The sequence below is a fragment of the Bos taurus genome, chromosome 25, assembly GCF_002263795.3.
Source record: "Bos taurus isolate L1 Dominette 01449 registration number 42190680 breed Hereford chromosome 25, ARS-UCD2.0, whole genome shotgun sequence".
Classification (NCBI taxonomy): domain Eukaryota; kingdom Metazoa; phylum Chordata; class Mammalia; order Artiodactyla; family Bovidae; genus Bos; species Bos taurus.
Genome location: NC_037352.1, coordinates 26,090,396 through 26,361,472, shown reverse-complemented (window position 1 = coordinate 26,361,472; position 271,077 = coordinate 26,090,396). Strand labels below are relative to the sequence as shown.

General features: G+C 49.1%; 21 protein-coding genes, 2 long non-coding RNA genes, 1 other non-coding gene and 1 pseudogene across 75 annotated transcripts; 13 read left to right on the top strand and 12 right to left on the bottom strand.

Annotated features, from left to right (window-relative positions):
• The first annotated feature begins 966 nt into the window (after positions 1-966).
• On the top strand, positions 967-4,774 carry ASPHD1 (aspartate beta-hydroxylase domain containing 1). The gene is made up of 3 exons (NM_001081741.1): positions 967-2,049; positions 3,858-3,971; positions 4,511-4,774. The coding sequence occupies exons 1-3, from the start codon at positions 1,170-1,172 to the stop codon at positions 4,618-4,620; spliced, it is 1,104 nt and encodes a 367-aa protein (NP_001075210.1). The 5' UTR covers positions 967-1,169; the 3' UTR covers positions 4,621-4,774.
• Positions 4,775-4,905: 131 nt separating this feature from the next.
• On the bottom strand, positions 4,906-18,151 carry KCTD13 (potassium channel tetramerization domain containing 13). Its single transcript, NM_001038057.2, is given in 6 exon segments — positions 4,906-5,677; positions 7,507-7,702; positions 8,369-8,421; positions 8,511-8,600; positions 16,077-16,246; positions 17,746-18,151. Coding segments are annotated over 6 exon segments (990 nt in total). The 5' UTR covers positions 17,990-18,151; the 3' UTR covers positions 4,906-5,440.
• Positions 18,152-18,217: 66 nt separating this feature from the next.
• On the top strand, positions 18,218-23,835 carry LOC132343860 (uncharacterized). The gene is made up of 3 exons (XR_009492860.1): positions 18,218-18,569; positions 20,123-20,298; positions 23,483-23,835. It is a non-coding gene; the product is annotated as an uncharacterized lncRNA (long non-coding RNA).
• Positions 23,836-53,486: 29,651 nt separating this feature from the next.
• Positions 53,487-70,452, top strand: TMEM219 (transmembrane protein 219). 5 transcript variants are annotated; one of them, NM_001244294.1, is made up of 6 exons: positions 53,487-53,590; positions 54,624-54,822; positions 54,916-55,105; positions 66,856-67,085; positions 69,102-69,268; positions 70,285-70,386. In NM_001244294.1, the coding sequence occupies exons 2-5, from the start codon at positions 54,658-54,660 to the stop codon at positions 69,234-69,236; spliced, it is 720 nt and encodes a 239-aa protein (NP_001231223.1). In that variant the 5' UTR covers positions 53,487-53,590; positions 54,624-54,657; the 3' UTR covers positions 69,237-69,268; positions 70,285-70,386.
• LOC132343857 (glutaredoxin-related protein 5, mitochondrial-like) lies at positions 60,587-61,400 on the bottom strand (annotated as a pseudogene).
• Positions 70,453-71,116: 664 nt separating the features above from the next.
• On the top strand, positions 71,117-89,338 carry TAOK2 (TAO kinase 2). 3 transcript variants are annotated; one of them, NM_001193091.2, is made up of 19 exons: positions 71,613-71,854; positions 74,846-75,012; positions 75,195-75,266; positions 75,364-75,465; positions 76,175-76,220; positions 76,351-76,447; positions 76,605-76,718; positions 76,825-76,916; positions 78,981-79,074; positions 79,175-79,256; positions 80,036-80,203; positions 80,378-80,638; positions 80,772-80,933; positions 82,391-82,756; positions 82,843-83,046; positions 83,369-83,608; positions 86,686-86,898; positions 87,831-88,013; positions 88,096-89,338. In NM_001193091.2, the coding sequence occupies exons 2-19, from the start codon at positions 74,881-74,883 to the stop codon at positions 88,615-88,617; spliced, it is 3,150 nt and encodes a 1,049-aa protein (NP_001180020.1). In that variant the 5' UTR covers positions 71,613-71,854; positions 74,846-74,880; the 3' UTR covers positions 88,618-89,338. The 3 variants fall into 3 exon arrangements, with proteins under 3 accessions (XP_024840757.1, XP_024840756.1, NP_001180020.1); XM_024984989.2 differs by lacking the exon at positions 86,686-86,898 and having other exon boundaries at positions 71,117-71,854; XM_024984988.2 differs by lacking the exons at positions 86,686-86,898; positions 87,831-88,013; positions 88,096-89,338 and having other exon boundaries at positions 71,117-71,854; positions 83,369-85,512.
• A 616-nt stretch (positions 89,339-89,954) lies between these two features.
• On the bottom strand, positions 89,955-93,555 carry HIRIP3 (HIRA interacting protein 3). 2 transcript variants are annotated; one of them, NM_001192296.1, is made up of 8 exons: positions 92,841-93,555; positions 92,643-92,763; positions 92,412-92,526; positions 91,786-91,964; positions 90,979-91,701; positions 90,710-90,878; positions 90,529-90,627; positions 89,955-90,442 (listed from the first exon to the last, which is right to left on the bottom strand). In NM_001192296.1, exons 1-8 carry the CDS (start codon positions 92,903-92,905, stop codon positions 90,279-90,281), a joined length of 1,635 nt encoding a protein of 544 aa, NP_001179225.1. In that variant the 5' UTR covers positions 92,906-93,555; the 3' UTR covers positions 89,955-90,278. The 2 variants fall into 2 exon arrangements, with proteins under 2 accessions (NP_001179225.1, XP_005225001.1); XM_005224944.5 differs by having other exon boundaries at positions 90,059-90,442; positions 90,979-91,964; positions 92,841-92,933.
• INO80E (INO80 complex subunit E) lies at positions 93,420-101,321 on the top strand. Of its 4 annotated transcripts, XM_024985026.2 has the most exons (8): positions 93,519-93,696; positions 93,854-93,924; positions 94,104-94,156; positions 96,619-96,697; positions 96,790-96,901; positions 97,279-97,395; positions 100,062-100,154; positions 100,710-100,795. In XM_024985026.2, exons 1-7 carry the CDS (start codon positions 93,616-93,618, stop codon positions 100,131-100,133), a joined length of 585 nt encoding a protein of 194 aa, XP_024840794.1. In that variant the 5' UTR covers positions 93,519-93,615; the 3' UTR covers positions 100,134-100,154; positions 100,710-100,795.
• Positions 100,986-106,982, bottom strand: DOC2A (double C2 domain alpha). 8 transcript variants are annotated; one of them, XM_024984932.2, is made up of 11 exons: positions 106,334-106,524; positions 105,372-105,649; positions 104,932-105,011; positions 104,561-104,635; positions 104,337-104,446; positions 102,717-102,843; positions 102,576-102,635; positions 102,342-102,505; positions 102,119-102,200; positions 101,937-102,033; positions 100,986-101,846 (listed from the first exon to the last, which is right to left on the bottom strand). In XM_024984932.2, the coding sequence occupies exons 2-11, from the start codon at positions 105,634-105,636 to the stop codon at positions 101,701-101,703; spliced, it is 1,206 nt and encodes a 401-aa protein (XP_024840700.1). In that variant the 5' UTR covers positions 105,637-105,649; positions 106,334-106,524; the 3' UTR covers positions 100,986-101,700. The 8 variants fall into 8 exon arrangements, with proteins under 8 accessions (XP_024840700.1, XP_024840703.1, XP_059737323.1 ...); XM_024984935.2 differs by having other exon boundaries at positions 105,372-105,645; NM_001083709.1 differs by having other exon boundaries at positions 100,991-101,846; positions 106,302-106,466.
• A 3,272-nt stretch (positions 106,983-110,254) lies between these two features.
• On the top strand, positions 110,255-114,109 carry C25H16orf92 (chromosome 25 C16orf92 homolog). Of its 3 annotated transcripts, none has more exons than XM_059881584.1 (4): positions 110,255-112,809; positions 113,128-113,286; positions 113,479-113,492; positions 113,614-113,742. In XM_059881584.1, the coding sequence occupies exons 1-4, from the start codon at positions 112,689-112,691 to the stop codon at positions 113,620-113,622; spliced, it is 303 nt and encodes a 100-aa protein (XP_059737567.1). In that variant the 5' UTR covers positions 110,255-112,688; the 3' UTR covers positions 113,623-113,742. The 3 variants fall into 3 exon arrangements, with proteins under 3 accessions (XP_059737567.1, XP_059737566.1, XP_024840882.2); XM_024985114.2 differs by having other exon boundaries at positions 112,709-112,809; positions 113,405-113,492; positions 113,614-114,109; XM_059881583.1 differs by lacking the exon at positions 113,479-113,492 and having other exon boundaries at positions 112,703-112,809; positions 113,614-113,858.
• On the bottom strand, positions 113,844-125,646 carry TLCD3B (TLC domain containing 3B). Of its 4 annotated transcripts, XM_024985071.2 has the most exons (7): positions 125,467-125,488; positions 125,261-125,308; positions 124,708-124,834; positions 119,888-119,971; positions 116,740-116,974; positions 115,553-115,648; positions 113,844-114,918 (listed from the first exon to the last, which is right to left on the bottom strand). In XM_024985071.2, exons 3-7 carry the CDS (start codon positions 124,830-124,832, stop codon positions 114,631-114,633), a joined length of 828 nt encoding a protein of 275 aa, XP_024840839.1. In that variant the 5' UTR covers positions 124,833-124,834; positions 125,261-125,308; positions 125,467-125,488; the 3' UTR covers positions 113,844-114,630. The 4 variants fall into 4 exon arrangements, with proteins under 4 accessions (XP_024840839.1, XP_059737435.1, XP_059737436.1 ...); XM_059881452.1 differs by lacking the exon at positions 125,261-125,308 and having other exon boundaries at positions 124,708-124,838; positions 125,467-125,646; XM_059881453.1 differs by lacking the exon at positions 125,467-125,488 and having other exon boundaries at positions 125,261-125,460.
• A 1,565-nt stretch (positions 125,647-127,211) lies between these two features.
• Positions 127,212-135,416, bottom strand: LOC132343861 (uncharacterized). The gene is made up of 4 exons (XR_009492861.1): positions 135,331-135,416; positions 132,656-132,821; positions 130,961-131,078; positions 127,212-127,722 (listed from the first exon to the last, which is right to left on the bottom strand). It is a non-coding gene; the product is annotated as an uncharacterized lncRNA (long non-coding RNA).
• Positions 135,417-135,436: 20 nt separating this feature from the next.
• LOC132343858 (late cornified envelope-like proline-rich protein 1) lies at positions 135,437-145,507 on the top strand. 3 transcript variants are annotated; one of them, XM_059881585.1, is made up of 8 exons: positions 135,437-135,527; positions 135,997-136,032; positions 136,985-137,128; positions 137,380-137,535; positions 142,323-142,732; positions 142,997-143,080; positions 143,363-143,436; positions 145,459-145,507. In XM_059881585.1, the coding sequence occupies exons 2-5, from the start codon at positions 136,027-136,029 to the stop codon at positions 142,434-142,436; spliced, it is 420 nt and encodes a 139-aa protein (XP_059737568.1). In that variant the 5' UTR covers positions 135,437-135,527; positions 135,997-136,026; the 3' UTR covers positions 142,437-142,732; positions 142,997-143,080; positions 143,363-143,436; positions 145,459-145,507. The 3 variants fall into 3 exon arrangements, with proteins under 3 accessions (XP_059737568.1, XP_059737569.1, XP_059737570.1); XM_059881586.1 differs by lacking the exon at positions 135,437-135,527 and adding an exon at positions 135,681-135,767; XM_059881587.1 differs by lacking the exon at positions 135,437-135,527 and adding an exon at positions 135,691-135,780.
• ALDOA (aldolase, fructose-bisphosphate A) lies at positions 143,044-148,909 on the top strand. 6 transcript variants are annotated; one of them, XM_059881233.1, is made up of 11 exons: positions 143,044-143,080; positions 143,363-143,436; positions 145,459-145,613; positions 145,812-145,938; positions 146,024-146,235; positions 147,094-147,148; positions 147,279-147,439; positions 147,773-147,856; positions 147,973-148,147; positions 148,312-148,511; positions 148,601-148,909. In XM_059881233.1, the coding sequence occupies exons 3-11, from the start codon at positions 145,473-145,475 to the stop codon at positions 148,694-148,696; spliced, it is 1,251 nt and encodes a 416-aa protein (XP_059737216.1). In that variant the 5' UTR covers positions 143,044-143,080; positions 143,363-143,436; positions 145,459-145,472; the 3' UTR covers positions 148,697-148,909.
• MIR12060 (microRNA mir-12060) lies at positions 145,752-145,810 on the top strand. The gene has a single exon (NR_162436.1). It is a non-coding gene; the product is annotated as a microRNA mir-12060 (primary transcript).
• Positions 148,910-151,149: 2,240 nt separating the features above from the next.
• PPP4C (protein phosphatase 4 catalytic subunit) lies at positions 151,150-159,315 on the top strand. Of its 2 annotated transcripts, NM_001099108.2 has the most exons (9): positions 151,150-151,232; positions 151,467-151,629; positions 155,282-155,333; positions 156,265-156,315; positions 156,530-156,631; positions 157,222-157,395; positions 157,476-157,602; positions 158,587-158,776; positions 158,867-159,282. In NM_001099108.2, the coding sequence occupies exons 2-9, from the start codon at positions 151,532-151,534 to the stop codon at positions 158,994-158,996; spliced, it is 924 nt and encodes a 307-aa protein (NP_001092578.1). In that variant the 5' UTR covers positions 151,150-151,232; positions 151,467-151,531; the 3' UTR covers positions 158,997-159,282. The 2 variants fall into 2 exon arrangements, with proteins under 2 accessions (NP_001092578.1, XP_059737395.1); XM_059881412.1 differs by lacking the exons at positions 151,150-151,232; positions 151,467-151,629; positions 155,282-155,333 and adding an exon at positions 155,340-155,540 and having other exon boundaries at positions 158,867-159,315.
• A 797-nt stretch (positions 159,316-160,112) lies between these two features.
• Positions 160,113-163,819, bottom strand: TBX6 (T-box transcription factor 6). The gene is made up of 8 exons (NM_001192630.1): positions 163,702-163,819; positions 163,378-163,615; positions 162,210-162,477; positions 161,956-162,102; positions 161,787-161,857; positions 160,685-160,758; positions 160,419-160,602; positions 160,113-160,326 (listed from the first exon to the last, which is right to left on the bottom strand). The coding sequence occupies exons 1-8, from the start codon at positions 163,817-163,819 to the stop codon at positions 160,113-160,115; spliced, it is 1,314 nt and encodes a 437-aa protein (NP_001179559.1).
• Positions 163,820-164,956: 1,137 nt separating this feature from the next.
• Positions 164,957-168,322, bottom strand: YPEL3 (yippee like 3). Of its 2 annotated transcripts, none has more exons than XM_059881454.1 (5): positions 168,071-168,307; positions 167,324-167,506; positions 167,175-167,218; positions 166,852-166,960; positions 164,957-165,452 (listed from the first exon to the last, which is right to left on the bottom strand). In XM_059881454.1, exons 2-5 carry the CDS (start codon positions 167,438-167,440, stop codon positions 165,363-165,365), a joined length of 360 nt encoding a protein of 119 aa, XP_059737437.1. In that variant the 5' UTR covers positions 167,441-167,506; positions 168,071-168,307; the 3' UTR covers positions 164,957-165,362. The 2 variants fall into 2 exon arrangements, with proteins under 2 accessions (XP_059737437.1, NP_001192338.1); NM_001205409.1 differs by having other exon boundaries at positions 164,958-165,452; positions 168,173-168,322.
• Positions 168,323-169,565: 1,243 nt separating this feature from the next.
• On the bottom strand, positions 169,566-175,290 carry GDPD3 (glycerophosphodiester phosphodiesterase domain containing 3). Of its 4 annotated transcripts, none has more exons than XM_015460387.3 (10): positions 174,767-174,822; positions 174,417-174,489; positions 174,081-174,216; positions 173,948-173,993; positions 173,692-173,810; positions 173,521-173,610; positions 173,083-173,216; positions 171,670-171,729; positions 171,512-171,563; positions 169,566-169,761 (listed from the first exon to the last, which is right to left on the bottom strand). In XM_015460387.3, the coding sequence occupies exons 3-10, from the start codon at positions 174,210-174,212 to the stop codon at positions 169,624-169,626; spliced, it is 771 nt and encodes a 256-aa protein (XP_015315873.1). In that variant the 5' UTR covers positions 174,213-174,216; positions 174,417-174,489; positions 174,767-174,822; the 3' UTR covers positions 169,566-169,623.
• On the bottom strand, positions 175,284-182,400 carry MAPK3 (mitogen-activated protein kinase 3). Of its 2 annotated transcripts, NM_001110018.1 has the most exons (10): positions 182,345-182,378; positions 182,206-182,290; positions 180,996-181,178; positions 178,966-179,155; positions 178,688-178,804; positions 178,317-178,431; positions 177,632-177,763; positions 177,340-177,449; positions 177,095-177,248; positions 175,284-176,298 (listed from the first exon to the last, which is right to left on the bottom strand). In NM_001110018.1, exons 1-9 carry the CDS (start codon positions 182,376-182,378, stop codon positions 177,126-177,128), a joined length of 1,089 nt encoding a protein of 362 aa, NP_001103488.1. In that variant the 3' UTR covers positions 175,284-176,298; positions 177,095-177,125. The 2 variants fall into 2 exon arrangements, with proteins under 2 accessions (NP_001103488.1, XP_005224976.1); XM_005224919.5 differs by having other exon boundaries at positions 175,675-176,298; positions 182,206-182,400.
• A 38,855-nt stretch (positions 182,401-221,255) lies between these two features.
• On the top strand, positions 221,256-226,682 carry CORO1A (coronin 1A). 3 transcript variants are annotated; one of them, NM_174521.2, is given in 11 exon segments: positions 221,256-221,346; positions 222,878-223,076; positions 224,240-224,362; positions 224,460-224,589; positions 224,676-224,860; positions 225,019-225,138; positions 225,330-225,434; positions 225,548-225,693; positions 225,805-225,862; positions 225,956-226,171; positions 226,469-226,670. In NM_174521.2, coding segments are annotated over 10 exon segments (1,386 nt in total). In that variant the 5' UTR covers positions 221,256-221,346; position 222,878; the 3' UTR covers positions 226,574-226,670.
• Positions 226,683-226,931: 249 nt separating this feature from the next.
• On the bottom strand, positions 226,932-234,829 carry BOLA2B (bolA family member 2B). Of its 3 annotated transcripts, XM_024985255.2 has the most exons (5): positions 234,603-234,829; positions 229,592-230,822; positions 229,405-229,502; positions 227,950-228,020; positions 226,932-227,529 (listed from the first exon to the last, which is right to left on the bottom strand). In XM_024985255.2, exons 2-5 carry the CDS (start codon positions 229,652-229,654, stop codon positions 227,318-227,320), a joined length of 444 nt encoding a protein of 147 aa, XP_024841023.1. In that variant the 5' UTR covers positions 229,655-230,822; positions 234,603-234,829; the 3' UTR covers positions 226,932-227,317. The 3 variants fall into 3 exon arrangements, with proteins under 3 accessions (XP_024841023.1, XP_024841024.1, XP_002698102.1); XM_024985256.2 differs by lacking the exons at positions 226,932-227,529; positions 227,950-228,020 and adding an exon at positions 228,962-229,104; XM_002698056.4 differs by lacking the exons at positions 226,932-227,529; positions 227,950-228,020 and adding an exon at positions 228,962-229,104 and having other exon boundaries at positions 229,592-234,829.
• On the top strand, positions 229,835-233,184 carry SLX1A (SLX1 homolog A, structure-specific endonuclease subunit). Its single transcript, NM_001037456.2, has 6 exons — positions 229,835-230,263; positions 230,777-230,828; positions 230,990-231,328; positions 232,583-232,710; positions 232,887-232,974; positions 233,056-233,184. Exons 1-6 carry the CDS (start codon positions 230,097-230,099, stop codon positions 233,083-233,085), a joined length of 804 nt encoding a protein of 267 aa, NP_001032533.1. The 5' UTR covers positions 229,835-230,096; the 3' UTR covers positions 233,086-233,184.
• On the top strand, positions 234,016-237,867 carry SULT1A1 (sulfotransferase family, cytosolic, 1A, phenol-preferring, member 1). 10 transcript variants are annotated; one of them, NM_001434905.1, is made up of 9 exons: positions 234,016-234,111; positions 234,336-234,559; positions 235,423-235,603; positions 235,711-235,836; positions 235,925-236,022; positions 236,538-236,664; positions 236,789-236,883; positions 237,380-237,560; positions 237,686-237,867. In NM_001434905.1, exons 3-9 carry the CDS (start codon positions 235,456-235,458, stop codon positions 237,796-237,798), a joined length of 888 nt encoding a protein of 295 aa, NP_001421834.1. In that variant the 5' UTR covers positions 234,016-234,111; positions 234,336-234,559; positions 235,423-235,455; the 3' UTR covers positions 237,799-237,867. The 10 variants fall into 10 exon arrangements, with proteins under 10 accessions (NP_001421834.1, NP_803487.2, XP_010817691.1 ...); NM_177521.3 differs by having other exon boundaries at positions 235,419-235,603; XM_010819389.4 differs by lacking the exon at positions 234,336-234,559.
• Positions 237,868-238,020: 153 nt separating this feature from the next.
• Positions 238,021-268,271, bottom strand: SGF29 (SAGA complex associated factor 29). 4 transcript variants are annotated; one of them, NM_001075472.2, is made up of 10 exons: positions 268,082-268,271; positions 257,010-257,099; positions 254,869-254,944; positions 254,572-254,644; positions 240,851-240,915; positions 239,734-239,863; positions 239,512-239,658; positions 239,250-239,285; positions 238,990-239,152; positions 238,021-238,223 (listed from the first exon to the last, which is right to left on the bottom strand). In NM_001075472.2, the coding sequence occupies exons 2-10, from the start codon at positions 257,082-257,084 to the stop codon at positions 238,107-238,109; spliced, it is 882 nt and encodes a 293-aa protein (NP_001068940.2). In that variant the 5' UTR covers positions 257,085-257,099; positions 268,082-268,271; the 3' UTR covers positions 238,021-238,106. The 4 variants fall into 4 exon arrangements, with proteins under 4 accessions (NP_001068940.2, XP_024840538.1, XP_059737223.1 ...); XM_024984770.1 differs by lacking the exon at positions 268,082-268,271 and adding an exon at positions 267,757-268,018; XM_059881240.1 differs by lacking the exon at positions 268,082-268,271 and adding an exon at positions 265,013-265,262.
• Positions 268,272-271,077: the final 2,806 nt, after the last annotated feature.

Here is a 271,077-nt window from a genome sequence, read left to right as displayed (position 1 = left end):
AAGTCTAAGGGGTGACAGGGTGGGACTTGGGGAGGGGAGACCCTCCCCTTCTAACGTACAACAGGACCCCAGCCAGCTGTCTGGCGGCTTCAACTTTGATTTATTTTTTTTCTCCTGACCTCCTCACTCGAGGCCTCCGGAGCGCCCTTTTCAGCACCACCAGAAAGGACAGCTCTTCTCGGCCCCGCCCAAGCTGGCCTGGCCCGCGGCGCGGCGGGCGATTGGCTGCGGCCACCTTCAGTATCAATCTGGCTCCCGCCGGGGGCTGGCTCTCGTGAAGGCGAAGGGGGAGGTGGAGTCACAGGCCGACTGGTCTGGGGATCGGCTGACCCACGGACAGGCCGCAGCATCCCTGTCCGCAGTCCGCGAGCGCCCGCCTTGTCAGTCAGTCCTCGCCCTCGCCCCGCCCCCTAGCTTGCCACACCCCTCTCAGGCCCCGCCCTTTCTTTTCGCATTGCGGGGCACTGGAGGTTGGCGCTGTGCCCCCGGCGCCCCACGTGGCGGCCCGTAGGGGCCGGGGGAGGCAAATCCGGAGACGGACCCCCCTCAGCCCCCCGACCCCAACCCGGCTGAGTTGCGGTTGCCACTGGGCGAGGGCGGGGGTCGCCAAGCTGAGAGGACTGTGGGGAGGGGTGACGTCAGGGTGAGTGGGAGCCAAGAAAGGAGCGAGTAGGAGAGAGGTGGGGAGGGGGTAGCGGGAGAGAGAGAGAAGCCGTGGGTCGGGTCGAATGAGAAGCGAGGGCAGGCAGGAGAAAAGGGGGAGGAAGGAGAGAGAAGTCGCTGCAGAGGACGGCTGACTGCGTTCCTTTCCCGGGGCTGCGGGTCTAAGTAGGGTAGGAAGTGCTGTCTGGGGAAGCTGGAAGGAAAGCGGGGATAGGGAGGAAAAGAGAGAGCGAAAAGAGGTGGGGGTGGGGGCGGGGTGGTGGTGGAGGAGGAGAGAGGAACGGAGAAGGGGAGAAAGGAGAGACTGACCGGAAAGAGGAAACTGCCGGAAGGAGAAAGGAGGAAAGAGGCAAAATAGAAAGAGGAGAGTTGGAAGGAGAAAGAAGTAGAAGAGAGAGAGAGAGGTAGAAGGAGAGAAAAGAAGGGTTAGAGGTACATGAAGGGAGGGAGAAAGGAGGAGGTACACGGTGGCAACAGGATCTCAGGACAGAGAATCAAGAGTAGGAATGTGGCGAGGAAGCAGCGCAGGGGGTAGCCAGGGAGCCGCCATGGAGGGAACCGGTGGAGAACTGGGGGGACAGGGGAACTGGGGTCTGGAGGATGCCCCAGGTCTCTTAGCCAGGGCCTCCCTGCCCATCATGCCTGCATGGCCATTGCCTCTGGCCTCTTCTGCCCTTACCCTGCTCCTTGGAGCCCTCACTTCCCTTTTCCTCTGGTATTGCTACCGCCTGGGCTCCCAAGACATGCAGGCCCTGGGGACTGGAAGTCGGGCTGGGGCTGTTGGTGGTAGGCCTGGAGGGTGCTCTGAAGCGGGCAGGCCAAGTCCAGGCCGCTCTGGAGAGTCCGGAGAAGGACCCAGGACGGAAGGCCTAATGAGCCGTCGCCTTCGCGCCTATGCCAGGCGCTACTCTTGGGCAGGGATGGGTAGGGTGAGGCGGGCAGCTCAGGGTGGCCCCAGCCCAGGGGGAGGGCCAGGGGTCCTGGGCATCCAGCGCCCAGGCCTGCTTTTCCTGCCAGACCTGCCCTCTGCCCCCTTCGTGCCCCGGGAGGCCCAGAGGCATGATGTGGAGCTCCTGGAGAGCAGCTTCCCTGCTATCCTGCGGGACTTTGGGGCTGTGAGCTGGGACTTCTCAGGGACGACTCCTCCACCTCGGGGCTGGTCCCCACCCCTGGCCCCTGGGTGCTACCAGCTCCTGCTATACCAAGCAGGCCGCTGCCAACCCAGCAACTGCCGCCGGTGCCCGGGGGCCTATCGGGCACTGAGGGGGCTGCGAAGCTTTATGAGTGCTAACACCTTCGGCAATGCTGGCTTCTCCGTCCTCCTGCCTGGCGCCCGGCTTGAGGGCCGCTGTGGGCCCACCAATGCCCGCGTCAGATGTCATCTGGGTAAGTGGATGCTGCTTATAGACCACCTCCTTGCCTCCACGATTTCCCCTCCAGACTCTCTCCTTGCCATCATAGCTTTCTACACTGTGATTCTGATTGTGCCTTCTCAGAAATCTTCCGTGACTCCCTATTGCCCACAGCAGCATTTCCTGAGTTTCAATGATCAGAAAGCCATCTTCACAAGGTTCCCATAGTCATTTACCACCTGTCCTGTTTCTTCATATTGACTCCCCCTGTTTTGTTTTACTTATTAGAAGGCATCTGTGTAGAACAATGATGATCAGTATTACTTGCCCTAAATAGAAGTTATTCATAAGACAAGTTTAAACTTAAAAAAAAAAAAGCTTGAAAACTTCTAGCAAAATATTCTAGTCTGAGACTGAAGCCTACATTCTCCTCCTTTAAAAAGGAGCAATGTTGGGAATTCCCCGGCAGTCTAATGGTTGTAAATGTTGCTAAGTTATGTCTGACTCTTTTGCGACCTCGTGGACTGTAGCCTGCCAGGCTCTTCTGTCAATGGGATTTCCCAGGCAAGAATACTGGAGTGTGTTGCCATTGCCTTCTCCAGGGAATCTTTCTGACCCAGGGGTAAAACCCATGTCTCCTGCATTGGCAGGCAGCAACTCTACCACTGAGCCACCAGGGCCTGGGTTCAATCCCTGGTAGAGGAACTACGACCCCACAAGCCACATGGTGCAGTCCAAAATAAAAAAATAAAAAGCAGCAATGTTAGTAGGGGTGCTAAAGTTATGGTAGCATCAAACAGATTTTCTTTTCAATGTTTTAAAGGTTGAAAGAAAATGAGGAGAAAAACAATCCCTCATTTTCTGATTGATAAGTTATTTAATGTTATGACCTCGTTTTGCCTACAGTCATCTCCTGTGCTACCAGTTGAATGTGTTCTGTACTTTAAAGCACACTGGCTTTGAAGAGCCTGGATCAAGTTCAGCTCTTTTCTCTCTTCTCCCACCTGTTCCCTTCTTTCCCTTCCCTTCTACCACGTCCTAAATTATGAAGGCCTTCTGGCTGGTCCTGGCAGATGCCACATGCATGCTCTTAACCTAGGATGCCTTTCCCCCTTTATCACCTCCTGGGAAACTCCTAATTAGCCTTCACAATTCACACTTTGAAATGTCACACCTCCTCTGGGATGTCCCCCTATTCCCCATTATTTAAGTTGGCTCCTCAGTTTTCTGCACCCCACTGTGTGGTCCTCGGCAGGATGGAGCCCTTTGCTTTATACTTTTTGGGGAGAGAGGACCTAACACAAGAGAGGGTTCTTGAGTTAAACTGACAGAAACCCAAGAAGGGAGGCTGGTTCCTTTAGAAACCCTTCCCTTTTCTCTGAAACAGAACTGATTGTGCTTTGCACTGTTTCCCATCTCCTAGCATGTCCTCCCATCCACCACTGTATTGTAATCTTACACAGGTCACCTTCTAGAGAGCTAGGGGAACACCATTTGTTGTTGCCTTGTCCAGTCGCTAAGTCGTGTCCGACTCTTTGCGACCCCACGGACTGCAGCCTGCCAGGCTCCCCTGTCTTTCACTATCTCCCAGAGATTGCTCAAATTCATGTCCATTGAGCCAGTGATGCTATTTAACCATCTCATCCTCTGCTACCCCCTTCTCCTTTTGCCTTTAATCTTTCCCAGCATCAGGGTCTTTTCCAGTGAGTCAGCTCTTTGCATCAGGTGGTCATAAAACCATAGAACCTGGTGTGTAAAATTCTCAGATTCTGCTTTTTGACTTAAGGGGGTGGGCCTCTTCAACGGAGGCAGGAATTTGGAGGTCTGCATCTCTTTATACAGGCCTGAAGATTCCCCCTGGTTGTGAGCTGGTGGTCGGGGGCGAGCCCCAGTGCTGGGCTGAGGGACACTGTCTTCTGGTGGATGACTCCTTCCTATACACAGTGGCTCATAATGGTAATGGGGCTCCCATTCTGCCAGGAGGGATGAGGGACTGAAGAGTGAAGGGGATTAGACTATAAAGGCTGCAGAATTGGACCCAGCTGGCTTCCTGTCCTACACCACTATTTCCCAGTTGCATGACCTTGAACAAGTCACATGATTTCTCCAATCACCTGGAAAACAGGGCAACCCCCTTCTTTGTCAGGTGACTGTAAGGATTAAATAAGCTAATGTAGGTGCACACCCAAGTGGTTCGTGGCACCAGACCCTCGACCTGACCCCCTGGGTTCCTGTCCTCCCTCTGGCACTTACTAGCAGTGTGACCTCAGGCAAGTTACTTAACCTCTTTGTGCCTCAGTTACTGTGTATAAAATGGGAATGCTTATGGTACTATCTCCTAGTTTGTTTTGATGATTAAGAGCTAATACACGTAAGGGATCAGAACAGTGTCTGGCACTTATATGCATAGTGTCTGCCTGAGTATTTGGTAAGTGCTCTGGCCTGTAAGTACTTAATGTCAGCTGCTCTGCTCTCTCCACCCCCACGTGTCCTAGGCTCTCCCGAAGATGGGCCTCGAGTGGTGTTCATCGTGGACCTCTGGCATCCCAACGTGGCTGGGGCCGAACGCCAGGCCCTCGACTTTGTCTTCGCACCAGACCCTTGAAGGAAAATGCTTCTTTCAAACATCTGGGCTGGAGAGAGGCTGCACTCAGGGATGGCTTGAGTGGTAGCCAGGACCGCCTCTCCACTGCAGGGGATGGGGTGGGGCTGAGGGTGGGAACTGGCCAGGGAACACTGAAATACAGATTTTAAATGCTCTCCTGACTACTTTCTTCCCAGCTGGCAGCCCAGGGAAAGGCTGGGGGCAAGGGTCTGTGTCTTCTCCCATCCAGGTGTCTCCCTAAACAAGCCATCTCCCTGGGAGCCAGCAGCAGACCCTCAACTCGACTTTATTCCAATAATTTAATAGAAAATTAAAATAATAAATAATATGAAACAAATTGGGAAGATGCTGAGCCGGTGCAGGCCCAGGTCAGCCTAGTATTAAGGAAGTAGGGAGGGTGGCGGGGAGGAGGAGGGAGCAAACAACCCTGCGCAATGGTGAGGAGGCGGCTCAGAACGCGGTGGGTGTTATCACGGTGGCTTGACACTTTGGCGTGTAGATGTACTAAAAAAAGAGAAAGGGAATTCTAAATCCTTCTAAACCCGCTGGTGAGGGGAGAGGGCAGGACAACGATGGGGATGAAGGAACGAACGTAGGCCTTCTGAAGGCCTCTGAGGGGAGGGGCTGGAATGTACCGTGTGGTTAGCAATGAGGTGGGAATGGATGGAAAAGGGCCAAAGTGAACTGTACCATGTGATGAAGGGACGGAAGGGAGACCCACGACTTGGCCAGCAAAGCCGGGGCAAAGATCTGGGAAGGGGAGGAGGAAAAGAGAGAGGGACTCGGGTCCCAGTGGCTAGAGGAAAATTCAGGGTAAAATTCAGTCCTTGAAGACAATCTGTTGGCCGTGAGGACGCTCATCATGCGTGATGTGGCGCCGGACGTGGATCCTGCGGACACGGTGCTCTCGGTTGTCCTCATCCTCCCCTCGGCTGGCTCCACCACCTCCAGCTGCACCTCCTGTGGCCTCCAGGAGGGCTGGGTCTGGGCCTCGGGGAGTCTCGTAGATCAGGATGTTCAGGGTCTCCTCAAAGATCCGGGCCTCTGGGAATTCCACCTGCAAAAGGCCAGCAACCCCCAGCTCCCTCCTGGCCTGACTATACAGCCATCCCCTCCCCCAGGCTGCTCCTGCATTGGCAGCCTCCTAGCTTGTGCAGTCGCCTGGCCTCCACAGTCACAGGTTCCTTGAGCCTGGACTGTCCTCTTTGCTATGTCTGTACTCAGCAAAGTCGTGCTTGTGCTGTGAAGTCCAGCTCTGAAGTCAGGCAGAGTTATTTGCTTTGTCCTTTGTTGCTAGGTCTCTTGGTTTGTTTTTTTTTCATTTGACAAATATTTACTGAGTGACTGCACAGTACCAGGCATTATTCGAGGCACTGGGGAATATAGCCGTGAATAAAACAGGCAAACTTCCTGTCCACGGGAAGTTTACATTCTAGGATGAGGACCCAGACATACATGTAATAAGATATAAAGTGTCAGATGATGATAAGTATTATGGAAAAGTTATAGCAGGAAAAGGGGAGGAATGTTACAACTTTAAAGACAGAGCTCAGAGAAGGCCTCACTGAGGTGACATTTGACCAACAGCCAAAGGAAGGGAGGGAAGGAACCAGACGGAGAACTAGAGAAAGATCAGTCTGAGAAGAGAACAGCAAGTCTAAGAATTCTGGGGCAGGAGTGTGCTTAGTGTATCTTTAGATCAGCAGCAAGGCCAAAGCAATAAGGCAGAGTGAAGAAGAGTAGAAAGGGATGAAGAGGTAGTTAAGGGTTCCCTTTGTGTGACTTGGAGGGATATAAACAACAAAACTTTAATGAGCTGCAATCTCATTACTGTTTATCTTCCTGTCTTCCCAACTACAGAGGAAGCTACTTGGAAATTGGGCTATTCATTCATTCATGCATTCAATAAATGTTTCCTAGCTTCTGTAGTGTGATAAAAGCCTGGCTAGTGCTAGAGAGATAGGGGAAAAAAGATACAGCTCTGCTCTCAAGAAGCTAACCCCTTGCTGCTGAAGTAAACACCCTCCACAGCCCCATCCCTAGCAGACTACAATCAACGCTGTGTTTAGCTGTGAGGGGGGTAGGATCAACTTTTCTGGGGTGGTTGTCTTGAAAATTCTTGGACTCAGTTGTCCCAAAGAAAGTGATGTTTGGCTTAGGTCTTAAAGATTAAGCACAAGTTCACAAGTAGACAGGAATGAGGAAACATAATCCTAAGAGTGAATGGTGTGTGCAAAGGCAGTGAGGTGTGAAATAGCACTGGGTGCTTAGAGACTTCCAAGATCTCCTGTGTATCTGAGGCACACCCTTCTTGTCAAGGTCAGAGGGACCAGGGTGATAAGATCTTCAGGGACAGATGTCATGACAGACGGCTTGTTCTTTACTCAGCATCTCATTTACCCTGGTTTCAAGCCTCTTGCAGTGCTTAGAAAGTCTCTGATGATGGATGCCATAACAATCATCAGTAATAACTCAAGGCCTACGATCTCAGTTTGTTCCAAATACTTGAAGTTTTAAGAACCTACTCTGGGTCATTAGATCCTTCTGAGAGTCTAAAGACAGATACAGTCCTTCTACACAGAAAAATGCACACACAAAACCCCAAACCACATATTCTTTCAAGATAGTCTTGAAACTCAATTGGCCTACATTAAGAATCCCATTGTAATCCAACACCCTCCTTTCACAGCTAAAGCAGAGACCCACAGAAAGTTAAGATGACTTGCCCAAGGTTACAGAGCTAAGACCCCCAAAACTTGAAACTCCAGCTCCTGACTCCCACTGATGGAATTCCCAGGCCTGACTGGATGAGTTGCCTCTGTCCAGGGTGCTGATCCTGCCCACCGCCACAGCCCTCCCTGACCAGGCCCCGAAACCCCATCTGACCTTGGTCTGCTTCTTCTCCGTGGCATAGACAATGGAGGTGCAGCACACCTCGGCGATTTTGCGGCCCTGCCCGTAGAAAGACCAGCAGCAGATCTCGTCCCCCAGAACATCCTTGAGGAAAAGCAGCCGCCCGTGGAAGCGCAGGGCCAGTTTGTCAAACAGCTCGATGTTCTTAAGTAGGTTGTCGTCTGAAGTGCTGAGGACCAGGGGGGCCAGGAGGCCTCAGCACGACAGGCTTCCTTCCCTCTGTTCTGCAACCCACCCCCCTTACCCCAGCTTTAGGGGCACTGAGACCCAGCACTCTAGTCCTGCCTAGGAGGTTGGTGCCCAGCAGGCCTTGGAAAGGAAGCAGCATTTGTTCAGCAAGTTCCAGCACAGCAGAGGGATCTACCCGTGCAGGTTCTGGAGGCGAGTGGCCTCACCAGACATCCTTGCTCCAGCCCCTTTTAACTGAGTGACACTGAGCAAATTACTTCACCTCTTGCTCCCTCAATTGCCTCATCTGTAAAATGGAGATCACAACAATAACTACTTCCAACGACTGTGAGGTTCATGTGAGTAAATATATGTAAAGTGCTTAGAGCCATGCCTCTTATAAAGCAAGCACTTAGGAAATGCTAATCCTCATTGGGACCCCAGTTTACTGATAAAACTGAAACTCAGAAAAAAAAACCCCAACCCAAAACCTGAAGCTCACAAGTGAAAATGACCTCTCCAAAGTCCCCAGGGATAAGTGGCAAAGCTGGAATTTGCATCCAGGCAGGATTCTTTCCACACCCCCTGTGTGACCATAACCCTCCCCATGGGTTATGCTGAGCCCAGGGTTCCACCCACTGCACTTCCCCACCTCCAAGGGGGTCACCTGGTGTAGGAGTACTTGTTGTTACTGCGGTTGTGCAGGAGCTTCACCACGGGCTGTTGGGGAGAAGAGGGTGGAGAAAGGTGGGGGTCAGGCTGCTGGGACAGGCGCCCAGCCTCCACCCTACAGGGCTCAGGGGCCTCACCTTGGAGGTGCTGGCCAGGAGCTGCTGCTCCTCCCGGGGAGATGTCACCGTGGGGATGAGGCACAGCGGGGATACGTTCTCCCTTTTTTGCTGGAGAAGAAGCGGAAGGTGATTAACAGCACAACCAAAGGTCACTCGCTCCCCTAAGAGCCTTCCAACACTGCTTGTTGCCTCTGGGGAAAAAAATCCAGACTCCTCAGTGGTCCACGTGTGAACTCTCTGATCTCGGCTCTGCCACTCTCCCCTGCCTGCTGGCTGAGCTGTTCCTTTCTGCACCCAGCTGCTTGTGCCCCCTGGGCCCTTTGCTGCTGCCACTGCCAGCAAAGGCCAGCACTCAGTTGTCTGCATGGCTGGCCCCTTCATGCCATTCAGATATCAATGCAATTAGTGCTCCTAGGAGGGTACCAGGCCTCCTCCCTGGGCTCCCTGGCTAAGTAGCCACCTCTACTACTTCCTTTTCACACTCTCCATTCACTTTCTTCATGGCACTCAGGTCCTCACATTTTCTCATTTTTTGGTATATTTGCTCATAGTCTCTTTCTAGAGAATAAGTACCTAGTATACAGCAGATGCTCAATAAGTATCTGGTGAATGAATGAACTGGGCTGGGTGGGAGGCTGGAGGGAGAATTAGAGCCAGACACAGAGGCTTCTTTCCTCTTCTCTGCCTTTGAGAATCCTCATGCCAAAACCCCTCTCACCTCCCCCAACCTAAAAACTAGATGTGCGATTCTAATACAAATTCCAGAATTTCTTTTTTAGAAACACCTAAGACTTTTACTAAAATTAACACGGAAGAACAATTCTACTATTACTTAGGTCAATTTTTTAAAAGAGTCAAGAAAGAGGAGATTGACCCTCCCAGATATTAAAATATCTTACAAAGCCACAACAATGAAAACAGTGTAGGTCTTGTGTGGAAACAAAAACAATGAAATACAATAGAGAACTTGGAAACAGACTGACAGATACCTATCTATATATAAAATGAAGACTGACATTTACAGAGAGAACATCACAGATCAGTGAGGGCAAGTGTGTATTAGTTACTGCTGTGTAACAGACTGCTCCAAAATCAAAAAGCATAAATCAACAACAAATATTATTATCCATTTCTGTGGGTCAGGAATTCAGGAATGGCTTAGCTGAATGCTTTTGGCATGGGGTCTCTCATGAGGTTACAGTAAGTCAGCTGGGGTTGCAATAATCTGAGGCTGTCTTCATCTGGAGGATTCGTTTTTGAGAAAGCTTGTTCATATGACTGGCAAGTTCATGCTGGCTATTAGCAGGAAATATTTGATCCCTGTCATTTGGACCTCTGTGATGGGTTACTTGAGTGTCCTCACAATATGGTTGCTGGCTTCTCCAGAGCAAATAATCCGAGGGAGAGCAAAGTAGAGGCCTTTTTTAAAAAAATATTTATTTATCTGGCTGCATTGGTCTTAGTTGCAGCACATAGGATGTTTCATTCTGGCACACAGGCTCAGGAGCTGTGGCACTTGGGTTCAGTAGTTGCCCTGCAGCATGTGGGATCTTAGTTCCCTGACCAGGGATTGAACCTGTTCCCTGCATTCCAAGGCGGATTCTTAACCACTGGGCCACCAGAGAAATCTCCTCACAGTCTTTTATGATCTAGTTTTGTTAGCCCTATTCAATGTGGAACGGAACACCACCAGGGAATGAATGCTAGGGAATAATGCTGAGGATTGCCTTGGAGGATGACTCCACAATCCACCTTTTGGCCCCCACAGATTCAAATCCCTCCCATATGCAAAACATACTCACCACTTCTTCCTAAGATTCCCCCAAAGTCCCATTCCATTACAGCGCTGATGCACACAAGTTGGTGATTCTTCTTTATGGCTCTTGGCTCTGACCTGAGCCATCATCCTTCTTTTTCCATTAAAGACAATCCATGTTTGCAGCTCCATAGTTTGTTAATTTTTTTTTTAACTTTTTCTTGTATATTGGAGTTAGGCGATTAACAATGTTGTGATCATTTCAGTGCAGCTCTATCGTTTCTTTAGCCTGCCTTTTGCCCGTACAACTTTTGCAGGCCCAAAGGCTTCTTTTCCTCTTGTATTGTCTCTGTCTCTAAGTCTAAGCTGGCAGTGTTTCTGCCAATGTGATTCCCTTAAAAACTTAATGGGCGTCTTGTGACTCATTGGAAAAGACCCTGATGCTGGGAAAGATTAAAGGCAGGAGGAGAAGGGGACGACAGAGGATGAGATAACCAGATGGCATCACCAACTTGATGGACGTGAATTTGAGCAAGCTCCAGGAGTTGGTGATGGACAGGGAAGCCTGGCGTGCTGCAGTCCATGGGGTCACAAAGAGTCAGACACGACTGAGTGACTGAACTGAACTGTGAGTCCGGGGTTCAGTTCATTAGACAGAAACCACACCCACAGAACTTTGTGAGATGAGCTCTTCTCTACTTTGAGCTTATGCTGATACTGCTGCCTGACAATAGCTTTAAGCTTCTTAGAAGAGCTATCCTTTGACTGAATCATTCTGAGGCATCTTCTTGGATATTCTGAGGTCTTAACAAAGGATTTTACAATCGCATCCTCAGCTTCATCTTTAGACCATATCATATTGAGAACGCCCTGTATTTTTTCTTTGCCTGGAAGCCATTTGTTAATTTTAACATCAGCTGTTATTTGAAAGGCTGGAAATGTTCAAGCGCCACCCCTCCCTCCCAACTCCTGCCCCAAATTACTGGCTCCTTTGTGTTCAATTTCCTTCTGCGTACCCTCTCTTCTTTTGTTTTTAGTATAAGCAACAAGAAACCTGTGGCACCTAACATTCTGTCTGGAAATTTCTTTGCTAGATCACCCAGTTCATTAGGTATGTTTTCTACTTTCTATTAATATATTCCTATCAGAGACAGTGTTGCTACTTCTGCCACTACATAACAAGGATACCCTTTCCACCACTTTCCAGGAAACATATTCCACACTGCAGCCTCCTCAAAGGTCATCAGACTTCTATGAATACTCTAAAGCTTTTTAGGCTTTTCTTAATACTCTTCTCAAAGTCCTTCCAACTTCTGCCCACTCTGCAGTTCTAAAGCCACTCCCACATTTTAGGTTTTGTTTTGGCAGAATTGCATTCCAGATACCACAATCTGTTATCTGTTACTAGGTAATAAATTAGTACAAACTTAGCCGCTTACAACAATAAACATTGATTATCTCACACAGTTTCTGTGGGTCGGGAACTTGAGCTTGGCTTAGTTAGGTAGTCCTGGCCCAGAGTCTCTTGTAAAGTTTGAGTCCATTGTTGACCAGGGTTGTAGTTCTCTAAAAACTTAAATGGGCCTAGAGGATCCAATTCTGGGATAGTTCACCCATTTGGCTGAGAGTTTGTGCTGGCCATGAGCAGGAGGCTTCAGTTCCTCACCAAGTGGATGTCTCCCTAGGGCTGCTTGAGTATGCTCACAAGGCATCTGGCTTCCCCACAGTGAGTGATCCGAGAGGCAGAAGCTGCTATGTCTTTTATGACCTGGCTTTAGAAGTCACACACTATCACCTCTGCAATCTCCTACTGGTTACATAGGTCAGCTCTATCCAGTGTGGGAAGGGACTGAACAAGAACCTGAATAAAAGCAAGAGGCAAAAAAAAATTGCTGGTGGCTCTCTTGGACACTGGCTACCACAGATTGTGTAGCAGATGGCACTGTCCCCTCCATGGAGGACAAAAAAGTTAAATCCCTTCATAATTCACATTACTACAGTGAATTCCATATACAAAAGATAAAACTATAAAGCTAATAAAAAATACAGAATAAACTTAAACAAAAAAGGATCTTGTGGGGGAAAAAAAAAGAGGAATTTGAATATATTAAATTCAAGAGTCTCTCCAGTTGACAATGAAAAGCATGATTTTATAAATAATTCCAAGTAATGTTGAATGAATTATAATTACTCTACAACACTAATGAAATTACTGATTCTGGTGAGAATTAACAATTGTGTGGTTGATAGATAACTTCCATTCATAAAGTACCTGAATTACTTTATAGTTGGCAACAAAGGAATGGAACTACAATGAAGGATCAAACCATCACCACCTGAATCTAGTGGCCAATTCTGAGCATCAATAATGATGGGCCATACTAACAACACTATAGGTCTTTATATAGCACAGTATGAAATATGCAACATTACTTAAAATATTTCTAATCAAAATTTTTCATATCAAGCCTTTGAATCTACCATCTAGTTTAGAGAAACTCAAGATAGGATGAGGGTTAACAAAGCAAATCTGGCAGATTTGGAAAGTAGGTCATTGTGCAGGACAACTGGTGGTCAGTATTATGAGATAAAAAGAACTGCTTTGGGTTGGGAAAATAACATAATAACCAGATGTAATGCAAGGATCTAGACTGGACTGGTTTAGACGTGAACCAGCTATGACAGACATTTCTGGAACAAATGGAGAAATTTGTATATTCCCTTGATGTTAGATAAAATTTCACTGACATGGAAAGATGGCAATTATTAACAAACAAAAAAAACAGATTACAAAGCAGCACATACACCATAATCATATTTTGACAAACACACTCACACAGGAAAAGACCCGGAAGAGTATTTGGTGCTTTTATTTTTTTGATTATCTGTGTTTTCTAAATTTCTACAATACTTATATATGCTTTAAAAATAATAAATGGTTATGTATAATTTTAAAAATCAACAATTTCTGTTCGACAACAGATGTCACAGATAGATGACATTCTAAGTGAAATGACTGGCAACATCTAAAACTGACTAGAAATTATTATCTGAAACAGACTTTCTCAACTGGGGTTCCTTATTGAATATCAAAACCCAGCAAATAATCTGAGTAACTATTTTCTCAACTCTTCTGAAAATGTCAGATAAATAGTACCATTCTATATGCACAGGAGAAGTTAATTTATTATGTAAAGTATATGCCCTAGAATAATAGGGCTTAATTCTCTCTAGGAACTAAACTATGTAAGAATCTCCAGCAAAGCAACAAGAAAAAGCAAATTCAATAGAAAATTTGGTAAAGAATATGACTTGGCAACTCACAGAAGGGGAAACCAAAAACGTTAGTGAATATATGAAAAGATGCTAAATCTACTTAGTAACTAGAAACATACATATTAAAATTAGATCACTCTATACCAATCAGATGGGCAAAATTAGAATGCTGGGTGATGCCATGAGTTGTTGAAGATATGCAGAAATGAGATTCCTTATGCACTGCTCATCAACAATATAAAGTGCTACAGCCATTCGGGAGAGTAATCAGATGATACTTGCTGAAATTCATCTGTATGTGTCCTGTGGCCCAGCAATTCCAATCCCAGCCACAATCATGTGAAACACTGGTCCAGGACCCACGAGGGCACAGGAACAAAGATGCTCATTGTGGCATTGTTTGTGGGGACAGGAAGCAGGAGGCAATCTAGGTCTCCAACCTCAGGGGAATGTATAAACAAAATATTACGAATGCACATCAGATTCCCATGCAGCAGTTAGAAGCAAAGAACTAAATGTATGTACAGCAGCATGAACGAAACTTGGAAAAAGTGCTGAATTAAGAAACAGAACACACAATCCATAGCTCAAAGCCATTTATGGAAATTTAAAATGTTTATGTATACAAAGCAACACTTTATAGTTTTTCAAGGGTACAAACATAATCCAAGCAAACATATTAAAACGTTAGAAGTGGAGGGGTACCTATGAGGGCAAGGGAAGTGGGCAGGGGATCAAGAATGAAAGAAAAATGAAAAGTGAAAAGATTTGCAGAGACTAAAGATGTTTAAGTGCACACTGAGAAGTATGATGAACTCACTACTTTGTACCTGAATCTTAAAAACAAAACCCCAAACCTCCAAACACACACACATATTCTAGCTGAGTGGGTTGGGGATGGGAACAGCCTTGAGAAAACTTTGAAAGAAGGCAGCTGGAGCACAGAAGAAAAAGTACTGTACTTGGGAGTCAGATAAACTGGGGTTGACTTGGAGCTCTGCTGCTTAAAGAGTTCTTTGACCCTGGATGTATCCCCAGCTTCCCTCATGTTTCTTTTTATGTCAAACAAATATACAAGGAGGTAACAGACCCTACCCACAGTGGATATGAGATAACATTAGATACATGTAAAGCTACCAAATAGGAATGCACTTCCAAAATCATCTAGTTTAATGTTTTTTCAACTGCAAGTGGTAACCCATAATGGGCCATGAAATAAATTTAATGGGTCCAAAATAGCATTAGAAAGAAAGAAAGCATAATATATCAGAGTGTATTTCACTAAAAGTATCATTTTATAGAATTCTCACTTCAGTTATATAAGTGAGTGAAAATCACTCAGTCATGTCTGACTCTTTGTGACCTCATGGACTATATAGTCCATGGAATTCTCCAGGCCAGAATACTGGAGTGGGTAGCCTTTCCCTTCTCCAGGGGATCTTCCCAACTCAGGGATCGAACCCAGGTCTCCTGGATTGCAGGCGGATTCTTTATCAGCTGAGCCACCTGGGAAGCCCTCGGTTATATAAAGATGAATATAAAAAATGCATTTTCTCTATGAGATGCAGTCAAAAAACTTGAAAAACAAACACAGCTATTGCCCAAAGGAATTTTATATTTTTGGATTTCAAGGACCAATAAGTATTCCCCAAGACAACAGAAAGTTGTTCATAGCTGCCACTTTTTAATATATAAAGGGCATCAAAAAAGAAACTCTTATAAGCTATTAATATTATATCATAAAAGAAAGGACACTTTTAACATTGTAAAAATAGAACAGAATAAAAGACTTTCTGTGAAACTCACTACATCGCACGTATTTTCCTCATTTCCGTATCTTCTGGAACATGAGAACAGAATGCCAGAGGTAGGAATTGACCCACTCAAGGTCACTCAGTCAGCAGTGGGGGAGGTGACATTAACCCATATCTCCTGGCTGTCCTTTCCAACCTCTTTTCCTCAGAATTCTAAGAGATCCCCAGAAGAGAAGCCCAGCAGATGGGGCTCTGGCACCCCCATCCCTGTTTTATCAGGAAGGGCTGCTTCTTCAGTATTTCATTGCTAGAAAAAAAAGTTACTTAAAGCCATGAACGTGATGGAATGCTGCCTCCCAGGTTAGGACCAGATCATGGAGGTCATTACATTACAATTTAAATTTAGAATTTTTTTTTTAACTTAGTGGGACAAGGCATTACTTGGGATTGCTGAGCAAAGGAGAGAATAAACTGGGGTTGTGTTTAAGGATCATTATTCCGTGTTACACTGTCAGTGTAACAGTTGGACTGGCTGGTAGAAACAGCAAGAAGCAGAGAAAGAAGTCATTCAACCAGAGCAGCAGTCTTGGCATGAGGTGGTGGTGGGATAGCAGAAACGCAGAGGACCCCCGAAATCGCTGGGGTCACGGCCAGTCAGAGTCAGGCCAGAGGCAACATTCCAGTCACGGCGCCATATTTCCTTTTTTCTTTAATATCTTAACAGCTAACTGTTCGGGCAGCTCTCCCAGGCACATAGGCATCAGGGTGGGACTCAGGAGGTGCGGAAGGGGTGCTCACCTGCAGTGCCAGTTGGCAGTCCTCAATCAGTCCCTGCACCAGGTAGTGGCGGGCTTCGCCCAGCAGCTCCCCCAGTTCTCTGGTGCTTTCAGGCAGAGGCACAGACCCGTCCCGCAGGTAGTTGAGGATTGTACCAAAATGGCGGCCGCTCCGGTCAATCAGCACCCAGCCTGGTGGGGTGGGGAGAGGCAGGAGAAAGGATGGCTTTGCTGAAGGCCACAGAACTACGATATTTATTAAAAAAGGATTCCAAAGCCACAAATCTGAATACTAATCTGTCTCAGGCCTCTGCCATATCCATGAAAATCCCTTTAAAACATCTCCAGTGAGTTCTCCCATGGGCCTTTTATTTATTTATTTTTTTTAAACACATCCAGCCACAGAGAATTAATTCCCTCCCAAGTATGGTCTACACTGAGGTTTTCATCATGAGCAAGTACCTACAGATAACCTTATCAATAAACCCCTAACCTCTTGTGCTAACTCTGACCACCCTATTAAGAATGTCTACCGCACCCACCAGTTCACTACTTTATAAACTTCATAGAACTTATTACTATCTGAAATCACACGCTTTGCTCTCGTTTTTGTATGTTTGTTTATTCTCCCCCTACCCGCCACCCCCCCACACACACATACAAAAAAAGCAAAACTCTGAAAGACTTATCTTACCAGATTTGTTTACCAAACTATTTCTAACACCGCTACTGCTAAGTCGCTTCAGTCGTGTCCGACTCTGTGCGACCCCATAGACGGCAGCCCACCAGGCTCCCCCGTCCCTGGGATTCTCCAGGCAAGAACACTGGAGTGGGTTGCCATTTCCTTCTCCAATGCATTTCTAACACTAACTGGCATTTTACAAATATTTATTCAATAAAAAAATTATTCACCTTTAGGCATATGAAGGCTGAGCGATACCTCCCCAATTTTTATTTGCCGGCCTTCATAATTCGTAACCCCTTCTGAATCACCTCCCCCTCTCCCCATCAAACTTTAAAGTTCCCCTTCGGCATATGGGGGACGGAGCTGAATGCAACACTTCCAGAGGGTAAGGTTCACCTGGTGAGGAGAACTGTCCACTCTCCATTCTGGCGTCCCTGGCAAAGCAAAAGCAGCCCCTTCCTTCTACAGTCTGTATAGATAGATTCCTAGACTGTACAGGGACCTGCGTTAGGGGAACAGAGACAGACAAAATCCTCTAACACTCCGGGATGGTTGTTGGCAGCGCTGAGGAAGAGAGCGGAACAAAAGGCTCGGCAAGTGGAAGAAACTGATGAAAATTGCCTGGAAGGATGTTGTTGCCAGCATGGCGGGTTCCCAAGTCTTTTGAGCTGAGGGGTGAAGGGGTCGGTGGGACGCAGCAATGAACATTCTCAGCTGACATGTTTAATCACTTACCACTGCGCCTGGCAGAGTAGCTGGAGGGGTGGGGGGTGGCGGGTGGTCCATGAATGTTGGTTACTACTGCTGGGGGTAAAGACCGGGGGAGGAAGGAGATAATGAATGAGAAAGGGGAGATGAGATGGGATGTGGGCGCCGGAGGAGGTGAGAACGAGCTGACTGGACGGTAGGAGAAAAGGGGCATGAGAAGACTGGGCGACGACAGACTAGGCGAAAGGGAGGCGGGATCTGGAGGATGCAGGAAAGTAAGCAAGGGCAGCCCGCGTACCTCCGGCGTCCGTGAGCACCTCCGCGCGGCCGCTGAACATGGCCTTGAGCCTGGTGTCCTGTCCGGTGAGGGTGCGCAGCGTGGTGTAGTGCAACGAGCCGCCCACGTTCAGCTTCACGTACTTGCTGTTCGTGGTCAGTGGCTTGAGACCGTAGGCGGCGGAGCCAGGCTCCAGATCCGAGGGCTTAGCGACCTCCAGGGACGGCGCCTCGGCCGCCGCCGGGCCCGAGGCCTCGGCGGACATGCCTGGTAGTGGCGGCGGGCAGCGACCTTAGGTTCTCTTCGTGCTCCCTGGCCGCTCCAGAGACCGAGATCTGAGCCCTCGGACCGGACCGCTGGCCCGCACGCCCCTACGCCGCCGCTACTCAGCGACACTGGCCTTCTGTCCCATCGCGCCGGTACCTCCCGGAAGCCGGGCGAGCACCTGCGCAGGCGCGTCAAGGCCCCGCCCCCGACTTCGCGTGACTTGGAGTGCGGAGCATGCGTAGTAGGCTTGGGCCGTTGGGTTAGGCTGTGGCTGAGCTGGTTGCCGAGCAATGTGCCCTCTGGTCGCTACTTTTGGGGTCCCGAAGTAGGAGGCTCTTGGCCACCTGCCTGTTGAAAGCGTCGTCCCTGCCGCGTGTTTCTGCTCTCAGAGCGTTTCGTGAGCACAAAGGGAACACTGGCCCAGAGAGGCAGGGGACTGGAAACAATTCACCGCCTCCCAGCCCCGCGCATTTGACAGGAGCTTCGAGCAAAGCGCTATAGAAGCTCTTAAAGGAGATAGAGGGGGTGGCCTCACAGAGGAGGTGGCAGTACTTCTAGAGCAGGCAGGGTGTGAGGAGGTAAGTCGTCATGGAGGGCTTCTCTGAGGAGGTGATACTGAGCTGCAGCTCAGAAGAAGCGGCCATGAGCAGGTGTGAAGGGAGAGGGTTCCAAAAAGAGCCACAGGCAAATGCAGAGACTCTCAGGCGTGAACTCAGTGGACATAGTTGAGAAGCAGAAAAGGTCAGGGGTGGCTGGAGCAAAGGTCTTAGAATCCCAGTCGATGTCTTAAGACTCCCAACCCCTGAGGGAAAAAGTAAGCTGGAAACATGTTGATAAAGCTCGGTGAGAAGTGTTTTTATAGGACCCCATCTGTATTCACTTGATGGGCTGACACCTCAGAGATTTAGCAGTCTACCTGAATGTCTAGTGGGGGGCCCGTTGGAGGGAAAATGAGAAAGTTGAATAGTTTGCGCCCTGCCACCAGTTCACTGAGTGAGCCTAGGCAAGTCACTTTTCTCTGGGCTTATTTGGTTCCTTTTCTGCTTAGTGAGGGGTGCAAATTTAACTGCCAGGGAACAGGTAGGAATGTAAAGCAGTGGAGTGGACCAGTTACAAGGTACTAGGGAGTCCTGGGGCTGGTGGTGACCTGCAAAGTCCATGCTTTATGAAAGGACTGCCAATTCTCATTTTTCAAATGTAGCTGATGAAAAAGAGAAAAAAGGTGTGGCTGGGAGCTAGTTTACAGTCTTCCTTCAGAAACCTCAGTATTGCTAGGAAGGAGCCGGGCCCTATTAACTAGGCTATGATGTTGCCCTGTTGAGCATAAACAATTTTACAGAACACCAACATCAGACAAAGCCAGTCTCTTAGGAGTTGAAAGACCATTCCATGATCATATTTGAACCCAAAACATTGCTCAGACCACAAAAATGACAAACAACCCTCTCCTCCAGAGTTTGAGTGACTGCTATTCCTTCATTGAGTACAGTTTTAGCCCTGATCCATTTCTCATAATTTCTAGATACGAATTACTAAGATGAGACTTCCCAGTGGCCAAGACTCCATGCTCCAAATGCAGGAGGCCTGGGTGCAATCTCTAATCAGGGAGCTAGATCCCACATGCTACAACTAAGAGTTTGTATGCCGCAACTAAAGATTCTGAATGCTGCAGCTAAGACCTGGTGCGTCCAAATATTTTTAAAAATGAAAAAAACAAGACAAGCAAAAAGAACTATCCCCACTTTCTGACACCATCCAACTTAGAGTAAACCTTCCCTTTTCTCAAGCCCTCCAAGAAAATCATCTAACATAAGTTCCAATCCTGAAATACTGAGTGAAAGTCGCTCAGTAGTATCCAACTCTTTGTGACCCCCATGGACTGTAGCCTGCCAGGCTCCTCTGTCCATGGAATTCTTCAGGCAAGAATACTGGAGTGGGTACCCATTCCCTTCTCCAAGGGATCTTCCCAACCCAGGAATTGAACCCAGGTCTCCCATGTTGCAGGCAGATTCTATACAGTCTGAGCTACGAGGGAAGCCCAATCCTGTAATAAACCATTTTTATTATGCACTTGCTGAGGTGCCCAGTGTGGGTTCCCATGATATATGCAGGCTCCCTTGTTCAACTACAGGTGTGTTCCTGGTGGTCTTTGCCTGGAGGGCATTGTCAGAAATGGAGGCTCCATGGCAATTCAACTGAAGCCCTCAGTACCCTGGATTGGGATCCTTGACTCTAGTAATAATGTGCACATCTGAGACCCCTTGTGTCTCTAACTGTTTGAGGTGCCATCCTGCCCATGGCTGGGAGGTAAGTTCTTGCTGAACTGAGCTCTGATGTTTTGTTGAAACCCTTGAGTTTGGGAATTATTTTGTTTGTTTTCCTTGGAATCAGATCCTCTTCAGGGACTTCCCTGGTGGTCCAAGTGGTTAGGATTCTGCACTGCCAATGCAGGTGGTACAGGTTCTATCCATGGTCAGGGAACTATGATTCCACATGCCACAACTAAGACCTGGTGTAGCCAAAAAAAGAGATCCTCTTCAGTTTTTGGGTTATCTAGTCAGATTTTATTTTCCCTTGGGGAATTTATTTTCTGACTTTCTACATCTGTCTGCTCCAAAGGACCCTCCATTGGATATTGTTTGTCAGAGGAAAAGTATATAGGAACAAGATGGGTATGCAGCCCTGGGTGTCTAAGAACATTACAAAGACTTTCTTGCAGTATCTGGTGGCTGAACATCATTTGTCCCTCTAAGAAGTTGGGTATGCCAACCACTTGGGGGTCAGTTAGCATGCTGGAGTGTCATTTGTTATCCAAGTTAACCAGACAAATTATTTCATCAACCAAGGCCCAATAAGCCAGCCCAGGGGACTGTGGCTTTTAGACCCTCAAACCAGGGAGCTTTGAATAAACTTTGCCTCAGGTCGCCATTCCAAACCTTTGTAAGGAGTTCTGTCTCAGTTCTGTGTGTATGTCCGTGAGAACTGCTTTGTTTCACTTCTGCCCAGAATCAGGTCATTTGCTCTGGCTTCTGATCAATGACAATTGGTCTTTGGCCAAGTTCTGGAGATACAAGTTGCACAGCACTGTTTTATGAACTCTTGTCTCAGCTAAAACTGGGCCAAATTCCTGATTCCTTCATGTTTTCTTACAGTCACATTGGCTTGTATCCTTATCTTTCTGACATAATTTCCTTAGGGACCATTTAGAATTGCAGTGGCCATTTTGGGGAACTTGGGACAAGAAGAAGATTCTTTATTTGAAAGGTACAAAAAGAGAAGAGACCCTCATGAGGGGATTGTCATGTTAGTCAAAAAGAGATTGTTTTGTTTAACATAGGTGATATATCATTTCTGTACTTTGGAGATTAATAAATACTGATTTTTAAATTATATAGCTCTATTGTCAAGCGCTTAAGATATGTTTTAAAATTAGGAGGAACGTGATTCCTTTTGTGTGTATGTATTAATATATATCAAAATCTGGGGGGGGGCGGAATTTGCATTTAAACAGTTTCTTTTTTGGACTTAAACCATTTTATCTTTTCCTGCAGGGGTAATACAGATTAGCTTTTTTTTTTTTTTGGTAATAGTTTCATGTTTGTGTGAAGTAGCTTTCTCTCATTTTTTCCTGTCCATTTTTCTCTCTTGGAAAAGTTTAAAGCTTAATCAAAAAAACATTTTGTTGAGTGTGCACAATTCAGTTAAGTACAGTTGGCCTTCAAACGATATGGGTTTGAACTCCGATTATATTGGAAAAATTGGAGGGGGAATTTGTAATAATTTGAAAAAATATGTAGCCTAAAAATACCAAAAAATTAAGAAAAAGTTAGGTATATTATGAATGCATAAAATATAAATAGATGCTAGTGTGTTTTGTCATTTGTTAACCATAAAAGACTTCCCCAGGTGACTCAGACGGTAAAGCGTCTACCTGTAATGCGGGAGACCCGGGTTCGATCCCTGGGTCGGGAAGATCCTCTAGAGAAGGAAATGGCAACCCACTCCGGTACTCTTGCCTGGAAAATTCCATGGACAGAGGAGCCTTGTAGGCTATAGTCCATGGGGTCGCAAAGAGTCGGACATGACTGAGCAACTTCACTCACTCACTCTCACTCAACCATAAAATATATACAGATCTATTATAAAAAGTGAAAATTTATCAAAACTTGTATACACAAACATTTACAGACTCTTCATGACACTACTGATTACACAAGGTTACCAGAAAGTGATCATATTGCTGCTTCATTATCAGTATATGAATCACTTTATCTGTAAATAAACATGAATTTCTTTTTCACACTATTTTTTTTTTTCCATGCGCACCACGGCATGCAGGATCTTAAGTTTCCTGACCAGGGATGGAACCTATGCCCCCTGTGGTGGAAGCGTGGAGCCCTAACCTCTAGATGGCTAGAGAATTCCCTATTTTTTCATTCTTGATGTTCAGTGTTAGAAGTACTCAGGCTTCCCAGGTGGTGCTAGTGGTAAAGAACTCGCCTGCCAATGTATGAGACCCAGGTTTGATCCCTGGGTGGGTCAGGAAGATCCCCTGGAGAAGGAAATGGCTATCCACTCCAGTATTCTTGCATGGAAAATCCCAGGGCCAGAGGAGCCTGGTGGGCTACACTCTGTGGGGTTCCAAAGAGTCTGACATGACTGAGTGACTAATACACACAATGTTATATTAGTAGGACATTTACTAACTACAATGTTTTGTGTAATATAAGACAGTATTGACGTAGATACTGACATGATTATGTTAACATATGGTATCAGTATTGACAAATACAATCAGTATCTTAAGTGTATTTTCTCTTTCTTAATAGCATTTTCTCTAGCTTACTTTATTGTAAGTATATAATACATATAACATAAAAAGTATGTTTTAATCAACTGTTTATATTATCAGTAAGGCTGTTAGTAGCTAAATTTGAGGAGGGAGTCAGTTGTGCCCTAGAGAGTGGGGTTTTGAGGAGTGTTATTTCCTTAAGTTCCCTAACTCCCACATTGTTCAAGGGTCAACGATAATCAAAAATGTCTGAAAGGATTGCTAAACTATATATGTTTCCTTTGTGAGCACTGAAAAGTAATACTTATGTAATAGGTTTTGTATAGTTACAGATAAGATACAAATGGGCTGAATTCCAAGATAAAAGGAGCTTTTAGCATGATCCAGTGTTTTTGCGTTTTAATTTGCTATGTAAAAATAATGCCAGCACAATATTTTGGTTTATACAAGGGTTAGTTTTCTCACGACTTAAACCTTTTTATTTTTTGTATTTTATAAGTAAATTATCTTAGGTTTTCATATATGATTTCTTTTGAAATTTTAAAAAATACTCACCATGCTGTCCATTATATCGCCAGAACTTACTTATCTTATAATTGGAAGTTGTACCCTTTGACCACCTTCATCCACTTCCCTAACTCCTACCTCCAGCCTCTGGCGCCACCAATCTGTTCTCTGTTTCTCTGTTTGAATTTTTAGATTCCACCTATAAGTGATAAAATATTTGTCTTTCTCTGTCTACCCTGGTGGCTCAGCTGGTAAAGAAACTGCCTGCAATGTGGGAGACCTGTGTTTGATCCCTGGATTGGGAAGATCCTCTGGAGAATGGAACGGCTACCCACTCCAGTATTCTGGCCTGGAGAATTCCATGGACTGTATAGTCCATGGGGTTGCAAAGAGTAGGACAACAACTGAGCGACTTTCACTTCTATGTCTGTTAGCATAATAGTCTGAAGGTCCATTCAAGTTGTCACGAATGACAGGATTTTTTTCTTCTTTATGGCTGAAATAAACAAATACTAAATAAATAAATATTAAATTTTCTTTATTCATTCATCTGTCAGTGGACACTTAGGATGTTTCCATATCATGACTATTTTAACTAATGCTGCAGTGAACATAAGGGTGCAAATACCTCTTCTAGACATTGTGGTTTCATTTCCTTTGTCTGTATACCCAGAAGTGGAATTATTGGATCATAGGATAGTTCTATTTTTAATTTTTTTAAGACCCTCCATACTGTTTTCCAAAGTGGCTATATCCGGTTACGTTCCCACCAGTAGTGCACAGGCTTCCCTTTTCTCCACATCCTCTCCAACACTTATCTCTTGTCTTTTTGATGACAGCCATTCTAACAGGTGTAAGGTGATATTTCATTGTGGTTTTGATTTGTATTTCTCTGATGATTAGTGATGTTGCATGCCTTTTTATGCACCTGTTGGCCATTTGTATGTCTTCTCTGGAAAGTTATCTAGTCAGATTCTCAGTCCATTTTTAAATTGGATTTTTTTTTTTTTGCTATTGAGTTGTATGAGTTCTTTATATATTTTGGATATTAATCCCTTATCAAATGTATGATTTTCAAATATTTTCTCCTACTTCATAGGTTGCCTTTTTATTTTGTTGGTTTCCTTTGCTGTGCAGAAGTTTTTTAGTTTGATGTAGTTCTACTTGTTTATTTTTGCTTTTGTTGCCTTTGTTTTTGGTATCAAACCCAAAATATCATTGTGAAGACTAATATCAAAGAACTCACCTTGCCTCTATGTTTTCTTCTGGAACTTTAATTGTTTTAGGGCTTACATTCAAGACTTTAATTCATTTTGAGTTCATTTTTGTTGTGGTGTAAGACAGCAGTTCAGTTTCATTCTTTTGCATGTGGGTCTCTAATTTTTCCAGCACCATTTATTGAAGAGACTATCCTATTCCCGTTGTATATTCTTGGCTCCTTTGTTGTAAATTAATTGGCCATATATGCATGGGTTTATTTCTGAGCTCTCTTTTTTGTTTCGTTGATCTGTGTGTCTTTTTTTTCTTTGTCCCTAATTTTTTTTAAAAGCAAATGGAAGTTTTACTCTTTATTTTTATTTTATTAATATTTAGAAATTTATTTTTGGCTGCACTGGGTCTTTGTTGCTGTGTTCAGGCTTTCTCTAGTTGTGGCAAATAGGGGCTACTCTTCTTTGTGGTGTGTGGTCTTCTCATTGAGGTGGCTTCTCTTGTTGTGGAGCACAGGCTTTAGACGTGCAGGCTTCAGCAGCTGTGGCACATGGGCTTGGTAGTTGCTACTTTCGGGGTCTAGAGTGCAGGCTCAGTAGTTGTGGCACACAGGACTTAGTTGCTCTGTGACATGTAGAATCTTCTCAGACCAGGGATTGAACCCATGCCCCCTGCATTGGCAGGTGGATTCCTATCCACTGTACCACTAAAGAAGTCTGCCCCTAATTTTTAAATTGAAGTTTAACTAACATATAACATTATATTAGTTTCATTATGTTGTAAAATGTGATTCAATATTGTATATATTGTGAAATGATCATCATAATAAGTCTAGTTAACATCTGTTACACACATAATTACAAAACATTTTTTTGATAAGACTTTTAAGATACACTTTTTTTTTAAAATATACACTTTCTTTTTCTCCTTAGTACCATACTGTTTTGATTACTATAGCTTTGCAATATAGTTTGGAATCAGGAAGTGTGATGCCTCAAGCTTTGTTCTTCTCTCCCAAGATTGCTTTGGCTATTTGGGGTCTTTTGTGGTATCATACAAAATTTATTTATTTATTTTTGGCTCTGTCTTGGCATGTGTGATCTTAGTTCCCCAACAAGGGGTTGAACCCATGTCCCCTGCATTGGAAGCATGGACTCCTAATCACTGGACCACCAGAGAACTCCCTGATACAAATTTTAGGATTGTTTGTTCTGTCGCTGTGAATAATGACAGTGGAATTTTTGATTAGGGTTCATTGAATCTCTAGATTGCTTTGGATAGCATGGACATTTTAACAATATTAATTCTTCCAATCCAGGAGCACAAATATCTTTCCATTTGTGACTTTAATTTGCACTGGGAGTGAGATGGTTGGATGCCATCACTGACTCAATGGACCTGAATTTGACCAAACTCTGGGAGACAGTGAAGGACAGGGAAGCCTGGTGTGCTGCAGTCGGTGGGGTCTCAGAGTCAATATGACTTAGAGACTGAACAACAAGACATAGTAAAAATGGAGTATAGCAAGAATGCTCCTTTTTTTCCCTCTTTTTTAAATTTTTTAAAATTTGTTTGGCTGTGTTGAGTCTTAGTTGTGGCATGTGGGATCTTTAGTTGCTGCACACAGGCATAGTTGTTTGATGGCTGTGGGATCTTAGTTTCCCAACCAGGGATCAAATCTACATCTCCTGCATTGTAAGGCAGATTCTTAACCACTGGACTATCAGGAAAGTCCCAAGAATGCATCTTGATATTGCCCAAAAAGCAGAGACAAGTTCACAACATTGAACCAATATAGGTGGATGTAATTTTAAGGGTATTGCTGAGGGTTTCTCAATGCATGTTTTACCAACCAATGACATATTCCTGGCAAGTCTACAAAGGTGGAACATGGACAAGAACCAAGGCCTTGAGGCCTTTTGAATACCTCCATATGAACAATAAGTACATTTTAGATATTCTTCTTTATTCTTAGGGTAGATTGAGACTTTTTCCTACTGGAGAGTTACGGATATATTGGTGGGGGGAAAATCGCTTGATTTTTAAATTCCCAGCATTGAGGAAAGAAGTCTCAATTTATCTCTGCAGTAACAAAGACATTTCAATTTATTTTTTCCATACCTTCATTAAAAAAAATTCTGTATAGCTTTACCTTTACTTGGAAAGCACACTGTTCATATCATCCACTATCTTCAGCAAAAATAGAACTAAAAGAATGAAAAAAACTCATAGACAGGGACTTCCCTGGTTGTCCAGTGGTTAAGAATCCACCTGTTAATGCTGGGGACACAGGTTTGATCCCTGGTCCAGGAAGATTCCACATGTTGTGGAGCAACTAAGCCTGTGCACCACAGCTACTGAGCCCGCATGCTCTCGAGCCTGGCTCTGCCACAAGAGAAGCCACTGCAGTGAGAAGCCTGTGCACTGAAACTAGACAGTACCCGCTACTCTCTGCAACTAGAGAAAGCTGGCACGCAACAACGAAGAGCCAGGGCAGTCAAAAACAAATAAGTAAAAAATTTTAAAACTTGCAGAAAAAGACTTCCCTGCTGGTCCAGTGGTTAAGAATCCACCTTCCAGTGCAGGGAATGTGGGTCTGATCCCTAATCAGGGAACTAAGATCCCACATGCCATGGGGGCAACCAAACCAGTGTGTCATAACAAGAGAAGCCTGCATGTCACAACTATAGAAAGCCCATATGCCACCACACGCCACAATAAAGACCCAGTGCAGCCCAAAAAATATAAAATAAATGAAAAATAGGTCTTAAAAAAACTTGCAGAAACCAAAAATTTTGCCATTGCCCTTGACAATAAGAACAATTCTCTCTCCTCAGGACCCACAGGTTATCTCTTTCTGAGTTAACTGCCTCATGCATTTGAGAATCACTTCCAATCTTTGACCCCATTATAAATTTATATGTTTCATATATTACTTCCAGATTTATCACCAACAGATATAAACAGCATCTCCAAAACACCCACCTAAGTAGCTCTGCATGATCTGAAAACTGGAGATTTGGTCTTCTGGAAAAGAATCAGGAAAAAACTGCCCTTGAGTCTCTACACAAAGGACCTTTAACAGATAACTGACACAACAGTAAAACCCCATGTTGTTGATCTTTCGGCTCATATTTCCTAAGTAAAATGACATACATTGCTTTCTCCAGGGTACCAAGCCTCTAGACCATTGGGAGACCTCAAACTGAGCATTCTTAGAATTTCTAGAAGCTACTTTTACGTCTTTTACGGAACACTATGGGCAGCTTCTGTCCAAGATGAAAGGTCAAGATGATAACTGCACATATGAACAGATTCTGCAGAAAAAGACTAATTTTTTGATTCTTCAGTACCCTTTCGCTTCCCTTTTGTTCTCCTAGTAATCTTGCCTATTGTCTTTAACATCCTCTTTGACTAATTGTTTTCTTTTTTAATTTAAACATTTTAATTTATTTGCTGCATCAGGTCTTAGTTTCATCAAGCAAGATCTTTCATTTTGGCACATGGACTCTCTAGTTGTGGCACAAGGGCTTAGTTGTTACTTGGCATGTGGGATCTTAGCTCCTCAAGCAGGGATCAAACCCATGTCCCCTGCTTTGCAAGGCAGATTCTTAACCACTGGATTGCTCGGGAGGGCCCCTAAAAGTTTTCTTAATATGTCTTACCTATTTTCATCTTGTTACTTTTGACTCTTGTGGTCTCCTTCTGCTGCTTAAGGAGAAAAAATAGTATGGTGCATATTTTTCAGACCATAGGTATTGCTCTGAATTGACCTTATTCCTGGAACTATTGCCTCCCCATCTAATCCTGTTGACCAAAAATGTAGTAATTTCTAACACACAATGTAGATACTCAAAACAAGTCCCTCTGGTCTTAAGTTTTTCTCACATAATTAATTCCAAAGTTCGGTCTTAACAAAACTTGGACTTGAATGAAATGCTTTTGCTAAGGTCATTATTCTCATGCTGGTGCTCAGTCACTTCAGTCGTGTCTGACTCTCTTCGAACCTATGGACTGTAGCCCACCAGGCTTCTCTGTCCAAGGGATTCTCCCTTATAAAATCTAGGTCATCAGGAATAGGAACTAAGATTGGGGCTCTCCTTGCTATTCTCTTCTAAGACACTCCAACTTAACTTGAAAGCACCATGTAATCCACTCAAGGAGTCTGTCTACCTCAAGGGTCCCCAAAATTGGGTACTCCTAACCACAATCGATGGAGAAGGCAATGGCACCCCACTCCAGTACTCCTGCCTGGAAAATCCCATGGATGGAGGAGCCTGGTAGGCTGCAGTCCATGGGGTTGCTGAGGGTCGGACACGACTTGAGCGACTTCACTTTCACTTTCCTGCATTGGAGAAGGAAATGGCAACCCACTCCAGTGTTCTTGCCTGGAGAATCTCAGGGACGGGGGAGCCTGGTGGGCTGCCGTCTATGGGGTCACACAGAGTTGGACACGACTGAAGTGACTTAGCAGCAACAGCAGCAGCAGCCACAATCGATGCCTCAGTAGGGTCCAGCGTTTTTTCTTTTTTGATGTATCAGGTCTTAGTTGCAGCGTGCAAACTCTTAGTTGCAGCGTGTAGGATCTAGTTCCCTGACCAGGGATTGAGCCTGGGACCCCTGCATTGGGAGGGCGGAGTCTTAGCCACTGGACCACCAGGGAAGTCCTGGGTTTAACTTCTCATGCAGACAACAGGCTTTTACTTGCCTGCTGCACACTAACTTATCCTGTGTATTCAGGGTAATTGTTAAGGGCCTTTAAAGTATTTTAAACTATCACTTCTCCAGAAATCTCCAAAATGAGGCAGACTGTTTAAGAATAGGCTATTCAAGAAAACTCCCAGGAGGGATAACCTACTCCATTATCATGCATGCTGTATGAGCTATACTTGCCAGAGAGGGGTCATACTACTGGAAAAGGTGATCCAGATCTTGTCTGTAACCTCAGCAGACATTGTAAATGACAACGGCTACTTAGAAGCCCAACAACCAATTTACATTTAAATTCATTAACTAAAGGGAAAATCATGTTTTGGCAAACACGGCTTGCAGCACCTATATAAATACAGGTCAATTTGAGCAGCCTGTGACTATGCTAAAAAAATAAATAAATTACTAAAAAAGACAAGCTTGACTTTGGAACTACTAATAGCGGGGGCTGTTCTTCATTGTGGTGTGCAGGCTTCTCATTGCAGTGGCTTCTCGTTGCAGGGCACAAGCTCTAGGCATGTGGACTTTAGTTATGTTATCGCAGCACACTGGCTCAGTATTTGCAGCTCATGGGCCCTGGAACTTGGGCTCAGTAGTTGGTGCACAGGCTTAGTTACTCAACATGTGGAATTTTCCCGGACTAGGGATCGAACCCATGTCTCCTGCATTGGCAGGCCGATTCTTATCCACTGTACCACATGGGAAGTCCTGGTCACAGTTTTAAATGCTGCTGTGTAACCATCGTTGTATCAGAGGTTTTGAGAATTCATTCGGCAACAAAAGGAGAAGGAAAGACTAACCTTAGTCTAACTATAGATCTTCTCTTGACAGTTTCCTGATGAACAAAATCTTTGCAATGGTGAAAAGCTGGATGGTAAGCTAACATCCTGAAGCATGACTCCATCTGCCTTTGGCCAAGAGGGAGACAGGAAGAGAAAGCATCCTCTGACAGCCTGGAGCTGGCTGGCACTATCATCTCAGCCTTGGTGTTGATAGGAGCCAGTATGAACTCACAGCTAGATGTTGTTTTCTCTTGATAAAGTGTAAATGATTTTACAGAACACCAGTATCATAGATTCAGGGCCACTCTGTCAACTGTAATGGATCAAAACAAAAACAAGACCACCATGTCATTATATCTGAACACAGTCAAAATAAGAATAGGGACTTCACTGGTGGTCCAGTCACTAAGACTCTGAGATTCCAATGCAGGGGGCCTGGGTTCAATCCCTGGTCAGAGACCTAGATCCCACATGCCACAACTAAGAGTTCACATGCTGCAACTTAAAAGATCCTGCATGCTGCAACTAAGACACAGCACAGCCAAATAAATAAATAGTAAACGAACAAAAAGCAAGAACATTATCCAAACAACAGAAATGACCCAATACCCAATCCTGCCTAATATAAATTACTTTTCCTTCTTTATCAGTGATAGCTTTAGTCTTCCTATCATTTAGATTAAAAGTGTTAAGATACCAATCATAGAATTATTCCTCACTTCTTCATAGCATCTAAATCAGAGTCAGCCCATTTCCTTGAATCCTCCCCAGAAACCTAATACAAGTTCAAGTCCTACAATAAGTCGGTTACAGCATCTCTTACTGAGATGTCTCACGGTTTCACATATTGTGTGGTCTCCTTCTGCAATGAGTCAATAAACCCAAGTTTGTTCAATTATAGGTTTGTTCTTGAGAGCCTTTGACAGAAGGGCATTGACACTGGAAACTGGATTTTTTTTTTTTTTTCACTGAAAAGATAACGGATTTTTTAAAAGTTGACTCAAAACATGTTTTAAACATTCTGAACTCATACCAGATAGGTTTGTGGGTTTTATTTGGCCTGGGGGCTGCCAGTTTGCAACCCTTGCAGTTGGATGATCTCCCTTCTGGGTATAAAAGATGAATGGTGAACAGTTATGCCGGATGCAAGCTGAACCAAGGATAGAACACATCCTTTCACATGCATCACTTCATTTAGTGTTCTTTTCCACTTAAGTCATTCAGGACTATCTTGGTTCTATTCATGCTGTGCCATTTGCACGGTGGCCTGCTGTATGTTTGACTATAAAGGAGGTCAGATCCCAGTTTTACAGGAAGATGCTGATGTATACCTGTTCCCTTTTCACTGTGAGCCTGTAGCCATAGGAACTGTGATACAGCAATCAACACCACCTCCGCGATCAAATCCTCGGGGAACATAGTTCATTTTAATGAAGTTGACCTGATCACAGAGGAATCTGGTGAACTTTCTGGGCTTCTCAGCATTGTGCCTCCTCCTGACTTTAAGCTGGCCCTGGAGAGGAAGAAAGTGGAGCTATGTCAGGTATGGGCTTCTTCCTAGGAGCTAGAACTTGGGCCAGGCAGAGAAAGCCTGCGGGGAAAGATCCTTCCAGGCCTGCTTCTCCTGAGGAGAAAGCAGAAGAGCCTTGTATACCAGGTCCTGTGGTGTCTGAGGCATTGCTAGTTCTGTGAGTGTATGAATGGAGCCTAGAGCATAGAAGGATTCTAGCATCACTGAGGACGTTGGCTAAAATATCTTTAAGGACTCTTCCAGCCCTGGAATCATAGGGACAAGGGATTCAATTCTATGATATCTGCTTTGGCTTGTGAAGATGGAAAGGAACAGAACAGCTGAGTAATTTTTTTTTAACCTGGCTAACTCACTTCCCTTTCTGTATGCCTGCCATTTCCCACATCATATGTCCTTCACTCTGTTCTGCAAAAGCCCAGGGACCTTTCCCACCTTTCACTGCCTGAGGTGAACTCTGGGGAATCCTAAGCCCACCAAACCCCTGCCTCTTCCATTTCCTCTGCTTCATGGGCCAAGTTTTCTGTCTCAGTTTCCCTGCATGACAGGACAGTTTCCCTAGGAAGGGAGCCAGCCCCAACCCCTTGGCAGCCCATACTTCCCTGGCCAATGCTGATTCTTGAAGTCAAGACAGTCTTCCTGTGCTCAGAATATCAGGCTGGGCCTTGTTGTAGAAGAAACTGACTACTTCCCCATTCTGAATATAGCCACCCCAGGGAAACTCTCACGGCCTCTCACATAATAAATAATGGATCTTAACCCCTAATCAAGATGCTCTGGACACTGTGCAGTGGGCGATGGCCACTATCTTTCCAGGAGTGGCTCAGTGGCAAGATCAAGTTCCTAATCCAAGTCTCCAGTTCTACTCCTTTTCCCTTTCTCATTGAGAGAGAGACTGAAGACAAAAGCTCCTAAAAAAGATGTGACACTTTCTGTCAGTCACCTAAGGCACAGTGGAGGGTTGAATCCTTCTCCATCCTTTCCTAATATGCAATTTTGAGTCTTTATCATTAAAATTTTTTAAATTATTATTGGAAATGTAATATACATGATAAAAAATTCAAACTAGTGGAGTATACAGTGTAAAATAAGTGTTTCCCTCACCTTGACTTCTGATACTCCAGTCCTCCTCTCTAGAGGCAGCCGCTGTTCAGAGTTTATCTTTCCAAAATACTCTGTGAACATATAAGCATGTGTATCTAGTGTTCTCCTTTTTGTGAAATACACATATTGGCATACTCCATGTTTACCTGCTTTATGTTCTTTCTATCTGATACATCTCAGAGCTTGTTCCGTGTTTGTACATACAGGTATGTCTCATCCTACAATAGCAGCCATAGAGTATTCTATTATGGATATACTATCATTTGTATAAGGCCCTACTGGTGGGACAGTTAAGTTTTATATATATGTATGTATTTATCATTAACTATGTCTCAGTGAATATCTCTGTATATTGGAATACTTGAATGAGTAAATATGACAGATGCATTCTTTTTTAAAATTTTACTTCTTTCTTTAATGGCTGCACTGGGTCTTGGCTGCTGTGCACGAGCTTCCTCTGGTTGCAGTCGGGCAGAGGCTGCTCGTCGTCGTGGAGCGCAGGCTTCTCACTGTGCATGTTTCAGTAGTTGTGGCACAGGGGCTCAGTCGCCCCTTGGCATGCAGATCTTTCCAGACCAGGAATCGAACCCCTGTCCCCTGCATTGGCAGGTGGATTCTTAACCACTAGACCACCAGAGGAGAAGCCCTGATAGATACATTCTTAAAAGCAGAATTTCTGAAAGTAAATGTTTAACTTGATAGATATTTTCACTTTGTCCTGCAGGGAGCGTAAGTCAGTCAGTTTACACTCCTGTCAACACTGGGCAGGCCTGTTTCCCACACGGTCACCAACAGAATATTTCAGACTTTTGATCTTGGTGTGGCTTTACTAGTTTATTTATCAAAATAATACATGTATACTATTGTCAGGCCCTGAGATGGCAAGAATAATAATTCTACAAGAATGTAGAAATATATCAGATGGGCCCCAAACTTTGCCCTCATAATCTAGACATAAAAACGACAATATTATCTGGAAAATCCAACAATGGTACAAGATACAAAGGTAGCCCAAAGAAGGGGGAATTAATTTTGGGGAAAGTGGGGCTTGTTCACAGCTGGGAAATACTTTGTGAAGAACCTGATATCTGAGATGAGTTTTGAAGAATTAATTTAATTAATAAATTTGTGTGAACCACCCACGTTGTGCCAGGCACTCTTCAGAGTCCTTAGAACACACTAGTGACCAAAAGATTCCTACGCTCGTGAAGTTTATGTTCTAGTGAGGGGGTAGTCAATAAACAGTAGACTTAATGAATAAGTAAATTATGTAGTATGTTACAAGGTGATAGGCACTATAGAAAAATAAAAAGCAGAACTTTCCTGGTGGTCCAGAGGTTAAGAATCCACCTTCCAATGTAGGGGATGTGTGTTTGATCCCTGGTTGGGGAACTAAGAGCCCACATGCTGTGAAATAACTAAGCCTGTGTGCCACAACTACAGAGTCTGTGTGCTGCGATGAAGACCCCATGCAGCCAAAAGAAGAAAGTAAAAGCAAAGTAGAATAAGGGGATCAGGAGTGTTCATGGCAGAGGGGATGTGAATACTAATTTTAAGTAGGGTAGTTGGGTAGGCCTTGTAGAGAAGGTGACTTTTAAGCAAAGACTTGAAGGAAGTGAACAAGTTAGCCAAGCAGATATCTAAGGAAAACTTTGCAGGCAGTGAGAACAACCAGAACAAAGGCTCTAGGGTGAGCATACACATGACATAATTGAAAAGTAGCAAGGAGGTCGGTGGACTGAGGGAGGGGAAGGGCAGTGGGAAATGAGGTCAGAAAGATGATGGGGGGCCTGGAGCTTGGAGGGCCTTATAGGCCATCGAGACAACCTTGGCTTTTCTCTTTCTCTCAGGATCCTCATACCACTGTTCCTTCTACCTGGACTCCTCATCCCCCAGAACTTCACACAGAAAATTTATTCACATCTACATCCTTAAGGCATCAGCTCAAATGTCACCTCCACGAAAAAAAAGGTCTTTTTTCCTCTGTCTGCTTTATATATTTATTTAATATTTATCTATTTGGCTACACAAGGTCTTAGTTGTGGTACACACGATCTTTGATCTTTGTTGCGGCATGCCGACTCTTCATTGGGCATGTGGGATTTAGTTCCCTGACCAGGGATTGAACCCCAATCCCCTGCATTGGGAGCACACAGTCTTAGCCACTGGGCCACCAGGGAAGTCCTTGACTTCCTTATTTAAAGTGACCTGGTGACTCAGTGGTAAAGAATCCAGCAGGAGACACGGGTTCAATTCCTGGGTCAGAAAGATCCCTTGGAGAAAGAAATGACAACCCGCTCCAGTATTCTTGCCTGGGAAATCCCATAGACAGAGAAGCTTGGCGGGCTACAGTCCATGGGGTCACAAAAGAGATGGACACAACTTAGCAACTAAACAACAACAACAAATCATGTTTCCTGGGAAAAATACCAAAAAACGAAACAAAAATAAAGTGACCTGTCTCTTATTCCCTTATCTTCCTATTCATTTCCTTTACATCCATTTCAGTTTTTTTGGTCTGTTGTTCTCACTACAGTGGAAGCTTTATGAGGTCTAACTCATAACTAACTATATCTAACTCATTTGCCATTATAACCCCAGCATCCAGATACAGTGTTGCTCTGTAAATATTTGCTGAATGAATATGGGTGGAAAAGGAGGGAAGGATGATTGAGGAAACCCTGAGGAGATGAGAGGAGATCTGGAGCACAGTGCCGGCACTGGTCTTGGGTGGACAAGGGACACATCTTCCTCTGTGAGCTGAGGCAAGGAGGAAAGCATAGATTGGTATGCAGTGTCTGTAGGGTAGGTGGCAAGGGTGGATGATAAAAGATTTCACAAGTGATGGCCATTCTAGTGGCGCAAAGTGAAGAGCAACTAAAGAGCCTCTTGATGAAGATGAAAGAGGAGAGTAAAAAAACTGGCTTAAAACTCAACATTCAAAAAATGAAGATCATGGCATCCAGTCCCAACACTGCATGCCACATACATGGGGAAAAAGTGGAAACAGTGACAGACTTCATTTTCTTGGGCTCCAAAATCACTGCAGACGGTGACTGCAGCCATGAAATTAAAACACACTTGCTCCTTGGAAGAAAAGCTATGACAAACCTAGACAGCGTTTTAAAAAACAGAGACATCACCTTGCCGACAAAGGTCCGTATAGTCAAAGCTATAGTTTTTCCAGTAGTCATGTATGGATCTCCTCAAGAAAATTAGGAATACCAAGGGAATATTTCATGCAAAGATGGGCACAATAAAGGACAGAAACAGTATGGACCTAACAAAAGCAGAAGATATTAAGAAGAGGTGGCACGAATACACAAGAATTATACAAAAAAAAAATAAAGATTGTAATGACCCAGATAACCATGATGGTATGATCACTCACCTAGAGCCAGATATCCTGGAGTGTGAAGTCAAATGGGCCTTAGGAAGCATCACTATGAACAAAGCTAGTGGAGGTGATGGAATTCTGGTTGAGCTATTTCAAATCCTAAAAGACGATGCTGTGAAAGTGCTGAACTCAATATGCCAGCAAATTTGGAAGACTCAGCAGTGGCCCCAGGACTGGGAAATGTCAGTTTTCACGCCAATCCCAAAGAAAGGCAATGCCAAAGAATGTTCAAACTATGGCACAGTTGCACTCATCTCACATGCTAGCAAGGTGCTCAAAATTCTCCAAGCTAGGCTTCAACAGTATGTGAGCTGAGAACTTCCAGATGTTCAAGCTGGTTTTAGAAAAGGCAGAGGAACCAGAAATCAAATTGCCAACATCTGTTGGATCATAGAAAAAGCAAGATTATTCAAGAAAAACATCTACTGCTTCATTGACTACGCTAAAGCCTTTGACTGTGTGGATCACAACAAACTGGAAAATTCTGAAAGAGATGGGAATACCAGACCACCTTACCTTCCTCCTGAGAAACCTGTATGCAGGTCAAGAAACAACAGTTAGAACCAGACATGGAACAACCAACTGGTTTAAAATTGGGGAAGGAGTACATCAAGGCTGTATATTGTCACTTTGCTTATTTAACTTATATGGAGAGTATATCATGTGAAATGCTGAGCTGGATGAAGCACAAGTTGGAATCAAAATTGCCAGGAGAAATATCAATAACCTCGGATATGGAGATGACACCACCCTTATGGCATAAAGCAAAGAGGAACTAAAGAGCCTCTTGATGAAAGGGAAAGAAGAGAGTGAAAAAGCTGACTTAAAACTCAACATTCAAAAAATGAAGATCAAAGCATCCAGTCCCATCACTTCATGGCAAATAGATGGGGAATCAATGGAAGTAGTGACAGCCTTTATTTTCTTGGGCTCCAAAATCACTGCAGATGGTGAGTGCAGCCATGAAATTAAAAGACACTTGTTCCTTGGAAGAAAAGCTATCATAACCCTAGACAGCATATTAAAAAGCAGAGACATAACTTTCCCAACAAAGGTCTGTATAGTCAAAGCTATAGTTTTTTCAGTAGTCATGTATGGATGTGAGAGTTGGACCATAAAGAAGGCTGAGCATTGAAGAATTGATGTCTTTGAACTGTGATGATGGGGAAGACTCTTGAGAGTCCCTCGGACTGCAAGGAGATCAAACCAGTCAATCCTAAAGGAAATCAGTCCTGAATATTCATTGGAAGGACTGATGCTGAAGCTGAAGCTCCAATACTTTGGCCACCTGATGCAAAGAGCTGACTCATTAGAAAAGACCCTGATGCTAGGAAAGATAGCAGGCAGGAGAAGAAGGGGATGAAAGAGGATGAGATGGTTGGATGGCATCACCGACTCAAGGGATATTAGTTTGAGCAAGCTCCAGGAGATAGTGAAGGACATGAAAGCATGGCATGCTGCAGTCTATGGGGTCACAAAGAGTCGGACACGACCTAGCAACTGAAGAGCAACAAAGTGACGGCCTCTCTGGTGAGATCATCTGCTGACAGTTCAGATAGACTGAACTGAGAAGTTGGGGAAAGGATTTGAGGAGAGTGGCAGAGATTTAGAACAGTTGCTGAGGGGAAGGGAAGAAGGAACTCTCCAACATTTTGAGACTCCCATGTGCCAGGTACTGTGCTGAGTGTTGAGGCTATAGAGACGAGGAGAGTGTGACACATTCTCTGCTTTTCAGGAATTCACATTCCAAAGGAGACAGATTTCTTCACAAAAAGGTAAAATGCAGGGTGCTCTTTACTGTAATATAAGGAGTGTTGCAGAAGCATGATGTGGGTGGAGGCTCAGTTCTGAGAGTGGAGGAAAAACATCACAGAGACTGTGACCTTTGAGGTTAGTCTTGAAGACAAAGTATGTGTATGGTAGAAGTAAGTAACTGAATTCCATGAGGAGCATAATGCTAGCCCAAAATATGGTGGTGTGGAATAGCTAGAATCGCAAGATATTTATGTGGCTGGAGTGAAAAATGGAAAGATGATGCTGCGTGGTTGAGACTAAGTTGTGAAGGATGTCCCAGGAGCTGGAACTTTCTCCTGGAGCCAGTAGAGGTCATTTTTATTTTTATTTATTTTATTTAGTTTTCTTAAATGTTGTTTATTTTTTGGCCGAGCCGTATAGGCGTGTGGGATCTTAGTTCCCCAACCAGGGATCAAACCCATGCCCCCTGCATTGGAAGGGTGGAGTCCTAACCACTGGACCACCAGGGAAGTCCAGCAGAGGTCTTAAGGAGGGCAGCAGAAGCTTGTGATTGCTATTTTAGAAAGCTAATTGAGTAGGTGACATGCATGATAGATTGACGGGAGGAGAAACTGGAGGCAGTGAAAAGGGTTAGGAGATAGCTGCATTGGTCCTGATGAGAGAGAATGAGAATCTGAAATAATCAAAGGCAGTAGGCATGAAGAGGAGGGGAAGGGTACCAGAGATAATTTTGATGATGGATGGAATGTGTGGGATAAGGGAAGAGGGTGGAGTCAAGGCTGACTCAGAGGTTTCTTACTTGGGAGATAGGGTGGATGGTGATCCTGTCACCTGAGATGAAGATGCAGTAAAAGGAGTATATATTAAGGAAAGATAGTAAGCGCAATCTAAAAAAAATTATAGGAGTATAATTGATTTATAATGTTGCATTAGTTTCAGGTGTACAGCAAAGTGAATCTAATACAAGTATATATATCCACTTTTTTAGATTCTTTTTCCATATTGGCCATTACACGGTATTGTTCCCTGTGCTGTACTGTTCCCTGGTCCTTATTAGTTATCTATTTTTTATATAGTTATGTGTATATGTCAGTCCCAATCTCCCAATTTATCCCTCCCCCTGTCCCCGCTGGTTACCGTAGGCTTGTTTTCTACATCTGTGACTCTATTACTGTTTTGTAAATAAGTTCATTTGTACCATTTTCTTAGATTCCACATAGAAGCAATATCACATAATATCTGTCCTCTGTCTGGAGAACCTAACTTTAAATTCATGTATTTATTTAGATGGAGCTAAGGTTCTGCTCAGCATCACTGAACATGAAGTACCTGTCCAGAATATCTCCTGGAACTCTGTCATGTTCGTTCTGAAAGTTATTGCTGGGTTTTTTTTTTTTTTTTTGGTAATTCTGGGGAAGTAGAGGCTACTGGAGGTACTAACTCCATCCTTTTCGCTGATGTCACTCCATGAGTTCAGTTTTTGAACATACTAAGTTAAGTCCCTGTACCACACCAAGTGTAAACAAGTATATAAATTCTTTAGGCTAAAGATCTGTTTGGTATATTCACTATTGGATCCCCAGCACTTAGAACAGTCCATAGCACACAGTGGGCACCCAACAAATGTATGTTGAATGAATGGAGCTTCATAGTAAAAATATTAAAATAGGAACATTAAACTTAACTTCAGCATATGGCTTAGAGGTAGGGATGTTTGACTCATCAGTGTATAGATGATAACTGAAGCCACAGATGAAAAAGAAGTTGTTTTCAAATTACATTAGTAACAAATTCCTTTTTAGGACAAAGCAAAATTACTATTGCCACCTACCTCCCTAAAGTAGTTATACTGGCCCTGTGTCCCCTCCTAGACAATTTACTGTCTTTCTCTTTTTTTCACCAAATAAGAAACAAGCACATGAAAACTGTCAACACCATTAGTCATTCAGTTCCAGTTTCAGTTCAGTCGCTCAGTCGTGTCCGACTCCTTGCGACCCCATGAACCACAGCACACCAGGCCTCCCTGTCCATCACCAACTCCCAGAGTCCACCCAAGCCCATGTCCATTGAGTCGGTGATGCCATGCAACCATCTCATCCTCTGTCATCCCCTTCTCCTCCTGCCCTCAATCTTTACCAGCATCAGAGTCTTTTCAAATGAGTCAGCTCTTTGCATCAGGTGGCCAAAGTATTGGAGTTTCAGCTTCAACATCAGTCCTTCCAATGAACACCCAGGACTGATCTCCTTTAGGATGGACTGGTTGAATCGCCTTGCAGTCCAAGGGACTCTCAAGAGTCTTCTCCAGCACCACGGTTCAAAAGCATCAATTCTTCGGTGCTCAGCTTTCTTCACAGTCCAACTCTCACATCCATACATGACCACTGGAAAAACCATAGCCTTGACTTGATGGACCTTTGTTGACAAAATAATGTCTCTGCTTTTTAATATTAGGGAATTGCAAATAAAAACCACAGTGAAATGTACTAGGATAGCTGTTATCAAAAAGATAATAACAAGTGTTGGTAAGAATGTGGAGAAATTGGAACCTTTGCGCATTGCAGTTGGGAATGCAAAATGGTGCAGCTGCTGTGGGAAACAGTTTGGCAGTTTCTCCAAGAGTTGAACAGGGTTACCATATGACCAAGCCAATTCCTCTCCCAGTCATAGACAGATTTAAAAACAAGGACTCAGACGCTTGTACACCAAAATGTTCCTAACAGAATTATTCATAACAGCCAAAATGTGGGAAAAAAACTGTCCATCAACATATGAATGAACAAAATGTGGTGTGTTTATGCAATGGAATATTATTCAGCCTTAAAAAGGAAAGCAATTCTGACACATGCTATGAATGGATGAACCTTGAAGACATGATGCTAAGTGAAATAAGCCAGGCACAAAAAAGACAAATATTATGATTCCACTTATATGGAATATCTTAGAATAGGCAAATGCATAAAGATAGGGAGTAGACAAGAGGTTATTAGTGTCTGGGTCAAGGGAGATATGATTGCTTAATGGTTGCAGAATTTCTGTTTAGGGTGATAAAAGTTTTTTTGGAAGTAAATTGTGATGGTTGCACAACACTGTGAATATAACTAATTCCACTGAATTGCACACTTCAAAACTGTTAAAATGGCAAATTTTATGTTGTATATATTGTATCACACACACACATACACACCCTAAGGGAGAAAAAGAATCAGGCAGATTCTTCTTTATGAAAACTTACAATCTAGTGAGAGAATTTGGACATTTTAAGGAAAAAAAGAAAGATTGCAGTGATAGAATCAGAATAGTGATGGCCTTTGGACAGAGAAGACAGGGAGTAACTGGAAGGGGAATGAGGGAAGTTCCCAGAGTACTGGAAGCATTTCATATCTAGATTGAGGTATTTTTAATGGGCATTACCTTTCATAAATTACAATGTATGAAATTTTATACTTAAGGTCTGTGCATTTCACAATATATAAATTTTACCTCAAGGGGAAACATATCACCTGCTACTAATCTCTTTTTTAAATTAATTTTTAAATTGAAGGATAATTGGTTTACAGAATTTTTTTGTTTTCTGTCAAACCTCAACATGAATCAGCTATAGATCTCTGTCTCTCTCTCTCTCTCTCTCTCTATATATATATATATATTCCACCCCACCTTGAACCTGCTTCCCATTTCCCTCCCATCCCACCCCTCTAAGTTGATACAGAGCCCCTGTTTGAGTTTCCTGAGACTTATGGCAAATTCCGATTGGCTATCTATTTTACATATGGTAATGTAAATTTCCATGTTACTCTCTCCATACATCTCACCCTCTTCTCCCCTCTCCCCATGTCCATAAGTCTGTTCTCTATGTCTGTTTGTCCATTGCTGCCCTGCAAATAAATTCTTTGGTACCGTCTTTCTACCTCTTTCTAGATTGTATATATCTATTAGTATGTTATATTTGTCTTTCTCTTTCTGACTACTTCACTCTGTATAATAGGCTCTAGGTTCATCCACTTCATTAGAACTGACTGAAATGTGTTCCTTTTTATGGCTGAGTAATATTCCATTGTGTATATGTACCACAACTTCTTTATCCATTCATCTGTCAATGGACATCTAGGTTACTTCCATGTTGTAACTATTGTAAATATTGCTTCAATAGACAATGAGATACATGTGTCTTTTTCAATTTTGGTTTCCACAGGGTATTTGCCCAGGAGTGGGATTGCTGGGTCATATGGTGGTTTTATTCCTAGTTTTTTAAGGAATTTCCATACCATCTTCCATAGTGGCTGCATCAATTTACATTCCCACCAACAGTGCAAGAGGGTTCCCTTTTCTCTACACCCTTTCCAGCATTTATTGTTTGTAGACTTTTTGATGATGGCCATTCTGACCAGTGTGAGGTGATATCTCATTGTAGTTTCGATGTGCATTTCGCTAATAATGAGTAATGTTGACTATCTTTTCATGTTAGCCACTTGTATGTCTTCTTTGGAGAAATGCCTGGTGTTTTTAGGTATTTTCCCCACTTTTTGATTGGGTTGTTTGTTTTTCTGGTATTGAGTTGTATGAGCTGCTTGTATATTTTGGAAATTAATCCTTTGTCAGTTGTTTCATTTGCTATTATTTTCTCCCATCCTTAGGGTTGTCTTTTCACCTTGCTTTTAGTTTCCTTTGCTGTGCAAAAGCTTTTAAGTTTAATCAGGTCCCACTTGTTAACTTTTGTTTTTATTTCCATTACTCTAGGAGATGGGTCATAGACAATCTTGCTTTATGTCATCAAGTGTTCTGCCTATGTTTTCCTCTAAGAGTTTTATAGTTTCTGGTCTTACATTTAGGTCTTTAATCCATATTGAGTTTATCTTTGTGTGTGGTATTAGGAAGTGTTCTAATTTCATTCTTTTACATGTAGCTGTCCAGTTTTCCCAGCACTGCTTATTGAAGAGGCTGTCTTTGCCCCATTGTATAGTCTTGCCTCCTTTGTCAAAAATAAGGTACCCATAGGTGCATGGGTTTATTTCTGGGCTTTCTATCTTGTTCCATTGGTCTAGATTTCTGTTTTTGTGCCTGTACCATACTGTCTTGATGACTGTAGCTTTGTAGTATAATCTTAAGTCAGGATGGTTGATTCCTCCAGCTCTATTCTTTCTCAAGACTGCTTTGACTATTTGGGGTATTTTGTGTTTCCACATGGACCACAGCCTTGTCTATCTCAATGAAACTATGAGCCATGCCGTTTAGGGCCATCCAAGATGGTCGGGTCATGGTGAAGAGTTCTGACAAAATGTTGTCCACTGGAGAAGGGAATGGAAAACCACTTCAATATTCTTGAGAACCCCATGAATAGTATGAAAAGGCAAAAAGATAGGACAGGGAAGCCTGGCATACTGCAGTCCATGGGGTTGCAAAAAGTCAGACAAGACTGAGTGACTGAACTGACTGACTGACTGTGTTTCCATATGAATTGTGAATTTTTTTTGTTCTAGTTCTCTGAAAAATGCCATTGGTAATTTGATAGGGATCGCATTGAACCTGTAGACTGCATTGGTACTATAGTCATTTTCACAATATTGATTCTTCCTACCCAGGAATATGGACTATCCCTCCATCTGTTTATGTCATCTTTGATTTCTTTCATCAGTGTCTTATAATTTTCTGTATACAGTTCTTTTGTCCCCTTAAGTTTATACCTAGATATTTTATTGTTTTTGTTGCAATGGTGAATGGAATTGATTCTTCAGTTTCACTTTATGATTTTTCATTGTTAGAATATAGGAATGCAAGTGATTTCTGTGTATTGATTTTGTATCCTGCGACATTGCTAAATTCACTGATTAGCTCTAGTAATTTTCTGATAGTATCTTTAGGGTTTTCTGTATATAGTATCATGTCATCTGCAAACAGTGAGACCTTTACTTCTTCTTTTCTGATCTGGATTCTTTTTATTTCTTTTTCTTCTCTGATTGCTATAGCTAGGACTTCCAAAACTATGTTGAATAATAGTGGTGAAAGTGGACACCATTGTCTTGTTCCTAATCTTAGGGAGAATGCTTTCAGTTTTTCACCATTGAGAATAATGTTTGCTGTGGGCTTATCATATATGGCCTATACTATGTTGAGGTAGTTTCCTTCTATGCCCATTTTTGGAAGAATTTTAATCATAAATGTCTGGGGAGGCCTTACAAATAGCTGTGAAAAGAAGAGAAGCAAAAAGCAAAGGAGAAAAGGAAAGATATAAGCATCTGAATGCAGAGTTCCAAAGAATAGCAAGGAGAGATAAGAAAGCCTTCCTCAGTGATCAATGCAAAGAAATAGAGGAAAACAACAGAATGGGAAAGATTAGAGATCTCTTCATGGAGAAGATGATGGCATCCCACTCCAGTACTCTTGCCTAGAAAATCCCATGGACAGAGGAGCCTGGTAGGCTGCAGTCCATGGGGTCACGAAGAGTTGGACACGACTGAGCGACTTCACTTTCACTTTTCACTTTCATGCATTGGAGAAGGAAATGGCAACCCACTCCAGTGTTCTTGCCTGGAGAATCCCAGGGACAGGGGAGCCTGGTGGGCTGCCATCAGTGGGGTCGCACAGAGTCAGACATGACTGAAGCGACTTAGCAGCAGCAGCAGCAGAGATCTCTTCAAGAAAATTAGAGATACCAAGGGAACATTACATGCAAAGATGGGCTCGATAAAGGACAGAAATGGTACGGACCTAACAGAAGCAGAAGATATTAAGAAGAGGTGGCAAGAATACACAGAGGAACTGTATAAAAAAGATCATGATGACCCAGATAATCATGACGGTGTGATCACTCACCTAGAGCCAGACATCCTGGAATGTGAAGTCAAGTGGGCCTTAGAAAGCATCACTATGAACAAAGCTAGTGGAGGTGATGGAATTCCAGTTGAGCTATTTCAAATCCTGAAAGATGATGCTGTGAAAGTGCTGCACTCAATATGCCAGCAAATTTGGAAAACTCAGCAGTGGCCACAGGACTGGAAAAGGTCAGTTTTCATTCCACTCCCAAAGAAAGGCAATGCCAAAGAATGCTCAAACTACAACACAATTGTATTCATCTCACATGCTAGTAAAGTAATGCTCAAAATTCTCCAAGCCAGGCTCATCAGCAGCACATGAACCGTGAACTTCCAGATGTTCAAGCTGGTTTTAGAAAAGGCAGAGGAACCAGAGATCAAATTGCCAACATCCGCTGGATCATGGAAAAAGCAAGCAAGTTCCAGAAAAACATCTATTTCTGCTTTATTGACTATGTCAAAGCTTTTGACTATGTAGATCACAATAAACTGTGGAAAATTCTGAAAGAGATGGGAATACCAGACCACCTGACCTGCCTCTTGGGAAATCTATATGCAAGTCAGGAAGCAACAGTTAGAACTGGACATGGAACAACAGACTGGTTCCAAATAGGAAAAGGAGTTCGTCAAGGCTGTATATTGTCACCCTGCTTATTTAACTTATATGCAGAGTACATCATGAGAAACGCTGGGCTGGAAGAAGCACAAGCTGGAATCAAGATTGCCGGGAGATATATCAGTAACCTCAAATATACAGATGACCCCACCCTTATGGCAGAAAATGAAGAGTAACTTAAAAGGCTCTTGATCAAAGTGAAAGAGGAGAGTGAAAAAGTTGGCTTAAAGCTCAACATTCAGAAAACTAAGATCATGGCATCTGGTCCCATCACTTCATAGGAAATAGATGGGGAAACAGTGGAAACAGTGTCAGACTTTATTTTGGGGGGCTCCAAAATCACTGCAGATGGTGATTGCAGCCATGAAATTAAAAGACGCTTACTCCTTGGAAGGAAAGTTAATGACCAACCTAGATAGCATATTCAAAAGCAGAGACATTACTTTGCCAACAAAGGTCCATCTAGTCAAGGCTATGGTTTTTCCTGTGGTCATGTGTGGATGTGAGAGTTGGACTGTGAAGAAGGCTGAGCGCTGAAGAATTGATGCTTTTGAACTGCGGTATTGGAGAAGACTCTTGAGAGTCCCTTGGACTGCAAGGAGATCCAACCAGTCCATTCTGAAGGAGATCAGCCCTGGGATTTCTTTGGAAGGAATAATGCTGAAGCTGAAACTCCAGTACTTTGGCCACCTCATGGGAAGAGTTGACTCATTGGAAAAGACTCTGATGCTGGGAGGGATTGAGGGCAGGAGGAGAAGGGGACGACAGAGGATGAGATGGCTGGATGGCATCACTGACTCGATAGACGTGAGTCTGAGTGAACTCAGGGAGTTGGTGATGGACAGGGAGGTCTGGCGTGCTGTGATTCATAGGGTGGCAAAGAGTCGGACATGACTGAGTGATCTGATCTGATCTGATCTGTTTTTCTTGATGAGTCTGGCTAAAGGTTTGTCAATTTTGTTTATCTTCTCAAAGAACCAGCTTTTAGTTTTATTAATCTTTACTGTTGTTTCTTTCATTTCTTTTTCATTTATTTCTGCTCTGATCCTTATGATTTCTTTCCTTCTGCTAAGTTTGGGTTTTTTTGTTCTTTTTTTTCCAGTTGTTTTAGGTGTAAAGCTAGGTTGTCTATTTGATGTTTTTCTTGTTTCTTGAGGTAGGACTGTATTGATATAAACTTTCCTTGTAGAAATGCTTTTGGTGCATCCCATAGGTTTTGAGGTGTTGTGTTTTCATTGTCATTTGTTTTTAGGAATTTTTTTATTTCCCTTTTGATTTCTTCAGTAACCTGTTTTTTATTTAGAAATGTATTGTTTAATCTCCATGTGTTTGTGTTTTTTATTGTAATTGATATCTAGTCTCATAGCACTGTGGTCAGAAAAGATGCTTGATATGATTTCAATTTTCTTAAATTTACTGAGGTTTGATTTGTGACCCATGATGTGGTCTATGCTGGAGAATGCTCCATGTACACTTGAGAAGGTGTATTCTTCTGCATTTGGATGGAATGTCCTGAAGATATCAATGAGATCCACCTCATCTAATGTATCATTTAAGACTTGTGTTTCCTTATTAATTTTCTGTTTTGATGATCTGTCCATTGGTGTAAATCAGGTGTTAAAGTCTCCTACTATATTGTGTTACTGTCAAAATTGATGGAGAAATCAAAAGCTTTTCAGACAAGCAAAAGAAAAGAGAATTCAGTACCACCACACCAGCTTTACAACAAATGTTGAAGGGACTTATATAGTCAGGAAATACAGAGAAGAAAAAGATCTACAAAAACAAACACCAAACAATTAAGAAAATGGCAATAGGAATGTATATATCAATAATTACTTTAAATGTAAATGGATTAAATGCTTCAACCAAAAGACACAGACTGGCTGAATGGATACAAAACAAGATGCATATACATGCTGTCTACAAGAAACCCACTTCAGATCTAAAGACACATATAGACTGAAAGTGAGAGGATGGAAAAATACATTCCATGCAAATGGAAAGCAAAAGAAAGCTGGAGTAGCAATCCTCATATCAAAGTAGACCTTAAAATAAAGACCTTATGAGAGAGAAGGAAAGACACTACATAATGATCAAGGGATCAATCCAAGGACATAACAATTGTAAATATCTATGCACCCAACATAGGAGCACCTCAATACATAAGACAAACACTAACAGACATAAAAGGAGAAACTGACAATCTCTTGACTATTAATATATATTGCAGTTATTTTCTCCTACTTCTCACTTGTATGTTTTTTTTAATCATTTAGAAACTTTTAAAAGGCATATCAATTTTTTCATTTAGGGTTTCTATACATACATGTGTCTTTCTTTAGAAAGTATGTCTTATCCCAGGCAGGCTTATAAACATATTTTCCTTTTTTCCCCAATATTTTTATCACATGTGTATGTATTACATGTAGCTACCGATATCTGGAGACCATTGGCAAGTTTCCTAACATTGCTAACCTTTTGTTTTCTCATTTGTAAAGTAGGGATAATACCAATTTTATTTTGATATTGACATGGTTGAACAAGGGAACATTTAAAGGCCATCAAATGCTTGACCCGTTTAGAAGTTATTCAGTAGTGGGTAGTTATTGTTATTATGTTATGTGATTATCTCAGTATTTAACATCTTATAATTTTTTTGTGTATCTGCCTCTTTCACTAAGGCTTTTCATTGATAGGAAATATGGTTTCCCTCATTGTAGCTTCCCAAGGAACCCAGCGAGTTCCTTGGTTGCCTAGTGGTTAGGATTTGGCATTTTCACTGGGGATGTCCAGGTTGGGGAGACATCCCACATGCCTCAGAGCACAGCCAAAAGTATTGATTCTACCCAAGTGCCTGGCAGTTAGCAATATTCAGATGTTTGTTGAATGAATGATTTAGTTGATGGAATGGATGAAACCACATCATAAAGTGGGAAAGCAATAATCTCATCAAGCAGTTCTGATAGAAAACTAAACACAAAAGTGAGGTTTAACTAGGTATAGAAGGAACATTAGTAAGTACTAATGTCCAGGGGTTCTTTCTCAGGATGAGCTCCAAGAGGACTGAGGTTCCACTGATTTAAACTGCATGTGGATGTTTAGATGAACGTGCATTTTTCCAAGGAGAGTGTCTAGAAGCAGGTTGTAGTTCCAGGAGGCTAGGGATCTTGAATCTTTGTTCACCACTGTATTCTTAGCTCACATAATAGAGCCTTCTGCTCATATTTATTGAATGAATATCTGGTTGACTGAGTGAAAAGCTCATCAAATTTTCAAAAGGGTCTTTAGTCTCCCCAAGTTTTAAGACTCAATAATTTGGAAGGAAAAAAATAAAACAGCTCTCTGAGAGAGGCTTTATCTGAGTCAGAGGTCTGAGAGGAACTTATCACTGTGGAGTGATTGAAGAATCTCTCTTTAAATTCCTTTCAAGGGACTGGTTGATTCCCTTCTCCATCAGCTTTCTGATCCTCATATGATAGGCTGTAAACAGGCCTGAATCATAAGCCAGCTTCCGTCACCTACTGCCTGGTGGTCCAGGGGTTAAGATTTTGCACTTCCAGTGCAAGGGGCAGGGTTTGATCCCTGGTCAGGGAACTAAGATTCCACTTGCCATATGATATGGCCAAAAATAAATAAATAAACTAATTAATGAATTAATTAAACATGTCTAGGGCCAGGGTTCCACAGTAACATCTTTGAGGGCCTGATGAGTGGATTAAGTCAGAATATTGGTGTAATGCTGGAGCATTACAGTTCACAACCAATTTTGTGTCTTCATTGGCTCCCCTCCACCTTTTAAGACGTTTGTTCACATCCATTTACCCTCATTCGCAGACCTCAAGGAATTTTCTTGCTCTAACCAGTTTGCCTCTGTTGGTCCATAGGATTTGCTTGGTTTGGCAAGTAAATATCAATTATGGTCATTGACAGAAACTTCTGTCCAAATATGCCTAATGATTCTGAGGCACAAGAATAATGGGGGAAAATTGTTTGTTGACTTTCTACTGTACACCAGCACTACTGGGTGCTTCCATGTCATCTTACCCTACAAATTAGACTTGTCATTAAGTCAAAGCATTAACAAAATTTTTGCTATGTGGATATTAATTTTGGACCTGAACCATAGCAGGCGTTTAAAAAAATGATTGTTGACAGAATAAACTTTCTGTTACATTTTAACCTAAATTTCACAAACATTCAAACCTGGGTAGACATACTCCCAACCATAAAATGAGACTGAAAATCTGTGAGTTCTTGGGGAAACTGGGCTGTATGGAGATGTTTTTAGTAAATTCATCAATAAATATTTACTGAGCAAATAATATGTGCTCAAACTATGAAAAGACCTGGGGCTTGTGAGAACATGGTACTCTAAGAGCTGAGGTGCAGGTAGGGAGACTAGGTCAAAACTAGGGAAAGTTTACCTAGTTGGCCCACACTGGGCTGGACGTGACTACCAGTGAACGTGCAGAGACTTTTGTAGGTTTTCAGGAGAGAGCTCTTGGCAGAACTGAGAAAGGATTTAGTGGGAAAGGGCTGGATTCAGTGTTGGGACATGTGGGCTCTAGTTCTGGCTGAGGCTCAACTGGCTGGAAGACTTGGGGCAAGAAAGTCCCTTAATTTCTCCAGACATCAATTTTAGCCCCTTTAGAAAATAAAGGAGGGTGGTGGTATTGTTGAACTGTTCAGTTATTAAAGTGTTAGTCGTTCATGTCCAACTCTTTTGTGACCCCATGGATGTAGCCTGCCACGATTCTCTGTCAATGGAATTTTCCAGGCAATACTGGAGTAGGTAGCCATTCCTTTCTGCAAATGATCTTCCTGACCCAGGGATTGAACCCGGCTCTCCCTTATTACATGAAGATTCTTTACCATCTGAGCCACCAGGGAAGCCCGTTGTTCAGTTATTAAGTGCCTTCCAATTCCTAGAATCTAAAATTCTGACAGCCACACTTATTTTTTTCCTTTGAGAAGAAAATACTTCTTATACTTGGAATTGCAACAATCAATGGCATTTAAAAAACACCCACTAATACCCTACGAGACTGGGCCATAAATCCTCCCCAGGTTTCTTAATCATTATTTTTAATCATGGCAAAATGCACATCATTTACTATCTTGATCATTTTTAATTATATAGTTCAGTAGTGTTAAGTACATTTACCCTGTTGTGTAACCATTACCACCATCTGTCTCCAGAACACTTTTTATCTTGGAAAACTCAAACTCTGAACCCATTAAACAGTAACTCCCCATTCTCTTCTCTCCTGCCTCTTTATTTTCTGTCTCTATGAATTTGACTACTTATTGTATTGAATATCTTATATAAGACAAATAATACAATATTTGTCTTTTTGCGACTCACTTATTTCACTTAGCATAATGTCCTCAAAGTTTATCCATGTTGTAGCATGTGTCAGAATGCCCTTTTTAGAGGCTGAATAATATTCTATTGTATGGCATACCATTTGTTTTTTATCCACTCATCTGTCGATGGACACACTGAGTTGCTTCCACCTCTTATCTCTTTTGAGTAATGCTGCTATGAACATGGTACTTATATATCTTTTTGAGACCTTACTTTCAGTTTTGGGGACTATATGTCCAAAAGTGAAATTGCTTGATAATATGGTAGTTCTATTTAAAAATTTTGAAAGATACACTGGTCTGTTTTCCATAGTAGCTGTACCAATTTACATCCTCACCCACAATGCATACTGCTACTGCTGCTAAGTCGCTTCAGTCGTGTCCAACCCTGTGCGACCCCATAGACGGCAGCCCACCAGGCTTCTCCGTCCCTGGGATTCTCCTGGCAAGAACACTGGAGTGGGTTGCCATTTCCTTCTCTGATGCATGAAAGTGAAAAGTGAAAGTGAAGTCGCTCAGTCGTGTCCGACTCCTAGGGAGCCCATGGACTGCAGCCTACCAGGCTCCTCTGTACATGGGATTTTCCAGGCAAGAGTACTGGAGTGGGGTGCCATTGCCTTCTCTGCACAATGCATAAGGGTTCCACTTTCTTCAGCCTTGTCAACCTTTGTTATTATTTTTTTTTTTTTGAGTGGCCATCGTGATAGCTATGAAGTGGTATCTAACTGTGATTTTGATTTGCATTTCCCTAGTGCTTAGTGATATTAAGCATCTTCTCATGTGTTGTCATTTTACATATCTTCTTTGGAGAAATATCTATTTAAGTCACTTTTTAAATCAAGTTGGTTTTGCTATTGTTGAGTTGTAGGAGTTCTTTATATACTTTAGATATTAACTCCTTGGCAGAGTCATGATTTGCAAATATTTCCTCCCATTCCATGGACTGCCTTTTCACTCTGTTGATTGTGCCTTTTGATGCACAGAAGTTTTAAACTTTGATATAGTCTAATTTTCCTGTTCTTTTCTCTTGCTGTCTGTGCTTTTAGTGTCATATTGAAGAAATCATTGCCAAATCTAGTATCATGAAGTTTTCCTCTTATGTTTTCTTCAACATCTGTATAGTTTCATCTTTTACATTTAGTTCTTTCATGCATTTTGAATTAACTTTTGCATAGGGTGTGAAGTATGAGTTTAATTTCCTTCTCTTCCATGTGGATATCCAGTTTTCCTAAAACCATTTGTTGGAAAGACAGGCTTTTCTCCACTGAACGGTCTTGGCCCCTTGTTGAACATCACTTGACTATATATATGTGGGGCTTCCCTGGTGGCTCAGTGTAAAGAATCCACCTGCCAATACAGGAGATGAGGGTTGGATCCGTGTGGGGGGAAGGAGATCCCGTGGAGAAGGAAATGGCAACCCACTCCAGTACTGGTTGCCTGGGAAATCCCATGGACAAAAAGAACCTGGCAGGCTACAGTCCATCGGGTTGCAAAAGAGTTGGACATGGCTTAAGGACTAAACAACATATACGAGAGGATTTTGAGCTATAAACTTTTGGGGGTGGTGGTACAGAAAGGACATGGTTTCTGCTTTAAGGAAGCCTCAGCAGAGTTGAATACTCGGTTTCTGTTTCATACAGCATTTGTCCAGTGCTGGTTGTGTGCTCAGTGGGTGCACGTTTTCCCACACTTTATCTCTTAATTTTCCCATTCAAACAGTGAGACAGATAAGATGATCCCCTTTAACAGAGAAGTAAACTCAGTCCCCAGAAGAGCACGGTTATGTTTTACGTAGGGGCAGGAACAGAGTCAAGATTCGAACCCAAAGTTATTGGTTCCATGTGTCCTGTTGGGTTAAGACGGACCTCCTGTTCTCATCTCTAAAATGCGAGCAGAAGTGAAAGCAGATGGTCTCTATTGAGCAGCCTTGCAGCTGTAGGATCCGATGCATCAAGGGGTCAGTAAAAGCCATGGACCAAGCCTGAGATGTAGACATTGCTGCTGCTGCTGCTGCTGAGTCGCTTCAGTCGTGTCCGACTCTGTGCGACCCCAGAGACGGCAGCCCACCAGGCTCCCCCGTCCCTGGGATTCTCCAGGCAAGAACACTGGAGTGGTTTGCCATTTCCTGCTCCAATGCATGAAAGTGAAAGTGAAGTCGCTCAGTTGTGTCCGACTTTTCCCGACCCCATGGACTGCAGCCCACCAGGCTCCTCCGTCCATGGGATTTTCCAGGCAAGAGTACTGGAGTGGCGTTCCATTAGACACTACTGCTGCTGCTGCTGCTGCTAAGTCGCTTCAGTCGTGTCCGACTCTGTGCGACCCCAGAGAAGGCAGCCCACCAGGCTCCCCGTCCCTGGGATTCCCCAGGCAAGAACACTGGAGTGGGTTGCCATTTCCTTCACCAGTGCATGAAAGTGAAAAGTGAAAGTGAAGTCGCTCAGTCGTGTCCGACTCCATGGACTACAGCGTACCAGGCTCCTCCGCCCATGGGATTTTCCAGGCAAGAGTACTGGAGTGGGGTGCCATTGCCTTCAAATTGCAGAAAAAAAGTCTATGCTCCAATGCCGGCCCGGAAGACCAGAGTCCCGGGACCAGAGCCCCACCCCCGGGCGGACCCCAAGTTTTACCCGGAACTAGGGCGCGGCTGGGCTGTGCTATTGGCACGGGTGGGAGACGAGCAGAAGAAAATTGCCTGCGACGAGATTCTCGTTGAAATGCCTCCATGATCCCCCCGGATGGACAGATTACTATTTCTGGATGCCTCTAGGATTACCTCCGATGCCTCTCTCCCTTTTACTCACCTCCCGTGGCGTTATTTCTTTCCCTTTGCCCCTGCATTGGATGTTCTTTTGGTACGCCCCAACCCGGACCGGGAGGGGCGAGGCGCCCTCGCAGAAGCACTGCGCATGCGAATCCCGCCGAGGCCGGGTGGGGCGGCTGGATGGGAGCATGGACCCCGCCCCTTCGCGACTCCACGCGTGACGTCGCGGGGGGCGCCGGCCTCCGCCCGGCTGCGAGCGGTGAGAGCGAGCGGCGGGCAGATCTGACGCTGCTAGAGCGGGAAGGGATGCGGGTGTTGAGTTTCTGCAGGAGGGGCTTGGCGGGGGAGGGGAGGCTTAGGGGCACCACCAGCCACCGACCTCGGGCTCTGCCCTCCCCCTTCCTGCCTTTTCCGTCCTTCCAGATGTGCCAGGACGGGAAACAGGGCCGGGGCTGAGCCTTGGTGACACCTGCATTTCCCTGGAGCCCTCCTTCTCCCCCAGCCCATCTGTTTATCTCACCTTCCAGATGTTCCTTTTCATCAGGCTGTCACTTCTCGCCAGGGAAAGAGCACTCACTTGGAAGAGGAGCCGGGTTTCAGACTTTGGCCCTTCCACTCCTTTGTTAAAGTGCCGGAACCTCAATTTTCCCCGTAGTTATTTTTGCCTTGTCCCACCTGGTTTTGAAGATCCATATGACCCAGAGAAATAGAAAGGAAATGAACATTTGTTCAGTTCTTGCAAGGCCAGGTACTAGGGCAACTTTTATCTGCCTCATTTAGTCCTCCCTATTTGATGTTCCTAGAACTCCCATTTCACAGATTTCTTAAACTCACACAGGTTCGCTGATTTGTCTCCTTGAGCCAGTGACCGGCAGAGGAGGATTTCAGTTGAGTTTAGCTCCAAAGTGGAGTTTTTTTGGTCCGACGCTTACTTGTCTGGACTCTGAGCTGGAACCTTGGCCAGACCATAGCCCCGGAACAGCTGCTTCCTGAATTTCTCCCCTGGAGAATTCTCCTTTTTGAGTTCCTTTTTCCAGCACAGCGTACTCTGCTCTGCTTCCGCCTTGATTACTTAAGAAATGAAATTCAGCAAACATTTATTGAGTGGTGCATGGAGATGAACACTCGGAGTTAAGAGCCTCGGATTCCTGTCCTGGCTCTGCCACACTGGCTGTGTGGCCTTGGACAAGTCCCTTCTCTTCCTGATGCTTTAACTTCCCTTTGAATGAAATGGGTAAGTGCCTTCTTACTGGCAGGCTCTTGTCCAGTTCTCCCTTCCTGTCCTCCCGCAGGCTGTTTCCGGAGGCTCAGACCCCTCTGCTCCCCATGGGCAGCTGCCAGGCAGGGCACTACCTGCATTTCTGCCTGGCCCACCACCCGCCTCTGGTCTGTGCCACTTTGATCCTGCTGCTTCTTGGCCTTTCTGGCTTGGGTCTTGGTGGTTTCCTCCTCACCCACAGGACTGACCTGCGCAGCCCTGACATCCCCCAGGTGAGTACTCACCCTCCTGCTCATCCATCCCCTGCAGGCCACTTCTTGCTGCTGACCTCCTCTCACCTCTCCTCACCTTCTTTTTGCACACAGGACTGGGTCTCCTTCTTGAGATCTTTTGGCCAGCTGACCCTGTGCCCCGTGAACGGGACAGTCACAGGGAAGGGGCGTGGGTCTCATATCGTGGGCTTACTGACCACCTTGAACTTCGGAGATGGTCCAGACAGGAACAAGACCCAGACATTCCAAGCCCAGGTCCAGGGTAGTCGGATGGGATTGAAAGGTGAGACCAAGGAGGAATTGTGGGGTTGGATATCAGAACACTCAGGGGTGGGGCCCTGCCTCTGACCTCACCATCCTGGTGACCTTGGCCACATCTCTGGGCCTTAATCACTTCTGCTATAATAGGACTAGGTATTTTCAGTGAACACAATGCCCACTGTGTATATTCTCGATAAATGTTTTCTCTGTCCCCTTCCAGCTTTGAGGGTCCTTTGATTCTATCCTTGGAGGTGTGGTGAGATTGGCAAGATTTGACCTAAAGTTCTTTCTCAGTCCTCTTCACCCCTTGAGGCTTCTGTTAGAGGCACCTTCTTTATTCCTCAGGGATATCAGAAAAGCATGTTCTATTTATTTAACCTAGTGTCTTTAGTCCCTGATACATGCTTGATACAGTGCCTGATAGCTCTGTGAGCTCTGTGTGCTATGAAGTACACAGAAAAATTAGGCATCTTCCATTCCCAAATTGCCAAGTTTTCTGGGAAAATGACGAGTGAGAGTGAGTTGGGGGTGCCATTAATTCCTGGGTGAGATTTGGCCTCAAGTTCCTTATCTAAAGACTGTGGAAATGAAGGAGGAGGAGAGAAAAGTGGAATTCTTAGACTTCTGTGGTCCTTTCCAACACTATCGTTCTAAGATTCTCCATGGAATCAATATGTGTATTTGTAGGGAGGCACACATATACGTATGTTGCCAGGTGAGAGTAGGTCTTTTTATTGTCAGATGTACATGTGTATGATCAGAGAGCAAGAGTAAAGGAATGTATATGATATATACAGACTTGGAACATTTTTTCCTGTTCTTTTTATGTAAAATATATATATATAAATATAAAAGATTCACATAACCATAAAACACACCTATTTAAAATGTACAAGTAAATGGCTTTTTTATATTAAAAAAAATGTTGCAACTGTCACCACTGTCCATTCTAGAACGTTTTCATTACCTGATGAAGAAATCCTGTTCCCATTAGCATGTACTTCCCTTTTTCTCCTAACCTTCCAGCCCTAGGCAACCAGTAATACTTTCTATCTCTGAAGATATACCTTTTCTGGACATTTCATATAATATGTTGTCTTTTGTGATTGGCTTCTTTTACTTAGCATAATGTTTTCAAGGTTCATCCATATTGTATGATATGTTAGTACTTCATTTCTTTTTATTGCTGAAAGGCATTCAGTATATGCATATTCCACATTTTATTTATCCATTCATCAGTTGATTGACATTTGAATTGTTTCCATTTCTTATGTGTTATGAATGATGCTGCTGTAAACACTAATGTACAAGTTATTGCATTATTCTGTGTTTTCATTTCTTTTGAGTATATACCTAGAAGTGGAGTTTCTGGGTCATATAGTAACTCTGTGTTTAAGGAACTGCTAGACTGTTTTCCAAAATGACTGTACCATTTTATATTCCTTCCAGCAGTGTATAAGAGTTCTAATTTCTTCACATTCTCACCAACACTGGTTATTGCCTGTTTTTTGACTATAGCCATCCTAGTCAGTGTGAAGTGATGTCTAATTACGTTTCTGATTTGCGTTTTCTTTTTTTATTGAAGTACAGTTGATTTACAGTGTTGTGTTAATTTATGCTGTACATCAAAGTGATTCAGTTATACATATATATATTCTTCTTCATATTCTTTTCCATTATGGTTTATCACAGAATATTGAATGTCCTGTGCTATACAGTAGGACCTTGTTGTTTATACAGTCTATATATAATAGTTGGCTAATCCCAGACTCTCAACCCGCCCCCGCCCCCACTTTCCCTCGGCAAACACAAGTCTGTTCTCTCTGTTTGTGAGTCTGTTTCTGTTTCATAGATACGTTCATTTGTGTTGTATTTTAGATTCTGCATATAAATAATATGGCATTTGTCTTTCTCTTTCTGACTTCACTTGGTGTGATCATCTCTAGGTCCATCCATGCTGCTGCAAATGGCATTATTTCACTCTTTTTATGGCTGAGTAGTAAGTATCTAGGTTGTTGCCAGGTCTTGGCTGTTGTGGGGTGCATGTGTCTTCTTGAATTATAGTTTTGTCTGGATATATGCCCAGGAGTGGGATTGCTGGATCCTATGGCAACTCTATTTTTAATTTTTTAGGGACCTTTCTTTCATACTGTTTTCTGTAGAGACTGCACTAGTTTACATTCCTACCAACAGCGTAAGAGGGTTCCCTTTTCTCTACACCTCTGTTAGGATTTGTTATTTTTAGACTTTTTGATGATGGTCATTCTGACCAGTGTGAAGTGGTACCTCATAGTTTGATTTGCATTCTTCTAATAATTAGCGATGATGAGCATCTTTTCATGTGCCTATTGGCCGTATCTATGTCTTCATTGGAGAAATGGCTGTTTAGTTCTTCTTCCCATTTTTTGATTTTGTTGGGTTTTTTTGTTTGTTTGAGTTGTATGAGCTGTTTGTATGTTTTGGAAATTCAGCCCTTATCAGTTGCATCATTTGATTTCCATTTTCTTGATGACTGATGATATTGAATATTTTTTTCATATGCTTATTTGGCCATTTGCGTATCTTCTTCAGAGAAATGTATATTCAGAGTCTTTGTTCATTTTAAAAATTGGACAACTTTTCTTTAAATTATTGAGTTGTAAGAGTCTCTTTTGTTTTCTAAATATATAGGATTCTTATCTGATGTATGATTTGCAAATTTTCTCTCCCATCTCTGGGTTGTCTTTTCACCTTGTTAATGGTATGCTTGGAAGCACAAAAGTTTTCATTTAGATGAGGTCCAGTTTCTATTTTTGTTGTTGTTACTGCTTGTGATTTTAGCATTATATCCAACAAGACTTTGCCTAACCCATGGTCACTAAATATAGGTTACTACTATTGTTTTCTTATAAGAATTTTGTATTTTTAGCTCTTACATTTAGATCTGTGATCAATTTTTAGTTAATTTTTTTGTGTATGGTGTGAGGATAGAGTCCAACTTTATTCATTTGCAGCTACTATTCAGTTGACCTGGCACATTTTGTTGAGAAGACTATTCTTTCCTCATTGAATAACCTTGGCACTCTTACTGAAAGCAATTGACCACAGACATATGGGTTTATTTCTGGATTCTCAGTTCTATTCCATTGATCTATGTCTCTACTTATGCTAGTACCACACTGTTTTGAGCACTGTAGCTTTGTAGTAAGTTTTGAAATCAGAAAATGTGAATTCTCATCTACAGCTGTACCACCCTGACTCAGAAGCTAAGCAGGGTGGAGCCTGGTTAATACTTGGATGGGAAAAAATGCGAACTCTCCAGCTTTGTTCTTTTTTTTAAAAAAAGATTGTTTTGGCTATTGCAGATCCCTTGAATTTTCATGTTATTTTTAGGATCAGCTTGTCAGTTTCTGCTTCTGCATGGTTAGAAACAAAGTTGTAACATTCAAGATTGTTTTGGACCAAGTAAAAAGTAATCACATATGATTGCATCATCTAAGCAGTAATTATTGAACACCTACTATGTACCAAGCACGGGGAATCGAGCAGTCTGTAAGATACGGATCCTCACCTCAAATCACTCACAATCTAGCAAGGATACAGATGTGAACAGAAGTAAATACCTTTCAGCATGTGCAGCAGAACAAAGGGTATAGCCAGAGAACTCCTAAGTCTATCAAGCAGGGATGGTGAAGACAGGCCTTTCCAAGGATATAGTAGGGCTTGAACTGAAGCTTGAGGGAGGCTTAAGAATGTGCCCTTTCGGCCAGTGCGTGCACGTGGGCACGGTTGCTGTTGTGTCCAGTTCTTTGTGACACTGTAGACTGTAGTCCACCAGGCTCCTCTGTCCATGGGATTCTCCAGGCAAGAATATTGAAGTGGCTTGCCATTTCCTCCTCCAGGGGATCTTCTCGACTTAGGGATCGAACCCGTGTCTCTTGCATCTCCTGCATTGGCAGGCAGATTCTTTACTGCTGAGCCACCTGGGAAGCCCAGAGGGAAGAACATATGCAAAAGCAGGCAGACGGGGATTACAATGGCACATTTAGGAACTTCCAGGGGTTCAGTTTGTTGCAGGGAAAGGAGTATTGATGAGTGGCAGGAGATGGATCTGAAGCAGCAGGCAGAATTCCATGAAGAGTCCCTTGTGCCAAGCCAAGGTAGTTGGACTTTTAACTATTATATTTGGCTTACTCAATGAGTTTAATCAGAAAGATAGTAGAATTTTGTTCTTTTGTTCTTTTTAAAAGATCATACTCTGTTGGCTGACTGCCTGGAAGGAATGGGTCAAGGTGCATGAAGACCAGTTAGGAGGTGATTGTGATAAAAAGATGATAAGGACTTCCTGCTGACCCAGTGGTTAAGACTGTGCACTTCTAATGCAGGGGCATGGGTTCATTCCCTGGTTAGGGAACTAAGATCCACTTGCAGTGTAACACAGCTCCCCAGACGGTGGTGTGAAAGAGGGGGACTGATTTGAGAGAGTTGATAGAAGTGTAAGATGGATAGGATTTGGTGAGAGATTTGATTTGAGGAACGTAGAAGAAAAGGGAATTCTCTTATAAATTTCACAAATGTGTTTCTCAGTTGCAATTATGATGTATATACTGGTTTGTATTTTTTTTTTCACTTTATGACATCATGTTTTCTATATTACTGAATGGCCAGAACACTATTATTTTAATGGATATAAATTGATCTGTTAATTGGTTAGACCAATCTTTGTTAATGCTTTCTCTATTGATAAACATTTTTGTTTTCTATTTTTTGATATTTTTCATGAAATTACAATAAACACTTGGTATACTTTGCATTTTTCTTTTGAATCCTTTTCTTAGGATTTCTTAGTTTCTACAAGTGGTATTACTGAGGCAAAGTATGGACATTTTTTTAAATACCCAAATTCATTTTGTTGTGGAATCAGATTACATAGAAATGTACAGAGCAAATGTAAAACTCTTCCTTACCTCCCCTGAAGAGTCCACAGTTTGCTGGGCATCCTCTCGGTCCTTCTCTGTCTCCATTTAACATTGCAACAGAAACAACCAAATTGTCCTCTAAAAGTGTCACCTGTGAAGAGTGCCCCTTTCTCCACATTTCAACAGCTCTTGTTATTATCACTCCTTTTAATTTTTACCAATTTAATGGTCCAAGGAACTACCTGATTTTTATTTTATTTTTTTAGTGAAACAAGTAAATTGTTTATTAGGAAAAAAGAGTACAGTATGTGTGGATAGACACATAGGCAAACTCAGAGAGAGTCATACCCTTCTGGTAGTTTAAATCACTTGTGACGCATAGGCAAACTCAGAGAGAGAGTCATACCCTTGTGGTAGTTTAAATCACTTGTGTGGGGCATTTCTTTTGGGTTTCCTCTTTCCTGGGTTGGCAGTTTATTTTTTAAAAAGCTAAAAACCCGGTTGTCTTATTTTCTTCCTTGTCCATCATTTTTCTTAGCAGAACAAGTTGCAAAAAACTGGGGAGGGGGATTATATTATCTTTGCAGACTGACATATTTGCGGAGGACCTGTAAATAACAATGATTCAAAAGCTCCTAGGTTTACTCGTGGATCAGGCAAAGAGCAAAGGACAACACAAGAAGGAATTTTGTTTACAACATCATAATATGACATCGATTATGACAGTGCATTGGTTACGATTATGTTCACAATGGGATATTCCTTGCCCAAACACCAGACAGGCTAAAATCACCCAGCTGCTTACAAATTGGAGAAAGCAGTGCAAGCAGTCATCTGAAGAGTGGGAACCCGAATGGGTAAGGCTTCTCTGGTGGTGAGACTCTTGACACCAACGGCTCCTCGCCCGGGCCCCCCTCCCTCACTTGAATCTTGGTCTTTTGTTTCATCTAAGAGGGCGGAGCGGATCTCCAGCTTTTTCAGTTCTTCTACCAGGTCCTTGTGGTGCATTGTCACAGCCCTCCATGGACTCGCCGTTGAGGTGCACTTGCGGGACAGTGGAATAGTCTTTAATACCTTGCTGGAGCTGGCGGTGGTCCAGCATGTTGTGGGCCAGGTAGTCACGGACGCCGTGGAGCTGCAGGATCTGCACCACGGTGTTGCTGAAGCCACATTGGGCTGCTCCGGCGTCCCCCCGAGGAAGAGCACCACCTTGTCCTTCTTCACCAATGCGTCCAGGTGTTCCCAAGAGCCGCTGCCACCCAAGCGTTCTGCCCCTCACGCCCAGGATCTGCAGGCCGCTACCTGCACCGCGCCCACAGTGGAGCAGAGCTGCTGCCACCTGGCCCAGGGACCTGCTCATCCCCGCGTGCTGGCCAGAGCCCTCGGCCCCTGGCGACCTGCGCTGGCCCCTGGCGACCTGGGCTAGCCACTGGCCAGTCATTTTGATTTGCCTAAGTCCGTATTTGGTATATCACAGGATCCTCCCATGTATGCTCACGCATCTCTAAGCCAAGGGGGATTCCAGCAAAAAGGCCTGTGGATAGTTTAGCATCACTCCCTTTTTGACCTCCAAGGAGTTTTCTAGACAGGAAGGTCTCCTTGACCTAAAGAGTGAGGAATATGTGGTCTCTTATCTGGGTAGGGCCTAGCCTCTCTTGATTGTCCTGTTATGAATATTTTGGAGTTGCTGACCACAGGGAATGAACTCCCAATTGTTCACCCGGTGAAGATGGGCACATCTACCGCCTGCCTCAATCTGACATTGAAAACAGAGCCCCAGGTTGAAATTTTTTTACCCTGAACCCCAACGGTCCCATTGCCTGCTAAAACAAAAAGACCAACATTCTTCATAGAATTTAAACAAGACTATGTTCAGAATCTTGTAAATAATCCTTAAAATGTCATGATACAACCAAAATTATTCACCATATAAGGACCACAAAAATTTTAACTTGCACAGGAAAGAATGATCAATAGATGTCAAAATAGAATACACATGACAGAATTATTCGACAAAGATTTTAAGTCAGCCATTATAAAAACGCTCAATCAAGAACAGTCTTAAATGCTAACAATAGTCTGTAAAGAAATAGAGAACATAAAGATGTAAGTGCAAATTTTAGAATTGAAAATCACAACAACCAAAATTAGAAACTCACTGGCTGGACTCAGTAGCAGACAGGAAAGAGTGTGAACTTTGACTTTTGTTGTTGTTTAGTCACTAAGTTGTGTACAGCTCTTTTGTTTTTGTGACCCACCAGACTCCTTTGTCCATGGAATTTTCCAGGCAAGAGTACTCAAGTGGGTTGCCCTTTCCTTCTACATGATTTTTTTAATTAATTAATTTATTTTTTATTGAAGGATAATTGCTTACACTGATAGGATACTGAAAGAGAAACTCCCCAGGTCAGTAGGTGCCTAATATGCTACTGGAGATCAGTGGAGAAATAACTCCAGAAAGAATGAAGAGATGGAGCCAAAGCAAAAACAATACCCAGTTGTGGATGTGACTGGTGATAGAAGCAAGGTCTGATGCTGTAAAGAGCAATATTGCATAGGAACCTGGAATGTCAGGTCCATGAATCAAGGCAAATTGGAAGTGGTCAAACAGGAGATGGCAAGAGTGAATGTCGACATTCTAGGAATCAGTAAACTAAAATGGACTGGAATGGGTAAATTTAACTCAGATGACCATTGTATCTACTACTGTGGGCAGGAATCCCTCAGAAGAAATGGAGTAGCCATCATGGTCAACAAAAGAATCCGAAATGCAGTACTTGGATGCAGTCTCAAAAACGACAGAATGATCTCTGTTCGTTTCCAAGGCAAACAATTCAATGTCACGGTAATCCAAGCCTGTGCCCCAACCAGTAACACTGAAGAAGCTGAACGGTTCTATGAAGAGCTACAAGACCTTTTAGAACTAAACACCCCCAAAAGATGTCCTTTTCATTATAGGGGACTGGAATGCAAAAGTAGGAAGTCAAGAAGCACCTGGAGTAATAGGCAAATTTGGCCTTGGAGTACGGAATGAAGCAGGGCAAAGGCTAATAGAGTTTTGCCGAGAGAAAGCACCGGTCATAGTAAACACCCTCTTCCAACAACACAAGAGAAGACTCTACACACGGATATCACCAGATGGTCAACACTGAAATCAGATTGATTATATTCTTTGCAGCCAAAGATGGAGAAGCGCTATACAGTCAGCAAAAACAAGACCAGGAGCTGACTGTGGCTCAGATCATGAACTCCTTATTGCCAAATTCAGGCTTAAATCGGAGAAGGCAATGGCACCCCACTCCAGTACTCTTGCCTGGAAAATCCCATGGATGGAGGAGCCTGGTGGGCTGCAGTCCATGGGGTCGCGAAGAGTCAGACACAACTGAGCGACTTCACTTTCACTTTTCACTTTCCTGCATTGGAGAAGGAAATGGCAACCCACTCCAGTGTTCTTGCCTGGAGAATCCCAGGGATGGGGGAGCCTGGTGGCTGCCGTCTATGGGGTCACACAGTTGGACATGACTGAAGTGGCTTAACAGTAGCAACAGCAGCAGCAGCAGAAGGCTTAAATTGAAGAAAGTAGGGAAAACCACTAGACCATTCAGGTATGACCTAAATCAAATCCCTTATGATTATACAGTGGAAGTGAGAAATAGATTTAAGGGACTAGGTCTGATAGAGACAGTGCCTGATGAACTATGGATGGAGGTTCGTGAGATTGTACAGGAGACAGGGATCAAGACCATCCCATGGAAAAGAAATGCAAAAAAGCAAAATGGCTGTCTGAGGAGGACTTACAAATAGCCGTGAAAAGAAGAGAAGCGAAAAGCAAAGGAGAAAAGGAAAGATACAAGCATCTGAATGCAGAGTTCCAAAGAATAGCAAGGAGAGATAAGAAGGCCTTCCTCAGCGATCAATGCAAAGAAATAGAGGAAAACAACAGAATAGGAAAGACTAGAGATCTCTTCAAGAAAACTAGAGATACCAAGGGAACATTACATGCAAAGATGGGCTCGATAAAGGACAGAAATGGTATGGACCTAACAGAAGCAGAAGATATTAAGAAAAGGTGGCAAGATTACACAGAAGAACTGTACAAAAAAGATCTTTACGACCAAGATAATCACGATGGTGTGATCACTCACCTAGAGCCAGACATCCTGAAATGTGAAGTCAGGTGGGTCTTAGAAAGCATCACTATGAACAAAGCTAGTGGAGGTGATGGAATTCCAGTTGAACTATTTCAAATCCTGAAAGATGATGCTGTGAAAGTGCTGCACTCAATATGCCAGCAAATTTGGAAAACTCAGCAGTGGCCACAGGACTGGAAAAGGTCAGTTTTCATTCCACTCCCAAAGAAAGGCAATGCCAAAGAATGTTCAAACTACCACACAATTGCACTCATCTCACACGCTAGTAAAGTAATGTTCAAAAATTCTCCAAGCCAGGCTTCAGCAATACGTGAACTGTGAACTTCCAGGTGTTCAAGCTGGTTTTAGAAAAGGCAGAGGAATCAGAGATCAAATTGCCAACATCCGGTGGATCATGGAAAAAGCAAGAGAGTTCCAGAAAAACATCTATTTCTGCTTTATTGACTATGCCAAAGCCTTTGACTTTGTGGATCACAATAAACTGGAAAATTCTGAAAGAGATGGGAATACCAGACCACCTGACCTGCCTCTTGAGAAACCTGTATGCAGGTCAGGAAGCAACAGTTAGAACTGGACATGGAACAACAGACTGGTTCCAAATAGGAAAAGGAGTACATCAAGGCTGTATATTGCCACCCTGCTTATTTAACTTATACACAGAGTACATCATGAGAAACACTGGCCTGGAAGAAGCACAAGCTGGAATCAAGATTGCTGGGAGAAATATCAATAACCTCAGATATGCAGATGACACCACCCTTATGGCAGAAAGTTAAGAGGAACTAAAGAGCCTCTTGATGAAAGTGAAAGAGGAGAGTGAAAAAGTTGGCTTAAAGCTCAACATTCAGAAAACTAAGATCATGGCATCTGGTTCCATCACTTCATAGGAAATAGATGGGGAAACAGTGGAAACAGTGTCAGACTTTATTTTGGGGGGCTCCAAAATCACTGCAGATGGTGACTGCAGCCGTGACATTAAAAGACGCTTACTCCTTGGAAGGAAAGTTATGACCAACCTAGATAGCATATTAAAAAGCAGAGATATTACTTTGCCAACAAAGGTCCGTCTAGTCAAGGCTATGGTTTTTCCAGTGGTCATGTATGGATGTGAGAGTTGGACTGTGAAGAAAGCTAAGCACCGAAGAATTGAGGCTTTGGAACTGTGGTGTTGGAGAAGACTCTTGAGAGTCCCTTGGACTGCAAGGAGATCCAACCAGTCCATCCTAAAGGAGATCAGTCCCGGGTGTTCATTGGAAGGACTGATGCTAAAGCTGAAACTCCAATACTTTGGCCACCTGATGTGAAGAGCTGACTCATTGGAAAAGACCCTGATGCTGGGAGGGACTGGGGGCAGGAGGAGAAGGGGACGACAGAGGATGAGATGGCTAGATGGCATCACCAACTCGATGGACATGAGTCTGGGTGAACTCTGGGAGTTGGTGATGCACAGGGAGGCCTAGCGTGCTGCAATTCATGGGGTCGCAAAGGGTGGGACACGACTGAGCGACTGAACTGAACTGAACTGAAATTGCTTACAGAATTGTGCTGTTTTCTGTCAAACCTCAACATGAATCAGCCATAGGTATACATATATCCCCTCCCTTTTGAAGCTCCTTCCCACTCCTACCTGATTTTTAAAAATTAATTTCTTTGGCCACTTCCAGTCTTAGTTTCAGCATGAGGACTCTAACAGTGGTGTGAGGGCTTAGTTGCTCTGCAGCATGTGGGCTCTTAATTCCCTGACCGGGAATTGAACCTGCATCCCTTGCATTAGAAAGGTAGATTCTGAACCACTGAACCACCAGGGAAGTTCCTGGAATTACCTGATTGTTTTAATTTGCTTTCTCCTGATTGCTAGTGAAGCTGAGCAATTTTCGTACAGGTTTATTGGCCATTTTCATGTATTCTCTGAATTTCCTATTCATATCCTTTAGTTATTTTTCTTTCAAGATATTTATCTTATGATTTTTTTAAGATCTTTATACATTCTGGATAGTAAACACTTTTGCCAATTAAATATGCCATAGGTATTTTCAGTCATTCTATTACTTTCTTCTTTTTTTAAAACTTACCTTTCATTGTGTGGAAGCCTTTAATTCTTACGAAATTTATTGCTCTTGTCCTCAGGCTTTTAAGTTTTGTGTCTTTTTTTGGAAGGCCTTTGTTTCCCACTTTAAAATGAGAAAATATTCTTCTCTGTTTTCTTTTAATACCTACTTAGGTTTTTTTTTTTTGTTTTAGTTTATTTACAAAAGCTCTTTAATACATCTGGACTTTATAGTGTCAGGTAACAGTCTAACTTTTTTTCCAAATGGAAATTGTCCCAGGGCCATTGACTGAGTAGGCCATTCTTTTTCTACTAATTTGAAATGAGATGTGAACTTTTTAATGGATTTGGGTACCTAGTAGAAAACTTTCTTCAGAAGAACAAACTAGTTTATAGAAATTGATAGCAGCAGTGTGTATCTATCTCAGTTTTACTGCAGCCTTCTGAGAACTGGTATGACCGTTTATTGATTGTGAGCTAACTTAAATTTTGTTTATATTGGTACGCAGTTGTTTTCATTTCTCAGTGACATAAATGATGGTATTAAAGGACTTTCTTGAATACAATCAATACCAAAATACCTGGTACTGTAGGAAGCCTACAGAAATGAATAGATGTCTAAAGATGGATACCTCCCAGAATTTTCTTAACATCTCCTCCCCTGTGCCTCTCATAGGATCTTTTGCAAGAGAGCTGGTCCTCGTTACGGCCAGGGTGACCACAGAAAGGACCCCAGGAACCTGCCTGTATTTTAGTGCTATTCCAGAAATCCTGCCCTCCAGCCAGCCACCGATACCCTGCTCAGAGGAGGGAGCAGGAAATGCCACCCTGAGCCCTAGAATGTCTGAGGAGTGTGTCGGTGTCTGGAGCCACGAAGGTCTTGTGCTCACCAAGTTGCTCACCTCGGTAAGAGCCTCAGTAAACTTTGTCGGGCTTTCATAAACTGCCGTGCTGACTGCTGTGTTGTGAAGGCCCCTGGAGGTAGCTTTACCAAGGGGGAAAAGCACAGGCTTTATAATCTTGCCGCAGAGGCTGTGTGACCTTGAGCAAGCATGTGGACCTTTCAGAACCTCAGCTTCCTCATCTGTAAAATAGCAAACATGATACTATCTCCTCCTCCTCCTACTACTACTACTAAGTCGCTTCAGTCGTGTCCGACTCTGTGCGACCCCATAGATGGCAGCCCATTAGGCTCCACCGACCCTGGGATTCTCCAGGCAAGAACACTGGAGTGGGTTGTCATTTCCTTCTCCAATGCATGAAAGTGAAAAGTGAAAGTGAAGTCACTCAGTCGTGTCTGACTCTTAGCGACCCCATGAACTGCAGCCTACCAGGCTCCTCCGTCCATGGGATTTTCCAGGCAAGAGTACTGGAGTGGGGTGCCATTGCCTTCTCCGGATACTATCTCCTAGTACTAACAAATAAGGATAAATGAGAATGAATGTAAAGTGCCTAGTACAATGCCTGGTACATAATAGATTGGATAAATGTTAGCTATTACTATTAACAGTTGTCTTTAGATACAATAAAACATGATTTTAACCTCAAAGGAGTTCAGAAGCAGTAATAAAAGGCAGAATGGGCTAATTGCTATCGGAGAGATGTGAGCAAAGTGTTATTCAAACAGAGTGAGGACCAATTAACTCTTAACTTGCACGTTTATGGGGAGTGCTTCACCAAGAAGGTGGCACTTAAGAAAGGGAATTGTTTACAGTAGTTTATAATGTACAAAGTGTTTTCAGGTTCATTATCTTATTTGATCTTAAAATAGCCTTTTGAGGTAGCTGTTATTATCCCATTTTACAGATGAGGAAACAGAGGGAGTGAATTGCCCCAGGCCATACAACTGGTTAAGTTGGCAGAGCCAGGATTGAAACCTGCAGTGTCTGACTTCCAAGTCTGAGGCTCATTCTGCCCTGTCAGGGTGATCCTTGCAGAATGAGGAAGACTTGGGCCAGGAATGCCATAGAGGGGTTTCGGGAGAGGGGAGGGAGACACGTTCCAGGCAAAGGGATTAGGATGAGCACAGGCCTGGGGATTGAAAAGTGTTCAGTGTTCGGGGGCACTCCACGATGAGGGCTTAGAAATGACTTGGGGAAGAGGCAAAGAGATGCAGGGGCCAGGTCATGATGCACCGTGATGCCTGGCTAAGATGCTATGATTTGATAACTGCAGGTCACAGGATTCCCTGGTGCTGGGTGGACAAGACTGGCTAAGTGGAGGAGAGAGACAGTTAGGAGGCTGCTGCATACACTTCCCTCAGATTTGTAAAGACCCTGGTGAGGAACATGACCTGGGAGCTTGGAATCCAGAGGTCTTGGTTTCCAGACCTGGCCCTGCTTACACATTTCAAAACATAGACAGTAGTGAACTTCCCTGTCTCTTGGCATCATTACAATATTCAACTTAATGTTTGAGAAAGAAAGTAGACAAGTGTTAAATTCTATAAAAATAGAGGGCTTTCCTGGTGGCTCAGTGGTAAAGAATCCACCTGCCAATGCAGGAGACATGGGTTCGATCCCTGGACCGGGAGGATCGCACATGCCATGGAGCAGCTCAGCCCCTGTGCCACAACTACTGAGCCCACGTGCTGCAACTGTTGAAGCCCTCATGCCTAAGAGCCTGTGCTCTACAGCAGGAGAAGCTACCTCAATGAAAAGCCCTCACGCCACAACTAGAGTAGCCCCCACTCTCTGCAACTAGAGAAAAGCCCACGCAGTCACAAAGACCTAGCACAGCCAAAAATAAATAAAAATAACGTTTTCCCTTTAGTTGTTCCCTGGATATGGAGATCCTTTTCCCCCATGAAGGCTCTCTCTATAGCCCTTGGGCTGGGGGCGTCTAAGATGTCTTCTTCCCCAGGGAAGATCCTCCACAGACCCTCTCCATCATTCCTCCTCCCCTCCCCATCCCCACTCCTAGGAGGAGCTGACTCTGTGTGGCTCTCGGCTGCTGGTTTTGGGCTTCTTCCTGATTCTGTTCTGTGGCCTCTGCTGTCTCACTGCTGCATGCTTCCATCCGCGCCGGGAGTCCCACTGGTCTAGAACCCGGCTCTGAGGGCTCTGGCCTAGTTCCTGTCTTGTTCTCAGGTAAGGTTCTTTGACTCAGTCCTGTAGGAATAGGGGATGAGGTGGGGGTGGCAGTTCTGAGACAGAGCCATTCCTAAACAATACGGTTTGGTTTTACTTATTTCTGTACTCTATACAGATGGAATCATACACATTCTTCTGTGACTGACTTCTTTCAGTTAATACTCTGACTTTAAGATTCATAGCTGTAGTTCATGTCCAAGCTTTTTGGCAACAGTGGTGAATTAAGAGGGTTGAAATTTGATGATGTGCCCTGGATATAAATCCTATTTGTCTTGCTTTTTTCATGAAATTCTGATGCCAGTTTTATGATGTAAATTTTGTGAAATTCATCTTGAGCTGCTCAAAAGGATTGATGATGCCCATTTACTAGACACATGCTATGTGCCCAAGTACTTCACATGCACCTTCTCTTTTACATTAGCCATCATTGCATTTAGAAAAAGTTCTGCCAACAGGATCTTTGGAGGGACACAGCCCGCAAAGTGAGGGTGGGACATATTGGCTGGCTAGTTAGTGTGCTCGCTCATTAAAGTAAAAAAATTCTGTAAAAAAAATCTTATCTTTTCAGGTGAGTCTCGTATATAATTTGAGAGTCATTTTATTGTGTACCTAGCTCTTAAACTATTTTCAGCTTCTGCTGGCTGCTGTGCCCTAGGAAGTCCCTGTGGGAGAACAGGAAACAGCCCAGGCCCAAGGAAGAGCGCTAACCAGAGGATCGACCTTTACGATCAACTTTGCTTATCTTGCTTAGGGCTAGGCCTGACTACTGCAGCCACCTACTTGGGTTGGGAAAAGGTGAAACCCTCTCAGCCTTTCTTAGATCTGAGCAGATTGGAAAAGGAAGGCTTTCTGGCTCCTGGCAGGTCCTGGGGTCCAGAGGCCATCTCACTTGGAATAAATGCCTGTGCTTATCTCTAGTTGTCACTTCCTCTGCTCCTTCCTCAATTTCTGCAACCATCCCAGAGCTTCCTCCAAGGGCCCTCTGACCTGCCGTCTTTTTTCTTTCTTTCCAGGTGTGGATCAACTTCTTGGGACTTGATTCTGAGTTGGAAGAGATGTTACAAAAAGTGGAGAGCTGGAATGTGGGAGGAAATAAAAGGCTTTTTTGCTCAGTGTTTTCCGGGGTGTTGATTGGGGGTTGGATTGAGGTGGGAATTTTAGGGTAGGAAGGCTAGGGAGGTTTGGGGTATTTTTCCTTGTTGACTCTTTAGGTTAGGGAACGGGTTTAAGGCATAGATGACTGCAGTTTTCGAGTGTGGTCGTGGAAATGGATTGACATAAATGCAGTGTGACCTTGTGCAGGTCATCCTCAGTCTCCTGATGGGATTTGAGTTTTCCTAGCAAAGATTCCTCGAACTTGGAAGCCCACGCCCAGGCTGGATAGTTACTAACCAGGACAGTCCGTTTTCCCGCCTTTCCCGCGCCCAGCGGCAGTCTTCCCTTACCCCTCCCAACCTCTACCCTGCACGCAGGCGCAGATCACGGCTTCTCATTTCCTTCCACCCGCGCCCCCTCAAAGCTTCCCCTAGCAACAAGCTCGGGCTCCGCGCAAAGGCGGGGCGAACGCATGCGCCGCATCTCTTTCCACCACCAGTTGTCGGACAGCGCGCTGGTCTCCTCCCTCTCTTAAGACTAACCCTTCTCCCCGCCTCTTCCCACCCAGGGTCCGCGTGGCGGGGCGCGCGCGCACTCTGGCTGGGCTGCTGCCCAGCTCTCTGGCAGCAGCGGTGAGGGAAGAGGGGCGGGGCTGTTTCCTTTGGGGCCCCGCCCCCCTTGGCCCGGCGTCCTCACCGCGCTTGCGCGCTCCCGCCCGGTCTCCATCTTGGAATTGGGAGGAAGAGGGAGAGGGAGACCGGGACGAGACCAGGGCTGTGGTGCGGAGAGAGGCTGAGACTGAGAAGAGGAGAGGGAGAGAGGGCACGGGGACCGCCCTTCGCTACAATCTTTCAGCTATCCTCGGGAGAGAGAAGGGGAAAGGGAGGGGGCTGGGGCGGGAGTGGGGGCTGTCACCCTCGGACCCCGGCGTGAGAGGGGCCGTGCGGTCGGACGTCCTCGGGTAGGCCCCCTGTCGGTGGCCGAAGACCTGGGGCTCAGTCCCCTGGTCCCGAATTTCCGGGCTTGACCCCACGCTTCTCAGATATCCGGGTATCAGCCCCTGAGATTCCAGATATCCGGGACTCGGGTCCCAACCTCTCTAAACCTGGGGCTCTGTTTCATAGGATTTCAAAAATCTGGGGTTCAGGACCCCGTGCGCACCAGTGTCCAGGGGTCATTCCCCACGAATTCAAATATCAGATTCAGTCTCTCCCCGTTCACATATCTGGGGTTCAGACCCCACAATCAGAAATCCGGGATTCAGCAACTGTCGCCCTCGAGGAGGAGGACTGGACCGCGAGGTCAGATCAGGTTGTCACCCCCTCCCCTCCAGGGGAGGCTTCCCGGGCCCGCCCCTCAGGAAGAGCGAAAGGCGAGGAAGAGGTGGCGAGGGGAAAGGTCTCCTTGCCCCTCTCCCTGCTTGGCAGAGCCGCTGGAGGACCCCAGGAAGAAGCGGAAGCGCTGGGGCACCACAGTGACCCCTACCAGGTGAGACACGGGGTGCAGGGGCGCGGGTCCCTGTATCTAGATTGAGAAGAAAGGGTGCTTCTTCCTGGGAAGCTGGGCCTGGGTAGACTCTCTGCTCAGGATGGGGAAGCCAGCTGAGCCAGTGGTCAGCCTCTGGCTAGTCTTGGCTTCTGCTGCCACCTTCTTCCCCTTTCTCTTCCCCTCCTTACATCTAGTTGATGGGGGACCTCAGACGACAGGGTCTGTCATGTCACCCGGGGTCACGCCCTACAGTCCTTGAGCTAATCAGATGGGTTTGCACCCTTCTGGTCATCTCCTTGTTCACTTTGCTCCTCACAGCTACTCCTTCATGATTGTAACTCTCTTTCCTTTGGGGTGTTAATTCCCAGACCTCTGCTCCCCGTGGTGGGTCTGCTTATCTGTTCTTTAGGCTTGGTCTGGTTGGGTTTCTTGTCCTTTCAAGGAAGTGTATGTGTACATTTGTGTTTGGGGGTTCTTGGCAGTATTTCCCCTCACCTATTGTTACGTTCCAACCTCTTGCTGTGATGGTATAAGTAATCTCATTTGTCGTAAGATTTATCATTTACAAAGTGCTTTTTAGGTCCATTCTCTCATGTGATCTCTCCTCCCATTCATGTGGTGGGGGGCTGTTTTATTGCTGTCTTCCCATTTTACAGTTGAGCATATTGAGGCCCAGAGAGGTTGCCCAAGGTCACACAGTGGCAGAATCAGGATTTCAACTCAGGTCCTTGATCAAGTCTTGCTCCTGCTCCATACCTGTCTCTTGTCATCTCTTTTCTTCCATTCCTAGATTTAGCCAGGGGTCCAGAGTAGAATGGGTTGGGGTGAGATTGAAGAATGGGAGGGAGGAGAGCTTCCTTTTTAGGAGGGCTCTTCTCAGAACCTTTCCTGATGGGAGATTCTGGCTCCTGCCTTCTGCCTCATGGATTTGTCTCTACTGTGACCTTCATCTTTACCCTGATCCCCGTCTTTGGCCTGGGTTCCTAAGAGGACTGTGTCTTCCGACAAATGATAGTGATGTCTCTTAACAGTTAAAGCCAAGCTGCCAGGGGGTAGAATGATCCCCAAAGTATTTAAGCCTTGTGGTGATGACTCTGGAGGCAGGGAAGGAAAAATCCATATGCTGAGTGTCTGCATAATGTTCCTAAGTATGAGATCTCATTAAAAATTTCACAACAGCTCCACACTGTAATCCATTTTACTGAAGAGAAGACCAAGTGTTAAGGAACTTACTCAAAGCCCTGTTGCTGTCCTCTGTGGATGAAATGCATTGGTAGTGTAGCTTAGGGTCGACAGGCTTGGGTTTCCTCGTCTATAGCATGGAGGTAACATTGTCATTTTAGAAGGTAGTTACGATTTAGCACAAACCTTGGTAATCGCTCAGATGTTTGTAATTTGAGGAAGAGGCCCCTTGTGGTGTTTGCTGGCATTTCTTATATGTGACCTGGGGTCCTCGGTTGGCATTCTTGGCTGGGTGCTGGTAAAGAGGTCAAGAAGATTTCTTTGGCAAGTTGTGAGCACCTGCCTTTGTGTGTGGGTGTGTGGTGGGGGTGAGGGGTGCTTGGCAGGGTTGCTGGCAGGAGAATGGAGAACAGGGCCTGGGAGCTGCTTGGGGCTGGGCTGAGGGCAGTCAATCAATCTCCCAGGCTATTCTCAGCCCTCTGCACCCTGGGGGCCCACCAGAGAGTCGGGCTTACTTCTTGCCCTCCAGCTTCCAGTTGGGCCGAGGAGACAAAATTAACAACACAACAGGAAACAATGCACAACAGAATATAATTACATGTTAAATTGTTAGGTGCTTTTAAGGAGCTAGAACTCTGCCCTGGGAGTCCAGTGCCACTGAAAACTCCTTTGTACCTAAATTCCAACAAGTGCTTATCCAGGCGCCTAGCCTGGAATCCCCTGGGGGGTGGGGGTCTTGACTGATGCATTGCTGGAGTTTTCAGTATTTTTCTGACTGTGGGCTCTAGAAGCTCTCCCCAAGAGCTGAGGTGGTCAGGGGAGGCTTTCTGCAGGAGGGAACCGAGCTTGGCGTGAGTTTTTGAGAGAGTAAATGAGTACACAGACCTGACTGGAGAGAAGAGCCTGTTCGCTGGCCTTGGAGAAGTCTTTCCTTTCTATGCCTCAGCGATCTCATCTGTGAAATGGTGATAACGATCCTTCCCGTCTTCTTCTATAGGGCTGTTAAAGTAGATAGGGGTAATAGTAACACCTCATAGGGTTGTGGTGAGGATTGAATGAGATAATGCACAGAAGGTGCTTACTACACATGCTCAGTACATGTTCTTTGTGCCGCCAATGTCCTGTACGTGTGTGATGGGTATGCCATCGGACTGGACAAGTAAGGCAGCCCAGATTGCAAGCCCACAGAGCCAGATGCCATTTCTCTCTGTCCTCCCATTCTGGATCTCCTGCCTGCCACAGCATCCCTGGCCCTTTTTGAGCGCGAGCCTCCTGGCCCCTGTGGGCCAGTACCCACTTGTAACAATGGCCGGATTTCCACTGCCTCCGGCCTGGCTGTTTCCTGCTCTCTTCCAGGGTGTGAGAGGTTGAGGGAGGAGGGGGCCTCCACGCCAAGGGGAATGGGAAGGTGCCTGGAAATATTTGGGGCATGGGACTTGTGGGACAGGACACTTGGGGACATGGGGCTGTAGCTGGGAGGCAGAATCTTTATTCTTGAGGGGAGATTTAGGGGTTCTGGGGAAATGAAACTTGTTGAGGGCTGAGAGTGTTGATGAGGATGCTGAACTCCCAGTCTTCCTGCAGTTTTAGGGACTCCAGGGACCCAGCCCCCCGTACTCTGGTTGCCAGGGCAACTTCATTATATTTTTTTTTTTGGAGCTTTGATGTTGTTCCTAATCTCCCCCTGCCCTTCCTTAGTAGTGCCTCCCCCTCATCAGAACTAGGGGAGAAAGCAGAAACTTGAGGGGCTAGCTCCTTTCTCTCTCTGAGGGCCTGGTCTTTGTTCTAAGGGTCCCTTCTCTTTGCCAGGTCAAGCCCCACTCTCAGGGCCCCCAGGGGCCACCATGCCAGCTGGGGGCCGGGCCGGGAGCCTGAAGGACCCCGATGTGGCTGAGCTTTTCTTCAAGGATGACCCAGAAAAGCTCTTTTCTGACCTCCGTGAGATTGGCCATGGCAGCTTTGGAGCTGTGTACTTTGTGAGTTAAAGCTTGGGAGGGTGGGGTAGGGACTGTCTCCCCACTGTGGACCTCCAAACAGCCCTGTATGCTCCTCTTCTCCACCATACCAGTCTTTCCTGCCCTCTCCTACTGGGCCAGCAAGTCTTCTTGCTGCCTAATGCTTTCTGGGGACCTTCACTACCTTCTGGTCTGGTCCTCAGGCCCGGGATGTCCGGAATAGTGAGGTGGTGGCCATCAAGAAGATGTCCTACAGTGGAAAGCAGTCAAATGAGGTAGGTTGAGCTTGACAGACTGGGTAGGATGCCGAGGACCCCAGTCTTAAGATACAGGCTAAGTAAAGCTCTCCTCCCCTTTCTTACCTTCTCTCAGAAATGGCAGGACATCATCAAGGAGGTGCGGTTCCTACAGAAGCTTCGGCATCCCAATACCATTCAGTACCGGGGCTGTTACCTGAGGGAGCACACAGCTTGGGTGAGCTAGCCCCCGATTCTGCCCTCATCATCTTTGCCAGTACTCAGGCCTGTCCTTATCCTGGTCTAGTCTCCGAGGTGGGCCCTGTTCAGGGTGTTGTCATGCAGATCTTGGGAGGGAGGAAATTTCTCCCAACCTTTTTAGTCCTCAAACAAACTCATAAGTCATATTATTCATCCAGAAGGAGAGGCTGAAGAGTGACGTAGCCTGTTAGCAGTTGAAGCGGGGCACGTGGACTGGAGGAGCAGGAGATTGAATGATGGGATTCAGCTGCTGGTGGTAGTGACGTCTTGGGCTCTTTCTAAAGGAAAGGAAAGTGAAATGGCCCAGTCGTCTCCAACTTTTTGCAACCCCATAGACTGTAGCCTACCAGGCTCCTCTGTCCATGGGATTTTCCAGGCAGTAGTACTGGAGTGGATTGCCATTTCCTTCTCCAGGGGATCTTCCCAACCCAGGGCTTGAACCCAGGTCTCCCGCATTGTAGACAGATGCTTTACCGTCTGAGCCACCAGTGAAGTCAAGGTCCTAACTCCAGGGACTTCCCCCACCTTTTTGTTTTCTTGGTTGTTCTTTCTCCCTGTTATTGCCCTGGGGGGCGTTGCTTGAGTAGTGGCTAGGCAAGGAAGCCCTCTGTTTTGGATCTCTCCCCGAGCGAGCTAGGCCAGGGGTGGCCACGTCTGCTGATCTCTGACCCTTGACCCTTCTATAGCTGGTGATGGAGTATTGCCTGGGTTCAGCTTCTGACCTTCTGGAAGGTAAGTGATTCTTTGGCCAACAAGTGGGAGAAGGGAGAAGAGCAGAGAAGCTGTAGGGGATGGGTAAAGGGGAAGTAGTTCCAGCCCCACCCTGGACTCCCTCATTTGATGGTTTTCCCTTACTCCCCAGTGCACAAGAAGCCCCTTCAGGAGGTGGAGATTGCAGCTGTGACCCACGGGGCCCTTCAGGGCCTGGCTTATCTGCACTCCCACAACATGATCCATAGGTACAAGCAGCACTGGTGATGGCTGGGAGGGAGCTGGTGTTCTGTGTACCACCCCTCCTTGTGCTGGGCTGTAGTCTTCTTGGCCAAAGCCCCTGCCCAAAGCCCCTGCCCAACCTTCTGAGATGCATGTCTTACCCCTGTGCTTTGCCTTCGGCAGGGATGTGAAGGCTGGAAACATCCTGCTGTCAGAGCCAGGCTTGGTGAAACTGGGGGACTTCGGCTCTGCATCCATCATGGCACCTGCCAACTCCTTTGTGGGCACCCCGTACTGGTGAGTGGGAGTGGTGGTGAATGGAGAGAGCTCCCGGGATGTTGGGAGCAGGAGTTGGCAGGGTCTGGGCGGGTGATTAGCCTCTCTCTCCTGATCATTCTCCCAGGATGGCTCCAGAAGTGATCCTGGCGATGGATGAGGGGCAGTACGATGGCAAGGTGGATGTCTGGTCCTTAGGCATAACCTGCATCGAGCTGGGTAAGGACATTTGTCTCTCTGCTCCTTTACCCTCTTCTCTCCATTCCTTTCTCTTTTTCTTACTTTATCCCTACACTGTCCCATCCTCTGAGGCTTCCAGGCACCTGTCCATTTTGAGGACCCTTGATTCCCAGTACAAGCAGCTGTCAAACCCTGCCATTTCTTAGGCCAGAAGATTTCATAGCATTCATCTTTTTCTGTCCACTACTCTAGTTCTAAGTCTTTTTTTTGAGTGCCCACTTGTGTGCCATGCACTGTGCTAGTAGATTCTGAGGGTATAGCAGTGAATGAGGTTCCTGCTTTCTTGGAATTTAAATTCAAGTGGGGTAAGTAGGTATTTTTTCTCTCTATGTGAAAAAAGCTGAATGGAAATGATATAGTAACAGTACAACCAGAAAACAAGGGACTTGACCTAGTTAGGGGCTGAAGAAGGTCTTCTTATAGCAGAGATGTCTAAACAGAACCACACAACAAATAATAGGTAACTGTTGGAAGGCTTGTAGAGAAAAGCATTACAGACACAGAATGAGGAGCAGGCCTGGGGAACTAAGACTAGCTTTAGTTAGTAGCAAAGAGCAGTGAGTGATAAGGCCCAAGAGTTCGGTTCAGTGAGTTCATGAAGTCTTGAAGCCATGTTGAGGTTCTCTTTTCTGCCAGCCAATGCTATTGCAACAACTGTTTTAGGGAGAAAATGTTTGTAAGCACCCCGCCCCCCCCCCCCCCCGCCACACACACACAAGTTCAGGCACAAAATAGGTGCCCAAGAAAGAGATGCTTTTAGTTACTCTTACCAACAACTTCCTGTCGTGATCTTTCCCACTGCCAGTCTCTTCTTCCTTCTATTCTCTTTTACATCAGAGATGTCCTGTTGTTTTCTCTCCTCCTCAGAGCCTCCCTGTTGCCTTCAAGACTGAAGCCATCCCTGTTCTTACTTACACCAAGCTTAAGGCTCTTGCTTCCTAAAGGCTGGCTTTCCCCTTTACAAGCTCCACCCCTAAGTGTGCTATGAATATTTCCTCTTAATTACCTTTGTACCGTGTCCTTGGCCTGATGTTGGAGATTTGGACTTGGCCTTTCCCTCTGTCTACACATGTACCGTTTAAGGCCATGAACAGATAGGCAATGGAAGTATGTGAAACAGGCCAGTATAAGAAAAATCTAGAGCTATCCATCTTATTGTTAATTTTTGGTACAGAAATGTGCTCAGAAAACTATTTCTCTATTATAGACAAAAAACATCAATCTTGATTGTAAATGGCAACTGATACTCAGTTGGTGTCAGAGAAGCAGTATGGAGGAGACTAAGGCAAACTGGAGGTTGCTGTTCCCAGGAGAACAGGGAGCTATTGTTTAGCTCCAGCCCATTGTTATGCAGGAATGTAGGCTTCATTTCACCAGATCTAATTTTTTAAAAAAGAAACTGAAAATTTAGGTTATTTCGTTGCTAGTGTCAGAATTTAAAAATCATTGTCGAGGCCCAAACCAAAACGATACAAAACATTTGTCTGGGCCACAAAGGGCTTCTGGCTTGCAACTTCTGAACTAAAGCCTACGTCCATTATTCGTTTTTCCAAACAAGCTTCTCTGAAACCGCTGCAAGTGGACCAACTTGAAGGCCTGGCTTCCCAGCCATTTACTGTTTTGTTCTTAGGCCAGTTATTAGCACTTTGAACTTGATGTTATTTGTTCAGTCTCATTTAACCTTCTCTGTTAGACTGGAGATTCCTTGAAGACAAGGCCTGTCTGTTTATCTTTTTCAGTACCTAAGCAAGTTTTTTGCTCTCATTGGGCACCTGGTAAATATTAACTGGGCTGGCAAGTGAATGTGCTTCCCTCTGCCTTTGTTGGTGCTTTTACGTGTGTTGTTTTCTCTGATCCCTCTTCTACCCACGTGCAGCAGAAAGGCTGGATATTGCATCTTAGAGAGGAAGGAATTGATTGAGGTTATGGGAATTGCTTAGGGTTGGGGAGTGGGGGTGTGGACCAGAGTCTTCTGATTGCAATTTCAGTCTCCTCTGCCCACCTGCCACCTCTCACCTTCTCCCCCTTGACCTTTCTCTGTAGCGGAACGGAAACCACCGCTGTTTAACATGAATGCGATGAGTGCCTTATACCACATTGCACAGAACGAGTCCCCCGTGCTCCAGTCAGGACACTGGTGAGGACTAGGGTTTCTGGGCCCAGGGGTTAGGCCATAGGGGTAAGGCTGCCTGACTCATGTCCTCTTTACCCCACCCTTACCCTCCTGTGACTTCTAGGTCTGAGTACTTCCGGAATTTTGTCGACTCCTGCCTTCAGAAAATCCCTCAAGACAGACCAACCTCAGAGGTTCTTCTGAAGGTGAGGGCTCACTGACCTAGTATTCTCCTAGAACTGAAATTTGTTGGAATCACAGAAACCCCTCAGTGAAAGTAGTGATTCCTGATTCTTCCTCTACCAAGAACTTCATTTATGAATTCCCATACCCATCCCCAGTGCCCAGTGGACTCTGTTTTGCAAGCGTTTGTCTAGGAGACTGCCTTTATCAAGTAATAGTTTGTTTTCACATCTTCCATTAATCAAAGACATATAATTACAAGTCAGAGCTTCTGGTCAGCATGCGATAACCAGGGTTGCCACACTGATCTTAATGTAATTCAAGCCAAAAGCCTATGTAACCTTGTCACGGGTAAATGTATGATTTCCCTAGGTGTTTTTCAAGTTACCAAAAGTAGAGAGGCCCACATTGCTTCAGAGATCTATGGGGGCCCTGGGACCCCTAGTTGGGAACTGTCTAGTTGGATCCACTTATTTTAATAACTGTGGGATGCCTTGTGAGGCCCAGAGAAGCCTCATGACATGTCCAGGGGCACAGAGCACTTTGAAGACCTGGACTAGAATCCAGATCTCTGGCTATTCTTGCCTGTCAGCTGTGCCTGGAGGAACAAAGGTGTCTGGGGAGTAGAGACTGGGTGTTTAAAATTAATGTGGGAGGAGGGCTTGGGACAAGGCCAGCATCAGGCTATGGTGGGCACAGGCCCCAGGGGAGTGAGTGCCTCGGGCCAGAGGGAATGCAGGATCCATGGGATGTTGGGGTGCGGGGGTGCTTGGCAGCAGGTCTCAGTGTTCTCTTCCCCCAGCACCGCTTTGTGCTCCGTGAGCGGCCACCCACAGTCATCATGGACCTCATCCAGAGGACCAAGGATGCTGTTCGGGAGCTGGACAACCTGCAGTACCGCAAGATGAAGAAGATCCTGTTCCAGGAGGCACCCAATGGCCCTGGCGCGGAGGCCCCAGAGGAGGAGGAGGTGACCCAGGGTGCCCTGCCACCATCTTCACCACCATGTTGTACTTGCCTCCGAGCAGCTGCTTGGTCCCGCTCCCCCACCCCTCTTCATACTCTCTGTCTCCGTGTGCTACTTCCACATGCGCTTGCCTTGCCCTTCGCCTTCCCTGCCCAACAGCCCACGTCCTGTCCACAGGAGGCAGAGCCCTACATGCACCGGGCCGGGACGTTGACCAGTCTAGAGAGTAGCCATTCAGTGCCCAGCATGTCCATCAGCGCCTCCAGCCAGAGCAGCTCAGTCAACAGCCTGGCAGATGCCTCTGATAATGAGGAGGAGGAAGAGGAGGAGGAAGAGGAGGAGGAGGAGGAAGAAGGTCCTGAAGCCCGGGAGATGGCCATGATGCAGGAGGGGGAGCACACAGTCACCTCCCACAGCTCCATCATCCACCGGCTGCCGGTATGCAGCTGTGCCTGAGTAGGCTTGACAGCCACAGGGCCCTGCTCCAGGTCTGACTGGGTTTTCAGGGAACTCTCTCTGGACCCTCTGACCTCTGAGACTCGGGCATTCCTTCCACCTTCTCTTCCTCTAGGGCTCTGATAACCTCTATGATGACCCCTACCAGCCAGAGATGACCCCAGGGCCTCTCCAGCCACCTGCAGCCCCGGCTCCCACCTCTGCCACCTCTTCGGCCCGCCGACGGGCCTACTGCCGCAACAGGGACCACTTTGCCACCATCCGTACTGCCTCCCTGGTAAGTACAGCCATCCTAGGTCCCCCAGACTATTTAAGTTCAGAAATGGCTTTCTCCCGGTGGGGTGTGATTAAGTCCAGGTTCCAGACTCTGTTGCTGTCACTTCCTTCTTACCTCGACTGTCTCACCTAAATCCTCCCCTCTTGCCTCCCTTCTCTCAGTAGACTGTTTTGGTCATGTTGCCCAACTCTCACCCTGTCTTTGTGACTAGACTTAAATATCATCTCCTGGTGTGTCTTCCCAGGCTCCTGGCCAGCCAGGTGCTTCGTGTCCTGTGCTTTGGTGCTCCTGAACAGCATTGTGACAGGTTTGCTGGATTCTGTGCCCCTAGAGAACAGAGATGGTATATAGGTATCTGCCTGTACCAGTAATTGGCTTGCCGGCCCCCCACCTGCCTGTATTTAATCCTTCCAACTTTTCTGGGAGGGTGAGGATATGATTCCATTTAAGAGATGACACAGTTGTGACTCAGAAGGGCTCCCTTTAGTAGTTCTCAAATTCTGTAACCAGTACCTTGGTCCTCTCCTAAAATAAAGGCATGGAATTTTGGGGTTTTTTTCCCTCAGTTGATAGGAAAACTGTGTTTTCATAAGATACAGTTTTTTTTGTCTATAATTTTAGTAGACGTTTAGATTACATTCTTGTTTAGCTGTGTTGACAGTCCTCTTGGAGGCCATTGGTTGGTCTGTTGTGTTCTTTTAGCCTCTCCTTATGACTGGTTGTTCTGCTAGGATAACTCTAAAGACCCTCTGATGCTTGGTGCTTTGTGATACCGTGAGAGAGGTCTGGGACTTTTAGGGATTTGGCCATCTGAACTAGTTTGGGGCCATTGACGTAGCCTTTGAACAATGGGATCTGAGTTCAAACTTAAGATGAGGGCGTTCAGGTCCAGTGTTCTTGTCATCCAGCATCCTATGGTCTGTATTCTGCCTCCATACCTGAGCTGTAAAGGGTCTTCAGTGTTTGCTGAAGGGGAAGGAACAATCACTTTCTAGTTCAGAGTATTCTAGATACTATTACATAGGTAGCAAACTTAATCTCCACAGCCCCCTATGAGGAGGTGTTATTGTCTCCTGTAACAGAACTGAGGCTTAGCAGCATTAACTTTCTTGAAGTCACATAGTTAGAAAGTGGCAGAACTGGGGATCTGGGCCCAGGTCTGTCTTGATTCTTTTACTCTTTTGAATCAATCTGAATTGTCCCTACTTTTAGGCAAGACCCCGTGTTCAATCCCTTTTCTTGTCTGATGCGGTCACACCAACCCATGAGGGAGATGATGTCTCCATTCTCCAGTGGAGGTGGCAGGCTCAGAGAGGTTAAGTGAGGAAGGTGCCAAATGAGAATTAAACCCATGCATCTAAAACTCAGGTTCTCGCCCACACAGCACGAAGACGGCGTGTGTGTTACTAACACGGGGCCAGAGCTGCGCCCCACTCCTCACCTTTCTCCCTCCCCAGGTCAGCCGCCAGATTCAGGAGCATGAGCAGGACTCAGCCCTGCGGGAGCAGCTGAGTGGCTATAAGCGGATGCGACGCCAGCACCAGAAACAGCTGCTGGCGTTGGAGTCACGGCTGAGGGGCGAGCGCGAGGAGCACAGTGCGCGGCTGCAGCGGGAGCTTGAGGCACAGCGGGCTGGCTTTGGGGCTGAGGCCGAAAAGCTGTCCCGGCGGCACCAGGCCATCGGGGAGAAGGAGGCGCGAGCTGCTCAGGCCGAGGAGCGGAAGTTCCAGCAGCACATCCTTGGGCAGCAGAAGAAGGAGCTGGCCGCCCTGCTGGAGGCGCAAAAGCGAACCTACAAACTGCGGAAGGAGCAGCTGAAGGAGGTGGGTTTGGGCCACAGCTGTGGGTGGGGTTGGTGGGGGAGTGAGGCAGGCCCTGACCCCCTGGCTCTCCCACTGCCCTTTCCTAGGAACTCCAGGAGAACCCCAGCACCCCCAAGCGGGAGAAGGCTGAGTGGCTTTTGCGGCAGAAGGAGCAGCTACAGCAGTGCCAGGCAGAGGAGGAGGCTGGGTTGCTGCGGCGGCAGCGCCAGTACTTTGAGCTGCAGTGTCGCCAGTACAAGCGCAAAATGCTGCTGGCGCGCCACAGCCTAGACCAGGACCTGCTGCGAGAGGTAGGCCTCCTCCTCCCCTGGTCGCCTCCCAGGTCCCAGGCTCCTGCCCTGTTTAATCTGCCTCACTTGGGACCATCTTTCCTCTCTGCCCTCATTCATGTTGTGGGTTGGATTCTTTTCAGTATCTCTCTGACTTCTCGTGCCCACCAGACCCCAAGTGTGTTCCCAACCTGCCAGGAGCTTGGCACCCTTTTCCCTTTCACCCATACCCCTCATCTCCCCACCGTCACTTCCCTTGCCAAGAAGTCCTGGGGCTCTCGTTTTCTTGACACTCACAAGGCTTCCTAACTGCTTTCTGGCCCCTGCCTCCCTTTTGCCTCAGGACTTGAACAAGAAACAGACACAGAAGGACTTGGAGTGTGCGCTGCTTCTGCGGCAGCATGAGGCCACGCGGGAGCTGGAGCTCCGGCAGCTGCAGGCCGTGCAGCGCACTCGGGCTGAGCTCACCCGCCTGCAGCACCAGACGGAGCTGGGCAACCAGCTGGAGTACAATAAGCGGCGTGAGCAGGAGTTGCGGCAGAAGCACGCGGCCCAGGTTCGCCAGCAGCCCAAGAGCCTCAAAGTACGTGCAGGCCAGCGTCCCCCGGGCCTCCCGCTCCCCGTTCCTGGGGCTGTGGGACCACCTAACACAGGCACCCCTAGAGAAGAGCAACCCTGCTCACTTGGCCAGGAGGCAGTCCTGGACCAAAAAATGCTGGGAGAGGAGGAGGAAGCAGTTCCAGAGAGGATTCTGGGGAAGGAAGGGGCTGCCGTGGAGCCAGAGGAGCAGAGGATACTGGGGGAAGAGTCAGAAACCGCTAGCCCCAGTCCACAAAACCACGAGAGTTTGGTTTATGAGGAGGTTTGGGGGCTACCTGAGGAGGAGACAGAGGAGCTTAGAGTGCCATCCCCAGCACCTCAGGAGAGGAGCATTGTGGGCCAGGAGGCATCAGTGGAATGGAGGTTGTGGGGGAAGGAGGATGGCAGCCTCTTGGGTGAGGAGTTTGAGCTTGACTGGGTCCAGGGTCCGGCACTGACCCCAGTCCCTGAGGAGGAAGAGGAAGAGGAGGAGGGGGCTCCATTTAGGACCCCAAGGGATCCTGGAGATGGCTGTCCCTCACCAGACATCCCCCCGGAACCCCCTCCAACACATTTGAGGCCAGGCACTACTAGCCAGCTCCCTGGACTCCTGTCCCATGGCCTCCTGGCTGGACTCTCCTTTGCAGTGGGGTCCTCCTCAGGCCTCTTGCCCCTACTACTTCTGCTGCTGCTCCCACTGCTGGCGGCCCAGGGTGGGGGTGGCCTGCAGGCAGCCCTGCTGGCCCTTGAGGTAGGGCTGGTGGGCCTGGGGGCCTCCTACCTACTTCTTTGTACAGCTCTGCACCTGCCCCCCAGTCTGTTCCTACTCCTGGCTCAGGGCACCGCACTGGGGGCCGTCCTCAGTCTGAGCTGGCGCCGAGGCCTCCTGGGCGTCCCTCTGGGCCTTGGGGCTGCCTGGCTCCTCGCCTGGCCAGGCCTGGCTCTACCTCTGGCAGCTCTGGCGGCAGGGGGAAAATGGGTGCGACAGCAGGGCCCCCGGATGCGCCGGGGCATCTCTCGACTCTGGTTGCGGGCTCTGCTGCGCCTATCACCCATGGTCTTCCGGGCCCTGCAGGGCTGCGGAGCCGTGGGGGACCGGGGCCTATTTGCACTGTATCCCAAGACCAACAAGGATGGTTTCCGCAGCCGTATTCCTGTCCCTGGGCCCAGAAGGGGTAATCCTCGCACTGCCCGACACCCACTAGCCCTTTTGGCCAGGTTTTGGGCCCTGTGCAAGGGCTGGAACTGGCGCCTGGCCCGGGCCAGCCAAAGTTTAGCCACCTGCCTGCCCCCCTGGGCTGTCCACACACTGGCCAGTTGGGGCCTGCTTCGGGGTGAGCGGCCCAGCCGTATCCCCCGGCTGCTTCCACGCAGCCAGCGCCAGCTGGGCCCTCCTGCCTCCCACCAGCCACCGCCAGGGATGCTCGGTGGGCGGAGATCCCGAGTGCGCCAGTCCCGGGCCCTGCCTCCCTGGAGGTGACCAATTCCAGCTCCTCCCAAGCCTGAATCCAGAGCATTGAGCACTTTATCTCCCACTACTCAGTGAAGTTTCTCCATTCCCTGGCCTCTCCTCCCATTCACCCCACACCTCACCCCCCAGCCCTTCAGCCTCGAGACAGGCAGCCTCCTCCGCCATGGAGTCTGGAGACGATACTTTGTGTTCTCCTGATGCTCCTCCCCACCCTAAGTTATTGCTGTTCTCCCGCTGTGTGTGTGCTCATCCTCACCCTCATCGACTCAGGCCTGGGGCCAGGGGTGGCAATGGGTGGGAAGAGTCATGTTTTTTTTTTTTTTTTTTTTCTCTCTTTGATTTTGTTTTTCTGTCTCCCTTCCAACCTGTCCCCTTTCCCCCACCAAAAAAAAAAAAGAAAAAGACAAACACAAATAAAATATCTGAGCGGAACTGTACCTTTGGCCCAGGCTGCCTCTGTCTGCTTTGTCCTGCCGCCTAGCCTCCCCGGTATGCCCCCAGTCTGGACCCTTGGCCCCCAGTTCCATGACCTTTTCACCCCATCTACGTTATCTCAACCCCTTTCACTCCTCAGCCTCATCTTTTCTACCTTCATAGCTTCATTGCACCATGACCACTACCAGCTCGGCAGGGCTGGGTCCCTGTTGAGCTGCTTGGTCCCACGGTTCCCCTGTATGTGGATTCCTCCCAGAGAGTGCTCAGGTCCTGGGTCCTTTTCGTCCTCATTCACTGCCTTTTCTCCCAATCCACTCCCTATGTGGTTCCCTTCTGTCTGGGAGCTGAGTTTCTCTCCTGGCATCAGGGCTGGGGGATGGGACTGCAAACCCTCCCCAGTAGGGGATGGTGAGTTTGGGGGCCCAAAAGTGTGGGGGCCGTGGAAATGGGATTGGTTGTGGGCTTGGAGTGGGAGCTGAGTGCACAAGGGCCGGGCTGGAATGTGGAGGTCTGGTCAGGGTGGCAGCTGCTGGCCTGTTAAACTTGTCAGGCCCTTTCTGGCCACCGCCTTTGCCCCTTTCCCTTGTGTGACCCAAAATGGGGCCACCCTTTCTTACCCATTTCTTGGCTTGGTGTTTATCCTTCTTCCCTCCCTCCCACCCTGAGGTGATGAACCTGGGGCTTCCTCTCTTTCCTCAGCTTTGTTGCTGTCTTCCATGGGTGTGTTGAGTGACTTTGTTTTCTCACTCGTGTATATTCTGTATCTGCTCACAGGCATCTATCTCCAGGTCATGTTTTCTTCCTCCTCTGCATGGTCAAAACTTCTTGTGTGCACTCAGTACTTGAAAGATTCTCAGTTCCCTCTTCATGAACTCTCCTGATGTTTCTTGTGAGTTGTCCACCCAACTCTGAACATGCTCTTGGAAGCTCTCTTGTTCTCTTTGCGTCTCTTGCCCATTGAGCATCTTCTTGATCTCTCTCCACACAACCCCATCTCTCCGTGTCTGTCTGTATACAGCTCCCCCGCCCCCTCTGTCTAACATGTTTTCTGTTTCTCTCCCTCTCCCTGTCTCTGCTGCTGTCTCCTCTCCTCCTCTCTTTCTTCTCCCCCTCTCCCCTGGTTGTTCCTCCTCCTCCCCCTGCCCCCATCTCCCTTTGGTCCGTCCACTGCATAGTCTAAGGAGCTGCAGATCAAGAAGCAGTTCCAGGAGACGTGTAAGATCCAGACTCGGCAGTACAAGGCTCTGCGGGCCCATTTGCTGGAGACCACGCCCAAAGCTCAGCACAAGAGCCTCCTTAAGCGGCTCAAGGAAGAACAGACCCGCAAGCTGGCAATCCTAGCTGAGCAGTACGACCAGTCCATCTCAGAGATGCTCAGCTCACAGGCGGTGAGGCCTGGGGTCCAGGGAGGGAGCATGGTGGAGGTTGGCCTTTATATTTCCAGCTTAGCTGTGAACACTGGAAGTGGGGAGTGTAGAGAGATGGGGGGCTTTTTGTTCTTGGGAAACTCAGATACTCTCCCACTGTTGGGATTCTCTGCAACAGTTTTTATTATTTCTCTTTAAGTATTTTCTTAAGGTCTTGACAAAGCCAGCCTGCCTACTCCACCAAGAACCACCAAGGAAAGAATGGCTGTACTTTTTTCCTGGGCCTGAGTTAGTTTAATGTGTGAACAGGGAGCAAATCAAAATGAGTGTGGCCTTCAGGCCAGTTGGAGGGTTTTGAAGATTGCTGTTAGCGATCACATGACACAGGAATGGGCCACTTAACACAGTATAAAAAGTGAAAGTGTCCTTATTTATTTGCCATGCCCTCACCTAATCCCACCTCTCAGAGGTAATTGTTAAAAATGAATTGTATTAGATTTTTTTCCTATGCATATTTGGAAATTATATTAAAAACATGAACCAAAATGGAATCACTTTGCAAACTGTCCTCTTAACTTCTTTTTCCACCTAATATTCCTTGGACATCTTTCCATGTCAGTACATGTCTCATTTTTTAAGAGCATAGAATTTCCCATGGTATGGATGTACCATGATTTATTTAACCCATCCCTTATTGGTGGATGTTTAGGTTGTTTCCAGTATTTTGCTATTACAACGCTTCAGTGAACATCTTCGAGCACATGTGCAAGTATACGTGGGGGATAAATTTCTGGAAGTGTAATTGCTGTGTCACAGGGTATGATGACCTTCATTCTGATAGATGTTGAGACTGGCTGCTTTCTTGAAACCTTAGGGCCCAGGCCTACTGGGGCAGGGGAGGATTGTGGGGGTTGGAGAGGAGGCCCTTAAAACTTGTTCTTCCTGATCTCTAGCTGCGGCTTGATGAAACCCAGGAAGCAGAGTTCCAGGCCCTTCGGCAGCAGCTGCAACAAGAGCTGGAGCTGCTCAATGCTTACCAGAGCAAGATCAAGATCCGCACAGAGAGTCAGCATGAACGGGAGCTGCGGGAGCTGGAGCAGAGAGTAGCCCTGAGGCGGGCCCTGCTGGAGCAGCGGGTGAGAGGGCTGGGCTTCCAGGATGGGCTGGGGAGGGCAGCCCCCATCCTGGACCCTCTAACCTCTCTTCTGGGTACCCCAGGTGGAAGAGGAGCTGCTGGCCCTGCAGACAGGGCGCTCTGAGCGAATCCGGAGTTTGCTTGAGCGGCAGGCCCGTGAGATCGAGGCTTTCGATGCTGAGAGCATGAGGCTGGGCTTCTCCAGTATGGCTCTGGGGGGCATCCCAGCTGAGGCTGCTGCCCAGGGCTATCCTGCTCCACCCCCTGCCCCCGCCTGGCCCTCCCGGCCAGTTCCCCGTTCAGGGGCGCACTGGAGCCATGGCCCTCCTCCACCAGGCATGCCGCCCCCGGCCTGGCGTCAGCCCGCTCTCTTGGCTCCCCCGGGTCCCCCAAATTGGCTGGGGCCCCCGGCACAGAGCGGCACACCCCGTGGTGGAGCCCTCTTGCTGCTAAGAAACAGCCCCCAGCCCCTGCGGCGAGCAGCCTCAGGGGGCAGTGGCAGTGACAGTGTGGGCCCGCCTGCTGCTGCAGTGCCTGGGCCTCTGAGCCGCAGCACCAGTGTTGCTTCCCACATCCTCAATGGTTCCTCCCACTTCTATTCCTGAAGTACAAGGTGGATATGAGCAGATGAATGAGGCAGGGGTGGGTGGAGCCTGATCCTGGAGGGCTGTAAGCCTGAGGTCCACCCAAGGGTGGGGGATAGGATGTTGGCTCCAGCTCCTCCCCTCAGACCTCATCTCATGAGCTTCTTGGGCTGGCCAGCGGCCCAAGGCCAGCTTGGGCATAGGTGCCTCAAGGCTGGCCGGGAGCCCTTGCCTCCCCACCATGGTGCCAGGGTTTCTCTCCATCACGGCCTCGGGAAAGGAGGGAGATATGTGTGTCAAATATTTATCTAGTCCCCTGGGGGAGGGGGAAGGGTGGGTCTAGATATATTATATAAAGAGAACTATACTACCCCCTGGAATGGGGCCATGGACTGGGGACGCCAGGCCCCCAGACTTGGGATGTGGCAGAGCAGGTCTGGGGCCTGGGAGGGAAGAATGGGAGGAAAAGGCCTTCCTGAAAGGAGATCAGGATGGGGTCTTGGGGTCAGGATGCCTGGGTCTCTCCATTCCCCCGTTGCTGTCTGAAGTCCTGTGCCGTCTTGTCCTTTTATCTTTTTTTTTTTTTTTAATTGGGATCAGAGCTGGGGCAGGTGAACAAGATAAAAACCTTGGAAGGGGCTGCTCCCGGGCCTGGGGGCAGTCATGAGAGCCCCTCCCAGCTATGGGGCTGGCACAGAGCCCTACAGCAAGCTTTTAATAAACTGTTGGTTATTCTGACAGATCCCAGGACTCTCACCTTTTCTGTCTTAATGTGTGTGAAGGAATGTTCGGTGGCAGGTGATAGTGTTACTTGAACTCACTGGACTGTATAACTAAAAATTTCAGTGATTTCATTGACTTTGGACATGACTGAATCTAGGTCTTCCGAGGAAGCAATCAGTCCCTGGACCTCTGCTTCCCTTTGCTTTGGCTTCAGAAAGTTCACCTCACCCACAAGCCCCTGGCAGCTCCAGGCTTACAGCTTACTAACAACCTCAACAGTAAGAATTCCAGCAGTCCTGAAGTGACTCCATTGGTTTGATCTGAAGCCAGAGGCCTCGGGTGTTCCAATTGGTCAGGTTTAGATCTTGTACCCACCCCTTTAAAGACTGAAAGTCAGCCCATGAACTAAGTGGCTGTTTCCAGGAGGGAGAAGAAAGACATAAACAACAGCTGTTCCCCAGTCCTTTCATTCTTGTTTCACATTCTTCTTAAGGCCAGTTATTCAGATCCTCCTCCCAGCAAGGCGTTAGGTTATCAGACAGCTAAAAAGCAGGGTGGTCAGAGGGGCCCACTGATCAGGCTGGAGGAAGCAGTCACACTCCTCGAGTCAAGACTGGATGGTAGGGTCTGGAGGCTGGGATTTTTGGAAAATCAGAGAAAGGGAATCAGACCAGGGGACAGTTGGCTGCTCCTCAGCTTCCTGGACAGGGGTTAAGAGTGGGGACCAGTTTTGACAAGGTGATTCAAACACTCCTTTATTGAGTCTTTAAATCCCTGTAAACACCTTAAATTGAGAATGTGAGACTGAGAAGTAGAATCCCAACAGGTTGTGTCCGTGGGGGCTGCGGGTCCTCTGAAGAAAGCTGCTTCTGCTCCGTAGGCAGAGCTGGGGGCTGTGGTGAGAGGAATGCTGTATATGCTTTCTACCAGAGGAAAGTCCCTCCTAGGGTTGGGGGAGCTCAGTTGCTCTCGCCATCGCTGCTGATGATGCCCCGCAGATGTGACCAGTCTGGGGGCGGGGGGTGGGGCCGCTCTTCGTCTGAGTCGAGGATCCTGCGGTATAGCTCCCCTGGTGGGGCTGTTTCTCCTGAAGGGTTCCAGGCTGTGCGTCTGCGTGGCCGGCCTACAGGGCAGGAGAAAGCAGCAGAGGAGTTGCTGGACAAAGTCTGCGTCCCACCTGATCCTGGGGAGTAGAAGGAAGCCCCTCACCTGAACTGCTGATGATGTTGGTAATGTCCAAAGAAGCCACCTCGGCTGCCTCTTCGCGCTGCTCTTTCAGGGCCCGACACTTCTCTAAGGAAGGGTTACCTGGAGCAGAAGCAGCTCATGATCCTCCCTCCCCGGCAGCCAAGTCCCCTCTCTGCAGCCCCCAGGGCACAGCCAGCCTCACCCTTCATGCCCAGGGCTTCCAGCTCTGCCCGGAGAACACTCAGGCGTTCCTTGCGTGAGCGGCAGGAACCCAGCAGCTTCTTGTAGTTTCGATGGGCGCCACAGGCCCGGATGTAGCGCTTGAGCCTCCTCACAGCGGGGTGGTCCTCACCAGAGCGACCAGAGCCAGCCTGGCAATGGAAGACAGCAGCTGAAGGCCAAGCCTTCTGGGCTGGAGTCAGGGTCTGCCTCTTCCCTGAGGGTGGCCTCCCACCCATCTTCAACCCTTACCTTCCTGCCTTTATGTTCTGGACTGCCATCTATGGAAGAGGAGGAGGGACTTCGTGTCCTGCCTTTCTTGGAGCTCTTCTTGGAAGACCGGTTCTTCCTCTCCTTCTTGGGGCTCCCCTCTGCCTCGCTATCACTCACTTCCTTCTCCGAGTCACTTGCCTCACCACTGATACTGCCCTCTTTGGCTGTCTTGCCAGTAGTTGGCTTCACTTTCCTCGGGCTGTCTTCTCCATCCTCCTCGCTGCTTCCACTCTGCCTTTTCCCATCCTTCCCCTGGGTCCTGTCTTTGCGCTTCCTCTGTACTAGGGGCACTTCATCTTCCTCACTGCTATCGCCACTGCTTGCTGCGGCTTTTTCCTTCTGTTCCTCTCTGTCCCCCCGCTCTCCCAGCAGTCGTGCTGCCCTGCTTTTCTGCTTACAGCTCCTCTCCTCCCGAACTGACCTTTTCCCTCCACTGCTCTGGTCTGTGGGTTTCCAATCCTCTTCTTCCTCTCTGTTCTCTTTATTCTTGGTTACTGTCTCCTCCTCCTCCTCACTCTCCTTTGCACTTCCCTGGTGGCTCTTAGCGCCTTTCTTTCCCCGCCCCTGGGCAGGGTCCTCCTCACTGTCCTCACTCTCCTCCTTAGCCTGCTTCCTACTGCCTGAGGCCTTGCCTGGTGCCTGCTTGGTCTTTGTCCCAGGCTTCTTCCTAGTCCTGCCCTTGGACTCCTTTCCCTCCTCCTCCTCCTCCTCACTGCTTTCTTCTTTCCAGACCTTTCTCTTTCTGGCAGAGCCCTCCTCCTCCTCCTCACTGCTCTCCTTCACCACCTCCTTCTCTAATCTGATCTTTGCAGTCAGGTCCCTCTGCTGTTCATCATCACTGCTCTCAGTTGCTTTCTTTGAGGCTTGATTTGGACTCTCATCCTCGGCTGGAGTGACATCTGCTGCCATCCCATTCTTTGCTGAGGGGTTGAGGCGGTCTGGACTGGAGGCTGCAGAGCTGGGCTCTGAAAAGTGGAGAAAAGAGAAGGTTGGGACGGGTTCTTTCTGTCCCTTCCCCCTCCACTTGGGACAGGTTGCCTCGAATCCTGCTTTGATGGATGGAAGGAAGGGCAGTAGGAAAAAGCTCTCGGTTTACCGTGTTTCTGGTTCTTGACTCCTGGGCCACGCGCCCTTATCTAAGTTCTTGGGACGTAAAAAAGATAGCACCAAGTCGTGTCCGACTCTTGGGACATATGGACTGTAGCCTGCTAGGCTCCTCTGTTCATGGGATTTTCCAAGCAAGAATACTGGAGAGGGTTGCCATTTCCTTCTCCAAGGGTTCTTCCCGACCCAGGAATTGAACCCAGGTCTCCAGCACTGCAGGCAGATTCTTTACTGACTGAGCTACGCGGGAAACGTAACATGTCCAATAAATACTTTTTGAATGAACCAACTATTCAGAAGGCACTAACCTGACTCTGAATTGAAACGGAACCTTTTTCTCTCTGGGTCACGGCAAGGAGCAGGAGACCTTTTCGCCTTTTTGCCAACGTGGAGCCTCTCTTGCTTCGCACTCGCTTCATCCACCTGTGTGTGGTCAAGAGAGCCAAACGTACGCCAAGGAAGGTTCTGCCGCACCCCTCTTAGGCCCCTCCTCCTTGGCCACTACCCCCGCCCGCGGCGGCCCAGGGTCACGCCCACACCTGCATCTTCAGCAGCTCCTCCTCCACCAGCCGCTTCAGTGCCTGCTTCTCCTCAGGTTCCAGGTGGTCGCGGCCCGCGTGAGCCAAGAATCGCCGCCGCACGATGGAGTGCGTAAGCGTGCTGCGGAAACACGTGTCAAGACGGAGTCCTTGTCCCGCCCCTGCCCTTTCCAACCCCAACTCCAACCTCCGGTGCACCTGAGGTCCGGGTGGCCTTGGAAGAAGCTACGGGTGAACTCCTGCATCTCATTCTCCCGCGCCATTTTGCTCCACCTGATATTGGCGGCTCCCGCCTTTTTTCTTCCCGGCCTCCGTCCAAGCGTTTGACAGGAGGTTGCGCACGCCCAGTGCCGTGACGCCGTGAGGCAGGACACCGTTGCGGGCCGGTAGCGCGCCGCTTGGGCTGAATTTGCCAGACAAAACTTGTTTTTGCCGGGCAGTTGGAGGGTCTCGTGGCCCCTTCCTTTTCTTAGAAGGAATCGCTTTTTAAAGTTCTCGTTAGAAACCTATTCGGAGCCGGCTACACCTTTGAGTAACGTAATCAAACCGCGACGCTCCCTCCGTTCGTGGTCGCGGGCAACAACTAGGCCTCTGTGACTTTGAAAGACAGACGAAAAAGGGCGTCCTCGCCTGAAGACTAGGAATCTCAGGGGGGAATGTCTTCTTGTGACTTCAAATCGCTAAGCACATTTCGAATCAGTTAAGGGCGCCCTCCAGCGTCCTCCATCTTTGTGACATCACGCTTCGATTCGGCGCCATCTTTCGCCTGGAAGCAACGTTCCTTTCTTGGTTTTGCTCCGGAGAGCAGGTCGTGTAGTTAAGATCCCTGAGCGCGGAGCACGCCGGGAGTTGTAGTGCCAGCGGACCCAGCCCTGCGGAGTCCCCGGAAGTTGAGGCGGGAGAGGCCAGGCTGAACCGGCTCGGCGTAGCGGGACTCCGGACTACAGCTGAGGCGCTTCTCCCGGAGCCGGTCATGAACGGACCGGCAGACGGTGAAGTGGACTACAAGAAGAAATACCGGAATCTGAAGCGAAAACTCAAATTCCTTATCTACGTGAGTGCCGGGGTGGGAAGGTGGGGGGGGGTTGAGGCCTGGCGCCGGTAGGTCTTCAGTTTACCTGTGTGTAAAGGGAGCAGGGTGAGTTGTGGTCGGCTTCCAGGCCCAATTTACTACTGTGGTTGGCTCAGCGAGCATCTTGCCCGTGGTACAGGAACACGAGTGCTTCCAGGAGGAACTGAGGAAGGCGCAGAGGAAATTGCTGAAAGTGTCCCGGGACAAGAGGTGAGACACGTTGGGGGAAGGAGGGAAGCCAGAGGGTGATGTGGCTCCTGTGGCTCTGCGTTCGGACCCCATCCTGGAGTGGGCCACAAATGCATGAGGCCGGCTAGATGAGGCGAGGGCCCGGAGGACACTGCAGAGATGGGAATAACCACTCTTGTTCTCCTGGTCTCTTCCCTCAGTTTCCTCCTAGACCGACTTCTGCAGTACGAGAACGTGGATGAAGACTCTTCTGGTGAGCAAGGTCATGAAAAATTGGTGGAGGACATGCTCCTGGCACTCCAGCAAGTTTCCTGGGCCCTCCCTTTAGGCCTTGGAGGCCAGGGCAGCCTAGTTGCTGGTCCTCTTCCTCTGCTCTTCTTTCACTGAAGTATTACTGAGTATCTACTGTGTTTCAGACACTGAGCTTTGCACACGGGATGCAGTGGTAACCAAGAGAGACGAAACTTCTTGGAGTTTGTATTCTAGTTGCCAGGAATAAATAAGCAAAGAAATATATTAGAATTTTAGATTGGAAGGGAATAAAATCAGGGTTAAGTGGTAGTCATTGGAATAGAGCGGGGGTTGATAAGCTTTTTCTGTGAAGGAACAAGTAATAAGTATTTTAGGCTTTGCAGAACATACCATTTTTATTGCACCTACTCAGCTTTGCGGTGGTAGTTCCGAAACAGCTATAGGTGTTGTATAAATAAGTGAACACGGCTATGTTTCAATAAAACTTTATAAGCACTGAAATTTGAATTTCATAAAATTTTCACATCATGAGATATTTTTCTTTGGATTTGTCTTTTTCCCTAACCAACAAGTTAAAAATATAAAAGCCATGCTTAGTTTATAGAGCATACAAAAGCAGATGGCAGGAAACATTTCAAGAGAGAGTCTTTTCAGGAAGTAATGTTTGTGCTGGGACCTAGATAGGAAGAAACCTATCTTGTGAAGATGAGTGAGAGATTTCCTAGCAGAGGGAGTCACAAATGCAAATTCTCTGAGGTAAGACTGTACCAGATTGTTTGAAGAGCTGAAGCCTAAAAAGCAGTATTCTCAAACTTTTTGAGCACTCTTGACAATTAGTAATGTATTTTACATCATGATGGACCCTTACATACTTCCTTATGAGACAATTGAATAAAACAACAGTAAGATGCCCATATACAGTTCTGATACTTTTTAGACTGATTTTTTTTTTTTTCCTCAAAAGTGTTAAGTTTGTGATCCACTATTAGGTATGATACCCACCGTTTGAAAAAGCCCTAAGGTTGGCCTTTGTGGCCCTGTTTTTTGTCATTAGCCAAGTCACGTGCAGTCACGTTTCCATGGTGTCTAGAGCAGGGATCCGCAAACAGCCAGCCAGGTTGCTTGTTTTTGTAAATAATACCTTGCTCAAACATGCAGCACCCATTCATTTACATATTTTAGGAGAACAGTAGATGAGGTCAGAGAAGTAGAATCGGGCCAGCCCATGTACCTCGTGGCAAAACATTCCGCTTTTATTCTAGTTTCTCATTGCCTTCCTGTTCCTTCCTGGAGGTCTTTCAGTTAACATCCTGTTGAGGGAGACTTCTCAGTTAACATCCTGTCGAGGGAGACTTCAGGATAGGCAGCATGAGGGAACCCAGCATGTTCATGGTCAGAGTGGGATATATCTGAGAAGCAAGAGCCAGAGATATAAGCCACCTTTATACCTCAGAGAAGCCCACAGTGTGGTGAGGGAGACACCCACACATGACACTGCCTGGCACAGCAAGGAGGGCCCTGACTATTGAGAATAGAGAGTTACGGAAGAATCAGCCATCAGCTGGGCCTGAGGGATTCTGGGAGACTTCTCAGAGAGGTGGCATTTAATCTGCTGCTTAAAGGATATCTGAGCAGAGCAAGTGGGAATAGTATATTTCACCTGTAAGTAGTTACTTGTTAAGTGAACCATGGGCCTTCTTGATAGAGACCCAACCTGGGGAATGACTTTCAGCTTTGAGAAAACAGGTTGGTGTGATGTGAATACAGTGTGGTTGGGAGACCAGAAAGGTAAGTTGAGGCCATAATAAGAAGCATTTCAAATGCTGGCAGAGCTCAGTAAGGATGTGATCAGTTTTACATTTTGGGTCATGCTGGGGTTGGGGAGGACAGACTGGCAGGAGTGGTGAGAGTCCTGAGCAGGTGGCTTTGACATGGTGGTGGCCTGGCCTGGTGTCAGTTGGAATGGGGAGCAGTAGGTGAAGGTAATATTTAAGGTGCACGTTACCAGGAGCCTGGATGTGGGGAGTGGAGTAGAGGTAAGTGCTAGACAGCTCAGAAGCAAATAAGAGCATAAAATGGTCAGGAGCCGGAGACCTGGGTACAAGCTCCAGCCCCACACCTTCATTTCCAAGCCTCAGGGACTGCATCTGGAAAGCAGAGGTGACACTCTCCTCTTCCTCCTGGAATACTTCTGAAGACAATGAGAGGCAGCAGATGTCAAGCACCTGTTCAGAACCTGGCACATAGGAAATACTTGACAATGGGTTAGCATGGAGGTGCCCAGCCAGGAATTAGGGTGTAAAGGGCATTTTAAGAAGCTGGGGAAGCTGCGGGCCTCTCCACAATAACACCTGTGTGCCCTTCAGGTTCCCAGAGCCCTTCTGTAGAGTTGAGATTACACCTCTCTGGGGTAGATAGGGAACCCCCCCAACTTCCCTACTGACCAGCCCTTCCCCTCGACAGACTCTGACGCCACTGCATCTTCAGACAACAGTGAGACAGAGGGGACACCCAAGTTGTCAGACACACCTGCCCCTAAGAGGTGAGACAAGTCATCATTCTTTAGGAGGTGGGAAGTGGGGAGGCTACAGGCCACCTCTCTGCCTCTGACCCGCTCTCCTGTCCTTTCTCCAGGAAAAGAAGCCCTCCGCTGGGGGGTGCTCCCTCCCCCTCCAGCCTCTCCTTGCCTCCTTCAACAGGGTTTCCCCTTCAGGCCTCAAGGGCCCCCTCCCCATACCTGAGCTCGGTGAGTTGGGGTCAAGGGTGGGAGATGGTCCGATGCCTGGGAAAAGGTGGGCATCATTTGGGCAGAGGGGCTGGGCCTCAGGGTGAAGCCAGCCCAGCACCAAGGACATCTGTCTGGGGCTGGCCAGCAGGCGTCCCTCGGAGGGGTGTGAGTTGGGGCTGCCCGCTCCTCTCTGGTGTAGGAATGGGGGACAGGCGTGACTGAGGAGAGCAGACTCCAGGACACAGTCCTGCTGCTGTCCCCTCCTGTCTGTTCTCAGGAGCCATACTCATCACCATCTCTTGTTTTTCCATTCTTCCTCCTGTTTGCATTTCTTCCCTCCACCCCCACCCCATCCACTCCATTTCCCATCTCCATCCCCTCACTCCTGCCTGCAGCTGGCTTCCCCCACCTACCCCCCATTCCCTTCTGACTACCTGGCCCTGCAGCTGCCCGAGCCCAGCCCCCTGAGGCCCAAGCGGGAGAAACGGCCCCGCCTGCCCCGGAAACTCAAGGTACCCTGTTTGGGGGACGCTAGGGAGGGGCCAGAACGGCAGGACAGCCATCTGAGGGAGGCTCAAGATGGCTCTAGGCTGGGGGCCTGGCCTAGAACTATGAAGGACTCATGTGGGACTGCTCCCAGGGGCCCAGCCCAGGGCTGGGTGCTGAGGGGTGGGTCCCAAAAGTCCTGGCTCCTGCAATACCAGTCCGGTCAAGCCCAGCCTCGGGGGATGCAGAGTAAAGACTGCTGGGGGCCAAGCTCCTTTTTACAGGTATTCTGTGATCCCAGGGTGCCACCGAGGAGGGATGGAGTTGTGGAATCTAGAATGAAGTCAAGGCTGCACCCCTTAAAAACCATGTGACCTTGACCCTCTAGGTCTCAGATTGTGTGTGTATGAAGGGAGTGATAGGCCACATGTAATCAGCAAGAATGTGGAGCGCCTCCTGTGTACCAAGCACTATTCTAGGTGCTGCAGATACAGTAGTGAACACAACAAAAATCCTTGCCTTCTCAGAGCCCACTTTCTTGAAGGGATAGGTGGAAAATAAGCAAGATAATTAGATAACAGTGTAGAAAAATGGATTCAGGTAAAGAATCCATCTTACAGTTGGGTGGTCAGAAATTTAAAAGGGAATGAGCAGCAGCCCTTTGGCTGTCTGGGAGGTGTTTCATTTAGGAAGCAAGCCAGTGTGGTCAGAGGAAAGTGAGAAAGAGTGACCAGAATGCAAGTCAGAGCAGTATCTGAGGGGCAAGGACGTGACTCCAGGCGGTTTGGCCTGAGCAGCTGAAGAAGTGGAGTGGCCCTGCTGAGTCAGGGAGGATTGTGGGAGGAGCAGGTTTGGGAGGGAAGGTGAGTTTGGCTTTGGATATGTTGAGATGCTGTCTGGAAATGCGGACGGGACAACTGGGTAGTGTGAGCCTGGGCCACATGGGGTGCGTATTTGGAAGTCATGGGCAGGGAGGTAGATGGAGAGAAGAGGCTGGCACCCTGAGTGCCAGGAGAGATGAGGACATGGAAGGCACAGGGCCCTTCCAGCTCTGAGCCAAAGTGATATAGGGACTGGTCTGATGGCTCTCCATTGGGTAGACTGTAGATTTGAGGCTCTGGAGCCAGAAGTGAAATGGGAGCCATGCCTGTGGTAGTTAGGAGTGTGGGTTCTGGAGTTTGAAGCCCAGCCCTGCCACTTACTTCTGTATGACCTTGGCCTTTGAGCCTGGAAAATGAGTGCCCAGCTTCCGTTTCACTCTCCTCAGCAGGGTTTTTGCTTCTGGCGTGTGGGGTGGGCTGGTGGAGAGGGCTCAAGCCGTTGAAACCTGGAGCAGAGGGTGGAGGCGTGGTGTGGGCTTGGCAGTTCGAGGCTCTGAGGTTCTGGGTCCTGAAGCAGAGGTGTGTCAGGAAGCTACGTTCTAGACATGCAGGGCAGAGGGGCCCAGATGGATCACTGCATGGGGGAGAGGGTATATCAGGGAAGGCCTCAAAGAACAGGTAACATCTGAGTCCAGGGTGAACGAGATTTGGGTATTCAGGCTGAGGCAATGGTGAAAAGGAGGCAGGGGCCTGGTGAAAGTGTTGTTTGGGCTGAAGCTTGAGTGGTGAGAGGGAAGAACATCAGAAAGAAGATGGGGGCGTGGGTCGTAGACAGCTGGATATTCTGCAAGGAGAGTGAAGTTTCTGGATGTGTGGTGTGAGGAGACAGGAGGGGCAGATCTGAGGAGGAGAGGGAATGCTGTGAAGACTGAAGCAGGTCAGTCAGGAGCCTGGGCCTCATCCACGCATGCGCTGTGTGACTTTGGTGGATTGTTTGACTCTGGGAACCTCTGCTTGCTTCTCTGTTCAGTGGGGTCCCTGTGAGGATAAAATGAGTCAACAGAGAGAAGACACTTAGCCCAGTGCCTGGCCCCTGGCAGGCCACAGATAAACATTTGGTGCTGTGGGTCACGCTGAGGAGGCCATGGGGTGAATCCAAGCAGAGGGGACTTAGGTAGGAACTCGAGAGGCTGTGGCCAGAGGAGGGGCCAGCCATGCCGCTGGCTTTCTCAGTCCCGTGTGTGCACATGGGTGCCTGATACTGCGTGCAAGGGCACTGGTCCTGGCAGACTCCTGTCCCCTGAGGTACAGATCCCCTCTGGCCTTCCATGCCACCCCAGGAACAGCAGTGAGTGGGAGGGATGCCTTGAGAAGCAGAGAGTAGGCCCCTGGGGCCCGAATGAGTTAAAGCAATCAGAAGTGCCACCGTGAAGACCACTGCCCCGTCCCCACCCTGGGGCCAGACTGGACACTGCCCGGTGGGAACCTGGGAGGCCTGTGCCTTCAGACCTCCACTCCAAGCCTCCGTTTCCTCTGGCTGATGACCTCTCCTCCATTCCAGGGTGGTCTGAATGGCCAGAGGTCATTAGTGGAAGTCACCTCACACATAGTAGGTGTTCAGTTTGTGCCCACGGGCAAAGCATGAAAGCATGAGGCCCCCAGAGCTCTGGGGAGGATTCAGAAGGACCTGGGGCAGGGGGGCAGCTGGAGGGTTGAGCTGGACAGAGGCCGCTTCCCAGCCTCAGCACAAAGCCGGACTTCTGACCCATAGAAAAAGGCACTCCAGGTGGAGGGACCAGCCTGTTCTCAGGTGCTGCCTGTCCCCCGAGGCCCTCAAGTAGAGGAGTGACACACTCAGGTCTGTGTTTTAGAGAGCTCACTCTGGCTGCAGTGCGGAGGACGAGCTGGATCTGGGAGAGGCTGAAGGCAGGGATTCCAGTTAGGAGGCTGGTCCCATAGCCCAGGTGAGCTGAGAGGAGGGCCTGGCCCAGGCCAGTGGCTGCGGGGATCCCAAAGAGGGGCCCGTCCCAGACATAAGAGGTAGAAGCCTCAAATGGCGGGGGGGTGAAGACCTTGGACACCCTGCACCGCACCAGTGAGCCCCTCAAGAGGAGGAGGGAGAGGAGGCCAGCAATAACTCAGGTGCCCAGAGGTGGGCAGACAGGCTCCTGTCTGGCTCTTACTGCTACTACAGGGGCAGCCACGGTGCCTTACTGGCCAGGGCCAGGCCCAGCCTTTCCTTCCTGGTTTCCTGTGAGACCCCTCCACCACCACCCTCATCACCACCTCCATCACCACCCCTCACCCCCAGGCACTTGCTGATTTGAGGCTCTGAAGGGGCTGAGGTGGGGCAGGTTCCCTGACTCCAGCCTTGGCTGACCTGGTGTGTCCACTGCCCCTTGAATGAGCCTTTGCCCCCTTCCCTGGCCCTTAGAACTGTCTTAAGGGGCAGTGCCAGCCCCCTGGAACTCCCAGTGCCTCCCTGATAAGCCCTCCCTGTGTTTCTCCCCCTGCTGCAGATGGCGGTGGGACCCCCCGACTGCCCTGTGGGAGGGCCGCTGACCTTCCCAGGCCGGGGCTCTGGGGCTGGGGTGGGGGCAGCCTTGGCCCCCCTACCCCCACCCAAGATGCCCCCCCCTACGATCCTGAGTGCCGTCCCTCGGCAGATGTTCAGCGACGCGGGTAGCGGGGATGATGCCCTGGACGGGGACGATGACCTGGTGATCGACATCCCGGAGTGAGCCCCTCTGCCCAACCCCCTGCCCAGCCCCCTTGGAGCCAGCACACACAAGCCCCCAGCTTCCGCAGAGAAGTTTATTGATGCCCAGTTGCCATGCTGCGGCCACGGACACAATCAGAAAAGGCGTAAACATGCACGAATGTCCCCCAGAAGGTGGGCCCTCTCCAGGGAGGGCAGGGGTCCTGCCCTCACATCCTACCCCGATCCAGAGGACAGTTATTTAAAGGAGTGGCCAGGGCCGTCTGTCACCTCTCAGAGAGGCAGAGATCCTGCGGTGGCCCCCCGCTTAAAAGGGCAGCTGTACAGGGCTAGGTATTGTGTGTGTGTGTGTGTGTATGTGTATGTGTGTGGTTTTTTAAATGAAGATTGTGTATTAAAGAAGTGGCTCTTTGTTTTTTGTCCTTTTCTTTTTTTGGAAACGTTCTCCTCCAAACCCCACCTAATCCGACCTCCTCCTGTAGGGGAGGGGAACGGGCAGCCTGGAGAGGCAGGAGAGAGAAGCAGCAGCCGGGCCGGGGCTCTGTTGGACCCTCCCGCAGGTGTGCTCAGGATGGGTGGTTTGCATATTTGCAGGTTGTAGCGAGTCAGGCAGAAGGAAGTTTGCATATGTGAATATAGATCTCCACAGTCCCTCACAAGAAGACAGACCCACGGTCACGGAGACTCTCACGAAATAAGACAGGTAGTGCGGGGTGGGGCATCCACCCCGTGTAAACGTGCAATACACTCGTGCGAAGGTTGGGTACTGGACCTGGCCCCAAGGGGGCCGCTCAGGCTGAGGGCAGAGCCCCAGCCGCGGGGGGCAGCTGGCTGGTCAGAGTGTGCCAGCGCTCCAGGGCCGCGTCCGGCTGCTGCAGACAGTCGCTCCAGTGCTTCCGGGCCTCTCCCCGGGCGCCTGGCCCCAGGGACACGCCACCTGGGGAGCAGCAGAGGCAGGCAAGATCAGGGCCTGGCTGGCTGCTAGGCTGCCCTCCATCGGGCACCACCCGGCAGGCTCCTTCCTTACCGATGAAGTCGTTGGATTTGCCGATGTCATAGTCCCAGACTGTGACTTCCAGAGTCTTGGTGGCCAGAGTGGAGAGCTCCATATCATAGAAGAACTCCTGAGACAGGGCAGGTCACACCTTCCATGAGGCGCTGTCCCCAGCCCCAGCTCCCCCCTCAATTTCTGGTCTCGGTCCCATTCACCTCATTAAATTCCGGGTTGAGAGTCTTCTTCTTTACGCGTGTTTTATGCTTGGATTTCTTATCCACATCTGGCCTCAGGTACCTGCCAAGGAGCGGGGGGAATGGGAGTGGGGGGGGTGGGGGGCAGGTAGGTCAGGGACAGGCCAGACCCCAGAGGAGGATGGGGCTGGGGGCAGGTCCCTGGGGAGGGGAGGACAGGCCTCAGGACAGGGCAGGAGCTCACGTCTTGACATAGGGGTCGGAGTAGCCGTTGACGTCCATGGCAGCCAGGTGGGCGCAGCGCAAGATGCCCACCAGCAGCCCACGGCGCCGAGAGCTGTAGCTGAGGCTCAGCAGGATGCGCCCACGCTCTTCCAGCAGCCCCGGCCCCTGCTCCGCCTGCTCCAGCTGTGGGCAGACACGGGGGTCAGTGGCACCCCCATCACCTCCCACCACAAGTCCCCCGCGGGTGGCTCACCTCCTTCAGGTAACAGGAGATGCCCCTCAGTGCCGCAGACATGGAAGAGGGTGAAGCCAGCTGAGGGGGCGGAGAGAAAGTTCTGGAAACCTGGTCTCCCCTGAGCCCCCTTGCCGTGGTACCCCACTGCCCCACACAGACCGGAACCTGGCGCTCAAGGCAGATGTTAAAATGCTTCTTCTGTGAAGGCTTGAGGCGGCGGAGGGGTACTCGGATCTCCCCGATGAACTCGTTGTGGCTCAGCTTGTCTTCATCACAGACAGAGATCCTGGTGGGGAACTGCAGGGTCAAGGCCCCCTGGGGTACCTGAGCCCCACTCTGAGGTGGGAAAGGTCCCCAACTGAATTCTGAGCACCCGAGACTGGTCCCAGCTCTGCCCTCAATACTGTTGTTCAGTTGTGTCCTACTCTGCGACCCCATGGACTGTAGCCCTCCAGGTTCCTCTGTCCATAGGATTTCCCAGGCAAGAATACTGGAGTGGGTTGCCATTTCCTCCTCTGGGGGATCTTGCCAACCCAAGGGTTGAACCTGGGTCTCCTGCATTACAGGCAGATCCTTTATTGTCTGAGTCACCAAACCCCTCACTTGTAAAACAGCTGTCTCCAGCACCAGCCCTGGAGCTTGAGGAGAGTGCTTTGATTTGCCTGTGCCTCAGCCCCTTGCTTTCCAGCTGCTCAGGCTGCCCCTGCCCATCAGGACCTGCTCAGCTTGCTGAGGAAACCCTCACAAATCTTGGGAACATTGCCCCCTCCGCCCTACACACACATAACTGCCTCCATTCAGGGCCTGGGGACAGGATCCAACTGAACGTGCACATGGTGTGCACTGGTGAATATGGGTCACGAGACCAGGACGTCAGAGCCAGAAGGGCCTGGAGGAGCCTTGCGCAGTTGGACCAGGAGCCCACCCCTCCCCCGCAGAGCCCTTGTCCTTTATTCTGTGGAGCAGGAGCCAGCCTAAAGATACTCATGAGCCCAGGAATTAAAAGATACTGCTTTGGGACTTCTCTGGTGGTCCGGTGGCTAAGACTCCATGCTCCCAACTCAGGGGGCCTGGGTTCCATCCCTGGTCAGGGAACTGGATCCCACATGCTGCAACTAAGTTCCCCTGAGACCTGACAGAACCAAATAACTTAACAAAAATATACTGCTTTTACTTCCATCCATCCCCCTCTGCAGCCCCCTGCCCTGTCTTCAGCTGTGATGCTTTTGAGCAGCTCTATCCTGTAGGAATGTTCAGTTCCCAGCTCTGCCACATAGCCACAGCATGACCTTGAGCACTTAACCTCCCTGAACCTCATTCCCATTCCTGTCCCTTGAGACCTCACTCCTTAGAGACGAGGGAGACACTGGCAACAACGGGCTGCATAGGTCTGACTTGAGTCAGGACACTGAGAAGGCATCCCAGTGTCCAGGGAAAGACTGCAAGAGGAGGCAGAGCCTTGGATGATGAGTGGGGTTCAGGCCAGCAGAGAGAGGAGGCAGGAAGAGGCACAGCAGACAAAGGTCAGGAGTGAAGAACCCTCACAAGAGGGCAGTCCACGGAGGAGCAGTAGGAGATATTTGGGGGAGGGGGGTGGCAGGAAAGTCAGGGAAACATTTTGGCCTGTTTCTGAAGGGGGTGGGGAATCACTGATGGTTCTGGAGCATCTGAGGGCTTAAGGGGAGGTGGGTCAACCAACCAAAGAAGGTTCCAATGACAGCTGTCCCCAAGGAGGTGCTGAGCTGGAATGCTCGGGACCGAGGAGGATGGACCCCTCACCTGAGCACCTTGTGCGTGATGTCATCAACCGTGATCCCGCTATACGTCAGGTCCTCGTTCCACACGGGATTCAGCGTGTTCCTCTGAGTCTTAGTTTTTAGTTTATTGGCCTTAGGTGAGGGGATGAAGGATTCACAGTACGTGTCCTCCAGACTCACAGAGGCTGGAGAAGGTTGGGAACCCACAAGCTGGGGGACTAGGGGAGGGGAGAGGCCAGCCAGTACCTTGCAGGCTCCAGGCAGCAGGTGCAGCTTGACATAGGGGTCAGCCAGGCCATTGAAATCCATGGGCTTGAGGCCCTGGGGAGGATGAGAGGGGAGACGGCTGTGAGCTCCAGGCCTGCCAACCCACCTACCCTCTCCCTCTCTGTCTCTCTACAGCGTGGACACTTAGGGGCTGGAGGGGAGGAGCAGGAATTAGGCCTGGGGAAGGGAAGGGAGTGGAGAAGGGAAAGGCTACTCCAGTACTCTGACCTGGAGAATTCCATAGACTTTAGAGTCCATGGGGTGCAAAGAGTCGGACACGAGGGAAGGGAGAATGGAAACCCGCCCCTCTCAGGATAGGAGGCCAGCAGGGGGAGGCAGGAAGCACCCACCTTAGCCCTGAGGATACTACAGTGCAGAGTGCAGGAAGCCTGGTCGTAGAGAAGGTCAAACTCCAGCGTGCCCAGGGCGGCTGGAGGAAGAGAGGGGAGAGCTCACCTGAGTGAGTGCGCAAAGACAAGGTGTGTGTGAGACGGGCGGGCAGCCCCGGTCTGTGCACCAGCTGTGAAGGTGTGTGCATGTCTGTGGCTGTCAGCCCGCGAGCCTGTGCGCGTCTGGGTCCCTGGCTGGGCTGCAACTGGGGCTGTGTGGGTGGTTGAGTGTCTCAGCAGAAATATTGAATATTGAGCCTCGCTGAAGCTGTAATCTCCACTCCGACTGCAGCTGTGGCAGCAGTGCCCGCCGCCTCCCCACCCCCAGCAGAGCCCAGGCCCTTCCCACCAGCCTGGAGGCCCCCAGGAGTGCCCTGGGCCCTTCAAGCCCCCAGACTCACTGGTATCATCCGAGTCGTAGCTGTCCACCTCGGCTCCCTCCTCGGGCGTGGTGGCCCCAAGGAGGGCCGCCGGGGGGGCCAGGGCCAGGGGGGCCAGATGAGCAGGGGCCTCTCCGAAGCCCCCGCCACCCCCTTCGAGGCCGGGTCCCCGGCGGGGGAAGTAGTCGGAGATCTGGCGGATGGGCCGGATGGGCCCCGGGCACACGTTGATGGCCATGTGCTCCTGGATGTTGATGGCCATGCGGTCGCCCCTGCGGCCCCTCATGAAGCACCCCTAGCTTGGGGAGGGAGAGAGCGTGAGCCCTGGGCTGGCTGAGTCCTCAAACCTCCCATCTGCTGGCTGAGGGCCAGGCAGCAACCACCGGGGTCTGAGGGCCCTCACTGGCCTCTCTTCCTGGGCACTGAGGGAGAGGGCAGCCTGTGCCAGCCGAGGGGCAGCAAGGAGGCCTGGGACCTCCAGACCCTGAGCTGTGCTCCCCCAGGGGCCAGGCTGGCAGCCACTCCCTGAAGAGAGGTGCTGGCTCCAGCACAGCCTTGCCCACCTACCTCTAGACTGTCCCCTGTCCTTGTCCCAGCTCCTGCCCCTCATTCTGGGCTTCTGTCTGCTCTGGGCCCTGCCGACCCCTCAAGCGGCCCCCGTAGGCCCCCTCCTCTCCCTCTCTGAGGCTCTGGCCATCCTTCTGCACCAGGCGCTGGTCTGGTCTGGGTGTCACCCGCCCTTTAGGTTCTCACTTCCCACAGTCCCTTCATTCAACCTCAGGGTCTGCCTGCTGGTTGGTCCCCCATCCCCTGCGGCCCAAGGTGGGGACCCCCACCTCAGATGCTTCCTCCTGAGATCGGATCTCCAGCGGAGCCAGGAATTGCAGCCTCCGGAGAGCCGAATACCCCCCGGAGGCACACACAGGCTGACACACACACGCTCACCCTCACCCTCTCGTCCCCGGCAGCCCAGCCCCCAGCACCTATCTGTGCGCCTCCAACAGGTGCCCAAGCACTGGGGGGCCAGCGGGTGCGGGCTGGGCGGTGGCGGCCGGCGATTCCCAGGGCGGCCGGCGAGAAGAGCGCCGAGTCCGGCAGTCTGAGCCGAGCGGGAGGGAGAGCCGGAGAAAGTGCGGGGAGGAGGGGGTGAGCGAGGTGGAAGCTAGGAGGCAGCCAGCGCGGGCGGCGGGGGGCGGGGAGGGGCGGCCGGAGGCTGGGGAGGGGGCGGGACTCTCCCGCCGGCGCCCGCCCGGGCACACTTAAGGAACGCACCCGGGTGCACACACACTCACGGGCAGGCTGGCACACGCATCTTGCACGGACACTCCCGCGCACACGCCTGTGCCCACGTGCGCACGCTCACAGTCATGCACAAACCCAGACACGCGCTGGCACACTTACCCCGGAGAACTTCGCAGACACACGCTTGCAAACACACGGACAACCTGCGCCACCAGGAACCCTCAGCGAGAACAGCCCGGTGTTCCCCAACTCCTCCCTGGAGACCCGAGCCCAGGGCAGACCACCGGCCTAGTTGCCATGGCGACGCCGGATCATCCTACCAGTGCCCCCCCACCCGCACCACTCCAGTCCTCACGCCCCTCCCCTGCAGAGGAGGGGGCAGGGTGTCTAGCCTCCCCTATCAATATCCGTAGGGGCGGGGCCTGTGGGGCGGGGCTTAGAGAACCGCAATGACCCAGGAGCGGGCTGGGGAAGGGGATCTGATCCGCCTGCGGTCACTGGTTTGCGATCTCGCGTCCCGGCCGCCGGCTGAGAAACCTCACAGTTTGAGGCCCGAGGCTATGGCTCACCTCACGCTTCTATCCTTTGACTGGTCAGGCTTCTTTCCTTGGACCCAACCCAGCTCCCGAGGATCCATGTCCGCTTCTTAGGGCTGGCATTTCCTTTGGGAATCCACTTTCTCTCACCTTCCCACTTGCAGTCTGACCCTCAAGTGCAAAGGGGCACAGGGCTTCGTTCTAAATGCCCCAGATCCCTGCAGGCCTTCCTTCTCCTCTCCTTCTCTCACCTGAGCCCAGCACCTACCTGTCAGTCTAACTCCAGTCTTTGATCTTGGCTCTCTTCCGTCCCAAACTTGCCAGCCCCCAATGACAAAGTCCTCACAGTGACCTTCAAGGCCTGAGACTGTGACTTCTCCCATCTCATCCCCCTTACTCATCTTGCTGGCTTTCAGGAACATTACTTGCAATTCCTAGAACATACTTGGGTCTCAGTCAGGCAGAACTTTGTTCACCCAAGTTCCTCAGCCTGGAAGATCTTTCCTTTTTTCAGAGGGCACCTTGGACCCCCTCTTCCTAAGACACATCCCCCACACCCCCAGCTCAGCCCCCAGCTTCCTGAGCTCTTACAGCCTCAGCTCCGGTGATGCTGGTATGTCATGCCTGTTTACATTTCTGTCTTCACCACCACTGAGGGAGAGAGGCTGTCCCAAGGTGGGCCTGGCACTAGGTTGTCATCATTAACTATTGTGATTTTAGGTTGTGTATCAATGTGAATATACTTAGTATTGCTGAATCTGGTGCTTGAAAATGGCTAAGATATTGAGTTGGCCATAAAGTTCGTATTTTTCTGTAACATTTTAAGGAAAAACTCTAATGAACTTTTTGGCCAACCCAGTATAACTATTCATATATGGATTTTTTACGCCCTCCCCCCCTTTTTTTTTGGCTGTGCTGTGTGGCATGCAGGATCTTAGTTGCCGAACCAAACTCATGTCCTCTGCAGTGGGACCATGGAGCCTTACCACTGGACTTCCAGGGAAGTCCCTACCCCATTTTTTTTTTTAAGTAAAGGAAATGTTAAACCAAACTACACTGAGATACCACTTGTCATTGATCACATGGTAACCATCAAAGCAAACGTTAACACACAATGTTGATGAGGCTGTGGATAAATGGGTACCATCTCTGTAACCACTGTTAGATTTGATCCAGTAATTCCGCTTTTAGGATTTGGCCCATGAGCAAAATAATAGAAGTTCAAGATTATTAACTGCACCCTATCTGTCATGGCAAAAGATTGGAAGCAGCTTAAATGTCCACCTGATTCAATCAGTCATGTCACAGTTCCACACAATGAAATAGCATGCAGCCATGACAAGCAGGCTCTTTATGTACTTATACAGAATCATCATCACAATCTCATGGTAACTGAAAAAAGTAAGCTACAGAGGAGCATGAATGGAATACTGCCGTTGAGTAAAAAAAGAGAGAGAACTTATATATGTTTGTTTATTTGTGCATAAATTTATGGAAGGCTGCACAGGAAAATGGTAGCTATGGTGACCTCTGAGGAGGCTGTCATGAGGCAGGTGAGGGCAGGAATAGGAAATGTTTATTTTGTACCATGTGCGTATGTTACCTACTCAAAAGAATACACTAAAATAGCATCTTTTAAAAAATAATTTTATTTATTTATTTTGGTTGTGCCGGGTCTTCACAGCTGCTTGGACTTTTCTCTAGTTTCAAGGAGCAGAGGCTACTCTCTAGTTGTGGTGCGCAGGCTTCTCTTGCTGTGGAACACAGGCTCTAGGGCACCTGCGTTTCAGTAGCTGAGGTGTGGGCTCAGTGGCTGTGGCTCCTGGGCTCTAGAGCACAGGCTCAATAGTCGTGGTGCACGGGCATAGTGGCTCCACGGCATGTGGGATCTTCCCAGATTGGGGATCAAACCTGTGTCTCCTTCATTGGCAGGCAAATTATTTACTACTGAGCCACCAGGGAAACCCTGAAATAATATCTTTTTAAAATAAAAGCAGCCATAAGGCTTCCTTTGGGTTTCTCCAGGATAAGAAAGGAGGCAGGACTAAGGGAGATGCTATCCATGATCAGAGCTGGTGAGTTTGAGGAAAGGCAGACCTAGGTCTGCAGTGAGAGGAGGGGCAAGCTGGGCGAGAAGCCCACACCTGCTTCCTCCAGAAAGCCTTGTTGCAGGAAGGTGAGGATGAGGCTGGAGCTCTGGCTGGTTGTAGGGGGCATGCAGACAGTGCTGAGCCCTGGTATGTCTAGAGGTGGAAAGGCTTTTCATCCATCCATTAAGCCAATAAATATTTATTGAATACCTACTCTATATTGTGGTGCTATGGCTGTGACCAAGATCGATGATCTCTAGCTTCACAGGCTTGTAGGGGAAATAGACAAATACACAGACAAACTCCAGTGCAGTGAGACTGATGTGGTGATGGGGGACGGTCAGAAAATTCAAGTTCACTTCCCAGGGGAAGTGTTGTCTCTGCTGAGACTTGGGAGATGAGGAAGAATTTCTGGGCCAAGTAGGGGGCAAGAGAGTGGGAGGCAGAGGTGTATGCAAAAGCTGGGGTATGCTAAGGAAGGGAAGCTGGGAAAGAACTGAAGTGGGTAGGTAGACAAGAGACTCACCGATCAGGGTAACAAGCTCAAGGGAAGCCACTGGAGAGTTTTAAGTAGTGGCTCCGTATGTTCTGGTTTGTTCTCAATGGGGGAAGAGTGAATAGAGATCACGCAGTCCACAAAATGTTGCAATAAGCCAGATGAGACATGGGGTTGGCTTGAATGAGAAGAGGGAAGTAGATGAACTTGAGATTTAGATTGGAAATTGAGCCAACAGTTCTTTTTAAAATATATATATTTTACTTACTTATTTGGCTGTGCTGGGTCTTAGCTGAGGCATGCTGGATTTTTTGTTGTTGTTGTTAGTTGCTACATGGGAACTCTTAGTTTTAGCACACAAGATCTAGTTCCCTGACCAGGGATCAGACCCAGGCTGCCTGCACTGGCAGCGCAGAGTCTTAGCCACCAGACCACCAGGGAAGTCCTGAAGCAACAGGCCTTGATTATGGGTTTATCAGGAGAGAAACAGGGAAGGGTTTGAGGCAATTCCTAAGTTTTTATGTTGAGCAAAACATCTAGAGCAACAGCGAGCTTGTTTGCTGCAATGGGAAGAAGGCACAGGTTTGGGATAGGAGAATTGAGAGCTGTATTTGGGATCTACTGAGTTTGAGATGTTTTTGGACAGAGCCATGAAGCAGGAAGTTGGGTAGGGGAGTCTGGAGCTCAGAGGAGAGGGCCGGGCTGGAAATATACATCTGTGAGTCACCAGCATATAGATAGTATTTAAAGCCATGCGACTGGATGAGATCACCTAGAGAGAGAGGGTATAGATAGAAAAGAGAAGGTCCAAGCCTGAGCAGCTTAGAGGGGGAGGAGTCAAGAAAATCGGTGAGTGCCTAGAGGCAAAAATGTGCGCACTCTGCTGACAGTCAGAACCAACAGAGAAGTGAGGGTTAGATTTGGCAAGTTATGGGGTCCTTGGTGCACCCACCGAAAGTGACTTCAGTGGAGTGGTGGGGATGAAGCCAGTTGTGAAGAGTTTGAAGGATACATTAAAGCTGAGTGAGCAATGACAGCAAGTGTAGACAGCCTCTTAGGGTTAGTCTGTCTACACTCAAATAATGTGCATCCCTGAGTTCTCTCTCCCCTGTGGTCCCCCAGGGCAGAGACCATGCCCTGGTGATTTCTATCTAAGCCATAAATGGAGTCCAGCACATAACAGGAGCTCGATACATTTATTTAATGGTTGGATGAATAAATGAATGGATAATTCACTGCTTGTGTCCAAAGGGCCTTTTCTGGCAGAGAGGGCAGCTGTGTTCCTTTGAGGCAACTCAGGAAACTGTCAAATTCACTCCAAAGGCTAAATAAAGAGTCTGGATCCCTTCTCCCAGGACCCCTTCTCCCAGCTAAGTCCTGGAGGACAACTGCCTACAGGCCTGCAGAGGGAGCCCTGGGCCAGAGCTAGGAATAAGGCTGAGTCCCTGATGCCCCTCACATGACACTGGGCAAGTCACTTCCTTTTTCTGAGAAGAGATATATGTAGGGTTCAATCCCTGGGTCAGGAAGATCCCTTGAGAAGGAAATGGCCACAAATTCCAGTACTTTTGCCTGGAAAACCCCATGGACAGAGAAGCCTGGTAGGCTGCAGTCCATGCGGTCACAAAGAGTGGGACATGACTGAGCACATAGACACAGAGCCAGTTCCCCAGAAGGCCCTGTAGATGTTAGTCCGCCTCCTCCTTTCCCCTCTTTTTTCTCTCTGCACCTTTTCCTTGTTTAGGAAGTAAAAGCTGACCCTGACAAGTACCTCCCAGGGTTGCTGTGAGGAGAATAGGTGGGTAGTCCCTGAGGGTCGGAAAGATGAAGGTGGGGATCCAGTGGAGGAAGGAGCCTCCTTCCATAGGACAGAGGACCTCACACACCGCAGACACATGTCTGACTGGGGCATGTCACAGAACTTGTCAGACACTGTTGAACAGGCAATTGTGTAGCAAAACCAAGAAGACCCTGAAGTCTCCCTGGGCTTGGATGGAGCGGGACAGATGTTTGACAGACAGGCCTACCTGCCAATCGAAGGGAAGCTAACTATTACGCTGAGGGAAGCCCACAAGAGTGAAAGTGACTGTTGGAAAGTGATATATAAAGGAAAAAAGAAACCAGAAAGGGAAAACAGAATGGACCGTGGGGGAGCCTACCCAGAGACGGGGAGTCTGTGAAGCCTCTAGGCATGACCAGAGACCTGCCCCGAGATGGGTCAGGGGACTTCCTCTGACCACCCCCAAGCCTGCCATTCCCCCTGAGGCAACCTGATGGGATGAGGGAGGGCTTGGAAACTGGGAGCCGTGTCTTCTTTAGGTAAGGAGAAACAGACAGGCAGACATAGACATTGCTGCCACCTAGCGGAGATGCTTGTTGTTTCTCTAGGTGGCTAACCCCAGCGTTGTCCTCAGCGGAGCACCAAGAGATGGAGTTTGGGTCATGGGGGAGATCCCTGGGCCCCTGCATTTGAGGACACAAGGCAAGGAGGGGGCCCAGGGAAAAAGATAGGTGCCCTTTGGAAGTGTGTGGTGCCTACATCACCTCTCTCTGTCTTGGCTCCCTCCTCTGTAAGATGAGGACATAGTACCTACCTTAGAGGATGTTATGATGGTTAAATGAGTCAGTCCATGAAAAGTACTTGGCATCGTGGCAAGTGCTCAATAAATGCTATCTGCGGTCGATCCAAGGGGGTAACTGGAGATGTTTAGCCTTGTCCTCCATCCCCCCCACCACCAATCCATTGTGCCTGCTATACAAATGCTGCTTTCCTCAGTTCTGGCTTTCAGCAAATTGTCCCACCAAGCTCCTCATTTGTAAATCCTGGGGCTTCCACTCTTACTGTTCTATCAACAGCATCAACCCGAAGACTCTCTGAGCCCCAACCTCTCCCCTCTGAATCCAGGGGCTTGTGGGGGAGGGTCCTGGATCCTAGCACTTCCTCTCTCCCCTCACCCTAGAGTGTGTAATCAGAATGGCTCTGGGCTGTGACATCACAGAACTCTCACCTCTTCACAGGAGTGGAGGGGTGATGAGGCCAGGGCAGTGGGTGTGGGTGTGGATATGGCTGCTCAGGCTGGGGCCCCTAGAATCAGGTGGGGAGGAGGAAGGCTGGGGATGGGGTCAATGCCGCCACCGACCCCCACACCCCGGCCCCCGCCCCCAGAGGCTGGGAGGCCACGCCTCGGCTCTTCTGTTTGTTCTCCACACTTCTATCCCATCCTCCCTGCCCAGCACAGGCCTTCTCCTGGAGGGCTCAGCCAACCCCTAAGAAGTTCTGGGGACAAAATCAAGGCCCTCCACAGCTACACGAAGGCTGTGTGGCCTGGCAGGGCCCTGGGTCTGTCTCAGCCTCTTGGGTGGGGTTCAGGGCTCTGCTTGGCTCTTTCATAGACTTCGCTCTGTGTCCCCAGCACCCAATCTGGAGAGTGCCAAGGCCTTGGGCCGGGGAGCAGAATCTCCGCTCTTCCTAGACAGACCTGACTTCTTTGATTACCCAGACTCAGACCAAGCCAGGCTCCTGGCCGTGGCCCAGTTCATTGGAGAGAAACCAGTCATCTTTGCTAACTCAGGTATGACCCAGCTTGAGAAGGGGCTGTCCTCCTGGCCAGAGCCTGGAGGATGTCCGCCCTTGGCCCTTCGGTTGGAGTCAAGTCCAGGGTCCCCTGTCTCCCCGTCACTGTCAAGCAGATTCTGACTCCAGGCTCTTCCATCACATCCTGGTCGGTGCTCTGCTGGTGGCCTTCTTCTTCTTGCTTTTCCAGTTCTGCACTCACATGTAAGGCCTATCCCTCACCCCCTCACCCACCGCCCACCAGAGCATTGCAGGGAAGAGGCTGAGGGACCCAAAGCCCAGGGAGGCAGCGTGACCACCAACCTCTGATCTCCACACCCCACAGGAGCTGTGAGAAAGGGGCCTAAAAAGCCAGAGGAGAGCCCTGGATTCTGCCCTGGGCACCCATGCCTGCTCTCCTCTCCTGCTGATGTAATAAGAGTCCTTGCTTCTTTCTCCCTGACTGCTCAGCTTGGGGGGACCTGCCCTGTCCCACAGTCAACCTGTTATGGCGCTGTCTGCCCCCAGACTCTTGATCCCTCCCCAACCCCAAAGAACTGGGTGACAGGGCCTTGGTGGCGTTCACGCTGATGTCTTTATTAGCAGTCTGTAAAGCACCTCCCAGGGTCCCCCCGAACCCCAGACTGGAGAAAGCCTCGAGAAGTCTGTAGCACCAGGGACATGCCAGGGCCCAGGGGCAAGATGTCAGCTTAACAGGGAAGGGGCTGGGTGCTCTCCCACTTGCCCCCCGGGGTTGCTCAGCACTGGGAAGGCTGGGGGGTAGCAGCCACCTCCCTCCCCCCACCCCAACAAATTTGAATAAATAAATAAAATAAATAAGATTCCTCAGGCTGGCCTCCCTTGGAGAGAAGCTGTGGAGATGACTAGACCAGGGACGTTAGAGGGGGTGTCGCCTCCCTCCCAGAGGAGTTTGCAGCAGGGGGGCTGGGACGGCCTTGGCAGCAGGGCCTCCCCCACAATTCTTTGAGTCCTGGTCCCCTCAGGCTCCCCACAGCCTCAAAAGCCCTAAGCGGATGGGAAGGGGTGCGCCTTCTTCCTCTTCGCTTCTCCAGGGCCCAGGGGACGTGATGCAGAAAGGGGTATGCAGGAGGGGGTCGACCCCTCGGCTCAGGCACTGTGGGGAGAGGTCCCCTCTTCCTGCCTTCGGTCTCCCCTGGTCCCGGCCCCCAGCCCCTGAAGGGACGTGACCCGACCCCGTCGGAGTCCATCTGTCAGTTTCCGGGGGGTTGTCAGGGCCAGAGGCCCCTGGCTCCCACTCCTAGCCCAGCGGCCCCAGAGCCCTGTTCCCACGCAGTGGGGATGGGGGTGGGGTGGGGAGGGTCCCCCGCCCTCGGCCCCACCCTCAGTCCTGGGTCTGACAGGGAGAGGGCGGCCGGGAGCCCCGGGGCCGGAAGAGGCGGCAGGCCCCGCGGCAGATGAGGAAGAACCAGTAGAGCTGCGGGGCGAGGAGCAGCGCGGCGCCCAGGTTGACGTGGACAGGGAGGGCGAGGGGCACGGCGAGCAGGGGCAGGCCCGCGTGCCGCCCGTAGGCCCAGTACAGGTAGGGGAAGAGCAGCACCCGGCAGCAAAGGAAGCTGAGCAGCATCAGGGCCCCGTTCACTTTGTGCAGCAGGGTGTGCTGCTGTTTGTACTGCGGGCGGGGCGGGCAGACAGGGGCGGGGTGAGGGGCGGGGCGGGAAGACAGGGGAGGGGCAGGCACATGGGGGCGGGGCGGGAAGACAGGGGCGGGGAGAGGGGCGGGGAAGGCACACGGGGGCGGGGCGGGCAGTCAGGGCCTCCGGCCACGCCCCCTACTCAGCCCCTTGGGCCACCTCCCCCTCCGCCCACCTACCGGCCTTCCCTCCTTGGGACAGGGCCAGGTTAGGGGCCCCAGGACCCGCCCCCTCTCCCCCTCTCCCTCTGCCCTGACAGCTCCCCTATATCCTACCTGATAGCCCCTCCCAGACCTGACTCCACCTGTCCTTTAAAAAATCCCAGTTGTTTTTTAGTTGCTAGGTCCTGTCCCACTCTTCTGAGACCTCATGGACTGTAGCCCGCCAGGCTCCTCTGTCCATGGAATTCTCCAGGCAAGAATACTGGAGTGGGTTGCCTTTTCCTCCTCCAGGGGATCTTCCCGACCCAGGGATTGAACCCGTGTCTCCTGCACTGGCAGGTGGATTCTTTATCACTAAGCCACCAGGGGATAATCCCAGATTGGTTCCTAAAAGCGCCCAACCCTTCCCTGATCCTCCCTTCAAGCTAGTAAACCCTCAGCGCCCTCTCACCTGGATGAGAATCTTGCCAAGGCAGACGAAGGGGGTGCTGACCTCTGCCATCAGCAAGCAGCCTAAGAAGAAGTCTCCCTTCCCTTGACGCCACACCTGAGAGGAGAAGGAAACAGCCTGGCCTGAGCCTGGATTCCTGGCAACACCTGTCCTCCTTCCCTGTCTCCTCTCTGTCCCTTTTGGAGATGCTTCACTCTGAAAGTCTGAGCACAGATGAACAGTATCAAATCTGGGAGCACTAACCCCCCGTATCCCTCCAACCTTCCTGCAGGTGAGATGATATCCATGATACTACAGATGAGGATACTGAGTCTCAGAGGCGTGTGTGTGTGCTCAGTCATTCAGTTGTGTCCAACTCTTTGTGACCCCATGGGCTGTAGCCCACCAGTCTTCTCTGTCTATGGAATTTTCCAAGCAAGAATACTGAAGTGGGTTGCCATTTTCTCCTCCAGAGGCTCTGCCCAGCCCAGGGATTGAACCCACATCTCTTGTGTCTCTTGCATTGGCAGGCAGATTCTTTATCACTGTGCTACCTGGGAAGCCCTGAGTCTCAGAGGCAGTGGTGTGTGTACATGTGTGTGAAAGTCACTCAGTCATGTTTGACACTTTTCGACCCCATGGACTGAAGCCTGCCAGATTTCTCTGTCCATGGAATTCTCCAGGCAAGAATACTGGAGTGGGTTGCCATTCTGTTCTCCAGGGGATCTTCCCAACCCAGGGATCGAACCCAGGTCTCCCACACTGCAGGCGGATTCTTTACTATCTTAGCCACCAGGGAAGCCTGCAGTGGTGTGTGGTGGTGGTGGTTGGTGGTTTAGTTGCTAAGTCGTGTCCGACTCTTGCAACCCCATGGACTGTAGCCTGCCAGGCTCCTCTGTTCATGGGATTCTCTAGGCAAGAATACTGGAGTGGGTTGCCATTTCCTTCTCCAGGAGATCTTCCTGACCCAGGAATCAAACCCAGGTCTCCTGCATTGCAGGCAGATTCTTTACCAACTGAGCTACCAGCTCCAAAACATCACAGCTGGGCATGATCTAACCTCTTGCTGTTTGGGGCTGGGCTGGAGCTCAGGAAACCCTCCCTGGGGCACTTCATCCTGCGGGGACCTGGACCCAGGGCTTCCTAGGCTCCTGCAGTACCAGCATAAGCAGGACACAGGGCCCTGGTTCCCAGCAGCCCCCACTCACCACCGACAGCGGGAAGCACACGAGCACCATGACGGCATGGTGGAGCACCATGAGGAACTCCTTGTGCAGGTAACCACGTGCCACCGCCCAGGTGCTGCCCGGGGCTCTGGTGCTGCCTTCGTCCCCTCCGTGCCCCTTGACCTGGTGCTTGTGCCAGTGGCACAGGAACATGGCATAGATGTCATAGATGAAGTAGGGCACTGCAAACTGCGTGTAGGCGGAAGAGAGCCAGTGTCTGTCGGGCAGAGAGAGGGGTGGGGTCAATAAGGGAAGGAGATGGACAGGCAGCTGCCAAGTGCTGGGGGCTATGTTGGATGCATCACAGGAGTCAAATCTCCAGTGATACTTGTAAGAACCCTGAGACAGAAGTAGACTCTCAAATTACACAATGGAATCCCAAGGTGGAGGGCAAGAAACTTGCCCAAGTGATCACAAGATCACTCAGCTGGTAAGCAATAGGGCTGGGGTTCAAACCCGGACTGAGCTCAGAATGCACACATTTTTTTCTTTCTTTCTTTTTGGCCACGCGACATGGCAAGTGGGACCTTAGTTCCCTGACCAGGGACTGAACCCGTGCCCCCTGCAGTGGAAGCAAGCAGTCGTAACCACTGGACTGCCAGGGAAGTCTCTCACTCATTTTTCATATTAATTCATTCATATTCTGTCTCTCTGCAACGTGCTAGGAGAAAAAGGCAGACAGACCAAAGGACAGTCACAGAACTGAGGGCTGAGACAGAGTGAGAAAACAGGCCAGACCAGCTCTAAGAGACAGCAGAGATCAGGACAAATTACAGCAGAAGTGGTAGGAATGGTGGGGAGAGATCATACTGGCTGACATTTAAGTGAAAGTGTTAGTGGTTCAGTCATGTGTCCGACTCTTTGCAACCCCATGGACTATAGTCTGCCAGGCTCCTCTGTCCATGGAATTCTACTGGAGTGGGTTGCCATTTCCTCCTCCAGGGGATCTTCCCGACCCAGGGATCAAATCTGCATCTCCTACATTGCAGGCAGATTCTTTACTGTCTGAGTCACCAGGGAAGCCTTGACTGACATTAATCGACTACTTATTACACGAGGGCCCTATTCCAATACTCTAAATCTTTTACAAGCACAAACTTATTTACTTCCCACAAAAAGCCTGTGAAAAGTAAGTATGACTGTCACCCCATTTTACAGGTGAGAGAGGCTAGGTCACCGGACCAAGGGATGAACATGAGAAGTCTGGCTCCATAGCCCTCACTCTCAGCCCTGCTGCCCTCTAGAAGATTTGGGATGGAAACTGGTGATGCTGTCAGTGCTGCTTGTTCTGCCCGAATGTGGCCCCACCTCTTGTTTTTTCAGGTACAGCTAAGCATTAAGAAGAAAACGCTGAGCAAAAGGAGCCAAGAGCAGAGAAAGTTCTGTGTGCTTTGAGAGTAAACAAAAATGAAAAGTGCATGAATATGCAACATTGCACTTTTCTTCTTGAGTCAGCACATGGAGTACATTCTCAGAAGTCTGTAGTCCTGTGACAGGTTCGAGGTGGGGGCGGGAGGTCTAAGAGGCAAACCCAGCGGTACTCCCCAGGCTTGGCAGATAGATGAAAACAAAGTCAGCTGGAAGGCACGCAAATATGAGGACTGAATAAGAGGGGCTGCTGAAGGGAGAAGTAGAGTGAGACCTGGGGGTGGGCCAGCTAAGGACCAGGGCTGACATGAAAGGAGAAGGTGAACCCCGGGGAAGGCTGGCCTGGAAGGGGTGATTTTGGGGGAAAAAAGAAGCAGAGAGCCATGCTGGAGTGTGTGACCAGGAGCGAGGGAGGGAGAGAGAGAGGAGAGGAAGCGGCAGCCCAGGTTAGAGATGAAAGGCAGGAAGGTGGAAAGGGGTCCAAATGGCCTGAGAGAAGTTAGAGCAGAGAGTGGCCTAGGGAGTCAGCCACAGCAGACATGGTGACACCACTGGGCTCTGGTGTGAAGGGTTAAACCCATCCCCACCCTCTTCAGCAATTAGGTGCTCAGAGGTAGGAACAGCTGTTGCCCCTGGATTAACCCTGATCCTCCCACCTACCTGAGGATTAAGTGGGGAGGGACAAGGACGGACTAGGGGGACGGGGAGGAGAACATGTAAAAGCTGGAAGGTGACCTCTGTGAGAAGGCGAGAGAAGGGAACGTGGGGGTGGGGGAGGATCCAGGCTCCTCTTGGACTCAGGAGGGGAAATGGGGGAAAAGGGCAGGAGGAAGCCAAGTCCCGGGGGCGGGGTCTGAAGAAGTTTAGCATCCTCTCTGTATGGCCAGGACTGCTGTAGGCTTCTGACACAAAGTCAGTTCCTCCTTGCAGCAGCCCTTCCAGATAGGGGTGGACCTCACTCCGCAGATGAAGGAATTCAAGGGAAAGAGGAGACACCTCTAGGTCAGGTCATCCAGACCATGTCCCCAGGGCTCAGGAGCCACCAGAGAGGAGGAACAGGATCAGAAGTGAAGCATGGGGCATCATCAGCACCCTCCCAGGCAACTCGCAGCAATGACAGCCTGGGTCCACCTTGAGCTGGCCCGTCAGCACCACGGACAGGGCCCTTTTCCTCCCTCCTCCTGCCCCACGTCTCCGGCCTGGGCTCTTTTGGCAAGCACCAGGCACTGCATCGGCTCCGAGTGCCAAAATTTGGCCTCTTCACCCTTCACTCCCCACCCCACTGTCTAACCATTGGTGGCCTTGTTTTGTGTCATCTGTCCCTCTCACGCACGGAGCTGGCACTGGACACCTGGATTCTGGGAGGAGATGAGGGGTGAGCCTGGCACGAACGAGTAGGGAAGCACCCCAGTTGGGTACTGGTTGGAAATGGGGTCTGAGGGGGTGAAAGAGTGGGAGGAGGGCGGGGAGGAAATGACACTCAGAACCTACTATGATCCAAGAGGCTGGGAAACCTAGGAGCTGCCTTGAGAATCCTTTTTGCTCCCCACTTCTCCTCCTCCTGGTGTTGACCTTTAAGGACAGGATGTGGATAAATTTGTCTCGGGGTGTTGAGTTGCAGCTATTGTAGTTAACTTGCTCAAGCCCAAGTTAAGGGCTTGGAGTTCACTGAGGGAGTCCCCCGGATGATCTGTACCCCACTCAAGGGTCACATGCATATAGGCTGCTGGAATGGGGGAAGTGGTAGTCTCATGGCACTTACTGGTCATCTATGATGTGCTTGCAGGAGGTGGAGACGATGTAGCCAGCAGTGGAGGCCATTACAGCTTGGACAGAGGACACTAGCCTAGGAGGAAGAGGAAGTAGCTGTAAAGGAGGGAGATGTGCCCCTTGGTTCCTCCTCTTTACTGTCCAGCTTCTGTGCCTCTCGGGTGCTCCCTGCCCATCTTTTCCCCAGGCTGCCTCGCCTGGGACTCAGCCCCACCACTTCAGCCTCCAGGACTGCTACGGAGTTGCCTTCCTCTCAGGACACCCGGGAGGTCATCGTGAGGTGAGACAATGCCGAGAACCAGTGGCAGATAACAAGGTCCCTTCCAGGGAAGGGACAGGGGTCGGGGGTAACAGCACAGGATAGTGGGGGGAAGCCCTGGGCCTGTTCTTACACCTCTCAGCTGCCTAGTCATCGTGGGTCGTCCCTGGCCCCTCGGTTGCCCCTGATTCCCCTCCCAGCTACTTTCCCGCTCTCTGCTTGCCAGCCACCACACTCCCCTCCCCAACTCTGGCCCGCATTCCAGGACTGTGCAGAGTTCCACTGTTCACTTATCTGTCCCTCATTCCCCCAGACACAGCAACCCCCCCCCCCAATGATACATGGCCCCTTCCTGTGTTCCCTAGTATCCTATAGGAATGTTTTGGTCACATGCCAGCCCTGTTTTGGAGGGTAGGAGGCTGAATGGCAAAGGGAAGCAGAGCAGACTGAATCCTAGTAGACCAGATGGCTGGGTTTGGATGAGGTCTCCTGGGACAGTGAGTAAGGCAGCGCAGAGAGAAGGAAGCTGGAGGCAGAGCCCACCGACCGCTTCAGGAGCCCCTGGTCCCTATCCGGCCAAGGGTCCCTTCCATCCCCATGCAGCCTGGGAAGGGAAGGGGGCGGAGGGAAGGCAGGCAGTTTACCTGGCTGAGACAATGACCGCGTCGGCCTCCTCCCAGCGCAGCTGGGGCAGCCGCTGGAGCGTGTTTTTGGAGAGGAGGAAGAGTCCAGGGAACACCACCCCCCCGGCCACCATGGGGGTCAGCATGGTGGCTCAGCCCTCCAGCAGGAAGCCCGAAAGCAACCGGGAAAGGGCTGGGAGGCCGAGCTGAAGGGAGTTATGGGGATGGAGAAGGGACGCCAGGCCGGGGAAGGAGAGAGAAGAGGAGAAAGGGGCACAAAGGGGACAGACAGGGTGGGGAGGGGATGGGACTGGAGAGCCCTACCCGCCCAGGATCAGAGAAAGGGAGTTAGATGGAGACTGGGGAGATGGGAGAGACTGGGGGAAAGGGAGGATCCGAGCAAGGGAGCCAGAGAGAGCCAGCCAGAGGGTTGGGAGCAAGCCGAGGAGGAGAGGACTGGGTGAGAGGACAGAGGGAGAGGGGACAGGACGAGGAGGCTGCGGATGGGGGAGGGGAGGGAGCGAGGTAGGTGGGGGGGGGGCTTACGTGGAGAGGCTGGGAGGGCCCAAGGGGGCGGGGTGGGGGTGGGGGTGGGACTGTGGTGCCAGCTCTGAAGGGGAGGGGAGGGAGGGAGGGAGGGGAGGGAGACCGAGGAGCGGCCGGGCAGGCGGTCAGCGGTCAGCACCGCTCTCCCGCCTCTCGCTGCCACCAGAGTGCCCGCGGCCCGGCCCAGAGGCAGCCCCGGGGCATTATGGAGAGTTCGGGCCCAGCCCCCTGCCCCCTCAGCGGGGAGGGGGCGGGGGGAGGGGAAATCACCAGCTTGGGGAGGGCGGGGGGAGGAGGAGGGAGTTGATGGCACCGACCAGACACCCAGAAACCGGACCTGCAGCGGCGTCTCCCCATGCAGCTCTGAGCCACAGCAGTGGCTGCGACAGAGATGGGGGGAGCAGAGAAAGAGGGAGGGGGAGGCCCTTAAAGAGACAGCCGCTGCGGCAGGCACAGGGGGCTGCTGAGGACAAGGGCCAAGGGCGGGACTGCTCTCCTCTGGGGCTCCTTGGCCAGCTGGGAGGGTGGCCCTGGGCCCCAAGATGGGCCTGAGCCCGTTTCCCACCAGCAGTTTGCAAATGCCTGCCATCTCCTCCTCCGCCAAGGCCTCTCAATACTTATTCTTCAGCTGCCTTGGGGTCCCAGCTTAGGGGCACCCATTCCCACAGAGAGTAAGAAGATTCCCTGGGAAGGGACCAGAAGTTAGTGCAGCTCGCTGTCTCAGAAAGTTGAGTTTAGGGAATGGATGGGAATAAAAATACACCTTAACACAGTATCAGATTCAGAGACCTCCAAAACTCTGAGGTATAAGACCCTGATGGCTCAGATGGTAAAGAACATGCCTGCCAATGCAGGAGATGCTGATTCGATCCCTGGGTTGGGAAGATCCCCTGGAGGAGGAAATGACAACCCACTCCAGTATTCTTGCCTGGAGAATCCCCATGGATGGAGGAGCTTGGTGGGGCTACCGTCCATGGGGTCTCAGAGTTAGACATGACTTAGCGACTAAAAACAAAACAACACATACTTTAACATGAGGTGCCTCTGGGTCCCAACTCCACTGCGAGACTGTCCCGTGACCACCTCTAACTACTGTAACAGCATTGAGGTAACTGCATGTATCTCCTTTTTGCAGGTCAAGCAATAGTCCCGAGGCTTTCAGTGACTCTCCCTAAGACCAGGTAGCTAAGAAGACAGGAGCCCTCTCATACTGGGTGGCAGGCTTTGAAGAGGAAGCACAGTGTCTCCGAAAACTCACTTCAAGCCCGAGGATGCCCCTGCCTGTGTCCTTCAGGCTGCCTGGCTTCCTCAAGGCCCTGGTCACTCTCTTCCTCGTCAGGTTTATGATGGTCCCAGCTCCCCTTCCTCTGCAACTTCACAGCCCAGTTTCCATGGGGGAAAGGCCCCTGATTTGAGCCCCTCAGTCCACTGCAAGGAAACTGAGGCCCAGTGCCTTGGCCACGGTCTCGCTGCAGTTCAGAGACTCAGCCAGAACTACACCGGCCTCTGAGCAGCTTCTCACACTTTCATGCCGCCTCCCTAGAATTCGGCCTTCTCATCCTGAACTCAACCTCCCCGTAGACTTCTGCATGACGTGGGGTCCTGCTACCAAAACCATGCTTTGGTTTCCAAGTCTGCCCTAAGATGTGCTTCCATAGTAACTGTACGATTTGCCTCTCCCTGTCCAAAGCCTAACCAAAGGACTGGGATTTGCTATTTTGTGCTGCCCTCTAGTGGCTTGCTGTGGAAACAGACCCTGGGAAGTCTCTGGCCTTAGGCAGCAGAAGTTAAGAAGTTAAAGAGTCAACAGTGGACCTAGCTTCCTGGCTTCAGGGCTTCACTTAAAGGAAAAAGGGACCCAACTTCCTGAGTGTTTACTATGTACTGGGCGCGGGGTGAAGTGGTTTCTGTTTATTCTTATTTAACCTTCCCAGATTATAGCATCTTTGTCTATATTACAAACAAGAAACTGAGGTTTAGACATTTAAGAAAAAAAAAGAAGACAAAAAAGTTGCCCAAGATAACACAGCTATGAGAATTGGCAAAGCTGGCTTTCAAACCCATGTTTGCATAGGGCCAAAGCCAAAGATGGGCAAAGCTTCAGGATGGTGCTGCGTTCGGGCGAGGACAGGTGACAGCGAGCCACCCTGACTACTGGGTTGAGGACCACCGACCTGGTGAAGGGGCTGTGGCTTCACTTTGGATAGCAGAGATTAAAACAGGTAGGGTTTTTTTTTTGGGGGGGGGGTCTTTCAGACACCTAGCTATTATAAGTTCTGCCTTCTGCCAGCTCCTCCTCCTCCCTAAGGTTTGGGGATAGTTCACCAGTGTTTTACTAATCTTTGTCAAATAGACCATAAATTTGTAGTGTGCATGCATGCTAGGTCACTTCAATCATGTCCAACTCTTTGGACCCCATGGACTGTAGCCTGCTAGGCACCTCTGTCCATGGGATTCTCCAGGGAAGAATACTGGAGTAAGTTGCTATGCCCTCCTCCAGGGGATCTTCCTGACCCAGGAATAATAATAAAAAGTTCAACTTTTAAGAAAAAATGAGAAGATCAGACAACACTGGGGCCACACTTTAATTCCATGATGCTTGGCTGGAGCCGAGCAGTTGCTGCCCCCGTTGGGATAAACGTAGTCCTCTGGCTCAGGCAGTCCGCACAGAGCCTATATCTCTTGTGTCACTTGAAGGAGTTTGCAACAACTATTTTTATTTTTATTTTATTTTGGCCATGCAGGGCTTCCCAGGTGGCTCAGCTTATGAGATCTCAGTTCTCTGACTGGGGATGGAACCCAGGCCCCTGGCAATGAGAGCACTGAAGCCTAATCACTGGACTGCCAGGGAATTCCCTAGCCCTATTCTATAGATGTGAATTCACCTTACCCTCGCACAACATTCCATGAAGAATGGAAGGTGAGTATTCTTGTTAAATCCATTTACTAATGGGGACTCTGAAGTTCAGAGAGGTTAAGTGGCTTGCAAGAGATCCCATTGTTGTTGCTATTTAGTGGATAAGTTGTGTCAGACTCCTTTGTGACCCCATGGACCGTAGCCCGCCAGGCTCCTCTGTCCATGGGATTATCCTAGCAAGAATACTGGAGTGGGATGCCATTCCCTTCTCCAGGAGATATCCTGACCCGAGGTTGGAACCCGAGTCTCCTGCATCTCCTGAATTGGCAGGCGGATTCTTTACCACTGAACCACCTGGGAAACCAGAGATCCCATAGAGAGTGTCTTTCGATTCTATACGCCCACCCAGCCACCCTCACATACACACACAGCCTGCTTCTGCTCTCATCACTAACTCTTCCTGGAAGTAGGAGACCAGCTTCCCCAGCCCTGGCCCCAGGAAGGATGTCCTCGCCCTGTCCTCTTACTTGGATGCCACCAAAACAGCCTCTTGTTTCTCCATCCGCAGGTTGGAATGGTTCTGCAGAGCCCAGCAGAGGACAGCAAAGCTCAGCGGGAAGAAGATACAGCCCAGGACAAAGAGCAGAGGCATGCCTGTCTGGGGTAGAGAAGGTAAGATGGCTGGGAGAACACCTCAGCACATTGTCCCTCAGACTCACAGACCACATCCCCGCCAATCCCTATAACTCAGTGGCCTATAGGATGCATTTTTCTGTAACCATCAAAATCCATCAGGCATAGCTCTTTCCTGATCTGAGATCCTTATTGCACTTTAAATATGCCTCATCCTTGAGCAACTGGACATCCTAATTTTGTCTTTATCAATCCAGTTCCATTAATTTATGTTCTTTGTAATCAAAGAAGCTGGTCTATACCTCCCAGCCCATCTCACACCTTAAAATTCCTTCTTTCTCTTTCGATTCTAAGTATGTGCCTGTGATTTCTTAATTCACCCCATCCAAGCTCTATCCTCCCACCCTAACCTCTTTGTGTCTCCTCTCCCTTCTCCTAGGTCCTCACCTGGGAAGGGCAAGGTGGAGGCTAGAGAGGGAGGCTGGTGACTTTCATCTGCACTCAGAAATTGGAAAAAAAAGGAGGGGGCGGGTGTTTAGACTGTAAAGATAACCGAAATTAGAAAAAAAAAAAGTTCTTTTAAAAGGAAAACTCTAAGTATTATCCCATTTAAAAAGCAAACAAACAATAGGAAAACCTTTGAAAACATTTACATATATGTTATTTTTGTCTGGAAGAGCCTCTTCTCCCATCCACTCCAGGGAAAGGAGGGGTGGGAAAGGCCCAGGAAGGATGAAGAGAGTAAGCGCCTGCCATCCTGCACCCCTTAAGCAGCTTTGAGGGGACCCTTTCAGGATACAAGAAAGGCGTCAAACTGCAAGGGCACGAGGTGGAGGCAGTTCTACAGAGGCGGTTGGAGGGGGCGGGAACATCACCTTCCTATTGGTGGACTGGTGGATGGTTTGGAAAATGCCATCTTCCTATTGGCCCACTTCTTGACACATGTGCCCTATCGTATGCTTCATGGCAGAGGGGCCTGCTTGGGGGCGGGGCAGAGGGGGCCAAACCGTCTAACACAGAACAGATCAATTAGAATTCGTTGATGGTTTGAAGGACAACTAGGATTCAAGGGTAGAGCTGAACGAGGGGACAGGAAGAGGAGGTGGGGGAAATGAGAGCAGCCCAAGCAGTCAGTGCTTTAACAGGCGGTATAGGATAATAGTTAAGACGGCAGGTCCTAGGGTGGGAGCATCTGAATTTCAAATTCAGAGTCCACGGATAATGGATAATAAAAGAAACATACCGTATGGCTCCATTTGGACGAAGTTGCAAACGGGCAAAATAACTTCCGTGAAAAATCTGAACAGCTTTTAACTTGGTGGGATGTACTGAGAGGAGACCTCAGGGAGCCTTCTGAGGGGTTGGGAATGCCCTTATATAGATCGTGGGCATTTACACATAAACCTCCTATGTGCATTTTAAGGTCAACTGGATTTTTTTTTTTTTTTTAATTATGCCCAGAGACATGTGGAATCTTAGTTTCCCACCAGGGATGGAACCCTTACCCCTTGCAGTGGAAGAACGGAGTCTTAACCACTCGACTGCCAGGGAAATTCCTAGAATTTTTAAAACGTTAAACAAATTTAGGCTCTTCCATTCCCTGAGTGGTGGTTGGCTAATCTCTGTGGGCCTCAATTCTTTCATCTGTGAAGTTAGGATAATAATGCCAGCTCATTAAATGCTAATTATACAGACACTGATCTGAGTGTTTAGCAATATTAAGTCATTTTTTCAAAACAACGTTGCAGATGGGGAGTATTATTGTACCCATTTTACAGGTGAGGAAACAGAGGCATGGAGAGAACTGGTACCTTTTCCAAGGTTATGCAATATGGTTTTTTTCAACCATATTTTCTGAATGTATTGGTCTCTCATGTTAAATGGATATAGAAAACTCATAAACTCATTTTCCTAAAGAAACTGAAAGGTTAAGAGAAAAAAGGAACAAAACATCACTGAACACAATTTAGACATGTCATCCACATTTTCAGAGCTTATCTCTGCTAACAGTTCTTACTTGTTTTCTCCACATTTCCTCCTCTGGATGGGCCTTTGAAAATTAAAGGTTAAATCAAGAGCAAGATAAAACTGTTGAAAATGAGACTCTGGTTGCCTAACCGGTATCCATCTTTAACATCTTATTTTGCTGGAGACTGAAGTGTACTTACTTAAAAAACTATATTTCCCAGCTGGCCACTTTAATAATGTAAACTGAAATCATTATGTGGGGTTATGAGGAAGGCACCTTTTAAAAAGGGACACACCGCAGTCACAAAGAAAGAACTATGTGAAAGATACAGAACTGAGGTTTGAAACCAGATAGCCTGACGCAAGTCTGCCCTGTCACCTTCCCTGTTCCTGTGTAAGCTCATTTCAAGGATTAAATAGAGATAACATGGATAACCTGGGTTCAGAGCCTGTTAGCTACATGGGCACTCACTGAACACAAGGCACTAAAATACTAATATACTTTATCCCATTTAAGCATCACTGCAGTCTTTTGAAAAATGTCCCCCATTTTATAGCTATCCAGTTGAGGCTCGGAGAAGTTAGATGACTTGTTCTGGGATTGTGCAGTAAATGGCAGCGCTGGGACTCAGATCCTGGTCAACAGGACTGCTGCCCTCCAAGGTGGGAGCAGAGAGGAAAGGAGACAAGGGAGGCAGAGGGAGGAATATTAGGGGAGGCAGTGAAGAGGAAGACATTTTCCCCTCTGGTGCGGAGGGCCAGTCGTCGCCCTCTGCAGCCATGGGCTTACCCTGGAATAGAGACTGAGGAAGGGGAGAGTCCATGAGCTGGTAAAGGTCGGGCCCTAGTTTCACTGGAATCTGGGCATTCTCTTCCACGTTTCTTTCCTTATCAGGTTCTTCCTGTTCAGAGTAAAACAGTCCAAGGCTGCATGGGCTTGCCTGAGAGAGATAAGTAAGGAGGGGAGAAAAAGAAAAACCGTGGTTTAGAGCAATGGCTTTCACCATTTTTTTACAGAGAGACACATTTCATGACTCAGCACATGCACACACATGCCAAACTTTCTCACAATACTTTCAGATTCTGATTATATGCAGGGCACACTATATTGTATCATTTTCCCTTTTTATCATTTTTTATCTCCCAAATTGCTTATCATGGCCCATTAAGCCTATTTCACAACCCACTTATGAGTAGCAACCCGAGCTGCTGGTTAACAGCAGTATTTCTCAACTTCTTTTCACTATTGCTTCCCCACCCTTTTTTAGACATTCTGTTTCCTAATGACCATTTTTCATGAACTTTTGATAACATGGATATACTGTATTTGTTGTTCAGTCACTCAGTTGTGTCCAACTCTTTGTGAACCCATGGACTGCAGCATGCCAGGCCTTCCTGTCCATCACCAACTCCCAGAGCTTGCTCAAACTCATGTTCATTGAGTCAGTGATGCCATCCAACCATCTCATCCTCTGTCGACCCCTTCTCCTCCTGCCTTCAATCCTTCCCAGCATCAGGGTCTTTTCCAATGAGTCAATTCTTCTTATTATGGCCAAAGTATTGCAGCTTCAGCTTCAACATCAGTCCTTCCAATGAATATTCAGGGTTGATTTCCTTTAGGACCAACTGGCTGGATCTCCTTGCTGTCCAAGGGACTCTCAAGAGTCTTCTCCAGCACCACAGTTCAAGGCATCAATTCTTTGGCACTCAGGCTTTTTTATTGTCCAGCCCTCATGTCTGTACGTGACTACTGGAAACGCCATAGCTTTGACTATGTGGACCTTTGTAGGCACCTATATATCTGTGCTTTATATAGGGCTGCCCCGGTGGCTCAGATGGAAAAGAATACGCCTGCAATGCAGGAGACCTGGGTTTGATCCCTAGGTCAGGAACATCCCCTGGAGAAAGGAATGGCTATCCACTCCAGAATATCAATATTTAAAAGACCCCCACCCCTGAACCAATTTCTACCCTCTTATCTCTGTTGAGAATGCACAGGAGACATCATCAGTTCAGTTGCTCAGTCGTGTCTGACTCTTTGTGACCCCATGGTCTGCAGGATGCCAGGCCTCCCTGTCCATCACCAACTCCCAGAGCTTGCTCAAACTCATGTGCATCGAGTCGGTGATGCCATCCAACCATCTCATCCTCTGTCGTTCCTTTGTTGTCCTGCCTTCAACCTTTCCCAGCATCAGGGTCTTTTCCAATGAGTCAGTTCTTCTTATCAGGTGACCAAAGTATTGGAGCTTCAGCTTCAGCATCAGTCCTTCCAGTGAATATTCAGGACTGATTTCCTTTAAGGTTGACTGGTTTGATCTCCTTGCAGTCCAAGGGACTCTCAAGGAGATATCATAGCAACTCATTTTCTGAACCATCTTTACACACAGCATCCCAACATCCAGTGAGATAGTACTAGTTCCACTCTGTCCATGAATAACCTGAGGCTGCAAGGTGATATTAATTGTTGAAGATTGAGATGGCTGGTAAATGGATTAGGAATCCAGAGACCAACCCAGATCCTTGCTCAGCTGCTTAATCATCTTCTCCAAGGCTTCACTTCCTCAGGTGGGAAATGGTGGGATTTCCAAAGAAGTGTTCATTAAGCCTCAGGTCCTCCCCCACATATAAGCTCATAATAACAAACATTTATACTGGCTACCTACTCCAGTATTGTTGCCTGGAGAATTACATGGACAGAGGAGCCTGGCGGGCTACAGTCTGTGGGGTTGCAAAGAGTTGGACACGACTGAGTGACTAACACACACACACAGTATATACCAGATGTCTTGAGTGACTAACACACACACACAGTATATACCAGATGTCAGGCACTAATCTATGCCCTTCGCATATTTTAACTAATATAATCCTTACAATAATCCAAGAGGGAGATACTATTTTTTTTAATTTTTTATATGGACCACTTTTAAGTGTTTATTGAATTTGTGACAATGTTGTTTCTGTCTTATGTTTTGCTTTGTTTTGGCCACAAGACGTGGAATCTTAACTCCCCCACCAGGGATCCGACCCTCACCCCCTGCATTGGAAGGTGAAGTCTCAACTACTAGACCACCAGGGAAGTCCCATTGGAGATGTCATTATTAATTTCCTTTTCCAGATGAGGGAATCAAGGCACAGAGAGGTCGTGTGTCCTGCCCAAGGTCACACAGGTCAGAAGTGGCAATGCTGGGATTTGAACCTATAGTCTGGGTTCCAGAGTACCTGCTTTTAACCATGTCTGTTGAAAGGAAACATTTTATCAGTACTGAAAAAACTGAAAACCAATATCACTTGTTGTAAATAAGGTAAACAAAATAAAATGAAAAAACTTGTTCTTACATTCTCGCTAGATATCATCCCACGCTCAGAATTCTGAGCCCAAGGCCTTCTCTCTCTTTGTTAAAAACAAGACAAGACAAGCAAGGATAGAGAGGTGTTAAAGGGCTTCTGGCAGCAAAAGGAGCCTTTGTCCTGGAATAATCAGACGTGTTGAAAGAGAACTGGAAAGAGAATGGCTTTCAGGTGAGTGTGTGTGTGTGTGTGTGTGTGCCTGTGCACACACGCTTTCTTTCTGACCGGTGTACCATCTAAAACAGCAGTCCCCAAGCTTTTTGGCATCAGGGACTGGTTTGGTCGAAGACAATTATTCCAATGACCAGGGGGTTGGAGGTGGAGGGGGAGAGTGGGTTGCGCGGGGGAGGATAGGGTGGGTTAGAGGGGTGCGGGGTGGTTTCAGGATGATTCCAGCTCATTATATGTTTGTGCACAATATTTCTAATCTAATGCCATCACTGATTTGACGGGAAGTACCTGGTCGGTGGCCCAGGGGTTGGGGACCCTTGATCTAAAATAAACCCAAGATGGGACGCATTCCACACACCCTGGTCCCCTGTCTGGGAGTTTTAGGAGTATCTGAACATCCTGAGAAGGAAGGCCCACATACCAGCCAGTCCTGGCTGGGGGTGCAGTCCCAAGCTACCAGTGCCTCTGGAAGCAGCTGGCAGCGCCCTCAGGGAGAGGGGCAGCGAGGGGTGGCACTGCCACCGTGCCCATCAAGACTCCGACGACTTCAGCCGCAGCTTTCCTGCCCCAGCCTGGCCCCTCAGGTGAGTCTCTCTCTCACCCCCCAAGGGGACCTCACACACCTGTCACACAGTTCACCCTGGACCTGGAGTTTACCGTTTCCCCGCTCTTTCAGCCTCCTTTAAGTCCATATGCTGACTCGCACATCTTCTTTGCCTGGGTGCTGTGCCGCCTCGGCCCTGCGGAGGTGTGCAGGTGTGATTATCATCAAAGCCTGTGAATAAGTAAATGATAAGCTTGTTTCCCACATGATACCCAGGAAAGGGTTCAATTCCCCCTCCCTGTGCTCTGGGGTGCGTCCTGGCCAGCATGCCAGATCATTTATTATTTAGTGCTTTTTTTTGGTATCTGTCCCAAGTTAGTTTCAGGCAAGTTCAGTCCCAGTCTTCATCTGTACAATAGAAAAGGGCACAACAGGTGAGCTAAAGTGAGAAAATCAAGCATCCAGACCCTTTTTTCCTCTCATGGGTTGGCTGTGTGATTTTCATCAAGTGTCAGAACCTCTCTGAGCTTCAGTTGAATACCCAGAGTCCCATTGCCTGGGCTCAAATCTTAGTTCTGTCACTTACTAACCAGGAGAACCTATGTGAGTGATTGAACTCTTCTGAGCCTCAGGCTTCTTATCTACAAAATGAGGACAAGAGCAGCCCTCTACACAGGGCTCGGGGATGACTGAATGAGATGTATGAAAACACGGTTCCAGTGTGGCACTGTAAATATTCACTGTGACAGTCGTTAATGGTTCTGTTGTTCACTTAGTTATGTATTTATGCGCGCACCTTGCAGCACGCAGGATCTTAGTTCCCTGACCAGGTATTGAACTTGTGCCCCTCGAAGCGGAAGTGTGGAGTCTTAACCTTTGGAGCGCCAGGGGAGTCCCCCTGTCGTTCTGTTTTTTGTTTTTTTTTTTGAGTCCTCTTCTGTATCAGTTGCTCTACATACTTGTCTTCTAATCATCACAATGAACCTTGTCAGTTTCTTATGTAATCCCTATTTGCCAGGGGAAGGCTGAGGTTTGGGAAAGTCAACTGACTCGCCCAAGGTCACCTAGACACATGGAGACATAACTAGAATTCAAACCTATATCTTGCCTGGTTCTAAAATTCCTTTTCAACTGAGTCCTAATTTGTTTCTATCTGTAACATTAGAAACTTTGGAAATGATAGTTTCTTCCACTTTCATTTTACTGTTAGGATGAAAGAAGACCAAGGCTGTGAAGAGGTCTCTACTGATGCTCTAACTCAGCTCAGCTTCTTATTCCCTCAGTGATAAGAAGTAATTAAGCATAGATCTTTCATTTTCATAATGAGGAGGTTGATGAACCCCTTCTTCATCTCTGGGAGGCAATATTATCTGATGTCCAGAGGAGGGAGTTGAAAGTATTCCATAAAAATCAGAACTGCTAGGTTCCCTTCCCACATCCAAGCCCAGGTCTGCAGAGGTGTCTTTCATTGCCTGGGTTTTCTCTGCATCTCAGGTCCCCCACCCACCGCACGGTGAATGGAAGGACACAATCTTTTACTGTCTTTCCCAGGGCCAGTGTAAAACTACAGGTGAGGCTATCTGATATTGCTAGCTTTGAACTTTAGGTAAAGGGAGGTCTTATGGCTATTTGGCTATGTGAAGTCAGTTTCTCCCTGCCTCCAGGGAATGGTGTGATGTGGGTAGAAGTGGGGCCCTGGCAAAGGAGTGCATTCATCCCCCTCCTCCTGGCTTGCCTTGCAAAGAGCAGCCCTGGTGCCCTGTCCACCCTCCTGCATAATGTATGCGCCCGTGGTAAGAACAGAATACCATCCATGGCGAGTTTGGCCACTGCAGCCCATGGATGTGTCCAGAGGTCTTGCCAAGGCTGACGTCTCTCTGTTGGCAGGAGGTGAAGGGAGGGCGGGGCCCTGTGTCACCTGAAGCCTTTTCCTGGTCTGAGGTGGGAACTGGTTTCATCTTGGGTCTCAGGATTCTGCAAAGATAAGGGCAGACGAGAAGACAGCCCTAAGCAGGCAGTCTGACCCAGACTTAGATTCAACAGAGGTGACACTGGGAACAGCTAGACTCGGGTTTTCTGGACTTGAAGCTCTCTCTGAGTGGGCTGGGGTGGCAGAGCCAGTGGGACCTTCTCAGTGTGGTCGAGGGGTAAGGGGAGACCTCGGAACCAGGGGCACAGACCCTGGTGATTTCATACACCCCCTGTATTGGAAGGCAAAGTCCTAGCCGCTGGACTGCCAGGGAAGTCTCTCTCTTTTTAAAATATTTATTTATTTGGCTGTTGGGTCTTAACTGTGGCATGCGAGATCTTCAGTTTACAGCATGTGGAATCTAGTTCCCTGAGCTGGGATCGAACCCGGCCCCCTGCATTGGGAGCTCAGAGTCTTAGCCACTAGGCCACCAGGGAGGTCTCTCCCCTGGCAATTTCCTTTTCTTTTTTTTTTTCCAAATTTTTTGGATGTGGGTCATTTTTTTAAAAGTCATTATTGAATTTGTTGCAATATTGTTTCTGTTTTATGTTTTGGCACTTTGACCAACAGGCAGGTGGGATCTTAGCGCCCTGACTAGGGATTGAACCTGTGTACTCTGCATTGGAAGGCAAAGTCCCAATAGCTGGACTGCCAGGGAAGTTCCTTTAAAAAAAAATATTTATTTATTTGGCTGCACCAGATCTCAGTTGTGGCATGTGGGATCTTCAATCTTAGTTGCAGCATTCAGGATCTTTGCTACTGCTAAGTCACTTCAGTCGTGTCCGACTCTGTGCGACCCCATAGATGGCAGCCCACCAGGCTCCCCCGTCCCTGGGATTCTCCAGGCAAGAGTACTGGAGTGGGGTGCCATTGCCTTCTCCCAAGTTGTGATATATGAACTTCCTTGCGGCATGTGGGATCTAGTTCCCTGACCAGGGATCAAACCCAGACTCCCTGCATTGGGAGCTCAGAGTCTTAGCCACTGGACCACTAGGGAAGTCCTGACCCTGGCCATTTTTGTGGCTGCCTCCTGGTGCAGGAAACTCCTCAGGCAGCAGCCATGGTGAGGTATATTGGGGCAGAGAATGTGCACAGAAGTAGGTGTACTGGGTTGCTTTCAGGGGAACATGCCAGGATGCAGTAACCAAGGGTGAGGTCTGAGGCCTCTTTGAGGGAGGTGTGCTTACATGAGTGTGCATGTGTGTGTGCATATGCACAGCATACGTGTGGATAATCAAAAAGGTCAGCAAGAAAGTGGGAGGTCAAAGTGCCTGAAGAGCCAAGGGAACCAGGGCATCTGGATAACATTACCTGATTGGTTTGATTCTATTCATTCATAGAATCAGTAAGTACTCAGTGGAGGCCCCCCCAAAGCCAAACTAAATGCTAGGCCTTGGGATATGAAGATGAATCAGACCCAGGCACTTGCAGTCTTAACTGAGGAGCCAGGCAGTAAAATGAAGAATTTCAGTACCTTGTGATAAGTGCTAGAACAGCCGTCTGTATATGGTACCCAAAGCAGTCACCTTTGCCTAAGGCAGGCAGGAAGACCACCCCGAGGCAAAACTGAGCAGTGGTTCAAAGGATGAGGGTGTTAGTTGGTGGTAGGGGAATGGGGTAGGGGAGACCACGGAAGGGTGTTCTATGTAGAGGGAATAGCGGCTATGAAACCCTATACACCGGTTAAGGAACCTTGAGCAGACCTAATGATGGAAACATGAATGAGCTGATGGGGCACAAAACAATTTTGTTTACAAATGATCTGATCAGTGGAAATAAGCAACACCAGGGCTGGAAATTTGTGTGCCTTAGTCTCTGCTAGGGTCCCAAAGCCTAGAGCAGTGCTTGGGACCCTGTTGGATACATCATGAATGAATAAACCAAGGTGGCTCAGTGGTAAAGAAAGCAGGAGATGCTGGTTAGATCCCTGAGTCAGGAAGATCTCCTAGAGAAGGAAATGGCAACCTACTCCAGTATTCTTGTCTGGAAAATCCCATGAAGAGAGGAGCCTGGTGAGCTACAGCCCATGGGGTGGCAAAGAGTTGGATACAACTTAGGGACTAAACAATAACAACAGGGGACTTCTCTGGTGGTCTGGTGGCTAAGACTCCCGTACTCCCAATACAGGGGGCCCGGGTTCCATCCCTGGTCAGGGAACTAGATCTCACGTGCAGCTGTCCAACTAAGACCTCGTGGAACCAAATAAATAAATTAATTATAAATAAGTAAATAAACCGAAGATACACAGTACCTAGAGTGGATGGTGTGGACAGTCGGCTAAAGCATTTGGGCTTTACCCTGGAGTCAGTGGGGAACCCTTTGGGGGGTTAAAAATTGAAAAGCCACAAGATCTGACCTGGATGGGAGGAAATCACCCTGATAGTGATATGAAGGGTGAAGAGATCAGATTGATGAATCTTAAATTTGGGCACTGTCAATAAAGATCGGGGGTCAGGTTGAAAAAATATTAGATAATTCTATGCCATTAAGAAGTAACTCTGATTTTAACAATACCCCTGGGAGGCAGGCGTTTCCTCTTTATACAGAGAAGAAAATGGACTCAGCGAGGCGCGGTGACTCGGCCGAAGTCACACAGCCAGTTGGCGGCAAAGCCCGGGGATTCAGTCTGGCCTTTGTGGCGCTGCAGGACCCAGCACACGATGTAGATCTGAGCCAGGCGTGTAGCGGCGGGAACTCGCCCCTTCTACTCAGTAAGTGCGGGAAAGTCCAGCGGATCGCTACTACAAAGAATTGGTGCCCACAGATAGGAAGAGGGAAGCGAGGCGCGGAGAAGGAATGTTGGGTCTGGGCGGCCGCCGTAGGAGCTGTGCTCTCATCTCCATGGCAACAGCGAGAAGCGGCGGGAGGCCTCTGGGCGGTGCAGCCGCCACAGCGGATTGGAGCGGGAAAGACGCGGAATCCGTGACCTGCCTGTGGCCCCGAGGGCGCAGGTGATGGGGTTAGGTCGGTGGAGGGAGCCCGGGGTTTAGGGAAAAACGGAGGGTCGGGCTGGGGCCTTCGAAGAAGGTGCTGTCCCATACCCGCGATCCTCACTGTTCGGACCAGAGACCATCGTTGGGCCTCAGTTTCCCCAAAGGGGAAATGGGAGGAGGAGAACGGGCACCCGAGCCCAATGGCCCCTCTCAGTCATTGAGGCCCAGGACTTTCTCTCCCCTGCAGCTCCTGGACTGACCGGCAGTGTCCTGCCCCATGGACGTGAGTCTTAGGCCCCGTACTCCTCTCTGGCGCGGTCCCCTCGGCACCCCTAACTTACCCTGACGTTGCCTTCCTTGGCGCCTGGACTGGAGCTCTTTACCCAACATAGACCCTTCCAGCTCAGGACAAGAGCTGTGAGACAGAAAGAGTGCAGGGGTGGCCTTGCCAAGGCAGGGCACTCCACACTCTGGCAAGATGAGGAGTTAGGAAATCAAGGAGGAAAAGCATCCCAGGAAAAAGGAACAGCGTGGGCAGAGACGTGGATGTGAAAGAGAGGCCAGGGAATTGCCAGGACTTCAGTATGGCTGGAGTATAATGGAGGACAGAGGGAGAGGCAGGCAGGGCTAGACTAGAGCCTTTGTCACTGAGATAAGAAGTTTGGACCGAGTCAGTGGGAGCCACTGATGGACTGTCAGGGAGGGAGGGATACTCAAGGACAGCTGGTATGGAAAGGAGCATAACTGCAGAGTGCAAGACAGAGGCCAGTACTGTGGGCTGAAGGGTGGTAGAGTAGTCCAACGGAAACAGAGACAAGAGGTCTGTTTGGAGAGGCATTCTGAAAGGAAGAGCGATAAGTCTTGGAAAAGTCTAGAATGACCAACAGGTCTCTGATGGCGCTGAAATGGGGATGACGAGAGAAAAGGCAGGGTTGGGGACAAGACGAAGATGAAGATGTTAGTTGCTATCGTGTCCGACTCTTTGCGACCCCATGAACTGTAGCCCACCAGGCCCCTCTGTCCATAGCATTTCCCAGGCAGGAATACTGGAGCATGTTGCTATGTCCTTCTCCAGGGGCTCTTCCTGGCCCAGACAGTGTAGCCCTATTACTCTCTCCGCACCACATGGTGGCTGTTCCTCCCTGTTTCCCAGCTACCTCCTGTGTCCCTCCTGGTGTTTCCGTGTCCCCACAGCCCTTCCACGTCTCGTCACCCTTTCTTCCTGTGCTGTCCAGGCCTCCTCTAGCCCGTGGAATCCAACCCCGGCTCCCGTCAGCGGCCCCTCCCTGCTGCTCCCCATCCCGGCCATCGTCGTGCTCTCCGTGGGCATCTATCTGTTGCTGTTGGGTCTTGTGCTGCTGACCAGGCACTGCCTGCTGGTGAGGGGCCTGGTGGGGGCTGGAGGGTGGGCCCTGACAGGGGAAGAGGTCAGCCTGTCCCCCCATTTGCAGGCTCTTACCCTGAGACACCTTTGCCATTTAGTCTCCATATCGGCCTCTCACCTGGGCCAGGAGACCCTCTTCTCCTCTCCCCAGCTGAATCTTCTCTGGCTCCTCTCTCCAAAACCGAGACTCAGCTGTCCCTCCCAACCCGCCACCTGGCCAGGATCCTGAGCGGTGCCCTCTCCTAGGCCCAAGGCTGCTGCACAGACTGCAGCTCTCCCTGCAGGAAGCAAGGCGCCTCCAGGCCCCAAGACTGTTGCCAGACCTGCGCTGAAGCCTGTGACTTCCCCCTGCCCAGCCCAGCCCGCTACTTGGATGCCTGCTGCCCCCAGCCCGCCGAAGCTGTGAGTTCTCGTCCTGGCCCCTGGCCCCTGAGTCCTGATCCTGGTACTCTCAGTGCATTCGTTTTTTTTTTTCTTTTTCGGTTCAACAAAATTTATTACGGAGCACCTATTCTAGGCCAGGCCTAGTTCCAGGTACTGGGTCAGGTGGAGACAGGCGAAAACAACAACATATCAGATATTTTCTGGTAACGAAAGCTACTTGGAGAAAGAAGAACAGGGCAGTAGCTGGAGAAGGGTGACCTATGTAACATGCAGGGCATACTGCGACCTCTGAAAATGGTAGTTAAAGCAGACAGAGCTCCTTCTGTTCTTGGAGTGAGTACAATGTTCTAGATACTGTGCAACTTCATTAACAACCTCCAGAGCTGGGTATTTTTAAAACTCTTATGTACATATGTTTTTTGATTACAAAGTATACATGTAGAAATACATAGAAAGTACAAGTTACTTTATAAGCCAGCCCGCTAACCAAGGTTACTATGTTTGGTGTGTGTCCCTTATATACTAATACACATACAGTGATATCACTGTTGTATTTCACTGTGGGTAAAAATGTATGCCACAGGGACTTCCTTGGTGGTCCAGTGGCTAAGACTGCACTCCCAATGCAGGGGGCCCAGGTTCGATCCCTGGTCAGAGAACTAGATCTCACATGCCACAGCTAAGACCTGGTGCAACCACATAAATCTTTTTTACAAAATGTATGCCACACCTACTATTTCCTCCCAACTGCCACTTGCCCTTTTTAACCTGACATCACACCTTGGCTACCCGTCCATGCTTTTAACCTCCTTTTGCAGGGGGCATAACTTGGCTCAGGGGCATTTAGTTGCTTCTTCAGTGTTCCACAGGACAGTCTCGCAGAGCAACTTGCTCCATCGTGTGTTGAAACAGAACCTTCAGGGAGAAGCCTGGCTCACAGAGGACAGGCTGTTTTTGCATTTGTGGCTTTAAAGATGTTAAGTGTCACTGACCACCTTCCTAGGCCATGCTTATTTTGGGCTCAGAGATTTAGACAGCAAAGCTCCTGCCCTTGAAATGGGGACCTTCCCTAGGGAGGTAAGAGTGAGGGGAAAAGCCCAAGCAGAACTTGGGCAGACTGCAGTTGCAAATTCCTGCAAGAAGTTTTGAGTTTCAAAATCAATTGCAGGGCAAGGAGTTCTCCTCTTTCAGATATAATCTGCTTCTGATTTCTCAGGAGTAGCGCAGAGACGAGGCCCAGGGCTTGGGCTCCAGGGATCAAGGGGAAAAAGGAGAAGACCCTGGGTCCTCCAACCTCCTATTTTACAGAAAATGCTTATTTACAAATGATTTCTTGTTCCCTGCCCTGGGGACCCCACTCCCTTCACCTTCTGTCTGTAGGAAGGGAGTGGTCAAGGGCTTCTCCTCCTCCCTGAGAATGAGGTGTGCTGTCTGGAGGGACTGACTCCTCTCACTGCCCCCTCCAGGGCTGCGGGGCATCCAAGCCAGGAGAACTACAGGGCCTGATCCTACCCAGCTTCTTCCAGAGCCAGGACAGGTTCTAGAATGATGAATGGTGGGGTGGGGTCATTCCATCCTTGGGCTGTCTTTCCACAAAGCACAGTAAGGCCTCTGTATTCTTCAGTTTCCTTACGCTACCAAAAGCAACTGCAAATATTCCAAAGCCCTTGCCTCTCACAGCTGTAGAAGTTGGGGCACACAGAGGCCTCAAGCCGGGCCAAGACAAAAACCCAGGTTTCTCTTTCTCTCTATGGGAGAAACTCAACTGCGCTACATCTTTCACAAGTGTGTCATGAGGGCCTAATTCATTCATTCATTTATTTATCCACTTACCAAAGAGTTGAGACTTCCCTAGTGGCTCAGACAATAAAGAATCCACCTGCAATGAAGGAGACCTAGGTTCAATCCCTGGGTTGGGAAGATCCCCTGGAGAAAGGGAATGGCTACCCACTTCAGTATTCTTGCCTGGAGAATTCCATAGGCAGAGGAGCCTGGCAGGCTACAGTCCACCGGCTCGCAAAGAGTCGGACATAACTGAGAGACTAACACTTCACACTACCAAAGACTTCTGAAGTTACTGTTGAGGAACTGTGCTGGGCCCTGGGGGTGCAGTGGAAACAAGATAGGTGTGGCCCTAACCTTCATGGGGCTTACATTCCTGCAAAGGACACAGAGAAATAAGTAGGCAGTGACATTGGAGTGTGAGAAATGATGCAATCCGGGACAGTTCTGGTTCTTAAGCGCCGGGTGTGATCAAAAGCAGGGATGAGGCTTAAACAGAAAGCCAGGCATCCGGGCCCCATGCCCAGTAGATTTGGAATGAGATTGAAATTTGCGAATCTTTAGCAAGTTCTTACATGGCAGACACATACACCAGGGTTAGAGTGCAGGGTTAGAGTGCAACATATGTATTCATCATACTGCTCAAGGGTGAGAGCTGTGACCAGAAGAGCTCCCCTTGGTGAGAACTCACTGTGTACCAGGCACCATGCTTCATGCCTTCCACTGATTCCCCAAGTGACCCTGTGAAGGAGGTGTTCTACTTCCTAAATCCATTTCAGAGATGAGAAAAGTGTGTGTGTGTGTTAATTGCTCAGTTGTGTCCGACTCTTTGCGACCCCATGGACTGTAGCCTGCCAGGTTCTTCTGTCCGTGGAATTCTCCAGATAAGAATACTGGAGTGGGCTGCCATTCCCTTCTCCAAGAGATGAGAAAACTGAGGGTCAAATCACAAATCGGCCAAACCTGGGCCTGAATTAGATTCAAACCCCGAGCTCCAAACAGTAACGATGGCTGGCCTTTACAACCCCAGAGTGAAAGAAATCAGAGTGAAAAACTAGAGAAATACGAGGGTTAACGGTCATGCAGAGCCCTTGTTTAAAAAGGGCTTAAAAAGCAGGTTCCTTGCAGAAGCCACAGGGCTGCCGGCGAGAGTCGAAATATCCATTAGCTAGTTCTTAATGACTAGAGCCAAACCCTGCCAGGGGGCCAGAGCCAAGAAATGCTTTTAATACCCTTTTCTCTGAGGTGAGGGCAGTGTGGCCTCTCTTAGCCCCCAGTTCTGCACACAGATTGATGGTGCAGTCCTCCAAAATTCCACAGAGCTGACTTCAGCCCAGAGCAGGACTCCCCAGAGACGCCCCCAAACCACACCCCATCACACACAAGGAAGCCGCCTCGCTCTCTCCCCTCCGCCATGATATACTTCTGCTTCCTCCTAGAGAATTCTTTTGGCAAGGGCCAATGCACCCTCCCCTCACCGGAGCCCCTACTGATATCTGATCTCACCAGTCATCTGACACCGCACCCCAAAACCTCAGCTCTTCTAAAGGTCATTTCCCTATTCCTGGCTTGGCCCGGAGTCTGATTGAACTGTGCAACTGTGACTGTCACTAGCCCTGCCTCAGGCCTCAAGGAGCCAATCTTCTGTCACCCATCCTGGGTGTGACCCACTCCAGCCACTTGGCCTGACTCCAGTCCATGCCTGGAGCAGTGGCAGATCGTCCGTGTCCCACGGCAGGAGAGGAGTGGATTGGAGCAGACCGGTTCTCCCTTCCTGTCTCTAAGGACAGGCTGTTCCTATTCCATGAGAGGCAGACTTTCTGCCTCCCCTCTTCTTTGCCTAGAGGGAAAAATGACATGCTTTGATTGATTCATTCATTCAATGTTCATTTGTATTTCAGGCACCTGCTGAGCCTGAGTCCCCTGGTAGGTCAGTGGAGATAGAAGGTGAATTGTCCCTGCCTTAGGCAAGCTTGAAAGAAGTTGGTATTCACCGCCCTGGGAAGCAGTGGGATCAAAGCGGGATCTCAGGGCTAGAAGCAGGCAGGCCCAGACCTATCCCAGCCCCCTTCCCTAGTTAATATATTCCTTTGCATGATCACTCCCTCTCTGAACCTTCATTTCCTCTTTTGTAAGGAGGCCCTCTACTCAAGATTCTGATAAAGAAATGTGACTCCCTTTAAATAGTAAAAAAAAATTAAATATGAAAATTACCATTTTTCAGGAAAACTAGAAAGACTTTTTAAAATCATTCATGGACACAGTCTGTGCCTGGCACAGAGTAGGTGCTCAGAAATGGAGGGTGAATGACAGCCAGCTTGGTCTCAGGCCAAGAAAGAAATCCACAAAACCAGCAGGTGGTTTTCATCATAGAGTGTGTGTGCTTTCCCTGTCTTAATGACTTGCAATTGTATGAGGTCGTAAGGGTATAGAACCATCTCTGAGCTGAACATTGGGGTGTAAGGGTGGGGCCAGGGCTAACTGATCTCTGGTCCTCAGTCTCCTCATCTATAAGATGGGAAGAAAGAAAGGATGTGCATGCATGCTAAATTGCTTTAGTCGGGTCTGACTCTTTGCTTCCCCATGGACTATATAGCCTGCCAGGCTCCTCTGTTCATGGGATTCTCCAGGCAAAAATACTGGAGTGGGTTGCCATGCCCCCCTCCAGGGGCTCTTCTCAACCCAGGGATGGAACTCGAGTGTCCAGAGTCTCCTGCGTCTCCTGCACTGGGAAGCAGATTCTTTACCACTAGTGCCAACTGGGAAGCCTAGAAGAAATGACCTCCCCCACAAATGGCTTCTTCCAGCTCCTTCCAGTTGTAGGAACATTGCCTCCTGGCTAATTTCTCAACATCACAAGGAGCTGATTTGTTCCCATGAGTGGTGGATGGTACCCTCTGATCCACTGGGCAAGTGGGACTTTCCAGGCCTCTCTGTTCCCTTCTCCCTTGAAAAGGAAACAGCTCCGGGCTTTGGTCCCCCTCCCTCGCCCACCTCCCTCACCCCACCCTCCTCTCCCGCAGGACTGGGCCCCTCGCTGCCCTCACTGCTGCCCACTCTGCGACTGTGCCTGCGCGTGCCAACTTCCTGACTGCCAGAGCCTCAACTGCCTTTGCTTTGAGATCAAGCTCCGATGATGATCCCGGGTCCTTGCTCTTTGGAGAGTGGCCAGCCCCCAGGGGCCACAGGCCCTGTTCCCTGAGGGGACTCAGGACACCTTTCTCCAGGCCATTGGAACCACAAATGGCCTGCCCAGCTCACCGACCTGGGAACCAGCAGTGGAGAGCCTGGCTCCCTGCAGAGCGGGACTCACAGAGCCCTTGGCGAGCAGGACGGCAGCCCCTTTGCAGGGCCAGAAGAGAGAGGGGCTGGTGCTCCAGCAGGTCCCCCTGCCCTTGACTCCCTCTCCCCAAGTAACTGATCATATTTGAAGGTGAGGTTGGGGGACACTGCTCACCATCCAGAGCATGGGACAAACTTGAGCCTTGACTATCAGGATGTAGGGTTACCCCAGGCACACCCTGTCCATGGACTCTTGGTTATTTTGAGGTGTGAGTGTAGTGCCTGCCTGTGTGCTCTGCCTCTGAAGAATCAGGACAGCCCGTGTGAGGCCCAGAGTCAGGGGAGGGGGTATCTGAGGAGGAGGCAAGGAAGGCCACAGGTCTGAGTCCTCTTACCCCTCCTTCCTTCCTCACAGATCGCTGTCCAGAGATTTATTTCTCTCGACAGCCTGTTGAGGGCCTCAGTCTGGATTTCCAAGGAAGAAATCTCTGAAGTACCGGTGAGTGGGCAGGGGGCCCTTCCCCCCACCCCCAAAATAGGCAGGCCCACAAGCTTCTTCCCCATCCTTCACTTTAGGCCCCACGCTGGCCTGAATGTCAGGGGCTTCAGGTTTCCCTAAATATAGGTCCCTGCCAGGGGATCTATGGCGAGCAAAGGGCAGGGGTCACCGGAGAAGGTCGGTTGGGGGGAGGGGGTAGCTGCCTTATAACCCAGCCCGGGCGGGGCCTGGCTCACTCGCTGCTGACCAGGCTCGCCCGCTCCTTTGGCTTCCTCCTCACAGGTGGGCACCAGTCGGACGGAGCAGGGTTGGAGTTGGGCTGAAGGCTCCGGGATTTAAGAGGGGAGACCCGGCCGGTAGGATGGGGAGGCTCAGAAAGGATCTGGGAGGCCGACAGCCGGGGACGGATTTGATTTTGGAGAGGGAAGTCGGCGCCAGGGAATTTTGCAAGGACTCTGGTCTCACATCCCCAGACTTGCTCGGGCCGAGTGGCGGCCCGAGCGGGTTCCCGCCGGGTCCGGCTTCCGCGGGAGAGCGGCGGGCGCGTGCGCACTCGCGGGCCACGTTGGCTCTCCCGATCCCGGGAGCCGGACCTGCCGGGATGGAGCGCGGACGCGGCGGGGATACCCGCCGGGCGGGACACCCGGAACTGCCGCCGGCTCGCGCTCCGGGAGCCTGCCCGCGCCGCCCTCTCCTGAGCCGGGGCGGGCAGTCGCCGGGCCCCTGCATTCGGTTACAATGTGACACTCGCTGCCTCAGTGCCGCCGGAAGCTGGGGCTGCCCCGGGCCGCCCGATAGGCCTGCGGGAGGGAAGCTGAGCTTCGCTGTTTTCGGGCTCTGCCACCCTTTTTTCCTCCGACCCCACCCCATTCTCATCTCCTCCGGGGCCCAAAAATCGGCTGAGTCACGGCGCCCCGAAGCACGCCAGGAGGAGGGGAGGGGGGTCGGGAGAGGAGAGGAGGGAGGGGAGGGCCCTGGCGACCCGCGGGATGTGGCCCGAGTCACGTCCGAGGGGGAACGAGGGGGAAGGGCTCGGGTTCTCGCCGGACAGTCCCCGCCCAAGCGCCGCCTCCCGGCTTCGCCTTTCGGGGGCGGCCTTTCGCACACTTCCTCGCCTGCCATTGGACGCCTGGGCGCCTCCGGCCCCCTGCAAAGGGAAAAACCCGGCGGGGGGCGGAGCGGTGCCTTTATAAGGCCGGGAACCACCTCCTGCCCGCCTGCCCCTGCGCCCCGCCTCGGGAGTAGAATAGGCTGCGTTCCTCTTGGAACGCGCCGCCGAACCAGAGTCCTGGTGACGATTGCCGCGTTCGCCCCCTCAGTCCACTCCGCCAGCCCTCCACCGCTGCGCCCCGCCAGCCCGCCCCTTTCCTGTGCCAGGTGAGCGCCTCTCGCCACGTGCGAAGGTCAGGGAGGGGGTCGTGGAGAAGGATCCCGGGGGCAGACGCGGGTCGGGCGTCCGCACGGAGCCCCCCAACGCGGCCCCAGCATCTTCCTCCTCCGCCACCACCCACACATTTGCTCCCAGCCGGGCCTCCCGGACTCTTCCAGCCTGAGCTCCCTGGGTTTGCTGCGCAACGCAGCGACCGCTCCGCGCGCTGAGTCACAGCGGGGAGGAAGGAAGCCAGGCGAGATGAAGGGCCGTTCCTCGCTCCCCTTTTCTTGTTAGGACTCCGGGTGCAAAGATGATGGCCCCTTTGCCTCTGCAGGGATCCTAGGAGGCATCGAGGGGTGGGAGCCAGCTCATTTACTGCCTCAGGGTTCCCAAAAGCGGGTGGTTGGTCCCTGTCCTGGGAGACGGGTGCCCCTGGCCAGGAGGGGAAATCCCTTGGCAGCGCATGATGCCCCATTAACACTTTCCCTATCTTTCCTTATCGGGTGACCTTGATTCTGAGCCTGGAACAGCTGCAGCCGCGGAGCAGACAGGAGCATTTTCAGGGGAAGGGGTGGGGCGCTTGCCTCTCCTCCACGTTCTCTTACCCTGCATGAGCAGTGAGGGCAACCCTCACTCCTTTCCTCCCCCCACCCCCACCCCGGGCTAAGGCTTCCTCCGCCGCCCTTTTCTGGGCTTCCGAGGACCACCCCATACCACCACTTTTTTCCTAACATCCTCCCCCACCTTGGGGGGAGCAGCCTGACCTTGGGGTGTCCTTGAGGCAATGGAGCCTGGGCCAGCCCTGGGATCTCAGGTGGATTGGAAGGAACACTCTTATCGCAGCCAGAGATCTGAGTTCTAATCTCAGATCAGGCCCTTGGGTTGCTGTGTGGCTTGAAACACAGCCTTTTCCCCTTCTCTGGCTTCTTACAGATGAGGACGTTGGGCCTTCTGCCTTCGGCACAACTTCTAATTCCAAAATACTCCGGTTTGGTTTTGCTTCCAGGCAAGGTGACCCCCATGGCACAGCGCAAGCCAGAAGGGTCCAGCTTCCACATGACCTGCCTGTCCATGGCTCTGGCCTATTCCTTTAGGCCAGATGCCAATATACAACCCCACCCTCAGCTGGGTAACACCCAGAAACAAACAGAGTTAGGAAAGGTACAAGAGGCAGGCCTACTATAGGGAAGTTGGGTGTAAGGGAGAGCCTGGGGCAGGAAGTGACCCAATACCTGCCGGGAGTTGGGCAGGGGAGGTAGGGAGCCTTTCCACTGACCTCCAGGCAAGGGGCCCTGCTGGTTGGGAGACCAGGGGAAGACTCCACTAACTAGCCTTCTCCCATGTGTCTCCTCCGCCCAGGCACTGACAGGCACCATGCCCCACCAATACCCAGCACTCACCCCGGAGCAGAAGAAGGAGCTCTGTGACATCGCTCACCGGATTGTGGCTCCGGGCAAGGGCATCCTGGCCGCAGATGAGTCCACCGGTGCGGGCAGGGCACAGGGGGAGGAGGGTCCGGGGTGGGGTTGAAGGGCTGACCCCTTTAATTCCCATGTGATGCTTTCCTCCAGGGAGCATTGCCAAGCGACTGCAGTCCATTGGCACCGAGAACACTGAGGAGAACCGGCGCTTCTACCGCCAACTGCTGCTGACTGCCGATGACCGCGTGAATCCCTGCATCGGGGGCGTCATCCTCTTCCACGAGACGCTGTACCAGAAGGCCGATGATGGGCGTCCCTTCCCCCAAGTTATCAAAGCCAAGGGCGGCGTCGTGGGCATCAAGGTGAGGGGGCTAGGCCTTGGGGTGGGAGATGTGAGACGAATGTGCATGTGCTAAGTTGCTTCAGTCATGTCCGACTCTTTGCAATCCTATGGACCATGGCCCACAGCTTCCTCTGTCCATGGGATTCTCCAGGCGAGAATACTGGAGTGGGTTATCATGTCCTCCTCCGGGTGATCTTTCCCACCCAGGGATTGAACCTGCTGTGTCTTTTGTGTCTCCTGCATTGGCAGGCGGGTTCTTTACCGCTAGCACCACCTGGGAAGCCCAGTGAGATGGATGAGGGGCAAGGAAATCCAGGATAACAGGCAGGGGTCGTGGTGGGGATGAACTGGGTGGGGAGACTTGGGTGGAGTCTGCCCTGATCGCCTCCAAATTGTGTGTAAGAAGCCAGTAACTTATGGGACTTGCTTGGCATTTTAATCTTTGTGATTTTAAAAGCCACAGGTTATGTTTATACTATTGAAAAACCAGAAGCTCAAGGCCATGAAGTGTTTTGCTCACACTTAGTAAATGGTAGAATTCAAGCTTATCTGTGTGTATCTTGCCTCTTGGGACCAGATACCATGGCTAAGTGAAACACTGGCAAACCAGGAAGGATACTTGAGAGATGAAGTAAAGCTGGGACAGGGTGGGGCTACAGAGGAGAAAAAGGCTCTAGAGCAAGAGTTTTTGTTGTTTTTTAAATACTATTTATCTGCTGCGCTCGGTCTTCATTGCGACACACGGAATCTTCCATCCTCGTTGCGGAACACAGGTTCTTTAGTTGCGGCGTGTGAGATCTAGTTCCCTGATCAAAGATTGAGAAAAGGGCACCAGAGACCACCTCCCATCCTATCTTGTTGCCCTCCACCCCCGCAGGTAGACAAAGGTGTGGTGCCCCTGGCAGGAACAAATGGCGAGACGACCACCCAAGGTGAGAACCGCTTAGCTCCTGGCCCTACCAACCAGCCCACCCTGGTCAGTACCCCTCTGGGTGCCCAGGCCATGTGGGAGCCACCTGCCCCCTCCGCTGGCTGGCTCTGACCCCTCCATCCCCTCTTCAGGGCTGGATGGGCTGTCGGAGCGCTGTGCCCAGTATAAGAAGGACGGAGCTGACTTTGCCAAGTGGCGTTGCGTGCTGAAGATCGGGGAGCACACCCCTTCTTCCCTTGCCATCATGGAAAACGCCAACGTCCTGGCGCGTTACGCCAGCATCTGCCAGCAGGTGGGCCTGTAGGTCCCCAGCAGGCCACGTCCCACCTAATTCCATTCCAGTGTGGCAGCTGGCCTGCCACCCACCTGCCAGCTTACCCCAAGGCTCCGAATCCTCACCAAGCTCCAGGCTTGTGTCCACGAAGGGCTCTGCAAACAGAAGGGCAGAAGAGGGATTATGTGGGTGGATCTGTGGAGACAGCTAATCTCCTCCGATCTGTTTTGAAGTGGGGAGGGCTGTGTAGCCAGGAGTCCTGGGGATAAGATCTTGGTGAATAGCTGTGGAGGGCTGGAGGTGGGGCTCTGGGTTAGGAGGCCTCACTGCTACCCTTCCCTCACCCCGCAGAATGGCATTGTGCCCATCGTGGAGCCCGAGATCCTCCCTGATGGGGACCATGACTTGAAACGCTGTCAGTATGTAACCGAGAAGGTAGGTGGCCTGCCTGCCTGGGCAGTGAGGTGGGCTAGGGAGCTGGGCCGGGGCCCCTGGGGTGACCCTCGTCCCCCAACTCCACCTCACCCCACTTCGGTCCCACCCTGCTGTAGGTGCTGGCTGCTGTCTACAAGGCTCTGAGTGACCACCACATCTACCTGGAAGGCACCTTGCTGAAGCCCAATATGGTAACCCCAGGCCACGCCTGTACCCAGAAATATTCTCACGAGGAGATTGCCATGGCAACTGTCACAGCGCTGCGCCGCACAGTGCCCCCCGCTGTCCCTGGTGAGACCCATTCCTCATCTTGACCTCTGGGAGGTAGATGGACTTAGCCGTGATCCTTGTGCCCATGTGGTCTTGATTTTCAGGTCAGCTTCTAGGGCCTCCTTCCAGTCCCCTGGGTTGCTTGACTACAACCCGTCTCCCCATGTCACCCCCTCATTCTACAGGGATCACCTTCCTGTCCGGAGGCCAGAGTGAGGAGGAGGCATCCATCAACCTCAACGCCATCAACAAGTGCCCCCTGCTGAAGCCGTGGGCCCTGACCTTCTCTTATGGCCGAGCCCTGCAGGCCTCTGCCCTGAAGGCCTGGGGTGGAAAGAAGGAGAACCTGAAGGCTGCCCAGGAAGAATACGTCAAGCGAGCCCTGGTAAGGATGGGTCAGGAGGCGGGCAGGGTGCTGGGGTGGATGGGATTCTGAGAAGGGACCTTCTCACTCTGGCTCCTCTCCCCTCTTAGGCCAACAGCCTTGCCTGCCAAGGAAAGTACACCCCAAGTGGTAAGGCAGGGGCTGCAGCCAGCGAGTCCCTCTTCATCTCTAACCACGCCTACTAAGCCGACGTGTTCTAAGGCTGCCCCCTCAACACTCCAGGCCCCGTCCCCTCCCACACTCACTCTTGAAGAAGAGGGGGGGGGGTTCATCTGGGGCTCCAGGCTGCTCTTTCCCGTCACTCTTGCCTCCTTGTGACATTGGTGCCTGGTGTTGTCTGTGTACGCTAACTCCACCGTTTCCAGCCTACTGCCAATAAACAGCTATTTAAGGGGGAATCTGGTGTGCATGTCTGTGGTCTCTAGGGCAGGGGAGGCCTGGGGGAGGTGGCAGAGCTCAGAGAAGAAAGAGCCCTTGCTTTATGTTCTTTCTGGAGCAGAAAAGTGGGTGAAGGAGATGGGCTCCTTTAGTACTCTGTTTGATGCTTACCCGGGACTTCATGAGAAAAGCTTGTGGATTTTCTTCCAACTAGCTAGTGCTCTGCTCCTTCTACCAGCAGCATCTGATAAGGCCTTTACAGTTAGGAAGTGTGTGTGTAACTGCCATTCTTAGGAGGCTGCAGCCTCAGCCTCAGTTTTAGGCCCAGAACTCATAGGTATAGAAGGCCCCTGTGACATACACAAAAAAATAGCCACTGACAAAAAGTAAGCTGTCCTGAATCTGTAAACTGGGCAACATGATAAGTATTCTGTAGGAATAGGCTATTATTCCCAATTCTCCCTTAGGACATCTTGCTGGGAAATTTATTGATTGAAACAAGATTATGAATGCATATCTTTAATGCTGTTGAGCTCATCAGTCTTCCCATCTTTAAAAGGAGAAGGGCTGACTTCTGAGCTGTGGAACCCCTTGAAGAACCTGGGATCCTAACACCCACATCAACAACACAGACACACAAATGTGTACCAACAGAACTGTGGCGCTCAGGTTCCAGGTTAAGAATTGAACCTCTGTGGCTTCTGCATTCAATGCAGCCAGAATGAGGGTCCTGCACTTACCCTATGTCATGCCGGGAACCCTTGCCCATTCACCCAGGCTGTGGAGTACACTTACGACATCAGATCTTTTCAGGTATTAAAAATTCTAGTCATAGCCAGGGACTGCATTAGTCCTGCCACTGCCCAAATTTCCTGATGTGAACTCTTTCCTGTCTGAGCTCCACTCTAGAGGAAGAAAAAAAATTTTCATCTTTTTGATCTCTGCGCCTACTGAAGCCCTATAGAGTCATCTACATAGAAACCTAGCACCTCTTGGGAGTTAAGAACTTTGTCCTTTCCTTTTCTCTGCACGTTTGCATCTGTTGCCTACATCCAAAACCGAACTGTATCTAGTGTCCCTTCAAATCCGCCAGCTGTACCTAGCCTCACTCAGCTCTCTGTGAAACAGTCTGAAGTAAAGCAAATAAAAATTGAGGGGCCATAGAAGATAGCAAAATGGACATTCCAAAAGGCCTCTAGCACCAAGAAGTTTGTTTAAAGACCAGTCACTTCCTCTGCCTGCAGCAAGAAACTAGGGAAGCAGAGGACTTAAAATGCCAGTATAAGGTGTTTTTATTATAACGACAACATGAACACCAGAAAGAGTAAGTGGCAGAAGGTGAAGAAACTAGAACTCAGGACACAGCTTCCTGGGTTCAAATCAACTTTGATTCAAATCCAGAGTTCTTAGCTATGCAACTGTGAACAAGTTACTTAACCTCTTTTAGCCAGGTTCCCTTTCAAAACAACCAACAAAACTGCAGACAATAAGCAGCTGAGTTCAAGGGACCATTCTGGAATCAGGGAGGTCATGCTGACTGAGGTATATACTTGGTGTGGGGAACGTGGAGTCCTTATGGCTTCTAATTTCTGAGGTCTTCAGGGCAGAGATTTCTCTGGGACCCTGGAAAGAGACTGGAATTCCTTCACCCACTGAACAAATACTTGTGTATGCCAACTGGGTCCAGCCTTGTTCAAAGTAAGCACTGGGCTGCAAGTGTGAACAGGACCAAGTTCCATCTCTCACGGATTGTAACGGGGGAAGGTGAAAGTGTTAGTAGCTCAGTCGTGTCCAACTCTGCGACCCCATGCACTGTAGCCCACCAGGCTCCTCCATAAGATTTCCCAGGCAAGAATACTGGAGTGGGTTGCCATTCCCTTCCCCAGGGGATCTTGCCAACCCAGGGATCGAACCAAGGTCTGCATTGCAAGCAGATTCTTTATCACTTAGCCACGAGGGATCAGTACTGGGGGGAGGTCCATTAAAACAGGTAAACAAAAACTTGTAACCTAAAGCTACAAGGCGGTGCCCCAGCTGCCTGAGTTTGAGGTCCCTATCAGCCTTCCCGGTGCCAATCAGCTTAGCCTACCACCACTTCCGCCCGCTCGTTGCCGACATCCGGTTCCTCGGGCTTATTGCCCTTCTTAGGCTTGAGGGGGTGGGGTAAGGGAGCGGCGAGGGAGGGGGAGTGCGTGTATGACGCCACATCCGGCTCGGGGCGGAACTGGTCTCCCGCTGCTTCCGCGGCGGGGCCGGAAGTAGAAGCGGTGGTGGCGGCGGCCCAAAGCGAAGGGAAGGAGGAAGAGAGGGAGCCCGAGAGCCAGAGCCGGAGTCGCCGCGGCGGTAATCGTCGGAGAACCCTCTAGGCCACCGTCCCCAGCGCGGGCCCGCGGAGTTCGACGGGAGTTAGCGGGGGGCGGCCCGGGCTGCGGGACGCTGGGGGCCCTGGGGCCGATGTGAGGGGAGGCGGGAGTTGGGGTGGGGGGGCCCGGGCCAGCTCCAGAATCGAGTTGTCCCCGCTGACCCGGCGCCCCCTAGGAACACTCTGATCCGGGGGTTCATCTTCGCCTTTACCAGGAGACCCCTGTGCGGTGCGGAGGGGGCGGCGGCCCCGGCTCTGACCCGCGCCGGGGGGGTGGGCCATGGCGGAGATCAGCGACCTGGACCGGCAGATCGAGCAGCTACGGCGCTGCGAGCTCATCAAGGAGAGTGAAGTCAAAGCCCTGTGCGCTAAAGCCAGGTGAGCCCGCTGGCTCCGGGGAAGAGAGACTTCGGGTTTCGGCCTGGGGTAAACCCAGCTGAAAACTTTGGGCCTGGCTCATCTTGGAAGCTTTCCAGAGAGGAGCAGAATAGGGCCTCTTCCCTCCAGGAGCTACCAGCCTGTTGGGTGAGGACAGGCCTGGATAAAGATACTTGAAGTATTAGATGATGTGCTTTCAGTGGAGTTAAGTATAGAAAATACTTACGAAGCTCAGGGGAACAACCCTGTCGGGGGGTGGGGGTGGGGGCGGAGAATAGAGAATGTCTCTTGGAGGAACTGAACTTTGGGATAGATCTCGAAGAATAAGATGATAAAAGGAGGTGTCAGCAAGAACAGGAGTTCAAGGCAGGAAAGCTAAAGCCTCTGTGGTTTATAGTATTCTTTTAATTCCAGTAACAGCCCTAAAAGGTGGGTGGAATTGATCCCATCTTACCGGTGAGGACTCTCATATTCAACAGTTGAAGGATGGATCCTAAAGCCAGTTTTTCCTGTCTTGTCCCTTTTCGGGCCATAATGCAAGAAAGTGGAATTGGATTACTCATATTGATTGTGGGAGCCTAAGAAATAGTAGTAAATAAGCCAGAGGAGAAATAAGCAAGGTGTGAAGGGAGGCCCAACTAAGGGTTCTGGGGGAAGTAGGATGAGGTAGTGATTAAGAGCCAGGCTTTGGAATGTGACAGCACTGGGTTGGAATCAGCTTTACCACCTCCTAGCCATGTTGGTGATCTTGTGGTCTCTGAGATTGTTTCTTCTTCTGCAGATACTAAAGCAAGATAATAGTACTTACTAAGATGGTTGTAAAGAGTATGTTGGTGCTTGGAATGTGTTTAGGTTTTGGTTAAATGTCAGTGTTAGACAAACATTAGGTGTTATTGTTCCTACTTTGTGGGAAGAGGGCAGTGCTGATAAGGACAGAACTTACTAGAAAAGCTGGCCTTGAAAGCTGAAAATAATTTGGAGGGCTGATGGGGGCAGGCCCACTAAAGAAGGGCATTCACAGCAGGAGGAGAACAGGGATAGAGGTCTAAAGGGTGTGGGCAGCTGTGAGGAGACCAGTTACCTGCATCCTGAGGAACTGTCTGTGGCTTCTACACACTGGAGAACTGTGTGGAAGGGGTCAGCAGAATTACCTCACTTTTTTTTTTTAACAACAGACCCGCTGTTCACCTTGCCTTACACTGGCAAAGACCTTATGTCCATTTCCTTCCCATAGCAGTCCTACAAAGTTGGAATAATTTTCCCCATTTACAGAATAGGAAGCCATGGCAGTGACTTGACCGAGGCCACCGATAAAGTGGCCATTGAGCTCTTTGTTTGGTTTTGCTTCACAAAGACCTGTCATGGCCAGGCAGGGCCTGTGTGGGTTTGTTTAACGTACAGGGCCCCCTTTTAAATGCTCGTCTGTGATCCTTCATGTTTTGCCAGCTCAAGATTTCCCTGACCAGAGTAGCCCCAAGATGTTTTCAGATATCCCTGCTCCCTCAGTCTTCATTGGCATTTTTTTTAGGAACTTAAACTCATTGCTGCCTGGCACTGTTCTTCTTCCTGTAAGTTTCATGCCCCTCACAAGGCCTGGATCAGTGTGGCAGTGATGATAGCTAACGCTTGGATAGTGTGGGATTTTCAGAACAACAGAAGTTAGGTGTTCAGTCTTCATTGCTCTTTGCAGCCCTGTGCAGTGGGCAGGGCAGAGGTGAGTATTTCACAAAAGAGGAAACTGAGCCTCTTACCCCTGGTCTCACAGCTGATCGGAGGAGAAGCTGGTTTTGGATCCAGGTCTTTGACTGTCCTCCACGCTCACTACAGCCGTCTGACAGCCTGGCAGACATGTAGGCTCTGTGAATGGCAGCAGGGTGCTACTGAGGAGTGGGAGGGCCCTGTCCAGCTCATGAGATGGAGCTTGGAGGAACTCGGCTCGGGCCTGAGATGGCCACTGTTATTCCAAGCCCAGTCTGGAAGAGGCCCATCTCAAGCATCTGGCTGTGGCCTCCTGGGGACCAACCAGGGCCCCAGGCTGAGACTGGTGGTGTCAAGAACTTTCGCTTGCCCAGTGGATACCGAGACTCGAGACCTTGAAACTGCAAAGGCCTGGGAGCTGCATTTGCTCCTATTAAAAACATCAGCAGTTGAGAACAGCAGAAGGTTTTGAATGAGGTGGTCTTCAGGATGAAGTATAGCTTTGTCATCTGTAAATGGTATGACCCTGGTCCAATCACTCTTAAGTCTCCAAGTCTTTGAAATTCTTGCAGAGCTCAGATGAGATCCTGCATATCCAGAGACAGCATCTCATTCTTTGGTCAGTGGTCAGCAGTGAAAGTGAGCAAGCGTGAGCCCTGAGAGGGCTGGTGCCAGGGCCTGGTTCCCACATTGCGCTGAGGCCTTGCTGGCATGGAGGCAGGTTTTGACCGAGTCTGTGGAAAGGGCTGGTATAAAGTCTCAGGAGATCTCTTCTCTGAGTTCCAGCCACCCTCCAGCTTTGTGACCTGGATCCTGCCCCTTTTCTCTCTAAACCTCAGTTTCTTTGTCCAATGAGGATGGAAAGAACCTCCCAAATCAGTTGGAAAAGTATTGTAAGCAGTGGTATGAGGATGTTTGGTACAAGATGCAGGACAGGTGGGAGAGCCTGGCTGCTCTCTGGCCCCTTGGATCACCACCAGCGGCTCTTCCCATTCCTGGAAACCAGGGCACACCTCCCTGGAGCTGCCTTAGTTACGCAGTGCACCCTGAGCCCAGGGAGCTCCTGGTCTGGTGGGAAGGGACTGGCCGAGAGAGTGATGGCTGAGCAGGTGCCTCCCACATCAGATTCACTTGATAAGAGCCAGACCCCAGAGCAGGCCGCCTTGGTTCAGTTCCTGTCTGTGTGACCACAGCCGGTTTCTTCATCTGAGCTGTGGGAATCATCATAGCACCTGCCTTTGAGGGTGGTGGTTTGAGTGCCCGCATCATCCATGCAGAAGTCTTTAACTACTGACCTGGCACATGGTGTGAACTGCAGTGTCCTCGGCTCCTGTGATCGTCAAGGACGAAATCTAAAAGCACAGCGCTACTTAAAGCTGGGTGTCCGTAATGGACAGTGATTTCCATGTCAAGCTCGTTCAGGCAGAAGTAGATCACGCTGCAAGGAAAGAGGGAACAGAGTTCTCGCTTCCTCTGAATGATGGAAGAGTGGCAACAGCATGTCGCCTTGAAGGTGGATCCGATGGCTGGCCTGCCCAGGGCACCACTCTTGTGCCCAAGAACATTCTAGGGGAAGAAGGCCCCTGGGGTGGGGAGAGACGGGCTCTAAGAGCCCAGCCAAGGCACTGTGTGGACAGGAGGAGGAGCTCTGTGTTTTGGGAGTCGTTGCCAGATGTGTGAAAGGGAGCAGCCAGGAGGGTCAAGGCCAGGAAAGTCCCAGACTCCTTGGGAAGGCCTTGGATGCTGAACAAGAGCTGGGGCTTTGGCCTGTCGACTGCAGGGAACCACAGAAGGGTTTTGAACTTGGGGGCTGTGGTCAGCCTCGCCTGGGGGAATTGTGCACCTCCGACCTGGCCCATGGAGGTTCAAGCCTTATCCTCTCTTGCCCTGCAGAAAAGGTCAGAAATTGGGTTGGGCTGGCCCGGCTCTGGTAACTTTGGTCTTCTGTCTCCAGAGAGATCTTGGTGGAGGAAAGCAACGTGCAGAGGGTGGACTCCCCAGTCACAGTGAGTACCCGCCGTCCCTCCACAGCCTAGCGTGGTCTGTTAGGCCTGTGGGCGTCCTCCTTAGTCTTGTGGGCTCCAGGGTCTACCCTCATCCCTGGGAGCCCCATCTTCAAGAGAGCCTTGCTAGAAGAAATGGCAGTTGTGGGCATGGTCTTTGGAGTCACTGGAGGGATGCTCTTGGCCTGGGCAGAAGGACTCTTTAATTCGGTGAGTGAGTGAACTCCACGTGTTCTGTGTGTTACCAGTGACTTTATTTTGGGTGCCTGGAAGGGAGTAGGGAGAGGAGGAGGCCAGGTCCTCTGGGAGCTGCAGGTCTAGCTGGAAAGAATTTGCTTTAGCTCTTGCCCACAGAATAGTTGGTACTCAGAGTGGGATGAGGGGATTGGGGTGGGAGAATAGATTTTCGACTCTGGGAATTAGAGGCTTTCAATCCAGGGAAGATCCCCTGGAAGAGGAAATGGCAACCGGCTCCAGTATTCTTACCTGGAAAATTCCACAGACAGAGGAGCCTGGTGGGCTACAGTCCATGGGGTTGCAAAGAGTCGGGCGTGCCTGAGCACGTGCACGCACGTACACACACACTTGGCTCGGCCGAGACCGCTAAGGATCTTCTAAACAGGGACTTCCAGGTGGCTCTTGCCCTCTGAGATGGCCCACATTCTGTCTGTGGAGTGTTTCTCTAAATAAATCCATTTCTTACCCATAAATAAATGAGGCCAGGACTTCCCTGGTGGTCCAGTAGTTAAGACTCTGTGTTTCCACTGCAGGAGTTGTGGGCTTGTGGGTTTAATCCCAGGTGGGAACTAGATCCCATGTGCCATGCAATGAGACCAAAATTTAAAAACAAGTAAAGCAGTAGGGTGTTTTTGAAGGACAGCCCCTGGCAGCAGGGCTTTCAGACTGTGAGTTCTGACTGCCTCCTCACTTCCAGGTGTGTGGTGACATCCATGGACAATTCTATGACCTCAAGGAGCTGTTCAGAGTGAGTGTGGGAAATGCCAGGAAAGGCGACCAGGGGGTGACTGCAAGACCCCTTTAGTTGAGAGTGGATACTTTGGTGACAGGGTTGGGAGTCAGAGGCCTCTAATTAAGTGGGCCCATTGTGGAAGAAGGGCCTCGACTTGACTGGAAGTGGGCCGCTGCAGTGGGTTGCGGAGAGTTTAGGACCAAGCTGAACCTTCTTCCTCCCTCCCCAGGTGGGTGGCGATGTCCCTGAGACTAACTACCTCTTCATGGGGGACTTTGTGGATCGTGGTTTCTACAGCGTCGAAACGTTTCTCCTGCTGCTGGCACTTAAGGTGGGACTCCCTGTCTTCTGGAGCCAAGACCTGGGTCACCTCTGGTCTGACCTGCCTGCATCCTTTGTGCCCTCATCTCCTGCCCCATCCGCCCCCAACTCTTGAGCTGTGCTGCTGGTGATGGACCGTTTCTGCTTGGGTGGTCAGGCAGCTTTCCTTGACTTGGGGGCATCTGATGAGGTCGAGGTGGGGGCGGCATCATAGCGGGAAGGAAGAGAGCCTCACCCTGTTCAGAAAGTGGCCTGGAGTGGAGTTCAGCTGGATACAGTATCCGTTGGTGGGAGAGAGGTTGTAAGAGGCCAGATGACAAGGTGCTGTAAATGTCTTGCTAAGGGCTTGGTCCGTACCTGGTGGATGAAGGAGGGACGGTTAGGTTTGTACTTGAAGTGGGAGGTGGGAGGGAGTGTGAGAGGATTCAACTTTGCATCCTCTGGAGGCGGGTCGGGGCGCCTGTGAAGTGAGTGTGGCACGATTCGGGCAGAGATGACCGGAATCTGGACCGGGGTGGTGGTGGTGAGCGTGGAGCGGGGCTGGCAGACATGAGGACGTCAAGGAGGGAGGGACAGGCCCTGCACGGTGACTGCCTCCAGGTTCGCTATCCTGACCGCATCACCCTGATCCGGGGCAACCATGAGAGCCGTCAGATCACCCAGGTCTACGGCTTCTATGACGAGTGTCTGCGCAAGTACGGCTCGGTGACCGTGTGGCGCTACTGCACTGAGATCTTTGACTACCTCAGCCTGTCGGCCATCATCGATGGCAAGGTAGGCCCGCCGCGTAGCTCCCTGGGGATAGGAGGGCTGGGAGAGGTGCCGGGCCTGAGCCAGTCTTGCTCTCCCCATAGATCTTCTGTGTGCATGGGGGGCTCTCCCCCTCCATCCAGACGCTGGACCAGATCCGGACAATTGACCGAAAGCAAGAGGTGCCCCACGACGGGCCCATGTGTGACCTGCTCTGGTCCGACCCTGAAGGTGAGGTCAAGAGCTCTGCTCTTAGTTTGCTGAGTGACCGAGGGGGTCCTGTGGTTAGATCAGGTGCCTGGAAGGGATGGCCCCAGGCAGGTGAGTTTGGGGCAGAGCAGGGCTGGTCTTCACTGGCATTGGTGCTTGATGGCCAGTGGGCTGGCATCCTCTATAAGGAGCGGGGATGAGGGTAGCTGGGTGCTTTGAGCTAGGGGGTGGCGGTGGGGGGGCATGTATGTCATACCTCAGGGGCTTGTTGAATGTGAATCATCGGCTTCCTGAATGTGAAGGGGCTTCTGCAAGGATCAGGCTCCCAGAATGATTGCCCCCAGAACTCGCCTGCCAGTGCAGGAGATGTAAGAGATGCGGGTTCAGTCCCTGGGTCTGGAAGATCCCCGGGAGGAGGGCATGGCAACCCACTCCAGTATTCTTGCCTGGAGAATCCCAAGGACGGGAGCCTGGTGGGCTACAGTCCATAGGATCACAAAGTCAGACATAACTGAAGTGACTTAGCACGTACACACAAGGAGCTCTCGTGTTGTGGGCATCAGCTAGTATGGAGCATCGCCGAGATGAGAGCTAGGCCTCCCAGCACCAGTCTGGGCCTCTTGTGCTGTGACATGTGACACCAGCCTCCGCTCCCTCTCTGCCCTGTCCCTACCTCCCTGCTGGCTGGGCTGCCCTGAGTCACAGGTGCTGTCCAGCGTGCTTACTGTCAGCACCTCCTTTCACTCTTGCATGTACCTGTTTGGACAGTAAATTAGATGGTCGCTCTGATAATCAGGCGGCTCCAACTATCAGGTAATTCTTTCTTCTTTGGAGCGTATCCGCTTCAGCGTTTGCTGTCCTGTCCCGAGGCTGCCTCAGAATACCTTTGGGCCCTGTGTTCTTGCTGCACAGGCCTCACTGGGGGAGGGAGGCAGGCTATTCTGCGAAGAGCAGCGGGCAGCCCTGAGGATGCAGTCTCACCATCCTGTCCCTTGCTTGCCTCAGACACAACAGGCTGGGGCGTGAGCCCCCGTGGGGCCGGCTACCTGTTTGGCAGTGACGTGGTGGCCCAGTTCAACGCAGCCAACGACATTGACATGATCTGCCGTGCCCACCAACTGGTGATGGAAGGTTACAAGTGGCACTTCAACGAGACTGTACTCACTGTGTGGTCGGCACCCAACTACTGCTACCGGTGAGCTGCCTGGGCTGGGGAGGTTGAGGTAGGGATCCAGGCTGAGCCACTCTATTAACACTGCTGCCCCTGCCTTCCCCTGCCTTCCAGCTGTGGGAATGTGGCAGCCATCTTGGAGCTGGATGAGCATCTCCAGAAAGACTTCATCATCTTCGAGGCCGCTCCCCAAGAGACACGGGGCATCCCCTCCAAAAAGCCCGTGGCCGACTACTTCCTGTGACCCCTTTGGCCCTGCCCCCCTCCGGCCCCCGGACCACTGTGACTCTGCCCTCTTCAGACGGAGGCTGGGCGTTGGGGGGCCTGTCCCCGGCTTTGCTCTCCCTGCAAAAGAGGGCACTTCGAGGGTGAGGACTTTTCTGGAGAGGCTGGGAGCCTCAGTTCCATGCTCCTCCTCCCGTCTCCCCACTTGAACCATGAAGTTTCCAATAATTTTGGTTTTCTTTTTTTCCTTTTTTTTTTTTTTTGGTTTGTTTTTAGATAAAAATTTTGAGAAAAAAAAAAAAAAAGAAAAAAATTCTAATAAAAGAAGAAAAATGGTCTTTCGGTTGGTGTTGACTGGGTATGAGCAGCCTGGGACCTGGGATTCATGTCAGGACTTTGATGCCCCAGAACCCTAATCCTGCCAGCAAGGTGAGGCTCAGCCAGTCAGCTTGCCCACAGCCTCCTGGTCCCCGTCCAGTGCCAGTGATTGCTCCTGGGGGCTTCCTGAGTGCCAGGGAGAAGGCTGGGTTCTCGGGCAGCCCCATTTAATTCTCAGAATGGCATGTCAAGACAGATTTCTCCATCTTTCTGAAGAGGAAGCAGACCCCGAGCATTGACTTAGATTCACAAGGTCAAGCAGCTGGAAATGACAAGTCTTGATTGGGGCCTGCGTCTCCTCTGCTTACCCAGCCCCACTCAGGGCCAAAGACCATTAGCCCAGTGTTTCCAGAGCACTGATGTCCTTCGAGTTTTATTAACAAAAATACTCTGGACCTGAGAACAGACCCGTGTGGCTCGCCCTGGGGAGAGGGGGTAGGACTTGTAGAGCCCAAGGGTGAGGCTGGGGGTGGGAGTGCTGGTCCCAGGCCCCATTTGGCCAGGCAGAGCCCCCTCCATTCACACCGAGGTGAGAGCCTGGAAGGGGAAGCTGGCCCCAGCTGGACTCCCAGCGGCTTAGCCAGAGCTTTGAAGCCAGAGGGGGGTGGGAGCGAAATCAAAGTGTGAAGTGGGGTGAGGGAGGCCCAAGGCAGCCATTTGGTGTGGGGGAAGGGGTAGTGGAAGTGAGGGGGCAACAGGCCTGGGGGAAGGGAACTGGAAGATGGGGAGGGAGGCAGGCAGGGGGCTTAGCAAAGGCTCAGTACATTGGTTTGGAGCCCACATCTAGGTAAGCCCCAGGCCCAGGGTAGGGCAGTGGGAAGGGGCCCCCTTGGAGGAAGTGCGAGGCAAAGGATGCTGAGGGTGCTGCTGCTGGGTATCCTGAGCCTGCTGGCCCGGGCTGCAGCTCCAGGAAGGCGGCTGAGTAGGGCGCTGGGCGCCCAGAGTCTGGAGCCTCCGGGAAGCTGGGATTCCTGAAGAGCGGAAAGATATCAGGACAGGGGAGAGGGAACCTCCCCCCACCTCAGCCCGGAACAGCCCAGCCCTGTGCCCCTGACCCACTCACCTGGTTGGAAGGTGACTGGGGGCCCCGTGGAAAGCGGCAGGGTGCAGCAGGTAGGCCTCAGCACTGGGGCCACCGCAGGGAGGAGCTGGGGCAGGGGCAGCTTCCCCAGGCACTGGGGCCTGCTCTGGGTCTGACTCCCGAACATCCCCACCCAGTGTGGAATCACAGGGACCACCTGGAGCATCTGGGGAGACAGAAGGGCCAGAGCGGGTTAAGGAGGATCGGCATCTCAGGCCTGGTCCCATCACCTCCGGAACGACACTTACCTCCACTCCCATAGCCCGCTGTGGCTGCCGGCTCTGGGCCCCGCAGTTTCCTCTTCACACGGGCATCTCGCTCCCTGGGGGACAGTGATGATGATGGTGATGATGATAATGGTGATGATGATGGTAATAATGGCGCTTAAACCAGGTGCCAGGTACTTCACCCAGGGACCCTATCAGGTAGGTGCCATTATTATACCCATTTTACAGAAGAAGGAATGGAAGGACAGAGAATTAAATGACTAGAAAACAGCAGTTGTTTAGTTGCTAAGTTGTGTCGGACTCTTTTGTGACCCCATGGATTGTAGCCCGCCAGGCTCCTCTGTCCATGGGATTGCCCAGGCAAGAATACTGAAGTGTGTTGCCATGTCTTTCTCCAGGGGATCTTCCTAATCCAGGGATCAAATTCACATCTCCTGCATTGGCAGACAGGTTCTTTCCACTGGGCTACCTTGATAACTTGTCAAGAGCGAGACTGTTACATTCATCAGGGTGATCCTTGAGTTAATATCTATCTCTTCTGCCTGACTCTAAGTGTCTTGAGGGCAAAGGCCAGCTCTGAGGGGTTAGGGTTAGTTAGAAGAAGCTAATGTCCTAACCAAACCTTTACAGCCCACCATAATCTGGCTCCCTATTGCCTCTCTCACTCCACACCAGCCATACTGTAGCATGCTCCTACCCCAGGCCCCTGGCATGTTCCCAGATACTCACATGGTTCCCTTCCATACTTCCTCCGAGTCTTCACAAACGTCCTCTTAGTGAGGGCTTTCCAGGACTCATCTCTCCAGTCCTGATCTTCCTTGCTTTTTTTTTTCTATAGAACTTATCCCACATATATATCCCTAACATATTTACTTCTCTTGTTTACTTGTCTGCTCTGCCCACTAGAGTATCAGTTCCATGAGGGCAGGGGCTTTGGTTTGTTCTGCATCTTCACTGCCTAGAACTGTGCCCGGCACATAAGCAGGTACTAAATAAGTATTTGTCAGATCAATGAGTGACAACACATGTTTACTTACGTTGGGTTCCAGGAGTCCAGCACAGTGCCCAGCACACAACCAGTAAACATTTGATGACAACGACTGAATGAGTGAATGATGCCCACCTCTTACAGTTTCGGCCATTCTCCCGGAAGCCCTTGGCAAAGGGGTTGGCTGCAATCTTCAGTTGCGTGATCTGGGGGTGGGGGGTGGGGGGAGGATGCTGTACACCCAGAATCAAGACTCTTGCAGCCAGGGCAGGGTGATGCCACCCGCTCCAGCAGGGTCACTCACCCGTGGGTTCTGGTAGGCTGTCACAGAGATGAACGTGGTCTCCGGGAAGCGGAAGGAGGCAACGCCCCCCCAGTGTTGGCTGCAGAGCTGGGCTGCCCGCACCAAGTGTATGCGGGGCTGATACTTATGCATGGAATGCAAGATCAGCTGGGAGGGAAGAAAGAGGAGTGACTCCCTACCCTGGTCCCACTCCAACCCTCATGGCGGGGGCGGGGGGGGGGGCGGGGGCGGGGGTGTTCCAGCCTGGGCCTCACGTGGCCATGGGGGTCCAGTGTGCTGTTGGTGAGCTTGACACGGTGGAAAGACACAGGCTGCCGCATCCAGTGGGCTCCAGTGGCAGGGGAGTCCGGGTGAATGTAAACACGGTCAGGCAGGCGGGGCTCTGCCTTGCCGCTGGGCTCCCAGCGCCGGCCCTGCCAGCGGTAGCGAGCCCCATCCACCGGGACCACGTCCAGAAGAAACAGGTAGCGGGCCTCGGGGTCCAGGCCAGTGACTGATACTCGGCAAGCAGGGAACATGCGCCTGGAATGGGGGAAGGGACCAGAGAGGCCTGGAGCTACCCACTAGTCAGGGGTGAGCACAGCACCAGCAAGGTGGCATAGTCACTGGCTCATCCAGTTCTGTCACAGAGACTCGAGGAACGTGGAATCAGAACTCAGAAGGCAGGATCTTAGAGCTGTAAGCCCTGTCTCATCCCATTTTACAGATAAGAAACAGGACAGACAGGTCAGGTGATGTGACCAGAGTCACACAGCAGGGTAGGAGCAGAGTCTGGACCCCTAACCCCTCAAACCCACTTGCAGAAGCAGGAGTGACACACTTTCCCCCCAGAAATCTTGCCAGGAGCCTTCTGCTCCCCACCCTGGTCTCCTTACTTCATCTTCAGCACCAGAATCTACAGCTGCTGGACAAACTTGCTTCAGAGAAAATAAAAAGAGGACTCACGTGCTAGTGCCTGAGTCCCTGGGCTAGAGAAAGACCCACTGACCATACTGACCATACCTCTGCCAACAAGATGACCCCAGAACTAGTCACATACTGACCCCTGATCCTGGCCAGATTTCCCTGATGCTGGTCAGTGGCTGGCCCTTGACCCCCGTTATAGTCTGAATCTTGAATCTAGGTGCAGACTGACCCCTTATCTAGGCCACATACTAACTTAAAGCCCAGCTGGACTTCCTGTCCCTAGCCCAGAAAGATCTAGGACCCTTGCCATAGGTTAGTTCCTAAACCAGTCAGACCACAGACTGACCCTTGACCCTTGCCACAGAATGACCCCTGACCCAGGCCACAGTCACACTCTGAACTCAGGCAGAGGTCTAGCCCCCTTAGAAATCCCCACACTAGCCCCATCCCCAGGAACTCTGCCCTTCCCTCACCAGGAACACACTGGGTTCTCTGACCCTGGCCCAGCCCCCTCACCTCCCAGCTTTGGTGATGATCATCTCTGTTCCCACGGAGTTGAACTCTTTCCACAGCTCCCGGTTCTCCAGGCTCAGGCTGACTCCAGGGAGTGAATGAAGGCCCTCTGGGGCTGAAGGGGGCGACGGCTCAGTGCCCAGGGCTGGGGGCAGCGGGGGTAGAGGTGGGGGAGCTGCCAGAGTTCGGGGAGCAGCCTCAATCCCAGAGAGGAAGCAATCCAGTTTGGGAGTGTCCAGATCTGGAGATGGGAGGAGAATGAGGGGCCAGCTGAGGGCCACAGCCCCCACCCCAATTCTTACACCGAACTCAATTCTCTCTGCTCACCAGGGTAGCGGTAGCCCTCTGCCAGGGCAGGCGGGAAGCTGGAATCTGCTCCAGGCTGGGGGGGCCCAAGGCGGTAGCCAGTCCCCAGGGAGGGGTACAACTCTCGTGGGTGGTACATGGAGTAGTCCTGTCTGGCCTCGGGACACGCTGCCTACAGTGCCCCAGTGCTGAGAGATGCCCCCTTTATAGCTCACAGCTCAGCCCCTTCCAGATCCAGGATCACAGCCCCTCCCCTCTTTGGGGCCCTGGAGTTAGGCCGGGGTGGAGACCCCTGGGGCCTGGAAGGGGTCCAAGAGGGGGCCGGATACCTGGGTACCCTCCCCCCTCCCCTTCCCCCCAGGCTTCATTAGCCCCGACCCCCTGCCCCCTCATTACATAATTAACTCCTCGGCCTGATTGATCCCCGGGGCTCGACAGGGACGCAGTTTGGCGCTTCCGGCCAGCTGGTCCCCGTTCCCACGGGGGGAGCCCCGGCTAGGGATAAGCTACTGAGGGGCGGGGCCTGGACGCTGGGATGGAGCCTGGAATCCTAGGGCAGACCTTGGCGCCCCAGACTTTTCTGGCAGGTGACCCCCCACTTCACTTGGAGGACGAGACTTGGAGGGAGGAAGCATGACTGGAGGGAAGGAGCAGGGCTGGAGGGACGCGGCCTAAGCTTATTGTTACGCGGGGCACTGGGGACCTCGAAGAGTCCGCAGCCGAGGCCTGAACGCTGGAGTCCTTCCCTGCTCCCATTCTCTAAAACCTCCAGCCTCGGCCAAGTCTCAAAAGTTTAGAGACGTTCACAGCTCGACGGTCTCTGACCGCGGACGTCCCGGTTTCCCAGAAGGTCCCGCGTTGGGGAACCCTCGGAACTACACTACCCAGCAGGCTTAGCGCCGACCTTCGGCGCGAAGGGAACAGGCGGATGCCGCTGGGGCCGCTGGAAGCTGTAGTTGAGACGAGGTGGGCGGTGAAACCCGCTGCGCGGTTGCCTCCCAGGAGAGCTGCCCCTAGGCGGCGTCAAAACGCTTAGGCTGAGAAGATGCCGATCAGCTGAGGTCAAGGCCTAACGAGCTAGAAAGGGCTCCGGGATCTCTGCCAGCAGTGAGATCCGTCGCGGGTTCTAGAGAAGACAGCTGAGTCCCAGAAGCGAAGGCTCCCACCTTTGACCGCCGTGCCTACCCCATGCCTCCGGGACTCAAAGGGGAACAGGTCTATAGAGGCAGGAATCCGCATCTGAGTACCCCCTTCCCGATTCCACATGAGCCTGGGGCTGTCTCCACTCCATTGTTTTATTATGTACAAACGCTACAGAACAAGGGGAGCAGACACGCGTAGGGTAAGAGGGGCTCGGTGGGAGAACGTCACGGGGCAGATGGTGCACTGGGGCCAAGAGAGCAGCACACAGGCCATATCTAGAGGGCAGGCGGGGTAGGAAGGGGTTTAAAAACGAGATCCAAGCCAGCCAGATCGCAGGGAGGTGCGGGGGTGTCGTCCACTTTGTCCACCTTCCGATCTCCCCCCAAGGTCACAGTGCATGCAATAAAATATATGTACAGGAGCTGGATCCTTCCTCCGTAGGGGGCCTGAGGGTCCAGAGCTCCGTTCGGGTGAAGAGAAGCCAGTGGCGCCCCCTGGCGGCCAGGCCGGGCTGGCGCCACATGCGTCAGGAGCAGGGGTCAGTCCCAGCCGTTGTCTTTGATCATGTGGTTGAGTTCAATGATGTACTTCCCCTCTTTGTACTTCTGGCTGCTCTCGAAGGCCTGTTCCTGAAAGGAGGGAAGAGGCTGTTATGCTTGGAGGTAGGGCAGGGCCTAACCAAAAGGGTAGGGGTTGGGGAGTGAATATGATGGGCCCCATTTTACATATGAGGAAACTATCACCTAAGAAACCAAGCCACCTGCCCACAGACACAGAGCTGGTATATGGCAGGGCCAGGTATCTCACTAATAGGGGATAGACAGAACTCTCTGAGTGACAGGTACTTTTCAAGTATTAATACTAATGTTGGCTCCAACAGAGAGAGGATATGGAAGCTTCTCAGAAGTTCCAGGGAATACAAACTGGTAGCCTCAGGACCAATTTTGGCCTATGCATATGTTTTGTTCAACCAACAGAGAGTTTAATAAAAATAACTTTCAGATACTAAAACATGGGGAAGGTCGTGCTCATTCCATTTGGCCAGAATGTCCCCCTCTGGAGATCTACGTTGCCCCTTTTGCAGATCCACAGAATCTGCTTGGCTCTACAAGCACTTGAATTTTTGGCCTCTGGATTAGGCCACTTCTTTATTTTACAGAGGTCCAGAGCGGGCAAACCACCTGTCCAGGAACACAGAGCAAATCTATGGCAGGGCCGCACGGTTCTGTCTCTGCCCGGGGCATTCACCTCCCAGAGGCACTACAGCTCCAAGAGATGCCCGAGGATTCCTGTCCCTCGCAATTTCCCAAGAGCATCTCCTTTTGCTACATCTAATCTGATCCCCATAACAATCTTGGGTGTCAGTGGGTCCCTTTATCTTCCACTACCAATAAGGAAATGAGAGGATAGTGAAATCAGACGCTGAAGAACAGCAGTGGTGATGAGGGCAGTGGAAAAGGAGGCTCATGGACCCAAACTCTACGTTGCTGTGGGGTTTGGGGCAACTTCTCTGATCCTCTGAATGGCAATACGAAGCTGGGGGTCAAGGGTTTGGAGTTTAAAAAAGAGAGAGAAAATGAGGATTCTGGTCCCTGTTGTGTTACTTACCAGCTGTGTGACCTTGGGGAAGTTACCTAACATCTCTGGGCCTTCCTTTCTTCTTCTGTAAAGTGGAGATAATAACAGACTACCTACAGGATTGCTGTAATGAGTGAATGAGATAAGATATGCCAAGCATGTAACAGTGTCTGGCACATAAGTATTCAATAAACAGTCATTCTGATTATATCCTCATCTCAAAAATGGGAATGCTCGTGGCTGCGAGGAGAAGTGTGAGTTAAGAGAAAAACCTTAAAAGCCCTTGTAGGATGTGAGAGGAGAGAACATGGTCAAGGGAAGAAAAGACAAGTTTGACTTGGGTGACTTGGACCTGTACACCCTGAAAGATTACCAGATGACTGCCTGTGAGGAGGAGGTGATATGAGGTCAGGTCAAAGGCTAGCCTGAGGTCAGAGGTCACTGACTCACATATTTCCAGCCCAAAGTGGTCTTGCAGTTTTCACAATGGATGTCAGCGACAGCATGGAGGCCTGTCAGCAGCACCCGCTCCTCGGCTGGCCCGCAGCCCACGTTCACCCTGTGGGGACACGGGAGCAGTCCCAGGGAGGGTCCCTCCATCACAAAGCCCCCCTCTAGCTTGGATCCAACTGTATCTGTCCTTAGCACTCAAGAGAAGGGGGAGCACAGCTTCCTACCCAAACCAGGAGACTCTTGAGAGTCTCAGTATGATGGCAGGGGTCACAACTCACAACAGAGGTCAGAGAAAAGAAGACAGGAGAGTAGATACTCACACAGAGTTGAAGAGGTAGGCTCGCCCCTGACTGCCCTGGAAGGACTAAAGGGTGGGAGGGAGAGAGGAAGGGGTGTCAGGGCTACTGGTGGGGAGCTGCCAGGCAGCCCCTCTAGTCTCCCATTCCAGCCCCAGCTGTGACCTGGTTACCTTGGAGATGAGGTCGTCGTGGTTGGCCAGGTGAGCGCGGCAGTGGGCACAGCTATACCTCCGGTGACAATCATCCAGGTAGGCCTGAAACGTCTTGGGCTTTGAAATCCGCACCATGGCGGGGGCCGGGGGCAGTGGCCCCACGCGGGGAGCGGCCCACGGGGAGCAGAGGGAGCCCAGTGCCTGCAGGGGACGGAGTGGGCTGTCAGGACCCTGGCTACACACATGCAGGCACGCCCTGGGCCACGGGGACTCTCTCTGTCACACTTGGCTGCTGTGTTCTCTCCCCAGAGCCAGCAGCCTCTTCAGGGGCCAGAGCTCTCAGTTTTGACTCATGGAGGAGGCCTCAAGTTGCATCAATGGGGAAACTGAGGCTAGGAGGAGCCTCAAATGAGTCACCCACCTGCTTTCGGCCTCACCCCTGCTGACCTAGCAATTGAAACTGGAGGAAGGGGCTCCAGAATAGATGACTGTCAGTTCTTCGTTTAGGGGTAGCTTGCAAGGGGTTGGGGATTGTATGGTCCTTACGACCTCATCTGAACTGCAGGGGTTGGGGGTGACTTCCCTTGAGGTCCAGAGAGTTCACCTGGGGAGAGGATCCCTCACCTGGAGAAGGCAGGAGGCCTCACTGAGGGTGGAGGGTCATCTAGGAGGGGAGGGGCTCTTACCCGGGGGCGCTGGGGCCTTACCTATGCCAAGGGGGTCTTACCTGCATCGCGGAGCCTTACCTGAGACCCCGGGGCTCACCTGGGGAGTAGGGGTGGGGGGCGGGCGCCGAGGGAAGGGGCAGTCCTCGCCGCCGGGGCGGGGGCGCGGGGCGACGCGCAGCCCTGACGATGCGGTCCTCACCTCGCCTGGGCGCGCGGGGATCCGGTCTGCCGGGGTGGCCTGGCCTGGGAGAGGGGGGCGCTCCTGGTGGGCGCCGTCCCCCCCGGCCCGGGTTCGCAGCCGCCGCGACTTGTTTACACCGAGACCAGCTGCTGCCGCCGCTGCGGCGGGAGGGGGAGGGGGCCGGCCTCTGGTCCCGGCGGCCGCCGTGACCAATCGGCGTGCAGTATGCAAATGAGGGGGCGCGTCACACAGTGGCCAGCGCAGGCCTGGGCTGCCCTTCCCCCTGCTCCCGGCCCAGGCCGGCCCGGAAATGCGGCTGCGGCCCGAAACCCAGCCGGCCTGCCCCACGGCCCGGGCCTCGTCGCCCACCTGGCCTCCCGCGGTCCTCGAAGGGGCGAGGATCTGAGATACCTGACCTGACCTAGGATTAGGAGGAAGATGGTGTCTGGACTGGACGCACGGCCCCGGGAAACAATAGTCATAATTATCTGCGAACGTTTACCCACCGCTCGTGCCCACTCCCTTAAACCCCACAGCAATCGGAGGAGGTAGCTTCTGCTATTGTTTCCATTTTCCCGGGGAGCTGAGGTCCGCAGAGGTCCAGCAGCTCCCCAGAGCTTATCCAGCTGATAAAGAGAAGTTGAGATTCTCACTTTGGTCCATGGTTCTTGCTATATAGCACTAGGGACAGACTCTCGGATGGGAAAAGCTAAAGGTATCCATCCGTGTTAGAACCCTGGGAGCCACAGCCTCAGAACAAGCCCATTCCTACTGTTGTGTGTCCCCTCTTCCAGGCAGCCTCCTCGGATGCCCTGCAGGGTTATCAGGCTGGGTTAACTGTTGTCCCCTTTCTCACCTCTTAACTGGGTTTAAAATGAAAATGTTTAAACATGTGTCTGCCATATAGACTTGTCTTGGTCCTTGCGTTGGTCCCAGTACCCAGCCTGGCCTATAGTTGATAATCTGTGAAATACGTGATTCATTAAATGAATAGGGTAGTAGGGCTCCAGGGGGTGGAGGAATTGGAGAAGCTTCTGGAGTCGGAGACCTGGGAATGGAACACTGGAATGGCTAAGGTAGCAGATGGGCAGATGGACTTGCTGGGGCAAGTCAGGTCCTTTGCTGTGTGCTTGGGGCTCTTAATGTCCTCAGGAGAATGGACCCATTGTCTGTGGCTCTGAAGGTGCAGGGGGCCTTGCAAGCGACATTCCTGAGTACAGTGGAGGCCAGGTTGGCATAGGGTGTGGCATTACTCTCAAACTGGAATGTCGTGGAACCAGTGGCTCAGGGTGGTTGAGGGCCTCAGATTGTGGCCCTCAGCTGGCCTCTTCCGTCACAAGCTGCCATCTTTGTAGTCTTCTAGAATCTACCCCCCACCCCCACCCCGTCCCCCAAAGCACAAAGACGTGGCTGAGAAGAATATATTTATTGGAGAAGAGAAACAGAGGAGAGGATGAGGAACCTCTAGGTTAGGAGGCCAGGGCAGGTGGTCCACGACTGTCCAGGTAGCACCTCAGGGCTGTTGGGTAATCAGTTATGACACCAGTGGCCCCCAGGTTGAAGGCTGCTTCGAAGTCTGACTCTTCATTAAGGCACCAAAATACCACCTGGGGGGAAGGAGGAGCTTGAAGTTTCCCAACAACTACCGGGCACTCCCCCTTGTATCCAGATGCTGGAACCGATCCCTACATTTTCAGGAATTTTGCAAACTGGTTATTAAACACACCCTCCTTTTTTTTTGGCAGGGGGTGGGGGCATCTCCAGTTCCTCAACCAGGGATTGAACCCACACCCCCTGCAGTGGAAGTGCCGAGTCTTAACCACTGGACCACCAGGGAAGTCTAAACACAATCACTATTAAGTATTATATAAACTTACAATTCAATAAATTATATTCAAAACAAAGGTAATCAACACTCAAAACTCATCACTTCCTGATTACTACATTTGATTCCATGTTCTGGAAGTCACCTACCTCTATCGAATGTGTAAGATGGAAATGCTATATAATATATCATGCTACCACATGATATATCTCTTCCCAACTCCGTTCAGTGAATTCAGGTTGGTAACCTGAAATCCGCCAAGGTGGGCGTGTATACAGCAAGGAAATTACCTAATGTTCAAATCAAGGCTCCCCTCCCCCTAGCCCCCCAAGTTGGTAGTGGAACATTTACCAGCCTGCCCATATCTCCCAACCTGCCCCTATCTGCTGCTGCTCAGACTGCATCTTCCCTGCCTCCTGAGTCCTCTCCTGCAGGCACTGAAGCAGGTGGAGACAGTATTTGTAGCCTGGGCTAAGTCACTGGCTGGACCTCTCAGTTTCTTATTTTGACAAATCAGAATGACAGTCCAACTGTCCGGAGTTACAGTGAAGATGGCAGAGCAGAAGGCCTAATCTGAAAGAGCTATGTCATCCCCAGGCCTCACTCACCCCCACATCCAATCAGTGGCCGAGTCTGGGCCTGTCTGTGACTTAACCCTTCCATCCATCCTCGCTGCTGCCACCTAAGCCCCAGTCCCGTCAGTGGCAGCATCAGCTACCCAGTGACTGCCTCCACACTGGCCCTCACAATCCCTCCTCCACGTGGTGGCTGGCGTGACCCTCACTTGACAAGGCTCCATTGAATCAGGTCTCTCCCCTGCTTAAGGCCCTCAAAAACGTCCCTTCCCTTTGGGTTGAAGTCTGAGTTCCTCACTGAGGTTCCTGGGCTACCTTCTCCAGGGCCCTGGTGCCACTTTCTCCAGACTGCAGGCTAGTGGGACCCCTCAGTTCCTCTGCTGGCCTCTTGCTTCTCCTGACCTTCCCATACACTGAGCCTCCTGCCAAGACACTCTCCCGTTCCCCTCCCTGCGAGCCGGCTCACTTCTTCTAGGTCTTCTCTGGCCCCACAGATAACAGCACTCTGTCCCCTTTCTGCCCACTGGCTGCCCCTGTAATGCCTGCTTTTCCTCCCCTGCCCATGATGGTACACTCTCTGCTCCTTCCCCAGGACCACAATGCCTGTGGTCTCAACACAGTCAGTTCTCATCCAAGGTCTGCTAATTAAATGACCTTGTCAGAGCTGATGCTCGGGGACAGGAGAGGGTGGGCTGATCTGATCTTTCCCCGGACCCCGTGGTCTCTTCCCAGCCCCCTCATCAGGGATTGGGACAGTTCCATACACCATCATCATCACAATGACCAGCCTTTATAAAGCACTTACTAAGTACTGCCTACATATCCACAGGAGTTTAAAACACCATTATCCCCATTTTACAGATTAAGAAACCGAGACTCAGACAGTGACCTGCCAAGTGACCCAGCCAGTCAGCAGCAGAGCCAGCAGGCCCACGCTGTGAACCACCACTTGCTCACCTGCACCCCTCGCTGCTGCAGGTGTTGGATCAGACTCTTCCTCATGATGAGCCTGGAGGGCAGCAGGGTCACAAAGGTCATGATGAGAGGGGACTAAGGGGAAGGGCGGGGATGGGTCTCTGTGGGGACACCCCACCCAGCCTTCTCGCCCACCTCACCATTTGGCAACCACAGCCGCCAGTTGATTCAGCCCTGGGTGGGAAAACGGGAAGTAGGTCCTGTGGAGAGGTGGTGGTGTGGTCAGCCCCTGGGTCTCTCTCTGTCACAGGGGTGGGGTGGGGTGGGGTGGTAGTGACCCTTCAAGCAGCCTCACCCCACTCCTTCTGGAAGAGTCTCTGAGGTTGCACAGAGGAATAAGTCACCCACTACTCAGTGACCCTGACTCCATGCTTTGAGGGTATGCCTCTGCCCTCACTGTTTTACAGAAGAACAGAGACTTAAGAGAACGAAAGTGACTTGCCCAACGTCACACAGCCCATCCATGGTGGGGCTGGGGCCACAACCCAGCAAGATTCCCAAACTGGATAGGCAGTCTGGAGCTCCTCATGGTTAGGCCTGACCAATTTCAAGGCCAGACAGCACTTCACAGGTCAGCTGTTGGTCCCTGATTGCCCCACTCTAGGGGTGACTTTAGAGGCTGTTACAGTGCTCAGGAGCAGGGTCTGTGTGCTGTGTGACCTTGGGCAAATTACAGAACCTCTCTGAGCCTCAGATCCTCCATGGGTCCTGTGGGGTCATGATTCCTGTATCTCCTGGGGTTGGTAAGAGGTAAGGCTCAAATAAACTAAAGGATGTGAAAACACCTTGCAAACCCTGGATAAAACGTGATATACACCAAGTTCTGCAGTAAAATGATCTCTTTGTGGGATGGGGGGTAGGGGTTGGGGGTTGGCTGGGAGCTTCCCTGAAGACAACAGAGGCGAGCAGAAAGCACTGGGACAGCTACAGAGAGGGCTCAGAAGGCAATAGAAGGGTCCCAGAGGGAGAGCTGGCCAAGTATCCAAATTCCTGCTACTTTGCTCAGCTGTTACTTTGTTAATCCTTATCTCCAGGCAGGAAAATGCCTTTCTGTTTGAGAATCAGAGAGTGATGCTATAATTAATAACCACCTCCTCAAGCAGACTGTAAGCTCCTGGAGGGCCCTACCCAACTCACGCTGGTCTTATTTACTAGTGCAAGTGCATGTAAAACAGAGTAGGCATTCAAGATACATTTGTTGGATGAATGGATGAATAAATGCACCCTTGTCCTAAAACTCCATCCACATTATCACACATTTACAGAGAAGTTTTTTTTGGGGGGTTGGTATTCATGAATCCTTGGTGAGAACCATTATCTTCAAAAGCCCCTGTGGGTGATCCTTGAGGGTGGTCAGGGAGCTGGGGACACTGGGATCTCCTGCTCTACATGGGACCCTGCACAATCAGGTTTGAGGTGGTGGGTATTTCTCTTTTTTTGAAACTTTTAATTTTATATCACAGTAGAGTTGATTAGCAATGCATTAATTTCAGGTTTCTGGGGCCAGAAGCCTGGGGGAGAATTTGGAAGATAGACGGGGACCTAGTAGGTACCTGTTGATGATGGTCGGCAGGAAACACATGAAGAACTTCTCGGGGATGGAGATGAAGGGCAGCAGCCCCAGGTAATAGAACAGCAGCACCCAGAACCCTCGGCTCAGTGTGAAGGAGGTGGGCATCTCAGGGTTCTAGGAAACAAGAGGAAGTAAGACGGGGGATCAATCTGCTCCAGGGGGAGCGGAGAGGAGGCTTGGGCTGCGGGAGAAACAATTTTTGACATTCAGGAAACCCTACCACCTGCAGGAGCAAAGCCACATCTGGGCCCAGCGTTCCAAGCCCTGTCCCTCTGGCACGACTCTGCTCACACACTTCCCCTGCCTCCCGCAGCCCTACCCCTGGAGACCCTGTTCAAGGCTCCTCCAGCATCCCCAGACCCCCCTGGCCTAGGCTGCCTGGGGAGGCACAGAGATGCAGAGCGGGATGGGGACTTACAGCAGCCTTGCATTTCTTCATGATGGAGCTCTTCTCCGAGGCCCAGATGGTGATTTCGTTGCGGTCATAGTGCCTCACCAGGCATGCTATCTGGGAGGAGGAGGGGGAGTGGAGGGGGAGTCAGGCCTCCGTCCAGCCCTGGACCCGAGCCACCCCTGCCCGCAGCACCACCTTGTGAATGAGCTCTTCATTTCGCTCTTTGACTTCCACACTCATGGGCGTCCGTGGGAACCTCCGGAACAAGTCCTCCAGACGCATCATGTGCCGGTCGGCCCCGCGTGCAAAGTGGCCTGGGGGTGGTGGGGAGAAGGATGGGAGGAGGATTGCTGGGGTGGGGGCGGTCCCAGAGGAGAAGAGGGGGCAGGAGGTTGAGGCCGGGACCCCACTCCAGTAGGCTCAGCCCAGCGCTTGCAGCCCACGCTCTTACCTGGTGAGAAGTAGACCTCTAGCTCTTCCTTTAAGAGGGGCAGGTCCTAGGGAGGGCAGGGAGCAAGTCACCAGGAGGGGTGTGGAGGGGAGTTGGTTCTCTGGGCACAGTGGGGGGCTGCGGCAAAGCCCACCTCAAAGTTCAGGCTGCCCACGTCCCTGTTTACACCTGTCTGGCGGGACAGGTTTTTGTCGTGTGACACCACCACCACGCCATCCCGAGTCAGCTGGCAGTCGAGCTCCAGGAAGTCTGCTCGCTGGGCCATGGAGCTATGAGAGCGAAGCTTAGTAAGTGGCTGGGGGACAGGGATGAGCCAGACGGCAGGGTGGTGGGGAGGCTGAGGGGAACGTCAGGTCCGGCTGGATGTGCAGGCGGTGCACTGCGCAACTCCCAGGAGCTCCAGTCACCCAGATCAGGAAGTGGATGGCACCCCTTAGGATCATGCCTCACACAGCTGGCACAACCTTACCCAGCAGCATAGCCAGGCAGGTGGACTCACTTCTCCATGGCCTCCATGGTGTTCTCCAGGCGTTCTCCAGACCCTGTGTGGAGCAGCTAGCGTGGGTTCCTGGGGCCTGGCCTCCCTCCTCGCATATCCCCTGTCCCCTGTCTCATCACTTCCAGTCAGGACAGGTTGAACGGCTTCTTATTCCCTATTCCATCTCTTGCCCTGCCATCCTTATCTCCGCCTACTTTGAACTCTGCCCTCCCTTTAACATCCTGCCCTTGGGACCTACCCCTCTCTGCTGTCCACCTGCCTTGCAGTCCTCACTCCATCCTCAGGAGTGGCCACCCCGTGCCTACCCCAGCCCAGCTCACCTCCACGGTGGGCCCCCAGGCGGGGACGGAAGGCTGGAACCCACGGTGTGTGCAGCAGGCGAGGTCGGCGCAGGAAGAAGAAGGACAGCATGACATAGCTGCCCAGGGCGGGCAGGGCGTAGTACAGCAGAGGGCTCATGGCCACGCCGCCTCTCCAGGCTCTGGGAGCCGTGGAACTCAGCTTTTCCCGGTGAACTGTGCTGCTTCACTGACTGCCTGGCTGATGTAGGCTGGCTCCACCACCAGCCGCCACCACACCCCTAGGGACCTGCTGAGCCTGCTGCTGGCTCGAGGCCAGACTGCAGGGCTGAACTGGGGATGGGGTAGAGGCAGAAGAGACCAGGCAGCTCTGGGCCTCGTACCCCAGGCCCTTCGCACAGCCCAGCCTCCCTGTCTCCGTGGCCACACCAGGGAAATCAAGTCAACCCTCCCCCTGGCAGGTCCACTACCACTCTGCCTTCCCGCTGGTGCCTGTTGCCAGAGTATATATACACTCTTTGCCGTTTCCAGAGAATCTGGGGGTGTGCAGGGTGTCCCTGAGTCACTCTCGAATCACCTCCAGCCAATTAGACAGGAAGCTATTAGAGAGGGGACAGGACAATGACTAAGGGGGAAACTGACCCCGACTCAACAGACATGAATTGGAGCAAACTCCATGCGAGAGTGGAAGATAGAGGAGCCTGGCAGGCTGCAGTCCTTGAGGTCGCAAGGAGCTGGACATGAATTAGTGACTGAACAACAAGACCCCACTCTGTCCAGGAGTCTAGATCCCACTCCCATCCTCAACCCTGGCCAGTGGGGGACCCGAAGGCCACCATGCCAGGTAGAGCATCGGGCTGGAGAGGCAGCGCTCAGGGCAGCAAGGGTGAGGGTCAGGGTGTCGGCGAACACAGACAGAGCCAGGACCATCCATAGACACATCTCTATATTTATATATTAGATACAGGCACAGGGGTGGGCGGGGGCCCTGGGCGCTCCACGTGCCCCCACCTCCACTTCTGTTCACCCACACACGGAAGCAGCAGGGATGTTAGATGTGGCAGCTTTGTAGGGGAGGGGTTGAGACCTGGGCCCCCGCTCCTCAGGGGTACTAGCCCTTGAGCCTTAGGAATGTTCCTTCAGGGAAAACAGGGTGGGGTTTTAACGAGGCCAGAGGGGCAGGGCTGACCCTGAGTCCCATCTCGTGTCCTCCTCGCCCCTCCCCCACCGCCCCTCAGTCAGTCCGAGGCAACCAGAGCCCTTGGATTCCAGAACTACCAGAGACTGGGAGAGCCGGGCAGACAAAGGCAGAGCAGCAGAGGGGAATTTGCTTTGGGGCCACCTGAGCCCCTCAGGTCCGGGGCAGGGGGGTGGGGGTGGGAGGAGGGAAGGAAGGGCGTGTTGGCCTGCCTGAGGCAGGACGCCTGAGCAAAGCGAAGGGAGGTGGCCAGGCCCGCCCTCCACCCCGACCTGGGCTGTCGGGGGGGTCTAGGCTGGGCACACAGTCCATTTTCTAACAGTCCAGCAGGGGAGGGGCAGGCAGGAGGCAGGGCCTAGACAAAAAGGCAGGCAGGAAAGGAACCATTAGCACCAGTGGCTGACCTGCCAGAGCCCCGACCCTCACTTCCCTCCTATCACCTTGCGGCTGAGTGGCACGCAGCTGGCTTTCCTTATCTGTCAGTGCGGGTGATATTAATACCCATTTCAAGGTACTGCTATCGGGACTAAGTGAATCGATACAGGCAAACGTCTTGCAGGAGTTTGCTCTCATTATCAGGTGGTCTCCAGGAGACTGAGGCCCAGCAAGGTGAGGTGTCTTGCACAATATCACACAGCCCTTATTAAGTAGCAGAGCTGGGCTTTGAACCCGGGTGTGTCTGCCTTGCTGTTATCAGGTTACAGCTGGCCAAAGACAGACAGGAAATGAGAGGAGGTCCGCACAGCAGTGTGGGTGTAGCCCCAGCCAGGTTCCCGCAGGTGTGTGAACTGCTGACCTGGACACCAGGTGAGAAGCCTGGCATGTGGGTCAGGCTGGGTGCTGCTGGCTCCTCCCAAAGCAATTACTGCTCCCCCTGCCTCTCTGCCTGCCCTGGGGGAGCCAAACCCTGGCTCCGTTTCCTCAGGTGGGTAAGGGGGGCCCTTCGTGACCTGGGGCTGGAGTCTGCAAGATTTTGACATGGGGGAGACATGCGGGGCTGGGGACCGCAGGTCTGTGGCCGAGGCAGGCTCTAGCCCTTCTGTTGCCACCAAACACGTGGCTCGTGGATGTGAGCAGGCTTGTGACCTCACGGAGGCGTTGGGCATTCTGGTCTCAGGGTGAATCTGTGCAGGGGCAGGGGAGGCACTCACCAGGCCCCAGGAGCAGAGGCAGCCGGCCAGGTTAGGAGGCTTCCAGCACCCCAGGCTGGAAGCGGGCTGTCTCCTGGAAGATGAGCTCCTTCAGTCGTTCCTTGGGTAGATCATCCAGCTCCATGTCGAAGGTGAAAGGTTCCTCGGCCACTGGCTGCGGTGGCAAAGAAGTGAGGTGGCTCAGGGCAGGGACTGAGGGAAGACCCCTGTCCATCTGTCAGCCCTGCCACTAGTGGCTGGCCCACCTCATCCGTTGGGTCATAGTACTGCTCCAGGTAGGGGTGAGCCAGCGCTTCTTCCACTGTGATCCGTTTGTTGGGGTTAAAGGTCAACATCCGGTCCAGCAGGTCAAGAGCTAGGAAGTTCAGGGGTCAGAGGTCAAAGGGAAGGTCAGAGAAGCTCTCAGAAGCACTACTTGGCTTCTCTGTGTTCAGAGGCCTATTGGTCCAGAGGCCTCTGTGTCCCAGACAGCTGCTGGGCTCTTGTACCTTCCTCTACACCCAGTTTTTATCACACAAGTTCCCAAGTCTCTCTCACCTTTGGGGTCTGACTTAGGAAAAAGCTTGGCCCAGGCCACCTTGGTCTTGGAGGGCAGAGACTGTAGGTAGTTTCGGGCCTTCATGTTGATGATACAATTCAGGTCCTCCTGGGATGGGGAGCCTAGAATACCTGTGGGTAAGGCAGGTGACGTGGTAAGCAATCTCTCCCTTCTGCAAACAGAAGGAGCCAAGAATAAGAGCCCTCCACCAACCTGCTCCAGGCCAACCATTATCTCCCAGTCAATACTATGGGGGTGAAGAGCAGGGGGTCTGGATCTGGCAGCCCCAGGTTCAAATCCTGGCCCAAGCACTTCCTAAGTGTGGGGTGTATGGAGCCTTGCTTTTCCCGTCTATCAAATGGGGACAGTATCTGTAACTCAGTGAAACACTGTGAATGCTGTAGGGGCTCCTGGACTACACGTGGTGGTCCCCCTGACCTGACTCCCGCAGACTATATATAGCCTGCCAGGCTCCTCCGTCCATGGGATTTTCCAGGCAAGAATACTGGAGTGGGTTGCCATTTCCTTCTCCAGAGGATCTTCCTGACCCAGGGATGGATCCCGGGTCTCCTTCACTGCAGGCAGACTTTTTATCTTCTGAGCCACCTGGGAACTTTGACCCTATAGAAATCTCACCTCCAGTAAGCGAGTTTCCCTCCCACTCAGCTGGCCAATCCCCCCTACCCAGAATGTGGTTGAGCTGGTCCAGGTAGTGCTTGCCGGGGAAGATGGGCCGGTTGGAGAGCATCTCAGCCAGAATGCAGCCCACAGACCAGATGTCGATGGACTTGGTGTAGCCCTGGGGAGGAGAAAGTGGTGGGCTCCTGGGCCAAGCCAGCACCCCTGACCCTAGGGTCAACACCAGCCAGGGAAGCAGAGGGCAGAGGCCTGGGGAGTGAATCCTGTTTCTTTCCATAGCCCAAGGACCAGAATAGTGTGACAAGGCCCAGAGGGGAGACTTCCTGCATCATGAGGGTCAGTGCTGGACTCAAGAGGTGGCTGCAGGGCTTTCCGGTATCCGGTCTCTTCCCTTCACAGGTGGGTGGGCCCCCTACCTTGGAGTTAAGCATGATCTCTGGGGCCCGGTACCAGCGTGTGGCCACGTATTCCGTCAGAAAGCCAGTGTGGTCATGCTCGGGATCAGCAATCCGGGCAAGACCGAAATCACAGATCTAGAATGCAAACCAGGCTGCTGAGCTCAGTGCTCAAGGCCTCCTGGGCCCAACTAATCATATCGCCATGTCTCTCCTACCCATGGTGGGAAGGGGACTACTGGTCACCCTGAAGCCTGAGACCCCAGGGGCAGAAGGAGACGGGCACGCAACCCTCAGACCTTAAGGTCGCAGGTGGTGTTGATGAGCAGGTTGGAGGGCTTTAAATCCCGGTGGAGCACGTTGGCGGAGTGGATATACTTCAGGCCCCGCAGGATCTGGTACAGGAAGTAGCATACATGGTCGTTGCTCAGCTGCTGGCTTTTGAGCAATTTGTACAGGTCTGTCTCCATCAGGTCCTGTACGATGTAGCTGAGGTGGGTGCCAGAGGGCCCCCAGGTGGGGGCAGTGGGAGGCAACTGGTTAAGAAGAACAGACTCTGCTGACCAGGTTTCACATCCCTCCAGCTGATGCCCCTGGGACTCAACAGATCTGCCAGCTCATATCATGAGCTGGGCAAGGCCCACACTCAGCAGGTGAGCTCAAGGCCTCTGCTGGATCTCAGCTGGTGACCCTGAGCAAAGCATCTCAGTTCTGTGGCCCCAGTCTCCCTATTGAGAAAATGGGGATAATAAACTATGGGAAGCAGGAGAACGTCCCAGCTAAGAGCAGTAACTCTGGAGTTCACCTGCCAGTGTCAACCATTCCTGCACTGCTCATTCATTTTTAGGAACTCAAGCCCTGTCTGCGCCTCTCTTCCTCATCTGTAAAGTAAGGGGAAAAAAAACCTTTCTAGAGAGTGAGGGTAAAGATTAGTTGAGAGATGACCCAGGCAGTGCAGCCAGCTTGGTGCCTGGCACGTTGTAAATGCTCAGCAAACGTGAACTAGTATTGCTGTTATAAAAGCCTGAGCCACATGGCTATTGAGAAGGTTAAATGAGATTATGTATGAACACCATCTGGCAGGCAATAAATGTTTGCTTAAAAATAAATGCCTGCCTTATGGGGATGGTTTGTGCAAGACGAATGAGGAGAAACTTCCCAGTGGCACGCTCCTACTCCGGGGGCTTGGCCCTACACCTGAAGACAGAGGAGTAAATGTCCTTTTATACTCTAAGATTAAAAAAGAATTAAACATAAATAAACAAATAAACGCCATGTGGGTTGTTTCTGGAAGACTCAGTTATGGCTGTCTTTCAGAGTCAGCCTCAAAAGGGCCTTCTGAGAACACTTGGACCAACCCTGCTATCTTAAAGATGAAGACGCCCGGCATGCTGCAGTGACTTGGTTAAGGTCACACGACAAGCTGAGGGTGAGTGTGGAAGTTTCCTGCCCACAGTTTGTGGTGGGGGCTGCAGACAGTGCAGTACAGATCACCACACTTGGGTGGAGGACTGGGATGGTGGGGGAGGGTGGGGCAGGGGAGAGGTGATAGGTGTTATAAGCTCCTAACAGAGCCAGGCAGGAAGTGAACCACAAACTAGGAGAGCAATGTGTGTGGGGGGGGTGGGGGGGGTGGCCACAAAGGCAGGTCTGTTCCTCCCTGGGCAAGGTACAAGTCCACAGGTGACTGGGGTGGGACTCTGAGCAGGAAGCCCAGAGAGGGGACAGGTTCTCGTCTGGGGGAGGGGAAGAGGCAGCCACAGAAGCACTTGATTTTATTTCAGTTTTCTGAGCCTCAGTTTCCTCATCTTTGAAATGGAGCTGCTGAGACCCATCTCCTAGGGCAGCTGGGAGTTAGAATAGAAAATGTCAAAGCACTCGGCTTGAGCCGCACCAGACTCACAGTGGGCCCTCAAAACAGGGCAGTGTTCTTCCCACCTGCCTTCCTGCCAGTCTGAGGACCCAGAGAAACAAGAATTGCCATCAGTTAAACAAAAGAGCTGACTGTGGGCAGAGGCTGGATCTCCTCACAGAACTGCCGATGCCAGAGGACAAAGCTTCCACAGAGCCCATCTTGCCCAGCCCCCTACGAAGCCCAGATAGAGAGAACAGACTTGCCCAAGGCCACACTGCCTAGCCACAGCAGGCCAGGATTCATTTGAGGCCTCCTTGCCTTCTTACTCTGTGGCCTCTTGACCGCTGGAAAGTTTCCTTTACTGGGTTTGTTTGGAGGGAGGTTGGGAAGAAGGGAAGAGAAAACAAGCCCCCATTCTCCCAGCGCAGCTCTGAGGCTGGGCCTGGCCAGCCGTCTGGCCCAGGTGAAGGATACACATCCCTCATGGCTTCCAGGGTGGGTGCCCGCAGAATGTCTCGGATGCCAATGACGTTCTCATGGCGGAAGCGCAGCAGAATCTGAATCTCTCGCAATGTGCGCTGGCAGTAGGTCTGATGCTCAAAGGGGCTGATTTTCTTGATGGCCACTCGAGTCTTGCGCACGTGGTCGTAAGCTGAGCTGAGAGGGCCAGAGAGATGTTGGTGTCCAGGCCTGGTGGCCCCACCCAGGCCTTGGCAGGGCGGGGAGGGAGCAGGAGAGGGCTCTGGCCAGTCATAAACAATGCTGGTTCCTTCCTGCTGTGAAGGCCTGGGATCTCCAGGGAGAAAGCTGGGGACCAGCCAGGCAGCCCTTCGGTGACTTCACAAACAGAGGAAGAGACTGACCGCTCACTGACTTCCCCTCTCCTCAACCCTTTCCATTTGAGCTGCCCTGACCCCTCATCCTCCCCTTCCCACGATGGGCTCCCTCAAGCCAAGACAGGTCCAGCGGGTGGGAGATGTGGAGGACTGGACAATGAGGCAAATACAGTGAGAAGGAGGGAGTCGGAGGAGGGACTGGAGAGAAGGGAGAGGCAGGGCCGGGGCGGGTGTCAGGGGGAGGTTCCTGGGCAGCAGAGCTATGTCCAGATGAACAAAGGCCCAGAGCACCCAGTGCGGATAGGAGAACTCACAGACCCCTCCTAAAAGTTGCAGGAAGGTGTTCCTGGACCCCTCATGGCTCACTGGGTCCCTGGCCCCAGGCCCAAAGCCCCACCCCACCCCGCCCAGCCCTGAGCTTTGCTCTTTTTTCCCAAACTCCTTGGCAAGCCTCACTAGGGGGTGATCCAGGGCATCCTCTCCCCAGTGAGGGGACCCTCTCTCCTCCTTCACTAAGGATATCACCTCCCCAAGAAGACTAATTCTCTTCTCCTCACCCCGTGTCTATGGGGTCCCCAAGGTCCCCAGAGCTCCCCCACATACACTCAGATGCCCTACCCTTCATTATTGAATAGTCGGTTCAAAGCTCCCAAACCTCCTCTCCTGAGACCTTACGCAGTGACCCCCTCCCCCAGAAAGCACTCAAAGGCCCTCTGGCTGGGACGCTCCCCAGCCTCCTGAAGCCCCAGCTTCTTCAGGATGCTCAGAGTCCGCAAGGCCCAGAGAGCTCTCAGCACCCCTCCCCGCCCCCTCCCCAAAGACGCCCCCTCCCCCTGAACGCCCCTTACCTGACCATGCCGTACGCGCCCTCGCCGATGTACTGCAGCTGCGTGTAGCGCGGGCCCACGTCGAACGGCTGCCCCTTTACTATCTCTACCTCCCCTGGGACCCCCGGGCCGACCCCATCAGTTCCCCGGGGCTCCCCGCCCCCGCCCCCCTGAGCCGCCGCCGCCGCCGCCATCTCCACTCCTCCCCTCCCGCCCGCCCGCCTCCCCCCGGCGGCCCCGCCCGAGGCCCCGCCCCTTCCCGCCCGCCCTCTCACCCGCGGAGCCGCGCGCGCCAGGCCCCGCCCCCGCCCGCCCCCGCGGCATCACGTGACCCTCCCCGCCGCGCGCGCCCGGCTTTCCCGTCGCTGGGGCTGTGGTCCCTGGCACCTGTCGGCCTCGTCTGCTCCAGTCAACGTAGAAGCTCCCCAGGGCAGTCTCGAGACTGTCCAGACCCTCCCCCCACCCCCTCACCGAATGCTGACCTGTAGGGCGGCCCGGTGACCTCACCCAGAGCCACCTAGCAAATGAGTGCTGGAGCCGGGACCCAGACCAGGCCACGTGGCCCCGCTGCCCCCACTCAGCCCGAGGAGTGGCCCGGGGCTTGAGGTGGAACCTCCTGGAGCCAGGCCCAATGCTGAGTGATACGATGCTTATTTCATAGTAGCCGTGGGAGGTGGCTTCCTCACACATGTGGCCTCTTTCACAGATGTGGAAACTGAAGGTGACTTGATTGCTGGAAAGCCCAGGCATCTTGACTCCCTGCCTAATGGTTTTCGGGTGGAGACCTGTCAAAGTGGGCTGGGAACCGGACCTCAGCAACCTGGCAGTGCTTGTATCCTGAGGACAGATAATCCCAGCCTACCTTTACATGGAGGCGTAGGGAAGAGGTGAGGGATTCGTGGACTGGATTTGGTGAAAACCAGAAACAGCAGGATAGCTAACATTTTTGTTGTCCTTGGGTTTGACAAAAATTGGAACCCTGTCGAGATGATCATCTTTTGCTCCTGTGCTAGACTTTATAGTTTACACAGCATTTGGTCCAGGTCAGTTTCTTCATTAGAACAACCCCACAGTGTGGGTGTCATCTGGTTTTCTGAGCTGGATGAGCAGGGGGCCATGTCTGTCTTGTTCATTGCTGTAGCCCCCACCCACCCCCATCCCTACAGTCAAACGTAGACACTCAGAAATTTTGGAATAGGTGAATCAAGTTTTACAGAGTGGGAAATCTGAGAGTTGAGGAGCTGAGACTAACATGTATCTTCTGACACACAGGCAGAAGTTCTTTTTAATTACATTCTGTCTCCCAGACTGTTAAAACTGAAGAGAGGGCCCTCAGAGACCATCCAGTCCATCTCCATCACTTCACAGTGAAAATGTGAGCTGGGAGCTTCACAAAACACATCTCCTAGGCTTCAGTAAGTATTCACGTTGTTTTGTCTTCCTTGGAAGCTGGGAGTAGGTCCTTGGATGCATTAAAGATCAAGAGACAAAATGGAACAGTAATTATGATTCTGAAATTGCTCATAATTAGATCTATGGTCAGGCATTCTAATTCAGATTATTAACACTGAGAGTTGCTAGTTCCCAGTAACCCACAAGTCAGTGAAGGTTCAAGATGTGCTAATTAGATCAATGTTTTTTTTTTTTTATTGGTGGTGTTATTCATTTGATAAGCTATTGACTGGCACTGTGTGCAAAGCTCTGAGCTAGGAACTGGGGCTGATAAAAGATTACTGGATAGTGTGAATTAGTAGTTAAGAGCAAGAGCTCTCTGGAGTCAGGTTGCCTGGATTAGAATCCCATTTAGGCCACTTGGGTTATCCTGGGCACATTACCCCACTGGCCTTTCTACTTATGGAGTTTCTCTTCCACTGAAGATGCACAAACAGAAATCACTGTAATCCAGAATGGGTGGATGTAATATGTAGGGTAAACTCAGGGGTGGGCAAGATCACTCTAGGGATCTCCCGCAACTGTTAGAAATCAGGTTGCACAGCAGGAGTGAGGGACAGGCTAGCAAGGAGCAAAGCTTCGTTTGTATTTCCAGCCACTCCCCATCGCTCACGTTACTGCCTGAGCTCCACCTCCTGTCACACCAGGGGTAACATTAGATTCTCATGGGAGCGTGAACCCTGCTATGACCTACGCATGCGAGGGATCTAGGTTGTACATTCCTTATGAGAATTATCATGAAACCATTCCCTACCCTCGGTCCGTGGAAGAATTGTCTTCCATGGAACTGGTCCCTGGTCCCAAAGAGGTTGGGGACTGCTGCTCTATAGAAGTGAGGAGGGGATAATTGAGCAGGTAGCATTGCATTGCTGAAAAGGAGCAGAGTTTCAGAAGGTCAGGATAAAGCAAAGGCTTCAAGAAGAAGGAGCAGGGTAACCATGGCACGGAGGCAGGAGCACGAATTGTCCAGTATGTCTGCACTATGAAGGGTTAAGGGGAGTTTAGGCTGGAGAGGTAGGTTGGGACCACGTTGAGGAAGGCCTCTGATTCCGACAAGGAGTTTGGATGTTACTCAGTAAGCAGCAAAAAGCCTTTCAGGGACTTTTGCCAGATCATTTTGCAACTACAGGAGAATATAGTGACTCAGAGAAAACACCATGGAGTTCAGCGTGGAGCCAGGTTTCCTGAGTAGGAGTGAGTTTCCCGGCATGGGAAAGGCTGGTGTATCCGGAGGGGTGCCTGCCACCTCAGCGGTATCTGAGTCTCATTTCGAGCCGTGTGACTGAGATTGCCCTCTAGTGGCTGAGGTTGGTACTTTCCTGGAGGTTGGATTGGGATTTCTTAGTCTATTCCATAGACTGGTACTCAATAGAGACTAAACAACTATTCTGTGCTAGACACTTCTTTTGTAGTTGGAGACGTCAGTATTGTACTTTTTTCCATTTTGGGGGCTGTGCTCGGCAGCTTGCAGGATGTTAGTTCCCTGACTAGGGATCAAACCTGGGCTCCTGCAGTGAAAGCACTGAGTCCTAACCATTAAGTTCCCTGTGCCAGGCACTTGTTTTTTTAATTAATTTTTTGGGGCTGCGCTGGATCTCTGCTGCTACACAAGGGCTTTTCTCTACTTGTGGTGCAGGGGCTTCTCATTGCGGTGGCTTGTCCTGTTGCAGAGCATAGGCTCTAGAGCACAAGAGCCCAGTACTTGTGGCACACAAGTTTAGTTGCTCCACAGCATGTAGGATCTTCTGGGATCAGGGATCGAACTCCTGTCCCCTGCATTGCAAGGGGATTCTTAACCATTGGACCACCAAGGAAGCCTGTGCCGGGCACTATTATGTACCTTATCTCTGACTGTCCTTCTAGAAGTAGATACTATAAACATTTAACAGAAAAAAAAAGCAGCAGCTCACTAAACTGTGGAGTTGGAAGGAACTTTAGAATCATTTCCTCCAGCTCACCGTGTTGTTAAAGTTTTTCTAATGGCCGCTCTAGCTCTGGATCTAGCCAGACTAAGTCTTATTTTATTTTTTGGTAGCGTGGCACGTGGGATCTTAGTCCTCCAACCAGGGGTAAAACCTGTGCCACCTGCATTGGAAGCATGGAGTGTTAACCACTGGGCCGCCAGGAAAGTCCCTAGACTAAATCTTAAACCAGCTCTCATCTCTTTGTGATGTGAAGGTCACAGGAGAGGCCAGTTGGTAATTTGCCCAGAGTAACAACACAAATGAACAGTCTCGTTTCAACTAACTCAGCTCTGCAGCACAGACTGAGAAGGGAGGAAGTGTTCAGAAATAGGCATCACAACACAGTGAATAATTTATTAAGTACTGATCTCTTTTTTAAACCCAAAAAACCTCATACTAATTTTTTTGTGGCACTTCTTCATGTATTAGAAACTGCGTGTGTTCGTGAAATCACTTCAGTTGTGTCCAACTCTTTGAGACCCTGTGGATGGTAATTAGCCAAAAAAAGAAAAAAGAGGATTCCTTTCCATTTCCAGGATTAGTTCAAACACCATCCTTTTATGAAGTGTTTCCTGGTATGCTCCTGCTGTACATGCTACGTCTGCAGCTCTTATGTCTTAGAGCAAATGTGTATGATATTTATTTATGGGCTCATCTTGCTCTTCCTACTGGAATGGTAAAATTTCTTGAAAGCTGTGAATGTTAGTGTCTTTACTTTTCAACCCTCTCCAGTACCAAGAGGTGTTTTGCATTCAATAAATATTTGTTAAAAGAGAGAATTAAGTATTTCTGGAATGGCCTCCACACCCTTCGTCAGCTGGGATGCGCTTTTCTGTATGAGCTCAGGGTTGACTGTGTTCCTGTTAAAAACACAGCACCCAAAATAGAATACCATTTTCTATATGTAGCCTGACCAGTGGGAGGAGAAAGGAGTATTGCTTCCTTTGTATTGGTCCAGTATTTTATTCTCTTCCACACAGAGCCTCTCCCTGAACCTCTAAAACATACAGTGTTCATATGCCTCCCTCGTGGTGTCCTTTTTCTTTCGTGAGACTTATCACAGTTTGTCAGAGATTCATTTGTGAAGTGATAGAACACTGTAATTAGAAGTGTGGGGGCTGCAAGTTCCCTTCTCTTTCTGCCTCTGTGAATTCACTTTCTAGAACTGCGGAGAGATGAGGTGTACTCCTATTAACTGCAGAAGCTCCGGTTATATTATTTCAACATGTGCTGAGTACCTTAGGGCCAGGCTGCTTGTTGTTGTTCAGTTGCTAAGTCGTGTCCAACTCTTTGCATGCCAGGCTTCTCTGTCCTCCACTGTCTCCCAGAGTTTGCTCAGATGCATTTCCATTGAGTTGGTGATGCTGTCTAACCATCTCATCCTCTGTCGCCCCTTCTCCTCCTCAATCTTGCCCAGCATTAGGGTCTTTTCCAGTGAGTCAGTTCTTTGCATCAGGTGGCCAAAGTATTGGAGTTTCAGCTTCAGCATCAGTCCTTCCAGTGAATATTCAGGACTGATTTCCTTTAAGATTGACTGGTTTGATCGCCTTGCTGCTCAAGGGACTCTCAAGAGTATTCTCCAGCACCACAGTTGAAAAGCATCAGTTTTTCGGTTCTCAGCCTTCTTTATAGTCCAACTCTCACATACATACGTGACTACTGGAAAAACTATCAGTTTCGTTCAGTTCAGTCGCTAAGTCATGTCTGACTCTTTGCAACCCCATGGACTGCAGCACACCAGGCTTCCCTGTCCTTCACCATCTCCCGGAGTTCACTCAAACTCATGTCTATTGAATCAGTGATGCCATCCAACCATCTCATCCTCTGTCGTCCCCTGCTCCTCCCGCCTTCAATCTTTCCCAATATCAGGGTCTTTTCCAATGAGTCAGTTCTTCACATCAGGTGGCCAGAGTATTGGAGTTTCAGCTTCAGCATCAGTCCTTCCAGTGAATATTCAGGACTGATTTCCTTTAGGGTGGACTGGTTGGATCTCCTGGCAGTCCAAGGGACTCTCAAAAGTCTTCTCCAACACTACAGTTCAAAAGCATCAATTCTTTGACACTCAGCTTTCTTTATAGTCCAACTCTCAGATCCATACATGACTGCTGGAAAAACCATAGCTTTGACTAGACAGACCTTTGTCAGCAAAGTGATGTCTTTGCTTTTTAATACACTGTCTAGGTAGGCAAGGGCTAAATTGAAGGGGGAAACTGAGTGCTTCCCAAGTGCTAGATTTTGGAGGCCGAGTGATCTTTTCTGATTTTTACACAAGCCTTGTGAAACCAGTGTCACCAATATTATCTTTTCACACCTGGGAAGCTGGGGTGGAAAGCGTGGGTGAAACCCTTGAGATCACACATGTGATAAGTGTCAGGCCTAGGACACCTCTGTCTATCTGATTCTTCACTGGAGGCTGAAAACCGGTGGTCCAAGGTCATATTCAGCCTGCAGTTGTGTGTTACCAGACCTGTGTCATTTTGCTTTCCTTTAATTAAAAAATAAAAGCAGAACAAAAATTCAGGTTCTGGAATCAAACTACTGGAGAGTGAATCCTGTTGTCACTTATCAGTTGCTTAACTTCTTCCTCAGTTTTCTCATCTGCAAAAGAGGGTATACTGCTTACTCTGTAGGCATGTTGAGCTTTAAATGTTTTTATGTGTGAACTTGGGTGGGTGGCATAACTTTTCTAAACTTTAGTTTCATCAAATGCAAATTTGGGATCGTAAATGGATTCTGTTTACTTCACAAAGTGAGATTTAGTAAAGTCTGGGAGACTTTTTAATCTGCAGGCTTTAAACTGAAAAAAGTATATAGATGTTGCATCCGTGCTAAATTGCTTCAGTTGTGCCTGAATCTTTGTGACCCTAGGGACCATAGCCCACCAGGCTCCTCTGTCCATGGGCTTCTCCAGGCAGTAAAACTGGAGTGGGTTGCCGTTCGCTCCTCTAATACAGGTGTTAGATGTCTTTTATTATAAGAGGTAACTCCCTAATCTGACATCAAATTTTTGTTGTTTTAAAATTAATATTACAATTAGTATATATTAATACATTATAATTATAAAATTAATTATAATTACATTCAATAAAATCCACCCGTTTTAAGTATACAGAGACTTCCCTGGTGGTCTAGTGGCTAAGATTCCGAGTTCCCAACACAGGGGGCCCGGGTTCAATCCCTGTTCGGGGAACTAGATCCCACAGGCTACAACTAAGACCTGGGGCAACCAAATAAATAAATAAATAAACTAAATATTTTAAAAACTTAAACTATATGGCCTTGATGGAGTCTAGTAATCGCATACAATTATGTAACAGTCACCTCAGTCAGGATATATAACAATTTCTTCAACCTAAAAAGCCCCCTTCTAGTGATTCTCTTCTCCAGGCAATGTTCTATCTACTTTATGTCACTATAGTTTGGCTTTTTCTAGGATTTCATATAAATGGAATCACAAAGTAGTGTTTATGTTTGACTTCTTATGCCTAGTATATTTTTAGATGAAATTACATTCTTATGCATATTAACACTCAACTTTTTAATTGCGATATAACACATACCATAAAATTCATCATTTTAAAGCGTACGGTGCAGTGATTTTCAGTATATTTGCAGGGTTGTGTCACTGCCCGTCCCCCCATCCCTATCCCCTGGCAACAGCTGATCTCGTCTGTTTCTATGGATTTGCCTCTTCTGAACATTTCATACGCACAGAACCATGTACTACGTGGCCGTTATCCAGCTGGCTTCTTTTCCTTAGCATGTTCTCAAGAGTCACCCAGGCTTTAGCCTATGTCAAACTTCATTCTTATTTTATGACCTAATGATATTTCATTGCATGGGGATGCCCCATTTATATAACTGTAACTGATGGTTATATAACTGGTTATATATTCATCGGTTGGTGGACATTTGAGTTGTTCCCTCTTTAATTTAGAAAATATTTATTTATGTATTTATGGCCGTGCTGGGTCTTTGTTGCTTTGTGTGGGCTTTCTCTAGTCGTGGCGAACAGGGGCTGCTCTTTGTTGCAGTGCGTGGGCTTCTCATTGCAGTGGCTTCTCTTGTTGTGGAGCGCAGGCCCAGTAGTTGTGACACGTGGGCTTAGTTGCGTCACGGCATGTGGAATCCTCCTGGACCAGGAATTGAACTTGTGTCCCCAGCATGGCAGATGGACTCCTATCCACTGAGCCACCAGGGAAGTCCTGTTCCCACTTTAGATTATTATACATAATGCTGCTGTGAACTTTTGTGTGCAAGTTTTTATGTGAATCTCTGTCTTCTAGTCTCTTGGGTATATGTAGAATTGCTGCATCATGTGGTACGTGTGTGCATGCATGCTAAGTCACTCAGTTGTATCCAACTCTTTGCAACCCCATGGACTGTAGCCCACCAGGCTCCTCTGTCCATGTGATTCTCCAAGCAAGAATACTGGAGTGGGTTGCCATATCCTCCTCCAGGGGATCTTCCCGACCCAGGGATTGAACCTGCGTCTCCTGAACAGGCAGGAGTTCTTTACCACCAGCACCACCTGGGAAGCCTGCATCGTATGGTGACTCTGTTTAGCTTTTTGAGGAACTGTCAAACTCTCCTTCCATGCTAGCTGCACCACTGAACATTACCACCAGCTGTGCGTGAGGGTTTCCATTTCTTTGCATCCTTGTCAACATTTGTTATTGTCTTTTTTTATTGTTATTATACTTTTATACTCATCCTAGTAGGTGTAACGGAGAAGGCAATGGCACCCCACTCCAGTACTCTTGCCTGGAAAATCCCATGGACAGAGGAGCCTGGTAGGCTGCAGTCCATGGGGTCGCTAGGAGTCGGACACGACTGAGCGACTTCACTTTCACTCTTCACTTTCATGCATTGGAGAAGGAAATGGCAACCCGCTCCAGTGTTCTTGCCTGGAGAATCCCAGGGACCGGGGAGCCTGGTGGGCTGTCGTCTATGGGGTCGCACAGAGTCGGACACGACTGAAGTGACTTAGCAGCAGCAGTAGCAGTAGGTATAAAATGATATCTCGTAGTTTTTATTTGCATTTTTCTGATGGCTTTGGGCTTACTGTCCATTTGTATATCTTTTTCTGGAGAAATGTCTATTCAAGTCCTTTGTCCATTTTAAATTGGGATGTCTCTCTTCCTGTTGTTGAGTTGTAAAAGTTCTTTATGTCTTCTGAATATTAGACCCTTATCAGAGAAATGATTCATTAATATTTTCTGCCATTCAGTAAATTCTTTTCATTTTCTATAAGCACAAAATGTTTTAATTTTTATGAACGCCAACTTATGTAGTTTTTCTCTTGTTGCTTGTACTTAGGTTTCTTATCTAAGAAACTGTTGTATTTTCTAAGGTCATAAAGATTTATGCCCATGTTTTCCTCTAAGGGTTTTATCATTTTAGTTCTTACAATTAGATCTAGCTGTTGATCATATCATAACCCTCTTACGTGTGATAAACCTTTTTTTTCTTCCTTGCTGTTTCCAAGATTTTCTCTTTGTCTTTCACCACTGTAACTGTGGTATGTCTGGGTGTTGGTCTCTTTGTGTTTATCCTATTTGGGATTTGTTGAGTTTCGTGGAGATACAGATTTACATTTTCCAGCAAATTGGGTAAGTCTTTAAGTTTTCTTCAGATGTTTTTTCCTTTCTCCTCTCTTTCTCCTCCCCTCTGGTACCCCTATTACATGTTTGTTGGTATGTTTAAAAGTGTCCCTATTTCTCTGAGGCTGTGTTCACTTTTCTTAATTTCATTGTCTCTCTGTTCTTTTGATTCCATAAGCTCTATACATTTATCTTCAAGTTTGCTGCATTTGAGCCCTTATAATGAATTTTTCCTTTTGGTTAATGTACATTTCAACTCCAGAATTTCAACTGGTTATTTAAAAAATTTTCCATCCCTTTTTCGATAGTCTCTATTTAATGATACATCATCCTACCTTCTTGATTTAAGCATACTTCATTTACTTCTTTGAACATGTTTATAATACCTACCTTGAAGCCTGTTAAATCTGACATTTAGTCCGTCTCATGGGCAGGTTCTGTTGCCTGCTCTTTTTTTTTTCTTTTTTTCCTGTGTGTAGATCACACTTTTTCTTTACATGTCTCACAATTTTTGTTGAAAACTGGACATTTTAGGTACTATAGCAATTCTGAATACTGATTCCTTCTCCCCGGGTTGTTTTTGTCGTTGTTTGCTGTTTGTGACTTGACTTGGCTATTTTAGTTAGTTTTCCCTCAGCGTGAAAGCTTTGGTCCTGTGCCTTGGAGGGCACAACCTTGGACTCTGCCTTTCTGTTTCAGCTCTTGTCACCTTGGGATGACGAGGGTCATAGCAAGTTCTCTTTGTCACTTTCTTTATTTCTCTGGTAAGCTGTCTGATTCATTTGATAATACACACTGCCAGTTAGCCTCCACGGATTACTGGCTGATTGCTCTGTTGTTTTTGACAATGCCCAGGGCGTATATTGGGGTTCCCTTGTGGCTCAGCTGGTAAAGAATCTGCTTGCGATGTGAGAGACGTGGGTTTGGTCCCTGGGTTGGGAAGGTCCTTGGGAGAAGGGAAAGGCTACCCACTCCAGTATTCTGGCCTGGAGAATTCTGTGGACTGTATAGTCCATGTGGTCGCAAAGAGTCCGACATGACTGAGCAACTTTCACTTCACTTCAGGGCATATATTGCTCAGCAGTCTGATTCTGTTAAATTTGGGCAGGGATAGGTTTTAAGATTGGCCTTTGTGGTCTGTTCTTACCCCAGGAGGGCTCTTTTTAGTTGTCTCTTCCCCTGGTTCTCTCTTGTGAATTAAGTGGCCTTGTGGTCCTTAAGAAGCTTTTTTTTTTTTTTTTTTTTGATAGTGTGCTTACGCTTGAGCTTTCCTGTACTAAGTTTGAAATAAAGTCAGTTCCTTTGGGGAAGAATCTCAAGTCTCTTTTTTTCTATGGGCTGTCTCTCCCTGGGCAGAGTCTCTCAGCTACTACTTTGGGTACTAGCTGCTGTAGCTTCTGGTCTTCTTGGCATGTTTCTCCCACCACTGGATCTCTGTTCTACAGGCAAGTTGGGATAAGGGCAATTGGGGCCCTGGCATCCTTGGACCATCACACCAGGGACGGAGCCTTCATCCTATGAGTAGGGCTTGCATGGGGGAAGGGAATGCCCTACTTCTCTGCCACACTCACTAGAAATTTAGCCTCTTCAGCTTGGAGCTGGAGGGGTTTAAAAAATGCTGGCGGCCTGTCCCTCATGGTGAGATACTGTAAGGTTTGATAGGGAGCTGAGGGGAAAGGGAGCCTTGTCTTTTTGCCACACCAACCTGGGTCAGAATTTCCTTTAAGGTGAGCTGGGGGAAGGTGGGAGGGAGGGAATTCAGTTCAGTTCAGTTCAGTTCAGTTGCTCAGTCACGTTTAACTCTTTGTGACCCCATGGACTGCAGCATGCCAGGCTTCTGTGTCCATCACCAACTCCTGGAGTTTACTCAGACTCATGTCCATTGAGTCAGTGATGCCATCCAACTATCTCATCCTCTGTCATCCCCTGCTCCTCCCACCTTCAGTCTTTCCCAGCATCAGGATCTTTCCCAGTGAGTCAGCATCAGGTGGCCAAAGTATTGGAGTTTCAGCTTCAGCATCAGTCCTTCCAATGAATATTCAGGACTGATTTCCTTTAGGGTGGACTGGCTGGATCTCCTTGCTGTCCAAGGGACTTTCAAGAGTCTTCTCCAACACCACAGTTCAGAAGCATTGATTCTTTGCTGCTCAGCTTTCTTCACAGTCCAACTCTCACATCCATACATGACTACTGGAAAAACCATAGCTTTGACTAGACGGGCCTTCGTTGGCAAAGTAACGTCTCTGCTTTTTAATACGCTGTCTAGGTTGGTCATAACTTTTCTTTCAAGGAACAAGCATCTTTTAATATAGTGGCTGCAGTCACCATCTGCAGTGATTTTGGAGCCCCCCCCCCAAAATAGTCTGTCACTGTTTCCATTGTTTCCCTATCTATTTGCCATGAAGTGATGGGACCAGATGCCATGAGCTTAGTTTTCCGAATGTTTGGTTTTAAGCCAACTTTTTCACTCTCCTCTTTCACTTTCATCAAGAGGCTCTTTAGTTCTTCACTTTCTGCCATAAGTGTGGTGTCATCCGCACATCTGAGGTTATTGATATGTCTCCTGGCAATCCTGATTCCAGTTGATTCCAGCTTGTGCTTCATCCAGGCCAGCGTTTCTCATGGTGTACTCTGCATATAAGTTAAATGAACAGGGTGACAATATGCAGCCTCGACATACTCCTTTCCTGATTTGGAACCTGTCTGTTGTTTCATGTCCAGTTCTAACTGTTTCTTCTTGACCTGCATACAGATTTCTCAGGAGACAGATCAGGTGGTCTGGTATTCCCATCTCTTTAAGAATTTTCCATAGTTTGTAGTGATCCACACAGTCAAAGGCTTTGGCATAGTCAATAAAGCAGAAGTAGATGTTTTTCTGGAACTCTTCCGCTTTTTTGATGATCCAGTGGATGTTGGCATTTTGATCTGTGGTTCTTCTGCCTTTTCTAAATCTACTTTGAACATCTGGAAGTTCATGGTTCACATATTGTTGAAGCCTGGCTTGGATAATTTCGAGCATTACTTTGCTAGCATGTGAGATGAGTGCAATTTTGTGGTAGTTTCAGGGAATTAGTTAGGCCCAAATGCCGCAGACTCTTCCTAGTTTTACCAACTTTTAGTAGATTTTCTTGAATAAATGTTTCTTCATTGGCTATGTGCCATTAGGACAATTTCCAGAAACTACATTTAAAAAAAAAATAATTTTCATCAATTTTGCTTGTTATTCTGGGGAATGGGCATATAAGAGCTCCTCACACCGTCATCTCAGAGGGTTTGATCTCCCCTAGCATTTCCTCTAAAGCTTTTTGGTTAGTCTGTTGTTTGCCCTAACAGCTACCTACTACCTTAGGTGGCTGCAAAGTTAAAACACTTGCCTTTAAGTGTTTTTGACAAATGTCCCCTGAGAAGAGGATTTTTCACACTGAGCAAGCTCCAAGTGAAGTCAAATACAGATAGCCTTGTAAGTTGGGTCTCCCAAGGAACCACAAGACAATGCCAGTGATGACAATTCTTTGGAAATAAGACTTGGAAAGAACTTTGATAAATAATAATGGAAAAGAATATTAAAAATAATATATATATAATGGAGTCACTCTGCTGTATAGCAGTAAACACTATTGTAATTCAACTGTTACTTCAATTAAAATAAATTAAAAACTTGTCAGGACCTTCAGCTCCTTTCTATTCCCTCCAGTTTCTGCCAGGTTGCACTGGAAATGTGAGTTACTTTACAAGATAGCAACAGAGCTGGAGACAGGACTCGAGCGAATTAAAATGTCACAGAGCTCACTGTTTCCACCAAGACTCTGCCATTTTTTCTTGAATCAGCATTCTTCAAGTTGCTGTTAACCTTCGGCTCATTTACAGAGTTTTTAAAAAGTTGATTCTGACAATTTTTGCTGGGTTCTTTATTGATTTTATGTAGGAGTGAGTTTTCATAGGTCCTTTTTCTGACATCACCAAAATAAACATTTAATTAAATTAACGTTCAAACTACTACAGACCCACCGAATTCCTGAACTTGTGCCCAGGTCCCTTTCTATGATCTGCAGCGGTGTCCTGAAACACTGTGCTTCTTCCTTGAAATCAAGGTAGAGGGCAATTCAATTGCTAAAGGGTCCCCCTGTCTCACAGTGTGGTAACCCTATCATAACCCTATGAAAAAGGGAAATGAGCTTTGTTTAACATGAGAAGTTCTCACTGTCCCCACTACTCGGTGCTCACAAATTGTCTGAAGGATATAGAATCTAGAACCTGGTCCAGGAGATTAGTGCCAAAGTCACTGGTTAATAATTTTCAAAATCACTTTTTAAAACTTCCTGAAAGTGTTTGCCTATCTCCAGTACTTATTTCTTAAAATTTCTCAAGGTTTGTCTCCAATGGTTCCAAAACCATATCTCCAGTATCTTTAGGCACCCTGAGGATGCCTGCGTGCAGATCTGGGTTCTTGAACACTTTAATCGAGTTAGTGTTCTCTTATCGTTATTCTTTACTTTGGGAGCTTTAGTTTCCTCTGAACCACAACCTTAAACCATTTAAAAATCTTAAGCATCATTTTCTTTATAGAAGGCACACCGAATGAAAGTTGAGAGGTTCTGCTTTCTCTTGGTCATCTGTTAATATTACACCATCTACCCTAGGCAATGGGCCTATCTCTTCCTTCTTCTTCTTCCAGATAAAGCTTTCAAAGCCCTTTCTGTTGTCTGTAGCATGCTTCCCAATCTCACCCATTCTGACAATATTCTTAAAGGTTTATACCAGTCTTGCGTATTTATCCCTGAGTAGGTAGCTCTTCTATCTTCTCTGGTAGAATTTCCTTTACAACTTAGTTCCTTTCAGTGTTCTCCCATTGCATCATCATCAGAATCCAAACGGGATGAAGGAATGACTTTTTTTTGTTTTTGGTTGGATATTCTTGATAGTTAAAATTATACATATCAGTTTTGTGTTGGAATATAAAGAGAAAATTATTTAGTACATGCAATGAAATACGTATTCATTAATTTAGCACTTAATGATTAATTTATGCATCGTAATGGTTGTAGGCATTGTCTTCTTCATGTTGAGTATATTAATACATAGTTATATGTTGCTACGGTCACTAGCTTTTATTTCACTTATCAATTACTCTGTGACAAACCAGTCCAATATTTAGTAGTATAAAACATTTTTTTTTTAAATGCTCATTGATTCTGTGGGTCAGTAATTTGGAAAAGGCATATACTATACTCCATTTCATGATGGCTGAGTCTCAGCTTGAATGACCTGAACAGCTGGGGACGACTCTAATAACTGGGGTTGGAACAGCTGGGACTGGGGGATCCACTTCTATGATGACTTCTTTTCTTTGTTTCTTTAAAAAAAATTTTTTTTGCCTCAGTTCAAGACATGTGGGATCTTGATTCCCTGACCAGAAGTGGAACCCACGCTCCTCGAACTGGAAGCTCAGCCTTAATGACTGGACTGCCAGGGAAGTCCCCAAGATGGCTTCTTTACTCACATGACTGTGGCCTGGGCTGGGCTGGCTGAAGGACAGGCTCTACCACAGTGCCTATGGGTGTCCTTACCAGCATGATTGAAGCAGAGTAACTAGACTTCTTATCTGGAAGCTCCAAACTCCAGAAACAAGTATTCCACTGAGCAAGGTGCAAACTGCATGACGTTTAATGGCCCATCTTTGGAAGTCACCTAGCATCACTTCCACCACACTCTGTGGAAGCAGTCACAGCCAGCTCTGACTCAGGGAAGGAAACGAGACCTCCACCTTTTTTGTTGTTTTTGCCTCATTGCATGACTTGTGGGGTCTCAGTTCCCTGACCAGGGATTGAACGCAGGCCATGGCAGTGAAAGCCTGGAATCCTAACCACCAGGCTACAGGGAACTTCCCTTGACCCCACCTCTTGATGGGAGGAAAGTCAGAGAGTTTATGGCTCAGAAGAACTGTTCCACCACCCACAGAATTGTAAGCTCAAGAGAATAGATATTGTTTTAAGTCATTAAAAAAACACTTGGGGGCCATATTTTAAAACTGCCTCAGCTTTGCAGATAATTATTTATAAAGGTGAAATGTATGTCCCTGGATGGAAGGTTACTCAGTCAGTGACCAGAAATATTTTCCAACCAATTTCTTCTTTTGATTATTTAAAACATCTTTTGGTTGAAAAAAAAAAATATATATATATAGATATATATACACACACACACACATGCACATATATATATGTATATATACACGCATTTTATAAAAATGCAGACATACAGAAAGTGGGAGAATTCTCTTCCATCTCAATTAGGTTTGTTTGTGTGTTTTCCAAAGGTACCTATGCACATGTTTAGGAATTCTGTGAGGCTTATTATGAAAAATGGGTTCCCTTGTCAATCATATTATGTTCCCCAGAGGTGCTAGATTCAACCCTGTTAGCTGGTTCTTTCCTCTCTGTATCTAAATAGAATAAATCTAAGTAGCCCCTATTATTGATTCTTGAGTTTTCGCTTTTAGGCATTTTCTATGATTATTTTGGAAGGTGGGGTTTTAATTCTTTCATCTTTCATGTACTTGCCACCTTCATTCCCGCCATGTTACTGTATCGCACACCATTTGGTTACATCCGTATTCAGAGTTCACAGTCACTGTAACTGTGTGTAGCCACAGGTGAACCATGTAGTTACTATGACTGCTTTTCCCGTACTTCTTGCTCCTCCCTCTCCCCGGCAACTGAGTTAATAATTGTGTCCTCTTTTTGTGGTTTTGTTTGTGTTATATGTGTGCTCAGTCACCTCAGTCGTGTCCGACTCTGTGCAACCCGTGGACTGTAGCCCGCCAGGCTCCTTTGTCCGTGGGGGTTCTCCAGGCAAGAATACTAGAGTGGATTGCTATGTCCTCCTCCAGAGGATCTTCCCTGCCCAGGGATCAAACCCGTGTCTCTTATGTCTCCTGATTTAACTCTACCTTGAGGTGTAAATATCTCATTACATTCAAACACATTAGCTTTTCTATTTTTTTTTCTTTCCTGTTAGAAATATTTATTTATGCATTTGGCCATGCTGGGTCTTAGTTGCAGCATGCAGGATCTTTAGTTGCAGCACTTAAACTCTAGTTGCAGCATGTGGAATCCAGTTCCCTACCCAGGGATCAAACCCTGGGGCCCCTGAATTGGGAGCACAGAGTCCTAGCCACTGGACCACCAGGGAAGTCTCTGGTTTTGTTTTCTAAAAGATACCTCTCTGTAGCCTTCTGACCGGTTTCAATCTGGAGTGGTTGGTTCTTCATGTCTCTCTTGTTTTGAATTCCTAGTGTCCTGGATTCCATATCTCCCTCTTTCTTGCTTTATCTATTATTTTGGTGGGTATGTTCTCTAGTACCTTGATACAGAAGGATACAGTTTTGAGACTTTGTATGTCTAAAAATGTCTCTATTCTACTTTCATACTTAATAGCATGGGTAGAGAATTTAAGATTGGAAATGATTTGTCCTTGGTATTTTGAACACAGAACTCTGGCTTCTGGCTTCTGTTGTCAGCATTGAGAAATCCATTTCCATTCTGGTTCATGATTGTTAGGAAACCTATGAAGATTTTCCCTGGCTCCAGTGTTCTAATATTCTTGGTCTGGATCTGTTTCCATTAACTGTGTTGGGCCCCATTAATTCATTCCCTAAGTATTTTGTCTTTTTATTGTAGAAATGTACATTTAAAAAAAATATATCACCTGAGTCAAGAAATAAAATATTGACAGTATTCCCAGAAATCCAATCCCAGGCTGGTCCCTTCTCTGGAATTATAATGACCACTGTGAGTGCTATGAAACCATCTTCTTGCTTGCCTTTATAGTTTTTCCTCCAATGTATAAATCTCTAAGGAATAACGATGCCATACAAAACCCTAGAACAATGCCATACAAATAACGATGCCATACAAAACCACTAGAACTGATAAATGAATTCAGCAAGGTAGCAGGATACAAGATTAACATACAGAAATCTGTTGCATTCCTTTACACTAACAATGAAATATCACGGGAATTCCCTTATCATCCAGTGGTTAGAGCTCTGTGCTTCCATTGCGGGGTACCCAGTTTTGATCCTTGGTAAGGAAATTAAGACCCCACAAGCTGTGCAGTACAACCAATAAATAAATTTTAAATTAAAAAAATGAAATATCAGAAAGGGAAAGTAGAAAACAGTCCCTTTTAAAAGGCATCCAAGGGCTTCCCTAGTGTCCAGTGGTTAAGAATCCACCTTGCAATGCAGGGGACACCAATTCAATCCCTGGTCTGGGAAGATCCCACATGCCATGGGGCAGCTAAGCCTGTGCACCATGACTGCTGAAGCCTGACCATCTAGAGCCTGTGCTCCACAACAAGAGAAGCCAGCAAAACAAGAAGCCCGTGAACCGCAACTAGAAGCCTATTATACAGAGTGAAGTAGGCCAGCAGGAAAAACACCAATACAGTATACTAACGCATATATATGGAATTTAGAAAGATGGTAACAATAACCCTGTGTACGAGACAGCAAAAGAGACACTGATGTATAGAACAGTCTTATGGACTCTGTGGGAGAGGGAGAGGGTGGGAAGATTTGGGAGAATGGCATTGAAACATGTAAAATATCATGTATGAAACGAGATGCCAGTCCAGGTTCGATGCACGATACTGGATGCTTGGGGCTGGTGCACTGGGACGACCCAGAGGGATGGTGTGGGGAGGGAGGAGGGAGGAGGGTTCAGGATGGGGAGCACGTGTATACCTGTGGCGGATTCATTTTGATATTTGGCAAAACTAATACAATTATGTAAAGTTTAAAAATAAATAAAATTTAAAAAAAAAACAAAAAAAACAAGAAGCCCGTGAACCGCAACTAGAGAGTAATCCCCACTCTGCAACTAGAGAAAGCCTGCTTGCAGCAGTGAAGACTTAGCAGAGCCAAAAATAAATATTAAAAAAAAATGCATCCAAAAAATATAAAATAGGAATAAACCTGACCGAGAAGGTGAAAGGCTGAGAACTATAAAACATTGTGGGGCTTCCCTGGCGGCTCAGTGGTAAAGAATCCGCCTGCCAGTGCAGGGGACATGGGTTCGATGCCTAATCCAGAAAGATCCCACATGATGTGGGACAGCTAAGCCCGGGTGCCATAACTACTGAGCTGGCACTCTAGAAGCCAGGAGGTGCAACTACTGAAGCCCGTGGACATAGAGCCTGCGCTCCACAGCAAGAGAAACCACTGCAATGAGAAGCCCGCACAGCGAACTAGAGTAGCCCCCACTCTGCAACAGGAGAAAGCCTGCAAGCAGCAGTGAAGACCCAGCGCAGCCATAAATTATTTAATTAATTAATTTTAAAAAACATGGATAAAGGAAACTGAAGATGAGTCAAAGAAATGGAAAGACATGCCATGCTTTTGGATTAGAAGAATTAACATTATTAAAATGGCCATACTACCCAAAGCAGTCTGCAGATGTAAGGCAGCCCATATCAAATTACCCATGACATTTTTCACAGAACTAGAACAAATAATCCTAACATTTATATGGAACCGTAAAAGATTCAGAATTGCCAAGGCAATCCTGAGGAAAAGAACAAACCTGCAGGCATAACCCTCCCAGACTTCAGACAATACTATAAACCTACAGTAATCAAAACAGCATTTGGTATTGGCACAAAAACAGACATATGGATCAATGGAACAGAATAGAGAGCCCAGAAATAAACCCATGTATCTATGATCAATTAATCTTCAACAGATGAGGCAAGAACATACAATGGGAAAAAGACAGTCTCTTTAGCAAGTGGTGTTGGGAAAGCTGGACACCCACAGCCACATGTAAATCAATGAAATTAGGAAACTTTCAACATATCCTCACACCAGACACAAAAATAAACTCAAAATGGCTTATAGACTTAAATATAAGACATGAGATTCTGAAAAGTAAGATAATAAGATTGGATTTTCTGCCAGAAGAAAGCATTTTATCATGTCACTCAGCTTCAGAGTGTTGCAAGAAAACATTTACACATTCAATGTTGATGAAGACATTTACAAATATAGATAAAATGTGATAATTTGTACTATTTCCCGGGCTGGTGTTAGTGATGTCATTGGATTGCAGCATGAGTGAAAAAGTAGAGTTTCAGGATGTCAGGATTATACCTGATCTTTGAGCATCCTAAGTGGATTTTAAAGAAAAGAAAGATGTTGTCAAGGGCTTAGCAGTGCTGGAAACATGAATATGAAGCTCATTTACCAACACACGCAGCTACTTTTAGGTTATGTAATAGATTTAAGACTGAACTCATTTATGAAAGGAGAGAACCAGTGAGAGAAAGTGTAGAAAAGTCAATACTTGTCAGTCCAGGGGTCACCATTTTCAACAGTCTGTGGAAATGAATCGTGAACATTTCGAGCATTTGCCTCTGAATACGTGCTGCAATGTTATACCATAATTTTAATTTCAAGTCAAAGCACATAATTTTCTCTACTTATTCAACTCATAAACCTTTATAGGAAAAGCCAAGCTGTAACCAAGAAAAAGCACGTGCCAACTCCACCTGAACCAACAGATGGAATTATGTGCACTCATTTTAGCATTACTCAGCATCAGCATTATCTCTTAATCTTTGGTGTGTTTCCTGGGTTTGTGCTTGGTTTTGAGGTGTTTTACAAACATTGCTAACCCTGCTATGCCTCATGAATGTTAAAGTCCGAGTTAGAAAGTGTGGTTTTCTAAATAGGTCATAAAAAATGGTGAATGGTCTTGCAAATATGGGATGAATTTTTCCCTAAGAGAAATCCGTTCTAAAGAACAAAGATCCAATTATGCAACCTGCAAAAATGTGTCATTGACATTAATCATCAAGAGATGAAGGGGACTGCCCTGGTGGCACAGTGGATAAGAATCTGCCTGCCAAAGTAGGGGACACAGGTTCGATCCCTGGTCTGGGAAGATTCCACATGCTGCAGAGTAACTAAGCCTGTGGACCATGACTACTGAGCCCATCCACGCTCTAGAGCCCTCAAGCCGCAACTTCTGAGCCCCTGTGCTGCAACTGCTGAAGCCCACGTGCCTAGAGCCCATGCTCCACAGCAAGAGAAGCCACTGCGATGGGAAGTCCATGCACTGCAATGAAGAGTGGGCCCTTCACCCATTTGCTACAACTAGAGAAAGTCTGTGCCAAGCAACAAAGACCCAGAACAGCCCTAAATAAATAAATACGATTTTTTAAAAAGTGGCCCAGGACAGAGACCATTTTTTAAAAGAGAGAAAAGGAAAAGTGGGCACTTTCCTGGTGGTCCAGTGGCTAAGACTCTGCACTCCCAAGGCAGAGGGCCTGGGTTCGATCCCTGGTCAGGGAACTAGATTCCACATACCACAACTTGAGAGTGAAGATACCATGTGTTGCAACTAAGACCCAGCACAGCCAAATAAATAAAATAGATATTTTTTAAAAAGAGAGGAGGAAAACTGATTGGCAAGTGCCTCTAATACATATTAGTTTGATATTCACTAGTAAAACTTATGGGCAAAGCTTAGTGAAGGTACTGCGTGGAAACTTTAGTCACCTGACTCTGGGCATTTCATATATCAAGGCCCTTCCTACAGAGCCAGCATCCAAGTGAGTAACCAGGTGGATGTGGGTAGCTGTGAGGTTTTCCCACTGACACCAAGATATTTAGGAAGGAGATTTTCTTCTGCTGAGAATGTCAACAGTAGTGCCTATAAAGTTACCTGCAAGGAGGATTGAGGAGCTTGTTCTAAAGTTGAGGACTGATACAGTACTGTTTCATAGAAATAATCTAATCTAGGATACACAGCCTAACTCCTACTTGCTTCCTTACAGATGAATGAACATATGAACAGCCCTCATGATCTAACCTACTTGTTGATTAATAAACTTCCTTATTGGTTGCCCAAACTTTTTCTTCCAAATGGGACATGTAAACAATATTTATGGGGCATCCACTGTGTAGAGGGTACTGGGGAAAAAAAGATGAATAAGATTTGATCCTTCCTTGAAAGAAGTTACAACCTAAACGGGGATCCATGCACATAAATGGTTCATTGTTATACTTTATAAGTGGAATTATATGCTGCTGCTGCTGCTGCTATATCACTTCAGTCGTGTCTGACTCTGTGCGACCCCATAGACAACAGCCCTCCAGGCTCCCCCGTCCCTGGGATTCTCCAGGCAAGAACACTGGAGTGGGTTGCCATTTCCTTCTCCAATACATGAAGGTGAAAAGTCAAAGTGAAGTCGCTCAGTCGTGTCCGACTCTTAGCGACCCTATGGACTGCAGCCATATTATTATTATTATGGACTTCCTTGATGACTCATTGGTAAAGAATCCACCTGCTGTGCAGGCGCCACAGGAGACAGGGGTTCAACCCCTGGGTGGGGAAGATCTCTGGAGGGGGATCATGGCAAGGACATGGCAAGTCACTCCAGTATTCTTGCCTGGAGAATCCCACGGACAGAGCACCCTGGCAGGCTGCAGTCCATAGGGTCACAAAGAGTCAGACACGACTGAAGAGACTTAGCATGCACACATTATTATTATATTGTATTATAATGAAGAAACCATTCAGCAGGTGCTATGGAATGCAGACCAGAGAGTCTTCCTGGAACAGAAATCCATTAAACTAAATCCTCAGTTTAGTCCACAAGAATGAGAAAGTTATCAGGGTACCTGTAGGTGAGTGAAGAGCCTACAGCTAATAAGTGAGTCCAAGGTCAGGTCATGAGGGCCACACGTGCTACATTAAGGAGTTTAGACTATTTAGTTTTAGGCAGCAAAAAGTCACTAAAAGGTTTGAAGTGGGCTCTGACATCTGATTTATAATTTTGGTATTGCATTTGCTTTCTATTGCTACCCTAACAAATGACTACAAATGTAGAGACTTAAGACACCACATCTCAGTTCTCAGTTGGTCTCTCAGTTTTGTGGTACACAAGTCCACGTTGGCCTGGTTGGTTTTTCCATTCTGGAATTTTCTGAGCAGAAGTCAGGGTGTTGGCTGGCTGAACTCTGGCAGGGAGGCACAGTGAAGAATCCACTCATTCCGGTTGTAGATGGGACTAATTTCCTGGCTACTTTACCTGGGGGATGTCCTGCGCTCCTAGAGGCCTCACTCCTGCGCTTGCGCACGGCGGGGTCATCCCAAAGCTAGTACAGGCTGGGAATTTCCGTATTCTGCCATACCGCTCTTGCTTCCAGCTGGAGAAAGTTCTTTGCTTTTAAAGAATCAAGTGATTCGATTGGGCTCACCTGAATAATCCAGGCTAATCTCCCTGTTTTAAGGTCTGTAAACTTAATTATGGGCTTCCCCAGTGACTCAGCGGGTAAACAGTCCACCTGCAATGCAGGAGACACAGGAGATGCAATTTCCTTCCTTGGGTGGGAAGGTCCCCTAGAGGAAGAAATGGCAACACACTCCAGTATTCTTGCCTGGAAAATCCCAAGGACAGAGGAGTCTGGCGGCTACTGTCCAAAAGGGTCTCAAAGGGTCAGAGGTGACTAAGCACAGCACAAACTTAATTACACTAATAAAATCCTTTTATCTGTGTCAGGGAGCATAGATTCCAGGAATTAGGTGTGGACATCCTCAAAGGGCCGTTTTTCTGCCTGCCTGGTTGTCTAGGTAGCTGCTAAGGGCGCAGAGCTCTGCTTACATCCATGCTGTGTCCCCATCTGGTGATTTTCCTCCCATCTTCCTGGCTGCTTAAAAAACAAAACAATAGCAAAACGAAAGCACACAAATTACCCCAACTTTATTGAGGTATAATTTATATTCACCCATTTTATGTGCACAATTTAATGACTTTAGTAAATTTCTGGAGTTGTGCAATCATTACCACAATCTGGTTTTAGAATCACCCCCGAAAGATTTCTTAGGTCCATTTGCCGCCCATTGGCTGTTTCATCTTATTCTCTTTTCTAGACTCATCTTCCTTTGAATACTTACGTGGCCCAGGAATTTCTTTGGCTCTCTGGGAAATATCCACATTTAAGATATTCTTTACCAGGTGTGAAAATTATATTTCCCATTCAACATTTCTCTTTTGAAAACACATCAAATTGTTGACCTTGTTTACCTCAGGGCAATGGGAATTGAGGGTTAGTGGTGAAATGACTTTTTTTTTAATGTATATTTTGGAATTGAATATACAATTAGCATGTATTATTCTTGAAATTAAAATTCTGGTGGCTCAGATGGTAAAGAATCTGCAATACAGGAGACCCAGGTTCGATCCATGGGTCAGGAAGATGCCCCGGAGAAGGGAATGGCAACCCACTCTAGCATTCTTACCTGGAGAATTCCATGGTCAAAGGAGCCTGATGGGCTCCTGTAGTCCATGGGGTCTGAAAGAGTCAGCCAGAACTGAGTGACTAACACACTCTTGAGATTAAAATTTTTAATGGTGAAAACATTAAAAATGTAATTATTTACTATTCTGTGGCTGAAGTTTAAGAGATGCTTCAAATGCCAAGGAGCAGGAGTACCATCTGGATATTTTGTGAAAGACACTTCAGACTCAGATAGATGCCAAGGCCCTGCTTCTCACACTCTTTTAGTCATCATCCTGACCCTGAGAAGGAGTTGAACTGATGTTAGCCCACATCCAAGTCGTCAAAGGGTTGAGTCCAGACACAGGGAACATACTCTGTTTTCTTAGTTGAGTCTTTCAAATAGACATTTCAAGAGAAAACCAGTTTGAGGAATGTTGACAAGGCCAATACAAAATATTGCTATCTAGTATTAATAGTTGTGTTAACAAAGTTCCAAGATATGTTTAGGTCTAGAAACTGTCATATGTACTGTCTTTGTTGTTTTAATTTAAGCTGGTGTTTTTTACTTCTGCAGAAGGAAGATAGAAAATTGTAGCGATGATCTCAAAAAAAAAAAAAAGTTATCTCCCTGGTGACTCAGAGGGTAAAGCGTCTGCCTGCAGTGTGGGAGACCTGGGTTTGATCCCTGGGTCAGGAAGATCCCCTGGAGAAGGAAATGGCAACCCAGTCCAGTATTCTTGCCTGGAGAATCCCATGGACGGAGGAGCCTGGTAGGCTATAGTCCACAGGGTCGCAAAGAGTTGGATACGACTGAGTGACTTCACTTTCTTTCACTTTTCTCGAAAATTAAAAGCTGTACCAGCTTTTTATGGTTTGAAGGAGCAAAAGAGAAACTTTGAGAAATCTCACAATTTTCATTGTAAATCAGGTTCACCTGGAGTGATGAAGGGGTTAAAATTAATGAAATACTAAACTCCTACACTGATTGGTAATTCCTCATAATTATTAAAATATATTTAATAATTCTGGTTTAGAAACCTTTATGTTATTTATTTATTGGCCATGCTGTGTGGCTTGTGGAATCTTAGTTCCCCAACCAGGGATCAAACCCAGGCCCTTGGCTGTGAAAGTGCAGAGTCCTAACCACTGGACTGCCAGGAATTCCCAAAAAAAGATTTATATTTTAGATGGGTAATAAGATAAGTTGATAGAAAGAAACCCCTTATCTCTTTTCATTGAATGTAAAAAAATATGGCATTTAATACCTTAAAATTAGGAAAATTAGAGTCTGGTCCCATATAATCTTTTTTTAAAAAACAGCATATTAAAATACATATTATATAAAGTTTACCTAAGTATAGAGTTCAGTGGTTTTGGTCCTTAGCATAGTCACAAATTTGTGCATCCGTCATCACTTAGGTAATACCAGATGTTTTCATCTAAAAGAAAAAACCCCAAACTCATTAGCAGCCACTCCCTATCCTCTGCTGAGACTCCCTGTTCCTGGCAACCACTAATCCAATTTTTGTCTCTCTGGATTTGCCTTTTCTGGACAGGCCACAGGTTAAGTTTTTGCTTAACCTGATTAGTTAACTTCTGGATTCTGGTGTGTGGTTTTTTGTTTTTTGTTTTTATAGATAGCTTTTCTTATCAGCAAAATGAAAGAGATTTAAAACATAGTACCTGGCTTTCCAAAAGTTATTTTTGTTGATTTATGTCAGCTTCCATTTAATTAAGAGATTTCCAATTTCTTATGAGATACCTTGGGGACATGACTACTAACTACATAAATAAAAAGGTTTATAAAGGAAAACTATAAACAATTATATGCCAATAAATTAGATAATGTAGATGGAATGGACAAAGTTCTAGAAAGACAAAAACTACCATCAAGAAAGTGAAAATTCACAGAATAAAATATTTGCAGATCATACATCTTACATAGAAATCATATCCAAAATATGTAAAGAACTCCTACAATTCAGTATTAAAAATACAACTCAACTGAAAGTAGATAAAAGATCTGAATAGACATTCCTCCAAGGAAAATATATAAATGGCCAATGAGCACGTGGAAAGATAAATCATTCATCATCAGGGAAATCCAAATAAAAAGAACAATAAGATTTCATTTGCATCCGGTAGGGTGGCTATAATAAAACAGATAATCATCAGAAGTTTCGGAAGGAAGTGATCACCAGTGTATCTTTTTTTTTTTTTAGTGAGCAAGGATGTCTTTACACGACACACTCGCTAATGACTTCTGGTCTCATTGTCCAGTTTATGGCAAATCTCCATCTTTGAGCCACTTCCCTGGTGGCTCAGAGGGTAAGGAGTCTACCTGCAGTGCAGGAGACCTGGGTTTGATCCCTGGGTCGGGAAGATCCCCTGGAGAAGGAAATGGCAACCCACTCCGGCAATCTTGCCTGGAGAATTCCTTGGACAGAGGAGCAGAGTCAGACACGACTGAGTCACTTCACTTCACTTCACTTCACTTCCATCTTTGAACCAGTTACTGGCACGGGAATAGCATTTCCCTGATTAAGTTAGGCTAGTCATTTGGAGTGAAATGGAGGTTGGTAGACAACAATCATACCGTCACTACAGACTTTCTAAGGAAATCACTAAGGAAATTCTGGTTCCTATTATAGAGCAGAGAGGATACACAAGAATCAGGCAGAAACAATAGGTGTCTCCTGTACCATCAGATGGAGAAGGCAATGGCACCCCACTCCAGTACTCTTGCCTGGAAAATCCCATGGATGGAGGAGCCTGGTGGACTCCAGTCCATGGGGTCGCTAAGAGTCGGACACAACTGAGCGACTTCCCTTTCACTTTTCACTTTCATGCATTGGAGAAGGAAATGGCAACCCACTCCAGTGTTCTTGCCTGGAGAATCCCAGGGACAGAGGAGCCTGGTGGGCTGCCGTCTATGGGGTTGCACAGAGTCAGACACGACTGAAGCAACTTAGCAGCAGCAGTAGTACCATCAGAAACAGCTGGAACACAGAAAAATCACCAGCCTGGATCCTGGATTCTGTCACTACCTTATTGGGTCATACCAGAGACTATTCCACTCTTAGGTCCTCAGTTTCTTCAAATAAAATGGTTCTTTCCAGCTTTGAAATACTGTGATTAGTATATATCCTGCCTTCTAGCAATGGAAAATGGCTCATGCTTTTCAGCAACTCAGAGAAGAACATAAAAACCTTGGTAACTACCATTCAAAATCTTATTACCCTAATATTTACTTACCATATGGCTCCCAGAAACATAGGTGATTTGGTGACAGTAGCTACATCATTTCAGTTTAGTCTATATGTTTGCCTGCTGAACACTAGTGTCTCTTCTGCTCTGATTTTACTTGGGAAACTGTAGCGGTCATGATATTTGCCTTCCAATATTCGTTTCTATTTAATTTTTTAAAATATTTATTCATTTATTTGTTTGTGTTGGGTCTTAGCTATAGCATGTAAGATCTTCATTACATCATGCAAGTTCTTTATTACATCAGGTAAGATCTTCATTACATCATGCAAGATCTTCATTACATCATGCAAGATCTTCATTTCTTCAGGTAAGATCTTCATTACATCATGCAAGATCTTCATTACATCAGGTAAGATCTTCATTACATCATGCAAGATCTTCATTACATCAGGTAAGATCTTCATTACATCATGCAAGATCTTCGTTACGTCATGCAAGATCTTCGTTACATCATGCAGGATCTTCATTACATCATGTGGGATCTTGATCTTTGGTATGCCATGTGGGAATCGGTTGTTGATATTTCGTTGCAGTAGGCTTAGTTGTCTTCTAAGTTGACTAAGACAACTACTTAGTTGTCTAGCATGTGGGATCTTAGTTCCCCAACTGGGGATCTTGCATTGCAAGGAGGATTCTTTACACCGAACCACCAGGGAAGTCCTCCCATTCTATTTTAAATGATTGGTCTAAGCCTGTATTTTCAATCCCAGTGGTTTGGCCCTGATTGACTCCATCCTCCCGGCCTGAAGAGTGGGCACTTGACAGAAGCTTGGCCACAGTCTATTCCATCCCTCTGGCCACAGAGATTGGTGCAAAGATGGGCAAGTGACCCTAGTTGGTCCAGTGAGAGTCTGTTCATGACGTTAGCTGGGAAAGAGAATCTCTTCTTTTTCTGGAGTTGCTCATCTGGTAGGTTTTAAACCTGGAGATCTGATGGTCATCTTTGCCTGATCTTTTTTTTTTTTTTAATCCTGATAATCTTGATAGCATCGTTTGATCAGTGGTGTGACCCCCTAAATTCCCCCCCCCTTTTTTTTTTTCTTGCTTACATTGATTTAAGCTGGTTTCTGTAACTTATTACCCAAAAGACCTGGATAATAAAGACCAATTATTTGCTTATAGTTTCAATTAGATGTTCTGATGTGGTATAAATATGAGAGTAAAATCTGTATATAGATGAAAGAAAATGGGTTCATAAATAGCCACATATGAAGTGAAAAAAATTTTTACTCACTAGCTAGTACAGCCCCTTTTCTTTCCCTATTTAGTTTTCTTTATCATAAGAAAGGAAGCAGGATACCTTGTGGGTCTTTGAAAATGTCTAAAGACTGACTGTTTTGTGTCTAAGCTGCGACACAAAAAAAGGGTGTGAAAAAGAGACAAGGATCTTCTCTCAAACTTGGTAATGTTGTACTATGGAAATCCACACCCAGGATTTTGTTCAGACTCTATCTAAATTAATGGTGGTCTCTGGATCTTGGTTTCTTTACCCATAAAAAGGAGCAGCTGGACAAAGATCCCTTCTAGTATTAATGTCCCAAGATGCAATTGCAGAGCTCCCAAGGTAAGCTATAGGAAGGACTTGTATCACGTGGAGAGATCCTACCTGGGACTGACCAGGCTTTGGGATAAAATTCTCCCTATAGGTCATGTGTGATGAGCTTGGTTTGCCAATTCCAAAGTGGAAGTGGATCAGTGGTGGGTATGGTTCCCTGAGAATGCAGCATGGCTGGAATACTTGGAATATACAGTGTGATACTTCTTTGATGAACGTCCTTGTTTTATGTGTGGATCAATTCTGCTTTTCAGACCAGTCAAACCAGGCTCCCAAGTCTTAACTAGCGGGCTGTTGATCTCACCTTGACTCTCAGAACTGGGAAAGCCTGTGATGTACATAAGGCACAACTAGATGGAGGGGGCTCAACAAGGTCATTCTTTCTCTCCCTCTGTATCTCTCTCTCTCTCTCTCTCCCGCATTTCTCATTCCCACATGGTTTCTGCCTGTTGGCTTCATTCGCAGGAAGGCTTGCCCCACATAGTGACAGAAATGGCAACCAGAGAAAGAGCCAAGGCAGACCGTAAATGGCCCTGCTCCCACCCCTGAACCAGCTGGGCTGAACAGGCACAAAATCACCATCCATTAACCCAGTTCATGGAGTTTGAATTTTATTCAGAAGAATAAAGGAGCAATCTTAAAACTTTTGAGTAGGGTATTGACATGGTCAGATCTGTGCGTTAGGGAGGAGTCTGGGTGAAGGTCAGGAATTGAGGGCAACAGAGGAGATGGAGTTGGGAGACTTGTTAGAGACTCTTGGAATCATTCTGGGCAGAAATGAGAAGGATTTGAACTAGAGTACAATAAGTCCCCTACATACAAATGAATTCCATTCTGAGAGCGTGTTTGTAAGTCCAGTTTTGTTCATAAGTACCACAAAGTTAACCTAGGTAATTCAACTAATACAATCAGCTATGGGCTTCCCTGGTGGCTCAGTGGTAAAGCATCCGCCTGCCAATGCAAGAAATGCGGGTCCAGGAAGATCCCCTGGAGAAGGAAATGGCAACCCACTCCAGTATTCTTGCCTGGGAAATCCCAAGAAGAGACGAGCCTGGAGGGCTACAGTCCATGGGGTCGCAAAGAGTCAACTGATGTCTGAACAACAGAGTACTGTACAGTAATAGGCTTATAATACTTTTCACACAAAGCAAAAAATACAAACACAAGAAAACATGTCTAATCTTCCAGTATAGTGCCTTGAGAAGCACAATAGTAACAGTACAACAGCTGGCATCCAGGGGGTGGCATTGAGGCAGGAAGAGTTACTGACTGGAGGAGGGCGAGGAGGTGGGAGATGGTAGAGCTGAAGGATCATCACCAATAGGAGACAGACAGCAAGCTGCAACTTCATGTGAACTGACTTACGTGACTGGACATGTGACCTCTTGTTTGGATCTTTGAAAGTTTGCAACTTGAAGGTTCATACGTAGAGGACTTCCTGTAATGGCAGTTGGGACAAAGGATGAATCAGTCAGAAAGGAAATTGGTGGCAGTGGCGTGGACAGGAGTTGGTGGTTGATTAGCAGTGTTGGCAAAGAAGGGTTTATGTTTATTGAGTGCCCATCACGTGTTGGGCCCTGTGCCCAGCAGTCTGATGGAGAAGCTGGACCTATAAATAGTTACTATCTAAAGTACTAATTAATGAGATAGAGGGATGCGCTGGGGCCACTGGCACAGAGGAGAAAAGAGATCATCTGAGGAGTGGTTGTATGGGGGCGGCGACTGTGAGGGACGGCTTCACAGAGAAGGAAATTTCTTTTTGTTTTTTAAATATATATATTTTACTGAAGTATAGTTGACTTACAATGTTTCCGTTGCATAGCAAGGTAGTTCAATTATGCATATACACATACATTATTTTTCAGATTATTTTCCATTATAGGTTATTACAAGACATTGACTATATAGTTCCCACAGAGAAGGAAGTTTTGACCTGAGTCTTAAAAGATAAGTAGGATACAGAAGAATTTGGTAGCAAACAAGAAGAGATTTCAGCCCTGTGCTGAGGGCAGAAAATAGAGTCCAAAAATACTGTTGGCCAGAAAAAACCACATCCAAACCAAAGATATATTTAGTTTTGCTCGTGTAATATTTTTAGAAATTTTTGAATTGGTTGCCAATACTGAGAGATCTGCAGCTCTCACTTAAAAATCTGTATTTCCAACAGAAGGTTTGGCTACCCTGGGCCCTCCAGGTGACAGAGGGCTAGGGCAGCCACAATTCCTCCACCCCTATTAGAAATAACCTGGCCTGCATCAGCGAGGTGTGTGACCCCCCCTCGTCTTTGTGGTGGCTTAAAGATGGCTGAAAATTCTTTGTAACTCTCTGCATCAAAAGGAGGCATCAATTTTCCCTCCCCTGGGATCTGGGCTGCTTAACTAACAGAATGCAGTGGAAGTAACCCTGTGCCAGTCACAGGCCTAGCCTCTTGAGCGCTTTCTCTTGGGACGCTGTCTCAAAACTGTAGAATAATGAGAGATAATAAAGCAGTTGTCATTTTAACGTATATTTATTTGACTGTGCTGAGTCTTAGTTGCAGCATGTGGGATCTAGTTCCCTCACCAGGGATCGAACCTGGGCCGCCTGCATTGGGAGCATGGAGTCTTGGCCACTGAGCCACCAGGGAAGTCCTGCAGTTGTCATTTTAAGTCATAAAATTTTTGAATGGTTTCCTTTGCAAGAGATAAGCAGAACACCCACCCCCACTCCTCCCCTTGTTGATATCTGAGGGCTCAGCCCCTGGATGGACCAGAGGAATGAAGGAGCATTTTGAGCTTGGATGATGAACCAGGACTGATGCTGAAGCTGAAACTCCAATACTTTGGCCACCTGATGTGAAGAACTGACTCATTGGAAAAGACCGTGATGCTGGGAAAGATTGAAGACAGGAGGAGAAGGGGACGACAGAAGATGAGATGGTTGGATGGCATCACCAATGCAATGGACATGAGTTTGAGTAGACTCTGGGAGTTGATGATGGACAGGGAAGTCTGGCGTGCTGCAGTCCATGGGATTGCAAGGAGTCGGACACAACTGAGTGACTAAACTGAACTGAACTAATGAGCCAGAAGAGTGGATGGGGGAAGATGATGAAGGGCTTTGGATGCCATGCTAAAAAGTTAAAGTGTTAGTCGCTCAGTCGTGTATGACTCATTGTGGTCCCATGGACTGCAACCCGCCAGGCTCTGTCCATGGAATTCTTCAGGCAAGAATACTGGAGTGGGTTGCCCTTCCCTTCTCCCAGGGATCTTCCTCACCCAGGGATAGGCAGATTCTTTACCGTCTGAGCCACCAAGGAAGTCTGCCATCCTGAGGTAGTCTCAACTTTTTCCAGGAAGCGTTGAGGACCTGGTAAAGTTTTATAAGGTAGGCATAGAATGACCAGGGATCATACTATGACAGTGTCACCTGCCTCTAGTGATGCTGTGACAGATGAATCAGAGGAAGGTGATTGGTCAGGGAGTTAGCACGATGGTCCAAGCGAGCTCTGGGGGTGATGGTGGGCATAGAGAGAAAGGGAGAGATTCAAGGTCAAGACTTCCTCCTCTTGTGAACCTCTCCTTGAGGTTCTAGTGGGACATACTGGTTGAGCCATGGAGTTGGTAGTCAGAACTAGGGAGCACAAGGAACAGGACTAGGCCACAGAAACAGCCTGGGGACTGTCAAAGCGTGAAGTTGCAGGGATTTCCCTGGTGGTGCAGTGGCTAAAACTCCTCACTCCTGATGCAGGGGGCCTCGTGCGGCAACTAAGACCTGGTGCAGCAAATTAAATTATATATATGTATTTATATATATTTGAAGTTGCTGATGTGAAAGAGACAGTGTAGGGAGTTTGGGAGAAGAGCTGGTGTCTTAGGGAGCAGCCTACAGACAGTGTGTTAAGCAAAGGGAGAGACACCCTGCAGAGCCCTGAGAGAGCTGCAGTGCAAAGAAGAGAATTAGGAGACGTGCATGCATGCGTGGTCGCTAACTCATGTCTGACTCATTGCTATCCTTTGGACTGTACCCTGACAGTCTCCTCTGTCCATGGGATTTTTCAGGTAAGAATACTGGAGTGGGTTGCCATTTTTCTCTTCCAGGGGATCTTCCCAACCCAGGGATTGAACCCAAGTCTTCTGTGTCTCCTGCATTGCAGGTGATTATGAGATAGTGAGGCCCAGACACCAAAGAAAGGAAAAGATTCCAGAGGGAGGGAGTGGTCAGTAGCATGCTCCTTTGATGTAATGACCAGGAGATTATTGGTGGTCGCGGCCAAGACATGTCTGTGTGGGAAGGTGGGGACAGAAGACAGACCCATGAGACTAAGTAGGAAATGCGGAAGTGTATTCAACAAGTGTAAACAGCTCTTTCAAGTAACTTGATTGTGAAGTAAGACAGAGTTGGGGAAGTGGTTTGAGGTTGCTAAGTGGAGAGAGGTTCCCCCAAAGACACAGGGGACCTCAGCTTGTTTTTAGATACTAAAGAGAGAAGGTCTGTGGAGAGGAGAATGTGGTAATGCAGGAGAAGGGGGTTAAACGATAGAGTGAGGTCACTGAAGAAGTGGGAAGGGATGTGTCCCAAGAGGGAAGAATTAACCTTGGACCCCAGGAGGACACCCCCTCTGTGATGACGGTCTGTGATTGTTTATAGGAGATGAAGATGTGGTCGCTGGTGGGAGCAGAGGGGTTGAAAGAGTTCTTACCTCTTTTGTCCATCAAATTGGAGCAGTGATCGTCTCATAAAGCTGGGGAAAGTTGCTTGAGTAGATGGCTGGTGAGAAGTGGCGGGCAAGGTTGGCTTAAGCCTGAGCCTATGCACAAGGCATCCTTAGGGGCCTCCCACTTAAAACCAGAATGCTTCCTGAATGTGGGTCAGGGCAGAGCCTCAGGTGGGTGAGGACCACAACGGTGAGAAGGCCTGGGGGTCACAGGGGCAGGGTCCAGGCTATCAGAGTAATTTCTTGCAAATGAGACCCAGACACCGCTTTACTTAAAGACTTATGTGGGAGACTTCCCTGGTGGTCCAGTGATTAAAAATCTGCCTTCCAGTACAGAGGACACAGGTTCAATCCCTAGTCGGGGAACTAAGATCATATATATATATATATATATATATATATATATATATATATGTGTGTGTGTGTATGCATATATATATGCACATGTATAGGTGCATGCTCAGTCGTGTCTGTCTCTTTTCGACCCTATGGACTGTAGCCCACCTGGCTTCTCTGTCCCTGGGATTTCCCAGTCAAGAATACTAGAGTAGGTTGCCATTTCCCTCTCCAGGGAATCTTCCCAACGCTGGATTGAACCTGTGTCTCTTGTGTCTCCTGCGTTGGGCAGGCATGTTCTTTACCAGCTGAGCCACCAGGGAAGTTAAATCTAGAGGCTTGATTAGTTTCTGGGTGGTGGTAATGATGACAATGATAATTTTGACAAGAATACTGCAAAGGTGATGCTACACATAAATTTATTATTTTATAGGAGGCATATAATGTCTGGTTGTCCTACTTTTGATGATAAGATTCACTTTTGCTTTCCAGAATTTTGTTGTTTTCTGTGAAACATCAGTAAGAATCAGCCATAGGTATACATATGCCCCATCCCTCTTGAACCTCTCTCCATCAATTTTGTTGACAGCAACAAAATTCTGTAAAGCAATTATCGTTCAGTTAAAAAATAAAGATATTTTAAAAACAAACAAAATTCACTTTTGGGTTGTATTTTTTAGACAGTCATGTCTGTTGCATTGGTGATGCCATCCAGCCATCTCATCCTCTGATGCCCTCTTCTCCTTCTGCCCTCAGTCTTCCCCATCATCAGAGACTTGTCCAGTTGGTCAGCTGTTCACATCAGGTGACCAAAATATTGGAGCTTCTCCTTTAGTATCCGTCCTTCCAATGAGTATTCAGGGTTGCTTTCCTCTAAGATTGGCTGGTCTGATCTCCTTGCTGTCCAAGGGACTCTCAGGAGGAGTCTTCTCCAGCACCACAGTTCAAAGGCATCAATTCTCTGGTGCTCTGCCTTCTTTATGGTCCAGCTGTCACAACCGTATGTGACCACTGGGAAGACCATAGCCTTGACTATATGGACCTTTGTCAGCAGAGTAATGTCTCTGCTTTCAGCACATTGTCTAGGTTTGTCATAGCTTTTCTGCCAAGAAGCAATCATTTTCTGATTTCATGGCTGCAGTCACCATCCACAGTAATTTTAGAGCCCAAGAAGAGGAAATCTGTCAGTACTTCCACCTTTTCCCCTTCTATTTGCCGTGAAGTAATGGGGCTGGATGCCATGATCTTAGTTTTTTTAATGTTTCGTTTTAAGCTGGATTTTGCACTCTCCTCCTTCACCCTCTTCAAGAGGTTCTTTAGTTCTGCCTTGCTTTCTGCCATTAGAGTGGTACCATCTGCATATCTGAGGTTGTTGATGTTTGTTGGGCCTATCTTGATTCCAGCTTGTACCTCATCATTTCTCGTGATGTTTTTAGCATATAAATTAAACAGAGTGACAGCAGACAGCCCTGTCTTACTCCTTTCTCAATCCTCAATCAATCAGTTGTTCCATTCAGGGTTCTAACTGTTGCTTCTTGATCTGCATACAGGTTTCTCATGAAATGAATGAAAAAAGCCAGACCCATACTGTATGATTTCATCTGTATGGAACATTCTAGAACAGGCAAAGCTAGTCTATACTGACAGAAAGTAGATCAATGGTTGCTGGGGTCTGAGGGTGGGAACTGATTGTAGAAGGGTGTGAACTTTTGGGAATGATGGAAAAATCATATCTCGATTATGGTGGTAGTTACATGCGTGTGCTTGCTAAGTCGTTCCAGTTGTGTCCAACTCCCTACAACCCAGAGGACTGCAGCCTTCCAGGCTCCTCTGTCCATGGGATTCTTCAGGCAAGAATACTGGAGTGGGTTGCCATGCCATCTTCCAGGGGATCTTCCCGACCCAGGGATTGAACCTGCATCTCCTGTATTGCAGGCAGATTCTTTACTGCTGAGCAACTGGGGAAGCCTGGTAATTACATAGGTATATACATTTGTCAAAACTAATTGATCCATGTATTGTACTTAAACTGAGTGTGTTATATTGTATGGAAATAAAGATGAATTTTATTGTATGGAAATAAAGTTTATTTTAGTTTTTAAGTAATGCTGTAGTGATTAAGACTCTGTACTCCCAGTACCTGGGTTCCATCCATGGTCAGGGAACTAGATCCCACATGCCACAGCTAAAGATTCCGTAGGTGGCAACTAAAAGCTGAAATGAAGACTGATATTCCCATGTGCTGCAAGTATTAGTAAGACCTGGCACAGCCAAATAAATGAAATAAATACATATTTTTTAAATAAAAGGAAATAAAATAAGGTTACAACTCAAATGAGAAGAATCCACTCAAAATAGCCACAAAAATATAATAACACCTGTGAGGAGAAATCTAATGATATACTTTACAGAGAAAATTATAAAATTATATTAAAGGATATAAAAGACATAAATATATGGAAAAATACACTACATTCATGGGTGGAAGTCTTAATATCCTTCTCAAATCAATCTGTAAAGTTAATGCAATTTTATTAAAAACTCTGAGTTGAAAAGTCTTTATCTGTTAAAAATAAATACAGTAGTACTTAAGTTGAAGTGCTATTCTGTCTGGGATTTAATAGATTCCAAGAAAATAATGTGGAAGATGGAACCAGTATTGGTTGTATGTTGGTAACTGTTTCTTGGTTCTTTTTAATATTTGCTTATTTTTGGCTGCCTCGGATCTTAGTTGCAGCACATGGGATCTTTCATTGCAGAGCAAGGGCTTCTCTCTAGTTGTGGCAAATGGGCTCAGTAGTTGTGATATGCAGGCTTAGTTGCCCCGTGATGTGGAATCTTAGTTCCCTGACCAGGAATCTAACCCATGTCTTTTGAATTGGAAGGTGACTTCTTAACCACTGAACCACCAGCTAAGTCCCAGTTCAGTTCAGTCGCTCAGTCGTGTCCGACTCTTTGCGACCCCATGGACTACAGCACGCCAGGCCTCCCTGTCCATCACCAACTCCCAGAGTTCACCCAAACTCATGTCCATTGAGTCGGTGATGCCACGCAACCATCTCATCCTCTCTCATCCCTTTCTCCTCCCACCTTCAATCTTTCCCAGCATCAGGGTCTTTTCCAGTGAGTCAATTCTTCACATCAGGTGGCCAAAGTATTGGAGTTTCAGCTTCAACATCAGTCCTTTCAATGAACACTCAGGACTGATTTCCTTTAGGATGGACTGGTTGGATCTCCTTGCTGTCCAAGGGACTCTCAAGAGTCTTCTCCAATACCGCAGTTCAAAAGCATCAATTCTTTGGCGCTCAGCTTTCTTCACAGTCCAACTCTCACATCCATATATGACCACTGGAAAAACCATAGCCTTGACTAGACAGACCTTTGTTGGCAAAGTATTGTCTCTGCTTTTTAATATGCTGTCTAGGTTGGTCATAAGTTTCCTTCCAAGGAGTAAGTGTCTTTTAATTGCTTGGCTGCAGTCACCATCTGCAGTGATTTTGGAGCCGAAAAAAGTAAAGTCTGCCACTATTTCCACTGTTAGCCCGTCTATTTGCCATGAAGTGATGGGACCAGATGCCATAATCTTAGTTTTCTGAATGTTGAGCTTTAAGCCAACTTTTTCACTGTCCTCTTTCATCAAGAGGCTCCACTTTCATCAAGAGGCTCTTTAGTTCCTCTTCACTTTCTGCCATAAGGGTGGTGTCATCTGCATATCTGAGGTTATTGATATTTCTCCTGGCAATCTTGATTCCAGCTTGTGCTTCTTCCAGCCCAGCGTTTCTCATGATGTACTCTGCATATAAATTAAATAAGCAGGGTGACAATATACAGCCTTGATGTACTCCTTTCCCGATTTGGGACCAGTCTGTTGTTCCATGTCCAGTTCTAACTGTTGCTTCCCAGTTGATGGTAATTGGGTAACTGGGTTTTTTTGTTTAAAAAAATTTTTAAGACCTTTATTTTTATTTTTAAAGATTATTTTATTTTTTAATTTTTATTTTTTGGCTGCACCAGACAGCATATGGGATCCTAGTCCCCCGACCAGGGATCAAACCCGTGCACCCTGCATTGGAAGCAGAGAGCCTTAACCACTGGACCATCAGGGACGTCTGTTAAATTTTTATTTATTATATATTTTATTTCTGGCTGTGCTGAGATTTCGTTGCTGCCCGAAGGCTTTCCCTTGTTGCAGCGAGCTGGGGCTACTTTCTAGTTGCACATGCTTCTCACTGCAGTGACTTCTCTTGTGAAGCACAGCCTCTCAGGTGCTCAGACTTCTGTAGTCATGGTGCATGGGCTTAGTTGCCCTGCAGCATATGGAATCTTCCCGGACCAGGGATCAAACCATTGTCCCCTGCATTACAAGGCAGATTCTTAACCTTACTCGTCCACCAGAGAGTCCTGATTGATGGTAATTATTGAACCTGGGTGATGGGTACATACTCTAGGGTAAGTGAGCAGTGCTGTGCACCTTTTACAGGTGAGAAAGCATCGCTGAGGCATCCCGAAAACCACGGAGCAAAGGTTCTCTGGGCTGACTGCATCATGTTCTACAGACCCTTTAGGGCAGGACAGACCAGAGGAGATCTTTCGGGCCTTGCTAACAGGGTTGGATATTCTGAGTTCAGCACTTCAGTCCCTCTTTACTATGGGTATCTTGCACCTTAGAAGGGCCTGTGGTCCTGTCTCCTTCCTGGCAGGTGTACCAGTCAGAACTCTTTCGGGTGTAAATGCCAGAAGTCCAACTCAAATGCATTGACTTAATTGGGAAAGGGAACCTATTTAAGGTTAAGGGATTCAGGCACAGCTTGACCAGTTACTCAAATGATGTCTAGAATATGTCTGCTCGTATCTTGCATCTGCAGTCCTCTGTGTGGGCTCACTTTTCCTACATGCCAGATAGTATTATTAAGCACTTGCTACACTTTGGATGAGGTGCAGAAGGCTTTCTGTTCTCATAACGTCATGAGGTGAGTCAGACACTGTTTCAGATGGAGAAACTGAGGCTGCTGAAGGAGGATAGGGAATCCGCCCAAGATCACTCAGGAGGTGTGACATCCGAGAGTCAAATCCATAAAGCATCTGATTCTGGAGTGGCCTTTCTTGAACCTTCACATGGCAACCTCCATGACACAGTCTCTGAACCAAAGGATGGGAATGAACCCCTTCCTCTTGAGTCTCAAGCCCAGGCTCCAGCCTCTGCTTAGTTCTTGGAGCTGTTATTTGTGCCTGTCCTTCCAGTGGGCTGAGAGCTCTTTGGAGCAGAAACTCTGACTCTTTCACCTCTATAACACCAAATTATGTCATTTGCCCCTGGGAGGCAGGCAGGGTGGGGTGCTTCTAGGTGAAGACACACCCAGAGAGGTTAAGTGACCCTCCCAAGGCCACCCATTTGTACATGTAGGGGCCTGAATAGACCCCAGGTCTCCAGGGTGCAGGTGGACACAACGTTCCCCCTCCTCTTTGCTGCCCCCCACCACTTGTTCCCTGACTGGAGGTGGGGTAGAGAGATGGTAACACAGCCTTTGCTAAGGATGGGGGCTATACTAAGACTCACTTTGAGGGAACTGATGGGCCATTTTATGAATGCCAGGGAAAGGATGGCGAGTAGGCTGGGGGTGGGCTGGAGAAGGGAAGAAGGAACAGGCTATTTTTGCATATTTGACATTAAAAAAGTGCAGATTAGATTCTCAGCGACTGGCCAGCAGCATCTGTTTTGGTTTGGAATTGGCAGCTGAGGCGCTGAGCGCCGCGGCGGGAAGGGAGGGGAGGCTGCGGGCTGGTGGGCGAGGCGGCGCCTCGGCGGAGGGAAGGGCTCTCCCCTTTAAGAGCTCCGCCCAAAGGGGCGCTGCCACCCCTGAGGAGGCGGGCGCCGCCGCTTCTCATTCATTGTCTTGACAAGAGCATCCTCCGCGGACGGTCTCAGGCTCCGCCGGCTCCTTCCTCCTCCTCCTCCTCGCCCTCCTCCGTCTGGGGGGTCGCTCATCTCTCAGCCGCAGGTAAGGCTGGAGCCCGGCGACCCGGGCTCGGCATCGCTGCCCTGGGCCACCTGTGGGGCAGGCGAGAGCTTGGCAGAAGCCGGCCGTGGGGGTGGACAGACTGTCAGAGCCGCTGGCTCTGAGGTGGGGACGGGGCCCGTCCACGCCCCGCGTGGAGGGACTCGCCTGAGCGTGTGGGTGCGCGTGGGAGGGTCCACCCGTGTGTCCCAGAGCTCCGTGAGGGGGCGAGGGTGAGGGACCACGCAGCCAAGATGGAGGTGGGGGAGCCCGGGGGTCAGGACACCCGCCGGCCGGCCTCTCCCCAGAACGGAGTCTTTGGGGTGGCGGTGAGGGGCAGGGTGGGGTGAGCCCAGTAGCTGCCCTGAGCTTGGAGACAGGAAGGGGTTGAGAGCAAAACAAGAAAAGGCCAAGTTCCCCTTTCCGTGGTTTCCGGGGCCTGGTACCTGCGGTGGGGGAGGAGGCAGGGTGGGGCGATGGCTTCCTGTCTCCCAGCCTCCAATTTGGGGCTCCCCTGTTCCCAGACCCCGGCTTCCCTCCTGGACGGGTCCCCTGCCCCCAGCCAGCTCCTCTCACAGGCGCCTCATCCGCTTTCTGGACAGGTGGATCCACAAGCCTCCTCCAGTCCCAGGGTGGGTGAGGGTGGCGGGAGCTCTAAGGGAGAAGGGCTAGGCACGAGGGAGGCAGTGGAGGAGAGGCCGTGGGACCCCCACACCAGGCTGGCAGGAGATGCTTTGGGGCCCCAGCATGGGGCCTGGAGCCTGGAGAGCCAGAGGCAGGTCCCTTGGCTCTGCTCGCTGTCCACCCAGCCGTGGAGGAAAATCGTTCTCGCTACACCTCCGAGAAGTGAGCACCGGCTGCTTCCTTCCTGTGGATGGCTTCAGTGGGGTGGAGAAGGCACTTAAGGGCACCTGCTTAAGTTGGGGCAAGAAGATGAGGTGTGAGAAGGAGGAGATGCTGGGACCCCAGCCATCTGCCTGCTTCTGGTGCCGAGACCCGCGGGGGAGGCCCTCCGGCCACGAGGGACATGCCTCCCAGGCTAACCCACATGCCATTTCACTCCATGTGTCCAGCCTGGGCCTAGAGGTGGGGAGGGCCCCTGCCTTTTAGGCGGCTCCTCATGTGGGTGTGAGGTCTGGACACTGAGGCTGAGTGCACCCTCCAAGCTGTTGTCCTGAGGCCCCGGAGGGTGGCCCGTCAGAGAGGATGGGCCCTGTGTCTGTCAGCCAGTCCGTGGTCAAGTTGGCACTAGGTGCTACCCCTCACCCCAGGCTCTGCTGTGGAGGCCGAGGGTGCGGAAGCCAGGCCTGGGATGGGTTGAGACGGTGGGCCTTGCAGGTCAGCCAGGGATGAGGAGGGGTGGGCAAGGCATGTATAAGGGTAGCCGGATGTCAGTGACAGAGGAGAGCAGCAGGGAAGTTAGCTGAGACCATGACCGCCAGACTGAGGGGTGGGTGTCCTGGGAGAGATGGGGGCCACTGGAAGGTCAGGGTTGACCTGAGGTGAGAAAAGCTTTTCATCCCTCTTTCACCAGGATGAGCCGGCAGGTGGTCCGTTCCAGCAAGTTCCGCCACGTGTTTGGACAGCCGGCCAAGGCTGACCAGTGCTATGAGGATGTGCGCGTCTCACAGAACACCTGGGATAGTGGCTTCTGTGCTGTCAACCCCAAATTCGTGGCCCTGATCTGTGAGGCCAGTGGGGGAGGGGCCTTCCTGGTGCTGCCCCTGGGCAAGGTGAGCCCCTGGAGCCCTGGGGACAGGTCCTTCTCCTAAGGGGGCCTCAGGTCACTAGTGGCTCCCTGGCGGCCCCGATGAGGTGACTGTCACCCAGCCATCCCGGGCCGCAGTGCTGTCCTCTGCAAAACCGGGTTGAGCCACATGAACCTTACGCTTCCTGCAGCGCCTCCATGCAGCGCTCGGATGGAGCTGAAGCTCAGGGTAGGGGGTGACACGGGAAGTGCCAAATAGCAAGTCCTGCAGACCCAGGATTAGCCCTCCCAAGTCTCAGCATGGAGCTTTCTCCTGCACAGAGAGACGCCTGGGATGGGGTCTGGGCGGGCCCAGCAGTGCTCTTAGGGTTTGGAGGGACCTCCCTGAGCCCCTGGGAACCCAGCGAGCTCAGTGGCTCCCAGCTCACAGGCAGGGATGAGGTAAGAGACCCTCTCCCCGGCCCCAACCCTGGTCTCCCTCAAATCCTGCCCTCCCTGCTGTCTGCGGACCCCCCCGCCCCAGCACACTCCCGTGCTCTTGGGGGGTGAGACAGGAAGGGGAGATGGGCCCTCAGTTGTTACCTTAAAAGGCCCGATGGAAACATAGAGAAGAGGAAGTGGTTGTCGGAGTAAGAGCTGGGCCCGCGCTTCACACAGGAAACCCTGCTGTAGCAGCCGTCCCCGGAAGCAGCCATTTTAAACCCGTTATAACAGACTTCCCCATCCTTGTCCTTTCGTGGGGACCTGTTCCCACAGGCCAATCATTCACACACGCTTCCCTGGGGAGCCCCAGCCCTGATATAACCACACCCTCAGCCTGTCTCACGCTGGGGACCCTGGCCTGTCGTGCCATGGAAGAATCTGGGGTGGTGGTGAGGGTGGGGGTACCAGGCCCCAGGACATGGATAAGAAGCTGAGATGGAGCTGGCAGGAGCTTGGCCAGGGTCTGACAGAGGGGCAGGACCAAGCCCGCATGTCCATCCTGCGCTACCTGTGGCCAGCCCTCTGAGTTGCCCAGACAGCTCTGGGACTGGGGAGGAGCCCCAAATGCTCCCACCCTAGGCCCCTCTCTGCCTCCCAGGGACCCCACAACTTTCCCCTCTGTGCCTCTCTGAAGGGGCGTGGGGAGGTGGGATTGGGTTTAGAGGGCCAGAGCACCTCCCTCAGAAGCCCCGCTGTGTCCTCCAGACTGGCCGTGTAGACAAGAATGTGCCTATGGTCTGTGGCCACACGGCCCCGGTGCTGGACATCGCCTGGTGCCCACACAATGATAACGTCATTGCCAGTGGCTCCGAGGACTGCTCCGTCATGGTGAGTGTAGGGGGCACCCAGGGGCCAGGAGGGGGCTCAGGCACTAGAGCTGATGTTGGGTGCCACCAAGACTTGCTCGCTCGCCTCTTCTCTGCAGGTGTGGGAGATCCCCGATGGGGGCCTGACGCTGCCCCTGCGGGAGCCTGTCGTCACCCTGGAGGGCCACACCAAGCGCGTGGGCATTGTGGCCTGGCACCCCACGGCCCAGAACGTGCTGCTCAGCGCAGGTGCCAAGGGGGAGATGCGGGGAGGGCTGGCTACCTGATAGTGAGGGGGGAGGCTCCTGGCTTCTGACACTGGGGACATCACCCAGGTTGCGACAATGTGATCCTGGTGTGGGACGTGGGCACGGGGGTGGCCGTGCTGACGCTGGGCTCCGACGTGCACCCGGACACCATCTACAGCGTGGACTGGAGCCGAGATGGCGCCCTCATCTGTACCTCCTGCCGTGACAAGCGAGTCCGCATCATTGAGCCCCGAAAAGGCACCATAGTAGCTGTGAGTTGCCTTGACCTTTGACCCTAGGAGCTTAATCCCCCCCACCCCCCACCCCTGATGAGGCTCCCTTAGATGCTGCCCTCTCCAACTCCCAGCTGGGGCCTGGCCCTTAGAGGGTGTGTGCGGATGCCTGACTGGTCCCCTCCCTTTCCTTCCAGGAGAAAGACCGTCCCCATGAGGGGACCCGGCCCGTGCGTGCCGTGTTTGTATCCGATGGAAAGATCCTGACCACAGGCTTCAGCCGCATGAGCGAGCGGCAGGTGGCACTGTGGGACACGGTGAGTACTGGGCACGGACCAGGTTTAGTACCCTCTGCCCCGCCACGTGCCTGGCTGGAAGGGCAGGGCCTGTTTACCCACCATGAGATGGGGGTTTCCGCTGGTTGGCCTCTCAGCCCCGGGCCCCACTCCTCCAGTGGTGGAGTCCTGACATGGCCCGGCTCATGGTTGTCTCCTGCCCATCTCTACAGAAGCACCTGGAGGAGCCACTGTCTCTGCAGGAACTGGACACGAGCAGTGGTGTCCTGCTGCCCTTCTTTGACCCTGACACCAACATCGTCTACCTCTGTGGCAAGGTGACCCCGCTGGGCAGGGGGTCAGGGGAGTGAGGTGGGCAGGGGGACTTAGAAAGGACCACAGCTGGAGGCATCTGCTGGTGTTGACCCTCCCATGCACCTACTGCCTGCAGGGGGACAGCTCTATCCGGTACTTCGAGATCACCTCTGAGGCCCCGTTCCTGCACTATCTCTCTATGTTCAGTTCCAAGGAGTCCCAGCGTGGAATGGGCTACATGCCCAAACGTGGTCTGGAGGTGAACAAGTGTGAGATTGCCAGGTGACTGCCCCTGCCCCTGACCTGAGTGCACTCCTTGAGCAGCGCTGACCCCCATGCTGACCTTTAGTCCCAGCCATGCTGTGGGCACTGCTCACCTTCCCGTTTCCACAGATTCTACAAGCTGCACGAGCGGAAGTGTGAACCCATTGCCATGACGGTGCCTAGAAAGGTGATGCTCCCAGGTCCCCCCTCAGGCTCTCAGAGTGGTCGGGTGGTGGGTGGCCTGAGCACTCTCTTAACCAGTCCTGGCCTTGCCCCACAGTCGGACCTGTTCCAGGAAGACCTGTACCCGCCCACTGCAGGGCCTGATGCTGCCCTCACGGCTGAGGAGTGGCTGGGGGGTCGGGATGCTGGGCCCCTCCTCATCTCCCTCAAAGATGGCTACGTGCCCCCCAAGAGCCGGGAACTGAGGGTCAACCGGGGCCTGGACACTGGGCGCAAGAGGACGACACCTGAGGCCAGTGGTGCTCCCAGCTCGGTGAGAGGCAGATGGGAGCCTGGGAACCAGGGCAGGAAGGTGGGGTAGGGCAGGGGCTACTGATGTGGTCACTGACCCAGTGGAAAGAGGCTGGCGTTTGGGGGCAGCCACATACACAATATTGGGGATCCTTTTGGGGCTGGGAGTGGATAATCCTGAGGCCTCAGGAAACAGGTTCCAGGCTTATAGGCCTGCAGTTCTCTGGATGAGGCAAAGGGGTCCAAGCCCTGGGGGCTCATGGGAGGCGGCCTAGTGGCCCAGGAGGGGCTGGGGCTAATGCTGCCTGGGGTTCCCCAGGATGCCATATCCCGGCTGGAGGAGGAGATGAGAAAGCTCCAGGCCACGGTGCAGGAGCTGCAGAAGCGCTTGGATAGGCTGGAGGAGACAGTCCAGGCCAAGTAGAGGACCATCGGCTGGGGCCGACAGCCTCGCCTCCCTCCCTTCCATTCCCACTCCTCAGGCCACAATGGCGGATAAAAAAATAATAATAAAATGGCTTTATTTTCTGGTACCTCGCAGACTCTGATGACTAGTCAAGGGGATGCTGGGTATGCTGAACTGACCTGCCTTGTGCTTCCCTCTCCATAGCCTTGATGAGCCTGACCCCTGGCAAGGGGCTGGAGAGATGCCTCTAGATGACCCTAGACCAGTGGTCCCTGAGATTTTTGGCTCCAGGGACTGGTTTCATGGAAGACAATTTTTCCATAGATCAGGGGGGTGGGGGTGGGCTGGGGGATGGTTCAGGCATGACTCAAGTGCGTTCCATTTAGTGTGCACTTTATTTCTATTATTACTACATCAGCTCCATCCCAGATCATCAGGCAGCAGATCCCGGGGCCTGGGAACCCCCGCCCTCCGCAGATAGGAACAGGCCTTTGGGGGGCAGGGGGGAGCCACCCTGTGCTGACACGGGTGGGGAGCCTGCTCTGCTTTCCAGCCGGTAGGTCTGAGCTGCTCAGGGCTCTAGCCTGGATGGCGCCTCAGTCATTCTCATGTTTACCCCCCAGTCTGCCTTTGCTAGTCAACCACAGCATCAGCTGTCCTGACCCTGCTGCTTGGGGAAATGAAGCAACCAGCGCTTACATGACAGCTGTCAAGCTGTAGGCCCAAGGGATCAAAATAAGGGGTTCTTTGTAGGGAGGAAGCTTAGGCCCAAAATAGTGGGCCCGACCTTAGTTTACAAGTGAGGAAACTGAGGGGCAGAGCAGGAGAGGGCAGATCCTGAGTTATGACACAGTCTTCCGTCCAGTTCAGAGCCTTTCCTGCACCGTGCGGCTGCCACTTGAGCCTTGTCGGTGGCTTCTGCCTGGGCCTGGCCTCTATAAGAGGGACCTGTATTGGCAAGGAGTGGAGAGGGGCTTGGGGGAAGGGGGGTTGGAAGTCGGTTTTTGATGGCCAACTTAGCAGGTGACCCCCTGAGCTGGGACACAGGGTTATTGACGATGGGTGTCCTGGCCACAGCAGGGCTTCGTTCATCCGTGCAGGGACCAGCAAGGAGGAAATGTCCCATGTGAACCTCTACTCCCCTTGGGCTTGCCATACAAATGTCCCTGTCTGCCCACTTGAGCCTCAGTCTCTATGTAAGCCATGTGACCCTGGGCAAGTCCCTTTTCTCCAGGCCTCCATTGCTCATCTATAGAAAGGGTAGGGATTCTGCCACAGCTCTGTGAACACGGGGGGTGGACCCAATCAGGGGTGTGGCATAGAGAGAAGCAGAGCATCTGGAGCTGGAGCCTGAGCCTAACCTCCCCACCCCCACCCTACCCACACACACACACACAATGCGATGTTGGGCTCTCCCAGTGAAGCAGACTTGCGAGTAGTTATCAGTTCTCCTGGTCCAGGGAAACTGAAAAAAAAAAAGTTCAGGAAAGGATCCCTGGAACTCAGAAAGGTTAGCCCCTACTCACCATGACTCCTAGCTCCGAGGAGCTAGAGAAACAAGAGAGAGAGGTGGTGGTGGGGGGGGTGTGTGTGTGACAGTAATTTAGGGGCCAAGAAACTGGCCTTGAAAACAGAGGAACAGGGTGGGTGGGATGGTTGAAACCCACAATTTCTCTCCCCCAAAGAGCCCTGGCCCCAATTAGGACACTTGCTATTCCTCTTGGGTCGTGGAGACCTTGTCTGTGTAAGGCCTAGGCAACCCTGTCACCCGTGTTGACACCAGGGCATCACCTGCCCCAATTGTGTGGCTCTGGTGACCTTACTTTCCTGCTGTAACCCTACCCCTATGCCCAGCCCACCTCTCCATCCCAGAAAAACCTCACCCTGGGGGCAGCTGTGGCCACATCAAGCCCAGGACCAAAGGGTCACTGGACCTTCTCCAGGGGCCAGAAAACACCAGCATTCCAGGCGCTGGGAAGGCCCTGCTAGGGGACCAGGTTCCTGAGGCTGTGGAGGACTTGTAGGGGACGTGTGGAATCCTCTATTATGCTTTGACATTGGAGTGATATACTGGGAGGAAGGAGAGGTTTGCAAGTTTCCCAGGGTCCTGAAACCTTGGGCACTTTCTCATCTGTGTATTTTGAAAGAGGACTGAACAGAATGCCCAGAAATGGTCAAAGAATGGGGGGTTGGGTGAGTATTGGAAGTATCCAAGGAGTCCACGAAGGCCCACGCCGGAAGGGACTTTAAAGACAGACGTTTCACTTTATAAGTAGGGACACAGGCCTATGTGTGGAGAGGGACTTGTCCAAAGTAAAACAATGGAGAGTGGAGGGCAGGGAGAAGCCAGGCCCTAGACCCAGCCTCTGCACACCTCCCATACACACAACACACTGACACAGAAGCTGGCCCTGATACATAATTTAATGCGTGTGCAGGTCCGGGTCCCTTATTTCTGCTGCTCACGGGCCCACTGCTCTGGGGTCAGGGTTTTCTGCTCAAAAGCGTGAATGTGCAGGAGCTCTTCTGCTAGGCAAGTGTTCACAAGCCTGGGAGAGAGATGGGGTTAGAAATGGGCAGGCTGGGGCCTGGGTCGCAGTCCCTGAAGCTAGGGTCTGCCGGGAGACTGGAGGGGTCCCCCAGGTTGTAGTCCCCGGGACCTGGGAACAAGAGAGGTAGAGGGCTTAAGTCTCAATATTTGATGCTGGGGCCACGAAGGCGGGATCCCTGGGGTGGTGGTCTGTGGTTGGGCCGCATGGATGGGAGTGAGAGTTAAGGTTTCAGGAAGCGGCCCGGTATGTGGTCCCAGAGCTGGGGCCGCGCTGAAGAAGGTGTTCCCGGAATCTCACCGGTGTCTCTGAAGCAGCGGCTTCCCCTCGAATTTGGCCGACACCACGAGGACTCGGAAGCTGGACGCGCAACGGTTGGGAGTCGTGTCCTCCACTTCCTATGGGGCAGAATGGCGTGGATGGTGCCAAGTCCGCCCCCCAGGAGCCCTGTTCCCCTCGTTGGACGAGCTCAGGCCGCTCAACTCACCACGTGCTCCGCTTCCAGGTCCCGCTGCAGCTTCTCCCGGAGGTACTCGGCACTGAGTTCCATTGTGGCAGCCCAGGGAGGGTGGAAGCCCACCGGGGATGGGACCCCAGTTCTGACCCCAGCCACACTGCTTCCGCCCTTACTGGCGCCACTTCCGCTGAGGCACCTACTTCCGCCCTTACTAAGACGTCCGTAAACTCAGCACTTCCGCCCTATCCCAAGCCCAGTTTTCCAACTGCCTTCGGTTTCCGCTCCTGTCAGAGTCAGCATGAGGCTCCAGCAGACTCTAATCGGTACCCGCCGCCTGAACAGCAACCCGGGTTCTGTGCGCTGGTTTGGACACCCTAGCTCCAACTAGGAGAGGGTGCACGAGTTTGCATTGCTGTGACTTCTAGGGTACCTCGGGATAGCTCCCAAGCGCTTTTTCTGAAACAAGCATCTTGTGGCCCTGGCAGGCCAGCCCTCCCCGGGTCACAGGCCACAACAATCGACCCCCAAATTGGCGATGGGCCCCGGATGCTTCTTCGGCGTCTACCTGCTCTACTGTCTGAACCCTCGGCACAGGGGCCGCGTCTACGTGGGGTTCACCGTCAACCCTGCGCGTCGAGTGCAGCAGCACAACGGGGGCCGCAAAAAAGGCGGGGCCTGGCGGACCAGTGGGCGCGGGCCGTGGTAAGAGAAGGCGGGTCACTGTCTGGAGGAGGACTTCAAGGAGAAGGCGGGGGCCGGTGAGGGAGAGGCCGGCTGAAAGGGGCGGAGCCAGGCCTGTGGCAGTGGGCGGGGCCCGCGAGGGGGCAGGGCCGGGGGCGGGAGTAACGGGGGCGGGCCTATCGCCGCGGAGGAGGAGCCCTGTTTGGGCCTGGGTCTCAGAAGACGGGATTGGGTGGGAAGGGGACTGATCTAGGTTTGGTCAGTGACAGGGAGTTTGGTGAACAAGACTGGGTTAGAATAGAGAAAGCCTGGAAGGGAGAGGAACTGAAGAGGGCTGTTAAGCACCTGTGACTAGAGGTGGGGCCTGAGGTTAGCAGGTGCGAGGGGCTGGCTATATCTTCACGAAGGGAGTAGGGCCTCGTGAGCTAGGGGTGAAGCCGATGTGACTCCACTCTCCGGTAGGCCAGGGGATTCGGTTTGACACGGAGTGGGGCAGGGGGCTCACGGGTCGCGCGCCCTCCTTCTCTTCCCTAGGGAGATGGTGCTCATCGTACACGGCTTCCCTTCTGCAGTGGCCGCCCTTAGGGTAAAAAGGAGTTGGGGGCAGCGGGAGGATCAGGGCTAGGGCTCAGGGCCCTCCCCGGGCAGCCCCCTTCCCCGGGGCGACTCCCTTCCCCAGGCGACCCCTTTCCCCCCGCGGACCCCTTCCTCAGCTGGTCCTGAAGCTCTGTACCCCCTCGCCTGCAGTTCGAGTGGGCCTGGCAACACCCACAGGCCTCGCGCCGCTTGACGCACGTGGGTCGGCGCCTGCGGGGAGAGGCCACCTTCGCATTCCACCTGCGCGTCCTGGCGCACATGCTGCGCGCGCCGCCCTGGGTGCGCCTTCCGCTCACCCTGCGCTGGCTGCGCGCTGACTTCCGCCAGGACCTCTGCCCGCCGCCGCCACCTCACATGCCACTGGCCTTCGGGCCGCCGCCACCCCGGGCCCCACCCCCGAGAAGCCAAGCAGGTCCTTCCGACGATATGGGATTCGAGCCGCAGCAAGACGTCGACGTCCGCTGCACCCTGTGCGCACGTGCGCTCCAGGTAAGATGGGTCAGGGCAGTTTAGGATTCAGAGGACTTAGGATCAAGGGACAGGGCCGTCCACTGACACCTTTTGGCCACTCTACCCCCATCTCTATCCTTTTTTTTTTTTTTTGCTTTTGTCTGCGCTCGGTCTTCTTTTCTGTCAATGGGCTTTCTCTAGTTGCTCAGAGCGGGGGTTACTCTCTACTTGCCGCCCGGGCTTCTCATTGGCATGGCTTCTCTTGTGGAGCACAAGCTCGGGCTCCCCAGGCATGTGGGATTTTCCAGACGAACGATCGAACCTGTGTCCCCTGCCCTAGCAGGCGGGTTCTTAACTACTGGACCACCAGGGAAGTCCTGCTCCCATCTCTACAATGGGAATAGTGCTTGCGGCTATTCCTCAATGCCAAGGCCTCCTCAGGGCCTTTGACCTTTCCCTTGGACTGGAAGATTCTTCCCTAGACCCTCCATCTTAAGAAAATGCCATCTCTCCTCCGGTCAGCTTTTCCTTGGCTCTCCATCTAAAATTGCCTCTCTTTCTTGTACATCTCCTTGGCTTCCTTTAAAGCCTGTTATTGTCTGACATATTGTATATTTTATTTACCTTATTATCAGTCTTTCCACCCCCACCCCCATATTAAACTCCACAGGGGCATTTAGTTCCTTTTCACTACTGTAGAACAGGGTCTGGTGCAGAGCAAGTGGCCAATAAATATTTAATAAATTAACTGAGATGATGTGTCTGGCTTCTACTGAGCTCTCAGTAAGTGTAAGTTGAGTTCTTGCCATTCAAGGATTAAGTGACCTATCTGAGATCTCTCAACCTGTAAGGAGCTCTAGGTCTGGCTGCCCTAGCCATGCTGTTACATAATCACTGCTAGCCCTCAGAGAAAACTGGCCAGCTTAGTCCCTGTGGACCAGTATTTTAGCCTCTCGGTGCCTCAGTTTCCTTATCTATGTGCTGTGTTTAGTTGCTCAGCATGTCCGACTCTTTGCAACCCTATGGACTGTAGCCCGCCAGGCTCCTCCGTCCATGGGGATTCTCCAGGCGAGCCTACTGGAGTGGGCTGCCATGTCCTCCTCCAGGGGATCTTCCCAACCCAGGGATCAAACCCAGGTCTCCTGCATTGCAGGTGGATTCTTTTCCATAAATGCAAATAACAGTAGCACATGCCTTATAAGGTTTTTATGTAAAGCCCTTGGAACAGTGTGTGGTCCGTTGTTAGCTACATGATTACTCCCCGTTCTCTTACCTGCCTGCCACCTCTTGCAGGATGAAGAGAGCCCCCTATGTTGCCCGCACCCTGGCTGCTCCCTAAGGGCCCATGTGATCTGCCTGGCAGAGGAGTTCCTGCAGGAGGAACCAGGGCAGCTCCTGCCTCTAGAGGGCGCATGCCCTGGGTGAGTCCCACATCCCTGCTCCAGGCTGGTTTAACTCCAGGAAGGTGGGAAGGGGGTGCCCAGTTGCCCAAGTCCAGGCCTGGGGGTAGCCAAGGCCTTCTCTTGGCACCCAGGTCCTGGCCTGGAGGAGGCTTGTGATCCTGACTCTGTTTCCTATCAACCATACCCCCTGGTAGCTGTAAGAACTCACTGCTGTGGGGAGACCTGATCTGGCTGTGCCGGATGGGCACTGAGGAGGACGAGGAGGACTCAGAATTAGAAGAGGTGAGAAGTGGCTTGGACCCCAGCCTCTCTACCCCACCCTGTCTCCTGGGCTGCCTTTCACCAACCCTCTTGTCTCCACAGGAGCACTGGACTGACATGCTCAAGACCTGATTCCCAGCATTCTCAACCTCCACCCACTCCTTTTCTTTGCCACCCTTTGTGGCTCTGGCCAGTTTTTACTTGAATACAATAAAAAGTCTGAGTTCAGGGTACCTGCTGGTGTTTTCTGGGCGTGGGGAGCATGGGTAGGAAGCAGAGACCCTGCTGGTAACTGGGGCCTGAAGAGGACAGGGGAGCGGGGAGGGGCTGCTGGCCGCAGCATGGCCCAACCTCTGAAGTCACACTGTCCTTTGAGGGGTTAGGAGACTCACACCCTGGATGCAGAGCCCACTCAGCTCCAGTGCCCAGCTTGACTCTGGTGGTGCTGGTGGTTTAGTCGCTAAGTTGTGTCTGACTCTTGCAACCCCATGGACTGTAGACCGCCAGGCTCCTCTGTCCATCAGTTTTCCCAGGCAAGAATACTGGAGTGGGTTGCCATTTCCTTCTCCAGGGGATCTTTCCGACCCAGGGATTGAACCTGGTTCTCCTGCATTGCAGGTGGGTTCTTTACTGTCTGAGCCAACAGGGAAGACTCTGGACTTTAATCCAAAGAGTAAGAACAAAGGCCGAGGAGGAGAGGAGGGTGCTCTCCCCCAACAAGGTCCTGTGCCTCTCGAAGCCCCAACTTCTTGTCTCTGTCTGCGGAGCCTCGTTCAAACCCAGAGAAAGAAAAGCACCTTCTGGGGGCCGTTGTTTTACCAACCATAAATGAGGCTCCACGCTGTCCTTGGAGCTCCCTCCATGGGAGTCGTGGAGCAGGGACATGTGGAGCAGGGGCACGTGGAGAAGTCAAATAACTCCCAGGGTTGACGCAAGCATTCTGGCTCTTTCCTATCCTACGCTGCCTCAAAAAGAGCCTGCCTTGCGTGGCTCCACCCCAAACCCCGTCACCCTGCCCACGTACATCCCTCTGGACTCTGGACTTGCCCTGTGGTCAGAGCCAGAAGTTCCCGGAATGTTCAGGCTGCTGGGGGCCTGCGGGCTGCCTTCCACCTGAACTCTTGGCATCTTCAAACCTGGCCTGGAGCCGGCAGAACCGTGAGTGCCCCGTTTCACCTCTTCTCCCCTGCCCTTTCTAGACAAGGCACATTAGAAAAAGCTGTCTCTTGGCCCTCTCAACAGAGGAGGAGTCTAGAGGGCAGGTTAGGAGCCAGGATTCCAGCTCAAAACACCAAAAAAAAACCCCCGAAAAACTATTGCACCATTGTGTCTAGTTTCAGCCTTTTGTTTTCTACACAGTAACGCACATCTTGGGTTTTCAGGCCGGGCTAAGCTGGGTTCCAGCTGAGGAGGGTCCTCCCACCCCAGACGTAACCCTCTCCTTCCTGGAGGACAGCCAAGTCCCAGTGCTGGCGCCAGGCCCCTCCCACTTGGGAACTACAAAGCTTGCAGCTCAGAGAGCGGTCCTGCACTCACCATACCGTGCCTGTTCTAAGCCCCACGCAGACACAGGCAGGGTCACAAGGCCAAGATCCAGGGAGATCAGGTGAGAGCGAGGCTGGGGGGCAGCAGGGCTGGATCCCGCTCACCTCTCGCTGCTGCTGGCTCTGGCTCCGGTCCTGTCACTTGATCTCTCCACTCCCACTTCTCACGATCTGCCCTTTCCCCTGCTGCTGCTGCTAAGTCGCTTCGGTCGTGTCTGACTCTGTGCGACCCCATAGACGGCAGCCCACCAGGCTCCCCCGTCCCTGGGATTCTCCAGGCAAGAACACTGGAATGAGTACCCTTTCCCCTAGAAGTGCTCAACTCAGTCTCCAGGCTGGCTTGAATCTCTCTCCTCCTTGCACTTCCTATTCTCCGCTGAGTCATCAGTTTTGCTCACTCATCTGCAAAACTGTGACACAGTTGCTCAATTGGCTGTGTTTTTCTCCAACTGGGAGGGGCTGGTTGGGCAAGCTGGATCTCAGGCCCAACTGGCCTTTGGGAGTTTTCCATATGTGAGGCCCCAGGGGAGCTCAAGGGGGAAACGAGAGGGAGGAGCCCATCAGGATTAGGCCTATCGCAGAAGGGAGAAGACAAAGCAGCTGGCCAGAAGTTCAGACAGGCAGGCCCTAGAGGTTTTCTCAAGTGCACATTGAAATCCCCTGGAGAGCTTCCAAAAAACTGCTATCAGGGTCCCATCTCCAGAGAGTGATTTAATTGATTTAAAAGCTCTGCAGGCAAATGAAAATGCACCCTGAGTTGTGATCCACTGCAGGAACACAGGATCTGGCTTTGAATCCCTGCCCCACCACACTGTGAGCTAGCTCTGTGAGCGCAGGCAAGTGGCTCAGGCTCCTTCAGCCTTGGGTTCTTTACTTCAAAGCAAGAATTCAACAGCTGGCACCATTGACATATTGTTCAAGGAAGGAGGCCACACCCCGGCGCCCCTGAGAAGATAGCATGGAACTGATCCAGGATACCTCCCGCCCTCCAGCAAAGTATGTGAAGGGCATCCCTCTCATCAAGTACTTTGCAGAGGCCCTGGGGCCACTGGAGAGCTTTGAAGCCTGGCCTGATGACTTGCTCATCAGCACCTACCCCAAGTCGGGTAAGTGATGGGGATACCCAGGCCTCCATTGGGCTGCAGTCCCCACCTTGGGCTGGGAGGGGCGTGGCCTCAGCCCTGCTCATCCCCCATCCGTTCCCACCCGCCAGGCACCACCTGGGTAAGCGAGATCCTGGACCTGATCTACCAGGAGGGTGACCTGGAGAAGTGTCAGAGAGCCCCTGTCTTCTTGCGGGTGCCCTTCCTTGAGTTCAGCGCCCCTGGGGTTCCCACAGGTGTGTGGCAGGGTGCTGGGGGCAAGCAGAATGGAGGGAGGTTTGATTGGGGCTCCAGCTCACGGATCTTGCCCTACCTACGGCTTAGGTGTTGAGCTTCTGAAAGATACACCAGCCCCACGGCTCCTCAAGACACACTTGCCTCTGGCCCTGCTTCCGAAGACCCTGCTGGATCAGAAAGTCAAGGTGAATGGCAGAGGGAGCCAGAGGAGGCTTCTAGGGCCATCCCAGCTTTGGCCCTGCCTTCTGGGAAGGTCTCACTTCCTCCAGCCTGGTCTCATCTTAAGAAGGATGGGGTGAGGGGCATCTGCCTGATGCTCTAGTGGGGTCAGGTATCTGGTGAAAATGAGACTCCTCTGTGCAGTCTGGGTGCTCACAGGCCTGTGGAGGAGGGGCTGGTGGGAACCCGGCATGCCTTGTTCCAAATCCAGACAGAGTGGTGTTGAGGGGATTAGATTAGTATAAAATAACAGTTTCAGGAACCCAGAGTTCAGCCCAGAGTTTAGCATCAGAGCAGGGTTCAGGTCCCAGCTGGATCTTGCCTGCACCCCAGGGCTGCAGGCGAGTCAGCCTCTACCTGCTTCTCCTTTGGCCAAACTGAGAGAACCTCCCTGGCAAGGAGGCCATAAAGGGGGGACACCTAGTGCCTGGTGTGCCATGTGGTGACGACGCTGGGGTTGGGGGATCACTTGCCCCTCCAGGTGATCTACATCGCCCGCAACGCCAAGGATGTGGCCGTCTCCTATTACCACTTCTATCGCATGGCCAAGGTGCACCCTGACCCTGGCACCTGGGACAGCTTCCTGGAGAAGTTCATGGCCGGGGAAGGTGAGGCTGACTCTGGAGGGTTGGCGGGGGGAGCGGTGTGTGTGTGTGTGTGTGTGTGGAGTCAAGGAGCACCAGCTAAAATTTATGCCAACCTCTGTGTCCCGACCATCTGCCCTGTCTCCAGTGTGCTACGGGTCCTGGTACCAGCACGTGCAGGAGTGGTGGGAGCTGAGTCACACCCACCCTGTTCTCTACCTCTTCTACGAGGACATAAAGGAGGTGAGACCACCAGCTCCCATTTCCCTCCATGTCACACTTAGGAAGGCAGGAACCTCACAGAGCCTGCTGAGGCCCACTCAGCACCCTCCCCTATGGCAGCCCACAGACCAGCCCTCCTGGATCCCCTGCCCAGGACTGAAGAGTAGGAGTGCCCCCTCTGCGGCAGCGCCCTGTGCAGCCCTTTATGTCCTAACGCCTGAGTCAGCAACACGTGCAGACATTCATCTGCTCTGTACTGCCAGTGCTTCTCCTGGGACCACCATTATGAAAGGGGACTGTCCCTCCTCTCAGCCAAAAGGAACCAGACCTCTGTGATCAAGGATCACAGGGTAGAAGGGAGTCACACCTGCCCCTGGAAAAGAGGACCACAGTCAAGGAACAGGGCCTGAAGTCTCTAGGCAGAAATGGCCAGATCCCCTCAGGGTTAGAAAGGCGCCTCCCTTTTCTGCTCAGCAAGTAATCCAAACCTCCCTGAAGAGCCTCTCCACTGCTCCAGGACCCCAAAAGGGAGATTCAGAAGATCCTGGAGTTTATAGGGCGCTCCCTGCCTGAGGAGACTGTGGATCACATTGTCCAGCGCACATCTTTCAAAGAGATGAAGAAGAACCCCATGACCAACTACAGCACCATACCCACTGCAGTCATGGACCACAGCATCTCTGCCTTCATGAGGAAAGGTGAGAGCCGCCCCAGGGGGCGGGTGTGGGCATTTGGGAAGTGGGGGAGCCTCAAATGGAGCTGCCCTTCGGCCATTCGGGGCCACCTCTGCAGCCGGGACCTCCTTCCTGCCATCTCTCCCCAGGCATCACTGGTGATTGGAAATCCACCTTCACTGTGGCCCAGAATGAGCTCTTTGAGGCCCACTATGCTAAGAAGATGGCGGGCTGCAAGCTCCGCTTCCGCTGGGAGCTGTGAGTGGTCCTCTGGAGGCATATGAAACAAGCCCAGCCATGGCTTCAGAAATAAAATCTGATGTGTGTTAAACAGAGAGCCTCTGTTGGGAGCAAAGAACAAACCTGAGCTAGAAGGGTAGATGCCCACTGGGACCCAATGAGGCCATCTCCCCTGGTGGCCTCTAGCTCGCCCTAGTGGGGAGGGAGAGAAGGGTCTGGAAAAGCAAAACCCAGGAGACATGGACAAGGAGGAAGAATATTTATTTGATCACAAAATCTTGTGCGTCCCCCTTTGAGGGTGTCAGCTGATTGCGAGTCTACTAGGCCACTTCACTTTTTCTTGGGCTCCTTACAAGCCACCACGTACCGCTGGGCTACATTGAGGGGAGGGGAGTAACCGTCTGCATAGGAGGTGTCTTCAAACAGGACGGAATAGTCATCCTGGGGCTGCAGCAGAGGCAGACAGGAGGGACTGGTCAGAGAGCTCCAGGCGAGCCCCCCGCCCCACAGCACCACCACTAAGCTAGTGACAGGAACCTCTGGCTCGTGGCCCCCAGACACGCCTGTCCTCATAGTCACTCAGGAAGTGGAGATGTGTGAACGCAGTCCCTGTTACTACAGAACTCTTTCCTCAGCAACAAAAGGCCAAGGGTAAGGGATGAAGAGCAAGGAGACCACCACCTACATGGGTGGGCCGTAACTGGAGGGTGTGGACCAGGGAGCCTGGGTTAAAGGGATCAAGGACAACCTAGAGGGCAACAGCAAGGATCCCGGAGGAAGAGGCAGGAATAGCCTTTAAACTGTCCTCAGGTGACCAGGGCATCAGCAGTGTGGTTAAGAGCATGAGGGAAAGCGGTTCAGCCAAAGAAAAGGCAGTGGGGCTGGAGTTAAGGGCTCCAAGACAGGCCCTGGGCATGGAGCTTCTTATCTCAATGCAAAAGCAAGGTTAGACTAGTGTACGCGTCGTGTCCATTCAGCTCGGGGCTCGCTAAGGCTCTGAAACTCAGGAAGAGGAGGGTGCGCCAGTGTTGCCCCAGAGGGCAGGGCTGGAGGGAAGACTAAGAAGACAGAGAGCAACTTACAGGGCCCTCTGAGCTCAGAGAGGCTGTGAGATGAGGACAAGAGGGGAAGGAGGTAGGAAGGTGACTCCAGGAGCCATGTGGCCACCTGGCCCTGATGTTAGGGACAGCCTCTCCTGTGGGGGCTGCCTTACCCGTTGTGGGGGCGTGTGGATCAGGGCGCGGTAGAAGCAGGTGGTCTGGGGATACAGGGCCAGCACAAGCTGCTCCTTCTGGAATAAAGCTTCGGGGTCTGTCTCCGGGTTGGCCTTCCACTGGGGTAGTGGGATGATCCGGCGGCGGCTCAGGGTGTGTCTCCTGGGGGTGGGGCTGAGGTCAGGTGGGGGCCCCATCCCCGCAGGTTGGCTGCCCCCCCGGCTTCCACGGCCCCCCCACCCCCCACCAGCACACTCACTCTTTGCCTTCTTCGTCAATGTCGTCTACCTCATACCTGTGGGTGGACGAAAGGAAAGGGCTGGATGCAGAAAGGGTCAGGGTCACAGTCCAAGTCGGGGAGTCGTGAGGAAGGGAGAGGAGGGCAGGGAGGGGAAGCAGTCCCCTGGTCCCCACAGGCACCCAGGGGTGTAGCTTTTCTCCCAGCCTGCAGATGGGTAAGAGTGTAGCCCATGCGGCTGTGGTGACGGGAGAACAGCCCATGGGGCTGGGGGACCACTCACTTGTTGGTGGCGTGGCTGTAACTGACCACCTCGGCCAGGATCCACTGCTCATCCCCATCCACGGCCTTCACCCGGGCAGCCACCTTGTCTCCAGGTTTGGCCACGTAGTCCCCAGAAGCTGGAATGGCCCCGCAGAGGGGCGGGGGCCTGAGAACAGAATTAAAATGTTCTGTCCCAGCCCCCGCCTCGCCAGCCCCTACCCTACCCAGGGCCCACCCTCACTTGTCACCAGGCTTCCCGATCCACAGGGGCAGGGTCATGGCTGACTGCTGCAGCAGGGTCATGAGCACCCCCCTGCGCATGGTCTTCCGAGGAGGCTCCGAGTCATTGTACAGGCCTGCGATCTTGGCCGCTGTTGGAAAGAGAGACGTGAGCCCTCAGGATATCAGAGATAGGGCGTCCACCCCAGCCCTCCCACATTGGGGCTTCAGAGCTCAGCCTGCAGCACCCTGGCCTGAGTGAGCACCAAGGGCCCGTGTGCCATCCTGCCCCTTCCTCAAGATGCCCTCAGTGAGACCACTCAGACTGACAGATGGAGAGCCGCCAGGAGGGTGGATACCCTAAGGGGAAGGAACAGGAAAGGGCAGAAGCTGGGGTTGGGGGGCAGTGGTCACGTTCTAGTTTTTGATCTGGGTGAACATTTTGTTCAGTCAGTGAAAAGTTTCAGCAAGCTGTGTGTTCACATCTGTGTTCTTTCCTATTAACATATGTTGTAGTTCAACAACAAAAAATTTTTAAAAACGAATGTGGACAGACCCCTGATCTCCTTGGGCATGGTTCAACACACCCAGCCACGTTATACAAACCCAGCTGGCGGTGTGACAGCATTTTTGATGGATGAGCAGGTGTGTTTGTGGGTTCACTGGGGCAAGAGAGTCGGGAAGGCCCCAGGAGCCTGAGGGATCTGGAAGCCAGCGCCTTGTGTAGGTAAACTCCATGTGGAAGGCTGGTTTCAAGACCCCCGGGGTGCAGCTCTCAAAACACAGCCAGGTTCTCTTCAGAGCAAGAAATGGGAGGGGGGAGAATTCCCTGGCAGTCCAATGGTTAGAACTCTGCGCTTTCATGGCTGAGGGTGTGGACTTAAAAAAGAAAGAAATGGGAGGTGGCAGTAGTAAAGGGGGTGGGGGTAAGTGCCCCAGACAGTAGACAGAGCAGGGCAATCAGTGTGGTCCGCAGGGAGCACTGGGGACCATCCCCATTCCCTTCCCAGCCCCAGGCTGCTGCTGCTCCGTCAGAAGCCCCCAGACAATCCCACTGGACTGAAGTCACAGGTGCCCCCACAGGGAGACCGACTGTCGCTCTCAGGAACCATCACTCCACCGGGTGGTCTCTAACTCACCAATCCGCCTCTCTTCCAACAGAGACTTGATTTCTGCAATCTTATCCAGGGCTTTCCGAAGGATGCTGAGGTTGGGGGAGAAGGGAGAGAAGAGGTCTGCGTAAAGCACAAAGCATAGACTTCCTTTTCTCGTTACGGCAGGCTGGCCAGCTCAGACCAAGCCTGCTGCCGGAAACCATGGACCCTAAATGTGTACTCTTTATTCTTAAAAGCACAAAAGAGCGGATGAGATGGGAGGAAGTAGTGGGACAAACAACCTAAGAGGGTTGGTAAGCGAAGCGGAGGGCTCCCTTTGCCTGAGGGCACCAGACAAATGCTGCGGAAGGGCTGTGGGGTGCTGGCGGCCTCTAACAATTGAGATTTCAGAGGACAGAAGTTAGAATTCGCGGTCTGCCCTAGTTGCACACATAAGAGGAGACACTCTGGAGGACTATGGGGAGTTGTCTCGGCCCACAGCAGGGCTGGGGGTGGCGGGAACTTGTCCCCACCCCCTGGAAACCCCTGGAGTTCAATTATGGGGGCTCCAGAGTGGCCAGGACCCAAGAAACCTAGCAGAAGTGCACACAAATCCTTGCTGGAAAAAGGCTTCTTCATCCCAGAGTGTGGGGGACCTCCCCCAAAGGGTAGTTCAACAGCAGTAAGCAGCACTGAATCCACTTCAGGTCATTTATTCTCCGGCCCACTCCTCTAGCAAACCTTTAGTAAAAACCCACGTGTTAAGGAAGGCCTTGGTTCAGCATGAGACCCGTGAGAACACAGCATAGTAGGGTCACAGAAGGTATCCCAGAGGGTGTGACTCTTGTGGATTTGTCAGGCAGAGGCCAGAAGGCTGGGCAAGGGGCAGCCTTGGCAGAGGGAACTGGGCAAACAGAGTAGCGAGGGATGAACATCCTGCCGTAGGCTCAGAGCATTGAAGCTCAGCGTGGCTGGCATCCGACACAGGGACCACTCGGCCAGACCTACCATGGGCTTGTGAGTGAGCACTGGGACACAGGGCAACCAGGCAGAGGAGTAAAATCCAGGAGGCCAAAGGGAACTTTGAAAGTCTGATCACTGCTTCTGGGCCTATTGGGAGGACATCCTTTTATGTAGTTATGTCCTAAATTATATTCTATGAGGTACTGATGGCATGGTTCTCAGCCTTAGCTGGACAGCAGAATGCTCAGGGAGCTTTTTACAAAGAATCCTAGTTGTTTTAAGAATCCTCAGCAGATGCCAAAACTAGTGGGGGGGGGGGTGTTGATATGAAATGGGCTATGTACATAGTCTCAAAGTATCTAAGATACCTGTCAATTACACAATGGAAAATAGCCCTAACTTGAGAAATACGGAAGAGCCCACCTTTACCAGTGAGAGTTTTGCCTTCTAATACGAAGACGGAGGACATCACTTCCAGAAGCGTAAAACCTGAATCTAATTGTGAGGAAACAGCAGACAAACCCAAAAGAGGGAGATTCTACATTGGCTTATCATTTTCAGAATGTAAAAGTCATGAGAAGCAGAGATAGCCTGGGAACCGTTCCACATTGAGAGAGACTAAAGAGGCAGGAAAACTAACCTACACTAGGAAAATATTCTGTTCTTTTGCCATCAAGGTCATCTAAATAAGACCTGTAGCTCAGTTAATAGTTTTATATCAGCGTATTATCGTAATTTTGAGAAATGTGCTACGGTTGTTTAATAAGAATGTCCTTTTGTAAAGCACATGATGACTATAATGTGTTTAGAGGTCAAGAGGCATCAGGCATGGTGTCTGCAACATAAAAGGTTCAGAAAAAAAAATTTTTGACTATACAGAGAACAATAAAAGCAAATGTGATAAAAATATATTTACCTAAGTCTGATCATATAAAAAGTTAATACCAATACATGAGTTCCACCCTAGTTAAATCAGAACCTCTGGGCGTAGCCAGCCTTGAGAATAGTGTGTGAATATACTCCACTGGCATACTTCCTTAATACTGAGTTAAAGAAACTTGCAGAACTTGGCATAGCCTTTACCACTGTAACTTGCATTGTGAATCTCCAAGGAAAGGAATGTAACATTGCTGCAGTCCATGGGGTCTGCAAAGAGTCTGATACAACTTAGCTACTGAACCACAACAAAGTTACTGAAGTTCCACTGGGGAGGTCTGAGGAAACAATGTTTTAAGATCATTTACTATTTCAAGAGCAGTTTTCTGGAACTGAAATTTCTGCCTCTCCCAACCAGAGAGGTCAATCAGAATGAGCACCCAGCAAAGCATGGGTCTGTACCTTCTAGCAGGCAGCCTGCCAGCCTGTCAGCACCCTTCAGGGAAGGGCCACCCCAAGAGGCTTGCTTCCCCTGGGATAGTGGAGGAAAGACCTCTTGCTGGCTGATCCTTTGAAGTGTCCTCAGCCAAGAACCCTGAGCCCTAACTTCCCTCCCCAACCATTAATAAGGGCCTAACCAGTGTGGGCTCTTTAAAGTAATCCAGTACTGCTGCATACCAGTTCACAGTAATTATCTGATTAGATTGAACTTTTAAAAAGAAAATTAGTTAAAATTCCTTGTGGGCTTTCTTCTCTCTTGTTGAGGTAGTTGGAATTATGCTTGCAGAGGCAGACAGAAAGCAGCTAATAAGCCAAGGGGTGCTGCACAGATGGAACTGCCCGGGAGCTGCCCACCCTCTGGCCATCTACAGAAGAAGGAATCTAGCAGCAGCGCTGGCTGCGCAGTCTCCCTCAGCCCCAGGCCCAGCGGGAGGATAAACACAATAGACTCTAGACTCTCAAGCACATGGCTTCTCTGCCCTCCTGTAACTGGTCTGTGTCTGTGCGTGACCCTATCAGGCCTGAGAAGGGACAATACCTTCCCTCCAGCTTCCCAGCGGACACATTCTGTGATGGATCGAGACTGTCAGGAAGCATTTAACAGGAGGCTTCCTGTGTGCCGTCATGAATCCTCTGGATCTGTCACGAATCCTCCTTTGGATCTGTCATGAATCCTCTGTTCCTTATTAAGGAATTAAGAGTGGCAAACCGCTCCCAGGGCTGAGGAATGCATGCATTTCCTTTGTTAGTTTTTCCATACGGTGAGAAGTAACTATTTACGACCCTCTTCCTTTTTATGAACCCTATGGTAAAAGTGATTATTTACAACCCTCTCTCTTTGATATGGATTGCCTTATGTTTCCTTGACAATTTGTAAGTCTGGACTTTTGATCTTTATCTTTGCTGAACAAAGCTACCTTATAAGACAGTATATATACCCACACTATGTTGAATAAAACACCCTTGTTCCATCAGAGCTTGGGTCCCCGTGTCTGTCTTTCTGTTTCTCTCTCTTTCTCTCTCTCAGGCTAATTCTTTGGAGCGCAGAAGCCCACTGAGCTCACTTTCTTGCCTGGGCTTGCAAGACCCTTGCGAGAGGGTGCTCTGTGCCTACGTGAAGCAGTGCAAGCCCTGTGTCAAGGGCTTTATTGGTTTTCTGTGTAAACCAAGGAATATCAGCCTCTCTCTCTCTCTCTCTCTTTTACTTTCTTATCATCAACTCCAGACCACCAGGTTCCAGTCCATTCAGGATCAGATCAGATCAGATCAGTCGCTCAGTTGTGTCCAGTCCATTAACGGACCTCAACAAGTGGCACCCAGAACAGGGACCTGGTAGATTTGGACGGAGTGACTCAAGGACCTATTGAGGTGGGTAAGTACTAAGACATGGGCCAAATGGCTGGAAAGCCCCATCACTTTTCTACTTTACTTCACCACTTAAAGTTCAGGGACTTTCAGTTTCGCGCCAGCAAATAGAGGCTTGCCTTCAGACAGTGGTTGCATGTAACCCTTGGTTCCCTGATGAAGGTAGTTTTGATTTAAAAATTTGGCACCAGGTCAAAGAAAATGTTCAATGAGCTGCCAGACAGGGAAAAAATATTCCGATAGATTTCTGGCCCCTATGGGCTCTCATCAAAGCTGTGATTCTGCCATTTCGAGGTAATTCTAGCCCTCCTGATATTCAGCAACAGGCAGAACACTTATTACATGAATATGAATTAGATGATGAAACCTTACAAAAGGCCCAATTAGAACATAAAATATTTCAGAGCTTTCCTACAAGCCCTGCCCTGGTTGCTCCAAGCACTCCTCCCCTGCCAATGGGCACAAATCCCAAAGTCTCTCCCTTGCTAGAACCTAATGATTCTGGCAACAACTCCCCTAAGACACCTTTTGACATTAAAACCAACAACACCTTTCTGAATAACAATAATAAGTTTTTTACCACATACTCTTAATTGTAAGAATTTGCTACCTACTCACTCTCCTTCATGACAAAGGCTCTCTGAATTGCTGGCTTTGCAATCACAAGTCTCTGAAGCTGATGGTTTCTCCGCCTTTCCAGTTTTTAGAAATCCTGACACTCAAGGGCATATAATATCTCAATATGAGAGTATTAACTTTTATCACATGCAACAAATTTAAAAAGCTATAACTATGTACAGCCCACATTCACCTTTTACTAAAGCACGTCTAAATTCTGTAGTATCCTCTATTGGAAATTTTATTCCCCATGATTGGTGAACTTTAATAAAAGCTCTCCTTAAACCAGGAGAATATCTTCAATGGATAATGTGGTTTCATGATATAGCCAGAGATCATGCTAACAGAAACGCTTGAGCTGGCACTCACCAAAATCAAATTACTTTTGAGATGCTAACAGGACATTTAGGACAGGACAATTTGACGCTACAGAAGCTCAAATACAGTGCCCTCCTTTGTTACATGAACAATTAAAAACAGTGGTCCTTGAAGCTTGGGATCAAATCACTCCTAAAGGGGAGCCTACAGGTAGCTACACTAAAATACTGCAAGGACCTAATGAAACGTATGCTGATTTTTTAGCTAGATTAGAAACTGCTATTTCCAGTACTGTAATTGGAGAAGAAGCCAAAAGGCAACTAGAGAAATTACTTGCTTATGAAAATGCAAATCAGGAATGTCAAAAGGCTATAGCTCCAATTAGTGAGACAGAGACTATTATTATTTGAAGGCTTGTCACAATCTAGGATCAGAAACTCAAAAGATGCAAATGCTAGCTGAAACAATGGTTGCTGCCTTAAGAAAAGGAAATGAAGGATGCTTTACATGTGGAGATAAGAACCATTTAAAAAGGGACTGCCCTAAGAAAGCTACTAAAAAACCTCCAAAAATCTGCCCCCACAAACCTTCAGTCTTTTACTTGGCCGATCTAGTTTGACTTCTAAAGGAATTACTGTTCACCCTGGAGTCACTGATTCAGATTATAAAGGAGAAATTCAAATTATGACGTCATCTCAGATTTTACGGCAATTCAAAAAGGGGGATAAAATTTCTCAATTACTTCTTTTACCTTACATTTCTATTAACTCCTCTAATAGTGTACAGACGGGCGGATTTGGCAGTACAGATCAAAAACAGTCCTTTTGGACATCATTAGTATCTGAATTTGACTGACCGACTATAAATATCAAAATTAATGGTAAAAGATTTTCTGGTCTCGACACTGGATCTGATATTACTATTATTTCCAAACATTTATGGCCCAAATCCTGGCCTGTACAAAAATTTCTTGCCAAATTGCAGAGATTTCTCAAACCAAAGTACAAGAGGTTTATCAGAGTACTCAAATCTATCCATGTGAGGGACCAGAACGCCAACCTGCAACATTAAGACCTTCTGTGATAGATGCACCCCTTAATCTAATAGGAAGGGACTGACTTATGCAATGGCAAACTCAGATATACATTCCACATTTTTCCTAGGGGCCACTGCTCATTTAAGAAACAATACAATTATTAAAATAACTTGGAAGAATGACGAGCCTATTTGGACAGAGCAGTGGCCCCTCACGATAGAGAAATTACAGGTGGCTAAGGAACTTATAGATACACAACTAGAATTAAAGCATATTGAGGAATCTTGTTCTCCTTGGAACTCTCCTATATTTGTTATAAAAAAGAAATCTAACAAATGGCATCTCCTAACAGACCTTAGAAAAGTTAATGCATCTATGAAACCTATGGGTGCATTACAACCAGGAATCCCATCACCTACCACTATTCCTCAAAACTGGCACATAATTATTATTGATATACAAGACTGCTTTTTTAATATACCTTTACACCCTTTAGACCGAGAGAGATTCATCCTCTCTCCTTTATCCTAATCATATCAGACCTCATAAATGGTACCAATGGGCTGTACTGCGGCAAGGGATGATGAATTCTCCCACCATGTGTCAGTACTACGTAGCCAAAGCCCTTGAGCCTGTGAGAAAACAATTTCCCAACTTTCTTGTTATTCACCATATGGATGATATATTGTTTTCAGCTCCATCTATCTTAGAAACTCAACACATGTTTGATATAGCTCAACTATGCTTAAAAAATTCTGGATTAATCACTGCCCCTGAAAAAATTCAAACCTCTACACCTTACCATTGCTTGGGGTTTGTTGTTAATGGACAACATATTATTCCCCAACTCACTCAGATCCGTACTGATAAATTATCAACCTTAAATGATTTTCAAAAGCTCTTGCTGCTGCTAAGTCGCTTCAGTCGTGTCTGAAGGGTCCATAGACGGCAGCCCACAGGCTCCCCGTCCCCGGGATGGGATTCTCCAGGCAAGAACACTGGAGTGGGTCGCCATTTCCTTCTCCAATACATAAAAATAAAAAGTGAAAGTGAAGTTGCTCAGTCATGTCCGACTCTTCGTGACCCCATGGACTGCAGCCCACCAGGCTCCTCCATCCATGGTATTTTCCAGGCAAGAGTACTGGAGTTGGGTGCTATTGCCTTCTCCGAGACCTTCTTTAGGCATTGCTAATTATCAACTCAATAACCTATTTAATACTTTAAAAGGCGCTCCTGATTTAAATAGCCCTCGTTCACTTTCTCAAGAGGCACGAGAGGAACTCTATTTAGAGCAAAATAAGTTACAAAAACAATTTCTTACTCGCATCAAACTAGATTTACCTCTAGAATTGTTTATACTCCCCTCTCTTCATTCTCCCACAGGACTTCTTGCCCAATAAGAACACCCAGTAGAATAGATCTATACCCATTTTAGGGGAATAAAGTCACTTATACCCTACCTTGATTTAATTGCTCTAATCACTATCAATGGAAGAAATAGGACTAAAACTCTAATTGGCTCTGATCCTCATAAAATTGTAATACCTATCAATAAATCTCAATTTGAGAACGCATTACAAACTTCTACTGATTTCCAAATAGCTTTTCTGGAATATTTTGGAGAAATTTCATTTCATTATCCTTCTGGTAAGCTGTGGAATTTCTTCAAAAATACTGCATTTATTATTTCTCATATTATCAGCTCACAGCCTATACCACAAGCTGAGATTTTTTATATAGATGGGACTAAAAACGCCAAAGCTTCATTCTGGTCTCTTAAGGAATATAAAGTCTTTTATACTAAATTTCATTCTGCTCAACAAAATCAATTATATGCTCTTATTCAAGTTACTTGCCTACATCCTTACCCCCTTAATATAGTCTCTGACTCTATATTCAGTTTTTGTATTAAAAAACATAGAAACCTCCACCATAAACTCCAATCAACCTATTATTCAACAACTCTTTTTCGAACTACTATCTTCCAATATAAATGGAACACAATTCTTCCATTTATATTACACATATTCAAGCACATTCTTGCCTTCCGGGCCCCATGACTCATGGTAATGAAGAGGCTGATAAACTGGTTTCCTTTGCTACTCTGGAGGAACAGCATGTTCTGTTGCATAACAATGCTGGCTCCCTACACCAGCTATGGACAATCCCATACCGCCAGGCTAAAGAAATTATTAGTAATTGCTCTACTTGTAGATTCCATATCTTCGACCCATTGCACAAGGTGTTAATCCTCACGGTTTGCAACCCAATGAACTATGGCAAATGGATGAACTCATTGCCCTGAACTTTCTCCATTTTCTTTCTCTATGTCTGTATCAACACTAATTCTTCTTTTATTTGGGCCACACCTCTTTGCGGTGAGGCTACACAACATGTTATAACTCACTTATTAGCTTCTTTTGCTGTAATGGGAACTCCTAGTTCTATAAAAACAGACAATGATCCTGCCTATATTTCTAGACACTTTAAACAATTTTTACAATCTTTTTCTATTAAATATATTACAGGTATTCCATATAATCCACAGGCACAAGGCATAGTCAAATGAGCACATCACACACTAAAGTTGCAAATTAAAAAATTTTAAAAGGGGGAATACACAGGAACACTACTGTCCTCCTTATCAAAAGCAGACTTTACTAGATTCCAACATAAGATATTTCCAAAACCTATAACTATTGTTAATACAGCTTTATTTGTTTTAAATTTTTTAAACTTACCACATGGAGATATCTTAACAAGAGCAGAAAAGCATTTTGAGGAACTGAAGGACACTTCACTTCCCCTGCCCATTTGGAACCACGACGGGTTAACGAAACAATGGAAATCTGGGAAACTAATACAGGGAAAGGGGTTTGCTTGTATTTCCCCAGATGGATCCAACGAACTCACATGGCTTCCTCTTCGGAAGATTTGACCCAAGGGGGCCCCTGGCCTTCAAAATAGAGACAAAACAACAAAAACCCCAGGAGGAAGAAATTCCAATATGGGCCATGGCGGCTCTAAAGATCTCCAGGAAGCACCACCCTCGGCGGCATCAACCTTATGATCTCCCCACTTGGGGACAAATAAAAACGCGTACTAATCGAGCTGAAAATTTGATCTTTCAACAGGGAATGCTTCGGAGTCCTGGAGTCCTGAATACATTTTCCTCGCAATGCTCAGTCTGCTTGCCTGTGCCTCCCCTGTTCAAGCTCTAACTAATCATACTTCCTGGGCTTACATACCCAACCCCCCTCTACTACAGGTGGTCAAATGGACGGAGAGAGGACCAATCGTTTCAACTAATGACTCTATACATACGCCTTCTCCCTGGAGCATTAAAGGGTCCTCACACACTGAAGAAGAAGGAAAACTAATTAATATTTCTCTAGGTTATGAAGTCCTTCCTTTTTGCATGGGCCCAGCAGAATTATGCATAAACGTTAGCCGACAGACTTGTGCTTTCGGCCTGCCTCCCAAAAAGGATTTTCGGATGTTGCTTGGATTATTTACTGCCCTTTCTTTGTGAACCATGTTTATACTACTGAGACTTTGGGGAAAGAGTTAGGGAAAGAACAAAGAACATTATGCGAAGGGTTTACTTATAAGAACTTTACATATACTCTTGTTCGTTGGGACAAATGTCAACCCAAATCAGGAAAATTAATGTTTGTGGCTAATCATACGATTGTGGATTGGGGACCCCATGGTATGTGGCTATCTAACTGCTCAGATGATGTTAATAGCACTGCGGGTGACTATGCTACTCAAGTGGCATGGAAGGTTAATGACACTATGATAGAGCATTACCATGACAAAGGACTTCTTGGGTGGCTTGACAGTGGATTAGCCCCACCTCGTCCTAGGATGTCCTGGATAAACAGAGTGGGCTGAACAATGGGACATTTGGAAACCTGCTGCGAGCACCAAAGAACCTGGGACTTGGACCCGGCATTTCACAGGGACCAGTCGTAGTCATAGTAACTATTTCTTTCACTATCATCAATCATCTTTTATACAGGCCTGTGTCCCCACTTCCTTTTGTTATAGCCATAGGAAATTTACAATAAGACTTTATGTTCTGTAACTTGTATTAATTGCAAACTATATACCTGTCTTAACTCCTCTATTTCTTTAAGAAATTATTCCCTTTTGATTCTTCGATCTTGACATAATTTGTGGTTACCAATAAATCTCCAATGACCCTGGGAAGAAGGTCCCATGGCTGGACTTGCTTCCAGATTACTTACTAAACTGCTCCAACGATCTAAACGATTCGTTGGATGGCTGATTCTTGGCATTTTGGGGTTAGTAGCTATTTGCACCACTGCTGCTGTTGCCAGTGCTGCTTTACATACCTCGATTCAAACATATAATTTTATCCAAAATTGGACTGAAGATGCTCAGTCCTGAAGAGGCTGCTCAGGTAGGTGAGGATATTCAAGAGGAAATACAGGAACTAAAAAGAGCCATCAAATGGGTCAGAGATCAATTAATAGATTTGCAAAAACAAGTGATACTAAAATGTGATTGGAATTCTACTCAGTTTTGTGTTACTCCTGTTCATTTCAATCATAGTGCCTACAACTGGAAACAAATCAAATTTCATTTACAAAACATACATGATAATGCCTCTCTGAACGTACAATTACTGCAAAAGGAAACCTTTGAAACCTTTTCTAAACGTCTGCCCTCTTCCACTAATTTGGAAACTAGCTGAACAACTAGCTGATCAATTATCTGGGCTAGACCCATGAGGATGGTTTCAAAGTTATCACCCACAGCATCGGGTCTAGAACTGTAACTTTGGTGATTGTCTTGGTAATTATATTTGTTGTTTATCATTGCCTTTCTATAAGGTTGGTGAATACTAAACAAACTCAATTGCTCAGGACCTTTTTTACAAATATAATAAAATAGGGGGAATTGTCAGGAAGCATTTAACAGGAGGCTTCCTGTGTGCTGTTTTGGATCTGTCATGAATCCTCTGTTCCTTATTAATTCCTGAACACTTTCACTTTTCATTTTCATTCATTGGAGAAGGAAATGGCAACCCACTCCAGTGTTCTTGCCTGGAGAATCCCAGGGACGGGGGAGCCTGGTGGGCTGCCGTCTATGGGGTCGCACAGAGTCGGACACAACTGAAGTGACTTAGCATAGCATAGCATTCAGGAATTAAGAGGAGTGGCAAACCACTCCGGGGGCTGAGGAATGCATGCATTTCCTTTGTTAGTTTTTCCATACGGTGAGAAGTAACTATTTACGACCCTCTTCCTTTTTATGAACCGTACGGTAAAAGTGATTATTTACAACTCTCTCTCTTTGATATGGATGGCCTTATGTTTCCTTGATAATTGTAAGTCTGGACTTTTGATCTTTATCTTTGCTGAACAAAACTACCTTGTAAGACAGTATATATACCCACAGTGTTGAATAAAACACCCTTGTTCCATCAGAGCTTGGGTCCCTGTGTCTTTCTTTCTGTTTCTCTCTCTTTCTCTCTCTCAGGCTAATTCTTTGGAGTGCAGAAGCCCGCTGAGCTCACTTTCTTGCCCGGGCTTGCAAGACCCTTGTGAGAGGGTGCCCTGTGCCTACGTGAAGCAGTGCAAGCCCCATGTCAAGGGTTTTATTGGTTTTCTCCCTAAACCAAGGAATATCAGCTTCTTTCTCTCTTTTACTTTCTTATCGTTGACTCCAGACCACCAGGTTCCGGTCCATTAAAGGACCTCAACAGAGACGAGAGTCCTCCCCCCGGTCAGCACCACAGGACAGTGTCCACGCTGCAGGTGCCCACACACAAGCAGCCTGCTGACCAGACCTCGGCGCCTGGCTCAGACAGAGTCCAGGCGCTAAGGCATTCATTCTCTGCTCCAGGCACTTAACATTTGAGGCTGTGACCGCCCAGGTCCTCACAAAGTTAAACTGACCTCTGCCTGCACTGGATTAACTACTCATCAAACTACCTTCCTTCAATGGAACTCTGAGCGAGGCTGTTAGTGTCTGTGGCCAAAGAGTCATGGAGTACACCATCCCTGACACTCGGCCCTCCTGAAGCTGCATCCGGAGAAACGCCTTCTGAATCAGTGTCAGAAAATATCTTGTCCCACCAGTCTGGGTGTTTGGGGGAGAATGGATACATGTATATGTATGGCTGAGTCACTCTGCTATGCACTTGAAAGAATCTCAACATTGTCAATTGGCTACACTCCAATATAAAATAACAAGTTTTTAAAAATACATTTTGAAAAAAGAAAAAGAAAATATCTTGTCCCCCCTGGAATGGCTACCCATCTCCACTGACACATGGAAAGTGACATCTTTGATCCGTCTCCTTTGACTCCTGCCAAAAGAGACAGTTGTTAAATGAAGACAGAGGGTTTTCTGTTTTCTGCAAAAGCAGGAGGAAAACTGGCTAGGAAGAGCTGAAGGCTCAGATGAAGGAAGAGCACAGCAGGTGATGAAGCAGCATGGGCTCCTGGGGCCTCTGCAGTTTCACGAGAGGTTTACCACAAATATTAGGAAGAAGAGCTGACAGGCACCACAGCACCCGGGTCAGGGTCGCGTGGGCACGAATACCACCACGTTTTCCCCACCCAGACGCGGAGCTCCTGTGGGCACGGCTGGTGTCTTATCTGCCTCATTCGCTCTTCTGTTCCCAGTGTGGTATCTGGAGGGGAGGACTCCTTACTTAATATTTAGTGACTGAATGTAAGAAGTTCTGAGAGTCTGAAAAAGTCAAATGGCAGCACAACTGCCAGGGACCTGCACTTCTGAAATAAGCTTTAAGTGTTAAACTCTGGAAAGTCGAGGCCAGAGAAGAGCCCAAACCATCTGGCTGCAGAAGCTGTCGCCTCACTCTGCCTCACTCTGCCAGCAGTTAATCTGAGAAGGGAACATCTGCCTTTTACTTTCAAATGAGTGTGAGTCACTTTGACCTATACAAGCCAAACTCCAGGCCCTCTAGTGGGAAAGGGCCCCACAATGAACCTTCTAATCAGGAGAAGATGGGGGTGGGCAAGGGCAGGCTGGAAAGCCAAGAAAGCAACACCTCCGACCAGAATTCACTGTGTCCCCTCCCCGCCAGTCAGCCCCACCCTTTTGTTTCTGTTCCCCATCAGACCCCTTTGTCTAAGCTAAAAACCTTGGAAAGCTTCTCCTCTCCCATCTGGTCCCCAATTTGATCTCAGAACCTGCCTCTTGTTTCTCCAGCCCCACTGACATTGCCTCAGCTCAACTCCATCGTACCTTATGCCTGGTCTCCAAGCGAGACTTGAATCTCACCCAGTCTGTTCTCTGCCTGACAGCCGGGCATTTCTCTCCTGCTCTTGTACCATCTTTGGTTTCCTATTGCCTCCAAGATAAAGTCCGAGTATTGAAGGCCCTCCCCATCATGCCCTCCCCTCCCCCAGCCACACAGGGCTAGTTCTCACTCCCCAAATGCTTGCACCCTGCACGTGCTCCTCCACGGCCCTGGCACACTCCATCTTGTCCGCCTACCCATCCCTAGCTCAAGTTTCTCTCCTCCCTGAAAGGGTCCCAGATTCCGAGGCCCAGTGAGCACCTCTCTGCCGGCCCACCAACTACACTGTCCTGTAACTTTTTTAGAGCATCTGTCCTTTCTGTATGGCTTGCCCCTGAAGGCAGGCCCCTCACTATCCTGTGTGTCTCTGTGGAGACTGCCCAGCACCAGGCATCGCCATAGGTCATGGTCAAAATGGTTTGAAAATACAGGTATCAGTGACTTTATATGCATTACCACATTTTACGTTGACAATTCTATAGGGAGTTATTATCCCTATTTTAATGAGGGAGTAACTGAGTCTCAGCTCAAGAGACCACCAAAGGTCAAGTGATAGGGAAAAGGCAGCGCTGCGATTTGACCTATGCCCTTCTGCCATTTATACAACAGTGGGGCCGGGGAAGAGGGACAAGAGTGGGCTCTAGAGAAGCTGGGCCCTACAGGAGAGGCTAGGAGTCAGGATCTGCTTACCCCTGAGGAGCGGGGGCAGGCTGGGGTCTTGGGCTCCTACAGCCCAGCACCTGGGTGAGGAGGGAGGCAACGGCAAAGCAGAGGGACAGTACTCACTTGCACTCAGCCTCCGCATCGGCTTTGGCAGTTGTATAGAGGCCACGCAGCTTTGTCCGGTAATAGGGAGAGACTGCAGAGTAAACACAGGGAGACAGATGCATGGGAGTCTGTCATCCATCTTCTGGGTCATCTTGGGTCACCTGGCCTGAGTGAAAACTGTCCTTCAGGCTTAGGCAGCAGTGCATTTCGGATCAGGCAGATACACGCAAAAGTCGCTTTTGAAAATGAGGACAGCCAGTCTTAGCTCGCACCCACCCCCCTCCTCACCTTTCTCTCCTGAGCCCAGCTACTCACTCTTGTTCTCAGTCTGCATCCGCTCGTGGGTCTTCTGGATGTTCACTAAGTTGTGTTCACTCCTCGAACGCTCTTCCTGCAAGGATGAGGTCGACAGGACATGAGGGGCCCTTCATGCTGCTGTGGTAAGTACCCTACAGCCCTGGCCAGAGGCCCCATAAATAGGGCCCTCATTCTGTAAATCCAACTTCCAAATCCCTAAGAGCAAAAGGAATTTTTCCCCCACCTAATGCAAAAGCAGTACAAAAGGCATTAAAGTTCAATCACAAGTTATACATTTAATGACACTCCTTTATCAAAAAAGACAAAGTGATCCACAGATTCAACGCAACCCCCATCGAAATTCCAGCTGATTCTCTGCAGAAACTGAAAAGCTCATCCTCAAATTCATATGGAAATTCAATTGATCCAGAACAGCCAAAACAATCTCAAAAAAGAAAAACAAAAATAACATGGGAGAACGCACATTTCTCAATTTCAGAACTTTCTACAAAGCTGCAGTGTTGAATGGTGTGACACTGCCATATAAATCAATGGAATAGAATTGAGAGTCTAGAAATTAACACATGTATCTATGAGCAATTCATCTGGGGAAGCGAGGGTAGGGAAGGAAACTGGTACAATTCTTCCCCATGTCAGTGATCCTAGGACCAAGGCTGCAAGTGAAGATGCTGGGAGCTAGGATGATTCCTAAGAAAGAAATTGTAACTTTACCTTTTAACCTTTATGTCAGAATTTCTAAAAACCTGAGAGGGTAGCCATCTGGCAAAATGCAGTTAAGAGTGAATGCAGTTATATCACATAATTGAAACAGCCCACTAATTCAGAAATAACTGAATCATGGCCAACTGTCCTAAAGCCTGTTCATAAATCTGGTAAATGGGCAGGGCCAATTCTGTTGCAAAGGTAAAAGAGACTGCTCTGTAATTCTTACTGATCTGTTCTATAATGAAACCAATTTTACTATGATCACACTTCATTATGTTATAACACACTGGTACTGTCAGTAAGATATAACTATGTTTTGTTAAGTAAGTCATAGGCTAATACTGATACTGATGACCAAATGTATTAGGGGATTGAGTCAAAGTCTTCTGAGAATGAAATGCTGATAAAAAATGACTGGCCTGAGGAGGAACTGGATTTGACTCATCAGCTAATTTTGATACCAAACAGTTTCACATAAATCTATCATAAGGTACAGAGAGTGGAAGATGAAAGAGGAAATTGGGTAATCAAATTAGGACAAAAGTATGAAAGTGCATGTAATGGTTCTATAGAACAGATTTAGTTGTTTCTTTAAGTCTATCTCGACGTTACAAAGATTACTGCAAATGTCAGGCATATTCATCCTGATACTATTATATCAGGTATACCTGTATCTGCTATATAAATGCTACGTATGCATGCAAAGTCACTTCAGTTGTGTCCGACTCTGTGTGACCCTATGGACTGTAGCCCGCCAGGCTCCTCTGTCCATGGGGATTCTCCAGGCAAGAATACTGGAGTGGGTTGCCATGCCCTTGTCTATAAATGCTATACTAAATGTAAATGTTCAAATGATTATTTTGCTGTATCAGGGCCAAGGGCTAGGGAGGTGGGTATGCAGTTAAAGATTAATTCAGCAGGCTAGGGTTTTCAAACGCTGGGCATTTCAAAACAGGGTTGGCCCTTGACCAGCTCTTGGGAAATAACCTCTAAACATACCTGGAATATTTTGCCTGATAGGAGTGTCTCTGTTTACCTGGAACAAGGAGGTGGAGGCATACAGAAAGTGACTGCTACAGGGTACGGGGCTTTTTTGAAAATGTTCTGAACTTGATGATGGTGATGGTTGCACAACACTTTGAATATTGGATTCAAATTGAACTGTACACCTTAAATGGGTGAACCGTATGTGAATATAGCTCAGTATCGCAATATTGCTGTTACTAACCAAAAAGAACCATGAAATCCTGCACGTGACAGAAAATCCAATAGGCAACGGCGGTCATACCCTCCATGCTCCTCCTCTCACCTTCATGACATCACTGTGGTTCTGGCACGTCCAAACTCTTTGAACACAACGACCCCTGCCCCCTCCACAGTTCAGTATCACAGCCCACGATCCCCTCTACGAGTGGAGGGCTGTGGCTTTTTACCTGGGTTTGCTTGATCAGCTGATGGAGCTCTGTGAGCAGTTCTGCAATTCGGGAATCAGCAGACACAAGGGCCATGGTATACAGGGGCGCCTGCGGGGAGGGGAGGAAAAGAGAACTTATTAGTGGCTGTTGTGGGTTTAACCATTCTTCTGGTTAGGACGCTGCAGTCCTAACTTCTGGTACTTGTGAGTGTGACCTTATATAGAAACAGCGTCTTTGCAGATGTAATTAAGATGCATGTTAAGATGAGATCATACTGGAAAAGGGTGAGCCTCAATCTAACATGAGGGCTTCCCTGGTGGTTCATGCAGCTTCCCAGGTGACGCAGTGGTAAAGAATCTGCCTGCCAAGGCAGGAGACATAAGAGACGTGGGTTCAGTCCCTGTGTCGGGAAGATCCCCTGGAGTAGGAAATGGCAACATGCTCCAATTTCCTTGCCTGGAAAATTCTACGGACAGAGAAGCCTAGTGGGCTACAGTCTATGGGGTCGAAAAGAGTCAGACATGACTGTGTACCCCCCCACACACACATAATCAAATATGTCTTGTGTCCGTGCAAGAGAAGAAACAAGAGACACACAGAGAGAATGCCAGGTGGAGAGACAGACATATATACAGGAAAGACAGCCATCTGACAGAGACAGAGACTGGAGTTAGGCAGCTGCAAGCTAAGGAGTGCCAACGATTGCTGGCAACCACTAGAAACTGGGAGAGAGATAGGGAACATATTCCCCTTCTGAGCCCCCAAGAAGGACCCTACCTTTGATTCTGCAACTAACAGAACTGCTTGAGTTCGGAATTCTAGCCTTCAGATCTGTGAAAGAATACATTTCTTTTGTTTGTAGTCACCTAGTTTATGGTCATTTGTTCACAGCAGCCTTAGGAAACTAATACAGTGGCAAGCGGTCCTGGAATGCTTCCCCAGTCCAGTGATGCTTGGATTCGGTGTGTTCAAACAAGTCAGGAGTACTTAGTAAGTACCTTCCAAAAGCAGCACGCCGTAGCCCCAGCTCTTGTAAAGCATTCTGGTTTACCCTCCTCCTGCCTTTTTTTTTTTTTTTTTTTAACTTTGCTTCCCTGATAGCTCAGTTGGTAAAGAATCCACCTGCATTGCAGGAAACCCTGGTTCGATTCCTGGGTCAGGAAGATCCGCTGGAGAAGGGATAGGCTACCCACTCCAGTATTGTTGGGCTTCCGTTGCGGCTTAACTGGTAAAGAATCCGCCTGCAATGCGGGAGACCTGGGTTTGATCCCTGGATTGGGAAGATCCTCTGGAGAAGAGAAAGGCTACCCACTCCAGTGTTCTGATGTGGAGAATTCCATGGACTGTATAGTGCATGGGGTCGCAAAGAGTCAGACACGACTGAGTGACTTTCACTTTGCCCTGTTTTTAAATCTGTAATTGAAGACTCAAATAAGATCTTATATGAAGACACTTTCCAAGTCATAAAGCACTGTGATTTTTTTTTTTTTACTGTAGAGGGAAGAGAAATTAACTACTAAAAGTTTCTGACTTAAGGTAAGATAAATGTATTCTGATGAAAATAAAATGTAACAGTAGATAATCAGGATAAAAGACAATAATAGGCAATGTTATTTTATTATTTTTTTAATAGGCAATTTTAAAAGTAAGCTACTGTTTTGCCAAGATACAACCTAAATGTCCATCAACAGATAAATGGATAAAGAAGATGTGGTGCATATATACAATGGAGTACTACTCAGCCATAAAAAAGAAAGAAATAATACCATTTGCAGCAACATGGATGTAACTGAAGACTATCATACTAAGTGAAATCAGTCAGAAAGAGAAAGACAAATACCATAGATATCACTTATATATGGAATTTAAAATATGATTCAAATGAAATCTATCTATGAAACAGAAACAGAATCATGGACACAAAGAACAGACTGATAGTTGCCAAGGGGAAGAGGACTGGAGAAGAGATGGAGTGGGCAGTTGAGGTTAGTGGATATAAGTTTTTATACATAGAATGGATGAATAACAAGGTCATACTGTATAGCACAGAGAGCTATATTCAATATCCTATGATTAAACCACAATGGAAAAGAATATTTAAAAAAAATTTTTCAGGAATTCCCTAGTGGTCCAGTGGTTGGGACTCTGCACTCTCACTGATGAGAGCCTTAATTCAATCCCTGGTCAGGGGAACTACAAAATCCCACAAGTTGTATGGTACAGCCAGAAAGTAAAAATAAATTAAAAAATGATTTTAAAAATGTGTGTGTGTGTGTCTGTATATATATACATATATAAAACACTGAATCACTCTGTTTTACAGCAGTAGTCAACACAACATCGACTATACCTCAATAAAAAAAAATTTTTTAAGTAAGCTTTTGTAACTAGGTGAAAATGGACACATGCTTAAAGAGAAAAGGAGATGGGAAAAAAAAAAAAAAAGGAGATGGGAAGAAAAAAGGAAAATTTTTTAGGATGTTGAAATTTTACATGATCCCCCTACCTTCTGGGAAAGGTGGTTCAATTAATATATCTCCATATCCACAAAGATCAGCTTCACACTGAATCTCCCCCATCCCTCCTAGAAGTAAACTGAATTCCTTGTATGTAAATATTCATATCTTCTTAAAATTTCTGCTTTTGTTTATTTAAAAAGTAATATAAAAACCAGGAATACAGGAGAACTGCCTCAAGTTGATCAAGGGCATCTATGAAAACCCATAGATAACATCATACTTACTGGTGAAAGACTTAAAACTTTCCCCGCTAAGATCAGCAACAAGTCAACACTGTTCTGGAGGTTCTAGTTAGGGCAATAGAATGAAATAAAAGGACCAAGACTGGAAAGAAAAAAGTAAAACTATCTCCACCTGCAGAAAACATGGCCTTGTACACAGAAAACCCTGGATACTTGTTTATGTATGGCTGAGTCCCTTTGTTGTTCATTTGAAACTATTACAACATTGTTAATCAGCTATACTATTAATACTGATATTTCTTGGGCTCCAAAATCACTGCAGATGGTGGCTGCAGCCATGAAATTAAAAGATGCTTGCTCCTGGAAGAAAAGCTATGACAAACCTAGACAGCATATTAAAAAGCAAAGACATTACTTTACAGGCAAAGGTCTGTCTAGTCAAAGCCATAGTTTTTCCGGTAGCCATGTATGGATGTGAGAGTTGCACCATAAAGAAAGCTGAGCGCTGAGGAACTGAAACTTCTGAACTGCAGTGTTGGAGAAGACTCTTGAGAGTCCCTTGGACAGCAAGGAGATCCAACCAGTCCATCCTAAAGGAAATCAGTCCTGAATATTCATTGAAAGGACTGATGTTGAAGCTGAAACTCCAATACTTTGGCCACCTGATGTGAAGAACTGACTTATTTGAAAAGATCCTGATTCTGGGAAAGACTGAAAGCAGGAGGAGAAGAGGAAGACAGAGGATGAGAGGTTGGATGGCATTATCGACTCAAAGGACATGAGTCTGAGCAAGCTCCAGGAGCTGGTGATAGACAGGGAAGCCGGGTTTGCTGCAGTCCATGGGGTCACAAAGAGTTGGACGTGACTGAGCGACTGAACGGATTGAAATGCACATTTTAAATACATGTCCATCTCCATCTCTGCCAGCCCTCACCAAACACTAATTTACCTTCTGTCTCTAGATATTTACCTATTCTGCACTTTATTTTCTTTGATTGTTCAATAATATTCCATGTTTGCATATACTACATTTTGTATATCAGCTCATCAACTGATGGACATTTTGGGTTGTGTTCACTTTTTGGCTGCTATAAATACTTGCAGACATGTTTTCATTTTCTGGGCATGTACCAAGGAGTGCAACTGCTGGGTCATATGGTAACTCTATGTTGAAGCTTTGGAGAACTGCTGGACTGTTTCCAATGTGGATGTGCCATCTATATCTCCATCAGCAACATAGGAGGGTTCTGCTATCTCTGGTATCTGCATCAACACGTGATATTATCTACCTTTTTGATTACAGCCATCTGAGTAGGTATGAAATGCTAACCATGGTTTTGCTTTGCATTTCTTTGATGGCTAGTGATGTTGAACATCTTTTCTGATGTTCAAATGCCATTTTTGTATCTTCTTGGGAGAACTGCCCTTTGCCCGTTTTTATTGGTTTTATAAAAGTGATTACTGAATTGTGTCCTTTAAAGCACATGTTCTCAATTTTTATGAAGTCCAACTTAGCTGCGACACATCTTTTTTTCCTCACATGTGCAGTGCTATTTTTACCACTGCTGCAGCTGCTAAGTCGCTTCAGTCGTGTCGGACTCTATGCGACCCCATAGACGGAAGCCCACCAGGCTCCCCCGTCCCTGGGATTCTCCAGGCAAGAACACTGGAGTGGGTTGCCATTTCCTTCTCCAATGCATGAAAGTGAAAAGTGAAAGGGAAGTCGCTCAGTCGTGTCCGACTCTTAGTGACCCCATGGACTATAGCCTACCAGGCTCCTCCATCCATGGGATTTTACCACTGCAGGCCTTATATAATGCATTTCAATACAAATAACATGTCCCTTAAGAAAAAAAAAGTCTAGTTGCACTAATTAGAACCACATGAAATCAGGAATCTAGAGTTTAAGAGATTCAAAGTGAATAAATTTGAGGATGAATAGCATAAAGGTCATCTGCTGAGCAAAGAGGAAGGAGCAAAGAGCCCCCACTGAACCACAACCAAGGTGAGGGTGTGGACCAAGGATGAGTCCCGTGGGAAGATCCTGGGAAAGACCAGATCAGCATGGAAAAATGTTGCTCTCTCCTGCCACATAAAGCAGAATCCTGGTTGGAACCACCTGCCTTCTACATGCCTACCCTGTGCATATTAAAACAGGGGGAAGCCCCCCAAATGGACAGGTGGGTTTTACTTTATACAAACATTGACAGCAAGTATTCCCATTCTGCTACTAGAAAAGTCAGTTACCTTTTCTGATAATTTGGACACTTCAAACCTCTTCTCTCCTCAGTACCTTTGCTCCTGCCCTCATACCTGACTTTGGGTCTCCTTTACTGATGTCCAAGGTTCCTACTTTGCTCAGATGACAAGCCAGAGACCATGAGGTCTCTGCAAACGATCCCACCATCAAAACCATGACCTCGTGCAGCAGAGCTCCATTCCGCCTTCCCCTCAAGACAGAAGACTCCTTTCACTTACTGAAGACTAAAATCTCCTTCATCTGTGCTCTGAACCCCATCTCCTCTTGCACCACTTGACATGTTTTTCCTATGCTTTACAAGCAAACAAGCACACTTTGGGGCAGGGACCCATCTTAAAAATAAAAGCTTCTTAACCGCATGCTCACCTCACAGACCCACCCATCCCTGGTTCCACTTCAAAATTAAAGTTGTCTAAGCATGTGCCCCTCTACTTCTTCACCCCTATTTCACTTTTCAACCCACTTTCAGCTAGCTTCATCCTCACCAGCCCAGCGAAAATGTTCTCAAGAAAAGTGAATCACTTCCTACAGGCCAAAGCATTGGATCCTTTCCTGCTTTATCCGACCTGATGTGTCAGCATGCAGGCACAGGTGTCCCTTCCCTCCTCCACCTCTGGCTTCAGGGCCTCCCTGCTGTGTGGGGTGCCTACACCTCATCTCAGCTCCTCCTCAGTCTACTGGGCTGATCTCCCTCCTGAACATTCTCTAAATGCTGGAGCTGGGCTTCCCTGGTAGCTCAGGGGTAAAGAATCTGCCTGCCAACGCAAGAGACATAGGTTCGATCCCTGATCTGGGAAGGTTCCACAGGCCATGGAGCCACAACTGCGCAACTAAGTCTGTGAGTCACAACTGCTGAGCCATGTGCCGCGTGAAGCCCGCATGTCCTAGAGGCTGGGCTCTGCAAAGACAGAAGCCCGCACACCTCAACTACAGAGCAGCCTCTGCTCACTGCAACTAGAGAGAAGTCCGCACAGCAACGAAGACCCAGCACAGCAAAATACATAAAACAATAGAATCATAAATGCTGGCGCTCCTCAGGGCTCAAGCCGGGCTGCTGTCCCCTCTCACTCCTACGTAACCTCCTCCCCCAGCCCTGTCTGTGCAATGATATCTCTAAATCTTAATCTCCCTCAAAGCAGGAAAGTTTACATGAGAGGGTGACGGATAATACCACATGCCACAGAAAAGGACGGTCTCCAGGGTGTTACTGATGACCTTGGGAGGGGGGAAACACTGTCAACGGGAGGGGCCAGGCAGGAGGGTGTGGAAGCAATGAAGACAGCAATTCCTGGCTAGCAGGGCTGTGACCCAGAGACGGGGGTAGAGGCTTGGGGGGAGGCAAGTAGACAGAGGGATTACAGGTGGAGGAAATGGAAGCATGTTGGCTGAGGAGCAGGAGCACACCAAGAACAAGTCCCAGGATAAGAGAACAGGCTTGCATGTGAAGGGACAGGAGGGTGAAGGATGGGATCCAGCCCTGAGGCCTATCTAGTGTCATCATCTGCTGACATTCCATCCAATGTGTCTTATCTATAGACTATCAAACACAGATGCCCTGTCCCATCCCACCCTGCCCTCCAAAGAGCCTGAAAGGCACATTCTTTCCCTCTTTTTCATTTTACTTATTTGTTTTTGACTGTGCTGGGTCTTCCCTGCTGTGCGGCCTCTTCTCTAGCTGTGGCAAGCAGGGGCTACTCTCTCGTTGTGGAGCACGGGATCTAGGGCGCATGGGCTTCAGTAATTGCAGTTCCTGGGGTCTAGAGCACAGGCTCAGTAGTTCTGGCAAATGGGCTTAGTTGCTCTGAAGCATGTGGGATCTTCCTGGATCAAAGATCGAACCCATGTTTCCTGTGTCTCCTGTATTGGCAGGCGGATTCTTACCACTGAGCCACCAGGGAAGACCTACCCTTTCCTTCTTTGTCAGGGTACATTTTCCTCAACAACCAGCTGAAGACTGGTTTTGTCTGACTAACCCTAAAGAAGCCTAACTTAACTCTTATTTGACTTTTCCTGGAACCTATCTAGACCTATGGGCTTCCCTAGTGGCTCAGAAGATAAAGAATCTGCCTGCAATGCAGGAGACCTGGGTTCAGTCCCTGGGTTGAGAGTATCCCCTGGAGGAGAGCATGGCAAGGATACTCCAGTATCCTTGCCTGGAAAATTCCAGGGACAGAGGAGCCTGGAGGGCTACATTCCACAGGGTTGCAAAGAGGTGGGCATGACTGAGTGACTAACACTTTCACCTAGATCTATAACAGCTTTTCAGCCAGTAGATGTAGGTAGATCTTTTCTTCTCCACACAGCCTAGAAAGCTCCACAGGCAATAATCATCATCTCTACTGTCTTCAACAAGCCCCTTTCATCAATAATCCCACTGATAAGCAGTGTCAGGAAATCGCCCACTCCTTGAAGCAAACACTGTTGTTTCTTGGGTATTTCTCCACAAAGATCCCACGCATGTTTAAGAAAAAAAAAAAGTGCTGTCTCATAGAACCTTTTGCAATGAGTAGATGCAGAAACAGACACACGAAACTGCGGTTGAAACTGTCAGCAAACTTAAGTGAAAAAGTTGATCCACCTGGTCTGGAGGAGTAGGTCAAATACCAAGCTAGGGACGGCCTCATCCTGCAACCAGAAGGCAGTGGCGGGAAAGGAGGGCCCCAAATTTGATGAGAGGCCAGTCTTAAGGCAGAAGAAGCCCCTACACCAACTGTCAGGACGCACTCACACACAAAAAAACACTGACTTGTGACTTTTTAAATGCTCTCATCTCACTTCCTATTTGATGTGAAGTAATTCTGAAATGTAGATAAGGCAGTACCAGGAAAAGATAAGGAACTGTATAATTAAGTTGAGCAAAGCAGTCAAAGGCACAAGCAACAGAAAATGCTGACACATCCCAAGCAAGGGGGAGTGATCACGGCCACCATCATTTAAAGGGCCCTCCCCTGCTTGAGCTCTGCCCATTAGGTAGCACCCTGCCTAGGAGAAGTACCTCATTTTACAACAAACTACTGCTATCTCTGGGCTTCCCTGGTGGCTCAGTGGTAACGAATCCACCTGCCAATGCAGAAGACACACGAGATGTGGTTTGATCCCTGGGTCAGGAAGATCCCCTGGAGGAAGAAATGGTAACCCGCTCCAGGCAAATGCCTGGAGAATGCCATGGCCAGAGGCGCCTGGTGGGCAGCAGTCCATAGGGTCGCAAAGAGTCAGACACAACTCTGTGCCTGAGCAAGCACACACTGCTATCTCCAGATCCAGTCAGCTGTGAACTTGAATTTCCCCAGAAAATACACTCTCAGTAAAGGTTCCTGTAACTCTCCACTCTGAAAACACTAAGCTTGCTGTTGCAAAACAAGTGGGAACGCAGACTTGGAACCATAGCTAAATCAAAAAGCCAAGGAGCTCCCAGCTGGGAGGAAACGGAATGTTCAGCCCAAACTGCCTGTTATCCAAGTTCAAGGGTCCCAGTTGATTTCAGCATTAGTCTCAAACCAAGGAGCGGTTACGTAATCCCCATAAGGTTTCAGAATTCTTATGAATTTTGAGGCAAGGCCCAGTAACCCTAAACCTTTTGGGTCCTAGAACCCTCTTCTTTCCACTGACTTTCTACTTCTACCCACAAGGGGAACCACTGTTCTGCTGTGTTCTACTACAGACCAGTTGTGCCTTTTCCAGAACTTCACAAAAATATAACCATGCCATCTGTATACTTGAGTGTCTGGTTTCTTTTACTTAATGTGTTTTGAGATTCATCTGTGTTGCTGTGTGTATTAGGAGTTTGTTCCTTTCTATAGCTGAGTTGCATCAGTTGTATGAACAAACCAGTTTATTTAACCTGTTTTCTCTGAATAGCGTCTATGTCCATTCTGGGCCATTATGAATAAAACTGCTAAGAGCAGTCACATGTGAATCTTTTTAAAGAAACCTGTTCCTTTTTCCTAAGTAAACAGTTAAGTCTTGTAATAGTACTCTAATTTCCCTTTGGGAAACCATCCTTTATCTTGGCTCCAAGGCTGGGTACACCACTTGGGTCCACAGAAGTATTACAGTCTTCCTGTCCAGCACAACTGGTTCTGGAAGAGATATGTGACCCAAATCTGGCTAACATCAATTTTAAACCTCTTGCTGAAGCGATCTACAAAAAAAAAAAAAAAGACCTCTTTCTGTTGGCTAAGAAAGTAGCATAGAAGCCTGGAACTGATGGAGATTTTTGTCTACCTGAGGGAGAAATCAACATGGAGGAAAGCAGAGCTGAAAAGACACAGAAAATACTGGTGACATAACCAAGGCTTCTGGATACAGCCATACCTGAAGCTGGTACACCTGGGACTCTTTAGTTAGAGTCAACAGATACTCCTTTTCTGCTTAGGCTAGTTAGAGTCAATAGATACTCCTTTTCTGCTTAGGCTAGTTTGGGCTACCTTTTTGTTACCTGCAACTGAGAAGTTTGACTAAAAAGAGGTAATTCATAGGGACCAAGGCTGCAAGGAAAAGCACATAGTAACTGCTAAACAAACAGCCTAAAACTGCTGTCTGACCCTCTCATACAAATGAAAACAGTCTATACTTAAACCACTCTAAAAATAATCACATAGGACTTAGGACAATAAAAGCTTTGTCATGAGTCAAAGGGAAGCAAGGCATCCAAGACTACATTCAGATCCCATACCGTCAATTTAGCCACATCAGTAAGAATCTACATTAGTTTGTTTTGTTAGAAAATATTTATTCATTCATTCATTTAGCTGCATCAGGTCTTAGCTGCAGCATGCAGCATCCTCGCTGCATCACGTGGGACCCATGGACTCTCTGGTTGTGGCTGTGGGCTCAGTAGTTGTGGTGCTTGGGCCTAACTGCCCCACTCCACATTGGTTTATAGTTCCCTGACCAGGGATCAGACACTGAGTCCCCTGCATTGCAAGGCAGATTCTTAACCACTGGACCACCGGGGAAGTCCCTCAATTAGCTTCCTTTTTTAAATTAAGAAGACCTGATGATTTCCACCTATCCCACCCTGCTGCTGCTGCTACTGCTGCTAAGTCGCTTCAGTTGTGTCTGACTCTGTGTGACCCCAGAGATGGCAGCCCACCTGGCTCCCCCGTCCCTGGGATTCTCCAGGCAAGAACACTGGAGTGGGTTGCCATTTCCTTCTCCAATGCATGAAAGTGAAAAGTCAAAGTGAAGTCGCTCAGTCGTGTCCGACTCTTAGTGACCCCATGGACTGCAGCCTACCAGGCTCCTCCATCCATGGGATTTGCCAGGCAAGAGTACTGGAGTGGGTTGCCATTGCCTTCTCCACCCCCTACCCAATACCTACCAGGCTTTGGTACTGAAGCTTACACAGGTGACTCTCATTTATGCGTACATCAATGCTACAAGCCCACCTTCTTTACAGCTGGGGAAACTTTAGTTCAGTTGGGTGAAGTTATGCTAGGTAACTCAGGAAATACAAGTAGTCGAGCTGCCACTGCAAGCCTGCAAACTATAAAATCTATACTCTTCCAAGTTTTGTCACACTTCAGCACATTCCGAAGCAAAAAGAGATCAACTGCATCAAATACTGTTACAGGTCTGAGAACCAGACATGACTGGTGGCTTTGACAAGGCGCTATTTCAGTGGAAGGGTGGGGGTCCAGGCCCGACTGGAGTGGGTTTGGAGGAGAAAAAGTGCTAGTGAGTACAGACCGAAATTTTGGCAGCAAACAAGGGCAGAGAAACGAGGCGCCAAGAGAAATATGAATGAAGAATGAGGTTGTTCGGTTAAGATAGGCATATCGTGAGCAAATAACAAATGTTACCATGGTTCGGGGCCCATCCTCTGCCCTTGTTTTCTAGCACCTGGCCTGGGTACCCCACCTCCCCGGGCCACTGTGCCAAGCTCCACGTGCGGCGGCTTCCCACCCGCGCAAGGCGGGCGGGCGCACGCGCAGACGGTACAGACGGTCTACACTAGCTCTCCTTCCCGGCGCTCCGCCTTTCTCCGCCAAGGCGCATGCGCGCCGCCCCTCAAGAGCCGCCTCAGCGAGGCCGGGGCATGGGGACCACCAGTCCTCCGCTCCCGCCATCCTCCTGGCGGGGGTGTGCGGCGGAAGGGGGGTGTCCCAGACCGCGACCCATACCTACCGACAGAGCCTCGGGTGGAACAAGCACGTCGCGCTGGAAACTGCGACGGCGGGAGCAGGCGCGCCACCCCTCGAATGCTTTTCAGAGTCTGCAGATGACAACGCCCTTTACGTTCGAGATTCGCGGCAGGATGAGCCCCACACAGTCTTTTTCCCTTTTATGAGCTTAGTCGCAGCGCGGAGGACCCCTCCACGCATGCGCCGTCATCCTCTGTGACGTGCCGCGCTGCCCTTTGGGAAATGTAGTTTTCACTTTGACACACTGCTCCCGGCTTTTCGGCCGAACCTTATTTTATCAAACCAGGGTCTTTGTGTGTTTTCTGTATTCTCTCCCACTCCCCAAAGCCTCTATAAAACAATAGTACTTTTTTTTTAAGCGAGAAGATGATTGATTGAAGGGAGACCAGTGGGCGTATGAGAATTCTCTGGACTTTCTGCCTCAATTTTTCTGGAAACGTAAAACTGCTAGAAAAATAAAGTTTATTTTTTAATTTTAAAAAATAAATAGAAGCAAGCATGCCTGTAGACCCAGAAATCATGCTTTTAGGGGATCTTTCCAGGACTACTACAGTTCTGGGAGCAAGTATTTAACTATGATGGTTTACATCCTAGTATCTTTTAATTTCTTACATGTATGTGCTAAGTTGCTTTAGTCGTGTCTGACTCTTTGCGACCCTAGGGACTGTAGCCTGCCAGGCTCCTCTGTCCATGGAATACACCAAGCAAGAATACTGGAGTGGGTTGCCATGCCCTCCTCCAGGGGATCTTGCCCACCCAGCGATTGAACCCGCGAGTACTTGGATTGGCAGGCAGATTGTTTACCATTGAACTACCTGGGAAGCCCTTCTGAGAAAGCTAGTGTGGCAAAGAAATCTGGGGCTTCCTTGTCTATCCATCTTCATCTAACACATCTGAAATGCTTTCCCAAAGAGCCTTGAAAAGTCACAGCAGTCTTCACTGAAGGTCGCTTGAGGGCACAAGGAGAGAGTTACACAGAGTACTTTCTTTTTACTAATCCGTGGTTCCAAATAGGAAAAGGAGTATGTCAAGGCTGTATATTGTCACCCTGCTTATTTAACTTATATGCAGAGTACATCATGAGAAACGCTGGACTGGAAGAAGCACAAGCTGGAATCAAGATTGCCGGGAGAAATATCAATAACCTCAGATATGCAGATGAGACCACCCTTATGGCAGAAAATGAAGAGGAACTAAAAAGCCTCTTGATGAAAGTGAAAGAGGAGAGTGAAAAAGTTGGCTTAAAACTCAACATTCAGAAAACGAAGATCATGGCATCCGGTCCCAACACTTCATGGGAAATAGATGGGGAAACAGTGGGAACAGTGTCAGACTTTATTTTTTTGGGCTCCAAAATCACTGCAGATGGTGACTGCAGCCATGAAATTAAAAGACACTTACTCCTTGGAAGAAAAGTTATGACCAACCTAGATAGCATATTGAAAAGCAGAGACATTACTTTGCCAACAAAGGTCCATCTAGTCAAGGCTATGGTTTTTCCAGTGGTCATGTATGGATGTGAGAGTTGGACTGTGAAGAAGGCTGAGCGCCAAAGAATTGATGCTTTTGAACTGTGGTGTTGGAGAAGACTCTTGAGAGTCCTTTGAACTGCAAGGAGATCCAACCAGTCCATTCTGAAGGAGATCAGCCCTGGGATTTCTTTGGAAGGAATGATGCTAAAGCTGAAACTCCAGTACTTTGGCCACCTCATGCGAAGAGTTGACTCATTGGAAAAGACTCTGATGCTGGGAGGGATTGGGGGCAGAAGGAGAAGGGGACGACAGAGGATGAGATGGCTGGATGGCATCAGTGACTCGATGGATGTGAGTCTGATTGAACTCCAGGAGTTGGTGATGGACAGGGAGGCCTGGCGTGCTGTGATTCATGGGGTCCCAAAGAGTCAGACATGACTGACCGACTGAACTGAACTGAATTGAATTCCTCCCTTGATAGAGTTACACTGCTGAAAGCCATGCTCTCATCTGTCTCTCCTCTTTGCTTTCTCCTGCTTGAGGACTGGCTTTTTACATGAGGGCTTCAGGCACCTTCTATGTAAAAAAACCTACAGTCACTCAGCTTGACCCTGTTCACACCCACTCCTCACCCATTTGAGCAAAACAAAAAGTTTTCTCTTCACCTTGACCTCCTTGGCCTGCAGGTGGGAGATACTGTAACCACTGTATTCACTTTTAATGGTGATTTTCCTTGACACAGACAAAAAGCCATATCTTGACCAGAAGGTGGCATAGTATGCGTGCAATTGAGTAAAGGAAAGGGATGAATTAAACTGACCCTTAACATTTTCCTTTTCTCCCCTCCTTCTAAAACAGGTAACTTTGCGACCCTATGGACTGTTGCCCACCAGTCTCCTCATACACTGTGAAAAAGTCAAATGTTGACAGGATCTAGCATCTGTAATGGAGGAAGTAAAAGTTCTCCAGAATCCCAGCTGAGGATATAACCTTTACAGAGAGTTTGGTACACAACCCCATTGCTCACTCCCCTTTTTTTCAATAATTAAAATAGTTTTTATTATAGAAATAGGACTATAGACATGCTTGGGCAGCAGTCCCTTGGACCCAGGCTTCCCCTGGGTAGAGAGAGTGGGAGGTAGGGACGGAGGGGAGGGTCTCCCTTGGGTATCTAGCCTTGGGCTGGCACCCAGTGGTGGGAGGGGCAGTTCAGTTCAGTTCCTCAGTGTGTCCAACTCTTTGCGACCCCACAGACTGCAGCACGCCAGGCTTCCCTGTCCATCACCAACTCCCGGAGCTTGCTCAAACTCATGTCCATGGAGTTAGTGATGTCATCCAACCACCTCATCCTCTGTCGTTCCCTTCTCCTCCTGCCCTCAATCTTTCCCAGCATCAGGGTCTTTTCCAGTGAGTCATTTCTTCTCATCAGGTGGCCAAAGTATTGGAGCTTCAGCTTCAGCGTCAGTCCTTCCAATGAATATTCAGGAATGATTTCCTTTAGGATGGA

Excerpts from the sequence above, each read along its gene's own strand:
- SLX1A (NM_001037456.2), top strand. The coding sequence starts at position 230,097 with ATGGGCCCCGGATGCTTCTTCGGCGTCTACCTGCTCTACTGTCTGAAC. Across the intron at positions 230,829-230,989 it reads CTGCAGTGGCCGCCCTTAGG|TTCGAGTGGGCCTGGCAACA; the intron begins GTAAAAAGGAGT and ends CCTCGCCTGCAG. Across the intron at positions 232,975-233,055 it reads AGGACTCAGAATTAGAAGAG|GAGCACTGGACTGACATGCT; the intron begins GTGAGAAGTGGC and ends TTGTCTCCACAG.
- BOLA2B (XM_024985255.2), bottom strand. The coding sequence starts at position 229,654 with ATGGAACTCAGTGCCGAGTACCTCCGGGAGAAGCTGCAGCGGGACCTG. Across the intron at positions 229,503-229,591 it reads ACCTGGAAGCGGAGCACGTG|GAAGTGGAGGACACGACTCC; the intron begins GTGAGTTGAGCG and ends TCTGCCCCATAG. Across the intron at positions 227,530-227,949 it reads AGAGCCCAACATCGCATTGT|CCCCTCTCCACTCCTTGCCA; the intron begins GTGTGTGTGTGT and ends CCTTCCCCCAAG.
- TBX6 (NM_001192630.1), bottom strand. The coding sequence starts at position 163,819 with ATGTACCACCCACGAGAGTTGTACCCCTCCCTGGGGACTGGCTACCGC. Across the intron at positions 162,478-163,377 it reads ATCATCACCAAAGCTGGGAG|GCGCATGTTCCCTGCTTGCC; the intron begins GTGAGGGGGCTG and ends CCCCCATTCCAG. Across the intron at positions 162,103-162,209 it reads CACTGGACCCCCATGGCCAC|CTGATCTTGCATTCCATGCA; the intron begins GTGAGGCCCAGG and ends CTTCCCTCCCAG.
- HIRIP3 (XM_005224944.5), bottom strand. The coding sequence starts at position 92,905 with ATGGCGCGGGAGAATGAGATGCAGGAGTTCACCCGTAGCTTCTTCCAA. Across the intron at positions 90,628-90,709 it reads GGAAGCCCTGGGCATGAAGG|GTAACCCTTCCTTAGAGAAG; the intron begins GTGAGGCTGGCT and ends CTTCTGCTCCAG. Across the intron at positions 90,443-90,528 it reads CAACATCATCAGCAGTTCAG|GCCGGCCACGCAGACGCACA; the intron begins GTGAGGGGCTTC and ends CCTGCCCTGTAG.
- PPP4C (NM_001099108.2), top strand. The coding sequence starts at position 151,532 with ATGGCGGAGATCAGCGACCTGGACCGGCAGATCGAGCAGCTACGGCGC. Across the intron at positions 156,316-156,529 it reads ACCTCAAGGAGCTGTTCAGA|GTGGGTGGCGATGTCCCTGA; the intron begins GTGAGTGTGGGA and ends CTCCCTCCCCAG. Across the intron at positions 157,603-158,586 it reads GCTCTGGTCCGACCCTGAAG|ACACAACAGGCTGGGGCGTG; the intron begins GTGAGGTCAAGA and ends TGCTTGCCTCAG.
- DOC2A (XM_059881340.1), bottom strand. The coding sequence starts at position 105,636 with ATGAGGGGCCGCAGGGGCGACCGCATGGCCATCAACATCCAGGAGCAC. Across the intron at positions 105,012-105,371 it reads CTACGACTCGGATGATACCA|CCGCCCTGGGCACGCTGGAG; the intron begins GTGAGTCTGGGG and ends CTCTTCCTCCAG. Across the intron at positions 102,844-104,336 it reads ATCACGCACAAGGTGCTCAG|GATCTCTGTCTGTGATGAAG; the intron begins GTGAGGGGTCCA and ends GTTCCCCACCAG.
- TLCD3B (XM_059881452.1), bottom strand. The coding sequence starts at position 125,505 with ATGGGAGAAGAGGCTCTTCCAGACAAAAATAACATATAT. Across the intron at positions 124,839-125,466 it reads CAGACAAAAATAACATATAT|ACAGGCATGCCTCTGCTCTT; the intron begins GTAAATGTTTTC and ends TCTCTACCCCAG. Across the intron at positions 114,919-115,552 it reads TTGGCAAGATTCTCATCCAG|TACAAACAGCAGCACACCCT; the intron begins GTGAGAGGGCGC and ends CCCCGCCCGCAG.
- SULT1A1 (XM_010819389.4), top strand. The coding sequence starts at position 235,456 with ATGGAACTGATCCAGGATACCTCCCGCCCTCCAGCAAAGTATGTGAAG. Across the intron at positions 236,665-236,788 it reads GAAGTTCATGGCCGGGGAAG|TGTGCTACGGGTCCTGGTAC; the intron begins GTGAGGCTGACT and ends CCCTGTCTCCAG. Across the intron at positions 237,561-237,685 it reads CTCTGCCTTCATGAGGAAAG|GCATCACTGGTGATTGGAAA; the intron begins GTGAGAGCCGCC and ends ATCTCTCCCCAG.
- C25H16orf92 (XM_059881583.1), top strand. The coding sequence starts at position 112,746 with ATGAGGCCAGGGCAGTGGGTGTGGGTGTGGATATGGCTGCTCAGGCTG. Across the intron at positions 112,810-113,127 it reads GCTGGGGCCCCTAGAATCAG|CACCCAATCTGGAGAGTGCC; the intron begins GTGGGGAGGAGG and ends CTGTGTCCCCAG. Across the intron at positions 113,287-113,613 it reads AGTCATCTTTGCTAACTCAG|GAGCTGTGAGAAAGGGGCCT; the intron begins GTATGACCCAGC and ends CACACCCCACAG.
- TAOK2 (XM_024984988.2), top strand. The coding sequence starts at position 74,881 with ATGCCAGCTGGGGGCCGGGCCGGGAGCCTGAAGGACCCCGATGTGGCT. Across the intron at positions 80,204-80,377 it reads AGGCCCCAGAGGAGGAGGAG|GAGGCAGAGCCCTACATGCA; the intron begins GTGACCCAGGGT and ends TCCTGTCCACAG. Across the intron at positions 83,047-83,368 it reads ACCAGGACCTGCTGCGAGAG|GACTTGAACAAGAAACAGAC; the intron begins GTAGGCCTCCTC and ends CTTTTGCCTCAG.
- YPEL3 (NM_001205409.1), bottom strand. The coding sequence starts at position 167,440 with ATGGTGCGGATTTCAAAGCCCAAGACGTTTCAGGCCTACCTGGATGAT. Across the intron at positions 167,219-167,323 it reads ACGACGACCTCATCTCCAAG|TCCTTCCAGGGCAGTCAGGG; the intron begins GTAACCAGGTCA and ends CCCACCCTTTAG. Across the intron at positions 166,961-167,174 it reads GCCTACCTCTTCAACTCTGT|GGTGAACGTGGGCTGCGGGC; the intron begins GTGAGTATCTAC and ends GTGTCCCCACAG.
- MAPK3 (XM_005224919.5), bottom strand. The coding sequence starts at position 182,378 with ATGGCGGCGGCGGCGGCGGCTCAGGGGGGCGGGGGCGGGGAGCCCCGG. Across the intron at positions 179,156-180,995 it reads CTGGAAGCCATGAGGGATGT|CTACATCGTACAGGACCTGA; the intron begins GTATCCTTCACC and ends CACCCACCTCAG. Across the intron at positions 178,805-178,965 it reads ACACCACCTGCGACCTTAAG|ATCTGTGATTTCGGTCTTGC; the intron begins GTCTGAGGGTTG and ends TTTGCATTCTAG.
- LOC132343858 (XM_059881585.1), top strand. Across the intron at positions 137,129-137,379 it reads TGACCAGGCACTGCCTGCTG|GCCCAAGGCTGCTGCACAGA; the intron begins GTGAGGGGCCTG and ends GCCCTCTCCTAG. Across the intron at positions 137,536-142,322 it reads GCCCCCAGCCCGCCGAAGCT|GACTGGGCCCCTCGCTGCCC; the intron begins GTGAGTTCTCGT and ends CCTCTCCCGCAG.
- ALDOA (XM_059881232.1), top strand. The coding sequence starts at position 145,386 with ATGAGGACGTTGGGCCTTCTGCCTTCGGCACAACTTCTAATTCCAAAA. Across the intron at positions 147,857-147,972 it reads GTCAGTATGTAACCGAGAAG|GTGCTGGCTGCTGTCTACAA; the intron begins GTAGGTGGCCTG and ends ACCCTGCTGTAG. Across the intron at positions 148,148-148,311 it reads AGTGCCCCCCGCTGTCCCTG|GGATCACCTTCCTGTCCGGA; the intron begins GTGAGACCCATT and ends CTCATTCTACAG.
- CORO1A (XM_005224831.5), top strand. The coding sequence starts at position 222,879 with ATGAGCCGGCAGGTGGTCCGTTCCAGCAAGTTCCGCCACGTGTTTGGA. Across the intron at positions 223,077-224,239 it reads TGGTGCTGCCCCTGGGCAAG|ACTGGCCGTGTAGACAAGAA; the intron begins GTGAGCCCCTGG and ends TGTGTCCTCCAG. Across the intron at positions 225,139-225,329 it reads AGGTGGCACTGTGGGACACG|AAGCACCTGGAGGAGCCACT; the intron begins GTGAGTACTGGG and ends CCATCTCTACAG.
- SGF29 (XM_059881240.1), bottom strand. The coding sequence starts at position 265,150 with ATGGACTGCTGCCCACCAGGCGCCTCTGGCCATGGCATTCTCCAGGCA. Across the intron at positions 257,100-265,012 it reads TGTGTCTTCTGCATTGGCAG|GCGCCCCTGTATACCATGGC; the intron begins GTGGATTCGTTA and ends CCCTCCCCGCAG. Across the intron at positions 254,945-257,009 it reads AGCTGATCAAGCAAACCCAG|GAAGAGCGTTCGAGGAGTGA; the intron begins GTAAAAAGCCAC and ends TCATCCTTGCAG.
- ASPHD1 (NM_001081741.1), top strand. The coding sequence starts at position 1,170 with ATGTGGCGAGGAAGCAGCGCAGGGGGTAGCCAGGGAGCCGCCATGGAG. Across the intron at positions 2,050-3,857 it reads CCGCGTCAGATGTCATCTGG|GCCTGAAGATTCCCCCTGGT; the intron begins GTAAGTGGATGC and ends CTCTTTATACAG. Across the intron at positions 3,972-4,510 it reads ATACACAGTGGCTCATAATG|GCTCTCCCGAAGATGGGCCT; the intron begins GTAATGGGGCTC and ends CACGTGTCCTAG.
- GDPD3 (XM_010819448.2), bottom strand. The coding sequence starts at position 174,905 with ATGAGCCCTCTGCTGTACTACGCCCTGCCCGCCCTGGGCAGCTATGTC. Across the intron at positions 174,490-174,766 it reads CCTGGGGGCCCACCGTGGAG|GGTCTGGAGAACGCCTGGAG; the intron begins GTGAGCTGGGCT and ends TGCTCCACACAG. Across the intron at positions 174,217-174,446 it reads ACCATGGAGGCCATGGAGAA|CTCCATGGCCCAGCGAGCAG; the intron begins GTGAGTCCACCT and ends TCGCTCTCATAG.
- INO80E (XM_024985025.2), top strand. The coding sequence starts at position 93,616 with ATGAACGGACCGGCAGACGGTGAAGTGGACTACAAGAAGAAATACCGG. Across the intron at positions 96,698-96,789 it reads GACACACCTGCCCCTAAGAG|GAAAAGAAGCCCTCCGCTGG; the intron begins GTGAGACAAGTC and ends TCCTTTCTCCAG. Across the intron at positions 96,902-100,709 it reads CCTCCCCATACCTGAGCTCG|ATGGCGGTGGGACCCCCCGA; the intron begins GTGAGTTGGGGT and ends CCCCTGCTGCAG.
- TMEM219 (XM_015460367.3), top strand. The coding sequence starts at position 54,562 with ATGGGTAAGTGCCTTCTTACTGGCAGGCTCTTGTCCAGTTCTCCCTTC. Across the intron at positions 54,823-54,915 it reads GCAGCCCTGACATCCCCCAG|GACTGGGTCTCCTTCTTGAG; the intron begins GTGAGTACTCAC and ends TTTTGCACACAG. Across the intron at positions 67,086-70,284 it reads TCACCAAGTTGCTCACCTCG|GTGTGGATCAACTTCTTGGG; the intron begins GTAAGAGCCTCA and ends CTTTCTTTCCAG.